Below are 285,832 nucleotides of genomic sequence, written 5' to 3'. Positions count from 1 at the left end.
AATTAGCGAAATTGTAAAACCCGCTCCGTTCCACAGTGAAACGGAGCGCTCTCTCAACACAAAGAATACAATATAACAGATCCCATCACTCGAGCTCACGTATTCAACTGATAAGAGTTCACATTTTGTTGCAGGTAAACGAAGGACAGTGACGCAAGTAACGGCGCGAAAAAAGTAAAAAGAACAAAATAATAAAAAAAGTAACGCGGGAACTGAGAACAGAAAAAAGAGAGGCACGTCAACAGATAGTTGTGATATCAGACGATCAGTAAAATCTACCTCGTAATTTGTATTTCGGACATTGTATTTTGTTTTTTCTGTAAAGAATGATGAGAAGAATGAATGTGGGGCAGGCAGCAAAGCTCTTTTTTGAGCTCGAAGATGAGGGAAACTCGCAGTCTGAGTCTGAAGCAGACAGCGAGGATTCTGATGACAATGTAGCGATTCAGTCATTCATATCGGGAAGAGAGAGAGAACATGGGTATCAGGAAGAAGATGAGGGAGGGACAAACATGGGGACAAACATGGGGACAAACATAGGGACAAACATGGGGACAAACATAGGGACAAACATGGGGACAAACGTAGGGACAAACATGGGGACAAACATAGGGACAAACATAGGGACAAACATGGGGACAAACGTAGGGACAAACATAGGGACAAACATGGGGACAAACATGGGGACAAACATAGGGACAAACATGGGGACAAACATGGGGACAAACATGGGGACAAACGTAGGGACAAACATGGGGACAAACGTAGGGACAAACGTAGGGACAAACATAGGGACAAACATAGGGACAAACGTAGGGACAAACATAGGGACAAACGTAGGGACAAACATAGGGACAAACATAGGGACAAACGTAGGGACAAACATAGGGACAAACATAGGGACAAACATAGGGACAAACGTAGGGACAAACGTAGGGACAAACATAGGGACAAACGTAGGGACAAACGTAGGGACAAACGTAGGGACAAACATAGGGACAAACATAGGGACAAACGTAGGGACAAACGTAGGGACAAACATAGGGACAAACATAGGGACAAACGTAGGGACAAACATAGGGACAAACATAGGGACAAACATAGGGACAAACGTAGGGACAAACATAGGGACAAACATAGGGACAAACGTAGGGACAAACATAGGGACAAACATAGGGACAAACATAGGGACAAACGTAGGGACAAACGTAGGGACAAACATAGGGACAAACATAGGGACAAACATAGGGACAAACGTAGGGACAAACATAGGGACAAACGTAGGGACAAACGTAGGGACAAACATAGGGACAAACATAGGGACAAACATAGGGACAAACATAGGGACAAACGTAGGGACAAACGTAGGGACAAACATGGGGACAAACATAGGGACAAACGTAGGGACAAACGTAGGGACAAACTAGGACAAACATAGGGACAAACGTAGGGACAAACGTAGGGACAAACGTAGGGACAAACATAGGGACAAACATAGGGACAAACGTAGGGACAAACGTAGGGACAAACGTAGGGACAAACGTAGGGACAAACGTAGGGACAAACGTAGGGACAAACGTAGGGACAAACGTAGGGACAAACGTAGGGACAAACATAGGGACAAACGTAGGGACAAACGTAGGGACAAACATAGGGACAAACATAGGGACAAACGTAGGGACAAACGTAGGGACAAACGTAGGGACAAACATAGGGACAAACATAGGGACAAACATAGGGACAAACATAGGGACAAACGTAGGGACAAACGTAGGGACAAACGTAGGGACAAACGTAGGGACAAACATAGGGACAAACATAGGGACAAACGTAGGGACAAACATAGGGACAAACGTAGGGACAAACATAGGGACAAACATAGGGACAAACGTAGGGACAAACGTAGGGACAAACGTAGGGACAAACATAGGGACAAACGTAGGGACAAACGTAGGGACAAACGTAGGGACAAACGTAGGGACAAACGTAGGGACAAACGTAGGGACAAACATAGGGACAAACATAGGGACAAACATAGGGACAAACATAGGGACAAACATAGGGACAAACGTAGGGACAAACATAGGGACAAACATAGGGACAAACATAGGGACAAACGTAGGGACAAACATAGGGACAAACATGGGGACAAACATAGGGACAAACGTATGGACAAACGTAGGGACAAACATATCGACAAACATAGGGACAAACATAGGGACAAACATAGGGACAAATGTAGGGACAAACATAGGGACAAACGTAGGGACAAACATAGGGACAAACATAGGGACAAACATAGGGACAAACGTATGGACAAACGTAGGGACAAACATATCGACAAACATAGGGACAAACATAGGGACAAACATAGGGACAAATGTAGGGACAAACATAGGGACAAACGTAGGGACAAACATAGGGACAAACATAGGGACAAACATAGGGACAAACATAGGGACAAACATAGGGACAAATGTAGGGACAAACATAGGGACAAACGTAGGGACAAACATAGGGACAAACATAGGGACAAACAAAGGGACAAATATAGGGACAAACGTAGGGACAAACATAGGGACAAACGTAGGGACAAACATAGGGACAAACGTAGGGACAAACATAGGGACAAACGTAGGGACAAACATAGGGACAAACGTAGGGACAAACATAGGGACAAACGTAGGGACAAACGTAGGGACAAACGTAGGGACAAACGTAGGGACAAACGTAGGGACAAACGTAGGGACAAACATAGGGACAAACATAGGGACAAACGTAGGGACAAACGTAGGGACAAACATAGGGACAAACATAGGGACAAACATAGGGACAAACATAGGGACAAACGTAGGGACAAACGTAGGGACAAACATAGGGACAAACGTAGGGACAAACGTAGGGACAAACGTAGGACAAACGTAGGGACAAACGTAGGGACAAACGTAGGGACAAACGTAGGGACAAACGTAGGGGCAAACGTAGGGACAAACGTAGGGACAAACATAGGGACAAACGTAGGGACAAACGTATGGACAAACATAGGGACAAACATAGGGACAAACGTATGGACAAACATAGGGACAAACATAGGGACAAACGTAGGGACAAACATAGGGACAAACATATCGACAAACATAGGGACAAACATAGGGACAAACATAGGGACAAATGTAGGGACAAACATATCGACAAACATAGGGACAAACATAGGGACAAACATAGGGACAAATGTAGGGACAAACATAGGGACAAACGTAGGGACAAACATAGGGACAAACATGGGGACAAACATAGGGACAAACGTAGGGACAAACATAGGGACAAACATAGGGACAAACGTAGGGACAAACGTAGGGACAAACATAGGGACAAACATAGGGACAAACATAGGGACAAACGTATGGACAAACGTAGGGACAAACATATCGACAAACATAGGGACAAACATAGGGACAAACATAGGGACAAATGTAGGGACAAACATAGGGACAAACGTAGGGACAAACATAGGGACAAACATAGGGACAAACATAGGGACAAACGTATGGACAAACATAGGGACAAACATAGGGACAAACATAGGGACAAATGTAGGGACAAACATAGGGACAAACGTAGGGACAAACATAGGGACAAACATAGGGACAAACATAGGGACAAACATAGGGACAAACATAGGGACAAACATAGGGACAAACATAGGGACAAACGTAGGGACAAACATAGGGACAAACATAGGGACAAACGTAGGGACAAACGTAGGGACAAACGTAGGGACAAACATAGGGACAAACATAGGGACAAACGTAGGGACAAACGTAGGGACAAACATAGGGACAAACATAGGGACAAACATAGGGACAAACGTAGGGACAAACATAGGGACAAACGTAGGGACAAACGTAGGGACAAACATAGGGACAAACATAGGGACAAACGTAGGGACAAACGTAGGGACAAACGTAGGGACAAACATAGGGACAAACGTAGGGACAAACGTAGGGACAAACGTAGGGACAAACATAGGGACAAACGTAGGGACAAACGTAGGGACAAACGTAGGGACAAACATAGGGACAAACGTAGGGACAAACGTAGGGACAAACATAGGGACAAACGTAGGGACAAACGTAGGGACAAACGTAGGGACAAACGTAGGGACAAACATAGGGACAAACATAGGGACAAACGTAGGGACAAACGTAGGGACAAACATAGGGACAAACGTAGGGACAAACGTAGGGACAAACATAGGGACAAACATAGGGACAAACGTAGGGACAAACGTAGGGACAAACGTAGGGACAAACGTAGGGACAAACGTAGGGACAAACGTAGGGACAAACGTAGGGACAAACGTAGGGACAAACGTAGGGACAAACGTAGGGACAAACATAGGGACAAACGTAGGGACAAACGTAGGGACAAACATAGGGACAAACGTAGGGACAAACGTAGGGACAAACGTAGGGACAAACGTAGGGACAAACATAGGGACAAACATAGGGACAAACATAGGGACAAACGTAGGGACAAACATAGGGACAAACATAGGGACAAACGTAGGGACAAACATAGGGACAAACATAGGGACAAACGTAGGGACAAACATAGGGACAAACATAGGGACAAACATAGGGACAAACATAGGGACAAACGTAGGGACAAACATAGGGACAAACATAGGGACAAACGTAGGGACAAACATAGGGACAAACATGGGGACAAACGTAGGGACAAACGTAGGGACAAACATAGGGACAAACGTAGGGACAAACATAGGGACAAACATAGGGACAAACATGGGGACAAACGTAGGGACAAACATAGGGACAAACATGGGGACAAACATAGGGACAAACATAGGGACAAAAGTAGGGACAAACATAGGGACAAACGTAGGGACAAACATAGGACAAACATAGGGACAAACGTAGGGACAAACGTAGGGACAAACGTAGGGACAAACGTAGGGACAAACGTAGGGACAAACGTAGGGACAAACATAGGGACAAACATAGGGACAAACGTAGGGACAAACGTAGGGACAAACATAGGGACAAACATAGGGACAAACATAGGGACAAACGTAGGGACAAACATAGGGACAAACGTAGGGACAAACGTAGGGACAAACATAGGGACAAACGTATGGACAAACGTAGGGACAAACGTAGGGACAAACATAGGGACAAACGTAGGGACAAACGTAGGGACAAACGTAGGGACAAACGTAGGGACAAACGTAGGGACAAACGTAGGGACAAACGTGGGGACAAACGTAGGGACAAACGTAGGGACAAACGTAGGGACAAACGTAGGGACAAACGTAGGGACAAACGTAGGGACAAACATGGGGACAAACATAGGGACAAACATAGGGACAAACGTAGGGACAAACATAGGACAAACATAGGACAAACGTAGGACAAACATAGGGACAAACATAGGGACAAACGTATGGACAAACGTAGGGACAAACATAGGGACAAACATAGGGACAAACGTAGGGACCAAATTACAAAAATATGTGTAAATTGACAAAGTTCAGCTTGTCCTGAAAAAAATGATAGCACATATAGCAATATTAATGGTTTTTATTAAGAAATATAAAGGTAAAATAAAAAATTAGTCAAAAACGGCCATTTAGAACACTGACTCCCTTTATCCAAACACTTCTGACCACATTTCTTCATATTATATTAAATTTTTTTATTTTTAGCTTGTTTTTGTAAAAACTGTTAAGTTCAGAAAAGGAAACAAATATTTTTACAAATTATTAACTGGATTTTCTTGTAATTCTTGTTTTTAATTGTTTAATGATTCATTTTAGCAGAAAAACGTTTATAAATAAACATTCAGATTTACTTTTCTCTCTGTTTTCTGTTCACTGATATGATTTTTCTGTTCTTCTATCTAAAACTGATTTCTACAAGATTTAAACTGTTGCTGTTGAAAATCGTCTTTGTTAACTTTAAACGTTTATTTATCGCTTTAACATGTTTATTTTTATTTGGCTGTTGAATAAAACTCTGTGGTTCACTGAGTTTTAAATGACATTACAAACACAGGAGGCTGGTATATTAGATGTTTATGGTGATCAAAAGCTTTGAATCTCAAAAGGTTTTATTTCCTGAACATTTAACAGAATCAGTTTATTTCTGATTGCAGATTTTGTATAAAAACAGAACATTTCAGTTCTGTTGTTTCTGAGCCACTAGAAACTTTCTGCTGAGCAGATCCACCATCTAAATGTGTGAAGCTGTTGATAACAATGTTTTTATATCTGCCTGTTTTCATTATATTACAACAGGATTCAGAGAATAACATCAAAAACCTGCTTCATCTTTCATACAGATATAAAAATAATGAGACAAAACCTCAATATGCAGCTTCCTGCTTGTTGTTTCAGTGAGAACATGTCTGATGGTAAAGAGACACTGAACTGAACTGAACTGAACTGAACTGAACTGAACTGAACTGAACTGAACTGAACTGAACTGTTTCCTGCTGCAGAATGGATAACCTTCAGTCTTCAGGTATTTTCTATGTATAAATTATTTGAACTTGTTATTGACCTGCAGCTTCTGCTAACAAAGTTTTGGAGAAATTATTTTCTTTGAAAGATTTTGTGATGAACAGAGAAGGAAAACGTTAATTTTGATGTCCTCACAGCGCCACCTGCTGGAGACAAATACACACAGCAGAGATGAATCTATTATCACTGATCAGTCAGCAAAACCACAGAATTAGAAATGGATGTTCTGCTAAACTCTGTTACTTCAGGATGAAGACATGGGAAGAAAGAGCTGAGAACAATCAGGGTTTAAACGTTTGAAGGTTAAAGGTCATGTTAGGACACAAAGAAAGACTTCAGAGTCAAGAGAAGAGCAGACAAACCTCCTGATTCTGTTCTCCACATCTGAGTCTCTTCCAGAGTTTCCTGGTTCTGCTGCAGCCCGGATCCTTCAGTTTGGACCTCCAGCCCTGTAGATGGTTCCTGTGAAGGATCACAAAGTAAAGTGACCGACTCGGTCCACTGACTGGATGTTCTGATCTCTGGATCATCAGGTTCCTGCAGGAATTGTTCTGTTCAATAAAGTCCAAAACCAGCTCAGATCCTAAACTGGTTTTTCTCCTGGATCAACAACAAATATGTGACAGGATGGATTTGCAGTTAACTGGACAGTAATTTATTAAAATGTTCTGATTCAGCTCCGCAAATAGTTTATTTAAAGAGCTTTAAATGAAAACATGCAACAAAACAGACATTAATTTATTTAAAATTATTCAAATACATTTAGTCACATTTGGTGAAGCAAACTGAATTTTCTCTGGACTTTATTTTAATTTCTGTTTCTCTTTATCATCTCCTTCATGTTTTTAGTAAAATATTCTGTGTTGATAATATTAATCATGATTCTGTTAGGAAATCACAGCTTATTTATAAACTGGAGGAAAAATAAAAGAATGAATAAAATATTTAGCGATTAATCTAAACAACAACTGATGTTTGATATTTCTGATGTTTGGGTTTTGACATTATTGAATAATGAAAACTATATATGTTTTAAATTCATTCTAAATTAAACTTTTTTATTTCCAGGCAAAAGAAATTTAGTAAAAATCCTGTTTTTCTTATTTATGTATATTTACAAGAAAGTGGATAATGAGAGGAAGACATGCGGTAAAGATCATCAGACCGGGACTCGAACCTGAAACCGCATTAAGGCTTCATCATGTGGGCTGTGCTCCACCGCTGCACCACCTCTCCACTCCTTACATCTTAATCATTTTCAAGATTTATGGATTTTGATTTGTAATGAACGACCAAAGTTGACTTATCTTAATTCATGTTGAGCTTCAAATCGCAAAGGTTTAATTTTCTGAAACTTTCATCAGAATTGTTTCTTTTCACCACTGGGTTTCAGATAAAGGCAAAATTTTTCTAATGTCAGTTTTGTTGTTTCTCAAAAACCAGGAAACTTTCTGCTGAAAAGATCCAAAACCTAAATGTGTGAAACAGTAAATAGGGTTTTTTGATATCTGTCTATTTCACATTATTTAACAACAGACAGGATTCGGTGAATAACATAAAATAAGCTGTGGTTCATCTTTCAAACACAAATAAAAATGTAAACACTGTGAGAAAACCCTCAATATGCAGCTTCCTGGGCTCTACCTGTAATCTAGTGAGAAAATGTCTTATCGAATGCTTGACACTCACTGTCAACTTGACAGTGTGATGTCCACAGTGTTCATCCCACTGTGGACATTTTAAGTTTAAGCAATGATCAGGGGTCCAGTCCAGCTGGATGGTGAGAGATAACGGCATGTTTAAAACATATAAAAATGATTCTGCTGCTCCTCTTTTTCTGTGGCATTTTGGGAGATTTTATTAAACATGTTTTCATTATTCAAATAAATTTAAGGGACTTAATCGGTTCTTAAGGTGTTTATAAGCTGTCGATCGTTGGCTAGAGAACAACATATCAGCCGTTAATCCTGAAAAGTGTCTGTGTGACACGTTTTCTGAATTATAGTTGTATACATGTAGCACATGCAGCCATTCTAAACAAACATCGTATTTTCAGAGTTATGCATTTCAGTGTTAAAAAATAATGTGATCCAACTCGAAGTGTGCAAAAACGTTCAGCAGATTCCCGTCTGTCATTATTCCTAAAACAAAGATGAAGCCAAAGTGGAATAGTTTGTTGTAAAATAAGTAAGTACACCCCTCAGCAGTGGTTTCCAGCCCATTTTATCCACCTCATTAGTTTTTGCTGCTTCTCTTTAAATCTTTATATTTTAGGTTTGAAAACCAAGCAGAAATATTTCACCTTTTTATTTCCCCATAATTCTATGTGTGATTTATTTATTATTCAAAATTGTAAAGGTTTTTAATTAACAAATAGATTAACTAAAATCCCCCAAATATTGGTTTTGCCTTTACAGAAATTAAACATTTTTCCTGCAGATGTTCATTAAAACTTAATATTGACTCTTTTATTGCTGATGGATTTTATTTTATGGTTTTACTTCTTTACGTAATTTCTCTTTTTGTGGATTTCAAACATCTATAAAAACAAACATATTCAGTTTCAATGTGTGCCTTGTTGCATATTGGTCAGTAATATTTTGCACTGCAGCTCTAAGGAAGCATTTCTGTGGTTTTGGTTTCATCCATTTTGGTCGATTCTGTTGAACTGCAGACACACTACAAACACGACCGGTCCGACTTTCACCTGCTCAGAGACGCTTCCTGAGCCGTCAGCCTGGTTGTTGGTGCTTTCACAGTTAGAGGGGACCAAATAACAGGAGGCTGAAATCATCGTCATGAACTTTACATCCTGAAGCTGATCGTGTTTTTGCTTCATTTCTGTGTCAGTTTGTCAGAAAACGTTTCATCTTCTGGTCAGAAATCATGTAAAGTTTGTTTTTTTCTGTTTTTTGTTATTTTGCAGCTGGATACTTTAACCAATCACTTAAAATGCTGTTTAACTTGATCTGCACACCTTGAAGTTAAAACAACATGGAGATGATAATAATATGTTGGTTTGGTCAAAACAGGGATGATTTCTGTCAATGAACAAATATTAAGCAAATATTTTATACTATATATTTTAATACTTCAGTATTTACAGAAATATTTAACAGAAAATTGTATATGCATCTTTTAATTGGTTAAGAGAAAGTGTTTTTGTTTGTTTTTTGTTTTGTTTTTAATTTTTGTTTTTGCCCCAAATGCAAATTTTTGTCCCTGGTGATGAACCAAAGATATTTAAAGCTTACGTGTTGCAGATGACTGTTTATGGTTATTTGATGCTGGAAATCAAAGTTGAACTTGGATCTATTTTTGTTTTAAATTCAAACAAGTCAAAAGAAAAAAGTTATTTTGCATCTTTGGTGTTTTCAGAAAAGATGACATTATTTTGAACCTTGTGCAGCAGAACCTGTTCTGGATGCTGATAAGTTGACATTTTGCATGGCAGCTAAAAGATGCAATAATTTCTGTATGCTTTTCATCTTAAATAATGAATATATATGAATAATGTCATATCCCCTTAAACTGTGGCAGAATGTATTCCGAGTGCCTTTTTTGCAGCAGGAACTTCTTGTTTTCTGCTGTGCTGCTTAGCTGCATCGTTGCTATGGTGATGGGATATATATGATCACTTCCTCTGATTTATCACACTGCACTTCTGATTAATGTTTTGTATCTTTTTATACACTTCAGATGTTTTATCTGTAATAAAGTGACCTAAAAGATGAAAACTTTCTCCATGACTCAATGAAACTGAGCAGAAAACTCAATGAAAAACCTTCTTAAAGCACTTTAAACTGTTTTATTTAGGATCAACTCGCACAGAAAACCATTTCTGTATTTTAGATCTGCATGTTGTCAATGTTTTAAAACATTTCAACATCCTTAAAATTGGGCATTTTGATTAAAAAATGTTTCAAAATGTCTGAATCTTTAATCCTCATGCAGGAAACTGTGAAAATCATTTTGATTCTGTCACCCCTGGTGAATACAGTAAATAATTGAGTCTGTTATGCATAATTTTATGTATCTGGATCGGACATGTTGTTGCAGTACTCCTTCTGCCCACTAGATGTCCTCAGTCTCCTGCATTCTCTGAACCTGCTCACCTGTAACCTGTTCCGTCTGCAGCCCTGCAAATATATTCTGAGCTCATTTCATTCCATTATTTTTACCACTTTATTTTTTTAACTGATCCATGTATTAATCTTTTAAGTGCAGCCTTATTTGTGCATCAACTCATATATGCAGGGGTGAAAGTGAGGGGGTTACGGCAGGGCACTGCGTACCCCAAAAGATTTAGTGGGGTTATGTAATACCTGCAAGAGAGAGGAGCTGCTGACTGCTGTAAAGAATCAATGGGTTCATTGTGCAGCTGTGAGTGATTAGTTTTTCAAGAACACTCTAAAACAAACTTAATCAGTTGATAAATAGATCCTCCCCATTTCATATTGTTTCTGAACTGTTTGATCGCGGAAGGTTTTGAGTTGATCTCGGCATTAGATGATAAACTGAAAGCCGCCAGGACGCTGAGAGCAGCACGTCCTCCTCTGATTGGCTCATCAAAACGTTCATAACTTTATTAAAGAACAACAAAAAGTCAACAAAACGTTTTCAAATTAATGACCCAACAAAAGTAATAATCTCAGTAATTATTGTTTCAACAAGGTGTTGAGCAATTCTGTGCGTTTGGTTCCAATACCAAAATAAAGAGCAGAGCAGGAGTTAAAATGAACTAATCAACCACCGCTGTGTTCATGAGAGGCTTATTAATGATGCAAAATAAATATCAAGCCTGAAAACCTGAAATCTAACGGACTAAATGTTTTAAACATAATCTGTGCTGGGCTCGAGGAGGAGCGGTTGCCACGGCAACTGGTGTGCTTGAACGACAAAGAGAGACGGAGAATAAAAAGGTAGGAGAGGTTTGGAGTTGATCAGCTGTTCAGTTATTTTACCTTTGATGTGGCGCAACACAGTTCAATAAACACAAACTTGGACTAATTATCTCGTTCTCTGTGAGTATTCATAAAACACGGTAAATTGGTTTCATTAAGAATTTAACAAACAAACGGCTTCTACCGCGATAATTATGTTAAATTAAATCGTCTAATTTAAAAATAATAGTTTTTTTGCTCTCTGGCATCTTGCTTGTTCAGAGTCTGAGACATTTTTCCTCTATCAAATTTTTTTGCTTCTTATTTAGTGGAAATATTGATGTTGATGAGACTTTCTCCAAAATAATAACCTTTTTCAACCTTTAGAAGCAGGGGTGAAAGTAGTTTTAAATTCTATATATATATATATATATATATATATATATATATATATATATATACTCACATCTACTGAGAATAAATCTACTGTATTTATTCTCAGTAGATATGATCTCAACAAACCCATGGCACTTCAACAATATTATTTTACCTTCTATCTGGAAATAGTGTCTATTTATTCTCTGTATTAATTATTGATCGAAAGGTCTTGCCATACCAGTTTATTCCTCTGTATTTACTTTAGTTTCTTAGTTTATTCTTGCATTTTGTTCTTCATTCATTTCTGTTTAGTTTCCTTTGATTAGTTTTATCCTCTCTTGGTTTATTGCTTTGTCCACTTTAGTTTCTTTCCTGTTGGTAGATTTATTTGATCATTTATTGATGCTATTCACCACCAGTGATCTTCACTCATCACCTGCTGCTCCGCCTAATCGTCATGTGTTTCACATCATGTGTTGATTTTTCACTGTTCAGCGTCAGATTCTGTTTTTATGCCATAATTCACATCTAGTTCGTTTTATGTCCCGCTTCTCCTGTTTCAGAGTTTTGCGCAATGTGCGTGTCCTTTTTTTTTTAACCCCCTAAGGTGCAGGGCGTTCGAGAAACATATCAATGGGGAAAAGGCAGACTGACATAAACCTTTTAAAACAACGGAAACAATTTCGGTATTCTGATTATTGAAATTTAAAAGTGCTGTGTTGTTCTATCACCCCCGTTTCATACCGGACGACTTACAGCACCGTGTTAACGCTATAAAATGAACGCTCTCTATCGTGGTATCACCCATGGAGGGATTTCTTTATTTAAATGGGTTCATTTTTCAGAGGGATAAAAAGTCAGGGTATTGTGATTTTAGTAATTACATGTTTATAAGAGCGACTTTCTGTTCTCCTTCCATGGAAGCGGGCAGCAACCAGACGGACAATAAAACACTTTTTAATATAAGTTGCTGCTTTGACTTGATCACAGAACTGCCAAAACATATGTACAAAAATCCTCAATAAAACATAAATATTTGAAAATCAGACACCAGACAAAGTGAATCACAGCAACGTCATCAGCCGGTGTAACGCTGAACTGATGCGGTGAAGCTACCAGTAGCAGGAGCAAAGCTGCGCCATGAAGCTACAAACACTGAATAGAAGAAGAGCTGCCATCGATACAGTTGCAGCCAAGCATGATTTAATGTTACACAATACAGTTTTACCAAGTTGCTCAAAGTCTAAACTGGTATTGTTTTGCATTTAAGGTGTAAAGTTTACCTTTGACCAAACGCCCCCCAAAGCCATCCCAGCGCCCCCCTTTTGTAAAAATGTCCGCCAGCGCCCCCTGCCGTCCTCTGAACGCCCCCTGGGGGGCGGTACCGCTAGTCTAATTCATCAGGAACTTACTGTAAAAGTTACATTTTTATTAGAATTAAATTCAATCTTGTGGAAAAGTTTCAACACAATTATATACAAATGCTTCCAGAAAATGTACTGAATATAAACAAAATATTAAAGATCTTTAAAAAGCATGATGGACGACGGAAGATAGGAAAGTTTTACTTATTTTAGATTTGATTTATCATCTGTTACTTTTTCTGACTGCTATAGGGCTGCAACTATATACACTAAATATAAACTTATTAGACCAACAGAGTCAACAGTAAAGTTCTGCTTTATTATGATAAATATCAGATAATTATTTAAATACCAACACCTGGTTCACCATGTCTGTCTTATATTTGTTGACATTATTTCTCACTGCAATATTAAATGTTTTAGAAAGAAAAAACTGAAATGTCATTTTAAAAAACATTTTAATTTTAATGCCAAACAATTTGCTGAGATATAAATAATATTATTTTTTCATTAGCAGGATAGAAAAGTCAACTGGAGTCAATTTCTGTTATGATTCAAAGTAGAAAAACGGCTATGGATTTTATTTGTCTATTTATTATAATTTAAATCCTTTAAAGTTGAAAACTTTAAACATTCAGTTCAGTGTCAGCAGAGGCAGGAAAAATATTTAGATTCTTTCTTCATATGAATGTTTAATATTATTGTAATAAAATCCATTAAGTGTTGTTTTCCTGAAAACAAAGATATTGGAATAATATCAACAATGTCCTCACAGCGCCACCTGCTGGAGACAAATATTCACTGCAGAGATAAATATCATTTTCATCACTTTATTGAATGAACACTTCACTGATACTGCAGAATGAAAAATCCACTGCAAAGAACAAAACTGAAGTCAGTCAGTGAGACGTATTGATGACAATCAGAAAAACTTTGATGGAGTTTTACCAGCAATAATAAAATAATAAGAACTAAAAGGATTAAAGCAGGGTGTCAAACTGCAGTCCTTAAGGTCTGCTGTCCTGCAACTTCTAGACGTTCCTCTGCTGCACCACCTGAATATAATAATTAGGTCATTATCAAGGCTCTGGAGGCCTGATCTACACTAGGAGGAGGTAATGAAGCCGTTTCATTCCAGAGTTTTTGTATCTGTGGCTCATCTAAAACCTGCAGGACAGCAGAGGACTGGAGTTTGACACACCTGGGTTAAAGATTTTCTCTGATTGGCAGAAAGTCCCAAGATAAAATAAACTGAAATATCATGTTTTAAAATTTCACTTAGTTTCTTTACTTTTTTGATAGATATTAAAAGTTAGTGCTCACTATTATTTGTAAATATTAAAAGTAAAAAGCGTGAATGTAACTTTGTTCACATATTTAACTCGACTGACTCAAAGTAGAGGGCAGGAGGCAAGAATCACATTTATTTTAAGTTAATTAGAAAACTTAATGGATTCATCAGACATGAATAAATTCAGCAACAAATGATTTTTAAATTACATAAAGTTTTGTTGAAAATGATGGAGCTCACTTTAATACACTGAAGATAAAAATGTTCAAACATTTTATGGTGAATATTCACTGAATATCAACTCTATGGTTATTGTTTCTAGTGATTCAGCAAATGATTTGTGTTTCTTCTTGAGTTATAAAACAGTTTGATTATTAAAATGTAAGGCAGTTTTTTACCAACTGAACAAGGAAGTTAAACTGCAGTAAAAGAAGCTCAGAGTTCACCAGGAAGAGATACACAACAACCTGTTTGACTGGAAACGTCACTGAGAGGAAAATGAAAGTATTTTAACTGAGCTGAACGGAGCTGAGACGCCATAACAGGGAGGAGATCTGAGCTGAAACACGAATGTTTACTGGAATCTAAAGAAAAATCTACAGAAACTTTGACCTGGTGAGTTCTGGTTCTGGAGGATTTCAGTCCAAAATGGCTGAAAACACAGCTCTGTTTGAAAGTTTCCTGAGCTGCCATGTTTGTTCAGAGACGTTCAGAGATCCTGTGTCTCTGAGCTGCAACCACAGCTTCTGTTCAAGCTGCCTGCAGAAATTCTGGGAACAAACTGGAAACAAGAACTGTCCCATCTGTAAAAGAAGATCTTCTAAGGAGGATCCAGTTGTTAACTTCACTCTGAAGGAACTGGCTGATTCTTTCACTGGAAGACAGAAATCTGGATCATCAGAGACAGAAACAGGAGCAAAGCAGCTGATGGTCTGCAGGAAACACCAAGAAGTTCCTAAACTGTTCTGTGAAGACGAGCAGAGAGCTGTGTGTCCTGTCTGTGAGTTTTCTCTCCACCAGAGTCACAAAGTGGTTCCTGTTGAACAAGCAGTCAGAGATCTGAAGGAGCAGCTGGAATCGGACTTAAAGTCTCTGCAGGACAAGAGGAAGAAACACAAACAAGTGGAGAAAACATACGATGATGTGGTTCAACACTCCAAGGAGCAGCTGCTGTCCACAGAGAGACGGATCAGAGCAGAGTTCAACAAGCTCCACCAGTTCCTGAGAGAGGAAGAGGAGTCCAGACTGGCAGCTCTGAGGGAGGAAGAGGAGCAGAAGAGGAAGACTATCATGGGAGAGATGAAGAGGATTGAGGAGCAGATCTCCTCTCTGTCAGACAGCATCTCTGCTGTGGAAGAAGAGCTGCAGAAAGACAACGTGTCGTTCCTCAGCAGCTATAAAGCCGCTCAGAGCAGAGCCAGAGGTCAGAGGTCACTGCCAGATCCACAGCTGGTCTCAGGAGCTCTGATAGATGTGGCCAAACACCTGGGCAACCTGTCCTTCAGAGTCTGGGAGAAGATGAAGGACCAGGTGAAGTTCAGCCCCGTCATTCTGGACCCAAACACAGCGAGTGGGTGGCTCCACCTGTCTGATGATCTGACCAGAGTGAGATGTGGAGACACGAGGCAGCAACTTCCTGATAATCCAGAGAGAAACACTAAATACCCCACTGTGTTTGGTTCTGAGGGCTTCAGCTCAGGGAAACACAGCTGGGAGGTGGAGGTGGGAGATCATCCTCACTGGGAGATCGGTTTGGTTAAAGAGTCTGTTGACAGGAAGGGAGAGAGATATGCTTCACCAAAATATGGAATCTGGTGTTTATGGCATCGTGATGGAAAATACACTAATGGTGATGGTCAGACTCTGTCAGTGAATCAGAGTCTCCAGAGGATCAGAGTCCAGCTGGACTATGACAGAGGGGAGGTTTCCTTCTACGACTCTGAAGAAAAGAGTCACATCTACACTCACAGAGACACTTTCACTGAGAAACTCTTCCCTTATTTCAGTGTTGGAAAATCTGCTGATGCCAAAACATCTGAGATCAAAATCCTCCAAGCTAATATTTCTGTTTAAAGTTCAAAGTTGTATATTTTAATTCTGTGAATCATTTTTCAGTTTTTAATCAAAGTCTCTCAATTTGAATTCAGACCAACTTTCCTTTTAAATGCTTAATAAATATCCATGATCTTTTGAAAGTTTTCAACTTTTATTTGAAATTAACAGCAGAAATAAATCAATAAAATATCTTGATTTTTAATATTTCTGTTGAATGAAATTTGTATAACATAGTTAATTTGATTAACATTTTGTCTTCAGTTTTTTATTTTCAATTTAATGTGAAAATATAAAAAGATGTTAGATTCATGTTCAGACTAGATCCAATATTTAATCATCTTTATCCAAACACTTCTGACCACATTTCTTCATATTATATTTAATTTTTTTATTTTTAGCTTGTTTTTGTAAAAACTGTTAAGTTCAGAAAAGGAAACAAATATTTTTACAAATTATTAACTGGATTTTCTTGTAATTCTTGTTTTTAATTGTTTAATGATTCATTTTAGCAGAAAAACGTTTATAAATAAACATTCAGATTTACTTTTCTCTGTTTTCTGTTCACTGATATGATTTTTCTGTTCTTCTATCTAAAACTGATTTCTACAAGATTTAAACTGTTGCAGCTGAAAATCGTCTTTGTTAACTTTAAACGTTTATTTATCGCTTTAACATGTTTATTTTTATTTGGCTGTTGAATAAAACTCTGTGGTTCACTGAGTTTTAAATGACATTACAAACACAGGAGGCTGGTATATTAGATGTTTATGGTGATCAAAAGCTTTGAATCTCAAAAGGTTTTATTTCCTGAACATTTAACAGAATCAGTTTATTTCTGATTGCAGATTTTGTATAAAAACAGAACATTTCAGTTCTGTTGTTTCTGAGCCACTAGAAACTTTCTGCTGAGCAGATCCACCATCTAAATGTGTGAAGCTGTTGATAACAATGTTTTTATATCTGCCTGTTTTCATTATATTACAACAGGATTCAGAGAATAACATCAAAAACCTGCTACATCTTTCCTACAGATATAAAAATAATGAGACAAAACCTCAATATGCAGCTTCCTGCTTGTTGTTTCAGTGAGAACATGTCTGATGGTAAAGAGACACTGAACTGAACTGAACTGAACTGAACTGAACTGAACTGAACTGAACTGAACTGTTTCCTGCTGCAGAATGGATAACCTTCAGTCTTCAGGTATTTTCTATGTATAAATTATTTGAACTTGTTATTGACCTGCAGCTTCTGCTAACAAAGTTTTGGAGAAATTATTTTCTTTGAAAGATTTTGTGATGAACAGAGAAGGAAAACGTTAATTTTGATGTCCTCACAGCGCCACCTGCTGGAGACAAATACACACAGCAGAGATGAATCTATTATCACTGATCAGTCAGCAAAACCACAGAATTAGAAATGGATGTTCTGCTAAACTCTGTTACTTCAGGATGAAGACATGGGAAGAAAGAGCTGAGAACAATCAGGGTTTAAACGTTTGAAGGTTAAAGGTCATGTTAGGACACAAAGAAAGACTTCAGAGTCAAGAGAAGAGCAGACAAACCTCCTGATTCTGTTCTCCACATCTGAGTCTCTTCCAGAGTTTCCTGGTTCTGCTGCAGCCCGGATCCTTCAGTTTGGACCTCCAGCCCTGTAGATGGTTCCTGTGAAGGATCACAAAGTAAAGTGACCGACTCGGTCCACTGACTGGATGTTCTGATCTCTGGATCATCAGGTTCCTGCAGGAATTGTTCTGTTCAATAAAGTCCAAAACCAGCTCAGATCCTAAACTGGTTTTTCTCCTGGATCAACAACAAATATGTGACAGGATGGATTTGCAGTTAACTGGACAGTAATTTATTAAAATGTTCTGATTCAGCTCCGCAAATAGTTTATTTAAAGAGCTTTAAATGAAAACATGCAACAAAACAGACATTAAGAATATTTATTTATTTAAAATTATTCAAATACATTTAGTCACGTTTGGTGAAGCAAACTGAATTTTCTCTGGACTTTATTTTAATTTCTGTTTCTCTTTATCATCTCCTTCATGTTTTTAGTAAAATATTCTGTGTTGATAATATTAATCATGATTCTGTTAGGAAATCACAGCTTATTTATAAACTGGAGGAAAAATAAAAGAATGAATAAAATATTTAGTGATTAATCTAAACAACAACTGATGTTTGATATTTCTGATGTTTGGGTTTTGACATTATTGAATAATGAAAACTATATATGTTTTAAATTCATTCTAAATAAAGTTTTTTTTTTATTTCCAGGCAAAAGAAATTTAGTAAAAATCCTGTTTTTCTTATTTATGTATATTTACAAGAAAGTGGATAATGAGAGGAAGACATGCGGTAAAGATCATCAGGCCGGGACTCGAACCTGAAACCGGATTAAGGCTTCATCATGTGGGCTGTGCTCCACCGCTGCACCACCTCTCCACTCCTTACATCTTAATCATTTTCAAGATTTATGGATTTTGATTTGTAATGAACGACCAAAGTTGACTTATCTTGGTCTTAAACTATAAATTTAAGATCAACAGAAACCATTTGAAATGTTATTTTTGTAAATTTTGTATAAAAAATATTATTTTATGAATGTTTTGACTTTGGTGTATTTTCAAATTGTAAGTTGGAAATGTAGAAAACTGTCAGGATCTTCGTTTTTGAAGTGGATCAAATATTTCATCAGTTCTGATCCAATAATTTCTTCCATTTAAACAAGGATGATTATTTTAGTATGTTTCTAACTCTGCCTTATAAAACTGTTAGCAGAAGTTCAGAAAGGACACAAAGAGGTTAGATTACTTATTTCTAGTATCCGTCTTGTTTTTATTTGTGGTAACGATTCGCTGCAGGCAGTTTTATAATTCATGTTGAGCTTCAAATCGCAAAGGTTTAATTTTCTGAAACTTTCATCAGAATTGTTTCTTTTCACCACTGGGTTTCAGATAAAGGCAAAATTTTTCTAATGTCAGTTTTGTTGTTTCTCAAAAACCAGGAAACTTTCTGCTGAAAAGATCCAAAACCTAAATGTGTGAAACAGTAAATAGGGTTTTTTTTATATCTGTCTATTTCACATTATTTAACAACAGACAGGATTCGGTGAATAACATAAAATAATCTGTGGTTCATCTTTCAAACACAAATAAAAATGTAAACACTGTGAGAAAACCCTCAATATGCAGCTTCCTGGGCTCTACCTGTAATCTAGTGAGAAAATGTCTTATCGAATGCTTGACACTCACTGTCAACTTGACAGTGTGATGTCCACAGTGTTCATCCCACTGTGGACATTTTAAGTTTAAGCAATGATCAGGGGTCCAGTCCAGCTGGATGGTGAGAGATAACGGCATGTCTAAAACATATAAAAATGATTCTGCTGCTCCTCTTTTTCTGTGGCATTTTGGGGGATTTTATTAAACATGTTTTCATTATTCAAATAAATTTAAGGGACTTAATTGGTTCTTAAGGTGTTTATAAGCTGTCGATCGTTGGCTAGAGAACAACATATCAGCCGTTAATCCTGAAAAGTGTCTGTGTGACACGTTTTCTGAATTATAGTTGTATACATGTAGCACATGCAGCCATTCTAAACAAACATCGTATTTTCAGAGTTATGCATTTCAGTGTTAAAAAATAATGTGATCCAACTCGAAGTGTGCAAAAACGTTCAGCAGATTCCCGTCTGTCATTATTCCTAAAACAAAGATGAAGCCAAAGTGGAATAGTTTGTTGTAAAATAAGTAAGTACACCCCTCAGCAGTGGTTTCCAGCCCATTTTATCCACCTCATTAGTTTTTGCTGCTTCTCTTTAAATCTTTATATTTTAGGTTTGAAAACCAAGCAGAAATATTTCACCTTTTTATTTCCCCATAATTCTATGTGTGATTTATTTATTATTCAAAATTGTAAAGGTTTTTAATTAACAAATAGATTAACTAAAATCCCCCAAATATTGGTTTTGCCTTTACAGAAATTAAACATTTTTCCTGCAGATGTTCATTAAAACTTAATATTGACTCTTTTATTGCTGAAGGATTTTATTTTCTGGTTTTACTTCTTTACGTAATTTCTCTTTTTGTGGATTTCAAACATCTATAAAAACAAACATATTCAGTTTCAATGTGTGCCTTGTTGCATATTGGTCAGTAATATTTTGCACTGCAGCTCTAAGGAAGCATTTCTGTGGTTTTGGTTTCATCCATTTTGGTCGATTCTGTTGAACTGCAGACACACTACAAACACGACCGGTCCGACTTTCACCTGCTCAGAGACGCTTCCTGAGCCGTCAGCCTGGTTGTTGGTGCTTTCACAGTTAGAGGGGACCAAATAACAGGATGCTGAAATCATCGTCATGAACTTTACATCGTGAAGCTGATCGTGTTTTTGCTTCATTTCTGTGTCAGTTTGTCAGAAAACGTTTCATCTTCTGGTCAGAAATCATGTAAAGTTTGTTTTTTTCTGTTTTTTGTCTGTTATTTTGCAGCTGGATACTTTAACCAATCACTTAAAATGCTGTTTAACTTGATCTGCACACCTTGAAATTAAAGCAACATGGAGATGATAATAATATGTTGGTTTGGTCAAAACAGGGATGATTTCTGTCAATGAACAAATATTAAGCAAATATTTTATACTATATATTTTAATACTTCAGTATTTACAGAAATATTTAACAGAAAATTGTATATGCATCTTTTAATTGGTTAAGAGGAAGTGTTTTTGTTTGTTTTGTGTTTTGTTTTTAATTTTTGTTTTTGCCCCAAATGCAAATTTTGTCCCCGGTGATGAACCAAAGATATTTAAAGCTTACGTGTTGCAGATGACTGTTTATGGTTATTTGATGCTGGAAATCAAAGTTGAACTTGGATCTATTTTTGTTTTAAATTCAAACAAGTCAAAAGAAAAAAGTTATTTTGCATCTTTGGTGTTTTCAGAAAAGATGACATTATTTTGAACCTTGTGCAGCAGAACCTGTTCTGGATGCTGATAAGTTGACATTTTGCATGGCAGCTAAAAGATGCAATAATTTCTGTATGCTTTTCATCTTAAATAATGAATATATATGAATAATGTCATATCCCCTTAAACTGTGGCAGAATGTATTCCGAGTGCCTTTTTTGCAGCAGGAACTTCTTGTTTTCTGCTGTGCTGCTTAGCTGCATCGTTGCTATGGTGATGGGATATATATGATCACTTCCTCTGATTTATCACACTGCACTTCTGATTAATGTTTTGTATCTTTTTATACACTTCAGGTGTTTTATCTGTAATAAAGTGACCTAAAAGATGAAAACTTTCTCCATGACTCCGTGAAACTGAGCAGAAAACTCAATGAAAAACCTTCTTAAAGCACTTTAAACTGTTTTATTTAGGATCAACTCGCACAGAAAACCATTTCTGTATTTTAGATCTGCATGTTGTCAATGTTTTAAAACATTTCAACATCCTTAAAATTGGGCATTTTGATTAAAAAATGTTTCAAAATGTCTGAATCTTTAATCCTCATGCAGGAAACTGTGAAAATCATTTTGATTCTGTCACCCCTGGTGAATACAGTAAATAATTGAGTCTGTTATGCATAATTTTATGTATCTGGATCAGACGTGTGTTGTTGCAGTACTCCTTCTGCCCACTAGATGTCCTCAGTCTCCTGCATTCTCTGAACCTGCTCACCTGTAACCTGTTCCGTCTGCAGCCCTGCAAATATATTCTGAGCTCATTTCATTCCATTATTTTTACCACTTTATTTTTTTAACTGATCCATGTATTAATCTTTTAAGTGCAGCATTATTTGTGCATCAACTCATATATGCAGGGGTGAAAGTAAGGGGGTTACGGCAGGGCACTGCGTACCCCAAAAGATTTAGTGGGGTTATGTAATACCTGCAAGAGAGAGGAGCTGCTGACTGCTGTAAAGAATCAATGGGTTCACTGTGCAGCTGTGAGTTCACCCACTAATCAGCTGTGAGTGATTAGTTTTTCAAGAACAATCTAAAACAAACTTAATCAGTTGATAAATAGATCCTCCCCATTTCATATTGTTTCTGAACTGTTTGATCGCGGAAGGTTTTGAGTTGATCTCGGCATTAGATGATAAACTGAAAGCCGCCAGGACGCTGAGAGCAGCACGTCCTCCTCTGATTGGCTCATCAAAACGTTCATAACTTTATTAAAGAACAACAAAAAAAGTCAACAAACGTTTTCAAATTAATGACCCAACAAAAGTAATAATCTCAGTAATTATTGTTTCAACAAGGTGTTGAGCAATTCTGTGCGTTTGGTCCCAATACCAAAATAAAGAGCAGAGCAGGAGTTAAAATGAACTAATCAACCACCGCTGTGTTCATGAGAGGCTTATTAATGATGCAAAATAAATATCAAGCCTGAAAACCTGAAATCTAACGGACTAAATGTTTTAAACATAATCTGTGCTGGGCTCGAGGAGGAGCGGTTGCCACGGCAACGGGTGTGCTTAAACGACAAAGAGAGACGGAGAATAAAAAGGTAGGAGAGGTTTGGAGTTGATCAGCTGTTCAGTTATTTTACCTTTGTTTACCTTTGCTGTGGCGCAACACACGTTCAATAAACACAAACTTGGACTAATTATCTCGTTCTTTGTGAGAATTCATAAAACACGGTAAATTGGTTTCATTAAGTATTTAACAAACAAACGGCTTCTACCGCGATAATTATGTTAAATTAAATCGTCTAATTTAAAAATAATAGTTTTATTGCTCTCTGGCATCTTGCTTGTTCAGAGTCTGAGAGGCTTTTCCTCTGTCAAAAAATGTTTGTGCTTCTTATTTAGTGGAAATATTGATGTTGATTAGATTTTCTCCAAAATAATAACCTTTTTCAACCTTTAGCAGCAGGGGTGAAACTAGTTTTAAATTCTTGGGGGTATAAAAAAAAATAAAAAATTCCCTTCTCACCCTCCGCGAGTGGTTTCTTACATCCTCTGAGCTCGGGTCCTCTACCAGAGGCCTGGGAGCTTGAGGTTCTCCTCCAGTATCTTGGCTGTGCCTAGAACTGCACATTTCTGGACTGAGATGTCTGATGTTGTTCCTGGGATCTGTTGTAGCCACTGCTCCAGTTTGGGGGTGACTGCCCCGAGGGCCCTGATGACCACAGGCACCACTGTGGTCTTCACCTTCCAGGTCTTTTCCAGTTCCTCCCTGAGGCCCTGGTATTTCTCCAGTTTCTCCTGCTCCTTTTTTCTGATGTTGTAGTCACTTGGTATTGCTACATCCACCACAACGGCTTTCCTCTGTTCTTTATCCACCACCACAATGTCCGGTTGGTTCGCTATTACCATCCTGTCTGTCTGGATCTGGAAGTCCCACAGGATCTTAGCTCGGTCGTTTTCCACCACCTTTGGGGGTGTTCCCCACTTTGATCTCGGGGCTTCCAGTCCATATTCTGCACAGATGTTCCTGTACACTATGCCCACCACTTGGTTATGTCGTTCCATGTATGCTTTCCCTGCCAGCATCTTGCACCCTGCTATTATGTGCTGGACTGTCTCAGGGGCCTCCTTGCACAACCTACACCTTGGGTCTTGTCTGGTGTGGTAGATCTGAGCCTCTATTGCTCTGGTGTTTAGGGCCTGTTCCTGTGCAGCCAGGATGAGAGCCTCTGTGTTGTCCTTGAGTCCAGCTTTGTCCAGCCATTGGTAGGTTTTCCTGATATCAGCCACTTCAGTTATTTGTCGGTGGTACATCCCATGTAGGGGCTTGTCCTCCCATGACGGTAACTCCAGCACCACGTCCTCTGTTCCCCATTGCCTGAGACATTCGCTGAGCACATCATCCTTTGAGGCTTTGTCCTTGATGTATTTATGTATCTTGGATGTTTCATCCTGGACAGTGGCTCTCACACTCACTAGTCCTCTGCCTCCTTCCTTACGGCTTGTATACAGTCTCAGGGTGCTGGATTTGGGATGGAACCCTCCATGCATGGTTAGTAGCTTTCGAGTCTTAACATCCATGGCCTTTACCTCTTCCATTGGCCAGCTAATTATTCCGGCAGGGTATCTGATTACTAGTAAGGCATAGTTGTTTATTGCACGGATCTTGTTCTTGCCATTGAGCTGGCTTCTCAGGACTTGCCTTATTCGTTGGAGGTATTTGGCTGTGGCTCCTTTCCTTGTGACCTCATCGAGGTTGCCATTTGCTTGTGGTATTCCCAGGTACTTGTAACTGTCCTCAATGTCTGCTATTGTTCCTCCTGGGACTGAGACCCCTTCTGTGTGGACGACCTTCCCTCTCTTTGTGACCATCCGACCACACTTGTCTAGTCCGAATGACATCCCAATGTCAGTGCTGTAGATCCTGGTGGTGTGGATCAGTGAGTCGATGTCTCGTTCGCTCTTAGCGTACAGCTTGATGTCATCCATGTAGAGGAGGTGACTGATTGTGGCCCCATTCTTTAGTCGGTATCCATAGCCAGTCTTGTTGATGATTTGGCTGAGGGGGTTCAGGCCTATGCAGAGCAGCGGTGGGGACAGAGCATCTCCTTGGTATATGCCACATTTGGTGGACACTTGTGCAAGTGGTTTGCAGTTGGCTTCAAGGGTGGTTTTCCACAGCCCCATCAAGTTGCAATGAAGGTTCTTAAGAGTCCTATTGATGTTGTACATCTCTAAGCATTCAATGATCCATGTGTGTGGCATTGAGTCATAGGCTTTCTTGTAATCAATCCAAGCGGTGCACAGGTTGGTGTGTCGGGTTTTGCAGTCTCGGGCGACTGTGTGGTCTACAAGGAGTTGGTGTTTGGCTCCTCTGCTATTTATGCCGATTCCCTTCTGTGCCGTGCTCTTGTATTTATCTATGTGCCCGCTTATCTTAGCCGCTATGATGCCTGACATGAGCTTCCATGTTGTAGAGAGACAGGTTATTGGCCGATAGTTGGATGGGACTGAACCCTTTGAGGGATCCTTCTGTATCAGGATTGTGCGCCCTTCAGATAACCATTCAGGGTGAGTCCCATTTTGTAGCAGTTGGTTCATTTGAGCTGCCAGTCGTTCATGGAGGGCGGTGAGTTTCTTTAGCCAGTAGGCATGGATCATGTCAGGTACTGGTGCTGTCCAGTTTTTCATACCCGAGACTCTTTCTTGGACATCTGCCACAGTGATGGTTACCGGGGCTTGTTCAGGGAGGTTGCTGTGGTCCTCTCGTAGAGAGGTTAGCCACTGTGCATTGCCGTTGTGGGACGCCTCCTTTTCCCATCTGCCTTTCCAGTTTTGTTCAGTCTCCAGCCTTGGTGGGTCTGATCTGTTGTTATTACCCTTCCATTGAGAGAACACTTTAGCTGGTTGGGTGGTGAAGAGCCGGTTAATCCTCCTGGCTTCATTCTCTCTTGTGTATCTCTTTAGGCGGCTGGCCAAGGCTTGGAGCCTTTGTTTGGCAGTTTCGAGTGCTTCAGGTATGGGCATCTGGCTGTACTTCTTGAGCTCTGACAGTTGGCTCACCTCTAACCATCTTTCCCATGGTGGGTATTGGGTCTTCTCATGGCCAAGCATCTCAAGGATCACTGATGCCGAGTTGTATATTAGCTCATTGGTTTCTGTTATGGTGGTGGGTCATCTGCATTCTCTTGGCTGATAATGCTTCAAGATCTGAGTCTTCCTCAGGGAGTTGCGAGTTTCTCTTTCATTGCATGATTCAATCTTCTGTGTTCTATGTTCATTACTTCTGGTCTTCTCAGTTGTAGTTGCTCGGGTTGTCTGGTGTTCATTCAGCCTGTTTCTCTCTAGGTTTGGCAGTTAGTGTTGACTGGGGATGTTGAGCTAACCATTCCTCCCGCAGTCTTTGCATATAACCCCTCTGACTAGGGTTCTTGAGTAGTAGCATTCCAACAGATTCATGTTTTCACCTCTCGCCCATTTCCGTCTTGTTCCACTTTTCATCAGGGTGCTCTGGTTCCCAGCACCTGACGCAGACCTTGTTTGAACAGTTTTTACCAACTGAACAAGACCTGTTTGACGTCTGAGCCGGCATGTCGTGCTTATTTGTGTCTCTCATGGTATGAGGTAGGCTATATAGCTCCAAGGGTCTTGCCTAAGGACCCACACTGACAGCTCAATGTCACCGTTGTAACTTTTTGCCCCAGCCCCAGCCTGGCATCAAACCCGGGTCTCCCGGGTGGAAGACTGGTGACTTACTATATATATATATTGTCACATCTACTGAGAATAAATCTACTGTATTTATTCTCAGTAGATATGGTCTCAACAAACCCATGGCACTTCCAACAATATTATTTTACCTTTTATCTGGAAATAGTGTCTGTTTATTCTTGCCATACAGTCCTCTGTATTAATTATTGATCGAAAGGTCTTGCCATACCAGTTTATTCCTCTGTATTTACTTTAGTTTCTTAGTTTATTCTTGCATTTTGTTCTTCATTCATTTCCATTTAGTTTCCTTTGATAAGTTTTATCCTCTCTTGGTTTATTGCTATGTCCACTTTAGTTTCTTTCCTGTTGGTAGATTTATTTGATCATTTATTGATGCTATTCACCACCAGTGATCTTCACTCATCACCTGCTGCTCCGCCTAATCGTCATGTGTTTCACATCATGTGTTGATTTTTTCACTGTTTAGCGTCAGATTCTGTTTTTATGCCATAATTCACATCTAGTTCGTCGCTCCGTTTTATGTCCCGCTTCTCCAGAGTTTAGCGCAATGTGCGCCTTGGGGTTTTTTTTTTAACCCCCTAAGGTGCAGGGCGTTCGAGAAACATATCGATGGGGAAAAGGCAAACTGACATAAACCTTTTAAAACAACAGAAACAATTTTCGGTATTCTGATTATTGAAATTTAAAAGTGCTGTGTTGTTCTATCACACCCGTTTCATACCGGACCACTTACAGCACCGTGTTAACGCTATAAAATGAACGCTCTCTATCGAGGTATCACCCATGGAGGGATTTCTTTATTTAAATGGGTTCATTTTTCAGAGGGATAAAAAGTCAGGGTATTGTGATTTTAGTAATTACATGTTTATAAGAGCGACTTTCTGTTCTCCTTCCATGGAAGCGGGCAGCAACCAGACGGACAATAAAACACTTTTTAATATAAGTTGCTGCTTTGACATGATCACAGAACTGCCAAAACATATGTACAAAAATCCTCAATAAAACATAAAATATTTAAAATCAGACACCAGACAAAGTGAATCACAGCAACGTCATCAGCCGGTGTAACGCTGAGCTGATGCGGTGAAGCTACCAGTAGCAGGAGCGGAGCTGCGCCATGAAGCTACAAACACTGAACAGAAGAAGAGCTGCCATCAATACAGCTGCAGCCAAGCATGATTTAATGTTACACAAGACAGTTTTACCAAGTTGCTCAAAGTCTAAACTGGTATTGTTGTGCATTTAAGGTGTAAAGTTTACATTCGACCAAACGCCCCCCAAAGGCATCCCAGCGCCCCCCTTTTGTAAAAATGTCCGCCAGCGCCCCCTGCCGTCCTCAGAACGCCCCCTGGGGGGCGGTACCGCTAGTCTAATTCATCAGGAACTTACTGTAAAAGTTACATTTTTATTAGAATTAAATTCAATCTTGTGGAAAAGTTTCTACACAATTATATACAAATGCTTCCAGAAAATGTACTGAATATAAACAAAATATTAAAGATCTTTAAAAAGCATGATGGACGACGGAAGATAGGAAAGTTTTGTTTATTTTAGATTTGATTTATCATCTGTTACTTTATCTGACTGCTATAGGCTGCAACTATATACACTAAATATAAACTTATTAGACCAACAGAGTCAACAGTAAAGTTCTGCTTTATTATGATAAATATCAGATAATTATTTAAATACCAACACCTGGTTCACCATGTCTGTCTTATATTTGTTGACATTATTTCTCACTGCAATATTAAATGTTTTAGAAAGAAAAGACTGAAATGTCATTTTAAAAAACATTTTAATTTTAATGCCAAACAATTTGCTGAGATATAAATAATATTATTTTTTCATTAGCAGGATAGAAAAGTCAACTGGAGTCAATTTCTGTTATGATTCAAAGTAGAAAAACGGCTATGGATTTTATTTGTCTATTTATTATAATTTAAATCCTTTAAAGTTGAAAACTTTAAACATTCAGTTTAGTGTCAGCAGAGGCAGGAAAAATATTTAGATTCTTTCTTCATATGAATGTTTAATATTATTGATCTGTAATAAAATCCATCAACTGTCACAGAAGTTATTTGTTTCCCTGAATATTGGAATAAAGGAATCAACAATGTCCTCACAGCGCCACCTGCTGGAGACAAATATTCACTGCAGAGATAAATATCATTTTCATCATTTTATTGAATGAACACTTCACTGATACTGCAGAATGAAAAATCCACTGCAATGAACAAAACTGAAGTCAGTCAGTGAGACATATTGATGTCAATCAGAAAAACTTTGATGGAGTTTTACCAACAATAATAAAATAATAACTAAAATGATTAAAGCAGGGTGTCAAACTGCAGTCCTTAAGGTCTGCTGTCCTGCAACTTCTAGACGTTCCTCTGCTGCACCACCTGAATATAATAATTAGGTCATTATCAAGGCTCTGGAGGCCTGATCTACACTAGGAGGAGGTAATGAAGCCGTTTCATTCCAGAGTTTTTGTATCTGTGGCTCATCTAAAACCTGCAGGACAGCAGAGGACTGGAGTTTGACACACCTGGGTTAAAGATTTTCTCTGATTGGCAGAAAGTCCCAAGATAAAATAAACTGAAATATCATGTTTTAAAATTTCACTTAGTTTCTTTACTTTTTTGATAGATATTAAAAGTTAGTGCTCACTATTATTTGTAAATATTAAAAGTAAAAAGCGTGAATGTAACTTTGTTCACATATTTAACTCGACTGACTCAAAGTAGAGGGCAGGAGGCAAGAATCACATTTATTTTAAGTTAATTAGAAAACTTAATGGATTCATCAGACATGAATAAATTCAGCAACAAATGATTTTTAAATTACATAAAGTTTTGTTGAAAATGATGGAGCTCACTTTAATACACTGAAGATAAAAATGTTCAAATATTTTATGGTGAATATTCACTGAATATCAACTCTATGGTTATTGTTTCTAGTGATTCAGCAAATGATTTGTGTTTCTTCTTGAGTTATAAAACAGTTTGATTATTAAAATGTAAGGCAGTTTTTTACCAACTGAACAAGGAAGTTAAACTGCAGTAAAAGAAGCTCAGAGTTCACCAGGAAGAGATACACAATAACCTTTGACTGGAAACGTCACTGAGAAGAAAATGAAAGTATTTTAACTGAGCTGAACGGAGCTGAGACGCCATAACAGGGAGGAGATCTGAGCTGAAACACGAAGGTTTACTGGAATTTAAAGAAAAACCTACAGAAACTTTGACCTGGTGAGTTCTGGTTCTGGAGGATTTCAGTCCAAAATGGCTGAAAACACTGCTCTGTTTGAAAGTTTCCTGAGCTGCCATGTTTGTTCAGAGACGTTCAGAGATCCTGTGTCTCTGAGCTGCAACCACAGCTTCTGTTCAAGCTGCCTGCAGAAATTCTGGGAACAAACTGGAAACAAGAACTGTCCCATCTGTAAAAGAAGATCTTCTAAGGAACCAGGAATAAACTTCACTCTGAAGGAACTGGCTGATTCTTTCACTGGAAGACAGAAACCTGGATCATCAGAGACAGAAACAGGAGCAAAGCAGCTGATGGTCTGCAGGAAACACCAAGAAGACCCTAAACTGTTCTGTGAAGACGAGCAGAGAGCTGTGTGTTCTGTCTGTGACTTTTCTCTCCACCAGAGTCACAAAGTGGTTCCTGTTGAACAAGCAGTCAGAGATCTGAAGGAGCAGCTGGAATCGGACTTAAAGTCTCTGCAGGACAAGAGGAAGAAACACAAACAAGTGGAGAAAACATACGATGATGTGGTTCAACACTCCAAGGAGCAGCTGCTGTCCACAGAGAGACAGATCAGAGCAGAGTTCAACAAGCTCCACCAGTTCCTGAGAGAGGAAGAGGAGTCCAGACTGGCAGCTCTGAGGGAGGAAGAGGAGCAGAAGAGGAAGACTATCATGGGAGAGATGAAGAGGATTGAGGAGCAGATCTCCTCTCTGTCAGACAGCATCTCTGCTGTGGAAGAAGAGCTGCAGAAAGACAACGTGTCGTTCCTCAGCAGCTATAAAGCCGCTCAGAGCAGAGCCAGAGGTCAGAGGTCACTGCCAGATCCACAGCTGGTCTCAGGAGCTCTGATAGATGTGGCCAAACACCTGGGCAACCTGTCCTTCAGAGTCTGGGAGAAGATGAAGGACCAGGTGAAGTTCAGCCCCGTCATTCTGGACCCAAACACAGCAGAAGAGATCTCTCTACCTGTCTGATGATCTGACCAGAGTGAGATATGGAGACACATGGCAGCAACTTCCTGATAATCCAGAGAGAAACACTAAATATGCCCATGTGTTTGGTTCTGAGGGCTTCAGCTCAGGGAAACACAGCTGGGAGGTGGAGGTGGGAGATCATCCCTACTGGGCTTTGGGTTTGGTTAAAGAGTCTGTTGACAGGAAGGGAGAGACACTTGCTTCACCAAAGAATGGAATCTGGTGTTTATGGCATGGTGATGGAAAATACACTAATGGTGTTGGTCAGACTCTGTCAGTGAATCAGAGTCTCCAGAGGATCAGAGTCCAGCTGGACTATGACAGAGGGGAGGTTTCCTTCTACGACTCTGAAGACAAGAGTCACATCTACACTCACAGAGACACTTTCACTGAGAAACTATTCCCTTATTTCAGTGTTGGAAAATCTGCTGATGCCAAAACATCTGAGATCAAAATCCTCCAAGCTAATATTTCTGTTTAAAGTTCAAAGTTGTATATTTTAATTCTGTGAATCATTTTTCAGTTTTTAATCAAAGTCTCTCAATTTGAATTCAGACCAACTTTCCTTTTAAATGCTTAATAAATATCCATGATCTTTTGAAAGTTTTCAACTTTTATTTGAAATTAACAATAGAAATAGATCACTAAAATATCTTGATTTTTAATATTTCTGTTGAAATGTGTATAACATAGTAATTTGATTAACATTTGTCTTCAGTTTGTCTTTGAAATTTCATGGGAAATATAAAAATGTTCATGATTCATGTTCAGACTAGATCCAATATTTAATCATCTTTATCCAAACACTTCTGACCACATTTCTTCATATTATATTTAATTTCAACAAAAATTATTATTTTTAGCTTGTTTTTGTAAAAACTGTTAAGTTCAGAAAAGGAAACAAATATTTTTACAAATTATTAACTGGATTTTCTTGTAATTCTTGTTTTTAATTGTTTAATGATTCATTTTAGCAGAAAAACCTTTATAAATAAACATTCAGATTTACTTTTCTCTGTTTTCTGTTCACTGATATGATTTTTCTGTTCTTCTATCTAAAACTGATTTCTATAAGATTTAAACTGTTGCTGTTGAAAATCGTCTTTGTTAACTTTAAACGTTTATTTATCGCTTTAACATGTTTATTTTTATTTGGCTGTTGAATAAAACTCTGTGGTTCACTGAGTTTTAAATGACATTACAAACACAGGAGGCTGGTATATTAGATGTTTATGGTGATCAAAAGCTTTGAATCTCAAAAGGTTTTATTTCCTGAACATTTAACAGAATCAGTTTATTTCTGATTGCAGATTTTGTATAAAAACAGAACATTTCAGTTCTGTTGTTTCTGAGCCACTAGAAACTTTCTGCTGAGCAGATCCACCATCTAAATGTGTGAAGCTGTTGATAACAATGTTTTTATATCTGCTTGTTTTCATTATATTACAACAGGATTCAGAGAATAACATCAAAAACCTGCTTCATCTTTCATACAGATATAAAAATAATGAGACAAAACCTCAATATGCAGCTTCCTGCTTGTTGTTTCAGTGAGAACATGTCTGATGGTAAAGAGACACTGAACTGAACTGAACTGAACTGAACTGAACTGAACTGTTTCCTGCTGCAGAATGGATAACCTTCAGTCTTCAGGTATTTTCTATGTATAAATTATTTGAACTTGTTATTGACCTGCAGCTTCTGCTAACAAAGTTTTGGAGAAATTATTTTCTTTGAAAGATTTGTGATGAACAGAGAAGGAAAACGTTAATTTTGATGTCCTCACAGCGCCACCTGCTGGACACAAATACACACAGCAGAGATGAATCTATTATCACTGATCAGTCAGCAAAACCACAGAATTAGAAATGGATGTTCTGCTAAACTCTGTTACTTCAGGATGAAGACATGGGAAGAAAGAGCTGAGAACAATCAGGGTTTAAACGTTTGAAGGTTAAAGGTCATGTTAGGACACAAAGAAAGACTTCAGAGTCAAGAGAAGAGCAGACAAACCTCCTGATTCTGTTCTCCACATCTGAGTCTCTTCCAGAGTTTCCTGGTTCTGCTGCAGCCCGGATCCTTCAGTTTGGACCTCCAGCCCTGTAGATGGTTCCTGTGAAGGATCACAAAGTAAAGTGACCGACTCGGTCCACTGACTGGATGTTCTGATCTCTGGATCATCAGGTTCCTGCAGGAATTGTTCTGTTCAATAAAGTCCAAAACCAGCTCAGATCCTAAACTGGTTTTTCTCCTGGATCAACAACAAATATGTGACAGGATGGATTTGCAGTTAACTGGACAGTAATTTATTCAAATGTTCTGATTCAGCTCCGCAAATAGTTTATTTAAAGAGCTTTAAATGAAAACATGCAACAAAACAGACATTAAGAATATTTGTTTATTTAAAATTATTCAAATACATTTAGTTACATTTGGTGAAGCAAACTGAATTTTCTCTGGGTTTTATTTTAATTTCTGTTTCTCTTTATCATCTCCTTCATGTTTTTAGTAAAATATTCTGTGTTGATAATATTAATCATGATTCTGTTAGGAAATCACAGCTTATTTATAAACTGGAGGAAAATAAAAGAATGAATAAAATATTTAGTGATTAATCTAAACAACAACTGATGTTTGATATTTCTGATGTTTGGGTTTTGACATTATTGAATAATGAAAACTATATATGTTTTAAATTCATTCTAAATTAAACTTTTTTATTTCCAGGCAAAAGAAATTTAGTAAAAATCCTGTTTTTCTTATTTATGTATATTTACAAGAAAGTGGATAATGAGAGGAAGACATGCGGTAAAGATCATCAGACCGGGACTCGAACAGTGGGCTGTGCTCCACCGCTGCACCACCTCTCCACTCCTTACATCTTAATCATTTTCAAGATTTATGGATTTTGATTTGTAATGAACGACCAAAGTTGACTTATCTTGGTCTTAAACTATAAATTTAAGATCAACAGAAACCATTTGAAATGTTATTTTTGTAAATTTTGTATAAAAAATATTATTTTATGAATGTTTTGACTTTGGTGTATTTTCAAATTGTTAGTTGGAAATGTAGAAAACTGTCAGGATCATCGTTTTTGAAGTGGATCAAATATTTCATCAGTTCTGATCCAATAATTTCTTCCATTTAAACAAGGATGATTATTTTAGTATGTTTCTAACTCTGCCTTATAAAACTGTTAGCAGAAGTTCAGAAAGGACACAAAGAGGTTAGATTACTTATTTCTAGTATCCGTCTTGTTTTTATTTGTGGTAACGATTCGCTGCAGGCAGTTTTATAATTCATGTTGAGCTTCAAATCGCAAAGGTTTAATTTTCTGAAACTTTCATCAGAATTGTTTCTTTTCACCACTGGGTTTCAGATAAAGGCAAAATTTTTCTAATGTCAGTTTTGTTGTTTCTCAAAAACCAGGAAACTTTCTGCTAAAAAGATCCAAAACCTAAATGTGTGAAACAGTAAATAGGGTTTTTTTTAAATATCTGCCTATTTCACATTATTTAACAACAGACAGGATTCGGTGAATAACATAAAATAAGCTGTGGTTCATCTTTCAAACACAAATAAAAATGTAAACACTGTGAGAAAACCCTCAATATGCAGCTTCCTGGGCTCTACCTGTAATTTAGTGAGAAAATGTCTTATCGAATGCTTGACACTCACTGTCAACTTGACAGTGTGATGTCCACAGTGTTCATCCCACTGTGGACATTTTAAGTTTAAGCAATGATCAGGGGTCACAGGGTCAATGACTTCCATGTTTTTCCTCCATACGGTGGAGAATCCTGTAGAAACTGTACCCAGACCATGAGGACTGGTGCCGGTGGCAGCCCATGGAAAATAAAGAGCTTTGGATCATCAACCTGCAGTTCAGTTGAACCTCAACAATGAGTCCAATCTCCTCTGTCATCACCAGGATCTTCAGGAGAGTTTGCTCTGTTGTTGGTTTGATTTTATTCTTCCTCTTTAAACTGGAGGAGAGAGAATTGAGTCTGCATCATCACTGATGTTTTCAATAAATATGATTCATTTCTGCTGTGTGTATTTTTGTCACAGCATAGAGACAAAAACATTTTGGCTTAGCTTTGATGGCATAGATCAAACCACCGGTCCAGCACAGCCACTCTCCCCTTTACACCGTCTATAGCCGAAAACTTCAAGAAAACGACTCGGCAGCTAAATACTGTTAACTCAAACGGCCTTTCTGACCGTTTTAATGCTCGTTTAACCTCCCGGCACCCCGTCCTGCACCTGCTTGGCTAGTGTGGCGGGAGCAGTGTGATAAGAATTGGGAACTTAAATTTAAAAGCACTATTTTAGTAAAGATAAAATTGGTTGCAATGACTCCACTAAAAAGTTACCTTTAAGGCACACAGACCCGTTACAGATGAGGCTTGAGACAATCTCACAATTCAACAATTGTATTTATTCCACTGTTAACCTTTCCTGCTCAGTCTGCTGACCGTGGTCTGAGGCAGAGGAGATCTTTCTCCAGGGCCGAAGGGGAGTCTCTACTTCGGGGTTAACTCCCTCACACGCCTTGAACATGAACCAGGCGGTGGCACGGAGATGGTTGGAGGTTAACTTTTAATAACTCCAGCTAACAGGCGAAATCTGCACACACTTTTCTTACGGTCGTCGTCTACACTCTCTCCGCCACACACACCGTCTCTCCCTCGCTCCTCAACATGCGGGTTTTTAGTATGCAGCGCCCCCTTTAGACCGGAGGACAACTGGCACACATCTCGTTCACCCACACACAGCATACACACAACTCACTGAGCTAATATCACATAGAGTGGAGGCACTTCCCGCAACACAATTGTTTGTTTAATCAAAAATACTAGTCTAAAATCACTCACACATTAAAAGTCAGTTCTAGCACAACTCAGGAGTGAAATTCGGGGTAGTGTCCTAAAAAGAAAAATCAGCCACACTGGACGAGTGATAGGAACCAGCTTTACGTCGACCAGGACGACAGGTAGGCAGCCGACAGATTATCCCGCTGACAGGCGGACCGCCAGTCGGGGACAAGCAGAACAGCAGGCAAACAGTCAGTCAGTCGGCCAAGGACAAACATCAGCGGCACTGAGCTCTTTATGCAGAGCCTCTAATAGCTGCTAACAAAAATAATAAACCAAGGGTCCAGTCCTGGAGAGCTACCGTCCTGAAACCTTTCGATGAATCTTTACTCCAACAGACCTGCTAACCAGCCATTAATTTGATTCAGGTGTGTTAATTGGCGCGGGGAAGCATCTGAAAGTTGCAGGATAGCAGCTCTCTGGACTTGAGCTCCTCTGTACTGAACAGTCAGGGGTATCCAAACAAATAAACTTACGTTAAATTGATGCTCTTGCGCAAACAGAAAGTTAATGATTTCATAAAAAAATAAATCTAAATCAAAAACATGATGGTCTTAACATGGAACTTACATTGTTTTGTTTTTTTAATAAATCTTTATTGAGATACAGAATACATAACAGAATAAATACAGCATACATTGTGGTTTAATGTCCGCCAGTGAGTTACAAACATTGAGACAATACATAACCATTACATTGCATCAATACATTAAAGAAAGAACAAAAAGAGCATGTTTTAATAGCTTTGGGGAACTTACCTTGTTACGATAATACTTTATTATGGAAAGTACTTTTTCTTTCTGTTTAATATTGTCTTTAAATGCTGGTTCTCTAAGATGCAAATACAAGTAAAATGTCTTGCCTAGGAAAAAAACTGTATTGTACAATTATTTTGCGGTAGTTTACTGCCAGTCGTCAGTCTTGATGGTGACAAGAGAAGAAGACATCAAACTGACAATATCCTACCGTATTTTGGAATAACAGTATGTTACTGCTGGAATTCCACCGTAAATTTACAGCCATTTCTAAGAGTGCATCTAATGCCGAGATGGACTCAAAACCTTCCGTGATCGAAGAGTTCAGAAACAATATGAAATGGGGAGAGAGGGAAAGCTATCTATTAACTGATTAAGTCATGTTTTAGATTGTTCTTGAAAAACTAATCACTCACGGCTGATTAATGGGTGCACTGATGGCTGCACAATGAACCCATTGATTCTTTACAGCAGTCAGCCGCTCCTCTCTCTTGCAGGTAACCCTGCTAAACCTTTTAGGGGTACGCAGTACCCTGCCGTACCCCCCTACTTTCACCCCTGCCTATATATATATATATATATATATATATATATATATATATATATATATATATATATATATATATATATATATATATATAAGCTCCCAGGCCTCTGGTAGAGGACCCGAGCTCAGAGGATGAAACAGACCACCCGCGGAGGGTGAGAAGGGAATTTTTTATATATATATATATATCTGCTCTTATCAGAAAAAAGTATTCCATGTTTCCAAAACCAAATGTAGGACCACAAGATTGTTGTACTGTAACGATACTGTAATAGGAATAGAAAAAATATTTGCATATAAAATTATATTTTAATTTCTGCTCATCTGTTTCTAACCATAAAAAAGGAAAAACGTAGTGCTATCTAAATTGTATTTTTAGATTTAGATGCAAAAATATATTTTTATTTTTTTACTAGCTTCTAATTATAAAATCTGATGATGATAATAATAATAATAATAATAATAATAATAATAATAATAATAATGCATTTTTTAAAATCATCTTCCTCTCGTGGCATTTATTCGGGGTAGCAAAGCAACTAGTAACAGCTACACAAAATACAATAATAACAATAACAATAACAATAAAAAAGGCCCCGAAAAACATAAACAAAACAAAAACGCTCTAATTCTATCTAAAATGCAGTAAAAGTGAAATCTCTGCTGCCCTCTTGCGGCTACACCTGCTCCTACACTCCGCACAAGGCTGATGCATTTATGTAACGACAAAAAACCTGACATTTTTGTCTTCCTAATTCTTCCACGCATTTTGGATAGCATACAATTCACCCTGAGCACAGCGGCTCTTTCTGATTAACATTAAGACCTACCTCTTTACTGATAAGAAGCATCGTGACGTATCCGCAGTTTACAATCAACTTGCCGTTCCCCCTGCCCCCACATTTCCCACAGAACGCGAAGGCGTCACCAGGAGTAGCCTGCTTCACATTGTTAACGTTGATTTCTCCCGTTCCAGCCAGCATTTGTCTTCCGTGAGCCAAACCTGGGTCACCGCCTCCCGCAAAACGCCTGAAATCTCGGCTTCATTTGGCAGCGGGACTCACACCGGCACACCGTAAGATACTTTATTCAGTTCCCATTAAATTTGTCTCAGTTTCGGGGACCAAAAAGGGGCGGTGATGGTCAGAAGCTAAGCGTTTATGTTGATTTTTTTCGGACTGCAGTGTGGGGTTGAATAAAACGTTACAGGGCAGCTGCTGCTCGTGGTTTTATATGGAGAACAGCTACAATGTTTCAGGTTTGTACTGTTTTTATGACACGTTTTACAGTTTTTATCCGCTTACAGTTTGGGGTTAGACACCTGTCCGGGTCGTAATTTGTAAGAAATGACTCAAACAGTCATTTTCCTCCCTGGACTCGTAGCTTAGCTGGTTTCCCATGGCTACACCAAGCTCCCCATGGGTGGTTTGTTTTCCACTCTGAACCGGTGACGATGTGATATGAATTTCTCTTAAAATGGGCTCTTTTATGCAATACTTAAGGAGAGAAAAACGAGGGGAACAATAGCGGGTCGTGGGGGTCCGGGTGGACGGATCGCAGGTTCATCGCTCAGCCCGTTTGGGGGATCCCATTGTTTCCGATTCCAAACGTCTCTGACCGGGTCACTTACTTTCCTGTTCCCCCTTCTGATGTCTTTCACATGCACCAGACAGCCACAGCTATGAGGAAGACCGGTGTCCGGGTCCCCGGGCCGACCGGAGGCTGGTAGGGATGGTGCCGCTGTGAGAAGCCGTTCAGAGACGCCAAGAGGACCGGAGTGCCTGGACAACATGACTGTTTTCAACCCGGACAATGTGGAGGAATTCTACGAAATTGGAGACGAGCTGGGCAGGTGAGTGCTGCTGGGGTTTTTTAAATTTATTTTTAAGCGTGTTATTGGTGTGTGTGTGTGTGTGTGTGTGTGTAAACTTCCCCTTTCTAAGACTGAGGCGTGTGCTGTTGTTGAAAACACCCCGGATTTTTCTGTACTAGTTTGCAAACTGATGTTGTGCATGTTTTACAGCTACATGATGTGTCTCCTTATTAAAAAAATACATATATGTTCTTATACACATTTGTTAAAACTCACAGTACAAGATGATCAGAGTTACCAAAGTAAAAGTAGCACAACTTCAACATATTTTTCCTCAAGTAAAAGTAAAAAGTAGCCGTGCAAGAAGTTATTCAAGTAAGAGTAAAAAAGTATTTGGGAAAAAGTATTTGGGAAAAAGTCTACTCAAGTACTGAGTAACTACTCAGTACTTGAGTAGACTTATTGATCAATCATTGAGTAATGATTGATCAACTTATCAATCACTTAATATTCAAAAATGACATCATCAGGCAGACCAAAAACGTAAAGTTAAGTGTAAATTTAGGTATTTTAAGTACAAAAATAACAATCTAAATAACAAATATATATAATGACAAATATAAATAACAAAATCAGCCAAAATAAATATTTTATTTCTGAATAAAATATTTCTTAGGAAACCGTTTTTGAGCCTTTCCTTACTTTCTTAAAAGTTTGCATCAAATAAATTTGGGAAAAACATTGGAACCCTGAAGATCAGCAGGAAATCTGATGTAGGAAGTTTCCATGTCTGGACCAACGTAGATTAAAGAAATTAAAAACTGATATTTCTTAGTTTTGAAGGTTTTTGTGGTTGGATTGAATGCGACCGCTGAGGTGATGTTTGACTCACGGCTTGACGCTGCAGCACAGGTTGAACCTGGAAGCGGATCTTCTGTCGGTTCTGTTGTTTGTCCCTCAGCGTTTTGGTAATAATCAAGCCGTTTTCTGCCGTTTCTCACCGGCTGCCTCACCATCCTGCTCCAGCAGCCGAGACGATCTGGAGCGTTACGTAATGGGACCCAGTTCTGGCTCCGCTCCAGCACTGGATCCCAGTGCTGCTGCACATCCCACACTTTCTACTGCTTCATCCACCGCAAGATATTTTTACAAACTTTTACTAATAGCACATTTCGCTGGCCGATAAATTTCCCCAGAAGTTATTGCAACAAACGATAATATTGTTGTTTTGAGACCATTTTTGAGTAAAATTTATCATGTGATTAATTGATTTATTGTTTATTGCGACTATTTATTACGGTATATTTTTCTAAGGGACAGAAATTTCTTCTTGGGTTTAAACAGCTGAGCGGCACAAAGATGGTGACTTTAAAAATGCTGGAAATATCACTAAGTTTAAAGCCAAAATGATTCAGACCTCTGGTAGATTTATGTTCACGTTGCACCAACTGAGCCTGTCACAATAATCAGTCAGTCACATGGTGAATTAAAATGAGGTAGAGTTACCTGGACTAAACCCACACCTGAAATCTGAAAGGAATAAAAGAGAAAATTTAAAAACTGCAGACACTTTTGCTCTTTTGATTTTCTGAAACATTTCCCAGAAAGTTTTTTTTAATATCTCTGTTTCCCTTTGCTTGTTGTTTAAATCAGAAAAGGTCTTTGACCTAATTTTGGCTAATTGTAGTGGGAAGTTTCTGTTTAACTCACCAACATGACCACAGATTTCACCCGGGACTTTCTACAGACTTATTTATTTATAAAATGTCTCCTGATTTACCATCTGAAGATTATTATGTTTTTATCTTTTTTACTCCTAAAATTGCAAAAGTCCTCTGTGTTGAACCAATCAGATGAGTTAAAACCAGGTTGAAGAACACAGAAGTCGTTTTATTTTAATTCTTTTTGCCGGATCTGTTTCAGAACAGCGGTACTTTCCAAGTTTGGAGCCAAACAGGAAAAGGAAAAAAAAGCAAATCTTTATTTAGAAAAAGAGAGAAGACAACAGTCTTGCTGTGTTTACAAAATCCTCTCCAGAGTTTTTGAACTTTCTGACCTTTCAGATGAGCCAGGAGTTAATAATGAAAGCCAGAGAGAGAGAGATCTGACTCTGGCAGGCCTCGGATTTTTGCCTATTTGCTTTGGCAAAATGAGGGATTTTAGGAAATCAGCCAAGCGGTGACTTTATCCTGACACTGATCCTGGCTGCTTACGAGCTGCATGGCGGAGACGCCGATTAGCCAGGCGGAGCGGCAGCCATGCAGCTGCAGGATCTTTGTTTTTCCTTTTAACCTTTTCAGTCTGATCTGCTCAGCGTTTTTAAAATGGCTTTTCCAGCTTCTGGTGTTATTGGTAAAGTCCTTCAAATCTTCACAACATTCAAAATCTTGTATGTATTATTTTACAATCTTTTCAGGTTTTATGCAGGTTTCTTTCTCTATTTATTCAGTCGAGCATAAAAGCTAAAGCACAAAATCTCACCATTATTAAAATAATAAAATATAACTCTTCTTAGTGTCTATTTTTTTAGATATTTGCACCAGTTTCTAGTTAAATTAATTTGACTTCAGATAAGACTAACTTACAAGTAACTTTTCAGCAAGATACAAGTTTTTTTTGTCAGTAATTTTTTATTTTTCCTTTATAAGAAGGGAAAATGTTAAATAAAATAATCCAGTGGAACTGATAGTTTTTCACCAACATAAATGAAATGCTGGCTGAAAATAGCACTTCATTAATATGTCTTGCTAAAAAATTACTTGCAAGTTTTCTTATTCCAGTTATCAGTTAAGATATTTGCACTAGAAACTAGAGAAAAATACTCTGTTTATTGAAATTGTGCAAAATGAAATGTCTGTTACCAGAACTGCAGAAATTGCAGGATGAAAAATGAAAGTGTTAATTTTCCCCGTCCTCTGAGTTTGTGAAGGACTGTAATCGTCTCTCGGACGCCCGACCGCACACTGATCTCTCTAATGGAGTCGCAAATTGGCAGGAAATTCTCACTCCTGGCTGAGAACAGCAGGGAACAAGTGAAGGGTCTCCAGCCTCAGACTGGCGATCAGGTGAAGGTGAAGCATTACTGGACGGTTAGAGGCTTAATGGCACCGGCAGATAAAAACACTCTGCTCTCTGCCAGACCTTTTGAGATCACCTCAGCTATTAACCAGTCCCTCCAGGATGTTGCCTTGTTTTTTTTGTGATTGTTATGGCCTAAGAGTTCATTCACTCCAGCCCAGATTAGTTTGCTTTAACCTGTAGTTCATTTGTCTAGAAAGTCTGGTTTGTTTGTGGAGGTGTGAATGTGAATTGAACTCTGATTCAGACTCAACCTCGGTCTGGGTTCAGTTGAAGTGAACTCTGGTTTGGTTTGAATCCATATGTGAACGCAAAGCGGACCGGAGGCCGCTCCAAATGCAGGGCATTCTGGGTAAATGCAACCAACTCAAACGTGTTAGCCTAGCTCTGGCGGGAGAAATGACTCGTGTTTTTTTTTTACCAAAGATAAAGGATAAATCTTCCAACAGCTTAAATCTGACACCACTCCGTTTTTGTTTACGTTTTGTGAAGGAAGTTGGGCTCAGTGTCTTCTTTCGAGATTTTGTCATTTCCTTCAGGGGTTTTTGGTGCAGCGCCCCCAGAGGCGAGGAGGGGAACAGGTTGCTCAAAGGGTTTGGACCGTGTGACTCGGTGCAGAGAAAAAGAACCGCAGCTGCTGGAAATTGAACACATTTAGCAGTTTTTGGTCTCCAATCTAACAGAGTCTACTGGACTTTCAGGTGTGAAAACAGTCTAAAATTACTGATTTTGCGGCAAAGAGTTGCAGTCAAAGTCTTTGCCATAAGATGCTTTTCACCTCTTGAGGACAAAGTTCTCAAGAAGCGAAGGAGTTCAGCATCATTTCTAGCCTTTAATAACAGAAAGAGCCTCATCATTTCTATCATTCCCGACTCGCATTAATCTGATCAGATACATTTACTGTCTGGTGCTGGGAGATCGTCTCTTTCTCCTCGTTGTTTCAAGCTCTACTTACTCAGCTACTTCCTGCCGAATATTGAATCCGTGTGATTTGCCGTTCCACGGCTCAGTTTTACTCCCTGCATATATCTTCTTGCTGCTCTGCCTCGATCGTTAGTCTGCATTAATCCAGCCGCTCTGCTGCTCCACCAGGCTCTTGCATACTTGATGAGTCTTTTTGGTTTCCAGCCAAACGGATGAAAACGCAGAGAGTAACGCTGCAAAATTAACATAACATTAAGCTGAGACAGCATTTGGGTTATTCCTCTGCAAAAATCATCCCAAATAGAAACTTCTATGAATGCTAAACAGGATTATGTACACAACATCTTTTCAGTTTGGATTTTGAAACTAGAGGTGGAACTCGATTAAAATTGTAGGATGGAATTAATTAGTCACATTTTAATCAAAAACTATAGACAAAGGAAGGTTCTCAGTAAAACAGTTTTGGTGCTAAATATTTGAGTAAATAGGTTTATGAGCTCAACAACAAAGATATTAATTGTTTTTAATCTGTTGTTCAACCATCATATTGGTGCAAAATGTGTCAGGAACTCCTGATCATTCATGGAGATGTGAACTGTTGATGTTAGCGTTAGCATCTGTGCCAGTGCTACATGTTTAGCAGTGAGATGCTACTTTAGCGTGAATAGCTTCGCTGATAGGCTAACTCTTGTTAGCACAACTTGGTGTTGGCAAGATGGTGCATTTCAGATCGTTTTAAAAGCAGAAATTAACCCCCAGTGAGCCAAGAGAAGCGGTTTCATCATCCATTGCTGTTAGCGGATGCAGCTTGTGCGTCAGATTTATTGGCATACGGGAAACGCACAGATACAAAGGTTCTGTTCAGAGTATTCTATGTTTAAAAAAATGTAATTAATTTAATTAAAATCGTTGCAATTAATTAATCAAAATTAACTATTACATCCGCGTCACTGATTTAAAGGTTTCTTCTGTATTTTTGTCTTTAAGAAATCAGCAGAGTTTAGGATGTGTACAGTATGGTTTTTTTTTTTTTAACGGAGCTACACAAACACTCTGAGCAGCAGACGCTGCCCCGACTACTGACCTACATTTGCCCCCCACCTCCTCTCCTCTGTGGGTCACAGTGACGGGTGGAGGGGCAGTCTGGGACGGCCGTGATGAGGTCTGCCGCTCACCTCACCCACCCTCAGCTCTGCTGCTGCAGCTGCACCTTAAAGCCTGGTCCGGTTTAAACCAGGGGTGGACAAACGTTTTGTCACTTCGGCCAAAATCATCCTGTCAAAAGTAATTGAGATCACGCAAATAGCCGTCATCCAATTTTATTTAATTACTTTTTATTTTTAATTATTGTAATAGAGTGAAAACATAAATAGGATTTTGCACCTTTGCTGTATTAAGATTTTTCATAATAGTTTTCAAATGAATTTGGACTCAGTTGTAAGAACAGGTTTTGTGTCACTTTCTCTCAAACTGCTTTCTGTTTTTATCCAAGTTTAATAAATAATCAAAGCTGGTTTGGGTTCAGCAGACTCTGTTTGTCATGACGTGGTTCTAATGATGACATTTTGGTTATAAATAGACGAATACTTTGTGTCATACTTAACATTTTTCATTGAAACTAATTTGTATCATTCTGGACCTGAAGCTGAGGGCCACAAAAAAAACAGTTCAAGGACCAGAACTGGCCCCCGGACCGCACTTTGGACACCTCTAGTTTAAACCTCGTAATAGTAAAATGTTTTAAAACAATGAACGAATCAAACATGTTTATGATACTTTGGTGTTTGAAACGTTTTCAGTTGAATCTGATCGAGTCTGTTGGCTCGGAGTAAAGATCTGGTAAACGTACATGTTTGTGTTTTGCAAGCAGTTATTAGAGGATTCCTGGATCTGCTGGTGTTTGCAGTGATGCTGGTGAGGAGGCACAAACAGGAACATGTCCTGTTGAAACAACATGGGAGTGTTCAAACTCGCTAATCGTTTTGAAAAAGCCGGACTAGTTTGGGGTTTTGGCGTTAAACCAACGTTTACTCAGACGTGTCAGTTCAAAATGCTGGGAGCAAAACCTGCTGAGCAGCAGCAGCAGCAGCGTCATTTTCTGCAGGTTTAATCTCATTATGAGACAAACATCATTTTGACGTGAGGTTTGCTTCCTGTTCTGTTTGGAGAAGGACGGAGTCGGATTTTTGGTGTTTTCCAATTTGAGGAAATGTTTGTGTTTTTAAGGGTTTGCTGCCTGTTGCGTTCATTGACTTTCTGTTTTCTCCACCCATCCGTCCGTCTGTCAAACTGTCGGGTCATTTGTTTATGTTTCTATCATGCTATACATTTTTCTTTCCATTTGTTCCACTGTTTTATTCTGGCCATCTATGATTTTTGGAGGTGCAAAAAAATAATTACATTTATAGAAAATTGCAAATCTGAGTTCAGGGAATTCTGAATCGGTTCAAATTGCTCAAATTTATCTTAAAATGTGCTGAAGTTGTACGTCTTTGCTGCTCCATATTTCCATATTACACGTCCATTTTGAATATTTTTTTATTATTTATGAAAAAGCGAGACAGCAAAGCTAAATGGTAATTTAAGTTACAGAATGTTATTCTCAAATCTATTTTGTTTAAATGTAATTTGATGTAGTATTAAACCTTATAAAATAGTTTTAAATAGATGTTGTATTTGTCAGAATCTCCAGATCGTTTGAATAGGAAAATTAGTTTTTGAGTTGAAAATAGTGTAAAAACTGGAATCGTGTCGAGTTGCTTCACCTTGATGGATTTGCATCTGTAAACATTTCTCCATATTTCAGATTTAAATATCTGTCATCTTCAGAGGCATCAGCAGACATTCAGTAGTGAACTTTTACAGTTTTGGCTTAAAAATGTTATTTTAACTCTGCAAACTTGAAATCTGAATGTGAATAAAACCCGTTTGTGGTTTTGGGTTGCCAGTTGTTCGTTATCCATCCCGCTATAAAGATTTTTGATCTTTTCTGTTGGTCCTGTTGGTGTTTTCTGACTGAACTCACTCAGAAGAGTCCAAGAATGAGGAACTTTCAATTAATCTGCTGTAGATGGAGGATAATTGGATTCCTGCCATCTGTGTGAGCAGATAAATGGCAGGGATTTGGCAATGTGTGTGTGTGTGTGTGTGTGTGTGTGTGTGTGTGTGTGTGTGTGTGTGTGTGTGTGTGTGTGTGCGTGTGTGTGCGTGTGTGTGTGTGTGTGTGTGTGTGTGTGTGTGTGTGTGTGTGTGTGTGCGCGCGCGCGCTGAGGGTCATGTTGTTGGTGGAGAACGAGCTGCAGTCCTCTGTGGTCAATTAGAAGATTTCTGTGGGCAGTGAAACAAAAAAACTAAAGTTTTTTTATCTCTTGTCAATCATTTGCTTTTACAACTTTGCGCTTCTGTTGCAAGACCAACACAGTTGATAAAAAATAAACCTTTTAAATTTGAGCCTTTTTATGTCAAACCGCTGCTGCAGTCGGAAACGACAAGAATCAAAGCAAACATTACAGAGCTGCGATTAGCAAACCAACAATTTTATGGCTGAAAGGATTAATTGAGATCAATCGATTATTGAAATAATTGCCAACAAATGCATTAATAGATTGTTAAATTGAGTATACAGGCAGTAAAACAGGCAATTTGCTGAATAAACATGTTTAGAGCAGTAATTAAGACAAAACTGTACAAAAAATATATACATTTAAGAAAAAACTCTGCAAATATGTTTTACCCCAAACTCCCCAAGTTTATCTTCACCTGGTTCAAATTTTATACATTTAAGAAACAAAATGTAATAATTTTTTACCATCTAATTATCAACTGGTCAGTCTAAAAAATTCAGATTATCTCAACGCTCTGTTTTTTTTGGCAAGTGTGAACTAAAGGAATGCTGTTTTTGAGTTTAGGAAACATGTTGAGAAGGAACTGAATTATGTTTATTTAGGTCTTTTAATATGTTTCTAACACTGTAAGGAAGACTTACGTGGCTCAATAGAAAAAATCTGCAGAATTTCTTTAGCGGATAAATTGATTAATCGTCAGAATAATTATCGATAATTGCAGCTTTAGTTTGATTCTGTCAGAGGTCCAAACTAAAAAGTCGCCTTCCATCTAGCATTTGCTTCAGGAGAAGCTAAAAACTTAAACTCTGTTCGCTTTGAACATTCACGACGTCGCACTGGAGGGGAGAACATTTCCCTTTCGCGTCTGGATGTCGTCTCCTGCCAAGTTGTTATGAAGATGAAACCAGCTGTCAAATCGGCAGACGTCTCTGCAGAACCTTTCTGATCTGCTGCAGCCGCTGACGTTTCGTGAGTCATGACAGTTTTCCACCTCGAAACCTGCTGAATGTCAGTTTCAGCAGACATGGGGGCCCCGCGCTGCTAATACAGCTCAAAATAAGACACGGCGGCTCTTCTGTTTGCACAGATTTTATCATTTCACTTCACACAAGGATTCAACGGCAGAGTTGAAACCTGACATGCAGAGGAGTTCGTTCATATCTGAGGATACGGTCACTCAAACGGTGATGGACTTAAAGTTTTATCACGATATTTATATTTATTTTAGGTAACTGTATACCCCACAGAAATAAAATCCTGCTCTTGGAAAAACAAGCCTGTTTGTGATCTTTAGGACAGCAGTCAAATAAAACCGAGTGGTTTGTATCACTGATCTGCTCACTAACAGCATTTAATGAGAGTTTGAGATTTATTTACTTTTATTAATACTCTCATCGAACAAACAGTGGAGAAAATAGAAAAACCAACAGTTTGAGGGTTTTAAACGTCATTAATTAGATTTTATTGTGACAATAACAAGTCAAAATGTTTATAAGAAATTAATTAATACATTTACAGCAAATGACAAACTGTTAATAGTGGTAAAAAAAAACATAGTTATAAAAAGTCAGACCCATAAAAGCATTTAAAAGATGTAATTTAAAAACCGAATGCAGTTTTGATTATTTAGGATCTGTATAAATCCATTTCTAAAACAGTTCAGTGATGTTTGTTAATCACAAATGACCATTTTCATCCATAAAGTCCAGATTTCTGACTTCTTCTGGTATGAAGTCTGATTTCTACGCCAGCAACGTAAAATCAGATTAATTTTAGGTGAAAAGTTCGGAGTTTGGCTGCTCAGACTGTGGTGAAGTATTCAAATGTGGGTTACATAAAATAACACGTTTAAAGTTCTGCAGAAGTTTGTTACTTAAAGTCACTTGTAGCACAGCAGGGAAGCACAAATCAATCAGAGCGGTGCGAACTGATGAACAGGATGGTGAAAAAGAGTTAAACGGTTAAAATGAGCAAAATAGGATCAAACTCGCACAGCAACTCAACCCTGTTAGAAGAATCTAGTGAAGTTGAGCGGAAAGGTGCTTTTTGTTGGAAGTGCTGTTGATTTGTGTCTGTGAAAAGCAGCAGGTGAGTCTGAAACGTTTATTTCTGGAGGTGTTTGTTTAGCGTGTAAATAGACCTGTTTGCAGATCTGACCTCAGCCGACATCAGATCACAAAGACGCCGCAAAACCGGCGAGGCTGCGGAGCGAACAGTTTGTCTCCATACAGGAAGACGAACTGGACTTAAATTATGGGACTTTTTATTAATCAATCAATCAATCAAATTTTATTTGTACATCACATTTCAGCAGCAAGGCATTTCAAAGTGCTTTACATCATTAAAAACAAAAACACAGAGTAATAAACAATCAGATAAAAAGAAAAAAAAAGAAAAAAGTTAATAAAATAAAAATAATTAAAACCCCTTTTCTATCCCTTAGGACTTTAGTTGAAACGCCGTCAACTGGGACTCTAACCCTAATTTAGCCATAAGCAACTCTAACCAGGTGGGTTTTTAGTTGAGATTTAAAGGCTCTCACTGTTTCAGATGTTTTACAGTTTTCTGGAAGTTTGTTCCAGATTTGTGGTGCATAGAAGCTGAATGCTGCTTCTCCATGTTTGGTTCTGGTTCTGGGGATGCAGAGCAGAACCAGAGGATCTGAGGGGTCTAGACGGTTGGTACAGCAACAACAGATCTTTAATGTATTGTGGTGCTAAACCGTTCAGTGATTTATAAACTAACATCAGTATTTTAAAGTCTATTCTCTGAGCTACAGGGAGCCAGAGGAGAGACTTTAAACCTGGTGTTATGTCTCTATCTTCCTGGTTTTAGTGAGAACAGCAGCAGCAGCTTCTGGATCAGCTGCAGCTGTTTGATTGATTTATTAGTCAGACCTGTGAAGACGCTGTTGCAGTAATCAATGCGGCTAAAGATAAACACATGGATGAGTTTCTCTAGATCGCGCTGAGACATCAGTCCTCTAATCCTGGAGATGTTCTTCAGGTGATAGATGGATAGAAGGCTGACTTTGTGACTGTCTTAATGTGGCTCTGAAGGTTCAGGTCAGAGGTCATCACTACTCCCAGGTTTCGGGCTGATCGCTGGTTTTCAGTTGTAATAACTGAAGCTGTGCGTTGATTCTAGTTCGCTCATCTTTAGGTCCAAAGATAATAACTTCAGTTTTGTTTCTGTTCAGCTGGAGAAAGTTTTGGCACATCCACACATTGATCTGTTCCAAGCATCTATTCAGTGATTGGATGGGGTCAAAGGTCACCTGGTGACATCGTGATGTAGAGCTGTGTATCATCCGCGTAGTTATGGTAGCTAATCCTATGTCCTGGTATAACCTGAGCCAGTGGGAGAATATAAATATTGAAAAGAAGGGGTCCGAGGATTGAACCTGGGGGTACCCCACATGTGACCTTTGACCTCTCTGATTAGAAGTTTCCGATTGAAACAAAGAAATCCCTGTTCTTTATGTAAGATTCAAACCAGTTGAGCACTGGACTGCAGAGTCCGACCCAACTCTCCAGTAGATTCAGTAAAATGTCATGGTCAGCACTGAGGTCCAACAGAACCAGAACCAGCACTGCGGTTCTCCCACAGTCCGTATTTGTATGGATGTCATTGAACACTTTGACTAGGCCAGTCTCCGTGCTGTGGTGAGCACAAAAACCAGACTGGAAGGAGTCAAAGTGATTCATTATTGTTAGGAAGTTATTTAATTGTTTAAAAACTGTTTTTTCAATAATTTTGCTGATGAATGGGAGGTCAGAGGTCGGCCTGTAATTAGTGATTTGTCCAGATTGTTCTTTTTTTATCAGTGGTTTGATAACTGATGTCATCAGGGAAAACACCTGAGGAGAGCGATGAGTTTACTATTTGGATCAGATCAGTAGCAGGACTTTCTTAAAGAACTGAGTGGGTAGGACATCCAGACAGCAGGAACCGGAGCTTCACTGACTTATAATTTCTTCTAGGGTTTTATAATTTAGTAGTTGAAATTGGGTCATTTTTCCTGCATTTGTTTTATGTGGACACAGCATTGGTACTGGCTTTGGAGTGGATGAGCAGATTAATCCTCTGATCTTTTGAATTTTCTCTGAAAAGAAACTGGAGAACTTATTTCAGGCATTAGATTGAAGCTCAGGTGGCAACGTCACAGGAGGGTTGAGCCTGTCAACAGTGGCAAATAAAGCTCGAGCATTGTTAATGGTTTTGTTTATGACATCTGCAAAGAAAGCTTCTCTGGCATGTTTTAGTGTTGTGTGATAGATACGTAGTCTTTCTTTATAGATTTCATAATAAACGTGCAGTTGAGTTTTACGCCATCTCCATTCGGCCCTACGGCAGAGTTGTCTTGCAGATTGAACTGTTTGTGCATTTCTCCATGGAGATTTCTTCCTACCAGTCACAACCTTCACTTTAATGGGGGCAATGTAATCAATGATATCTGAAAGTTTGCACTGAAAATCATCCACCAACTTATCTATGTCATTATAGCTTAAGGACGAGGAAGAAGAGTAGATTTGATTAAATGTTTCTGCTGTGTTTTCTGTGAAAGTACGTTTTGTGATAGTAGCCGTTTGTCCACGTGGGTTAACGGATAAAGAGCTGTCAAAGATAACAGGAAGTGATGCGGCAGGCGACATCAGTTACAGAGACATTGGAAATATTGGTTACTGATAACCAGGTCCAGTGTGTGTCCATGAGTGTGTGTTGCTTGTTTGACATGTTGTGTTTGACCAAAACTCTCTAGTATATTACAGAGCTTTTTAACATTTCCCTCTTGCCCCATGCAATGACGGGATAAACGGCTTCAGACAGTATTAAATATTCGGGTCATATTTGTGACGTTTTCCTACCATCTAATTTTTTTTTGCTTTAGCAGAAACACGACTTGTCCTCCAGAAGACCAGTCGGCCCAAAACAAGCACTTATCTTCCTAATGGGCACCGGAGGGAGAATATTTATGTCCATATATTGATCTTTTCATTCTGCCTCTCCTTTCTGTTGAGTGTTGTAGTAAAATAAACTCAGCGTTGAGTGGTTTTGTTTTCAGCTTCAGCGGTTAAAACCGTCGGTCAGGTTTGTAGGGACTCTCAAGATGGCATCCGGAGGTTTTTACCTCTCCGTCGTTTTCTCCGTTCTCGTTCCTCTTAACGACAAACACTGCCTGCTTTCTGCTTTTTCTGTATCTGAAAATGTCGTCTCCTTCCTGAGTCATTACCTGGGCTGGGAGATTGCATAAAACCTGAGAGTGGAAAAAGTCTTTACACCTGTGGAGTCGACAGATATTTAGTGACAAGCTTTGAATAATTCAAGCTCTTCTACATCGCAGACTATAGTGTCTTCTTACTGACAGTGTTGTCTCCATCTTTTCCAGTGTTTGGATCTGATGTTATTGGGTTTTACAGTAAATATCTGTAGAATTGGTGTAGTTGTTTTCAGGGGCGGTCCCAGCCCGTTTGGTGCCCTGGGCCCCATCTCCCTTCTGCCAACCATCATTTAAATTTCCACTGGCGAGCGCAGACGCTGAATTTATTTTACCATCTAATTAGAGAAACGTGGAAGTGTGATGCAGCACAGCTTTATTCTGTTAAACTGAAACAGAATGAAGGCGACGTGGAGATGAAAGTGTAAAGAAATGTACATAATCTCCGTGATATTGGTAAATATTGGTTATCGGCCTTAACAGCAGTATTAATATGAATTATCGGTTCAAATGTCCATATCAGTCCCTCCGTTACAGAGGAACTACTGGAATGTTAGTGTTTTAAATGTAATGTTTTTAAGTGTTTGATGCAAATCTAAGAGACGGAAATGATCATCATCCTGAGCGAAAATCCCAAAGTGATTTAATGAAGTATCTATCAAACTAGAGTTTAAAACTAATAAAATAAGTGATAAATGTTGTCGGCTGAAACCCGTTTCGTATCTCATCCTCGTTCTAGATGCTCATCAGCAGCGTCCATGTTTGTTCAGAACCAGCTTCCCCATCATCAGAGTGTTTATAATCGTAAAAAGTGAAGTTCAAGGCTGTCATTATGAATTAGGGGGGAAAATCTCAGCATTAAATATTAACAATGACCTTCTGAAAGACAGCAGGACTCGTGCTGCTCATAAATTATATAAACGTCATTTTTCTTGGAAGCTAAAATAAAGAAACTATCGGTAAACAAATGGATGGAGATCCTCCAACTCTTTCCTAATTATGGAATCGGATGTTTATTTCTCTTCAAGTTCAAACATTAATTTAAACTGCAAAGTTCCTACACATTTCACTTTTTTAAATATCCTCACGTTCACTAATTTAACATCCTGACCATTTTATTCTGGTGAATTAAAGGGACATTTCACAGCTTTTATTGGCCTTTCAGAACTACATGGATCAGATCCATTTTAAAATCTGTATCTACTTTGACTTTAATAAAGATAAAAAGATTATTTTTTTTAAATATTTGAATCAGTTCACTTAGGTTTTTTTATTACATTTCTAGACGTTGCCTTAACCCTGACCCTGGTTGTTAGGGAGGAACTTTGTTTCTCGGTGCGTTGAACATCTGGTCATGGCCTGGCATGTATAGAACTGCCCGATGTAATCCATATGTACACACACACACACACACACACACACACCATTCACACCCACCCAGATTTATCTACCACAATCTTCCTTCCTCCAAACGCTCGTCGTCGGTTCCTCCGCTCAGCCTCTGAATCCCGTTGCCGTGGAAACCCTTCCGCTGTACACAATGGCCCGGCTGGTTGCATAATGTTTTTCTGCTCGTGGCCCACAGCACCGCTGAGTGGGCCGGGACGACTCCAAGCCGCCCTCTCACACTCGGTGCAAAGCTTTCAGGAGGGATCGCGTCGGACAGCTCCGGACCTCGGGGTCTCCGGTCCGCCGTCCCGCCGCAAAGACGCCGACCTTTTGACCTCTCTGTCCCCGTTTAAAGCACACAGACCAGGAAGCTGGGAGTTTGATGGCTGTGTTGAAACATCAATAATAAATCAATCAATCGCCTTTTAAATTAAAACGATTAGTTTCCATTTGCATGATTTATTGTTTTCCTCTTTTCTCTCTTGGATGATGAAAGTCTTCAGTCTCAATTAGTCCAATTTTGTTGCTGTTTCGTTTATTTAGAATATTTAAAATGTGTCTCAGTTTCAGTGGTAAATGTTCAATAGAGTTTAAAGTTTATTGATCTTTGATAATGTGTTCTTGCATTATTATGCCAATATCATCATTGTATTATTTGAAAATTATCTCAAAACAATAATATCATTAGTTGCAATAACTTCTGGGACAATTTATAGTCTGGTGAAATTTATCGTGAAGCATTGGTAGATAATGATGCCTTTAATTTCATAAAGATGGGTTTTGTGTTGCTTTAAAGTAGTTGAATTAGTTTGAAATAGTTGAATATGGCCTTAAGGCAACAGTATCGTTTATCGCGATAACTTATGTGCCAGCATTATCTACATTGGTAGATAATGATGCCTCTAATTGCCGTGCACAAACATGGGTTTTTATTGACTTTGAACGGCTACATAAAATAAAAACAAAAATCATGTTTTTCTGTTTTGCAGATCCGTAAAAACAATCAGTGTAAAATGTGACGAACCTGTTTTCAAAGGACAAACGTTGTCAGCAGCAGCAGCAGCAGCCAGTTTCTGTTCTGTCTTTATCTGCTCTGTCATCTGCATCGTTTCCTTTCGCACACAAACACGCAGCGAGCTGCAGGAAAACGCCGCTGTGGGGAATTTGGACAACGGCGACGACACGGTGCACAGTTCACTGGGACTTTATTCAGCCCCCGTGAGCCAAAGACAATTTAATTAAGTAGAGAAGCAGGACTGTAATTGAAGCGAGCGTGCTCATTTAAAGCGACGTTTCACAGGCAGTAACAGACGGACTGCTGTGGGTTTCAGAGGCGAAGCACGACCCAGATTCACACATTGTTGGGGGGAAACGGTCTTGTCTTTGTGTAATTGCTTCTAACGATCTGAAGGAGCTTTAAGGGGAATGAATACCTGGACTATAACATTGATTTAAGCTCAGCTCTTCCCACCTTTAGCGTTTCTTTTTACTCTGTATCTCTTGCAGTGATGCATTCACCTTAATACACATGAAATATTCATCTCTGAATCTAAAAGCAAAACGTACCTCTGCTTTGTTTGTTATTGAAGCTTTACAAGAAGTATTAAGACACTTAAGTCCCTGTTTTGCTCTGCCTGAAAAAAAGGCATCAAACTAATAAACTGCTAATGGGCGTTTTACCTTTACTTGGAGTGAAAATACATATTGATTTATGTAACTGTGCTGTTTATTCTCACGGTTCTTTATCATCGATTTGGGTGGAAAAGATGTTGAATATCTCGGTGTTTACTACAGTCTCATCGCAGGATGCGTAACATCGGTTAGGATTTTATTGGAAGTGGTTTGTTTCTGTTTGCGTTGGAAGTCGTGTCGGTTTTCTGAAAAAACGAAGCGGTGATAAAAACTATTTCTGCTTAAAACTAACTCTGTGGTGATATTAGAAATTGATCGCATTACATTTCAGTTTGTCATTGTCTTTTTTTTTTTTGTTATTTTCTGTGCGATAATTTGGTTTCTTACTCCACTTCGACACGCTCTCCGCTCTCTGCCGGCGCGTTGCGGTGATGAACGATCCCCTCAGCCAATCACCGGCCAGAACAAAAGCCGCTTTGTCACGGAGCCGCCGGGGAACGCGACTCCCACCAGATTACAGCGCCGCGCTTTTATCCGACGGCTTCATCATCCAGCCTGAAATGTAAACCCGGTTTAATAAGATCAGATGCCATTCAGTTACACTCATCCACTAAACAGTTATGTAATGTTAGCAGGGTTAGTGCCAACCACTGGACTGAACCTGGTGGGGGATTTAATCTCTCTGCTGATATTTAGGTTGTAGATCTAGAAAAAAACTGAATCAGAATCAAAGTTTCTCCAGTTTTGAGCATCTAAACAGAAAATGTGACTTTTTTCCACCTTATTCTCAAGACATTCAAAATATGAATATAGACAAAAGAGAAAATAAAAAATAGTACAGATTCAGTTTTGTTTGTTTTCTTTGCAAAAGAGAAAGACGACGTTGGATTAGATCAGAAATGCCTGGCAGAGTTTATATTTCCATTTCGCCCCTCTGCTTGAGGAGAGGAGACGCATCCCTGAGGAGCGCCGTTAGGCCTGTCACATTTAACTCTGGAACTGGGAAACATTTTTAATAAACAAAATAAGTAAACAAAACAGAAATGACAAATAAAATGAACTATGAAGTCTCTGTAAACAAAATTGGACTCGTTGAAGCCAAAGCACCAGACTGGAAACTTTTATCATCCAGTTTTTGATAGAAAAATAGAAAAAACAATAATTGAGTTTATTTTAATTTATCATCCGATTAATTGATTTATTGCTTATTGTGACAGGGACAGCCTGGTTGAGTGTAAGCAGAATTGGCTTTAGTTGTTTTCATCTAAAATGTAGAACAACTTTCACATGAGGAGCAACATTAAAGAGTTAATTATTGAAATGACGGTAAACTGGAGCTGCTGTCCATGGATCCCCTTAAAACTCAAACTGCCTTTTGTTTGTTTTTTGTGTTGTTTTAATTATGACAGTAATAGTCAGTGGATCAATTGCAGGAGTATAACGTGCTTTCTGTTGATTCTGAGGTTGGGCTTAATGTTCCCTCCTGCTTCAAATGAATTAATCCCCTGCTCACTTTCTGCCCAGCAACAGCCCAGCTTATGAGACGGATGTTACACTTCTGCTGCAGGAGCCAAAATTTAGAGCTAAACTGGCTGAATGTCGGTTTTCCAGCTGGCTGGAAAAGCAACAGTTGAGCGTCGGTGTTCCTTGGCGGCTGCAGGAGATGTAAATAACAGCTTTAGCGTCTCGTGTGTCGGTGTTGAACTCGCAGCTTGCTGTACTCCCAGAGGGCTCGGAAAAAACAAATGTCATGTCCGAACAATGTGGTGCAGGTTTATATTTCATCTACTGGTTTGCTTTGAAATAACTGGGTTGCTGTGAGCAACTAAAAAAATGCTGCCAAGCCAATTTTCTCTGTTGCATAAGGAAGGTGAGATCTTCCCACTTGTTTGCCGTCCTCAGTCTGTGCGTGCGTAGCAGCTCTGACAGAGGAGCTTTGTGTACGCTGTCGCTCTGCTATTGTTCTCCACACTTTTCAGCTTTTCAGCACGCTCTCCCATTTCACTGTAGTAGATCAATAGCTGACTCAGAGTGGAGTAAAGGAGCTGACGCACCGCGGCGTGCTGGTCAAGAACCGAGTTCCCTAAAGTATGGATTCAAAATATCAATAATATGTAAACATGTTTATTACATTCGGATGTTCTAATTACGTATTTAATAGTTCATGAAAAAATGATTGTTTTTATCGATTCTGTGTTGTTCTACACTAAGACGGTTTTTCTGAGCACATCGATGTGTGTTGAGCTGTGATTGTTGTTTGAACATTAAAATAAATAGTTTTAAATGTCATGCAGTTATAAAGTATTTGTGGATTATTTTTAACCCTAATCCCTACAAATACTGGTGCTTCATTATACAATAGAAATGCAAGTTTTACCTGTTTTAGTTTTGAATGCATTAAAATTTCACAAAACAATGACAGTAAAAGTTAAGTTAGCTAAATTAGGAGCTAGCTAGCTAAATAACTAACTTTGTGAAAATTTGTTGCATTTAACCCATGAGACTCAAATTGATTAGCTAAGAATTTAGCGAGCCAGTGTAATAAATTTAGCCAGCTAGCCAAACTAGCTCTCTAGTTTAAAAGTTTATTTGAGTCTCCTGGGTTAAATGCAACACATTTACACAAAAGTGACAGTAAACGTTAAGCTAGCTAAATTATTACTGAAGTTATCATGTGTCAGTGTTGATTACTGATACACTCATTAACTCTGTGATTACTGATAAAGTAATCAGTGTTGATGACTAAATGGCTAAAAGGCTTTGAAGGAGCTCCGTAATTTATTGAATTACTTTTCCTGGGGGGGGAAACAAATCACTCTTCTGTTGGGGGATGAAAACTTCTGTTATTTCAACACAGACAGATTGTGATGACTGTATATGTCATCACAGTGTTGATGACTGATTCAGTCACTGTGATGACTATCAGTCATTACTGATGCAGTCATCACAGTGATTGAATCAATCATCACAGTGTTGATGATTATTACTGATACAGTCATCAACACTGTGATGACTGATTCAGTCACTGTGATGACTGATTCAGTCACTGTGATGACATCACAGTGACTGAATCAGACGTCACTGTGATGACTGAATCAGTCATCACAGTGACTGATTCAGTCATCACAGTGACTCAATCAGTCACTGTGATGACTGATTCAGTCACTGTGATGACATCACAGTGACTGAATCAGTCATCACAGTGACTGAATCAGTCATCACAGTGACTGAATCAGACTGATTCAGTCGCTGTGATGACTGAATCAGTCACTGTGATGACTGAATCAGTCATCACAGTGACTGATTCAGTCATCACAGTGACTGAATCAGTCATCACAGTGACTGAATCGGTCACTGTGATGACAGAATCAGTCACTGTGATTCACAGTGACCGATTCAGTCACTGTGATGACTGATTCAGTCATCACAGTGATACAACCATCGCAGCACTGCGATGATCAGTGATCACAGTATTGATAACTGATTTAGTCATCAACACTGCGATCACTAAATTACGATGATCCTTTAGCTAGAAACATTACTTTTGTTGCTAGTTTTCTTTCTTTCTTGCTGATTATAAAGTTAAGTGAATTTCTCTGGCTGTGATAGTTGGTCCAGAGAACCGCGGTCAGTTATTGATTTCTGTTTATCGATGCAAAAATCTGATGCTGATGAAATGATGCTGTCAGCAGCCTGCACTGTTTGTATTGTGAATATTATGGGATGTAAATGGCTGCAGGGTCATTTCTTCTTAACTGGAGAAGCTTGTTTTTACCAGCATCCTCATTAAAAATGTGATATTTACTACAGTTTTGTGCTGTTTTAAGAGAGGGTCTTTCAATGCAGCCACATCGATGTATATTTGGATTAAGTTGGGATTAAGGCCAAAGATTAAGAGATTGTTATGCATATGCAGAAAGGCTTTGAAGGAGCTCAGTAATGTGTTGAATTAGTTCTCCTGGGGGTGAAAAAAAATCACTTTTCTGTTTGGGGATGAAAACTTGTGTTATTTCAACGCAGACTGTTGACATGAATTTAAACTGGGTTTATTATCACTTTGCTTTCACAGTAAATTAAACATTTTTGGGATAAAAGCTACTGTTTTAGCAGTTCAGGAGTTTTGATCCTGTGGAGTATAAAACTAAAAATATCAGGACATTTTATCATCCTGTCATTACCAGGAGAGTTTACTTTGTTTTTTTTTACTGCCAAGTTTTTAACTCGCGTTTGATTTTTAATTTATTATATTTTATTTTTCTGACAGCTGATGATCAGCACTAGCGCTATAACTGAATTATGAATATCTCATGTAACTGTTTACATCATTTTAATGAACACACTTAATTTAATTTCTTATTTAATGGAAGTCCATTATTAAATAATTTAATTTTGATTAAAAATATTTTTTTTGTTTTGTTTTTTACATTAGCAGAATATGGACAAAGATTTATAATGGTAACAGTGTTACTGATTTTAAATAAAACTGTAATTAAGACAAGAATTTATCTTTTTTTCCCAGAAAACAGGATAAAATTATTAACCCATCTGAAATGAACTACATAATTAAAAGCCAGAAATGAGCCAAGCTTTATTTTTTTAGATGAATCACACATTCACCGATCGCACTTCCTTCTTTTTTTGCTATGAAATGTTTTATTATTCTAACTTGGCGTTGCTCGTCCGTTTCCTCCTCGTCGGCGCTCTGTCATCTGCAGGTTTCTTCTTGTTTTTGTATTTTTGGTAAAAGCTCAGATATGTGGACATTTTCCCCTTTAATGCAGCTTTTTCTCAGAAAACCAGACTTTCTGAACAAACTGTTCATGTCAAACATTCTGCTGTGGTGGCATTTTGCTCCTGCTTCAACAGAGAAGATAAAGTTTGGGAATAATCAATCAAATCTAGTCTAAGCAACGACTGCTAGCAGTCCACATGTTGTTGATGGTTGTTAATCGGCACAATCTGAAGATTTCTATCAGTTCAGGACATGAATATTTTCCTGCTGTAAAATCTTGCAGCTGTTTTTCATTCTGGATTTGCTTTTTGCCATAAATGTTTTATTTTTGACTGACATAATGAGCGGTAAATGGCTGATTCCTCCTTCGCGCCTTTGTGTGGTGCAGCGCTCGTTATCATCAGGCGTTTTCCCTGCTGACTCTCACTTCATTGATTGTTGTGCACAAAGCCTTTCTGCCGCTCGTTACGTCTCGGCTTTGTTCGTTCTGCTGCTGCCTCGTCTTGACGAGGCCAGACGTTCAGACCCGAAGGTCATCCGGGCGAAGCTGCTGCGCTCTGACGGCTCACTCCTCCAACTCACTCCTCCAACTCACTCATCCAACTCGTTTTGTTTCCACACAAGACTGGATTCACTGCAGCCACGAGAAAAGTTTGAAGCTGTCATGTTTGTTCTTCGACAAGATGCAGGTCAGGATGTAAAGAAAACGTTGAATAAAAAAGAAAATAAGTGTGAAAAAATAAGCTGCATCAACAAATTGGCCCCAATTTCCTCAATTTTAAGAGCTCGGCCAATTAGAGGAGCCGATCTTATCCACACATCCTTGGTCTTAAATTCCATCCATCCATCCATTTTCTTTCACCCTTGTCCCTCAGTGGGGTCGGGAGGGTTGCTGGTGCCCATCTCCAGCTGACGTTCCGGGCGAGAGGCGGGGTCACCCTGGACAGGTCGCCAGTCTGTCGCAGGGCAACACAGAGACACACAGGACACACAACCATGCACACACACACTCACACCTAGGGGCAATTTGGAGAGGCCAATTAACCTGACAGTCATGTTTTTGGACTGTGGGAGGAAACCAGAGTACCCGGAGAAAACCCACGCATGCACAGGGAGAACATGCAAACTCCATGCAGAAAGACCCCAGGCCGGGAATCGAACCCAGAACCTTCTTGCTGCAAGGCAACAGCTCTACCAACTGCGCCACTGTGCAGCCCCGGTCTTAAATTCATTTATCTAAAATTAAGGCCTTAAAATCTCTGAAATACATGGATTAATCTTGTATATCTGGTGTTCTTTTCTTCTGGCATCTGTTCTCTGCCAGGCAGAGGTTTGCGTTTTGTGACACGAGGCGGTTAAGGCTAACAGTTACTCACTGCTAGCAATGCTATGCTAGATTAATTTCTGCCAAATATACAGTTTGAGATTATTCTCAGAAATTTTCCAGAAAAAATGTTGGCATCTACTGAGCTTCAAAAGTTGAAAAATTGCTAGTAAAATTTTTTTTTAGAAATTTTTGAGAAAAAAATGGGAAATTTATAAGTTTGAAAAGTCAAAAATTTTCTAGAAAAAAAAATGAAAATTTGAGATCGAACTCAGAAATTAAAAAAGTGAAAATTTATGCTAGAAATTTTTGATTGTTTTTCTAAAAAATGTGATATTTTTTGAAGAAATTTACTCCTTTATTTTTTCTTTCTGGAATGGCCTAGAGCGCCGTCGTAGTAAATAAGAGCTTTATTTCTTCGCAGCTGGAATAATTCCCAGTTATTTCCACTATAAGAACGAAGCCGTCTGCAGAGCTCGGGCTTTGAAGAGGTAACTTGATAAACGTGAAATGAAATTTACTTTGTCCTGACGCCGTCTGCCTGTTCTCTGTCTCTCTGTAACCTGATGGAGCAAAGCGTCATTTTGAAGGAGCTGCAGATCATCGTCAGCCGTCTTTCTGTGCGCGGCTCACATTCTGCACAGTAAACCTGCAACATCCGCTCTGAAAACATGACTGTCTCTAACGGGAAGCATAAACTTATTACTGCCAACTATAACTAACAAAACAACAAACTGAAATTGAGACAACGGTTTCGTTGACTGAGTTATAATTAGTGTTTGCTAGTTTGTATCAGTTATTGGATAAATATCGTTTGGTTTTTCAGACTTTGGTTAATTTTTAGATACAGAATTAAAAATTCAAAGTATTGTGATTATGTATACATCGACTGGGTAAATTAACGCTCAACAGAAGATACCATTTTTAAAAAGTGCCAACTTTTGCTGTCGCCATTTTGCGGACTAGCGTAGCGAAGCCGCCAGGAGGAGTATGGAGCGCCGTAAAGAATATTATAGCTATAATTTCAGTATGTTTTAGTTAGTTTTATAAATGCATGGCATAGTTCCAGTTAGTTGTAGTTTCGCGACATTATTTATCATTTTTATTTATTTTAGTTGAGAATGTTGTCCAAGTTTCCTTTTTGTTGTTAGTTTTAGTTAATTATAGCCTTTAAGGCCTAAAACTAACTGAATTAGACAAATAAAAAGTCACAACGAACTAAAACTAACCTTTAATAAAAGCCTGAAACTTTTCTAAGTGTGTTCCAGACGTCTGGTGGTAAATGTTTCCACAGAGACGCTCTGCAGCCAGCAGCACTAAGGCTGTCCTGATGCAAACAAACAAACTTCTCCTCTCCAAAAGTTGCGCTCCTCTCCTCCTCCTCCCTCTTCCAGCTGCTTTGCAGAAACAAGCAGGCCGGCAGTGGGAAGCTTCGACAAAGGCGGCCGAGCAATTTGATCCTTCAGAGTGTCTGAAAAACAGCCTGCCTGCTTCTGCTGGTCGTGATTCCCAGGAAGGGGGTTTGCTCCTCGTTATTTCCTCCGCTCTGCTTGTTCAGCAGAGTCTGTGTTCTCCCAGGAGGATGACAGGGATTTCCTTCACAGCCTCGGCTGAGTAAAGAAGCAGGCGTACGACGCATTATCTCATATGGAAGGCATGGAGGGAAACATGCTAATTGTGCTTCTTCATTGCAGCTTTTGGTTTTGTTTTCCATCCATTCCTTCAGAGAGAGAGAGAGGGAGAGAATTTGAACTGTGGCCATTTCTGTGCAGCTGCTGGTGTTAATGAAGGGTGGACCTGATTCCTCCTTCCTTTATGTGCTGAAAGGAGAAAAAAAAACATCACAGGCCGCTATGCACGTTTTCTTTTATGCACTTTTACATGTTTAACTTTAGAGGGGAGGCATCATTTATCATTGTCATGTTATAATCATCTGTTACATCATGTTATAATGTTTTTCCTCTTCAGAAACAGACCTGGTTAGATTGCTTACATTTTTTCAGGCATGTATGAGAAATCCTTTAATCTCCATGGCAACCATTCAGCTGTGGAAAACACCTGGGTGGACTTAGCTCCGCCTCCGAGTCAGAGCTCCTCCCCCGCTCAGCTCCTTCAGACTAGCCAGCAGCAATTAGCAAACACCCGGTGGAACTGCTGAGGAGCTACTTCTCAGAGCAGCGCTGGTAAAGGGTTAATATAGGAGCCATGTTGGGATGGCTTCCTGAGGCAGAGCTTCTTAAAGGGACAGAGGCCCAATTTCAAGGTGTTAAGCTACAAAGTCGAACTTCTTTTAAGTCATTTATGATTTTTATAAGTTTTGCCCTTCTGCTTTAAGTCAGTATTTAACTGAGCTACGTTGCTTCCGTTTGGAATCGTGTCTAGATCACACAAACTGGTCCATCCAGATTTTTGTGGTTCCAGAAATTCTTGTAAAAATCAACAAATCTCAGAATTGGCTAAGGTGATCTCTGGTGCAGTTCGAATTCATATGTGAACACAAATCTGACCGGAAACTGCCCCAAAAGCAGGAAGTGGATGAATGCAGGGCATTCTGGGTAAATAAACACGTTATCCTAGCACTAGCGGCAGAAATGGCCCGTGATAATTAGCCAAGAGAAATCCTACAAGCGCTAAAATCTGGAGCTACTCCATTTTTGTTTCCGTTTCATGCAGAAGGAAGTTGTGCTGAGTTTCTTTAGAGGCCTTTTCCTGTTAGGTTTTTGGCTTATTTGTGGTTCTTGGTGCAGCGCCCCTGCAGGTGAGGAGGGGAACAGGCTGCTCAAAGAGTTTGGTTGGTTTGACTCAGTGTAGTGAGAAAAAGAACCACATCAGCCGGAGATGGAGCAAATGTTGCAATATTGGTCCCCAAAAGTCTATCACACTGAATGTTGGTGGGAAAACCCCTGAATGTCCCTGGACAGTTTTGTGCTGGAACCAGTCCTGTTTTTTTATTTTATTTTGTCAGACAGTTAGTGTTGCAAAACTTGTAAACACAGTGGTGAGTGTGAATCATCCCCAACATGTTGCCCAACCGTGGGAAGACGCGGTCGCCATGAGGTTTCCTCCCATCATGAAGCAACGCCTGTAGGACTCCTGACATCTAATCCAGGTGCCGAGTCAGACGAGAGTTTAATAAATTCATGAACCTTACGTAACTCTGAGCAACATTCAGGCGATGGAGGCCAGAGACACGGTTTGTGTTTTAAGTGCTTTTGTCGAGGTGCTGGTTGGGTGAATTGGCTTAATTAAGGTCTAAGAGCACTTTTGAAATGTCACAGAGTGCTGCTAAATGTCAGCTCTGATTCCTTTTCTTTTTCTTTGAGACCTTTTTTTGTTCCTACCAGATCCTCCGATTTCAGACACTTGTTGTTGGCTTTGTGTCAAATGTTGCGCTCAACGTGCTGCACCGTGGGCAGTAAGGAAACCATAAACACGTGCATGTTTTCTCACGGGGTATTTCTTCCTCCTGCTGTCCAGAGATACACAGCTGTCTATTACAGTACTGCTAGACAGCAGTTTAGCTAAAAATCAGCTGATTCTGCTCTGACTTCACTGAATTTCACAGTTAAAACCACAGGATGTCATTAGAGGGGCTGTGTATCATAAGCCTGGCGGGCCGCCAGGCTTTCTTCACCCCCCGCCAGGCTGAACATTATTTATTTATTTTAAATTGGTTTTTTTTATATATAAACCAGTAACAGAGATAACAAAGACTCTTTAGTTAGATATTACTAATCAAAATGAGAAGATCGAGACAAACACAAGAACACTTAACACTATAAATACTTTAACTTTTCACCCAGGAACATTTAGGAAAACATACCAATATGCCGACTCATCATTGTCCATTTTAGGTTTATTTACTGTTAAATGTGACCAGCATTTCATTGGTTGTTTTAAGATCCACTGGTTGATCTTCATCAAGATTTAAATTTATTAAATTTAAATTTAAATGTATTATTTTAATCATATTTCATTGCGTTTGCCTCGTTTAAGACTCTGTTGCAAATGTAAGCACTTAATAACTCAGTCATGTTTTCTAATTTCCTGTCAACGTTTAACATTTTTAACACTAACTCTCAGTGCGTCGCCCCAGCAGGTTTTACGGGGAAATCCTGTTATAATAACAGACATAAACATTCTTTACCTTTTAACACCAGTAAAAAAAAAAAGAAAAGGTCAGAAATTAGTACTTGATTGATTCAAGTTTGATGATGTCGCTGCAGCTGAAATTAACCATGTCTTGGTTGCTTATTTTTGGTCTTTTGTGCCGATTCTTATAATTGTCTATTTTTTGCCAAGCTTAATTTAATTTTTCGTTTTGTCATTTATCCGACTGTGATTGTTGTGAAGCGCTTCGGTCAGGTTGGTGTAAATGTGCCAAATAAATGAATTGAGTTGATAAACTCATCTTCATCCATTAGAAACTTTCCACAACTTCCCGGTCAACGCATTTCTTCTGCATGAGTGTGGAAAGATTTTGTTTGCTTTTTGTTGCATTTCCTGTTTGTCGTTGTTCCAGGTGGCCAACACTGGAGTCTAATCTAGCTGCTGAGCACAGATTTGACCAGTCAGTTGTCTTTTTGTCCACCTGCTAGGCGTTAGGTGTGATTTGCCAAAGATAAATCATTCTTGGTGCTGCAGCCAAGCAGCATTTTTACCCACAAATTGTGTCTTAATTGTAGCTTTGCACCAGGACTTCTTCATATTGCAGCGTCCAGAGTAAACGGCGTTTACAGCGTTTGGAGTCGGGATGAGTTCAGTAGGTTTCAGTAATTTGATATGAGAGTAGTAGAGCTGCATTTGTAAGTAAATGTATTAAATTACAAAGAAACCGTGTGAACAAAAGGCTTGTACGCTGCTGTCTCTGAAAGGAGCAGATCAGGATGTCTGTCCATATCTGCACCGAGGCCTGAGTGACAGTCTGCAGCAACAATGGGCCCAGGCCAGACTGAATGGGGGTGGACGTGTTATTAGCATGAGAAAGCCTTCATCCTCAGCTCCCTCTTCCTCCTCACATTATCTGCTTCGTGTCTCAGAACAAGTCACTTCCTTAAAGCGCCGTCGTTCCTCCCAGCTTCATGGTGGAGTTTCAGCAGGGATGCTTCGGTGTGGAGTACTTCCACTGCTGCCATAATGCTGCTTGAAAACAAAACAAAACAAAACTGCTTGTACAAAACTTGAAACTGGAAAAAAATATGGAACTGATTTATTGATTTTCAAATTCAAATTTTAGTAGTTTTGACATTTTTTTTAGTTTCACATCTTCTGAGTTTCAAAACTTTTATTCCGTTTCAGATTTTTTTGTATTTTGAACAAACTTTATGGCCACAATGTAGCCCCATACTTTCCATCATTGTTTTTTTTTTTTTCATGCACATTTTGAAGCATCGCATAGAAAAAGGTTGGAAGTGGCGAAATTCAAACCAACTTCAATTTAACAAAAAAGTCTTTTCACTTGGCTGTGCTTTTTAAGAGTTGTGGAAAACAAGTTGATGTGAAAAAGAGGAGATGGAAACACGAATAAGTTCAAACGTCATGAAAGCTCTGACCCACTGGACGGGTCTGTGCCTCTGGTAAGGCACATTTCATAGCGACCTGTACTTCCTGTTTATCGCGTTTATCTGATGTTCCTGATTGATTCGCTCCAAACTGTAGATAAAAAACAGTTAATTTCTCTTTTATGTGCGACATTTTAACAGTTTGCTTAAGATTTCCTCTACGATTGGATGAAAGCAGCCAGTATTTGGAGCAGCCGCTGCTGTGACTTGGCATGCAGCGGAGGAGACGATGCGTTCCCTTCCTAGTGAAATACGTTGCCGTCTTGATTCTGTTTTCCGTCAAAGATCCTCTGCAGTTGACAGTTTCACAGCCAGAGGATAATATCAGCTCATCAGACACTCACTCACTCCGCTGAGGGAGCCTCATGGATCGCCAAATTGCTTCCTAATAAACCGGGCCTCCGGTGACAGTGATTTTATTGTTGGTAGAGAGAGGTTTGGGCCAGATGAGCGTCTCCGTTGCGTTTTTTGTGATTATGGCGAACCAGAGAAAAATGATCCAGAATGTGTCTGATTTTCTCTCCCCCTCCCTCCGTCCCTCCGTGGGTGTTTGGTACACTAAGTGCTTCATGATTGCTCGGGCTGTGAGGGAGGCGCAGTCGGCGGAGGCGTCAACAGCCCTCAGCCAAGTGTCCTCGCTTCCCCAAGTGGTTTTCCTGCCAGCGCTGTGGTCGAGCGACGGCACAGTCGGCGTTATCCTGACGAGACGAGGGATTCGACGACAATGCCGGCAGAATTTCCATAACGACGCCTTTGTTGTTCATATGCAGGAATATCAGCGACTGAAATGTCAGGTGGACCTTGGTTAGCTCAGCCTGCATGCATAGAGTGTGTGATATATTGCAAAGGACTGTGTGGAGAGCAGTAATTGTTGGCTAATGTATTCCAAGAGTCATAAACTTGGATTTTCATGCTAATGTAATATTTAGCCAGCTGGATGTTGATGCTAAAGGTCACAAACTGATGGAAGCGTTTAATAGGCTTGTCGCAATAACAAATGTCGCTGGGCAATAAATTGTCCCAAAAGTTATTGCGATAAATGATAATATTGTTGTTTTAAGACCATTTTTAATCAATCAATCAATCTAATTTTATTTGTATAGCACATTTCAGCAGCAAGGCATTTCAAAGTGCTTTACATAATTAAAATAAAAACAGAAATAATCAGTGAGAAAGAAAGAGATTAAAAAAAATAAAAAAGCAAAAAACATTACATCATAACATTTTAAGTGATATAATGGCTATAACGGCATAATAATAAGGCAACAACTTTAAATTCTCATGAACGTTTAACACTGGAAGACATTTTAAATATCCGAAATGAATTATGAAGTCTCTGTAATAAACAACGTTGAACGAGTTGAGACCAAATCATCAGCCTGAAGGTTTTCATCATCCAGTTTTTAGAAGGAGAGAAAAGAGAAAAACATCAAATTTGAGCTTGTTTTAATTTATCATGTGATTAATTGATTTATTGCTTACTGCCCATCTGTTAATCCGTCCGACTGAGATCCTTTACATCGGCTGGCTGCCTTTAACTGCAGCAGATTATCTCATGCAAAAACGACTCATGAGGAAGTGAAACAAGAAAGTCCAGAAACTGCTTCTTATTGTCTGAGACATGGCGTGGACTTACGAAATCCCACTGAGTAAAACTAACATCAACTCCACACAGTTTGTTTTGCTAAAATACATAAAAATATTTCATGTTGCTAAAAAAGAGAGAGTGTTAATATTTATAACCAATAAACTTTGTCAAAGTTCAAAACAACACACTACTGTTGCTTTTTCTGTTTTTTATTTCATTAATCACTGCAAATTTTAAATCTGGTCCAGATTTCTGCTGTACTTTAGTCTAAAAACATTCATAACTGTCTATTCTACTGGTTCGAACACTGAAAATATATTTTAATATGCATTAATGCAAACAATGGAAACAGTCTTGGCGCTACCACCGAAGCTAACATCCATTAGCTTCCTTATTTCTGCTCTTAGGGCTTCAGCCAATCAGCACAGAGGAAAAGGAAAGCTGCTCCTGGATTGGTGGATTGCTCTGCAAAACACCAGCCACCAACATGTCAGTTTTACTTTATCATTAAAAAATAAAAGTCCCTGAAATATGTATAAAACATCATTATAAAATAATCAAATAAATACATAAATAAATCTTGAAATAAAGTAAAACTGTTGACTTTTTTAAATTTAGTTTTTATTTCATGGGTACATTTATTTATTTGATGGCGTATTAATTGTTTATTAGTGAAAGTGTTTAATTTTGAATGAAACTGCTCTCCGTAGATGTTATTGATATGTTTGGACAGATTTAAATCGTCTAAAATCTCAAACATTAACTGCTAAATTGTTTAAGATGAGCTGAGTTTATTGGCTGAAATGATTAGTTGTGATTAATTGATTGCTGAAATAATCTTCAACTAATTTAGTAATCGATTCGTCATTCACTGGGGCATACAGACTGGAAAACGCCATTTGCTGAAAAACAACTCAAAGTAGTAATTAAGCCCAAACTGTACAAAAAATATATTAATTTTGTATTGAAGATAAAACATAAAACTTCTAGGTTCCACTCAGATCTCCTCCAGTGGCAAAGTTAGCTTCACCTGGTTAGCATACCTGAAATGAACGCTATGTTTGTGCATTTCAGACAATAAAATTATTATTTTTTTATGTGTATTTATAACATTGCATGAAATAAGTGGTTGAATGAAAAATCCACAGAATTTTCCAAGCTTTTTTATTTTATTAATCTTCACAGTGGAGTCTGTGCAGATTATAATCTGCATGTTTTATACAGATTTATTCATCACTGAGCTTTTTCACCTTTTGGTTTTAGACTCGTTATTGTGGCTGACATATGAAATTTAACCCAGATATTTTTCACATTCAACCTGAGAATCATTTGGTGGGTGGAAGCGGAAAAACCTGAAGTTATTCTGACGTTCATCTGAGTCCATATTAATGTTGTGGTTCGGCGTTTAGCGCGTTCTCTGATTCCAGGCGGCGCTGACTGCCATGATTCATCATCCGGTTATTAATTAAATCTGTTTCTGATCAACACTTTCAGTGCCTCATTTTTCCTCCCACTCCCTTTGGCTCATAAATCTGTGGGAAGCACCCAGAAACAATGGTTTTCTATTTGTTACTGTGCTTTTTAAGTCACTCTGGGTGTCTAATTAACTGATTAGTTTGCTTTAGTTTTGGATAAACTTGTATTTAGTCTAGTGGTTCTTAACCTTTTTTGAGGAACCGAACCCACCAGTTTCATATGTGCATTCACTGAACCCTTCTGTAGTGATAAATAAAATATTTTTTTCCCCCCCAAATTCAAGACGTAGTTGTGACAGAACTAGAGTCTCTTTGGGTCACTAAGTCTTCTTAAAGGTAGAGTCTCTGAGAACAATTCTTCAAAATACAGTCTGTGTTTTCAGCAAAGTTGAGCTGACTGTCCAGGAACGACCCAAGGTATTTAAAATGTGCCACAGTTTCAACAGGTTGGCCATCGAGAGAAACTGGAACCACTTTAAGGTCTTTAGGTCATTTAATTAGCTCTACATTCTTAAGAGAATGAAAAATTAATAATAAATAATAAAGACTTTGCGGTATTCTGATTTAGTAATGTAATTATATTAGTTGTGTTACCACCCCCACGCCACTAGAGGCAGTACCAACCCCGAAAAGATGCGACTAAGGAGCAGATTTAGAAGTTCACCGAAAGCTACAGAATTTGGTAAAAACTGTGAGTTTTGCTGAAGTAAATAAAGACACAAGTTCAAATCCATGCTGAGAGTGGAGCTCCTTCAATCAGGGCTCCTCCGCAGCTCTGATTGGCTCAGCAATGTAACGTGATCCTCTGATTGGCTAAGCAATGTAACATGATCCTCTGATTGGCTCAGCAATGTAACGTGATCCTCTGATTGGCTCAGCAATGTAACGTGATCCTCTGATTGGCTCAGCAATGTAACGTGATCCTCTGATTGGCTAAGCAATGTAACGTGATCCTCTGATTGGCTAAGCAATGTAACGTGATCCTCAGCAGCAAGTGATGACAAAGCGGGGCGTCATCACGACTTTACACAAGTGTGTCTTTAGCTCCGCGGTCGGCAGAGGCTCCGCCGAACCCCTGAGACCGACTCATCGAACCGCTGGGGTTCGATCAAACCCAGGTTAAGAACCACTGATCTAGACTATATGATTCACCCCATCCTGATTAAAAACCATCAGATTATAATTTTACCGCGTTGCTTTCTTTTCTTTGTTTGGTGTTTTTTATTTTTCTCCTGCTAAATAAAATAAAGTTCTTTTATAGTTGAGTTTTCAGCATCAGGTTTAACATCCTCGTTTCTCGTCGACAGCGGTCAGTTCGCCGTGGTCCGACGATGTCGGCACAGGAAAACGGGCGCGGAGTACGCCGCCAAATTCATCAAGAAGCGGCGCAACAAGTCGGGTCGGCGCGGCGTGGCGAAGGAGGACATCGAGCGAGAGGTGAACATCCTGAAGGAGATCCAGCACCCGAACGTCATCACCCTGCATGAAGTGTTTGAGAGCAAAGCCGAGGTCATCCTCATCCTGGAACTGTGAGTAGCTCCTCCTCATCAATTTAAATAATCAACTAATTTAGCAATTAATCTGGAGCAGACGGGCTCAACAAAGGCCGACATAAACGGAGCAAAACAGCAGAAATGATTTTTGTAGAATTTTTCACATGTTTATCCTTTACTACAAATGGCAAAGTTCACTATAGAAATGCATTTTAGGCAATAAGATGTTCATTATGTGATTTAAACAAGGATTTGAATAATCTTTCAATGTGCCAACTTTTTATTCATTAATTGATTAATTGTGAGAATAATTGATTGATCAACAACTACAATAATTGTCAGCTTTGTTGGAGCAGATGGCGCTATTAGCACTATTGCTAAGGCAGCATTATTTTTCCTGACCGTTTCAATTTTGACTCGTACAAATTCACTTTCCAAGACGAAATGGTTTGAGTGAAGTTCTGTTTTTGCTCATCGTAGCAGAAAAGCTCAGCAGATTTAAGTTCAGACTCCAGTTCTGCTCTCAGCACAGGGAGTTTTTTAAATTTCAGTAACATGTAGGTCCTTTTTAATTGGCTGACGATCTCTGGCTGATGCTCTGTGAAGCAGCAGACTCCTCTACCTGTTTGGTCAGTCCTGGAGACGCCAGGCGTATTTATCTCCTCCAAGATCAGCTTTTACTGTCTGAGTAGGAACTTCCTGTCACTTATTTACTTGGCTTAAGGTGTAAAACAACACAATGACAGGAAAACATCCCGTTTCATGAAGGCTTTTCCCCACATCTAAACAACACAATGGCTGATCAGGAATCATAACGGCCGCTGTTGGAGGGATTTATGAGTAAAATACTGACTTTAGCTGGGATCTTGTAGAAGTGCTGTGCGGCACGAGGCCTCTTTGTTCCAAACACCAGTTGGACCAGTTCAACCAGCCCACATGCCACTTCAAACGCTGTAGGATCAGTTATGTTTGCTCCGCAGGTATTCAGCTGACACACTTCTTTGGAAAAGGTCGTTCCGACAGGCAGAGCGCAGTGCGCTTGAGTGGCTGAGTCACCTGCGAGCAGCAGCCCGAACCAGCAGCGCAGCTGTAAAACATGCGACGGGATTACTTTCTGCCCGCTCCATTGTTGGGGCAATCATCCGGCACAAGTGCGCCATTTTAAAATGTTTGTTTTGAATTAAACAGACTGAGACCAAACGTTTTAAATAATGGGAAGGCTGAAATTCCTGCAGATTAGCAGCTCAGATTTTAAGAAAATGTTTGTTTTAACACTTTTTGCTGTGATGGTTACAATTGACCCTCGTTTTCAAAACCCTTTCTTATTATTAGTAGTGGCTGGACTCAATTAAAATTGAATTGTAAGGTCTGTAATTTCGCATTTTAATTAAGAAACATCCCTTTTAAAAGCCCCTGTTGCTACATTACTGAATAAATAGACATATGTGCTGAACAGCAAATATATTATTGCTTTTAATCTGTAATTTAGGTCATCCAACCGTCACTTTGGAGCAAAATGTTGTTTTATCCATTCAGCTGTTTCAGGAACAGCTTTAGAAATGTGGGCAGTGACATTAGCATTAGCGCCTAGCTTCTTTTAGCACAACTCGACCTCAGCAGGAGTCTTCTCCAGCGTCCAATCAGATCGTTAATAATTGATTTATGGGCGTACCAGAAACACAGTGCAGTGATTCAGACTTAAGACTTCTGTATGTAGAGAAAGAAAAAAAGTAATTAATTCATTCAAAATGTGTCTAATTAATTGAAATTCTTCTTTTCTTTCTGTCATTCTGTTTTTCTCTCTTTCTTCCTTTTTATTTTTATTTTTTTGCATCATCATTTGCTCTCCGTTGCCACAGCGCTCTCCCTTGCGACGGGCGTTTAGCGGTTTATCTAAATTTTTTAATTTCCTAAACTCTTCTTGGCTCTCTGACGGCGGCGGCGACTCGGTCCGATAACCGAGCGTTTCTGATTTCCATGCATTCCTGGGATGGCTTTCTGTGAGCTGTTCGCATTTCAGAGATGTTTCTCATAGCGGTGTCAGTCGTTTGTTTGTGCTGGTATGTTTTCATGGGATGCTGGTAAAAGAATCTTGCATGTGACGAGAAGTGGACTCTGAAGAACTGGAGTGTGAGGTCGTGCAGGATTGGAGATGGAAATGAGGACAGAAGTTGATTTGTGTGTTGTTGTTTTTTTGTGTCCACATGCAACACATGTAGATCTTCTCCCAGTTATCAAGACTGAACTCTCCCACCCAAGCAGCCTGGCTTGGCTCCTCTTTGGCCTTCACAGCTGAAGCGTTTGTGGCTTCAGAAACATTCCTCAGATGTTCTGGTCCATTTTCAGTTGATGTCGTCCCACGTCGCTGCAGATCTGTTGGCTTTGAGCCATGATTGGCTCTCCTGCTTCACCTGTGGTTCAGTGGTTTTGGTTTTACAGGAGACTTTAACTGTATCATTAAAAAGGCATATAGTTTGTAAAACTTCAGCTACTTCTAAGGTAAATTCGACTCGAATATGATTTTTTTTTTCATGGCGTACTTTTTCAGGTGAAATACCAAAGTATTTTAGGCGATTTCAGAATCTGCCCATCGTTAAGAGGAGCTTTCATTATGTCCACGGCTGATACAGGTTCAGTTTCTGCTAAAACCCAAGGAAGCTGGAGGGGAATCCTCATGATGGATTAATATTATGTGTTTTCCAGGTACATGGCGCCATTTTGTACAACAGTTAATTAACGATGTTACCTTCAGTTATTTTTAACGCCTGGAAATTTGGCCTCTGTCTCTTTAAGAAGCTCCTGCTCTTTCTAAAATCTCCGCCTTCGCAACATGGCTCCTCTATTAACCTTCTTACGACATTTTTACCAGCATTGCACTGAGAAGTAGCTCCTATTATGAGCTCAGAGGATCCACCAGAGGGCTGCACAGTGGCGCAGTTGGTAGAGCTGTTGCCTTGCAGCAAGAAGGTTCTGGGTTCGATTCCCGGCCCCGGTCTTTCTGCATGGAGTCTCCATGTTCTCCCTGTGCATGGTGGGTTTTCTCCAGGTACTCCGGTTTCCTCCCACAGTCCAAAAACATGACTGTCAGGTTAATTGGTCTGTCTAAATTGCCCCTAGGTGTGAGTGTGTGTGTGTGTGTGCATGGTTGTGTGTCTCTGTGTTGCCCTGCGACAGACTGGCGACCTGTCCAGGTGACCCCGCCTCTCACCCGGTACGTTAGCTGGAGAGGAACCAGCAACCCTCCCGACCCCAGTGAGGGACAAGGGTGTAAGAAAATGGATGGATGAAGGATCCACCGTTTGCTAATTACTTCTGGTTAGTCTGAAGGAGCAGAATGGGGGAGGAGCTACGTCTCGAAGGCGGAGCTAGGTCCACCAAGGCGTTTAGCACAGCTGAGTGGTTGGTATAGAGATTAAACTGCTTCTCAAACAGGCATGAGAAGATCAAGGCAGGTCCGTTTTTGAAGAGGAAACAACATCACAACAAGATGTGAAGCTAAAAATAGTTGATTTAACATGATCCTGCCCCTTTTGCCTCTTTAATGTTCAGCAGCAGGATTTATCTCCTACATGAAGATGGCAGACATCCTAAAACTGAGCAGCGATGAATATTATCTAAAACTCTGAGGTTTTCTAAAACATGAAATGGGTAAATGTAGAGAGAAGATTCACGCATCAGGCCTCATCTGTTGGGGCGTGGTCTCCAAACGACTGAGGGAAATGTTTGTTTGTTGGTTCTTTATGTTCTGAAACATCTTAAAAATGTTAGAATTATTCTTATATAATCAGAATTACTGTTAATTTCACTGCGACTTCTGTGTGTATTTCCTGACATCTGGTGTCAAAAGCATGTAAGTGTGAAAATATTTAAATTTAAATCCGCTCTCACTTCTGCTTCCTTCGTCACGCTGCAGGTTTGTCCTCGTGCCTTCATCACTTCCCGTTCCTCATCCTCCCATCGCTGCGTTTATCATGAACATCAGTAATTATGTTGCACCGCTTTGCGTTTATTAGCCGAGCCTCTGTGTGAAGGAGAATTGATTATCTGATTATGGGTGTGCAGAAGCTGATCGGTCGTCTATTAGTGAAGCTTTTTCATTTGGATCTGCTTTTGTAATAAAATCAGGTTTTCAGGATTAAATATTAAAAGTTCATGATGATGAAAACTATTTTGGACGTTCACTGGCCTTCAAATGCAGAAATCTGGATTTTAATTATTCAGATTTGGGTTCAAATAAAGAACCTTTTATTTTCCACTCTGTGGTCCAAGACATCCATCCTTCATCCATCCTTTCGTTTATCCATCCGTTTGTTCATCCAGCCATACATTTTTCCTTTAAGTATCTTTTATAAATTCATAATTTTATTATACGTTTGTATTTTTCTTTAATAGTCAGATAAAAACATTTGAGATCTGTGGATTAAATAATTAGAAATCTGTTAGAAAATCCGATTTTAAATCCAAGTTATTGCTATTTTTTTTCCCAGTCATCATTTTTAGAAGGCATGTGTTTAAGGTTCCAGGTTTAAATCACAGTTTTCATCGAGGATCTTCTTCAATCTGCTAAAAGTTCAAAGTGAGCTGAACTCGGCTGGTTCCCTCTGCGGTTCAGGTTGATTGGATCTCGGGGATTTGTAGCCTCCTCTGTCGGATCCTTTCCCCTCATCGCTCTCCTCTTTTCCTTTTTAGCGTTGCTGGCGGCGAGCTCTTTGACTTCCTGGCAGAGAAGGAGTCTCTGAGCGAAGAGGAGGCCACTCAGTTCCTGAAGCAGATCCTGGACGGAGTCCTCTACCTGCACTCCAAGCAGGTCGCTCACTTCGACCTGAAGGTACAGCAGGCTGGGATCCTTTAATGTTTTCAGCTTCATTTGGATGAAAAACAACTTGAAATCTCGGAGCCGGGAATCTGAACGACCTACTGACTCTTTAGCATAAACTCAGCTTCTTTACGCGAGTCCCCACCTTTTATTTTATTTTTCTGCTCTGTTGCTAATGTTGTTAGCATCGTGGCTCATCGGTTGTTTTCTGTTGATGAGGGGAGAGAAACTGTGAAAGGTCAAAGTTCACCGCAGCACAGAAGGCATGAAAAACCTGGCCTCTGTTTCCTGTGAACTCTTCTTGTGATTGATTGATTGGTAAAGTGTTGGAGCTGATTACTGATCAGTTTCCTCTTCGTTGTGTTTGGAGGAAAGTTCGGTTCCCGTTGATCCGTCCTGCAGACGGATGAAACTCTTTGATACAGAGATTTTATTGGCACCTGCAGTTTGGCAGAACCAGTAACTGGTAATGCTGCCTCTAGCTGGGAACTGGCTGGTTGAGCCGGGAACTCACTGGTTGAGCCGGGAACTCGCTGGTTGAGTCCGGAACTGGCCGGTTGAGCCGGGAACTGGCCGGTTGAGCCGGGAACTCGCTGGTTGAGCCGGGAACTTGCTGGTTGAGCCCGGAACTGGCCGGTTGAGCCGGGAACTCACTGGTTGAGCCCGGAACTGGCCGGTTGAGCCGGGAACTCACTGGTTGAGCCCGGAACTCGCCGGTTGAGCCGGGAACTCACTGGTTGAGCCCGGAACTCGCCGGTTGAGCCGGGAGCTCGCCGGTTGAGCCCGGAACTCACTGGTTGAGCCCGGAACTCACTGGTTGAGCCCGGAACTCGCCGGTTGAGCCCGGAACTCGCCGGTTGAGCTGGGACAGAGCCCACTACAGGGCCGCTGTCCTGCAGACCTGACTCAGGCCCTTATTAAACTGACTCCTATCAGTTGACTGAACATGTGTAATCCTGGACCAGCTGATATTCTGGATGTCGTTATAATCCAATGTTTGTTTGCTGAGCAGAAACGAAGCAATAAAGTCAAACTAGAGTTAATTTGATCAAACTTCCTGTTTCTACCCGTTAACTAACCTCATACATGTTTAAGTGATTACCGTGACAGCCTGTTGTTTGGGTTTGTATAAAATCCACCTCTGCCTTCCTAGACAGGATCCTTTGCATAACATTTCCATCCTGATGGGACTCTTTCCTGCCCGGTTCTAACTGGTCCCAGTTGTAACTGGTCCCAGTCGGATGTTCTGCTCTAACTCCTTGTCGTTTCGCTGCAGCCGGAGAACATCATGCTGCTGAGCCGCTCAGTGCCTCACCCGCGCATCAAGCTCATCGACTTCGGACTGGCGCACAAGATCGACTTTGGGAATGATTTCAAGAACATCTTTGGGACTCCAGAGTTTGTAGGTGAGTCTGAAATCTGTAAACATGTTTGTTATCCGCGCGCATCACTGCACACGCGGTGTTCCTGGTTCCCTCCCTGGGGTTTAACAGGAGCAGGTGCTAACTGCACCAAACATCTGATAATAGACGGGAGATTACCAGGAATGTCTCGCATGCAAACCGCAGACGCACGCAGCGCCATCTGGCCTTTAAATAGGCCGACTGCCAACGGCTCCAGCCTCTGACTGGCCTCTTCCAGCACCAGGCAGCCTGTGAGTTTTTATCAGCAGAGATGAAGAGCTGAAGCCGCATCTGCATGCTGGCTGTGTAAAATCAACATGAAGTCAATTACTGCAAGATGGGGAGGCTGCAACGCTCCACTCAAGAAGGAATCATTTGCATCAAAGTCATATCAGGATATAACGAACATCTTTAAGTCATGATTATTCTATCAGTTTGGTTACTTTACAAATATGAATGATGACTTTACAGGCTACTTGTTTTGTGTTTGTTGTGTCAGTTTATAAAATATGCAACAGATTCGAAAGAGGAGTAAAAACACATTCAGATATTATTTTATCTAAGTTTACATTCACACAGCAGGTCTTGAAAAGATTGAAACTGAGTCACATCTGGGCAAAAATAATATCTGATTTAGTTTGCATTTCTCTGCCTGATGTAAAAGGAAGCCTAAATGATGAGCAGTATGTACTAGATGTTATCCTTCAAATCTAATTTCTTCCTCAGTAACTCCTTTGTGTCTGAGGAGAAGCGTAGTAAATCTGTAATTTTTCACACATCTGAGAAAGTGTGATAGAGAAGAAAAAGCCACATTTTCACACCTCACAGGTTCAGGCTGAAGAGCCGCCGAGTTTTCTTACACATATAAAGAAATGATTGATTGAAAACCAGCTGAGAATGTGCAGCAAAAGGCCTGAATCTGGGTAATCAGTGGAAAGTGAACGTGTGATTTTCAGTTTGGCCTGAATATTAAGAACCTTCTGTTTGGCTTCGCAGCTCCAGAAGTAGTGAACTATGAACCTTTGGGCCTGGAGGCGGACATGTGGTGAGTAAACGAGCAGCTGGTCTAGGAATGAGCAGGATGTGATGTGATGTTTGAGCTTCAGGTGAAAAGCTCATGCAAGGCAATTTACTTCTTTACATGATGCTCACGTTAAAAATGTCTCATGCTTAAGTCATTATTTCTGTCTTTTCAGGAGTATCGGGGTTATAACCTACATCCTGTAAGTAACCGGAATATTTTTCGTTGTTTTGTATGTCGATTTATAAACGACTCCAACAAAAAGCTATTTTGTCCATTTTAGTTTTCATTTAGAAAAACATATTTTTCAATGTTTTTGTTGTTGGAGCTTTAGACAACTGGAGCATTAAGCACATTTCTGATAACAGGGGAGATAATTTGTTTTTATTTAGCGCTTCAGCTAACTTTGAAAATGTTTAGCGCACTTAGCTAGCCCTCATGTCATTTTCTAGATAAATTCTAAAGCCAATAAGACATAAACATGAATACAGCATCTAAGAAGATTATGTAAGTTATAACGTAAAAATTAAATTGTGCTTGAGAATTGCAGTCTTTGAATTGAAGTTGGCGCTTTAACATTAGCTAAATGCCATGTTGGTTTAGCCCTTTAGCTTTAGCATTATCTGAACTCATGTTTATGATTAGGGTTTGGTGTTGACGTAGTTTTAGGGTTTGGTGTTAGCATAGTTAGCATAGTTTTAGGGTTTGGTGTTAGCATAGTTAGGATAGTTTTAGGGTTTGGTGTTAGCATTGGTAGCATAGTTTTAGGGTTTGGTGTTAGCATTGGTAGCATAGTTTTAGGGTTTGGTGTTAGCATAGTTAGCGTAATTTTAGGGTTTGGTGTTAGCATAGTTAGCATAGTTTTAGGGTTTGGTGTTAGCATAGTTTTAGGGTTTGGTGTTAGCATAGTTTTAGGGTTTGGTGTTAGCATAGTTTTAGGGTTTGATATTAGCGTAGTTTTAGGGTTTGGTGTTAGCATAGTTTTAGGGTTTGGTGTTAGCATAGTTTTAGGGTTTGGTGTTAGCATAGTTAGCGTAGTTTTAGGGTTTGGTGTCAACCTATTTTTAGGGTTTGGTGTTGGCGTAGTTTAACTTTTGAGTTAGTGGTGGCCTCCTCTTGATATCTGTTAGGAAAACTTTGTTCGTTTTTAACTTTAGAAGATTTCCAGACACTAATCCCAGAGGGAAAAAAATCTCAAATCAGACCCAGAATTCACTTTTGGAGTTGGGCGCCCGGGTTTCCGTTACCTTTGCCTCTCTGTGACTCTAAGCCAGCTAAAATTTTATCCATTTTATCAGAAATATTTGCTGATAAGTTTAGAAACAACCGACCCTGACCTGTAGAACCAGCAGCTTTCGTCGCTGCAGGGCCGGTTTTCGGCTGCAGAGGCCTGTCAGCACAGTTTAATTCAGCAGCAGAGGATAAGGTCCTGCCCCCAGCATCCAGCAGATCACCCGCTGTGGGCGCAACGTGACGCCATCTTCCTCACTTTATGGCTACACTACAATTCAGACTGACATATGCAAATAATGTACACACAAAAATATGTTGCTAAGTCGAAACACAAAGGCGAATGTGCCCACACATGGATTTTAAATACACTTCAGCTCTATAAAAGCAGCCCGTTACAGCTAAATGTTATATCCGATAGCTGCTCTTGAATATCGCTGTTGGAAGTGATTTCCTCGCATAACAACATACTAATAATTGCATGCTCATGTACTTGCTGCTTGCATGCATGATCTGCATTCATGCTGTCAGCCCACACAACTGTCACAGCTCTGAGAGCCAGAGCAGAAAATAGATTGCTCAGTGTCTGTTCTGATGGCAGAAACAGATTCACAGGATTTCAGAGGCTGAATAGGCTTCAGCTGAAGCTACCAGGAATAAATTCAGTTCTTTTAGGGAATCAGGTTTCCACTTTCTGTGGTGTTGAAACTGATTTATGTTTCTAAATATGACTAAAAAATATGAATTTGGACAAAACTTTGGCTAGAAATTCAGATTTCGAGTCCATTGTGAAGATCTTGAATGTAGGGCTGAAGCGATTAATCAGATTGATCTAATTAGTCTGATTAATTGATTAGTCAGTTAACTAATTTAGTAATCAATTAATCATTGAGTATATACAATCAAAAATTGTGTTTTCAAGAATTAAGCTAAAGTTGTACAAAAAGTATATAGGTTGTGCATTTAAAATAAAATTTAAACCAGAATTCAAGTGGCAGTTTTAGCTTCACTTTGTTCAAATTCTGTCCTAATTCACCTGATCAATATTGGTTAATCCAGAAAATAATCAACAGATCAGCCCTACGCTCTAGGGCGAGTCGAGCAGGAGGAGCTGAGATTTTCACATTTTGATGTTCGCAGTATTTTTTAGCGACCAATGATCAAACATACACTAAAAAAAATGCTGTCCTGGTTTTAGGCAATAAGGTGTTTTCTTTATTTAAAAAAGGAGCTGAACATTTGTATTTTATTTATTGCATCGCCAACATTGTAAAGTTGGAGCTCGATTTTCCGCCTCAGCGTATCGTCACGACATGGTGACAGCAAAATATGCAGGAAAATGTATTTTCTATAAAGGTGACATACTGCAGCTTTAAATGCAAAATGAATGTATTTTTGTACAGTTTTGTCTTAACTACTGTTTGTTTCCTCCATTTAATGATTACTAAATTAGTTGCCGATTATTTGAATAATTGATTCATTACACGATTAATCGTTTCAACTCTGATGTATAAAATAAACTTACGTGGTTAAATAATAAATATGCAGAATGTTTACATTTCTTTTATCCAGCTAATCGTCAGAATAATCAGTAGAACTTGAATGATGATTTTGTAACGTTCCCACTCAGGTTGACCTCCATGTTTCCTCCCAGCTTACATGTGAGGAACCCCTGAAGGCTTCTTCGGTTGCTCCTGACATGCTTCCCTCTCATGGCTGCGTGCACATCGCTCATTTGCTGCATCTGCTTCTGCTTTATGTGTGAATTCAGCAGATCGGGAGTGAAGGTGCATTAACATTCCTGCGCTCCACCCAAACTGGGAGCGCTCCAGCTGGCTCTCCTGCAGCGAAGCGCACACTAAATAGTTTGAGTCTCACAGCAAAGCGGGATTTATGAGTCACCATTAGCTGCTACTCAGCTCGCTAATACCGTTCCCCCATCAAAGGCCTTAATCTCAGCTTGACAGAGCAAATCTTATCAGCAGATGAACAGTGATTAGATGAATAAGTGTTTGGATGAAGTTCCTCTGATCCGCTGCTCTTTGATTATTAAATCCGCTCGGCTCTAGAAGGAAAAAGAAACGTGTTCCTGTTAAAGCAGATAAGGCTGCACGTTGTAAAGAGATGCGTTTCTGAGAGCATTTTGAGTCTGACTTGGTTTATTTCCTCCATGCAGGCTGAGTGGCGCTTCTCCCTTCCTGGGCGACAGCAAGCAGGAGACTCTGGCCAACGTTTCAGCCGTCGATTACACGTTTGATGAAGAGTTCTTCAGCAGCACCAGCGCTCTGGCCAAAGACTTCATAAAGAGGCTTCTTATCAAAGATCCAAAGTATGCACAGCCTTCCTCCCTCTTTATTTCCAGTACAAATATGCTAACATCATGGGGTAAACATGTACAAAAAGGCGTAAAATAATGTTGTTTTTGATAGCAGTGGCTTATTCTGTCTCTGAAAAACTTAGAAAATCTACATTTTTAGAAACGGTGTGCAAAAAAGCAGCCAGCTGAATGGGTAGAACAGCACTTTGCACCAATTTGATGGTTGAACAACGTGCAGAACTGGGTGGCGTCTCCATCTTCCTGGTTTTAGTCAGAACGCCAGCAGCAGCGTTCTGGATCAGCTGATTTATTTGCAGTAATCGGTGCGACTGAAGATGAACTCACGGATGAGTTCCTCCATCTCTCGCTGAGACGTTAGTCCTGTGACCCTGGAGATGATGGAAGGCCGACTTTGCGACCGTCTTTATGTGGTTCTGAAGGTTCAGGTCTGATTCTAGCTGACCTGACCTGACGGGACGCGGGCGGGTCATGAAATGACCCGTTCTAAATGTCAGTTAGCTGACATGATACCAAAACGAGTATGATGCTTTGGACCCGTTTCTCATCCAGAACCTCAACGGAGTCGGAACAACGAGTCTGGACCAAAAAACCCTGATCCCCATTGAGAATGAAACGTTTTCTCCAAGCCATCCTGCTTTTGCCTGGACTGGATCCGCAGTAACTGTGAATTTCTTCCTCGTGCTCAGCTTGTACACGTCGTGTTTCTGGCCAGATTTTCACAGATATTCTGAACGCAGCCTCCTCGTTTCTGGGCAAAATGTCCTCTGGCGCCGGTTCCTGAAATTGTTCCGACTGTGTTTGGGCCTCGTTAGAGTTGCTCCAGCAACGGCTCAATGGCTGTAGCTGCACCTAGAGACAGTAAATGCCATCAAAAACCCCCTTTTCTTTCCCTAAATCACTGCTTTTCTCCTTCGGCCTGATGAGGCGAGGGGAAGAATCAGGGCAGTAGGTGGGGAGGTGGTTTCATTTGTTAAGAAAGAAAATGAACATTTGGGAAAGACGGCAAGCTGTTTAACTGACTGGAGAAACAAACTAATGCGGCTCTTAGATTCACAAACTGGATTCAACTCGGTGTTTTGAATTGAATCAGGATCAGACGTTAATCATCTGGGCAAGAAGGAAGATTAGTAAAGATATTTAAGAGATAATATCAGGTTATTATTTCCCCAGTGACTCTGGACTAAAGCTTTTTCTGATGCTCCTCAAGGTTTTGTGGTGGAACACTGCAAAAACAGAAAGTATTACCAAGACTAGTTTCTAGTGCAGATATCTTAGTACAGCTGAAATGAGACTAAAATAAAATGTGTAGCTTTTAAACAAGATGCAGAGGCTTGTTTTTAAATAAATAATTTCTTAATATTGTCCTGGTTCCAAAGGCAGATTATTTCACTTGGTAAATAATTCAGTGAACATAATTTAAAAGGTTTTATTTTATTATCTTAAATACAAAATGTATATTTTTTGGTTGTATTAAAGCTCCAGTTGTGTTGTTCTTTTAGCAAAAGGCCTTTTTGTGAGTCGGTATCCTCCAGTTGACGATTAATCTATTACTAAATTAGTTGACGATCTTTCCAGTAATTGATTAATCGTGACTAATCCGATTAATCGTTTCAGCCCTAATGTGTTTTCATCGCACCATTTGTCACCTCCTCTGCCTTATTGGAGTGACATGTCCTCTTGTTTTTCCTGTTTTGAAGAGTGGTCAACATCCCACAGAGAAACTTGAAGTCTGGTTAAATAAACCGCACTGTAAACATTTAAAGGATGATTCGTTTATATATTTTCAAAGAACTGGATTCCAGTCGCTGGTTTGAATTGAAGACGGCCGGTCCTCAGCAGGTACCGGCTGGTCTCTGCTTGTTTTATTGTTTTTAATCAATCTGCAGGATAAATTCCTCTCTTGCGGAATACAAAACAGCAAAACCCTGTTAAAGATGTTGCTTTTCTGCTCATGTTGGCCGATTTATTTCTGTTTTCAGAAAGAGGATGACGATTCAGGACACCCTGCAGCATCCCTGGATCAAGGTTAGACTCTGCTCCTCCGTGGATAATCCCAGTTTAAAACATCCACTGCCTTGTCCGCCAGTGTTTTGCGTTTGACTTTACATGTGAAAGCTATTTTTTATTTATTTTTTTTGGTCCTTTGGTTTTGTTTGTGAAATCAGCCAAAAGACACTCAGCAAGCGTTGAGCAGGAAGGAGTCGGCCGTCAACATGGAGAAGTTTAAGAAGTTTGCAGCTCGGAGGAAATGGAAAGTAAGTGATTCTGTCACCGATTCACTTCCTGCTGCTGCTGCTGTGTAACTGGATGAAGCCGCTGTTTGCTCGCCGGCTTTGACTCCCATTAACTGACTCAACAAACCACCAGACTGTATAAAATGCATTGATTATCAGTCGCTAAATGCCATTCCTGTTGTTTTTGTCTGCTGCCTGAGTTCTTCGTCCACTGTTGGCATTTTGTTAACATGACTGTACGCCAATATTTACAAAAGTCCTTAAACTTGATAATCCAGTTTAATTAAATCTGCCTTATGGGGAATAAATAACCCGGCAAGTCTGATAAACTTCCTAATGCCTGCAGACTGTAGTTGTTAAAAATGCTTCCACGTTTTTGTAAAACTGTGATTTGATCATCTTCAAACTTTTATGAAACGGTTAAAACCTCATTATAGGAGCTACTGTAAAAACATCAAAGGGTTAACAGAGGAGCCATGTTGGGACGACTTCCAGAAGGCGGAGCTTCAGAAAGAGCAGGAGCTTCTTAAAGAGACAGAGACCCAGTTTCAAGACATTAACTTTCTTTTAAGTCCTAGCGTTTTTTACCAACTGAGGATTGTGCTATTAAACGTGCGGGTAAAACATAATGCTGCCCTTTTAAAATGTATTTTTTAAATTTTCTGACTAAGATCTTAGGCTGCACTGTCCTGCAACACTGGAGCATCTTCATTGAGTTTCCATGTCACGTGTGGGTCAGTGGGATGCTGACAGAAGTAGAGCAGAAAATCCCTCTACATGTCTGCTCGTCTGACCGCTGAGTCTCCGTAATGTGACTCGACATGAACTTACTAAACTTGTGCTCCTTTTTCTTCTTCTTCTTCTTCTTCTTCTTCCTGCAGCAATCCGTCCGACTCATCTCCTTATGTAACCGCCTGTCGCGCTCCTTCCTGTCCAGGAGCAACATCAGCGTGGCGCGCAGCGACGACACGCTGGTGAGTCCCGGCCTCAGCTCCACGAAAAACCCAAACCGGTTCAGGACGGGCTGGGCTGTTCAGCCACATTACATCCCAGATCCTTATCCGCTCTGCAGACTCCCTCTGTCTGCAGCGTTGACGTTTCTTTCTGTTATCCTCAGCGATCTGCCTGCTGGCTGAAGGGGAAACCCAGAGATTTATTTAATATATCTCTGGATGTGGATTTGATGAAGATCTTTCTTAGTTCAGTTTCTCTTTATTTTGGTAAATTATCAACATTACAAACGGAAAACAAAAAACTACTTTACAAACCCATAATTTACCAAAAAAGGAATATTCTGAAGCCAAGGCTCATGCTGACATGAGCTGTTCATGAACTCAGCAGCTACAGTAATAAAATAATCTTCTGTCTATATTATATATATATATATATATATATATGCACATACACATCCACTACATGTACATAACAGTGTAAATTTTGATGATTTTACGTTTCAAGGCTCTTTTAAAATTCACCAAGAAAGGAGATAATTTCAGGTGATTTTTAATTAATTCCAGTTTCTTGCTAATAACTGAAACGCATCTAAACTTTTCCTGCCTTTTCTGTTTAGTATGTTCAAATATTAACAAACCTCACAAATTGTTTATTCTTGGCTTAAATAATTTCCGGAGCCCAGAAGGAAAACTTGTTTCCCCAAGGCTTTGTACATTATTTCCATTATTTTTATATGTAAAATGTCTTTTAATTTTGAGATATTACTTTTAATAGAAAGTTTATTAGTTGGTTTACGATATCCCTCTTTATTGATGAGCGTAATGGATTTTTTTTGTAATTTAACTGATGTATCAAATGTTGTTTTACTTGCATTTCCTCAGATTCCTGAGCAATAAGAGAAATAGTTCATAACCAATATGCAATCCTTTTATATTTATTATTTTATTTTAAACAATATTCCAATAGATTTTTGCACATTTTTGTTTAGATTAATTCCTAAAAGTGTCTCCAATTCTGTCCATTTCAACTCCATTCATGTGCAACTTTACATTTTTTATAGATCCGGTTTCCAGAAAATACCATAAATTTAGTTTTTTTCTTTATTTAACGATGACTTATTAAAATCAAACCACGTTTTCATCTTGGCTGGCTCTTTTTCTACCGATTGCATGATCTTTCTCAGAAATCTAAACCTGGTTTATTTAATTTTTCCCAGTTTTTTAGAACCAGCAGGAAAGTGGATGAGTCGATTGGCGACACACTAACCCTTTCATGCTGCAGCTGCTTGAGGTTTAATCATTAACGGTGGAGCGAGGCCACATCACTGAAACTTGCTTGTGTCTCAGGTGGATTTTGGTTGTTGTGGCTGCAGCGCCTCCTGTAGTTTACAGTCTGAACTGCAGCCGCAGTGAAAGCTCTGCTCTGGATCGTTGGCTTTATTTCCTGAAATTTCAGCAGCAAGGCATTTCAAAGTGCTTTACATAATTAAAATAAAAACAGCATGTGACTTTGAATAAACAGAGATTTAACAAAAAAAAGATAAAAACATTAAAACTGAAGGGGTTTAGAGGCGTCGTGTCAGCTGGTGCAGTAAAGTTTGGTTGTGATTCATTGTTTTTTATTCAAAGCAGAAATCCTAAACTTTCTTTGTTAAACATTAAAATACCGTAAATCTGCTACGATTCTTGTGAATCTCTCTCCCAAAACTCTTAAGTTTAACTTTGGTTCCGGTTCTCTTGTCCTGCAGTTTTCCTTCTTTTTGGTGCATTTTTGTCTAGCCCACTTTTTCCTTCCACTGAACTTTCTTGGGTATCCGTCTAACCTACTGCTGCCTCTGAATACCTTAGTTTGCAGCCCCCACACTGTGGGATAATTTTCTAATTTCTCTTGAAAATATAGCGAAGAATTCCAAATTACAATAAATTAATAACATTATTTAAATAGTTACATTTTTTAAAACAGGATATAATAGAGAAATTATTCATTTAATAAAGAATTAATTAAATAAGCCTAAATTAAATTAGATTAGTAGATTCCATTAAAAAAAAAACAGATGAATTAATTTCAACTGTTAAAATCATCCATCAATCTCAGTGGGCGGGACTAAAGGGGACCCTCACGTCTGATTGGCTGCCTCTGTAGAATCCCTGACGTCTGATTGGCTGAAGTTACTTTTTGCATGCTATTTCTAATCTTCTCTCCCAACTTTGTAAAAACCGCTGCTCTGTCAAACTGCAGATAAAAAGAAACGCAGAAACGCGCTGAATAAAATTCACAGAGTGACAGAAGCGTCTTTTTTTTATTTTTCCTTCTGAACAGGATGAGGAAGACTCCTTTGTGATGAAGGCCATCGTCCACGCCATTAACGACGACAACGTTCCCGGGCTGCAGCATCTGCTCGGCTCTTTGAACAGCTACGACGTCAACCAGCCCAACAAGGTGATTCTCCTCTAGCTCTAATTCTGTCCTGCGACATTTTCAGACGCAGAATTTCTGAAAATATTCGCAGGTTGAATAAAGTCCAACGTGTGTCAGAGGTTGATAACCCTCCACACCACCAGGGGGCCTCAAGAGCACCAAGATAGCATGATAAATATATATATATATTGTTTTAAAATGACACTGAATAATACAAACTAAATGCTGTTAAACGTAGAAGAATTATTTTTATATTTCTTACAGTTGGTGCACAAGTAATTAATCTCTTCCTGTTGCTGGCTGCTGCAGCAGGAAATGTAAGATTGTTCAGAAATGCCTCACATAAATATGTTGCAAGTTTATTATTTTATAAATGTTCAGTGAAAAGTTGAGGACTTTACAGACGGATGTGCAGAAACTCTGACGCAGAATTTGTAAGTCGTTGAGCTAATCAAAAGTTTACTTAGCTGTAATCTGCAGGTCGTAAAAGGAAATGTGTGAGCTGGACGGGAATGTGTCTGAAGGAGGTCAGAGGGTTAAATGGGCCAATCAGGTGTAAGATTTGGTTATTGATCAAAGGGAAATGCCAACGTTGCTCTCGGGTAGGATTTTATTAGGGTCAATAATCCAACCGCCCTGCTGAGCTGCAGACGTCACTTCAGCGTCGAAAGAGTTCAAACGCAGCCCAGGTTCATGTTCCCCGCAGCTTATTCATGTGGAGATGTTTATTATTAGCATTTTATTATTACATGAAGCAGAACTACAGTTCACTTTTCTACAACAGCTTATTAGGGGCATTGTAGATGAGAAAAAAAAATATTTCTGCCAAAATAATATCAGAAATGTTCTCAAAAAAAACAAGATTCTGAGTTTCAAAAGTAAAAAAATTCGACTTTTGAAACCCAGAAAGTTCCTTTTTTATTATTTTCATAAGATTTTCCTCAAAATTTAAGATTTTTCAAGCGGATTTTTTACTTTTCAAACTCAGAATGTTCCTTTTTATTTTTTAGATTAATCTCAAATTAATTTCTTAGTTTTTGATGTTTTGCAGATTTACAAGATATTGTAGGAATGTTCTTCCTTCCTTCCTTCCTTCCTTCCTTCCTTCCTTCCTTCCTTCCTTCCTTCCTTCCTTCCTTCCTTCCTTCCTTCCTTCCTTCCTTCCTTCCTTCCTTCCTTCCTTCCTTCCTTCCTTCCTTCCTTTCTCTATTCCTCCGCTTTTTTCCTTTTTTCAGTCCTTCCCTCCTTCATTGTTTCCTTCCTTCCTTCTTTCAGTCCTTCCCTCCTTCATTGTTTCCTTCCTTCCTTCCTTCTTTTTTTCCTTCCTTCTTTCCTTCCTTCCTTCCTTCCTTCTCTCTCTATTCTTCCTTCCTTCCTTCTCTCTTCTTCCTTCCTTTCTCTATTCCTCCCCTTTTTTCCTTCTTTCAGTCCTTCCCTCCTTCTTTCCTTCCTTCCTTCTCTCTCTATTCTTCCTTCCTTCCTTCTCTCTTCTTCCTTCCTTTCTCTATTCCTCTGCTTTTTTCCTTTCAGTCCTTCCCTCCTTCTTTCAGTCCTTCCCTCCTTCTCTCTCTATTCTTCCTTCTTTCCTTCCTTCCTTCCTTCCTTCCTTCCTTCCCTTCTTTCAGTCCTTCCGTCCTTCATTGTTTTCCTCCTTTCCTTCCTTTCTTTTCCCTTTAGCCATAAAAGGGGTTTTAAAGGTGAAAGAAATCTTTCAGTCAGAAGTTTCTCTTTTTCATAACTGCTTCCTCTTTATAAGCTCATTATTTCCAGATAAACTAAAAGCGTGATTTTGTTTTTTTTTTATCGCAGCATGGGACTCCTCCGCTGCTGATTGCAGCCGGCTGCGGCAACATTCAGATCATCGAGGTGTTGATGAGAAAAGGTGCAGAAATCCAGGCTAACGACAAGGTGAGACCTGATTGTTGTCGCCAGCGTGATTCTGATCCAGCTGAGGAGTTTATTAGACTCAATTAGATTCATTACGGCTGCGGCGAGGAGAGACTCTTAGCTGCAAATGCTTTAAATTAAACTTGTTGATGTTTGTAAGATTTATTTACAAAATTAATTGTTGCATATTTGTGTGATATGTCCAATTAAGGCTGCAACTAACAATCATTTATCTATTCTATTGATTATTTTGAGGATTAACTGATGAATATATGGAGAATTTCTTAAATGCGAAATGTATATATATTTCGTACAGTTTTGGCTTAGTTACTTCTGACTGTTTTTCAGCATTTTAACTTTTTGAGTCTGTTTTCTCCTGTTTAAAATAAATCACTACTAAATGAATTAATTACTCATGAATAATCAGATTAATCGTTTCAACACAATATAGAATAAACATTTGAGATTTTTATTTTTTACTCTAATATTCATTAGATATTTTGAGGTGTGGAGTTCTGAACTTTCTTATCCGTAAGAAAGTTGACGTGTTTTTTTTGGTGTCTGGAAAAGGAGCCGTTTCAAAAACCTCCAGAATGTAACGTCACAAATCAGCAGGCGCTGCCCCTCATCTAGTGACCCAACCCGTTACCTAGCAACCCCAGCCAAGCCCAGCCCGTTACCTAGCAACCAAAGCTAAGTTCCAGCAGTTCATTTGGATTTAAAGAGACAGGAACCCCTAATCTGAAAGGAGCTCAAATTAGGCAGATTTTGTACAAAGAAACGTAGCGAACACGTTTTGTGTCACCAATAAATTGATTGTAACCTGTTGGAGGAAACGCAACACGTTTTACTTCCAGGAACGGCGTCTTCATCTCGTTTAGCGAGGATCGTTTCTGAGCCGTCACGTTAATGGATATGCAAATTAAACACACAATGACACGACATTTGCTGCCAGCTCCCTTGTTAACCGTTGCCATGGCAGCAGCTGGACTAGTCCCTGAAATAGTCCCGGGTGAAAACACGAGGTGTGTTTTTTTTTTTTTTTTTTTTTTAAACATTTGTGGGATAAAACGTGTGATGTTGTCCCGTCAGAGCGGAGCCAACGCCGTGTATTACGCAGCCCGACACGGACACGTCGACACCCTGAGGTTCCTCCACGAGAAGAAATGCCCTCTGGACGTCCAGGATAAGGCGAGTCACACACACACACACACACGGCCTCGCTACTACTGCTCAGCTGCTCTCCGCCTCCCACCCGGCCGACCGCTTTGAAACCAGCTCAAACACACTCACGCCGAGGGAAAAGCGGCTACTCTGGCATTTTATCGGCTTATTTGTTGTTGCCATGGAGACGGAGAAAGATGGACCGTGTGTGTGTGTGTGTGTTTGTTTTGGATGCTGCTGGTGTGGGTTTGATTGTACAGAGCTCAGTCTGACTCACTGAATCCCAGAAGCAGTTTCATCTCAGTGCTTTCAAGGTTTGGAAAGTGCTTGATTTCTGTATGAAGTCCTTGAAAGTTTGGGAAAACATTATTTACAGATAATTTCAAAAACACAAACATTTTTTTCTCACTGTCTGAAGTTAAATCACACTAAACTCTTATTTTAGGTCAGTTAGATTCACCAAAATGATTTCCATTTGCTAAATGCCAGAAAGCTTAAAATAAGACTTTCTTAATTTTGGGAATCACCTCATTGAAGCCAATTTTTGTTGTTGTATAGATTTAATCAAATAATTGGAATTAACTGTGAAAATCTTAAGACAAGGATTCATCTCTAATGTCTAGGAATCTTTTCATTTCTGAAATCGGTGGAAAACGTTCAAAGTCAACTTTTAAAGTCGTCAGAAAGTCTGGGAAACTATTGATCAAGTCCACTTTAAAGATGACATGAAAGTCTGACTGCTAAATATAAAGAAACGAGAGATGACTCCAGACTTTTGCAAAGTATTTTGCATCCATTAGTTTCTACTCTAAGTGGCCTCGTCTCCCACAAACGAGCAAACTCATCATCCAGGGTGTATCTTCAAGCAGATACACCCTGTGTATCTTCCTCTGTTACCGGCAGAGGAGGCTTTTAAAAGCATTTCTTTAAAAAAAAAACTCCTTTATTTGACGGGTAAAATTCAGCAAACATTTTTACTTTAAGTAAATAAAAATGGGTCCATATGAGATTCTGTGGATATAATGAGTATCTAGTTATTCCCACGAGGATTTAACAATATATAGGATGAAAAAAATACTTAAGTCAGAAAAGTTATTAAAAATGCTGCAACAAAATATAGTGTCCTTTTTTAAGAATGTTACAAAAGCAAACCATCAGATCCAAAATCAGGAAGTGGACTACAACGCAGGGCATTCTGGGTAAATATAACCAAAGCAGACATGCTAGCCTAACGCTAGCAGGAGAAATGGTTCATGGTCTTTAACAACGAATAAAGGGGAATCTTACAACCGCTAAAGTCTGACCTCGCTCTCATTCTTGTTGCTTTGTCGTGCGTTCTGTATTGTACGCTATCGTCTCTTGCTAGCTGCTGTATGTAGCACCTTGGATCCATGTTGGATTTTCAGCAGTAAACAAGTTCCAGAGGGGAACAGGTTTCATCTTCAAGGTTGTAAATCATGTGAATATTTGCTGTTTTTCTCCTGCAGTCTGGAGAAACGGCTCTTCATGTGGCAGCTCGCTACGGCAACGTGGATGTGGTGAGCTACCTGTGCAGCATCCGGGCCAATCCAGACCTGACGGACCGGGTGAGGGTCGGCCTCCGGGTCAAACACGATGAACGGAAAGGTCATGAGGGAACCGGAGCTTCATGCTGTTTATTTATTTATGGTCTGCAGGAGCAGGAGACGCCGCTGCACTGCGCCGCGTGGCACGGCTACTCCGCTGTAGCCAGAGCGCTCTGCCAGGCCGGCTGCCATGTTGACGCCAAGAACCGTGAGGGGGAGAGTCCGCTGCTGACGGCGTCCGCCCGCGGCTTCGTGGACATCGTGGAGTGCTTGGTGGAGCACAAGGCGGACCTGGAGGCCACAGACAAGGTGACACACTTCCTGCTTCCTGTTTCCAGTAGGAATCAATGCACTGGTGATGTCATCACACCAGGGCGTCCATCTTGTCTGACAAGCATGTTTTACAGCTTCTACTTATTTGGACTTTTAATTCAGTTCAGCTCTGTTACAATGTTGCAGGTTAAGATTTATTAGTTTTTGTTTCTTTATATTTATCTATATTTTTGTTATATAAATTTCTGACCCGGTTCTGTTTCTGACCCGGTTCTGTCGGCAGGACGGCCACACGGCGCTCCACTTGGCGGTTCGCCGCTGCCAGGTCGACGTCGTCCGCTGCCTCCTCCGGCACCGCTGCAACCTGGACCAGCAGGATCGCCATGGCAACACGCCGCTCCACATCGCCTGCAAGGACGGAAATCTGGCGGTCGTCACGGCGATGTGCAGCGCCAAGGCGAGCCTGGACTTGCCCAACAAGGTGAGCTCTGATCATCAGGAATGCTTCTACTGCTGGAATGATGCATGCTGGGAAGTTTTAAAGGGACAGCGAGGAAAAACGCAGAACAGGAAATATCAATCTGTTTCCAGATGTTACTGTTCATCAGTTCGTTCTGTCCATTTGTCATCCATCCGTTTTTCCTGGAGTCACTGATGTTCAAACTGGCCAATCAAACTGTTCAGAGATCATGTCTGTTCGCTTTTTAAAACTTCCCACTTTCACCATCTGTAGTAGAGCTGAAATGATTAATTGGATTAATCGCGATTAATCAATCATTAATATAATCACTAACTAATTTAGTTAATCATTAACTGGAGTAGACTCAAAAAACGGTGATTTGTTGAAAGAACAATATATTAGGAGCAATAATTAAACCAAAATTTTACAGAAACATATATTAATTAAAATAACATGAAAACTTTTCTTATAAATATGTTTTACGGTGGCAGATTTAGGCCATAAAATGTTAATCTTCTTTTAACCCTTAGGAGTCGATGCCCCCCCGGGCAAGCACGTGACGCATTTATAAGGCTTCGTAACACCGACAGCATGCCGAGTGTTCACTTCAACTCTGTTGGACAGCACGGACTTCAAACTTTATAAAAGTGGTGTTTTTATATTGGTTTTGTGGTTATTTACTTCTAAATAAAGCCAGAAATATGATCGATCATTTCCGCCTTATTTTGTACCGCATTTCGAAACGACCAATGAAAAGTGTTGACGGTCTGTTGCTAGGTAGAACGGAGACACGTGGTACGAGACGCTGTGGAGAGTTTTGGAAGAGACTGGAGCGCAGTGACGCTTTGGATTTTACTAGGAGTGTTTCGGATGAGTTTTTTAGCCTGCAGGTGTGTTGGTTGGAGTTCGTGTGTTTGCCGTGTTTGTAGTAGTTTGGTTAGCCGTCGCTAGATGGCTGCAGAGCGAGTTCTGACGCACCGAGAAGAGGAAGACTGCGCGCCGCGGCGGCCATTTAGACCCCAGACACCTAAGGGTTAAGTATGATTTCTTATTTTTCGCACCGTGAACATCTTAATATACTGAGAAATTTGTGTAATTATATGAAACTTATTATAGTAATAAACACAAACCTTCAAATGACAAAACGAAAAGCAAAAATAAACATGGAAAACTAATATTCCCATATTTTCTTTGTTTAAAAAATAAATTTACTTGTTTTAATGTATTTCTAAAATATAAAAAGGCTGCAGAATGTGCTAACTTTTTAAATCAATAACTAAAATAATCACCTTAATAATTGGATGCATCTTCGTCATGCCCATTACATTTTGTTTTCACCTTTGTGTCGTTAAAACTTTATTTTTCCTCCATCCTGTTGGAATGAAAAACAGTTTTTCTCTGCGATTTAAATCCGATTCGACTCGGCCTTCCCACACACGTACGTTGCTGATTTCACCTCCCACTTTGACTCTCTCCATTTTACCGTATTTTGCTTTCAGTCGGGAACGTTTCTGACAGGCTGCCGATGCATATCTGCTAGACATGGAGGGATTTGTGCTTTACGTTCCCTTATTTCAGGCTTATCTAAAGCAGCGTCTCACGCTCTGCGTTCATCTTCTGCTGGGAACAACGTGAGCAGGAGGGACTGGAAATGATCCCGTCCTCTGCTCACAGTCAGAAAAGTGGAAGCTAGTTGGAGATAAAATCAGGGTTCATTTTGGGTTGGCGGTTCATTTTTCTATAAATGGCAGATACACTGCAAAACCACAAAATCTTACCAACAATTTTTTTTGTCTTAATTTCCAGTGCAAATGTCTTATTACACTTTAAAAAAAAGGCATTCATGTTTATGAATCTATTTATTAGCCTTTCGATCTGATATGAAATGAAGCCGTTTATGTCAGCAGATTATGGAGCTTATTCTAGTCGACAAAAGTTTGGAGAAAATGCCAGAGTCAGTGGGTTGTTCAAAAATAACTCAATATATTTTTGAAAATTGTGTCTTCTGTTGAGTATTACTTAAGAAATCAACGTGCACATAATCAAAATACTTCCAACTTTTTAAAATTCTGCACCTATGAAAAACTAAAACTGCTACTATGACTAATAATAACAAAGTTAACTGATGGTTACTAATAAAAACTAGCAAACATGCTCTAAAAACTCACTGAGTTTTATTTTGACATCCAGCATGGACGGACTCCTCTCCACCTGGCTGCTGGAAACGGGAGCCTGGAGGTCGTCCGCCATCTTTGTCTGGCCGGAGCAAACATCGACGCCGTCACAAACGTAAGTCAGCAAATAACTGCAGTTGTTTATGTAGTGAATTATAACAGTTTAATTGTTTGAAGGAAGATTTGTAGTTTTCACATTTTTCTCAATATTTTGCATTTATTGACCAAAGCTCAGAAATTTCCAAGTTTTTCTAGAAAATTTCTGAGATTAATCTCAAAATGTTGGAGTTTTTCCTCGCAAATCTTTAATTTTTGGAGCTCAAAAATTTTCTACTTTTTCTAGGAAATGTTTGAAGTTGATCTCAAAGTTTGTTTTTTTTTTGTTTGTTTTTGTTTTATTTTCAGCCTTTGAGTCACAGAAATGTCTGTTTCTCTAGAAAATTTCTGAGATTAATCTACATTTTTTTTAGATTTTTCTCATAAATTTCTGAGTTTTTTGTAGAAAATGTCTTGAGATTTTTTTCTATAAAATTTCTGAGATTAATCAAAAAAATTTTTTAGATTTTTCTCATAAATTTCTGAGTTTTTTGTAGAAAATGTTTGAGATTTTTCTCTATAAAATTTCTGAGACTAATCTAAGAAAAGACGGTCTCCACTCGAAGCTCTTCCTCATACAGTTTTCTCTCTCTATCTTTAAAATTGTATGGCAGCTGATGTGAAATGCATGTTTAATCCAGGATGTTTAATTCATCGTCCATTCGGCTGTTTTGTGTCGTGATGCTGCAGAGGAGCGAAGAGCTGAAGGATTTTCTCCTTCAAACCAATAGATGTCTTAAATTCAGACACTTTTTATGACTGAATCTGTGTCAGGCTGCTTGGATAATTGTTCATCGTCCTTTTAAACTCTCCATAGCAACAGTTATGTAACAACATGTGGAACTGATTCTCCCTCCGGTTTGTATGATTAACGAGCCGAATGTTCGGCGCTGGTTGCCAAGCATCAGTCGTAGTAATTGTGACACCTTCCATCTGTAGCCGTCTGAGGAAATCTCTGACACGTTAAAGCGGTCAATGTTTGGTTTCACTTCGTTTTAACTTGCAGCTCAGTAGTGCTGCTCTCCATTTACACATGAAAAATAAAGGGATTTTGTTGATGCAGTTCCTCGTCTGGAGCAGCAAACACAGCCGGGCGGCGCCGGATGACTTGGCTCCTAAGACTTGAAGTGAGGTTTAGTTGTAAAACAATGAAAAACATGTAAAGGAGAAAGAATGAGAGTTCTCCTATGTAAATACGTGGAAACTGAAAGACAATATTGGGTTTCCAAGAACAAGACTAGATGACACTGTGTTGATATTATTGAATCTTGTCTTTGTTTTGGTTTTGTTTTTCAGAATCAAATGTCATTCTGACATAATCCTGATGCCAAAATCCATTAAAGTTCAGTTTTTTTTAGTACTTGGCCAACACTAAGACTAAATATAGAAACTCTGAAATGCATAAGTTCCTGGTGCATTTTCTAGCATTTTAGGTTTTGAATAATTATCACCAAATGTGGTCCAGATTCCAGATTCAGCCCCTGTAGGGCTGGATATAGAAAAATAATGGCCCTGGACTGCAGCTAGTTTTGGTCTCCCATAGCAAAAAAAAATCTTTTATGCCTGCAGATTGCACATTAATAGCTAGGTTTCCATATTTGCAGCTAGGAATTGATGTCAGATGGCTCCATGTTGGTTAAATTAGTAAAAATGCAACAATGTTTTAAATGTAAAATGAACTTTTCTTTTTATGAATTGTTGTTTTTGTCTTATGCGTAACATGAAGCCAATAAATCATCTAACTGTCTGGTTTATGAAGCGTAAAACATTGTTAGCTACATGCTAATAATGTCTGATTTTATTCATGCAACACTTGTTGTTTAAACGGAGATGATCTGATTTCTCCATGTCGTCTTTATTCTCTCCAGGATGGAAAAACAGCCGAGGATTTGGCTTCTGCTGATCATCATGAACACATCGTGGATTTATTGTTAAAGCTTAAAAAGGTAAAAATCTTTTTAAAAAGGAGGAAAAACAATTAAAAATTGCTTTAAATGTCTGTAAGTAGATTCAATACGAGCCTAAATGTAGGGTGATGATGCAGTCGGGTTTCACAGTCTCAGCACTCGACTATTTTGGTGTAAAGGTGTCGAGACGAAGATAGAAACACGTTAGATGTTAACAATCTGCCAAATGAGGGATGGAGGTTTTCACAGAGCTGCAGAAGTCGCGCATTTGCTTCCTCATGCAGGTTTATGGCTCCTAACGCGCAGAAAGACGGTCAAAACGGTTTGTGTTTATGCACAAATTCACAAACCTCTCATTAAATGTGTTTGCCCTTCTTTAAGTGTCTTATAAGAAAAGACTGATGGGAACAGCATGAGATAAGTTCCTCAATATTGCAAGACAAATGTTTTTACGCTTGAGGTTGTTTTTGACTTTTCCAGAAAAGAGTTAAAGCACAAAAGAGCAAATAATCTCAAATAGGGAACGGGTCTGAGCCTTACCAGAGGCACAAAACCCTGAAAAATGTTAAAAACCCAAAACTCTGACTCCATTTTTCTATGATGGTGTCCATACTAGCTAGCAAACTCTACTTCCTGTTTATTACAACCATTCATGACGTCAACATTTAACAAAATTATGCTTTGAGTAATTTTGTTAAATGCTATGTTTTGAATCTGGTTGATTCAAAACATAAATTCATCTTATAATACTGATTGTTGAAACCGTCTCATCATTTATGCAGTGGAGATCAGTTACAGAATATCCACTCTACATAAAGTGAAGTGAATCATCGGAGCTGATTTTTATTGACCTTAAACTTTTTAACTTTGTTTAAAAAAATGTTGAAAGGTTCGTTTAAAAGTGCGGCTCTGCTGAGAACCTGCTGAGATTCAGAGCAGAGCGTGAAAACGTGAAAGCAGCAACTGTGAAAACAGTCACCCTCTGCATATGCTGAGCTAAAATAAGACTAACACACGGGAACAGATTTGATAAAGACTGACTTCTTCTCAAGGCCAGGATATGGAAAAGAAAACATGTTGCTTTAGCTAAACGGAGCGCAGATGCTGCACTCTGTGAACCACAATCAGTGGAATGAAGATGTTGGTTTGGTGGCTGCAGCAGCGAAGCCGGGTGGGAGCGTGGAGTGTTTCACGTCCCACTCAGAGTTGGAGGCCATGAAGATCCTGACTCATCTGCTGGATGCCTGCAGGACGACCTCACTGTCAACCAGCATGGCAGCATTTCACGCAGCCATGGTTCATTCTGGTTTCTGATCCGCAGAGAAACAGATTTTAGGTTGAGTTTTAGATGCACAGTTAATGTTCAGTGTTTAAATCCATACATCCATTTTCTTGCACCCTTGTCCCTCAGTGGGGTCAGGAGGTGCTGCTGCCTCTCCAGCTAACGTTCTGGGCGAGAGGCGGGGTCACCTGGACAGGTCACCAGTCTGTCGCAGGGCAACACAGAGACACACAGGACACACAACCATGCACACACACACTCACACCTAGGGAGAATTTAGACAGACCAATTAACCTGACAGTCATGTTTTTGGACTGTGGGAGGAAACCGGAGTACCTGGAGAAAACCCACCATGCACAGGGAGAACATGGAGACTCCATGCAGAAAGACCGGGAATTGAACCCAGAACCTTCTTGCTGCAAGGCAACAGCTCTACCAACTGCGCCACTGTGCAGTGTTTAAATCCATTAAATTATTTATTTCTGTTTGTTATGATAGTTCTGGCTTACAGCTTATACACATTTCAGCTTTTCTGACAATAAAGTATTGCTTAAGGTCAGTTAGAAAATAAAATTTAAATAAGGCTTAAATATACAACTTTATTTTCATATTATTTTGACTTTAATCTCATAATTATATGCTTTTGTCCTCATGTCTACTTTATTTTAAATTTTTATAGCATGGCACTAATACTCTGCTACATTCCATAGATTTTAAGCAGCAGACAAGCATTAATTTTTTCCTCCTCCTCTTCCTCCTCGTTACCAGGACAACCACAAACTGAGCTACATCCAGCAGCTGCGCCCCACTCAGACCATCCAGCCCAGGATCAAACTGAAGCTGTTCGGACACTCCGGGTCCGGGAAGAGCACGCTGCTGGAGTCGCTGAAATGCGGCATCCTGCGCAGCTTCTTCCGGAGGCGCAGGACGACGCGCATGGCCAACTCGGCGCGACACCCCAACTCCCCCGTCAACTCCAAACCCGCAGGTAGCTGCACATCCTATTTAAAACGGGAAACAAAAATAACATCCGTTATGGATTTTTATTTATTTATTCATTTTACATTTTTGCATATCTCATTTTCTCTCTCGAATGAGAGAGAGAAAAGTATTGAGAAAAAAAAAACGGTCTATTCTGTTACAAAATAATTGAGAAACACTAAAATTTAGGTGATGAAGAAAAATATTGGCCTTATTCAACTGACCAGGAAATGAATGATTCTGTCTGCAGAAGAAGAATCATTTTATAATGAGATGATAAAGTGAATCTGACTCTCCAGGTAACTTTTATGGTTTAAATAGTTAACTTCAACTTCCATCTCAACATCTGAGTGTTTAACCTTCAGTAAAATTAATCCAGTTTTAATAAAGTGAGCCTGGATTCACCTAAACGAATAGAATAAAATGTTTTCAACAGGCTCTGTAGGTGTGGCTCTGCAGCATGTGATGGAAATTCAAATGTCAAGGCTGTAAAAAGGGGATTTATTTGCGGTGACACAGCGCCCCCATGTGGTAAAAGTATGACGTTTTGGATAAAAACCCAAATTTAAAGAAAAAAAAAAACTACATCATCACAACAGCTGGTTGTTTTCTTTTGAGAGCTACATCTTGTGGGTTTGTAATATTTATTCTTGATCATATTAAATGTAGTTTGTGGAACAAACTGCAGAGAAATCCTCTGACCAGAGTCTGACCCTTCCGGCCTGGTTGGTAAACATTCTGCAGATTCAGGTTTGTGTCGCTTCCTCTGCAGTCTCTGTGAGCATCTCCAACCTTTACCCCGGCTGTGAGAACGTGAGCGTGCGCAGTCGCAGCATGATGTTCGAGCCCAGCCTGACCAAAGGCGTGCTGGAGGTTTTCTCCCCCGTCCACAGCGCGCTGTCGGCAGCGGACGAGCTGGCCACCAAGGCCATCGACATCCAGCACGCCAACATCCACGGTGAGAGGCTGCCGAAAAACACCCCAGAAATTCACCTTCACCGTTCAATACTGATCTCTGTGTGGTATGGAAGCCCATTTCTGCCAGGAAAGAAGAAAAAACCCAGGAGGAAGTCATAATTACAAGATTTAAAGTTATGTTTTTGAGATTTAGTCATAAATTCAATATTGAGTCATAATTATGAGCGTCAGTCATAATTTTGACTTTCAGTCTCAACTTTCTGAGTTAAAATCTTGAGATTGAATCTCATAATTGTGATTTTCTGAGTTCTAATATTGAGATCCAATCATAATTTTTACATTAAAAGTCATAATTTTGATATTCAAAGTCATGATTATAAGATACTGGAGCAAGCCTCCTTATAGAAACGATGTGACCTTTTAAAACTCAAAATTATTACTTTAAAACTCACAATTAGAGTTTTCTTTCATGGCATGAATGTACTTCCATATGAGATATTCCTACATCCATTAGTTTTTTTTTCATGGCATGAATGTGCTTCCATAGGACAGATATTCTTTAATGTGTTAAAGTTTGTTTTTCTTTTACATGGCATGAATGTACTTCCATAAGCGGATATTCCTACATCCATTAGAGGTTTTTTTTCATGGCATGAATGTGCTTCCATAGGACAGATATTCTTTAATGTGTTAAAATGTAACGTAACCTCCTTTCCTCTGAAGGTGTTGGTGACTTCAGCATTTGGGAGTTCTCAGGAAACCCCGTCTACCACTGCTCCTACGACTACTTTGCGGCCAACGACGTGACGGCGATCCACCTGGTGCTGTTCAGCCTGGAGGAGCCGTACGAGACGCAGCTGGGCCACATCACCTACTGGCTGAACCTGCTGAAGGCCCTCACCCCGCCGCAGGACAACATCGGTAAAGCACTCTGAATTCACTCACACACCGCTCAAAATTAGCAAAATATTTATGCACACTGCCTCCCAACAGCCTCATTTAAATTCCAATAACCATAACTTATAATTCCCAAATGTTTCCTATCCTAGATTAAATATCTGCCCTGCAACATTCAGCTGAAAAAACATAAAACCAATTTTCATAAGTCTTTACGCCGTAGTAGTTATAGTGAATCTGATAAACTCAACATCAACTTTTTCAGATTTTTTCATTTGTCTCCTTTGCATTAAGCAAAAGCTTCTAGAGAGGTTCATAATGTGCAAAGGTATCAGTCAGAAGAAGGGTCGAAACAATTCTACAGCATTAAATATGTAACAGCCAGAACTTTACATACATACACTGCAAAAACACAAATTCTTACCAAGTGTTTTTGGTCTAGGTTTTAGTACACCTGAAATAAGACAAAATTTTCTTACAAGTAACTTTTCAGCAAGAAGGAGGAGTTTGTCTAAAGTAAATTATTCCTAAATATTGTTTGAAAAGTACTAGTTTTACAATCTCACTTGTAAAAACACATATTTCTCATGTTATATGTGAAATAATCTGCTTTTTCATCAATTTGTCATTCAAATTCTCGTTCTAAAAAAAAAAAAATACAAACTTCCGATCATTCCTGAACTGCAGTCAGGGGCCACACTGAATTGTTCCAAGGGCCACGGATGGCTCCCGAACCGCACTTTAGGCACCCCTGATGAAGAGTCGGCATGTTCCAGTTTTTACATCTAGATGGTACAGATCAGGCCCAAAATCAGGCCCAGATCAGCCCAGGTAAAGATGGTTATAACCACATAAAGATGGTTATAAATTCAGCCTTTCATCACCTGAAAACAAACTTCCAAAAATACAAAATTACTGAAACACTGATTTCCTTTAAATCAAAGCTAAAAACCCCACCTGTTTAGAGTTGATTAATAATAACGAACATTGATCAACACATTGGATCTGTATTTGCTTATTAAAATGCAACATTTATTACTTGTTTCATAATTTTTGACTGCCTGGAGTTTTTATGGTGTAAAGCACCTTCACTGCCTTGTTGCTGATGTGCTCTACAGGTAAACCTGACGTCAAACCTGACGTTTGTCTGTGACGTTACTGATCTTTGTGATGTTTTTGATTTTCTGTCTGTCCAGTTTTCGGCGGTCGGATCCAGCAGCCGCTGACGGTCGTCCTGGTGGCGACGCACGCCGACCTGGCCGACATCACCAGGGCGTTCTCTGGAGAGTTCAGCTACGACAAAGAGCGAGCGCTGCTCAAGGAAGTCAGGAACAGGTCGGGAATCAAACCGCAGCACAAAACGCCAAACAAAATCACAGTTTTTAAACCTGGTTTAACTCAGAAAACCTTTAAAGCACGTTGCTGAAAGCGCTAATACGGCCCACCATGCTTTAGTGATAAAACTGAAAAAAATCTAATCCAGATGGCTCCGAAATGGTAAACCAACATCTTCTGTTACTGATTTATTTAAAAAAAAATGAAAATAAATACACAAAAGACAATCAGCCTGGTGGGGGAGAAGTAAAGCCTGGTGGCCCGCCAGGCTAATGATTCACTGGGGAAAACCCAGCTTTAACTGCAGACATGGGAAAAATAGGAGAAACTGAAGAAAATCCAGTTCAGGTTGATCTGAAAAGGTAAAAGTTTTTCTGGTGTCCAGGTTTGGGAACGATCTGCAGATCAGCGACAAACTGTTTGTGATGGACACCGGAGCATCAAACTCCAAGGACCTGAAGCTGCTGAGGAGTCACCTGCAGGATCTGCGCGCCAGCATCGTCTCTGTGAGTCCAAACGTCTGCAAACATCAGAGGCTTCAGCATTTGGAGCACAAAGTTACTGAACTGCGTAGTATTTCCTAAAACAATCTAGAAAACCTGCGTTTATGAAACGGCATCATAACTTTTTAGGATGCTTTTTTATTTTTATTGAACAAAAATGTACAAAACAGGTTTTTCATTAATAAACAGCATCAAAATCAGTTTTTTGAGATAAATTAACATATTTTAAGAAGACGAAAAACAATAAAAACAAGATAAACGAAAAAAAAAAAGCTAAAGTGACTAAATATTTGTAAAAAAATTCAGAGGTTTCTGTAAAAAAAATTGAAATATTAAGGAATTTGAGGGATTCAATCAGAGATTTTATTTCTTACAGGAAATTAGTATTAAGTATCAAGTTTGCAAACTTGTTTATGTAAATGGAAACATTTTGTATAGAAAATAAAATAAGGCATATGTTCAAAATTACAGTTTTCAGTTTCTGTAAAAGCAGATAATATCCTTGAGTTTTAATGAGCAAACAGAAACGGTGAGATTGAAGGTCACTGCAGCATTTTCTGGACGTATCACAACTAAACAAATTTAGTTTTATTTTTTATCAGAAAGCGCAGAGCATCTGTTCATCTGGCAGGAATCCAGTTCACAGAATGTATGTACAGTTTTAAAGTGCATTTCTTTAGCTTTGTTGGAGCATTGGTGAGGTTAATGCAAGATGTTCAACACAGCAGCTCACCAATGTCGTTAAGAAAGCAAAAGCAGCCTTCAAAATAAAAGCATTCTGCAGTAAACATCGGTACTACAAACTCATGCAGGCGTGTTAAAGGTTTAAAGTGTTTTAGTTTTCTAATCCATTAGTTTATTTGTGCTCTCACCTTCCTGTTCTCCCTCGTTGCAGAGGTGCGGTCCGATGACGCAGCTGTCGGAGCGCCTGCTGGCCGCGCTGCCGTCCTGGAGGAAACTGAGCGGACCAAACCAGCTGACGTCATGGCAACAGTTTGTCAGCGACGTCCAGGAGCAGATCAACCCGCTGGTCAGCCAGGACCACCTCCGGACTCTGGCCATGCAGCTGCACAGTATGGGGGAGGTGAGGCGTCACGCTCCAGAACCCAGCCTCATCAGTGCTGGTTACCAGTTCAGTCAGTGCCGCGACCGGCCACCAGGGCGCACTGCTGAGTCAGGAACGTTTAGTCGGCCTGTTTACCAGAACGACTCGACTCAGAAACTCAAACATGAAAGGTTCATGGAGCCTCTGCTGCAGGAGAGGATTAGGACAGCTGAAAAAAAGAAAAGCTTTCTGACCAAAAATGAGCATGTTTTGTTTAGGCCATAGAGCTTTCCTAACCTCTTCAAGGAGGAATAATCGGTTAGTTAATCTGGGGTCACAGAGGTATTGTGGGTCGAAGTGGGAAAGAAAAAAAATAAAACAAGCGCGTTATTCCTTAAAAAATGTTACAAATTCATCACTAAAAGTGTCAAACGGTGAGTGAGGTGCTTCTGTGTGTTTTTCCTGCAGATCAACATCATGCAGAGCGAGACGGTGCAGGACGTCGTCGTGCTGGAGCCTCGCTGGCTCTGCACCAACGTCCTCGGTAAGCTGCTGTCCGTGGAAACGCCGAAGGCCATCCACCACTACAGGGGGCGCTACAGGCTGGAGGAGGTGCAGGCGCTGGCGCCGGAGAGCGACGTGGAGGAGCTGCTGCAGATCCTGGACGCCATGGACGTCTGCGCCCGCGACATCACTAACCCGTCCATGGTGGACGTCCCGGCGCTCATCAAGACCAACGGCCTGCACCGCTCCTGGACAGAGGAGGAGGACGAGGACGCGCAGATCTACGGCGGCGTGCGGCTCGTCCCTGCCGAGCACCTCACGCCGTTCCCCTGCGGCTTGTTCCACAAGCTGCAGGTCAACCTGTGCCGCTGGAGCCACCAGCAGAAACCCGAGGAGGACGGCGCCGACGACTCGGACGGAGACATCCACCTCTGGACCAACGGCGCCAAGGTGAGCCAGGCGGGGGCTGAGGCCATGATCCTGCTGGTGAACCACGGCCAGGGCGTGGAGATCCAGGTGCGCGGCCACGAGTCGCAGCGGGCCAAGTGCTACGCCCTGCTGGACACCGTGTGCAGCATCACGGAGAACCTGCTGGCCTCCACGCTGCCGGGCCTGCTCACCGCCCGGTACTACCTGAGCCCGCAGCAGCTGCGGGAGCACCACGCCCCCATCATGGTGTACCAGCCCAAAGACTTCTGCCGCGCCCAGATCCAGCGCGAAACCTCGCTCACCAACACCATGGGCGGCTACCGTGAGAGCTTCAGCAGCATCCTGGCGTTCGGCTGCGCTGAGGTCTACCAGCACGGCGTTCTGGGGACCAACGTCCACATCGCCGACGTGCCGCTGCTGGCCCGCAGGAAGCTGTGCCGCATGCTGGACCCGCCCGACGCGCTGGGCAAGGACTGGTGCCTGCTGGCCATGAACCTCGGCCTCACCGACCTGGTGGCCAAGCACAGCGGCGGCGGTGGCGCTGCACCGGACGCCGACGCTCAGCCGGCGCCACCCAGCCCAACGGCGGCGCTGCTGCGGGAGTGGAGCGGCAGAGCCGGCAGCACGGTCGGCGTTCTGATGATCAAACTGCGGGAGCTGGGGCGCCGGGACGCCGCGGACTTCCTGCTCAAGGCGTCGCCGGTGTTCAGGGTCAACATGGAGGCGCTGAGCGGCGCGCCCAACGGATACCCGCCCACCTGCAATGGCGGCACGTCGTACAACTCAATCAGCTCCGTCATATCGCGCTGACAACTTCACAACGAAGTGCAATCATGAAGAGCTGCTCGCCGTTTCCCATCATCCTGTACAGCCGACCTTTCCCCTCCTCTGCACTGCAAAAACACAAAACCTGAAGAAACAAAATATGACCAAATAATCTAATTTCTACTGCGAATATCTTGGTAAACTAAAAATAAGACAAAACTAACACAAAAGAAACTTTTCATCAAGATGTTGGAGCTCGTTTTACTAAATAATTCCTTAATATTGATGAAATTGTTCCAGTTCCACTTGCAGATTGTTTCACATATAACAACACATTTTCCCAAATAGGTGTTTTTGTTTTTGTTGAAAACAGAGAAATTAGAGTTTTATCTCAGCAATGCATTAAATAAACCAATCAGTGTCTGTTAAATTGTATGATTTTATAACTCAGGCTGTAAAATCCATAAATCAGCCTCAGGATTCATTTTCACTGCAAAAACACAAAATCTTACCAAATATTTTTTAGTCTAATTTCTAGTGCAAATATCTTGGTAAAGTAACACAAACGAAGAAACTTTTCAGCAACAAATAAGATGAAAAAAGTACTAATTTCATCTGCAGATTATTTTACTTGAAATAAAACATTTTTCCCATTTTATGAATAAAATAATCTGCCAGTGGAACAAGAGATTTTTCTCATAAGTTAAAATATCTTGTTCTACTAGCATTTAGTTATTTCATTTATAACTAAGATTGAAGCTTGTTTTTAGTCAATAATTCCTCAATATTGATTAAAAAAAACTCTAAATCTATTAGCAACTTGTTTCACTTATAACATGGGAAATTGTCTTGTTGTCAGTGATTTAATCTGCCAGTGGAACTAGAACGTTTTTCATCAATATTGAGGAATTATTGACTCAAAACAAGATCTTATTTCTGTGAAAAGTTACTTCGAAGTTAGTTTTTTTTTCTTAGAAGACATTTCTCTCACATAAATTAGTAAAACAATTACTACTAATTTACAACTAAGATGTAAGAGCTGGTTTTAAGTGAACAAATCTTTAATATTAAGTTTGAAAGTTGTAGTTTCACTCGCACACCATCTCACTTTTAACGAGATGCTATAAGTGAATTAATCTGCCAGTGGAACATTTTTCTGATAAGTTAAAATATCTTGTTATACTGGCAGATTATTTAACTTGTAGGCAGCACTTTTCTATCAGTATTGATAAGTGATTATTGACCTAAAATAAGATCATTTTATTGCTTATTAAAGTGACTTGTTAGTTTTGTTTTATTTCAAGCCAACTAAGATATTTACACCAGAAACTAGACCAAAAATACTTGGTAAGATTTTGTTTTTTTTGCAGTGTATGAATGTCGTTGAAGCTCCAAAGAGGAATCCTGTGGTTTTAATCTCATTGTGCTGCTTAATAATAATAATAATAATAATCCTCCTGCTCTGCTGCGAGTTGAAATAGGACAAACTAACCCGTCGTCTGTTTTTCAGCTCCGACCCGAGAACTCCGCCTGCCGGTGTTTATGTAGGAGGCCGCCATCTTTTACATTTAATATAATCTCAATCCTTTATTTTTTTGTTAATCTTTGTGTATAATTAATAAATTAAGAGTTTTTCAGAGTGCCTTCGGGGCCTTCTACCTCCCTAAAAGCACAAACCGTCTTGTTGTTGCGGCAGCTGTTCTCTCCAGACATCTGAAGAACCGTGCCTTGTTGACACTAAAACAGCAAAATCACAAGTTTAAACCACGCTTGTTTAGATTCAAGGCAGAAAACACAAATTATGAAGAATCTTATTTGGAAAAAAATCAAACAAAAACCTGTTTTTAAGTCAGATTCAGGATGGTTTTAGCAGGGATGTCCCGATCCAGGTTTTTGTCTCCAACACTGATCAGATTCGATAAATAAACTCTGAGTTTCAGCCACTTGCTTCAGAAAAATCGGTCATGCAGATGCAGTGAAATCAGACGTCAGTGTTTTATGGTGGCTGAGAGATTCAAACACATGAATGATGCAAACTCCGAAATACAGAAAAATAAACAAAAAATGCGACAGAAAAACGCTGCAGTCACAGAAAATGGAAGCAAATACAATCAATTAAACAGAAATAAAAAGATGGGAACAACTGCAAGCAGGAAACACCGTGAACTCGTTTCACAAAATGGAAGTCCTCCAGCCACTAGGGGGCGGCGACTAGCAAATCCAATGGCCCCAGATGGGATGTTGATATTTATGGGATTTTCCACAAAAAAGAAGGAAAAAAAGGTGTTTCATTGCTGAGTTTGCTGCATGTTTGCACCTGTCGGCCATCTTAGTATTTCTTTCTCTTCGTATTAAATCAACTAACCACCTCCCCAAAATCTTTTCTGTCCGTTTTTATTGACTGGAGCAGATATATTTGGTCCCATCCAGAGTCTTGGCAGAGGTTAACAGAAATGTGCAGCTTTAACTTGTATGTCTGCTGCTGAAAATGACTCAGTTAGCAAAAGCGCTAAGCTAACGCTAAACTGTTGACTTCCTGCTGCGATGTGACTCATTGATTGTTTGATTTTTATCCAATTTTATTTGAGTTCTGGTTGAACGTCATAAAATGTGATGAGGACTGTTTCAGCTGCTTTCTGCTCTCTGGATGCACCAGCCAATGCAGTCTCTCTCTCTCTCTCTCTCTCTCTCTCTCTCTCTGGCTATAAATTTAATTCTAAATGAAAACTGTGATGCGGTTTTCAAGCAAAGTGCATGAAATTAGGTCGCACATCAGTTAACCAACAGAGAGTTTCGTCTCTGATCGGGACATCCCATATTTTTTATAGTTTTGGGTGATTCTGTTTTACAGGTCCCATAATTTCCTTCTTTTGGTTTTGATTAAACTTTCCCCTTAACAAAACGTTTTTCATTTTTGTTGTATTACCCTGAGCCAACATCAATGTTACAGTTCAGATAATGGTCTAATCACGCTACCTTATGTTTTTTGCACGGTTTCTAATCATTGAGAAAAGTGTATTTTTCTTAGTTTTGTGCTTTGGAGACGTTCTCTTCTGTTACTGTTTGATCGGATTGTTTTGAAGCTGCTTCAATGCTCAATATTTGGTCGTTCTGTTACAGTCTGGTTGTGTTTTTATTCAGCTTTTCATTGTTACCCCTTTGGATTCAATACAGTACTCGGAGGTTCGCTGTCTTTTGTAAGAAAGTTTGTAAAAAAAAAAAGAATATGTAAAAAAAAAAATTTAATCTTCCGTTGTAAACATTTTAAATCTGAACCAACAGCAGATTATTTTCCTGATTCTTCACTAAATCATCCCGGGAAAGAAGAAACCAAAGATTCTGGTGTTTTTTCCATGTTTTGCTGTTGTTTTAGTTTTGGCTGCAGCTTCGACTTCGGCCTCTAGATGGCGGTAGAATCCATACTTTGGACCTTTAATGTTTACAGCAGGAACAGAGACCAGATTGGAAATTCAATTGTTGATCATGAGCTGTAAAGACAGTTTGTAAGGAAATTCTGGGACCTGTTTAAATGTTTTTCCATTTCAACAAAAGGAATTTTAGCCATTTTCACCAATAAAAGGACAAACCTTTGAGTTTCTAAACATTAAAAATCATCATGGCTGAGATTCAGGGTCGACATCCTACTGACTTTAAATAGAAAGTGCCACAAAATAAAGAGAAAACAGCCTAATAGGGTGGATTTTTTTGTTATGTTTTTGCTGTAAAGTAGCTGTTGACCGTCCTGACGCTCCGGCTTGCCGTCCACGGTGTCGGCTGTTTTCTGTTTTGCACAGTGGCGTCGACGCCACCTTCTACCAAGCTAAATTTGAGCTCCTGTCGGTTTCACTGCGGGTTTCTGGCCGGCCACGCGTCGCCTCACATCTCCTTTCACTTCGTCTTTTTACAGCACAAAGCTGCACTGCAAAAACACAAAATATTACCAAGTTTTTCTGTCTAGTTTCTAGTACCAGTATCTCCGTACACTTGAAATGAGACAAAACTAAAACTTTTCAGTGAAAATAGGAGCTTGTTTAGAGTTAATAACTCCTTAGTTTTGATTTTTTTTTTTAAAGTTCTCGCTCCAGTGGCAGATTATTTCACTAATACCTAAGATATTTCAGTTAAAATCTGTTTTTTTTACTTTATAACAAGGGAAACATGTCTTGTTATAAATGAAATTATCTGACTTATTATTTACTTCAAACGAGCACAGAAAAGTTAAATAATTGATGCAAATAAATAATTATGTTTGTATTTAATTATTGGTTCTTGTTCTTGCAGCATCTCTGTGAAATTTATGAATTTGGAAAGTCGAAACTGAGAATCTTCCAGAAAAAACATGAAGTTTCTGGAACTTTCCAGGTTTTTTTTTTTTTATTTTCAAATACTTCTGACATTAATCTAAAAATTTCTGAGTTTTTTCTAGAAATTATTTTTACTTTTGAAGCCCAGAAATGCCTGGATAATTTCTCACATTAATCTTTGGAATTAGTTACTTAAACAAGCTCAGAAAAGTTACTTTTAGGTTGTGTCACATTTCAGGTCTTCTAGGAGTTTGCAGTAGAAACTCCACCAGAAATACTTTGAATTATTTAGGTTTTGCAGTGTGGAGAGGCTGAAGAAATGGGCTAAAGTCGGTGAAATGTGTTTTTGTTTTTTGTTAGTAGGTGTTTGTAGAAAACAAACAGGAATTATGACATTTTTCAGGTCGAGTATTTTATTCCCAGGAGGTTTGTGTTTCTGGAAACATTCTGATGAGAAGAGCTGCAGCATTTCCTGTGTTTCACTTCCTCCAGTGTTCAGAGTCAAAATAAGCCTCTAAAAGCCGCTTTTCTCTCAGCTCCAACTTGCCAATCCAACTCAGCGAACCGATTTCTCCCCCAGACGCAGAGAGGCAGCATGAATGTAGAGGAAGGATCCACTTAAATAAAAGAGAGTTTGCAGAAAACGCGGCCCGACGGGGCGTCCCAGACCGGTTCTGTGTTGTTGCCAACGCTGTGTGCCTGAAACGCGCTGCTGTGTCGTCGTGTCGTCGCCTTGTACTGATCACAGGCTGGGAGCAAAATGTTTGTTTCTGTTGTGAGAACTGAGACTCGACCGGAACGATGGACGGTTTCTGTTTGACGGGGAGATTTTGGTCTAATCGCCACATTGCACAAGTCTTTCTTTTTGTCGCTATTTATGTTTTGTTCTTTCAGCATGTCTGAGAATGCCATGTTCTTATTACTTCTGACACTTTACAGTGTAATACATTTTATAATAAATTCTTTATTACCTTTTGGGTCGTCTCGATTGATTCTTATTGTCTTGGCGACGGTGGCAGAGCCTTCAGAGGGAAACGGGCCCGCAGCATCACAGATCACCACTGTGCAATCTGGATAATGATGCTTTTCCAACTTTTTGGCCAATTTTTTTTCTAGCCAAACTCGCCTCAGTGGTTGCCATGGAGACTGGATCAAACCCAAGATGGCCTCCCGTTCAGGGACGATGACATCCAACTCTGTTTTTAGATCGATCTCCACTTCCAAAACACAAAATGTTGCCAAGTAGTTTTGGTCTAATTTCTAGTGCAAATGTCTTGGAACAGGTGAAATACGACAAAACTAATCTACAATTGACTTTCCAAAAAAATATAGCTTTGCTTTAATTAAATCTTTTATTAATATTAAAGTAATACAGATTATTTCACTTATAACAAGACATTTTCCATGTTATAGCTGAAATAATCTGCCAGATTTTTAATCAATGTTTAATGAAATGTTTAAATCGGACAATTTATTAAATATGTCCAAGAAATGTTTAACCAACTAATGCTTCTCGTTCCTGCAGCATCACTGTAACAAAAATTGGCTAATTGAGATTCATCTTGGGGTGGAAAAAAATAATTTTTTTGTCTTTTGAAATTTGGACAATTTTCAAGTTTTTTCTCAAATATTTATTAGACTAATCTAAAAAAAAATTGGTTTTTCTACCATTTTTTTTTTACTTAAATGTCCATGTTTTTTTTGTTGTTTTTTTTTCAGAAAAATCTCTTGGATTAAAAGAATTTTAGTTTTTTCAGGCTAATTTTCGAGTTTTGAAACTCAGAAAATTCCCAGTGATGCTGCAGGAACAAGAACCATTAACTAATAATTAAAACAAAAAAATGTCCATGTTTATTGTTTTTTTAACTCCCAGCAGCAGGTTGTTGGTCCAGTGAAATATTTGCTCCGGTTTTTGGCGACTCTGCTCCTCCCCAGGTTATTATTGTGGTCATTATTTCCACTCCTCTGAGCTCTTTGTGCAGCTTCATCGTCAGACGACCCGGCCCACACAGTCACATGAGAGCAACCGGCCCGGTTCTGTCTGGACTCGCCCCACTGCTGCGTCACGCTGCTTTCAGATCAGCAGCAGGATTTATCTGATCTGATGAAGGTTTCTGCTTTTCCTTAGACTCGCTTCCATATGGCAGCGTTTTATGACCGCTGTAGATAAAGGGGAAAAATAAGTACATTTTGACAAAAAAATACAATTTCTGAGCTCCAAAAGTTGAAATTTTGCTAGAAAAAATTGAAAAGATGTTGAGATTAATCTCAGTTTTTTTTTTCTAGAAAAGCAAAGAAATTTCTGGGTTTGAAAAATTTTTAATTTGCTCGAAAAAAATAAGAAATTTCTTAATTAATTGCAGCAATTTTTGAAAAAGTGGGAAAAAAAAACCAGTTGAAAACTTTCAACTTATTAAACTCAGACCATTTCCAAAAGTCAAACATTTTCAACTTTTCAAACTCAGAAATTTCCAAGTTTTTTTCTCAAAACATTTCTAGTAAAATTTCAGCTTTTCCAGCAAAGAAATTTCTTATTTCTTCTTGAATATTTAGATTAATCTAAAAATAGCTGATTTTTAGAAACCCAAAAATTTTCACTTCTTTTTTCTAGAAAATGTGAAATATTATCTCAATATTTGAGGCAGTGAAGTAGTGAGAAGTTGATGCTTTTGTTTTTTGGCTCCATATAAAGTCATATGACTGTTTGTTCTAACTCTGAACCGAGCCGATGGGGAACGATAGTCAAACAGGCCGGGTTTTATTCTCAGCCGTCTGCCTGAAGGGAAGTTCACTGTGAGTAAAAACACCTTTAGAGGAACAACAAACATGCGGCTTTCTCTTCCTGGTTCTCTGCTGACCTGCTAAACGATCCGTCCCACGTAGAGACATGTCTGTCTCTGTCTCAGCTGATGTCCAAAGAAAACTTCAGCATAACGGGAGGAATGAAGCTGCGCTGCATTTCAGCATCCAGACCCTGAAGTGTTTTGTTTCCAGTATGTAACTTCTAGAAAAATATATTTTTGTTTACATGTTTGTTGCTAAACATTAAATCTAAAGTCATTCTGGTTTTCAGAAAACATTTACAGTAATAAATTATGAAACTAAAAATGCATGTTTAGCTTGATGAGCTGTTCTGTGGTTGAGTTCACAGCTTTCAGATGAAACCAGCTGTAAAAGTGCAGACAGGATGGAAACGCGGCACAATATTCACCATTATGTCGTTTTCTGGTAGAAATAAATATCTGACTCACATAAAGTCACATGTTTTCCAGTCATTTATGACTTAAACTAAATGTTTGTATCAAAGCTGAATATCCCAGGTTAGAGTTTAATATGTTGTTTCTTCAAACATTAAACTCAAAACGTGATTTTTATTTAGCTTTTAATAGAATAGAAAAGTTTGTTATTGTACCAAAATGAGGAAATTCTGGTGCAAAGTGATAAGTTACATTTACACAAGAATAAAACATTAAAATGGATATAAAAAAAACATTAAGAGACATAAAATACTGTACAGTTATTAAAAATAACAAACTGAACCAAAGGAATGTAGAAACATTTAAAAATGTATTAAACTAGACTGTTTAAGTGGCAATAAAACTGCAAATAACAGAAATTACCAATATGATCAGGGATATAAACACTTTTTAAAACTGTTGGAAGGAAGGATCTGTGATGACGCTCCTTTGTGCACCCAGGATGCAAAATGTATGGATTTTCCAGCCACGTAGAGACTTTTTATAGAACAATCAAGTAACTATGGGACCTTCAGGTTTTATAACAACGATGTAAAATAAAATGTGGCCAAAAAGAAATTTGACTTGGTAATTTAACATCTTGAAATTGGGTCTCTGTCTCTTTAAGAAGCTCCTGCTCTTTCTGAATCTCTGCCTTCAGGAAGTCGTCACACCACCAGCAGCAGTTCCACCAGGTGTTTGCTAATTTCTGCTGGCTAGTCTGAAGGAGCTGAGGAGGAGCTACATCCTCGAAGGCGGGGCTAGGTCCAGCTAGGTGTTTTCCACAGCTGAATGGTTGCCATGGAGATTAAAGGATTTCTCAAACATGCACGAAAGAATCAAAGCGACACTCCATGTCTGTTTTTGATGAGGAAATAAAATCCTAACATGATGTAAAGCTCAAAGGAAAGTTAATCTTCTATAATTCTGTCCCTTTAGCAGCTTGGAAAAATAATACGATGAAGGTTTAAACTTTTAAACTGAACTGTGAATGTGAAAATAAAGTTCTCTGGTTTCCAGACTCGGGTGAAGATGCGGCTGGGAAGCTGAGAAAATGCGAAGTCATCATCAGTTCTTGAGCAACGCCGTCCAGTCATCTGCTGCAGTCAGCAGAGAAATGCCAGGAAAAGCGAGTATTTCAGCGGCGCATCCTGTCACAGGAGGTCCAGGAACAATCACACATCCTGCACGCATGTGACAAAACCGACACGGCCCTAATAAACCCGTTAGACGCTATCAAGCTTTTGCTAATCAGTTAAATGATTGTTTTTGTTGTTTTTAGACCACATATTTTGGAAATATAGAAATGAGAAGGTCAGTGGTGTCAGATCTGTGCTGGGAGATGAAACCTCAGCAGACTGAGTGTAAAGGCTGAGAATGAAGGAGGAAATCTGCACAACTCACCAGACCTGCTGATTATTTCATTTCAGAAAATGACTTCAGCTTCAGAAGTCATTTTCTGAAGCTGAGAAAATGACTTTGCATTTTCTCAGCTTCCCAGCCGCATCTTCACCCGAGTCTGGAAACCAGAGAACTTTATTTTCACATTCACAGTTCAGTTTAAAAGTTTAAACCTTCATCGTATTATTTTTCCAAGCTGCTAAAGGGACAGAATTATAGAAGATTAACTTTCCTTTGAGCTTTACATCATGTTAGGATTTTATTTCCTCATCAAAAACAGACATGGAGTGTCGCTTTGATTCTTTCGTGCATGTTTGAGAAATCCTTTAATCTCCATGGCAACCATTCAGCTGTGGAAAACACCTAGCTGGACCTAGCCCCGCCTTCGAGGATGTAGCTCCTCCTCCGCTCCTTCAGACTAGCCAGCAGAAATTAGCAAACACCTGGTGGAACTGCTGCTGGTGGTGTGACGACTTCCTGAAGGCAGAGATTCAGAAAGAGCAGGAGCTTCTTAAAGAGACAGAGACCCAATTTCAAGATGTTAAATTACCAAGTCAAATTTCTTTTTGGCCACATTTTATTTTACATCGTTGTTATAAAAACTGAAGGTCCCATAGTTACTTGATTGATCTATCAAGTAGCGACCTCACTGTGACGACCTTTTTTCAGATTCTCCATCATTCTTCTTGCTTCAGATCAGCTGCACTCCACAAAATGTTAAATGTTCAGTTTGTTGGTATTAAACCCTGGATACGGTGGGTTCAATGTGTCTGTTCCTCTGTACCAACTTCTTCTGGAGTTCCACAGGGTTCCATCCTAAGACCAACTATGTTCTCTATTTATGCTCTCCTACATTTTACTTTCTGTTAAAATGTCCTGATGGACAAGAACCAATTTTCACTGTTTGATTAAAAGTCTATAGCTTCAGAAATGTGCTTGTTTTTCTTTCTTTTAGAATATTTCTGAGTTTGAAACGTAAAAAAATGGCTAAAAAAAATCTGAAATTTTCAGATTAATTTCAGGAATTTCTAGAAAAAACATGGAGATTTCTGAGCTCGAAAAGTCACGTTTCTGAGTCAGAGGATTTCAGAAATGTCCAAGATTTTTATAGAAAATTTCTGAGATTAATCTAAAAACTTCTGAGTTTTTTAAGCAATCTCTTGACATTTCACGCTCAGAAATTTTAGAATTTTTTTGCTGGAAAATATCTGATTTTTTGACTTTCTTTTGGCACTTCATGATAAAATCTTTGGACTTCAAGAAGTTTTTTTAAACTACAGATTCTACAGATTCAGAAATCTTCTGGAAAAAACTGAATTCTGATTCTGAAAAGTTAAAAATTTGGTTGGAAAATCTCAGAAATTTTGAGATTTTTTCAGCTAAAAAGCCGTGTCTGTTAGAGAGTTGTGACAGTGAGAGTAAAACCTGGATGCCATTTAGCTTCCTCAGATGTAATTAGAATAAAACAGAAGTGAGACTTTCAGCTCAAATCGGATAGAAAAATCAGCGTTTTTAAAACTCTGTTAACTTTTATGTGTTTTCACATCTTAATGCCTCTTTCATGGCTGCAGCTTCTTCATGAACTCAGATTAAATAAAGTCCTTTTCCACCCTGTTCAGGCTGATTTCTGCTGAGTTTTGACCTGTTGCAGTTTTATTTACAGTTCGGGTCGCAGCGATAAACCGACTGTTTACTCCTGGTTGCCTGGCAACCAGGTCATCAAGCCGTTTGAGTCGTTTAACTGGAGAACCGAACTTCTGAAACAATTCCTGTTGTAAAAGTTTATATTGTTTAAAAAAAATGTTTTCTCTTAAATTATTATTAGTTGAAATGTCCATGTTGTTTTTTTTTCCTGAAAATCCTTTAGATTCATTTCAAAGTTCTGAGTTTTTTCTGGAAATGTTTGAATTTTTTAACTTAGAAAGGTCCAAGTTTTTTGTAGGAAATTTATGAGATTAACCTCAGAATTTATGAATAGTTTCTTGCAAATTTCCACCTTTTCAAACTCAGAAATTTCCTGTTTTTTTTTCTAGAAAAGTTCTTAATCTCAATTTTTTTCCTTCAAAGCTTTTGTTGGCTCTAGTGGCCTTTATTTGAAAGTAGTTGCCAGCATGCCTAAGTGGGCCCCATGTGGGGAAAAGGAGGGCAGACCAGATGGGTCCCACATGGGTTTGTCCGCGGGTTCCACGGTGGCCCCACATGGGTTTGCCCATGTAGGGTAACAGCCCACATGGGCCCTGCATGGGCCTACATGGTGGTGGGCCCACATGGGTTTATCTATTTAGGGCCCAATGTAGGGCCCATGTAGGCTGAGGCCCTACATGGGCAAACCCATGTGGGGCCATCGTGGAACCCGCGGACAAACCCATACGGGACCCATATATCAGCCTTCCTTTCCCCCACATGGGGCCCACCTAGGCATGCTGGCAGGGAAACAGGAAACAGGGTAATGAGAGAGGAGGAAGACATGTGGCAAATGTGGCCAGGCTGGGAATCGAACCTGTGACCACCGCCACGAGGACTGAGACCTCCATATGTGGGTCGTGCTTTGCCCACTGCACCACCACAGCACCCCAAGCTCAGTGTTTCTGAATATTTTCAACTTTCAAACTCAGAAATGTTGCATGTTTTTTCTAGAAGATTTCTAAGGCTAATCTCAAAACGTCTTCGTTTTTGGCAGAAATGTCTCTCTTTCCCATCTTTAATGTCCCTAATTCACCTTAATCCTGATCAAACTGACCGTTTGTTTCAATCAGACTTGAGAAATGCAGATGTGCTGAGCGTGAGGCAGCGTTCTTGCTCAACATGCGTCAGGAGAAAAGAACCAAACGTGAAAAACATGTTCAGTCCTGAGCTCCTGTTTCTCAACCGTATCAGTCACATGAGCATCAGCATCGATTATTAACTCTGATTTGCCAGCAGATCTGTGGCTGAGGAACGTTTTACACCACCTAAAACTCTGTTTTCTATTTGTTTAAGCCAAACACACGAGGGAAACATAAACAACGGTGACAATTTGAGTGATTTATCAATGTTGTGATGCATTGTGTGACTGCTTGCTCATGAGATTTACTCTTCATTATCTCCACTGGAATAGTAAACTAAGATAATATATCTTAAACTCTGAAGCCTGACGCTGTAAACGAGGCCTGAACAGGCAGACATATTGATCTAAGTTGATTTTTGAGCATCTTTTGCAACATTTTGATGCTTAACTTTTCACAGAAACTTAATTTTCAACTTTTTTCTGATGGCAACCTTCCCAAAACTTTAGAGTAAATGGAGATAATCCATCTGTTTCTGAGATCTCAATGCAAAGTACTAATCTGGAGACTCTTAATATGTTATCATAAGTATTCATACAGTTTATTTAACTCGCATCCCCATGGTATAATGAGACCAGCCCATATTAGTTGTGCAGGGTTAGGCTTTTCTTTACATGTTGTGTTTTTTGGTCTCATTTGACCAAAAATGTGATTTTTCCACCTCAGCAGTGAATCTCTGCAGGTCACCACAGGGAGGTTTACAGCTGTATTGTTTTTATATTCTAAGTAATTACACACAGATGAACTTTATTTTACTATTCAATCAACTTTTAAAGGCACTGTGTTGCACTTGATTTTATTTACCTATTAAAAACAGCTGGACATAAATATCTACCTCAGTTTTCTGTGTCAATGGTGTCCAGAAAAGCCTATTTCGAAATGGGTATGTTATTTAAGAGCAGCGTTTGTGTTTGTGAGGCTTTAACAGCAGAAAAAGAGTTGGAATAAGTTGTAAATATACTGCTCAAAAAAATAAAGGGAACACTTAAACAACACAATATAACTCCAAGTAAATCAAACTTCTGTGAAATCAAACTGTCCACTTAGGAAGCAACACTGATTGACCCCGAGGTTCCCCGTTGTCAATCAGTGTTGCTTCACAGAAGTTTGATTTACTTGGAGTTATATTGTGTTGTTTAAGTGTTCCCTTTATTTTTTTGAGCAGTATACTTTTTATCATCACTTTTATTGTTTTACCTTAAAAACCAAGCCCAGACATTTTATTAATGATAAAAATGAAACAAAATAGAAAAGCTCCTGACGCTGGTTTTGTGTTTCATCTTTATCTCATTTTGTTTTCTATTGGCGTCTTTTTAAAATGGCTTCTTATTGAGTTTTCTCACCGTGCGTATTTTAGATCTAGTAGTTTAAAGAAGCAAATTATTGTGATGTTTTGAATGAGGATCAATCTAACTAATGATTTGCTGGTTAAAATTGGCTCTTTATATAGTTTTATATTAAATAATCACCTTAAAAAAGAAACAAGTTTGGCTTCCTTGCAGCTGTTTTCCACCTGGAGGGAATCACGTGCTTCCATGAGGGCATCGGACAAGGAGGCGGGGCTTAGATTGGAACGACAAGGAACTAACCAATCAGCCTTGAGGACAAACAAGTTTTTGGGCCAATCGGAGAGCTCGGTGGGACGTGATCGCCTCCCGGTTTGGCCTTTATAAAGTGTCCCTCGGCTAACAGAGCGATATTTTCTGGCTCTTCTACAGAAAAGATTTTACAGTAAGAACCAATATTTAATGTTGAAGATTTCTAATGTAACATTTCGGTTAAAATCTGGGTTTTATAGTTATAGGGAATTTATTGTGATGGTTTTATGCTTCTTGTAAACAGAGCACCAGTTTGCATGTGTAAATTGTCTATTTTAAAAAGTTTATCGGTATTTGTTCTCTAGATTGTAAAAAAAATCTTTAAATGTCGTTGTATTGTTGCAGCCTAACTTATTTTGTGTTATTCGGCTGGTTTTGTCGCCGTCCCAGCTGCTTTCCTTCCACATCCGCCATTGTTTGCGTCTCATCTTTGCTTGTTTTATTCATCAGAACATTATCAATGGGATTCGGTTGAGGTGAGCCGCTATGCGCCGGTTCCAGTTTTGGTTTTCTGTTTCGTTTTCCTGGTTTGGAGCTGCTCGGCGTTTCCTGGCTTTGCCCGGGCAGCAGATCCCGTGACTGTGCAAAAAAAAAAAAAAACAACCAGGATCGGCTTGTCGTTGGGATAAAGCCAGAATCCCGCTCCGCTAAAAACCTGGAAAACCGCCAAATAAGGAGTCACTGCCGGTGTTTTTCTTTCTACTATTATTTCACACACGTTGAGTTTGTGGAAAGTCATTTTGAGATCATAATATTTAGCATTTTTGGCCTTACCAGCTTTGGATATTTTCCTGTAGTTGGGAATGGCACTGAAGTTCGCTTCCGATTCGGTGTTGTTAAAGGGCTATTCCACTTTTTTCCTCTCGCTTTATCTCAAGTTAAATCATCGTGTACAAACTTTCTCTCCGTGTTTTGGTTTAGATCTTAACTAAAGCTGACACAAATGGCCAAACTGATCTGGTGATTGTCTAATACAGGGTGACAAACTCCAGTCCAACACACCTGGTTCAAATGGCTAAATTACAGTTCTACAAAATCCTGTTAAAGGTGTTGTGTAGTTTCACAGAAGTTGATCAAAAAGTCTAGATATTTGGGCTGAAAGCTGCTCTGATTATAAACAGTTTCACCAAACGTGAAAATGGTCTAAATCGCATACCAGCTTCAGTGTGACTGTAATGCCAGGAATTTGCAGAAGGAAGTTTCCTGTGAATTTCTGAGCTGTTCGTGACAAACCAGTGTTGACTGCCTGCGTGTGTGGCTGTTGTTTTTCCCCCGTAGTGAGGCGTGGCCTGCCCAGGTCTGCACCTCCCCTCTGCTGCTCTGAAACCTGATCCAGCTGTGTTGTTTACTGCAGGAAGCCGGTGCCATGCTGCCTCTGGTTGTGTTGACGTTGAGCCTCAGCGCGGCCCTGTCGGCCCCCAGTCTGGACCCACAGCTGGACGAGCACTGGAACCTGTGGAAGAGCTGGCACAGTAAAAAATACCATGAGGTAAGCGTGTTTTTAAGGCGTCTGCTGTGTTTTTTATCTCCAGAATGAATAATAAAAATGTGGATTTTTGTGTTTTTGCTTTCCAAAGAGGGAGGAGGGCTGGAGGCGGATGGTGTGGGAGAAAAACCTGAAGAAGATCGAGATGCACAACCTGGAGCACTCCATGGGGAAACACTCCTACCTTCTGGGCATGAACCACTTCGGAGACATGGTGAGGCTCAGATGTTGGGTTTTATAACCTGCTGAACTCGTGCTCAGCCTAACGTGTTTATTTTTGCTTAAGCACAGACTTAAAAAATTAATCAAAACTTCATTTTACTGCATATAAACTGTTGCAATTAAATTGAGACCATTTTCAACTGAAATCATTAATTTAACATTGGAACAAAGTCTGTCACAAAAAGCCATTAATCATATGATAAAATGAGCTCCATCTTTTTTTTTTAAAGGGCAATTTAGTTTAGAACGTCACAAAATGCACTTTATTTATGGTTTTGGGTGTTGTGGTGTTTCCACCGTATTGTGGAAATGAAACTTTTGTATATTGGGACAATTTATCGGCTGGCCGAACTGGAAAACATTCGAATGTCTAAAATAATCAAAACGACAATTTGCATCTCAAGAAATATAAATTCTTCATCTTGGACAAAGAAAACGGGCAAAAATGGTGGCTTTTCAAAAATATTTAGCGATTGTTGTCCAAATGGAAATGATCAAGCTTGTGTTGATTTATTTATTGCTTGGCTGTAGAATCATTAAACGAAGCCTCTGATGTCCTCCTTGTAATCGGGTTTCACTCTGACCTTTTCCTCACAGACTCACGAGGAGTTCAGGCAGATCATGAACGGCTACAAACACAACGCGGACAGGAAGGTGAAGGGGTCGCTGTTCCTGGAGCCCAGCTTCATGGTGGCGCCGCGCTCCCTGGACTGGAGGGAGAAGGGATACGTCACCCCCATAAAGGACCAGGTAACTGCTAACGTTTTTAAAATTCAGCTCATTTTCTCCTGCAAACAGGTTTGGAGGTTTAAAAACGGAATAAAAGAAAATATTTTACTAAGATGCCATTTGGTCATCTACAGTTTGAAACTCTCTAAAATGTGTCTTATTTAAATAAAAATGTTTGCAGGGTAATGTAGGCATCTTGTAGTTATTAGAAACGATAAAACAGTCCAGTCCAGTCCAGTTATTTTCCTGTAAACGTTGCAGCCTCAGTAAAGGGTCTCTGTCCTCTGGAGTTTTGCCTGCAGGCGGCGATAAGGCAGCCGTTCGGTGGCGTGTGGATTATCTTTATGCTGCACAGCTTAAAGATAATCTCCCAACCCCACTTTATACATTGACAGGTTTGCAGAAACGACCTGACCGGCGCCACGGCAACCAGGTGTAGGCAACATTGCACACCAGTTTGTTTTTACATGGTCATAGTGAAAGAAAATGAGAATTTACATTATTTTTATTTAAAGAACAAAAATGCACCCGTTTTATTGCAGGTACATTTAATGTTTTTTGTTTTGAATTTTGCCAAGTGAAGTAAAGCCATAAAATGACCTCCAGGTTTCAGAGCGATCCACTCTGACATTTAGTCATTTTTGTAGTTTAATATAGATAAAATGATCTAGTGGATTCCCTTCCCAAATAGATTCTTAAAGGATGTAAACAGGAGACTGAAGGAGATGTTCAGGTTAAGAAATGTTGCCAGAATATGAATGAAAACATCTTGCAGTTAGTCAACACCTGAATGTCACTGAATCCATTTGGATCTTTTGTTTCCCCAAGAACAAAAACAATGACAAACTGTTTAAGTTGTATTTAAAACACAGATATGACCTTAAGGAGCTAAAAGCTAGCACACAGCGCTAACAGATGCAAAATGGACAATGCTAGCAAATCAAAACAACGGCCAGGATGTCGGTTGGGGTTTTAGTTTACAGTGTTTCGACTGTTTCACAGTTTTCTAGTTTATTCCAATGCCCTGCGACAGACGGTCAGCCTGTCCAGGTGACCCCGCCTCTCGCCCGAAACGTTCCCTGGAGATGGGCACCAGCAGCCCTCCTGACCCCACGAGGGACAGGGTGTTGGAAAATGGATGGGTAGTTTATTCCTCTGAGCTGTGAAGATGCTGCTGCAGGAACCTGTGATCTAAAGATGAGTTTCTCTAGATGTTGCTGAGACATCAGTCCTCTAACCCTGGAAATGTCCTTCAGCTGATAGAAGCCTGACTTTCTAACTGTCTTTATGTGGCTCTGAAGGTTCAGGTCAGAGTTCATCCTGATCTCTAGTTTCCAGCTATAACAACTGAAGGTTTCTCTTTAAATCTAAAGATGACTGTCCTGACCTCTTCCTCTCCCTCAGGGTCAGTGTGGCTCCTGCTGGGCCTTCAGCGCCACCGGCGCCCTGGAGGGCCAGGAGTTCAAGAAGACGGGTCAGCTGGTGTCGCTGAGCGAGCAGAACCTGGTGGACTGCTCCAAAGACGAGGGCAACCAAGGCTGCAACGGTGGCCTGATGGACCAGGCCTTCCAGTACGTCAAGGACAACAAAGGCCTGGACTCGGAGGACTCGTACCCCTACGAGGGAACGGTACGCCTCTGCTCCCACGAGAACCATGACAACTGGCTCCATTTAGTTTTTGATTTTTTTTTTTATTTTTTTTTTGAGAAATCTAGGTTGGGTTTTTTTGCCAATGTTTCCTTGGCGGCCATCTTGTGTTGCAGCTTCTGTTTATTTGGACTCTAATTTCTATTCCATTAATTTTGTAATGAGATTTATTTTGTTTGCAGAGATTTCGTAATAGGATTTTCTTTTTTTAAATTATGAGAATAAAGTAGTAATGAGAATCTGGGCATCTGGTGAAGTTATACTTTAACTCTTGTGTCGGTCAGAATGGCACATTTTTGTCCCTTCCTGCGCCACGTCCTCACGTTGCTCTGCGTTTCAGGATGGCCAGTGCCACTACGACCCCAAGTTCAACGCCGCCAACGACACCGGCTTCGTGGACGTCCCCAGCGGCGATGAGCACGCTCTGATGAAGGCCGTGGCCGCCGTCGGACCCATCTCCGTGGCGATAGACGCCGGTCACGATTCCTTCCAGTTCTACAAGTCGGGTCAGTCTGGTGTTGGCATGAGAAGCTAACGGGTCGGGATCCCACCGCTTGACTGGTCTCAATATCTTGTTTTTAATTTATTTTAGGGATCTACTATGAGAAGGAGTGCAGCAGCGAGGAGCTGGACCACGGCGTCCTGGTGGTGGGATACGGTTTCCAGGGAGAAGACGTGGACGGCAAGAAGTACTGGATCGTCAAGAACAGGTCCGATTATTGAAACCAATAATCAACTAATTTAGTAATGGGCTTAATCGCTAACTGGAGTAAAATGACCATTTGTTGAAAGAACACAATCAGATATTTTCTACCTGGAACTCAAATGGCAGTTTTGGCTTCAACTGGGTCACATTCTGTAAAAGTAAAAAAATAATTAACGGGCCACTTCAAATCGAGTACATTTAGGCCATAAAACCTTTTGCACTTGTAGTTGGGACAAAAAACCCCACAATTTTTCAGATGAATCTCAGTAATTTTGTAGAAAAGACTTGAAAGATTCTGAGTTTTATAAGTCAAAAATTTGCAAGAAAAATCTTGAGGTTAATCTCAGAAATTTTCTAGAAATAACTTGAAATTGTGGAGTTTAAAAGACTTTTTTCTTTGGGGGGGTTCCTAGCAAATGTTCAACTTTTCTAAAACGAATGTTCTGGTTTTCCTGTATAAAGTTTGAGATCAATCTAAAAATGAGTTTTGGCAGAAATGTATGCTTTTCCTACCTGCAATGGCCTCAAAACGCTGTTCATTTGGTTCAACAAATGATCAGCTGATCGGCTCTACAATAAGTCGGCCAGAAATGACTGAGCTTCTGGGAAGAAATGTAATTCTTTAGTTTTTTTTTTTAATGAAAAATCTGTAGACTGTGCCAATTAATCAGTGACTAAAATAATCGTTGGTAGCTCAACATTTGCTGAACGTTCAACCCGACTAGATAAACTTGAACCGTTGGACTGATTTTGTTTCTTTCTCTTGCAGCTGGGGTGAAGGCTGGGGCGACAAGGGCTACGTCTACATGGCCAAAGACAGGAAGAACCAGTGCGGCATCGCCACGGCAGCCAGCTACCCGCTGGTGTGACGGCTGCACGCCGCCGCCGCAGCATCAGGGTTTTATTGAAACAGTTTGGCTGAAGACGAAGCTTCGGTCGGACAGAAGCATCAGCAGGAGATTCTGCTGCGTTTCAGGAGGAGGAAACTCGTAATTTTAGGGAAAAGGAGCCGTTTTATGGCCTGGTTCTACGCCACTTTATTTTAAAGTTCTGTCTTAAAAAGTGTAGTTTTATTCTCTGTAAATATGTCTACGCTACTCTGGAAGTGATTTGTTAACACTTGCCTTGGTCATCATTGTAAACGGATTTTCTTTTTTTTTGTGCTACTTTTATCGTGATCAATTAAAGATGTGAAACACTAAAATTCTTGTGCTTCGTTTTCAATAAAACATTTTGTTCACCCAAATTTTAATATTTTATTAAAATGCAGCAGATGTTTTCAAATGGAGCAGCATAATTCATGCTGTTTTTGCAAGAATTGATGATCTTTAAAAAAAGTAAATTTGGCTCACCAGTATTTCACACTCCTACCGTACAGCTAGTGGAAACACAAATTCTGTTGTATGGAAAATGTAAAGTTGTGCAGTATATAAACTCGACACATGGCTGGGGCTCCTTTTGCTCACTCTGGGATCTTCATCCATCCATTTTCGGGAGGGTTGCTGGTGCCTCTCCAGCTAACGTTCCGGGGTCACCTAGTCTGTCGCAGGGCAACACAGACACACAGGACACACAACGATGCACACACACACTCACACCTAGGGGCAATTTAAACAGACCAATTAACCTAACAGTCATGTTTTTGGACTGTGGGAGGAAACCGGAGTACCCAGAGAAAACCCACCATGCACAGGGAGAACATGGAGACTCCATGCAGAAAGACCCCAGGCCGGGAATTGAACCCAGAACCTTCTTGCTGCAAGGCAATAGCTCTACCAACTGCGCCACTGTGCAGCCCACTCTGGGATCTTGATTACCAAATTAAATTGCTGACTTTTTTTTTTTCTCTCCCACACTTTTTTCTTCCATCTAACTTTCCAGTATGTTTAGATACACCCAGATTATTTAGCAGTAATATTTTTGTGGTTTACTATCCTTCTGATGGGTGTCAGTGACTGCTATACAGATATGAGGTGTTGTGAACGCTAGTGGTGCCCAAACATTTAAATGAGGGTCAATTTTGAGTTAAAAGCAATTGGGGCTCAAATTTTTAATAAAAATTCTAAACATTTATTTTTATCCACTCAAAATAAACTTGCAAGATTGAAATGAACCAAATAGTCAAATATTAGCAGAAAAAATGTGTAAATTGTAGATCTTAAGATTAAAGATTACAGTTCTTTTAGGGGATTGGTTTGTTTCAACTTAAATGTAGCAATTTAAAAAATATTTTAATGAATGCATTTTTGCAAAGGATATACTTTAAAACAAATCAACCCCATACTAGGTGAGTGGGGTTAATGTTAGATTTTTAGAAACATAAACAATGCAGTGGATCCTGATATCAGTGCGTATTAGAAACTATAGCTGCTCATGAATAGTTAAAAAAAAGTTGAAATACTTCAACCTTAAATGTTGAAAACTGCATATTTTAATAGTTCAAACACCAACGGACACGGAAAATGGAAACCACTGTCGCGGACCACCTCTGAAAATGTTAAAAACTGCATATTTTAATAGTTCAAACACCAAATATACCTTAATATGCATTAATACCTACAACGGAAACCACATTAGCTTTAACGCGGAAGGCAGCTAGGCTCTTCGGTCTTCATTTCCGCATTCCAGAGTTCAGCCAATCAGCGCAGAGGAAAATAAATGCCTCTCAGGGATTGGCTACTTTGAAAACGCCAGCCAGTAGCGTGTCAAGTAGCATCTTTTAGTTTAAATACATAAGGCATTGGCACTATTGACCATTATTTTAAAGAAATATCAGTCATATTTTTAAAACCACTTATCAAATTTCCTGTCAGCTGATTAAAATTTGAAGTAGTTTGTTAAAATCTTAGCATTTGTTCCATTGTTTTATTCTTTGCAATCCACCATTTTATTTTCGATCAGATCGATGACATCAGCCATAGCAGAGTTAGCCAGGCCCACTAATATGCAGGAAAAGTAAAAATAATACAGAAAATGTGCTGCATCTCTTTATAGATGTATATTCTTGTTGCAGCTTAGTCAGGTTGAATATTTATTCCATAAAGTAAAATGTTGTAATATTCTTCTTTTTTTAATTAAATGTTGGACAATTTAATTCATTTTATTTTATTCCAAAAATTTAGATTTTAATTATGAATTCATTTTGTATTATTAATTTATCTACTCATTGAAAATATATATATTTATTTATATATCCCAGATGCTTCATATTCTGAAGCAGCATGTGTGTCTTGTTCAGCAGATCTTCAGAGGCAGGAGTCACATCACCTGGAGACACCTGGACAAATGGACCAATCAGAAAGCTCAACGCTTTCACACCGAAGTGAATCTGGTCTTTAAAAACTTTATGCTCCTCAGCGCAGAAAGGAATCGGTCCTCTGCTTCTCCTCCATCAACAGGGAAAACATCACAGTAAGTTTCAAAGATTTTACCTCAATTTTCAGCTTATGATCAACTTTATTTTTGTTATTTTTTTATTATGTTGTTTAATATTTTCTCTGCAGAGATGATTCAGGTCTGGAGACATTTTTCTCTCCTGCAGGATCAGCTTTATTGTTTCTCCAACCTTTAATGCTTTTCTTAGAACATAAAGTTTTTCTACCATTAATTATATTTCATAACACAAAAACAACATTCAACAAGACTTTTTATTGTGTTTCTGTTCATTTCTTTTTGAATAAAGTGACTTTATTAAGAGGAAGCTGCTGTTTCTGTTCAATTTGGTGGATTTATAATGTTAAAAGTTTTTGGTTTCCTTCCCAACAAAAACACAGAGATCATCTTTTACCAACGTTTCCATTTTGGCTTTATCTTTATTTAATGAGTAAGTTTGAAGTTTAATGTAAATAATTTTAAAACCTGATAGGTTTAAATGTTTGATTTGATAGCAACAAGTTAAAACCAGTAAAACTGGTTTAGTTTTCCTAAAGAAGCAAAATTATTAAAAATTTTAAATTTAAATCGTCATGACTTTTTAAACTGTTAACATCAAATTGTGGTTTGCTGTGATCTAGAACTGAAAGGAGAATATAGTTGCATGTCTGAGCTTGAAGAAATAATGATCTTCTATATTAAATAACTTGGTTTGATGCTTTTTTTCTTTCAGGTAACAAATCCACAAACTGGAACCCGTCCAAGTTTCCACTAACTAAAAACATAAAAGTGTTCAGGTGATAATACTTTTACATTTCTGTACATTTTATTGCATAAAAGGCAACAACATATTATTCCTTTAGTGAACGCTGATCATTTAGCAGAAGATTCATCTAAAAAATACATCAACATGTGGAAATTTCAGCATTTTCTGCTTTACTTCACATCAATGCAGTGATCAACTGATCTGTTGATTATTTTATTTGATTAATTGTAAAGTAATTCATTGGATTTTCTTTTCAAAGGCTGATTAATAGAGTTTAATCTACAAATTTGGTTTAAAATAAAACAAAGACAAGTTAACATTTGTACATTTTCTCTGAAATAGATATTTTTGCCAACCTCATGTTGTCAGACAGGTTCTGTTTTAGTGATTTATTGATTCTGCAGGTGAAATTTGTGGTTAATCAAAGTTAATTCACTGTTTAACAAGGCCAGGCTGGTTTTGATACTTTATTTTACCTTCATGGGTGAAATCATAATTTTACAGCTTAATAATTTACTTATGCTGCCAGAAGTCCTACATCCTATATTTATTCAGCTCTTTGGATCGTTTTTATTTATCTCTTCCAGCTGAAAGTGGGAACAATGCTGCATTTAGTTGTCATGACGTTCTGCGTGAGTGAAGTTCTGTCAGCTCCGAGTCGAGACCCACAGCTGGATCAGCACTGGGAGCTGTGGATGAACAGGTACAACAAAACCTACCATCAGGTAAACAACAACAAAACTGACGTAAAATGCAACAGATGCACTTAAAGCCTGACCTGAAGTCTCAAATTTTATCCAGATGTTAACATGTACCGTCCTGCTAGAGAGACAAATCTAATCCTCCCATTTTAATAAAATCTCTGACAATAGCAGCGTCCATTCTATGAATTGCTCTAATTTTTAAACTTTAAGTGAAGTTTTGACCAGAAACAGCTGACTGAATGTTTGTGTTCCTGCAGAGAGAGGAGGGCTGGAGGCGGACGGTGTGGGAGAAGAACCTGAAGAAGATCGAGCTGCACAACCTGGAGCACTCCATGGGGAAACACTCCTACCGGCAGGGCATGAACCACTTCGCAGACATGGTGAGGCAACACAAAACTATGGGGCTAAGCACACAACCCTGAGGAACTCCAAGAGTGATGGAGTGGTTTGCTACTTAAATCACTTATTTTTTTATATTTTATGTTTTGTTGTAGCCTGTTTTACTCACTAAAACATTTCCAACAGACTAAGGAGGAGTTCAGGCAGATTATGCACGGCTACAAACCGGAAGCAGAGCCTCAGGTTGGGACCCTTTTCAAGAAGTCCAGCTTCCTGAACGTCCCTTCGTCTGTGGACTGGAGGACAGAAGGATACGTAACGCCCGTCAAGAACCAGGTAACATGATCTGTTTTCTCTAAAATAAACATTTTTCTTGGCAAGTTGTGAGTTGTCTAACTTCATCTGACTTGTCTGAGTGCATATTTTACACTCCATTTCCTCAACTTGCTGAAACCAACCAGCTTGCAGCGTTTTACCAGTTTTTCAGTCATGACAATCCCAAGTTGAAGGCAGTAATAATAAATCATTAAATTAAAGTCACGCATAAATAAGCTTGTTCACGCAATAAAAAACCATAGCAACAAAAGATGAAAACAGCTACGTGACATTATATTGTAAGTCAGACATGGTGCTAGAGCTCATCATCTATCAGCCACCAGAATGGAGACGTCAGCGTCTTATTCAGCCGCTGGAGGGACAGGCCCCGCCTACTTGTGTGGAGCGATTTGGGGAAATTGTAGTCGGTGATTTTACAGAAGAGCAACAGATTCAACACGTTAGAATGACACACAACTATGATAAGCCACAGTGGAGCCAGCTGCACACTGACCGAAAAAAACAAAAACAAACCATCAATCTCCTTCTACTTCCTGTCGTCTTCTTCGTCGTTTCCACCAGAAGAAACATCCGGCTGTTGGTCACTACTTGTGTGATTCCATTGCAGTTCTTTAAAACACATTTCTCCCTGTGCATGGTGGGTTTTCTCCAGGTACTCCGGTTTCCTCCCACAGTCCAAAAACATGACTGTCAGGTTAATTGGTCTCTCCAAATTGTCCCTAGGTGTGAGTGTGTGTGTGCATGGTTGTGTGTCCTGTGTGTCTCTGTGTTGCCCTGCGACAGACTGGCGACCTGTCCAGGTGACCCCTGCCTCTCGCCCGGCACGTTAGCTGGAGAAGCAGCAGCAACCCTCCCGACCCCACTAAGGGACAAGGGTGCAGGAAAATGGATGGATGGACATTCGATGTAGCTGAAAAACCACCTCATTCTAGCACAAACCTTTTTAGAAGGTTTATTTATAGCATTTTTTTCAACAGAAAGGCAGTTAAAGTGCTTTGAACTGATTATTTTATCCAAAAAGGTGATTTTTTGTCTCCATTAAGCAAATTTATTTTCATAATTTCAATTTGCTCAGTTCTGTGGTCAGTGCAAATGCAGATATTGTCCAAAGTAAAATACCTCAAAAGTAAGAGCCACATTTTTGGGTGTCTCAGGAGTCAGGGGTTCATCCTGCAGCCAGTGGGTCTGTAGTTACACATCCACAGCACTGGACCCTGACAGGCTCTTCTTTCCTGCTGTCTTCAGGCCCGTTGTGCTTCCTGTTGGGCCTTCAGCTCCACTGGCTGTCTAGAGGGCCAGCTGTTCAGGGCGACTCGCAGGCTGGTTTCGCTGAGCGAACAGAACCTGATGGACTGTTCTAGATATCTGGGCAACAAGGGCTGTAACGGTGGTTGGGCTAAGATGGCGTTTCAGTATGTTCATGAAAACGGTGGTCTGGACTCTGAAGAATCGTACCCGTACCAGGCAAAGGTTCGTCAATACTTAATCATATGGAGGAAGTTCTGCATCATGTTTTATGACTCTAACTTCTCTTCTTTGACCTTCAGGACAACCTGCAGTGCTTCTACAACGCGTCCTACAGCGCCATCATGGTCGACGGCTACGCTTCCATTCCCAGTGGCAGTGAGGAAGACCTGATGGAGGCTGTCGCCACCATGGGGCCAATTTCTGTTGCTATAGATGCCAGTCATGATTCCTTCCAGTTTTACCAGTCAGGTAGCTCTGCTCTGGATCTCTGATCCAGTGGCTGTTAGCAGGAACTGACCTGCTAAATCTACTGATTCAGCTGATTGATTTACAGTATAGCGCTTTTACATTGTTTCATAATAATAATTAGTAATTAATGTAAAAATGTAAGAGTTACAATGTATCACTTTTACAATTCAAACTCAAAATTACTTTATTGATCCCAAAGGGAAATGAAATGTTGTTGTAAATCATATTAATTCAGGTTCTTCAAAGAGTTTTTGTAAATAGTGATGGCTGCTGGCAGGAAAGATCTCTTGTAGCAGTCTGTGTTACAGCAAATCCATAGGAGCCTCTGACTGAAGGCACTGTCATTTCAAAAACAAATGCATGATTCCTGATGGACGTGAACACGAGGCTCCGTCTGACTCTGGACCCATTAGCTGTCAGGTTTGTGTAACATGACTCTCTGTATTTCAGGCGTCTACTATGAAGAGAACTGCAGCTCTGAGCGGCTGAACCACGGCGTCCTGCTGGTGGGTTACGGCTACTCTGATCAGGATTACTGGATCGTGAAGAACAGGTCGGCAACATCTACTTCCTTTAACGATTAATTTCTGAGTTTCATATTTTAAGGTGTATTATTCCTTTAGCAACTGTTCATTTTCACCAGAAGTCATTCAGACATGTTTTTTTTCTTTGCAGCTGGAGTGAAAACTGGGGCAACAACGGCTACATCCACATGGCTAAAGACAGGAATAACAACTGTGGCATTGCAACAGATGCCAGTTTTCCTGTTATCCTCTAAGCAACATTTCCTTGTACTCCTGAGGGCCAAAGAACGAGAATAAAGTCTCAAAGTTGTGCAATGATTTATGCAAACATGCTCATGTATATGTAACCCATAAGCTGCGTAGTTCTGCTGCTTTGTGACTTACTAACACTTGCTGGTTTTATGATCATGTTCAGCTTTTGCAGTAATCAATAAAAGATCTGAAACCTTGTTATATCAATCAACTTATTTGTAGCACATTTCAACAACAAGGCAGTTCAAAGTGCTTCAAATCATAAAAAGCCATAAAAACAACATATATGGTGAGACTCTAACGTGGCGTATGCTTCCTGGAAAAACAGGAGGACTCTCTAATCCTTAACCTGAAAATACTTCAACTTTATTTTGAAATTGGGTCTTAAATCTGACACAGTAACAGAAGTTACTGTAAATTACATGTTTTACATAATCTGTAGTATAATGTAGCAACGCTGTTTCTTCTGGGTAAATAATGCAAAGTGGCATCGGATAAAAACATTTCACTAAACCCCAAAATGGTTTGAATTCTCTGTCAACCTTTATACCAAAGTGGACATAAAATGCTTTCATTCCCATTCAAAGAAACCTTTATTAAAGAACAAATGAGGAAAAATTAGTTAAAAATGTTTAAAATGAGCACATGTTCCCACATCCTGTTCATTTATTCAGTGAAGTGAAACAGAAACACTCATTTGGTCGTTTTGAGTCACTGTATGGAGTCAGTGTTTAACCGAATGTAAATGTATGTTCCTGCTACATTTAACTGAATGTATGAGGAACGTTCTGCCTCAGGCCTCATCCCATTCGCTGCCTGTGGTTTTCATACTTCCTGTCTTTCAGCGCCTCTTCAGACGGAGGCGTTACGTTCTTCCTTATCACCTGGAATCACCGGTAGAAGAATAAAAGCCTCGACACGTTTATCTCAGGACTTTTTACAAGACAGCAGCCTCTTCGTCACTTCATCATCTTCAGCAGAGAAGTAAGTTTTGACATTTGACCGGGTGTGTTTGGCTTCAGGCAATCTGTACCCGTTTATGTGACGGAACGATTTGCACCGTTTTCCAGAGAGTGAGCAGTGATATGAATCTGTTGTTTTAACTGGTTTGTTGACATGAAATTCCTCCCAGGTTGGGTTTCTTCTTCCACCGCTGATCTTTCTCTCACTGAATCTAAGAAGCTCATTTCCCGCATCAGGTGCAATGTTTGGGTTTTATTTAATACAACTGAAATCACAAGCACTTTTACACTCCTTTTAAAGCTTCTACAGTGAAATGTGAAGGTAGTTTTATTTATTTTTAAAATGATTTATCCACATTTTATTCATTTTTTGTGAAATAAACCTTTTTAATAATAATTTAGATTTTTAATGCACTTTATATTTAAATGCTACAGAATAAAAACAATAAAAATTAATGACAGAAACAGAATAAAATAAAAACACCAGGATCAAAGGTGTATTAAATGCTTTAAACATTTTTAAAAAGGAATGTTTTCAGCTTTTTGTTGAAGTATTCAGTCTGTTGCATCCTCAGTTTGGGCTTCACTTTTCTGAATGTACCGAAGTTTATCTGGTTTGAGAAATTTGATATATATCCACCGCATTTCCTGTGCAAGCACAACAGAAACAGTTTCAAGATGGTAAATAACTCGACGTACCGACAGGTAGATCCGGTATACCTAAAAATTAAAAACTAAAATACCTGGCACCGTTTTTTTAGATGCTACAGATTTATAGATGAAACATTTCCCAAATTAAACAAAAATAAACTGATGTGAAAATAAAATGCCTTGCTACGATTTGAGATGGCTAAATCTCAACTTGTAGAATATTTGTATGCAGAAAAATACAAATAAGACAGTAGTGAGAGAGCTGTCACTTGATCCGAATAATCAATGATTTATACTTTATTTTCAGACAATAAATCCTAGAAATGACATCTGGCCAAGTTTACATCGAATAAGAGAGAAAAAAACAGCTGTATAAAACGTTTTGAACATTATACTAATATATTAGAATAGCTGTACATAAGGTACAACTTTTTAGTTCTGCAGGAAATATAAAAGTAAATTAATAAAAAAAATAAGAAACTCCAAGGATCAGTTTCTTATTTGAGAAGGATTTTACATTTTGCTGCAGGAATTGTTGAATTAACCTCAAAGTGGAGAAACCAGAACATTTTATGTTTGACTTCATGTTATTTCTGTTATTTTCCCGACAGGAAGCCGCGCCATGTTGCCTCTGCTCGTTTTGATGCTGTGCCTGAATGCAGTCCTGTCGGCCATGACCTCTGACCCAACGCTGGATCAGCACTGGGAGCTGTGGAAGAACCGCTACAGTAAAACCTACAATCAGGTGATCCAACAGGTTCTTTTGGTGACTTCTATGACAATTTCAACCTAACAAGGTTTTCTTTTCCATATCTAGAACTTAAATATTCAATCAAGGAGAACTATTGGTCTGAAGAGGTTTGATAATTCAAGCATTTCTTATTTTACTTTGTGTGCATTTAATTAAAAATACTGACAGGAAGCATGCTGTTTCAAGAGAAAATTGGAAAAAAACTAATTAAACTGATGCCATTCAGACAAGAAAATTAAGAAATGTATGTAAAGCTGAATCATGCTGGCACTCTACACTGCAAAAACACAAAATCTTCCCAAATATATGTATCTATTTTCTAATGTAAAAACCTTAGTACACTTGAAATAAGACAAAATTAACTTACAAGTAACTTTTCTGCAAAAATTAGGATCTTGTTTTAAGTATATAAATCCTCAATACAGATGAAAATTAGACAAATTATTTAACTTATAATAACTGTCTTGTTATAAGTGAAATAATCTCACAGTGGAACCAGCACTTCTTTCCCAATTTTAAGGAATTGTTTGTTTTAAACAAAATCCTATAGTTTGCTGAAAAGTTACTAGTAAATAGTAAGTTAGTTTTGTCTTATTTCAAGTGTTTTAAGATATTTACACTAGAAAATTGACCAAAAATACTTGGTAAGCTTTTGTTTTTGAAGTGATATGCCCACATTAAAGAAGAAAAAGCAATTTACTGATGCCTTATCTTATCTTTTTACAATGTTGACAGAATTTCTAAACAAGATCCTCCTGCAAGTCCTGAATGGTTTCATGGAAACATCAGAGACAGTCTAGTTTAGATTTAAACTCGCTGTTTGAATTAGTTTTTCTCTTTCTGCAGAGAGAGGAGGGCTGGAGGCGAACGGTGTGGGAGAAAAACCTGAGGAAGATCGAGCTGCACAACCTGGAGCACTCCATGGGGGAACACTCCTTCACCCTGGGGATGAACCACTTTGGGGACTTGGTAAAGTTGCATTTTCATCATAATCAAAAAAGTAAACAAACATTCCAGATGCAACCAAATGAAGCATTGAAAACAATCAATACATCTGATATTCCAAAATTCTGAAAGTGTCACAAATGGGCCAATTATGAGGCCCATCAATTTAACTCTGCAAAAACACAAAATGTTACCAAGTATTTTTGGTCTAGTTTGTAGTGCAAATATCTTAGTACACTTAAACTAACTTACAAGTAACTTTTCAATAAGATATGGGTCCTTGCTTTTAGTCAATACTTCCTTAACATTGATGAAAAAGTACCAGCTCCATTGGTAGATTATTTCATTTATAACAAGACATTTTCCCCATAAGTGAAATATTCTGCCAAAGGAACTAGAACTTTTCATCACTATTAAGGAATAATTGACTTAAAACAAGCTCCTATATCTTGCTGAAAAGTTACTTGTAAGTTAGTTTGAGTGTACTAAAATATTTGCACTAGAAACTACAAATACTTGATAAGATCTTGTGTTTTAAATGGAAGCAAATAAAAATAATGAACAGTGATCCGAGCACACATCCTTGAGGAACTCCAGAATAAAACTCTGCTTTTATGTAAAGATAATTAATGAGACATTTAACTGATCTGATGAAATGTTCTTCACAGACTAACGAGGAGTTCAGACAGATGATGAACGGCTACAAACCCAGAGCAGAGAAGAAGGTCAAGAGGTCGTTGTTCACAAAGCCCAACTTCCTGAATGTCCCGTCGTCTGTGGACTGGAGGGAGAGCGGCTACGTCACACCTGTCAAGAACCAGGTAACAGGATTTTCTCCTTTTCACACCTCCAACGTTGTTAAAGTCAACATATCTGGTGACAACAAAGTTCTGCAGTGATGCTTCAGACTGAAGGGGCTTTGATTTATTTATTTAACACCCTTATCAAGAAGAAATCAATTTATGTCCTAAACCAAATACAGTCAGAAAACACACAGGTTGAGTCATGAATTCCTCCTCCTTCATTACATTGTGATGCTTTTCTCCCCTTCCCCCATTGACGTACATCACCAGTAAGCTGAAAACCAGTTCAACCAGCTCTAACGTAGACTAGAACGCAGTAAACAACATCATATACAGTCAATGTAAAAGGAAACGGCTTCAAATGATCATAACTCAAGAAGAAGAGTGGAAATCACTTCAGATTGCTGCCATGTGTCTTGAGTGGAGGTTACAGCAAATTCAGCCCAAGATCAGTGGATGCAAAGAGCCGTAAATCGATGAGCTCTTTCTGGAGGTTAACCTTCCAGAGACAAAGTGCCACAATGGAAAAGCTTAGATTTAATTTAGTTTTATTTATATAGCACCAATTCACAACACACGTCACATAAAGGTACAAAAAAACCGTCTCTTCAATCCAATCACAGATTGAAATAGATTTGGATTCCAGTTGATGAACATAGCTATCCAAAAATGCAGTTAAGTTCATTATTTAAAGCAGTGGTCCCCAAACAACGGTCCGCGGGCTGGATCCGGCCCGCTTCCACATTTGGTCTGGCCCCCTGAACAACAGAGAGCATTTAGATTTATTTTCATATGCCGTATTTTCGGGACTATAATCTGCAACTTTTTTTCTAAGCTTTGAACCATGCGGCTTATAGCCCAGTGCGGCTTATATGTGGATTTTTCTTCAACCACCAGGGGGCTCTTTAGCAGGAAGTGAATCATTGGAAGTCAAAATTGGAAATAAAAGAAGAAACTTCCCATTAAAACGGAATTAGGTTTTAATAGGGAATTGAAATTTGAGAATGTTGTTGATCAGTTAAATAGCATTGATGGGAAAAAGAAGATTTTTCGTTTTTTTAAATAATACTGGGATCATTATGAGAATTTGAGGTATAGATATTAGGATCCAGTAGATGGCAGTAGCGCAACAATAATGGATGCAAGCTTCCGTTGAAATCTAAAGAAGAAGAAGAAGGCGCCTATTTTCATTTAGCACATGCTAGTAGCAACACGAAGGATCAGCACTTTTACTGTTACAGTTACCGTTTGGAAACTACCGTAATCAGTTCAGTTAAATCTAAACTTGGCCACTTTTTCTTTTTCAACCCTAATAAATGTGACATTCAACTGACCTGTTACGTCTCAAGTGTTGGCTGTCCGCCCCCCTCTGCCCATCGTTGTGGAAAACCTGGATCGACAGAGATATCTGCGGCTTATAGTTCGGGAAATACGGTATTTATTTCATAAATAGTGTTATTTCCTGGATTTTTTCTGTGAAGAACCCAGAGAGTTATTTGATTGAGCTTTCTGGAAAACAATACATATTTACATTTAGGGACTCCTGCAATCGTCACACTTTTTCTGTTACAAACTGACTCCGGCCCCCAGCAGAGAAGGGAAAAGTTATGTGGCCCTCACAGGAAAATGTTTGGGGACCCCTGATTTAAAGGGTCAGTATTATGTCCTCTTATATGAGTTTTCCATCATGTTATAATGATCAAAAACAGACATGCAGTGTTGCTTTTATTCTTTCATTTATATTTGAGAAATCCTTTAATCTCCATCAGCTGTACAAAACGCCTTGGTGGACTTAGCTCCGCCTTCAAGGAGCCGTGTTGTAATGACGTCCTGAAGGCGGAGTTTCAGAAAGAGCTGGAGCTTCTTAAAGAGACAGAGGCCCAATTTCAAGACGTAAAATTAGGAAGTTGAATGTCTTTTAAGTCATATTTGATTTATATACAGCATTTTTATAACAACTGAAGGTAACATAGTTACTTGATTATGCTATAAAGAGGCACTTTGTGCCTGGAAAACACAGAATACCATCTCTTTAAGTTGGTTAGAAAAGGTTTTTTATTTATTATTATTATTGTCATGCAGCTGGAGTAAACTGTCAAAGTTGCATTTTGTCACGCCAGGTTTGTGCTGTCCTCAGGGCGGGTGTGGCTCCTGCTGGGCTTTCAGTGCCACCGGGGCCATGGAGGGCCAGCTCTACAGAATGACCAGCAGACTTGAGTCTCTGAGTGAGCAGAACCTGGTGGACTGTTCTGGACCTGAGGGGAACGAAGGCTGCAACGGTGGGTGGATGAACAGAGCCTTTCAGTACGTTATGGACAACGGAGGTCTGGACTCAGAGTCTTCCTACCCGTACACGGGAGAGGTGAGCTGGAAAAGTTAAAATTAAAGCCTCCAAACTGTTTCTGTGCTTCAACACAAGTCACCTGTTTTTTCTGTTTGCTAATTTTAGGACATGCCATGCAGCTATGATCCAAGTTACAGCGCCATCAACCTGACAGGATACGTTAACGTTGTCAGTGGCAGCGAGGAATCTCTGATGGAGGCTGTGGGCTCCGTGGGGCCAGTTTCTGTTGCCATTGACGCCGGTCATATATCTTTCCAGTTTTACCAGTCAGGTAGGTGTTGATCTATAAAATATTAACATTTGTTCTAAGAGAGGCTGTCAATGTTAAACATGCAATACATAGTTCCCACAAGTCGGAACCAGAAGTGATCCGCCGCCATCTTGGTAGGCCAGTGCAGAGCAAAGCATAGATCAACCAGCAAAAAGAAAGTGTATGGACACTCTTGACCGAAGTGCAAGAGAGTCATTTTAAAATTAATTATGGTAATTAGTAGGCTGTACAGTGGTGCAGTTGGTAGAGCTGTTGCCTTGCAGCAAGATGGTTTTGGGTTCGATTCCCGGCCCCGGTCTTTCTGCATTGAGTTTGCATGTTCTCCCTGTGCATGGTGGGTTTTCTCCAGGTACTCCGGTTTCCTCCCACAGTCCAAAAACATGACTGTCAGGTTAATTGGCCTCTCCAAATTGCCCCTAGGTGTGAGTGTGTGTGCATGGTTGTGTGTCTCTGTGTTGCCCTGCGACAGACTGGCGACCTGTCCAGGTGACCTGTCCAGGTGACCCCGCCTCTCACCCGGTACATTAGCTGGAGAGGCACCAGCAACCCTCCTGACCCCACTGAGGGACAAGGGTGTAAGAAAATGGATGGATGGATGGATGGATGGATGGATGGAAATTAGTAATTTTGTTAACACATTAACAAAATGGCTGCTGTTGGGAACGACCCGTATGAGGCAGATGGAAACATGTCCGCTCTCCTACTATGTGTTCTCTGATTAGTGATCATGAAGAGTGCCCATAGTAAAAGGACTGGATGTGTGTCTTAGGCATCTACAGTGAACCGGACTGCAGCAGCGAGGCCCTGGACCACGGCGTGCTGGTGGTGGGTTATGGCACAGTGCAAAACCTTCTTTCTGAAGAAAATTACTGGATCGTCAAGAACAGGTAAAGGTTAACGCAACACCCTTAGCATCGACGTTTAGAAAATACCAGTCAGTTTTTAAATGATAATGATGACATATTCAACTGCATTTTATTTTCTTTTGACTTAAAATCTTCCACAAGCTGAACGGCGAATCCACATTGTGACGTCACACATCAAGCAGATAAATACATGAAACTTTTTCTCCGCAGTGAAAAAACACAAATACTGCAGCCCCAGTTAGCACATATAACGACCTAGAGTCAGCACACAGCTTCGGTTATTACAGCTAGAAACTAGCAGTCAGGCTCGAATTCACTCTGACCTGAACCTTCAGAGCCACATAAAGATGGTTACGAAGTCGGCCTTCTATCGCCTGAAGAACATCTCCAGGATTAGAGGACTGATGTCTCAGCGAGATCTAGAGAAACTCATCCCTGCGTTTATCTTTAATCGCTTTGATTCCTGCAGCAGCGTCTTCACAGGTCTGACTAACAAATCAATCAAACAGCTGCAGCTGATCCAGAAGCTGCTGCTGTTCTGACTAAAACCAGGAAGATAGAGACACCACCCAGTTCTACATCACTCAGCTCTACACCACCCAGTTCTACAGCACCCAGTTCTACATCACCCAGTTCTACACCACCCAGTTCTACACCACCCAGTTCTACACCACCCAGCTCTACAGACCCTCCACTGAGAGAAGAGACTCTAAATCACTGCTGGTAGTTTATAAATCACTGAATGGCTTAAAGAGCTGCTGTTGTCATAGCAACCTTCCAGACCTCTCAGGTCTTCTGGTTCTGATTCTGCTCTGCATCCCCAGAACCAGAACCAAACATAGAGAAGCTACATTCAGCTTCTAAGCACCACAAATCTGGAACAAACTTCCTGAAAACTGCAAAACAACCGAAACACTGGGTTTCTTTAAATCAAGGCTTTGGAATCATAATAAATGAAACATCAACATTTTTTATGCGCATTGATAATCCAATCAATACACATCAGCTACTGCTTTTCACAATTGTTAACTATATGATGTGGTTATGATGTTTTTATGACGTCGAGCACTTTGGACTGTTGCTGAAATGTGCTTTACAGGTAAACTTGATCGATTTATATAAACAATGAAATGAAATGAAACGTTGAGATTCTGCTGAAGCTCACATCTAATCAATCGTGTGGTTCTGATAACCTCAGAACGTTAGTAAGATACAGTCACTGAAAAGAGAGCAAAGCGTTAAAATAAATCTGTGGATTTCTCTCTGCAGCTGGAGCTCAAGCTGGGGTGACGGCGGCTACATCTACATGTCTAAAGACAACGACAACAATTGCGGCATCGCCACGGCAGCCAGCTATCCTGAGCTCTGATGAGCATCCTCACATCGGAGGACGCTGCACCGCTGGTCTCTTTTCTCAGCCTGAACGTGGAAAATAAATAAAGAAAGTTTATAAAATCTTTAATGAGGAGAAGAAGTACTTGATGATTGGGGTTTTGTTTATTTGGTTTTACTGACTGATATTTCTTTACTTGTTTTCAAAGTTATTAATTGTACATTTGAGCATGATTTGTCCTATTCTCACTGATTTCTTTCTTTTTTATGTCATCAATAAAAGTTGTAAACATGCCCAAACTGACGTTTTTTGATCCATTGTTGTTTTTATTAAAACAGACATATCAGCTTTGTTCATCATGACATAACCTCCATTTATCCTGATTAGAAAACACATCAGTTTCTGTTGTTCTGGTTTGGTTCGTGTCAGAAACAGTCCTAGGATCTTATTTTGAAACAACTTCCTGAAATCCAACACCGGAGTCCAACACGCCTTGGCACCAAATTTTACTAAAGCGGGAAACAAACATGCATAATTGTTAAAGCTGTAAGTGACGTAGCAAAATGGAAAATTAAACAATGAGACAGAAGAACGAAACTAAAGCAGCAGATTAATAAACAAGATGCATCATCTGACCAGGTAACTAAGTGACTGTCTGATTTTTCTGTGCAATTCAAAAGGCAGGAATGGTTTGTTTTTGTGTGAGTTTGTACTTGTTAAAAAGCAGAAATCATAACAGTTGATAAACAGAAAGGCTTACATTCAAACCAGTAAATTGAGCTCACTGTCTCAATAACAGTACATTACAATGTTTGAGTAATCTACCCGCCTCTGGGCTGTACCAAGATCAGTTTCAGTGATATTTACTGTAGTATTTACTGCGGAACTAGCAAAATTAGCTTAGCTAATGTAGCTTTTAGCTGCGCTCCGTGAAGCTCCTCCATGTTTTGCGCCCTCTTCCTGCACAAAAATACACATTTTCTCTTTTTGTTCATCTCGAAGCCAGTTTCATTTTTGCGGTGCGCTCGCCAACCAAGATGGCGCTGATCACTTCCGGTTCAAACTTGGGCTACAGTATGTGTATTTTTTTTCAAGTACGTGTAAATCAGTGAGATTTATAAGGATTTTTCCAAAATAAAGTGGTTAGTTTTGCAAAGGTAATATAAGGCTGTCTTTTATGTCTACCATTCAGTTTCTTATAAATGATTAGTTAAAATCAAATTGATCAACATAATATTGAATGTTAGTTTTTTTATCTATTGAGAGATATGTGTGAGCTTATCACTTAATATCAAGGTTACTGTACCTTGTTATTTACTCGTATGTGTTTTTAATTTTTGTTGTTTGCTATGCTGGGACAAACAAATTTTCTGTCCCTCTGTCTCTGTCCATCCATCCGTCTCTGTCTGTCATCAGTAGTACAGAGTGTGTTTTATAAATGGTTGCAACAAAAATTAAAATAAAAGAATCTTCAGAGTAAATGCATCATGGCAAAAAAAAGCACTTAAACGTGTAAAACACAAATTTTACCATTTAACATTAAGAACATTTAAATATTTTGAGTTTATTACAAGTCAAATTTAAAATCTTGTTTACAAAGCCGACAAACATTTAGTTTTATCCAAAAAGAGAAAAAAAATCTGAATTTCTCAGGTGATAGCAAAACCTCAGTAGATGGAGAACCTAATATCCAACACATTCAGCTCGGCCGCAGCTTTTATGAGAACTTCTTGACAAACGACAGGTATTCGTTGACGTCATCCGGCGAGCCGACCACGAAGGGAACCCGCTGGTGGAGCGTTTCGGGCTGAACGTCCAGAATCCTCTGGGTGCCGGTGGTGGCGAGGCCGCCCGCCTGCTCTATGAGGAAGGCGATGGGGTTGCATTCATACAGCAGCCGCAGCTACAAGAGAACAGATTTTAATTTTAAAAAAAGGTAAATACATCAACTCAGAAAGCTCCGAACAAAAAACTAACAGGCAGCTCCTGTAAATGTTGCTTCATTAACATGTAAACACATTAAAATATAAAAACACCATACTGGTTTATTTATGTTTGCTCAAAAATATGCAAATCTAAATAACACAACTGCATGTTTGCAAACTGCAATATGGTCAAACTCCAGTTTGACATAAATGTCAACAACCAGAGCTGAACCAAAGGCACAAGAAAACTCAGCAGGTGTTTAAACGAAGGTTTTAATTTAAACATGTTTATTTTGGGCTGCACAGTGGCGCAGTTGGTAGAGCTGTTGCCTTGCAGCAAGAAGGTTCTGGGTTCGATTCCCGGCCCCGGTCTTTCTGCATGGAGTTTGCATGTTCTCCCTGTGCATGGTGGGTTTTCTCCGGGTACTCCGGTTTCCTCCCACAGTCCAAAAACATGACTGTCAGGTTAATTGGCCTCTCTAAATTGCCCCTAGGTGTGAGTGTGTGTGTGCATGGTTGTGTGTCCTGTGTGTCTCTGTGTTGCCCTGCGACAGACTGGCGACCTGTCCAGGGTGACCCCGCCTCTCGCCCGAAACGTTGGCTGGAGATGGGCACCCCTCCCGACCCCACTGAGGGAAAAAGGGTGCAAGAAAATGGATGGATGGATGTTTTTTATTTATCTATGCAGAAACGGTCAAATAAATTTTTACAAATTTCTACTTCAGTGCAAAAATACATCTAAACAATTATTTTGGTTTAATTTCTCATGTAAGTATCTTGCAACACATGAAATGAGACAAAACTGACTTAGAAGTAACTTTTCAGCAGCATAAATGAGTTTGTTTTAAATCAACAATTTCTTAACATTGATGGAAAAGTTCTAGTTCCACTTGAAACCAGACATTTTTCCTGTAAGTGAAACAAGGCAGATTTCATCAAAATTAAGAAATTATTGACTTAAACTCGTATATGTTGCTGAAAAGTTACTTCTTTGCCTTATTTGATGTTTACTAAGATTTTTGCACTAGAAACTAAACTAAAATACTTGATGAGATGTTGTGTTTTTGCAGTGTTGTCAATAAATAATGTAAAAGGTTTAAATCTGTGTTCAAATTGAGACTTTTGAGTGAATTTCCTGATTGGAGCCCTGAGCAGCGGCTCAGTTTGCTTCTGCCTTGGGCCGGCTGTGCAGATGTATACGGTATGTACAGGATAAACAGGTCAAACAGCCAAGATGCCAGGAAGGAAACCAGGTGAGAGGTTGTTGATTATCTTTACAGCCACTCTATGGTAAATAAACCTCATTTATCGGTTGAAGGAAAACATCTCCAGTCTGAAATTCACAACCAGTTTTCGGTTAAACATCTGATTCTGCTGACAGGAAACTACAAACTGCTTCAAACCTTCATGGTTTCAACAGGACGGGATTATTTACTTTACTCAAACTGTAGCTTTGTTTTCACTCAGTTTTCTAGATATTTTAGGGTCGATTCTGTTCGTTTTTATTTATTTGTTTTGATATCATATTGCACTGCAAAACACAAAATCTTACCAGGTATTTTTGGTCGAGTTTCTAGTTAAAATATTAAGAAAAAAAACTACTTTTATCAACAGTCATGTCAAACTTTATCTTTTGGATTTTTCATTAATTACACTGAAAATGTATGAAGTTCAGAGCAAAATGCAAATCTTACCAAATAGTGTTTAGTTGAATACTATAGATCACTTAAAATAAGACTACGTTAACGTCCAAGTACATTTTTTGCAAAAAAAATAGGAGTTTGTCTTAGTCAAAAATTCCTTAATATTGATGAAAAATAACTGGATCCACTGGCAGATTCTTATAACTAAACGTTATATCTTTATATATATATATAAAGATATATAAATAAAATTAAAATAAAATAAAATAAATAATGTAAAAGGTTTAAATCTGTGTTCAAGTTAAGACTTTTTAGTGAATTTCCTGATTGGAGCCCTGAGCAGCGACTCAGTTTGCTTCTTATATATATATATATATTTATATCAGATTCTTATAACTAAACGTTTTCCCATGTTAATCAAGCTCCTGTATCTTGGGTAAAAGTTACTTGTTAGTTTTTTAAAGTGTACTAAGATATCTACACTAGAAACTAGACTAAAAATAAGACTTAGTGTTTTTGCAGTGCAGTTTGCAGAATTCACAAACATGTTTTAGTTTTTACAAGAGAATATTTCTTGGACTTTTAGAGTCATTTTCATGGAAATGTTGTGCATATGATGCATGAAAACTCCCAGGACAAAAACTGGAATTTTAATAAATCATTTTTAAACATTTAGTTCAATTTTAACGTGTGGCTTTTAATACAAAGTTATCACAGTGGAGCAGGATTTGAGTCTTTATTTAGAAACATTTGCTGTATTTAATCTTTTGCTTATTGAAATCCAAATACTTTACATTTTTCTTAATTTGTTGGTGATAAAGAACAAACCGTCTCCGTCTGGTGTTACCTTTCCTTTGGGGCTCTTTTCGTTTGCAGGATACATGAAGATCCCTCCGTAGGCGATGGTTCGGTGAACGTCTGACACCATGGATCCCACGTAACGGGCCCCATACGGGGAGCCTCCGTCCTGCAGCAGGGACAGGCACACACTTCTGTTATTACCTGGTTTTAAATAAATAGTTTGGTGCAATTTATTTAAAACCAGCTGCATGTGGATCAGGGTTTTTATGTGAATCAGTTTAATGCCAGACTCAGATTTGGCCTGAAGTTTCATCTTGATTATTGAACTTTTATCAGATTTAAATCTATAAGATTTTTTATTTGCTTTTAAAGGGAACATGTTATGCAAAAACTAAATTTTGCAAGTTTACATTCTATTTCTATTTCTTCTGAAAACAGCCCCAGGGTAAAAAAAAAACACTAAGACGTTTTTTGACAATGAATTCATATTTTTCGGTGTCTGGAAAATGTGCAGTTTCAAAATCTTCAGCGCCAGCAGAGATCCAGCATGTTTGGCCAGCTGGTTTTACTGCTGCATATGCTGTACAAACTGTTTAAGCTGACCGGATGAAGAATCCTCTTTTAGACACATTATTACTGATAGTGGAAATTACTTAGAACTATATAAATAAAATAGCATATCTGGTTGGATAGCATACAGTCGGACCTCCTCCCCCTTCTTATTGAAATAAAAAATTTCCTAAGTTGCTTGCATGTTTATCTTATTTCAAGTGTACGAATCTGAAATGTAAATTGTGCTGTATCTACGTTAACACCTGTCTCTACAAAAACAAATCAGTTTTTATAAGAAGAAAACTTTTGATTGATAAAACACCACTTTAGTTTTCCAGTTGTTTTGTTTTCTCATGTTTGATCTTTTTGCTGTAACTTTAAAGGGTAATCAATAACCAGCAGAGGGGTCAGAGTTCACCTGCAGCCGATCTGGGTCACTTTAAGCAAACAAACTCCTCCAGGGTCGGAGTGGAAACATCGTTTTTGTGTCTTTGCGTGTTTCTGTTTTCCTCCACAGCCTGAAGCTGGGAGGCGATAAGTTGCCCTTTCATCCTGCGTTTGCTGACTCAGCTCACACTCGTCACATGGGAGTGTGTGTTCCTCAGTCCACACCTGAATGTACACAAAACTCACAAACACACTCTTATCTTTCTCTCTACGCAACAAGTAACAATCATAATCTGACTTTCTGTGATTTTTCTCCTCCATTTTTTAAATTTCTCCAGATAAAATTTGTGGCTGAAACTTTCATCCTCCAACTTGTTTTACAGAAAGTAGAAGCAGGCAGTTTGAGAGCAGGAAGTAAACGATGCTGCTGCGGCGGCTGCTGCTGTGGCTGCTGCTGCGGCGCTGCGTTCACTTTAATCCCCTGCGGCATCTGAGGCATGTTTATGTCGCTCCGTCACCTCGTGATTCAAGTTTCTGCTGCGGAGGGGGAGGCTGCGGTTACGGCTCCCATCTGCTGTGTCACCGTTACCATCACGAGTGTTCGAACCCGTCACACAACGTTTTCCTTTTATTTTCCAAAAATAACCCACAGCAGGAAGTAATGAAACCTGCAGGCATCTAAAATATTGGGATAGTGGCAGATTAAGAAAATAATCAGGCTGCTGTTCATTAAAATGTTTTTTATTTTTATCCTCAAAGCTGGAAACCTTCACCAGAGTACGAGAAAAAAAGAATAAAGCTATAAAATTAGGAGAATAAAATAAAATGAGAATAAATTCATACTATTATTTAATATTAGGCCTGTACAGTGAGACTATTTGAGGGTGAAATATTATTATATCACAATAATGGAACAATATTTTGCTATTTCTCATATTATTGTGATTTATTTATAAAACCGAAACCAAATAAATAATATAAGAACTCTGACACAAAAAGAGTCTAATAGCTGCAATAAGAATTTTAATTGTTTTTGGTTTTACTAATAAAGTGGTAATAACATGAGAATAAACTACAAAATATTAATAAAACATTAATATAATAATATTTCACCCTCATCACACAGGTCACAAAGCATGATGGCCGTCTTAATCCTGACGGTTCAGAACTGATAACATTTTATGACTTAATTCTTCATTATTATATTTTTTAGCCTGGATCTTTTACTCTCATACATTTTGAGTTTTGAGCATAAAAAAAAAAATCCCAGAAGAAACATTTTAATCTGCAGCAGTTTGATTATTTTCTTCATCTTTGCTCCTCATGTTCAGTTTGAATCCGTCCAGGTGAGTTTCTGCACAGCTGAATGGTTGCCATGGAGACTAGACATGCATGAAATAATCAAAGCAACTCTGCATAAAATGAAACGCCGCAGTCACATGACCGTGTTGAAAGAATGAACGTTTTTTTACTGACTGAGCAGGATGACGAATCACAGAGGAAATTAAAAAAAAAAACGAAGTTTCCAGCTTTTCCTCTCTGGTTCATCAGTGATGAGCGAAGCTGGAACGACTCTGTCGTCGTGTTTTTGACTCCAGAGTCCTGAACAGACACCAGAGTTTCCAGCTGACATGCTGCAGCTTCCTGACCAAACGTCTGATGGTCACTCTGTGATCGCTTGGTTTGGCCTGCAGCGCCCGGCTAACTGAAGCAACAACATGCACTGCAAAAACACCAGATATTATCAAGTTACTCCTAATTTCAACTATATCAAGATATTTTCAGTAGAAGCTAAAAACACTTGTTAAGATTTTGTGTTTTGAAGTTTGATCATTAACAGACCCGTCACAAAAACAAACTTCTCTGGACGATAAATTGTCCCAGACGTTATTGCGATAAATGATAATATTGTTATTTTGAGGCCATTAAAGAACACAATCTCAAAGCACAATAAAATGGGAGACATTTTAAATATGCAAAATAAACAACAAATAAATGAATAATGACATCTCTGTATCAAATTAGTCCTTTAAATAAAGTGATAATTGAGACCAAAACAGCAGACTGAAGACTTTCATCATCCAGTTTTTGGTCGAAAGAGAGAAAAATGATAAATCATGAATTAATCAAAATGGAAATTATTGATCTAGTTTCCATTTATTATGTGATTCATTTATTCTGTTTATTGTAACAGACCTATTCATTAATTAATGACTGATTTTTGTTCTACTGTCACGTCTCTAATTGCCAACGTATAAAAGAACATATTTGCTCTAAATCATGTAAAACTGTTTAATTATTGCACAGAAAAACCTCCTTTTCCCCTCGGGGCGTTTTTCTGCAGTCAGCTTTCTGCAGACTCACCCAGGCGGATCGAGCGCTTCGTCAGGACTCACATGATGAGGTTCTGACAGACTCATAACTCAGGACCCAATTTTATTTCTGCACCAGCAAAAGTGATTCTCCTGTGTGTCAGCGAGTCTCTTCTGCTTTACAGCTTCATCAGAAGGAGTCAGATTCAAACAACAGACGCATTTTCTCACCTTTCTGCCTCCGCTGCAAAAACACGAAATATTGCCAAGTAATGTTGGTTTAGTTTAGTGCAAACATCTTAGTTACTTGGTTACTTTCAAGTAGCTTTTCAGCAAGAAATAAAAGCTTGTTTTAAGTTAATAATTCATTAATAAAAAGTTCAAGTTTCACTGCCAGATTATTTCACTTGTAAATGGTCATTTTCCATCAATATTAAGGATTTATTGACTTAAAACAAGCTCATACTTCTTGCTCATAAGTTAGTTTTGTCTTATTTTAAATGTTTGCAGTAGAATAACCAAATGTACTTGGTGATATTTTGTGTTTTTACAGTGTAAAGAGGCTGTTTGAGTGGAGCCGTCTCACCTCGGGGTGTTTCTTGTGTTTGAGGTATTCGTTGATGGAGGGGTGGAAGTATTTGGCGTATCCTTCGTTCAGACTGTAGATCTTTCCCTTCTGCTTGATCCGCACGTTCCTCTCAATCAGGATGAACTCACCGATGGCCTTTAACCAGGAGTAAGAAGACAATGCTTAAATTCACTGACATGTTCTGGAAAAGAGAACATAGAGTTTTAAACACAAAGTCTAACTGCAAAAACACAAAGTCTAACTGCAAAAACACAAAGTCTTACTGCAAAAACACAAAGTCTTACTGCAAAAACACAAAGTTTTACTGCAAAAACACAAAGTCTAACTGCAAAAACACAAAGTCTTACTGCAAAAACACAAAGTCTTACTGCAAAAACACAAAGTCTAACTGCAAAAACACAAAGTCTAACTGCAAAAACACAAAGTCTAACTGCAAAAACACAAAGTCTAACTGCAAAAACACAAAGTCTTACTGCAAAAACACAAAGTCTAACTGCAAAAACACAAAGTCTTACTGCAAAAACACAAAGTCTTACTGCAAAAACACAAAGTCTTACTGCAAAAACACAAAGTTTTACTGCAAAAACACAAAGTTTTACTGCAAAAACACAAAGTTTTACTGCAAAAACACAAAGTTTTACTGCAAAAACACAAAGTCTTACTGCAAAAACACAAAGTCTAACTGCAAAAACACAAAGTCTTACTGCAAAAACACAAAGTTTTACTGCAAAAACACAAAGTCTTACTGCAAAAACACAAAGTTTTACTGCAAAAACACAAAGTTTTACTGCAAAAACACAAAGTCTTACTGCAAAAACACAAAGTCTTACTGCAAAAACACAAAGTCTTACTGCAAAAACACAAAGTTTTACTGCAAAAACACAAAGTCTTACTGCAAAAACACAAAGTCTTACTGCAAAAACACAAAGTCTTACTGCAAAAACACAAAGTCTAACTGCAAAAACACAAAGTCTTACTGCAAAAACACAAAGTCTAACTGCAAAAACACAAAGTCTAACTGCAAAAACACAAAGTCTTACTGCAAAAACACAAAGTTTTACTGCAAAAACACAAAGTTTTACAAAGTAATTTTGGTTTCTGGTGCAGATATCTTAATACACTTGACAAAACTAACTTACAAGTAACTTTTATCCCAGATACAGGATCTTATTTTAAGTGAAATAATCTGCCGGTGGAATTAATTATTTTTCATCAATATTAAGGAATTATTTACTTAAATTAAGCTCCTGTTATTTGCAGAAAAGTTACTTGTAAGTTAGTTTAGTCTTATTTTAAGTGAACTAAGATATTTGCACTAAAACCCAAAAATATTCTGTCTAAACAAATAAAATACTTATTTGCTTTTCCTTCTCTCAACAGACTTTGATTGATGCCATTTTATAACAAATATTTGCAGTTGGAGATAAAAAATGCTAATTAGCTCAGGTTAAATCGTAACTTCAGGAGTTAACAGTGTCTGTTGGCAGCAAGGAGAAAAGTCGGGGGCCTGACCGGGTCGAGCATGAAGAAGTTGAGGCCGGCGCCGGTGCTGAGGGCGACGAGCGTGGCGCTGCCGTAGAGCGCGTAGCCGGCGCACACGATGCTGTTCCCCTGCTGCAGGGCGTCCTGCTCTGTGGGTTCGCCTTCTGACGTCTGATCGCAACAACAAGAGGAAAACACAGCATTCAGCAATACAGCTGAAACGATTAATCACGATTAATCGTTTATTAAAATCATCAGCTCATTTAGTAATCGAGTAATTAACTAAATCTTAAGTGTTTTTTTTGTTCTAGTCTTTAGTGTTTATATCTTAGTCCACTTGAAAGTAACTTTAAGCAAGAAATAAGAGTTTAAGTAAATAATTTATTAATATTGATGAAAAAGTTTTAGTTTCACTGGCAGATTATTTAACTTATAACATGATGAAAATGTCTTATAAGTGAAATAATCTGTCAATGGAAATAAACATTTTGGTGCAATTTTCTGTTTTTAAAAACAGAAAATCAGCAGGAATGAAATAAAAACTGTAGAAAAGATATAAATATTTATTTCATTTTGTCTGTAAACATGTTCTACTCTTAAATGTCGTAGTTTTAGCTTCACTTGGTTCACAAATTCTCCCATTAAGCACATTTTCTATCTAATTATTAATCTGTTAATCCTATAAATAATCCACAGATCATCCCGGCGCTGTGTTCATGTTAATTCAGGCAGAAAAAGCCGACCTGTTTCAGCTGCCACCAGTAAACATTCACAGAATGAATCCTGTGCTGCTGCATTTTAGACTGTAAAATGTTTACTTTATTAAAAAAATGAATTATTTGTTTATTAGTGTGTTTTAATGTATTTTGTACAATAAACAAACTTTTCAAACTCATTTTCCTTTTCATCTCATTTTATTTATTTTTATTTAAGTCAAGCAGTAATATGTATGAATTGTTCATGTAACAATTTTTTTTTAAAATCAACAATGAAAAGGAGCAGAAAACTAGAAATATTTCCCCGTTAAAAGTTTATATTTTTATCAAATAAACAGTATTAATCTGAGTTGTTTTTACTATTTTTTTTACTTTGACCCATTTATCTAATCTAAAATATAAAAAATGCATCAATAATTATTTAAGAACCCCAGCATATTGTTTAGTTTTTATATATTTAGTTTAAAATATTCCGCCTATCTTCAGATTGGTTAAACCACACCGCCCTCTTGTGGCTGCAGCCTGTTACTGCAGGTATTTTTACATTGAATCAGTTTAGTTTTCGATTAACACATTTGCAGTTTTGTCAAAACAGTGAGACTCACCCGTTTGTAGATGGCGAATATGGTGCCGATTGAGGCCAGGCAGTCGATGTTACTGGACCCGTCCAGAGGGTCGAAGCAGACCACGTACTTTCCCTGAGTTCAAATGAACAAATCAGTTTTATCTTCAGGGTCTGAAGGACGATCCTGAGAGAAATCCTTCAATCCAGGATAAACTGCAGTGATGCTTATGGCTCAGTCTCAGCTCGTTTCAGACGCTGGTGGTCCTGATCCGAAACTCAAAGGTGAGGAATGGCACCTGGAAGGACCAGCCAATCACCAGCCTCGCCTCCCAGCTGAAAATAAGCCTTCAAGCTTGAATATAGATACCATCATGAAAAAACAAGGAGTACATTTCTGCCAACAAATCAAAATTTCCTGAAAATTCTCCGCTTTTTGCTACAAAATTTTCTGAGATTTATCTCAAAATGTCTTCGTTTTTTTTCTAGCATATTTTCAACTTTTGAAACTCAGAAATTTCCCTGATTCTTTTCCTTGATGTTTTCTTTAGATCTTAGATGAAACTTCTAAATTTTCTGAGATTAATCTCAAAATTTCAGATTGTTTTCTTGGAAATTCCAACTTTTGAAATTCATAATTTTCTAATTTTTTTAGAAAAAAATTTGAAGACCAACCTCAGAATTTAATTTTTCTTTCTGGCAAATTTTCAGCTTTTCAACCTGAGAATTTTATCACTTTTCTTTTATATTTTTCAGATTAATCTCAGAAACTTCTGAATTTATTTTGCAGAAATGTACTCATGTATTTTTCTATGTAAATTGGCCCTAATACACCATTATCGTCTGCAGCTCTAAAATAAAAAAAACAATATTCACTTGTTTCTGAGGTATTGCAAACAACGCTTCAGTGGAACGCAGCATACGTTTCTCATCATTGGTAAAACCTAAACTATGTACCTACATGTTTAAATATGTTGTATAAACTTGCAGTTTGCAGCAGTTTAAAAGTGTGCTAGCCCTTTAAGAGCGCTGGTTACCCGTTTGTCCTTGGGGGTGACGATGAGCTCCTTGTTCTCCTCGGACACCATGCAGCAGGTGCTGTAGGTCGCCTGCAGCATGTTGATGACCAGGTCGTTGGACAGGACGTCCAGCTTCTTCACGTCGTCGCCCGTCACGTTCACGGAGCCGGCCAAGCCCTGCCTGGAGCCGGCAGAGGAACAAGAGACGTCTGCTCTCAGTAAATCTACCAGTGCAGATTAGTCAGTGGACAGAGAAAAACAAAGACAAGAGGAGCACATTTCCACCAAAAATCTCAGAAATTTTGAGATTAATCTAAAAAAAAGAAATAAATTCTCACACAAATTTGTGACTTTTGAAACTCAGAAAGGTTTTTCTACAAAATTTTGGAGATCAATTTCAAAATGTTCAACTTTTCAAACTCAGAAATTTCCTTTTTTTGTTTTGTTTTTTTTTAGAAAAATTCCAGATTAATCTCAAAATTCCAGAGATTTTTGGCTATTTTTCTTATTGTTAGAGATGTTTTGATATTATCATTTTTGTTATTACTTTAGTTCACATTCAGTCTAATACAAATGAATAGTTAATCAACATTCAGACTAATGTTATGGCGTGATGCGAATACTTTTTGACTGTTGATGGTCCTGAGAACTGATTGTTCCCTCCAAAGTTCGCTCTCAAGGGAAAAGAGCTAGATGACCTGTGTGGTAGATAAGCCTGCTGCCTGTTGTATTGTTTATCCTTTCTGACTTTGTTTTTCAAAATAAAAGGCCTGCTGGAGCAGAGAGAGGGCAGAACGCTTTGTGAACGACTCGAAGGAGCAGTTCGCCAAGACTTCTCCTTCTGCAGAAGCTTGGTCATAAAATTCATCTACGTTGTCTGTGGTTATTTTAATGAAGGTTCGAACGGACAAATACCTATCACTTATCACATTTTATTTATAAAATAACTTTTTGTATTGCTTCCACATCATATTTTAAGAAATAATTAATTGCCTTTGTTGAGTGATTCAGTTTCTGAAAGGAGGAAAAATGGAGAATGAGGAAGAAAAAGAAGAAACTGCACAAAATTGTACAAATTTAAAAAGTACTGGAGAAACAAAGAATCTCTCAGTTAGAGGGAAATACAACCAAATGATTGGACTCAATGTTAGCAGAATTAAAGAGGACTAAGCAACTGGCCTGGTATATTTCAGGTAATTTAATCTTCACCATCCTAAACATTTGGGTCAGGCTGACCTTTAGAAAACCCTGTAAAACGTAAACTACTGGAATCCTGGCTGCGTCTCCATCAGACCCCAAACAAAGAAAGTTATTGCATCAATTTTCAGCGACTCTGAACGTTGACCAGTCGTGTGTAATGTTTTATTTCTGCAAGATAACGCAGATAAACCGAATCATAACCAAACAGCTTCTGCTCTGCGGTGTTACAACAGGACCGCTAGGAAACGTTGAACCAGGAGGAGAGTCAGAGGTCGAGTCCTGAGACGACTGGCAGGAAAATAAAATGAACATTTGGTCCTTCAGAGGAATCAGCTCTGACTTAGAAATATCCAATCAGAGCCAGGGGGCGGGTCTTAGCGCTGTCAATCACTCCCTTGGCCTGCTCACCTCGCTACAGTTTCTCCTGTTCTGAAGGCTAAAGCTAGTTAGCATTGCGGGTAAACAGTTTTCCTGTAACAGTATCTAAAAGTTTTCTTGTTTTCATAGCAAATTTTAAAAAATAACTAAATCTCAGAAATGTCCTTCTTTTTTAATAAAAAGTTTCTGAGATGAATCTGAACATTTCTGAGTTTTTTTGTTTGGATTTACCTGTGTTTATCACAGACAGGTGATACTCACAGGTGGGCGAGGCCGGCCTTCCGCACCGCGGAGGAAATGGCTTTGATGGCGGTCAGCATGGCGGTGAGCAGCTGGGTCAGCTCCCCGGTGGCTCCTTTCGCCTGCCGGCCCGTCTCGATGATGAACCGGGTCAGGGTCCAGACGTCCGTGTCAAAGGCAGACTGGTCCGACATGCTGGGTTCTGGACCGGTGCTGGGTTCTGGTCCAGCTCTGGGTTCTGGACCGGTGCTGGTTTCTGGACTGGTGCTGGGTTCTGGACCGAATCTGGGTTCTGGACTGGCGCTGGATTCTGGATGGCGCTGGGTTCTGCACCGGTGCTGAGTTCTGGTCCGGTTCTTTGTTCTGGACCGGTGCTGGGTTCTGGTCCAGCTCTGGGTTCTGGACCGGTGCTGGTTTCTGATCCGGCGGTCTTCCTTGCAGACAGCAGGTCCGGACGGAGCCCTGGACGGAGCAGGACGGGCTGTGACAGAACCGCCTGGTCTGGCGCTGCGTGGTTCTCATTCCGGGCCAGCGGGTCTATTTGTGAGCTGAGCCCACTGGGCCCGGCGGTGTCGGGTGTCGGCTGCGCAGCTTCAAGACGTCTGAAAGGAACCACAGGAAAACCGCTGCATCCTGATTTATCTAACAGGTGATTTTATTGATTTAACGTTTATTCTGATAACTCAACATGAGCAGCTGCTCATGAATAAACTTTGCAGGATGTTTTATCATCAAACTGACATTTTCTCTGGTTTGTAACAGAACCAGCGGCTCTTTTCATCTTAAAGGTCACAGAGCCTGCAGGTCTCCATCTGACCTTTCAGCTAAAGGTCATCTGGAGCCTTTTGGCGTAAAGGTCGACGCCTCCTGCAGGATGAAGTGTCATTTTACCTTCATGCATCATTTTATCCATTTTTATTTATTTCAGAAATAAATCTTTATGTGATGTTTGGGTTTTGTTGTTTTTAGCCCTTTATTGTGTAAAGTTACAGTCAAAAACTAGCAGCAATAATTTGGGTTATTTAGCCAAATTAACATAAAATAATTTATTTTTTTCAGTGTCATATTTTCACAAAATATGACTTTGAGAAATAAACACCCATATTTTCTCTTTTTGATAAATAACCCAAATTATTGTTGATCATTTCTGATGGTGTAACTTCCCCTCATTTATTTCAGTTTTATCCTCAATGATTTCTTCACTTCCTGTTTTATTTTGAAACTCTGAACTCATTTTATGATTGCATAGTTTAGCTAAGTGTTTATACTTGACATTTTGGTTATTACATTCATCTGATGCTCATTTTTTAATATAAAGCAAAGTACAGGGATGTCCTAATATACTTGAAATAAGAAATTAATCCAGATTATAGAAAACTTTTTTCCTTTTTGGTGAAATTATCTACCAGTGGACCTGGTACTTTCCCCTCACATTAAGAAATTATTTATTTTTAAAAAGCTCTTGTATCTTCCTGAAAGCTTATTTCTAAGTTAGTTTTATCTTATTTCATGTTTACTAAGGTAAATGCACCAGAAACTTGGTTTTGTTTTTTGCTGTATGTCATAACCTCTTTTTCTTTGTCTTGCTCCATTGTTTGCACGCCGTTCTCCCAGACTTGTGCAATATTTGCTCTGCTAGCTGCCTTTTGTAAACTTTATCTCGCTCTTCACTTCATGAGCGTCTCACAGGAAGTGGAAACATTTACTGAGATTAAAAACATACATGATGCAGAAACGTGTTTGCTTCAGGAGAAGTAATGTCTTTGTATTTCTGACTAAGTAATAATTGTGTCAGTTCATCTATGAATCCCAAAGTTTTTAGTTTTTTTGGACGCCCTGATCATGAAACCACTTGAATCTGCAAAATGACGACACTGATTACATCTTCATAGAATCAGTTTGGTTTATTTAAAATATTTTTTTCCAAACATTTGTTATTTCACAAGATAAAATCATCCCTTTTGGTTCATCGGTTATATTTGGTCATTTGCATATTTAAATGCACATTTTGGCTGATTAAGGCAGTTATTTGTAAACTGAAGGGTAAAGTCTTCATTTCAGGTTTACTCCAGTTATTTCAGTTTATTTTCCTGAAGCTTATGAACAACTCGAACATCGTGAGCTTTGCTCATCAAAACCCGTTTTCACAGAGAAAATCTCCCAAATCATTTTGGTCACTGAAAGGCACCACAGGTTTCTGTGCGTGCAGCGACTCGGTGCCGCCCGCCTCACTTCGCCGGCCGCCCGCCTCACTTCGCCGGCCGCCCGCCTCACTTCGCCGCGTGTTTCTTGCAGATGGCGATGAACTCCTGGACGTCGTCGGGGGAGCCCATGGCCACGGGGGCGCGCTGATGGATGCCTTCAGGTTGGATGTCCAGGATGTTCTGGAAGCCGGTGGACGCCATGCCGCCCGCCTGCTCCATGATGAACGCCATCGGGTTTCCCTCGTACAGCAGCCGCAGCTTCGAGCAAACGGAAAGTTTAGCTTCCTGAAGCTGAGCGATCAATGCTTCCTATTTAATGCCGACTCTCTGGACATGGTCAACATGTCGACACACTGCAAAAACAAATCTGAATATTTCTGTCTAGTTTCTATTATTACACCTGAAATAAGAAAATCCTGACTAAACTTTTCTGCAATAAATAGAAGTTTGTTTTAAGTTACGAATTCCTTAATAATGATGAAAAAGTATTTATTCCACTGTCAGATTATTTCACTTATAACTGGAACATTTTCATAAATATTAAGTAATTATTGACTTAAAACAAGCTCCTATTTAATAGTTACTCGTACATTAGTTTTGTCTTATTTCCAGTGAACTAAGATATTTGCACTAGTTTAAGCTGGTGCAAATATCTGGATCGTTTTCATTCTTTTAATTTGAAAATACACACCAAGAAGACTTTTATTTCATTGATATAGCAAAAAAGAGAAGTTATTTTATATCTAATATTGTAACATGCATTAAATCAGCATCAGGATTTATTTACGCTGCAAAAACAAAATCTTACCAAGTATTTTTAGTCTACTGTCCATGAAAATACCTGAGTAAACAAGCAAATAAGACAAAACTAACTTTTCAACAAGAAAAATGAGTTTAAGTTCATTATTTCTCAACAATAATGAAGAAGTGCTGGCTTTAAGTGAAGTAATCTTATTTTGAGGGTACAGAATGTGTACAACCTCTAACTTAAAGCAGAAATGTTAAAGTTCCTCCGCCGTCGCTGCAGGCTCCGTTCAGTCTTTTAAAAATGAAGAAGGATGTGCAGAGTGAAGAAACAACGTTGTGACAGAACTGCTTGACATGTTGGTCCAGTCAGAGTCGAGACAAATTGTGCAAAAACTAATCGTTGTTGCCTACAAACCCAGGTCTGGGTTGTAGTTCGAATGCGTATAAGCAGACTGGAGACCACTCCAAAGGCAGGAAGTGGACTGCAGCGCAGGGCATTCTGGGTAACTACAACCTAAACAAAGTCCATGTCATGGGACCCTGCTGGCAACAATATAAAATGATTGGAATATATAAATCAGCTGAACCTCAGAGAAACAAGGCAAGATGAGGACTCAAGTTAAAGAAAATCCTCAGCTGCTGCAGTAACAAAGAAATCATTCTAAGGTTTTTCGTCCTCTAAAAGAGTTATAACTCTTTTCATTAGGTGCAGATCTCTGGGTCTAAAGCTGGATCTCACCTTTCCTTTGGGGCTTTTCACATTTCCTGGGTATAAAAAGATTCCTCCGTACATCAGTGTCCGGTGGACGTCGGCCACCATCGATCCGATGTAGCGCGCGCCGTACGGCTCACTGCCGTCCTACAAGGACATGAAGTGTTCATGGGTCACACGAGGAAAATACAAATATTTCCTAAAAAACCCTTCATGTTACCTCAGGGAACTTCTTCCTCTGCAGGTACTCTGTGACAGCCGGATCGAAATACTTAGCATAGCCTTCATTCAGACTGTAAATCTTCCCCCGTTTCTTGATTTTCACGTCGTGCTCGACGAGGATGAATTCACCGATGGCCTGTTGAGCAAAACGTAAAGAAGGCCATCAGCGATTATAAACAGTTGATCTAAATGAGAGACCCTAAAGGAGTACCGACTGGGTCGAGCATGAAGCAGTGGACTCCCTGTCCGGTGGAGAGAACGATCATGGTGGCGCTGCCGTACAGCGAGTAGCCCGCCGCCACCAGGTTCCTGCCTGGCTGCAGAGCGTCCTTCTCAGACGGCTCGTCATCTGTGGTCTGGGAATCACATCGTTTCAGTAACTTAAATTTAAGTTATTAATATTATATGTTTTTTGTTGCTTATATTTAAAGGGGACCTGCTGTGAAAAATTCACATGCTGCACGTTTTTGTGCTTCCAACCGTTTCTAAAAAGAGCCCAAATGTTTAAAAAGTAACTCAACAATAAGTTAATGTTTTTTTTGTTGTCTGGAAAATGAGTTACCTAGCAACCCCAGCAGAGTTCCACTCGTTACCTAGCAACACCAGCACAGTTCTGCCCTTTACCTAGTAACACCAGAAGAGTTCCACCCGTTACCTAGTAACACCAGAAGAGTTCTGCCCGTTACCTAGCAACCCCAGGAGAGTTCCAATCATCCAGGCATTCCCTCACATTTGGTCAGCTGGGTTTACTGCTGCATGTGCTGTATAATATTTTATTGCTGACTTTCCGTTCAGAAACTACTTGCTGCATTCTGTTGGTTGTCCAGGAGGCTCCACTTCTGCTGTTCAAAGATGTACGGTTGCATAATTTCTAGGTAACGGGCAGCCATTTTTATGTGCGAGTGTAAAATGTTGAGATTATTTGTATTTAAAGTCACAAGAGGCCCTTCAACAGGCTAGTCACAACTGAGCAGACGAAAATCTCATTATCCAAGAATGATTGTGTCACAAATGTAATGAATATGTTTTGCATCGCTCATAGACCTATCCAAACCCGCCCAAGGAAGCATAAAATGTCACCTTTAAGGTTACAAAACAAGTACGTTAATTTCAATTCTTGCTTATATGGTAATTTATTTTAAGCTTAGCTCATAATTTAAACTAATCAAATGAAATTTTGTCTTCAGTTGATCTTTTTCCGAAAAAAGTGCATGGATGCAAGAGTATAACGTTTTGCTGCTACCTTTCTGTAAATGCCGAATATAGTTCCAATGGAGACGAGACAGTCGATGTTTGAGGAGCCGTCCAGAGGATCAAAACAAACCACATATTTTCCCTGAAAAGAACAAGAAAAGATGGTAAATTAATTGGTTTCTGCAGGATGATTTTTTACAAACCACATCTCAAACGGTTTCTTCAAATTTAAAGAATAAATATTAACCTCACCAAGGGCTTCTGGGAAATTTTACGTCATAAAAAAAGCCGACTGTCAATGAGCATCTATGTTCATAATAATGTTTACTGAGATTTCAAAACCAAAGCCAAGAAGCATTTTGCTGCTTTTGTTTTGTGTTTGCACATTTTCTAAAAGTAGTGTTACCAACTACACCATCATGCAAATCAACAATTTAACTAAAATATTGCAGGAGAAGTAGTAATGTTTCTTTTCTGCATTAAATAACAGTTAGTTTGTGTTACTATGTTTTATTTTACATTAATTCTTACCCGTTGCTCAGGATCCACGATGATGGCCTCTTCGTTCTCTTCGGACACCAGAACGCAGGAGGTGAAAGACGACTTGAGCATGTTGATGACCAGGTCGTTGGACAGGATGTCCAGCTTCTTCACCTGGTCACCCGTCACGTTGGTGTTACCTGCAATCCCATAACTGATAAAGACACAAAGAGAACAGAAACCCTGAGCAGAGCTGGAGGAAATGGTTACTTCACAGGCTTTGCAGCAATTATTACTGACGAACGAACAGAACTGAATACAGTCATAGATTTCAGTGCGTTAGATTAAAACATAAAAAATAATCATGGTGTACCACAAGGTTTGGTGTTGGGACCTTTGCTTTTTGGCTTATTCATTAATGATTTACCGGAATATTTTCCAGCAAAGCTAACCTGCCAGATGTACGCAGATGATGTCGTCTTGTGACAAAAAAACCAGACTAAAAACAGAACAATTCAAATATTTAGGGATGATCTTTTGTTGTTTTAAACAAATTATGGAAATAATGAAATTTAAACTGTCTAATTTTAGATTTATTAAGACATAATTTAACTTTAAAAAGTTCACTTCCTCTTTTTAAATCTTTTCTTTGACTTTTGACTTAGTTTGAGATGTTGATTTAAATGTTGATGGGTTCGTTTTATTTGTTTTAGTGTACAACACTTTGGCCAACATTGTTGTTTTAAGGTGCTTTATAAATAAACTTGCATTATTCTTACATGTAAATGTTCATTAATACACAGACTTTGGTAGTAACAGGCATTTTTTGTGTACTCCGCCCACCTCCATTAAGACGTATCGTCCCGTTTTTAAAAATAAAACTGAACTTGCAGCCGAGCAGGAGGTTCTTTGTTTCTATTAGAATAAAATGTAATTGTTGTGGCTGAAGTTTCATTTCTAGATCGTTACCGAGGAAAATAGATGCAAATGCATCGATTTAGAGTCTTGAACAGGGCAGATTGGAGTGTTTGTTGAAAATAAGCCGTGAATGTGTGTGGAGGTATTCGCTTCCTGATTGGTGCATAAACAACCTGAATCTCCTGCTCAGCCAGTGCGTCAACGTGGATGTGAATGCAGCAAACAAAAGCAGACAAAACAGCTGCACAACGCGCAAAATGTGCGGTAGTTTTTACAGATTAAACTGCGTGTTTGACTCGGTGAACTCACAGATGGGCGATCCCAGCTTTGCGCACCGCGCTGGAGATGGCCTTCACTGCCGTGCCCAGCGAGTTGAGCAGCGTGGTCAGCTCCCCGGTGCCCTTCGCCTTCCTGCCCTCCTCCATCACGAAGCGGGTCATGGTGACCACGTTGGTGTCGAAGGTTCCCCGGTCAGACATGGTGGCAGCGGTCCTCCTGTGGTCCGGGAGCAGAAGTTGGAGGAAACGTTGCAAGACTTAAATGCGCTGCGAGGCGGAACCCGGCGGAGGGAGTGAGAGATGCGGGGCCAATCCGGGGCTGCGTGAGAGGTGTGGCCCCGGTGGGAACACTGACCCGCATTGTGCAGAACTTTCTGTAAGTCACAAACTGATAAACTATCAGCAGAGGAGTGTGACTGGAACAAAAGAGGCTGCACAAGTTTGGCTGCAAGAGTCTTTTGCAAGAGACCTAAAGCTGCATGAAATTTATACAAAAATGTTTCTTTTTGTTTCTTTTCCTTTTTTTCTGTTAAAATTGTCAGTATAATCCGTGAAAAAATCGAGCTTCCACGCCTCCACCTTGTGCTACTATTGCCATCTAAAGCAACCAATCAAAGCCAGGAGGAGGGTTTTAGCGTTGCCAATCATCCTAGTGTACCCTGCTACTGGGAGAAACAACTTAACATTACAGGAAAACCCATCTTCATCTGTGGCCAAAGTTAGGTAGTAACTAGTTACTTTTACTAACTCTACTGTTAGAAATATTTTACTACGCTGTATTTTTTACTTTTACCTGAGTAATTTTATTATGAAGTATCTTTATTTTACTCTTACTAGAGTAAAATTTCTGGAACATGTTTTAACCAGAAATTCACCAGAAGCAGACACACACCTGCAGTTTTTGTTAAAGTTTCCTAAGTTTTATACCGGAAGAAAATGAGTTGGAAAAAAAATATTTTGAATGAACATTGAAGGAAATAGTAAAACAATCCCAATTTATTAAATAAATCAAAATTCTTTTTTTTTTTGCTAGAGTTTATTACAATAAATGATAAACCAAACGATAAACGCCAACTGCAAGACTCTTCAGACTTTCCACAATGGCTCCTGATAAGTTTGGCTAAAAATGCTAAAGAGTCAATAAATGCAGATATTTAAACTGCACGTATCAGCAGTTTTTCAGCTTTTTTCATTGAATAATTGCATGGGATTTCACCACAGAATAGCAGTAAAAGTACCAGTAATATCATTTAAATCAGGGATGTAAAACTCATTTTCACGTGACAGAATGTGACAAAACTACCCATTGACAAACTGTTAAAATATTATTAAATAATTGTCTCTACATTCAATGAGAATTTCTTAAAGTAAAAAATATTGATCGTATTTTCACATTGATATAAATTGATATTACACAAATTGTAGCATGCAGTCAATTTTGAGAAGGCCAACTGATGGTTGAATTATGATTTATTAAAGCTATAATAAATCATCATTTCCATCAACACAAAAGCTTGACAAGAACAATTAATAATAATTATGATCGTTTTCACCATCTGTTGTTATTATGCATCCATTGTATCAATTTTTTCCATTAATACAAGCAATCAGCATTTCAAGTTACTCAAATAAACTTCTATCCCAGTTACTCACCTCGTTCTCTTATTGGCTGAAGGTGAAATTGAGTTGCTTCTTGTCCTTTATTCTGTTTAGTGCAGTTAACCTTTGCAGACAGAACTGTATTCCATTACCATGCTTCCTTAACAAGAAAGTTACTAAATTAGAAGCATAAAACAATAAACAAAGATAACTTTACTCAGTTGGCCTTTACCAGACTATAGGGCCAAGTAAAAAGACATGACGGGCCGGATTTGGCCCCTGGTCCATAAGTTTGACACGTGATTAAACAAATGTTAAAATCCAACATTAGAAAATTCAAAATGCGTGTTTTTATGACAATTTTAGGGAAAGCAAACCCATGCATCCCAATCAACCCAGCCTTTTCTGTAAATGGTATTTCTCTCCTTACCAGTGCCAAAAAAAACAACAACAAAAAACTTAACTACATAACACGATGCGGTTTTTGAGGTTAGTACAAAATAAAAACTTAAAATGTTGGGGAAAGGATAATCGCTAGCTACAACAAGTTGTTCAAGTCATTGTGTTTCCAAGTTTTACCTTCGTGAAATAAAACCTACACAAGATGGCGCCCTACATCCAGTTTACTCCAGTTTGGAACCGTTTGCTTAATTTGAGGGCTTTAGTAGACTGGATTCAGAATTTATCTCTAATATAACCAGCACGTAATGTTTAAAACATTACGTGAATGGGATTTTTTTATTTATTTTTATGGGATGATAGGGAAAAAAAACAATAAAATTAGTTTCAGTGGAGAATTTAGTCCCGGTCAGAAAAATATATAAACATTGATATCAATCCGCCAAAAATGATCCGTTGGAACTTGGAAATAAGTTTCACGTTCTGGGAACTATATTATATTGCGGAGGAGAAACTTATCCTACGGTGGCCTTGATGCCAGGTAATCGAAAGTAGTGAAAAGTAATTTTCTTTAGTTTGTTTTATTTAATTGTGTTTTTGTTTCACAAAATGTATTACATTGTCTGTTAAACAACAATATCGTGCACAGGAGTTATGTTAGCTTAAACATTACAAGTTATCGAAAGAAACGCATCACTTGGTTGACGCGGAGTTATTTAGCAGTTAAACCGGGGGGATAGTAAATAGTCCAGTTAAGCTCTTCATTACTTCATGGCCCAGTCCGTGAAAGTAGGCCATGCTGTCGACAGGTAAGCTACACCTGCGTTACTGACTGACTGACCTTCATTACGCCCATCGTACTCAGCCGAGCAGCTACTGCGCATGAGCGTGGCTCACCTCGCTTCTGAGCCGACCGACCCACCGACCGGAGCGGACAGTACAAAGAAGCTGCTGGTTCTGCTGCAGACGGGATCCAGACCCACCGGGATAAACCTTAACTTCAGTTCGGGTTTGTGGGAATTTATTGTTCCACCCGTTGAGGAGCTGGAGCTTAAAAACGGCTGGAGGAGTTAGCAAGGAGTTGAATTCAATCCGTAGAAGAAGAAGAGCAGCCTGGGAGACACTTGGCGTCTGGTGAGTTGAAGGCGATTTATTTTGGGGAATGCATGTTAATTTTTAAAAATAAAGGCAGTGTTATCGTGTTTTAGTCTGAGGTTTAATTTGGTAATTTGGTTTAATTACTTTAAAGTTCAGTTTCTGGTCAAAGTGGTCGTGCAGCGAGCAGAGCAGACAATCTCTTGAAGCGCTGCTGCGGGTTAAGCAGGATTATGTTTAAAGTCATATGGTGTTTGTTGCTGATTGAACAAACTACCCTGCAGGTGCCATGCAAATGTTTTCCAGGTACGGCTCAATGGGCTGGACTTTGAGCTGCAAAGGCAGGAAACTTGTCTTTACTCCTTGGAGAGACAAGTTTTTGGATTTTCTCTCTAGCGATGCACCGATCGGGTTTTTTTTCCTGGGACCGATTTTCCGTCTAACCAACTAAAACCGATAATGACCTATTTTTTGCTCTCAATTTTAATTATGTTATAAAAATCACAACAAATAAAAGTTGGCATGAATTTCTTGCAGTTCTGATGCATCAGGACTGCTGGTCATTTGTATCTCTGGCTTATTGATTCTCTGCTCATAAACACACAAATCTTCTCTAATTTAATCAGCTTGGTAGTAACTAGTTACATCTATTCTTACATTTACTTGAGTTACTTTTTTTTATTGTTCTTAGGACTATTTCTACTACGCTGTACTTTTTACTTTTACTTCAGTAATTTTATTATGGAGTATTTCTGCTATTGTTTGAGTAAAACTTAAGGATTTTCTACCCAGAGAGTAAAAAACAAACATGTTTTAAACAAAAGTTCACCAGACACAGACACACACCTGCAGTTTTTGTTAGTTTTTTATTGAAAGAAGCTGAGTGGGGGGGAAAATACCTGATTTTATTTTTTATTACTTATATGAATTATTTTCATTTTGGCGTTTTAAAATACGAAAATTTCCTATATTTTGGTCTGTGTGGTGATGATGTAATTTTTAAATATTAAATAACTGATCAGTTATGTAAGTAGATTTTTTACTAAATACTTTTTTACTCTTACTTAAGTAATTTCTTGGACGGCTACTTTTTACTTTTACTTGAGTAAAAACATGTCGAAGTAGTGCCACTCTTGCTTATTTCATATAATTTGTGGGTTCTCCACCGCCTCTGAATTTAAAATTGTAATTTTTAATCCTAATCCTAACCACAATCAGTTCTCACCTGAATGCCAAAGTGTCTTTTCTTTCAGCGCTCTCATTTTCTCTGCCTCCTCCTCACATTCTTTAATACAGTGCGGTGATTGACCCTCGTACAAAAGCTCCTTTATGGGGCGCTGAAGGCGACTGTCATCAACTTTAAAATGTTGCACATGGCTGTAAAGGAAGCTGCTGCTGCTCGTATCTCTGCAGCGAACTGCTCCGTCTCTCTGACAGCGGTTGTGACGCAGACCTTGATGGTGGTCTCCATTGTTCTGCTGGACCACTGGGGTCAACCAAAGGGCTCCTCATCTCCTCTCCAGCTCAGGAGCTTTCCCACTTTTCTCCTTCAGGGATGATCCTCTGAATTGATATGGGAGCGGGGGAGAATATGAGCATTGTGAAAGCGGACTAAAGGAATTCTGCGGCTTTCAATGTGCCGCTTTTGGCATCTACCTGAACTCGATTCTCTACAGCAGAGAATAAGAAGCACAGATTTCCAGCAGAGCTTTTATCTCTGAGGCTAAAAGCTTTCAACGTAAAAGTGGCTTTGGTTACTGAGCTGACATTTTGTTTCCATCATCCAATTCTGTTCTTGTGTTAAACTGATCTGCAGTCAAATTTGGGAAACAAAATCTTAATTTTATGAGTATAAATTTTTATACTTAAAGCTGCAGTGTGTAACTCTTATAAAAATGTTTTTGTGATGTTGTGACAGGATGGTGTGAGACAGAAAATCGATCTTCTCTGTCGTCTTCCAGAAACAACCAATCAGAGCCAGGAGGTGGGTCCTAGCGCTGTCAATCACTTCCTTGCTTTCTGCTATGCTGCAGCTAGCCTAGCCTGTTGTGAATGCTAATGCGAGTTAGCATGGTCACCAATGATGACGGATAAATTGTTTTTCCTGTAATGGTAAATTTTTTCCGCCATTAGCACATTTAGCAGTGAGTTTATGAGGATGATTGACAGCGCTAAAAACCTCCTCCTCTCTCTGATTGGTTGTTTTTGGGCATTTCTTCAGACTGTAGCTCAGGAAGGAGGTGGAGCTCAATCTTTTCACAGGTTTCTGTCTCATAATAATCTCTCAAAATTGCAAATATTTCTAAGTTAGCGACACAAAATCATTGATTTTGAATGCAATAAAATCCCCAAAACAATCAAAATCCTGGAGGGACTGAAAAGTGTTAAAAGATGTTGGATGTTATTTAATTTTAACAAGAACTTACCGAATGCAGAGTCGGCTATTTATTAATGTTTTATTAGTTTAATGGTTTTTATCACTACTTTCTGAAACAACCAGCCTTTTGATCACATTCATGATGTTGATGAAACTGAGCTTCACATCCTGCTTTAGTTTATCAAATCTTAGTTGGATTTTGAAGTTTGTGAGAGATGCTTCACATTTTTTACTGTTTGCATTCATTGTTTTCTGTAGTGGAACTAGCTTAGCGCCAAATGTTGAGCCTGGCGTCGGTGTTGGCATCAGGCCAGGCGGCGTTTTGAGGCGACCTCTCCAGCCCACATATGGCCGCCTCTCTTTTCTCACTTCGGTGAGACGACCCTCCTGTCCTCGACTTCAAAGCCCAGTCTCCCCCTCCTCCCATCGCCTCCCTGTGATTAGTCTCCCATTCCTCCGGTTTCTGGTTTAGACTAAATGACTTCCCTCCACACAGTTGCTTTGCTTTTCTCGCTTGTTTTAGAGTTTTTTAAGAATCCTCTCTGCTGAATTGCTTCTAATCCCAGTTTTGGTTAAACTTCTGCACATACCTCTGCTATACTTTTGCTCTTGTTGCATATTTTTGTGCTGAAAATTCTATTTTTGCCATTTCTTGCAGCTTAAGCATGTGTTTCTTGCAATCTTGTATTCCTCCCCACTGGAAGCACGCTTACTGGTTTGACTGGAGGTGAAGGGAGTTGTTGCAGCTGCTTTGGTTTGAAAGTGTGGGATGAAAACCACGAGGACTGCCCTGTTATTACATGATCGTGGTAGAAGTTAGCCCACAAATGTGAAATGTTGCTGTTTGGAGCAGCGTCAAATAGGAAACGGCATTAAGTAGCCTCTTGGCTTGAACTGTGAAGAACCCCAGGTATCAGAGTATGCACGAAGCAGATTTAAAATGGAGAACTTGCTGGATTCAACAGAAAAAAAGAGAAGTCAAGCTTGTGGGAATCCTCCTAAGAGATTTCCAGTAACCTGGGACAGCTGCCAGCGCGGCACCACACTTATTGCTAATTTGAAAGGAAGTCATTACTGGGCGATCAAAGCTCTGGCTGAACCGTTTACAAAATCTCTTGAGTCAGTTCTTTTTTTCTGGACTTAGAAGCTTAACAGAATCACACCAGCACAACGTATGAATTAGAAGAATCTCTTAAGTGGATTTGTCCTTTATTACAAACTTCATGTAGACTGAAGCTGCGATCAGACATGATTGCAACCAACCAGCAACTGGGCGCATAAGAGCTGTTTAGCGCTTTGTTTGGGTTGGAAAATGTTGTTGGTTCTCTTTACAAAATGGCTTTTCTTTGTTTTGTTTTGCTTCATTGCTCATTGTTTGCAACTGATTTGCATTTTAAGTTTAGAATAATTCACTAAGACCACAAAAAACGTGTGAAGAGTGGCAAATTTTAATAACTTGTTGAACAATTATCTGAATGTTTTTTTTTAAATGTAAAATAAATTTTGACCCTGATGTCTGATTGGTTGCTTCAAAACAACAAGTTAGGACAACTTCTTCTAAGTTAGCTGTGACGGGGAAGTTGATATTTTCACTGGAAATGTGGAAATAATCTCAAAAAATGTTTTTTCAGGTGAGCAATTCCAACCTTTATGTCTGTAGTTTGGTCTGAAATATTGCTAATTAAATTACAACAATTTATGGAAGTTATTTCCACACTTCCAGTGAAAACATCAACCTCAGATACCAAGAAAACTTGGAAGAAATTGTCTTGATTTGCTGTTTGAAGCAACCAATCAGACGTCAGGGTCGGCCCTAAGCCCGCCCACTGAGTTTGATGTGGAAAGTTGACGATTTAATGTGATTCATGATGCATATAAATGTATAACTTTCAACAAATTTAAATAATTAATAAGTTATTTAGTGTTGTCTGATTCATTCCTGAGTGCTGCAGTTTGCGTGAGGAGGAAAACTGTTGCGGTGAAGATGAATGAGTCGAGGGAATCGCTCTCTGCGGCTCGGATTAACCCCGCTTAAACCTTGAAGTGCGTTTCACAAAGATGTTTTGTTTCCTGGTATGTTAATCTCTTTTCTTTCAGTAATTCTTCCTCTTAGTGTTTGTGCATTCTTCTTTTCCCTCTATAATAAGGACGATTATCACGGTTCACTGAAATTTGAATTCCCAACTTCTTTGGAGAATCATTGATCTTAGCAATTTTGGATTTATTTATCATTAGACCAACTATGAAAGTGACTGTAGCAAATGTTATGCTTTCACTTACATTGGAGTCGATGCAGAAATAGACAGAAGGTGTTGCTAGAGTATCTGCCCTTTGTTCTACGGAGAAACAAAAGTGCCCTTCTGAGATCTACATTTTTTTAAACAATGTGTAGCATGAGTTCTCGTTTTGCAATTAAAGGCTGGTTGTGATTTACTGTTCTACTTTTCATCAATTTATAATATTTTTTTTATTTTTGTTAATCCTAAGAATTTCATAAAATGCAGAAATGATCATACTTGATTTGAGATTTTAATGTTTTTGTTCACTAATGCATATTGGTGTCGTCCTTTGCAATCAGCAGATGTTGGAAAGTAGGGCTGGACAATATGGACTTAAAGTTTTATCACAATATTTTGTTATGTAGGCCTGTCACGATAAATAATAAACGATACGATAAATGCAGGCTTCAAGTGAATGAAATTGTGCATTTTGTTCAGACAATCTCTTTCAATGAAAGACAACAAGGACAAAGTTTCTTTCTTGAGCGTCCAAATTGTGTTGGAGGTGCAGTCAAAAAAAAATGGCGCCCTTATTTTTTTACTTGAGCACCTGCCCCAAAAAATGTCTGTGCACGCCTCTGGTTGGAGTGAAGGTAAATTACCCGCTGGAAAGACGACTTGATGCTGGATGAGGCTTGCTGGGACGGATTGTTTTGACATTTCCAAGAGAATGGGAGGAGTGGAAGAAAAAACTGTGGTCAAACAGGGAGCTGAAAGGAGCTCAATTATCTACTTTACACAGATTTCCAGCTGAGACCTTGGACTTTCCCAAGTCTAAGGTTTGACTGTGTTTACATTTGTTACAAATTACAAGCATAATTACTTAAGGGAGGTACCAAAAGAAAACAAAAATATTCCAAACAAAAATCCAAATGACTTGTCTTTTGGTGCTGCAGTAAAAACATTTGCAAGAAATTTAACGATATTTGCGCTAATGTATGACGGTAAATAAAGTTTCTGACCGTAGTTTTGAACAAATTGCAGTAAACTCACAGTTGCTCACAAAAATGCAGGAATCTGTTTCTGTGTGAATTTCCATACAGAATTGTGAGAAGTGGAGGGACTGACTGGGCATCAGAGCCATTTGGTTTTGGGGCGCCACATGGCTCTTTGGCCTTGTTCCCGTTCATCTACCGTCGATTAAAGGCCACAGAAACCTTTAATAAATGCCTCTGGAGGTTCAGGCATGTGCTGCACATGTGTTGACCAGAAAATACCACAGAGTTATGGACGAAACAAACCGATAAGGACCAGCTAAACATCCCCCCCGTCTCTTTTCTAAACAGCAGCTGGCATGCACGGTGTGTCAGTTTATGGAAACATCTCATTTGTCACGATTCCCTCACAAATATGGCTGTGAGTTTCAGGCATGCTGTCCGAAATGTGACTGTTTCCAAACAGGAATCCAGCTTGTTTCCTGCAGGTCAGACAGAACGAGGCCAGTGAACTCGGTGCTGAAATGATAGTGATAATCCTCCAGGTATGCAGCACAAGCACAGACTTTGCTTGTCAAGTTTAGGCATTGCACAGAACGGCTCGGCGTCTCTCAGGCCAAACTCTGCAGCCTGTTTTAGGAGAGCTAACCAGCTGCAGACCCCCGGCTTTTGCTTATTGGGGTAAATTTCTAGAATCTTCTTCCAAAGTTTTAAACCTTCAACCACATGTAACTCGTAAAATCTTCTCAAGGTGTGCCAGTTGTTTTCCACTCTGTTTGCTTTGTGAGGTGTAAATTGCAGCACACCCAGGTAGGATTACTGTGTGTGATAATTGTTGGTGATTTATGGGGCATAAAGTTGTAACTTGGTGTCCTGTAGAGCTCCGTAAACACAAAGTCTGTGTCACTTTCAAAACAAACAGCTTTGGGAGTTTTCACACCTGATAGTCCGGTAGATTGGGTTCGCTTGGGCACCAAAGGTGAAACATTTGTTACATTTTCAACTGGTGTGGTTCACTTTCACACTGAACTGCTCAATGAGTGAAAATCTTTAAGTAACCTGTTCCCCTCCTCACCTGAGGGGGCGCTGCATCAAGAACAACTGAAGGAAACGACACAAAACCTCTGAAGAGTCTGAGCACAACTAACTTCTTCTCAAAAACAAAAATGGAGTAGAGTTAGGTTTTAGTGGTTGTAGGATTTCTCCTTTGTCTTTGGTAAAAAAAAAAACAACAACAAAAAAAACCACAGGCTGTTTTTGCTGCTAGTGCTAGATTTATGAGTTTGGTTTTATTTACCCAGAATGCCTTGCGTTGTAGTCCTCTTCCTGCTTTTGGAGCGGTCTCCGGTTCGCTAATGGTTCTCATATGCACTGAAACCGCGCCAGAGTTCATTTCAGCCGAGTCAGGACTTCAGAGTTCACTTTATTGATCCGCATCAGTTTGATTATCTGTGGTTGGTCCCCAAACCAACCGCAGTCCACCAACTTTTTTCTGTTATTGGTGAGAAGCACCAATCAGCTCCCCAAACTCGAGGGGAGCTGATTGTGACGTTCACCAAGCTGTAACTTTGTAACCAATAGGAAAATTCATCTGCAGTAGCAACTGTTTAACCTAAAGAGGGCAGCACTGAGACGGTTGTCGGCCAGATATTGCAGAGTTAAACAACAGAAACGCAAAGTCACCATCCTTAAAAACCAATTTAGAGTTTATCTGTGAAAAAAAAATGTATTTGGTGTTTAGTTACCTTTTAAATTACAACTTTAAATTATTTTTATCCATGAAAAGCTAATTAATACAGTCATATTGGAGCTGTGTCATCTGTGGTCTGCACTGTTTACGGCGCAGAAAGGCTCAGTGGCCCATAGTTACCCGCCTCCTCATGTTACAGCCTCCCTCTGCTGCACGCTGGTATTGTCAGGTTACTGCGTGCTTCTGTGAGGTTCGTGTCAGGAAGCGCTCCGGCGGTAATCCCTCGTCCCTCACTGCGTTATCAGTTAGACGCAGACGCAAAGCTGTGAGCTCTTCACACCTGAGGGAGGTGAGTCTGAATTGTTTTAGGCTATTTTTACCAAAAATGTCCGTTAGGTTAATGTTCTAGACGGCCCATCAATGAGACCAGTTCTCTATTTTTAACTGAGTGCATATAAATGATGTTTTATCATAATAACCTGACAGGATTCTAGTTGGAGTTGACCAAAGTATCAAGTTGCAATAGAAGTGCATGAAATAATGCAGTTGTAAAGGATTGTTTGAATACAATATGTGGAAGGATATATCTGATCTGTTATGTATTCACGCTCTGCATCTATACAGCATTTTAAAGGTGGAATTTGTTTCAGTGTCATCAGCTGAGTTTTCATTACAGATGTGCACAAATCATTGTCGATAATTTGCTAATGTTGAAAAAACTATTTTTGCAAATGCGGGATTTATATTAAATAGGAACTTGCAACAACTTATTAGGGTCATTATAGACAGAAAAAGGAGAAGGTGGAAAAAAGTTAATTTCTGTCAAAACTTAAAACAATTTTGAAATGAGAAAAAAGTCATTTCTGAGTTTAAAAAGTCAAACATTTTTGAGAGGGTGATAAATTCAAGCTGCTTGGTGTTGAAATGGGTGGAGTAATTATTTTTAGGTGGAGTCTCAAGTATTTGTTGACTTTAGATATTAATGGTCCCTAAAACTTCCCACTTTTTAATGTTTTAGGACTTTAAAACCTGAAAACATGCCGTGGTTTTGTCCGTCAGTTCTCCCGTAGTCCTGTTTGTCTGCATGTGGAAAAACAAATCAACAAACCTAGACCGGCTACGCTTTGCCCTTTCTGGTGCTGATTTACTTTAATGTGGGAGCTGCAGAGTGAGGAAGTCGCTCTGCACACATTTAACATCCTAGTGGAAGTAATTAACTGGATTTCTGGAACAACAAACTTTGGAAAGGATTGCTGCCATCTGTTAAAGACATCAAACGGGTCACAGCAGAATCGACAGGAGTAGACTGCAGATGTTTATGCCACAACGTCGGACTTCCAGTGAAATCTAGTGACTTTTATTTATAATTAAGCACCTGAAGGCCAGAGCTGGTCCAGTTGTTGGAGGTTTAACCAAAAAATTTATTTACATTTATCATTATTCAGAATTGATTTAAAATGTCCCAAAGTCTATTTGAAATCAAATCTTCTGGCGGCCATTTTGTAGCTACGCGGGGCGTTTTTGATGTCGCCACACACGGTACCTCCAGAAAACACTTAAGACAAAGAGGAAACTGTAAAACCGCTTTCATGTTATTGTTCACATCCGGGAATGCCGTGAATGCGCCCAACGCTGGAGGGCAAACGGACGATTGTTTCCGTCCGTAGCCGCGCCGCTGCAGTTCTGTTAACAAAATGAAACCTGGAGATGTAGGTTGGATTAATCCAGTGGCAGTTCGCCACTGGGACAAGTCTTGCTGAAAAAACATCTAAATCACTCAGATCCTTTTTTTTTTCTTGCTCTTTGTGTCGGCTGCGCTCTACGTTGCCATAGCAACAAACAACAACACCGCTAATGTATCAGGATTCAGTAAAAAAAAAAAAAAACACGGAACAGAACATTTGGTCCATTACAGTTTTATGTTTTTAGGCTTGATGTTTATTTTGTGATTATTAATAATAGCTTAGCCACAGCTGCTGTAGCTAAGCTATTTATGGGGCCCCAAATAAAAATCTGCTTAGGGCCCCAGAAAGGCTCAGACCGGCCCTGGGGAAGCGCTGTGTGTAAGTTATTTCCTCTGGTGGTTAGCAGAGATTTGTTTACCACAGAGATCGACTCTGTTGAAAGCTGCTGCTGCTGCAGCTGCTGCTGCACCATCAGACTAGTTATGACGGGGAAATAAAAAAATTCTCCCGGTGAATGTGGTGATGGGACAAATATGGAGAGATCTCAGTCTGGGTTGAAGCTTGTTGTTGGTGGAAGGAAGACCTTTTTCTTTTCATCCATATCTGTTGTTTCTCCGTTTATGACTTTGGGCTGTAGCGGACGCGTAATGGCCCCGACATCCTCTCCGGTTTCAGTTTCCGCAATGTGAAAGACGGGTCGCCATGGTAACGCTGTCCACAGGTCGGTCCTGCTCTGAGGGATTTATCCTGTAGGTGGTCAGTCAGTTTTATTTTTACTGATGATTATCAACATTTTCCTGTTGGTCACAACTATGACCGTCACAAAAACGAATTTTGCGAGATGATAAAATGCGGCAGAAGTTTTTGCGATAAACTATAATATTGTTGTTTTGGGATCATTTTCAGGCTATATGGTAAAAATAGCATAACAACACAGAAACACTCTCAAAGTTCAATAAACTTTGAACATTTAACACTGGAAGATGTTTTTAAATATCCTAAATAAATGAACAAAACAAATAAAATGAATTATAAAGTCTGTAAACAAAATTATTCTTTAAAAAAAGGGGCAAAACGGCAGACTGAACTTGAAAATGGTCTTAAAAACAGCTATACTGTTATTAATCACAATATTTTGTGGGACAATTGTCCAGAAAAACGTTTTATTATGATTATAAAGTGTAAAACATGTAAATCTGGTACCAGCTGGTTCCTCTGCTCACTGCAGACGTCAGACCGTCTAAAACCTGCAACCCTCCTGTCCTGTCTTGGTTTTTTTGCATATTCAGTGACATCTGCCAGCAAAGCGTCGGCCGGTTGCTCCCGTCCGTCTGGTGAGGCTGAAATAATGGCCCGGCTCGGGTCGCCACTCAAGTCAATATTTGTTCATGGACAGCGGCTGCTGTGCAGGAGGCGGCTCTGTTTTAGTGACGCTCGCTTTAAAAAGCACTTCAGAAAGCAGAGATATGCTTAGACATGATGCTTATTGCTTTATTCCTACTCAGAATTATGTTTTGGTTTTAGATTAATGGAAACTGTAGATAATAATTGGTAACAAAACTTGTGTTTTGTGTAATATTTGCATTCTTTCAGATGATTTTTATCCAATTTTATAAAAAATTGTTAAACATTTTAGCGTGGAGGATGCACAGTGGTGCAGTTGGTAGAGCTGTTGCCTTGCAGCAAGAAGGTTCTGGGTTCGATTCCCGGTCTTTCTGCATGGAGTCTCCATGTTCTCCCTGTGCATGGTGGGTTTTCTCCAGGTACTCCGGTTTCCTCCCACAGTCCAAAAACATGACTGTCAGGTTAACTGGTCTCTCTAAATTGCCCCTAGGTGTGAGTGTGTGTGTGGTTGTGTGTCTCTGTGTTGCCCTGCGACAGACTGGCGACCTGTCCAGGTGACCCCGCCTCTCGCCCGGTACACCAGCTGGACAGGCACCAGCAACCCTCCTGACCCCACTGAGGGACAAGGGTGAAAGAAAATGGATCGATGAATTTTAGTGTGGCAAAAAGCAGAACTTTCAGAGATGCTGTGAATTTCTTATTAAAGCCATAAAATGAAATATTTACTGCATCAACTTATGAAACGGTTGAAATAAGTTTTATCTGCTCAAGTTTACCCACAGATCTCTGAAACGGCTTTGGCTCCTTTGCATGTTTGACTCCTTCATCCTCCGTTGCAGTGAAGCAGAACAAGTTGAGATCTTTGCTGCTGCCGCATTTATCCGACTAAACTCAGCGATGAATCAATCTGACAAAACTGTAAAAATAGTTTTTCTTTTCTTCCCCGCCGAGTCATTTTTTAAAAAAAAACAACGATGCAGAAAACTTCCCAGAATGCCGCGGGAGCTAATCTGTTGTTTTGGTGGAAGTGGAGGTTCTGGCAGCCATAATGCCACAGTGTGTTTCCACTGGAATGCTGCAGCCATTGTGGAGCGGGACGACTGCGCCAGCATCACCCCCCGCTGGCAGCGCAGCACAATGCGCTGCATTATAGCTTTCTTTGAAGGCCCGCTACTGTTTCCACGGCCTGTGACCCCGCGGCCGCGAGCCGAGGCCAACGTGATGAAAAGGATGACACGGAAATGGTCAGTTAGTCCCAGGGTTACTACGGCTTCCTCCGCTCAGCTGGGAGTTTAAAATTCACTCCAGCAAATTTTATGTCCTGGATTGACAGAGGAATCTGCATTCGACTGAAATCTAATGAGTAATAAAATGATAGATTATCACCATTAAACAACCGGCGCATTTAATTGCTTAAGTTTACTTTATTCAATATTAAAAATACTTAGAAATTAAAATTCTATATTCAGCATCGGTACAGTGTAAAGCTGACCTGCTGGTTGTTTTTGGATGAACCAGTTAATATTGTATAACAAACACGAGACTTTTCTATTTTACAGAATTTGAGGCTAAAGCTAAATTTGCCACTTGAGGAATTCTGGGTCGACCTTATTTACAGATAATGAATGTTTGTTTTTTTTCATCTTAAATACAAAATGTAAACATTTTTGTACAGTTTTGGTTTAATTTCTACTGTTTGTCCTTTCAGCAAATGGCCTTTGAGGCCTTACACTGCAGCTAGCGATTAATCGATTACTAAATTAGCTGTGGATTATTTCAATGATTGTTTAATCACAATTAATCTGATAAAAGAAATCTGCATTAGACTTTTCTTTTGTCAACACTTTAAGGCTAATGGGGATGCAGCTAAGGATTATTTTAGTAAGTGATTGTTCTATCGATAATCAATTAATCGATTAATCGGATAAAAGAATTTACAGCAATGGATGCATCTGCAGCAAGAACATGCTATCAACATTTCTGCTTCACTTTATATATTTTGGATTAACCAATTTAATAATTGGACATAAAGGGATTTTTTTTGTTTAACGATTAATCGATTAAGTTAGTTGACAATAATTTCGATTTTTCATTAATCACAATTAATTTGATTAATCGTTTCAGCTCTAAAAGCTAGTAAAGTTGTAGGTGGCAGAAATAGAAGCAGAATTGTTTTGTTCTTTTTTAACTTGAGGATTTTGAATCCAGTTTGTTAAAATCGGTTTGACTCCCAGATTCAGTGCTGGAGCGAACGGCGGGACAAAAAGGGAAAGGAGGGGTTATTTTGGGAGGTTTGTGCCTCTTTCCTCCCCTGCACACTTTTCATCTCCCCTCTCTGACTGGAACAAATCATTTAGCTAATGGGATTAGTCCTCCCTCCCTTCCTTCCTTCCTCGCTCGTCTTCTTTCTTTCCTGAAGATCGTTCCTGAGTTCCTCTCTTCTCGTTTCTCTCCTGGATAAAAACCCGAGTGGTTCGGTTCAGTGAAAGGAGCCCGAGAGGGAAAGCTGAGTTAATGGGGAGTAAATGGAGGACTGGAGAGCTTCATTCACCCCTTCATTTGGCCTTTCATGTGAACTCGTTTAAAATCAGTTTTCTGTTTTTCCAGCAGCTAAACAAACGGCTAATCTCGAACTTTGCTGCTTGTTATCTCAGAGGAACCAGGAAGAAATGACGCAGTTCTGCAGAAACCCGGGGTGATAACGGCCTCCTTCTTTCTCTCACTCTCTTTCTTCCCTTTTTTTAGCTTTCTATTGTCTTTTCTTTCATTGTTTTGCTTTCTTTTGTTCTTTGTAGCGTTCTATCTTTTCCTCACTTCCTTTCCTTGCTCTCATTCTTTCCATTCCTCTTTTGCTTTTATTTTGCTCACTGTCTTTCTTTCCCTTTGCTCTCCATCTTTCTTTTGCTCTTAGAGTTGTTTGCTCTTTCTGCTCTTCCTTTCTTTTGCTCTTCTTGTTCTTTTCCGTCTTTTTGGAAGGACATTAACTGGAAGATGAATCTATTTTCTCCTTTTTTCCCTGAAAGCTAAACAAACGTCCTGATCCGTTGTATCCCAGTTTCCGACGCCGTTCTACAGGATTACCGGGCCTGACGTTCGATCGGCGTCTCCGGAGCCTGTGAATCGGGTCGAATCGATGATGTCACCAGCTATAGGCGCAAGGGTCGTGACCTCTGCACGATAAACAATGAGGCCAGCTGAGGCAGAGCCGGGGTCGGCCAGGGGTGAGCTGCTCGGCAGATGGACGCAGATTTATTTTGAATTGCATTGAAGTCGTCTTTTAATGCGGAGCAGATTGAGAGAAGCTGATTGTTTCTTAGTTAATAAAAAAGCGTTTGAGGAAAAGTTGATTTGTGGATAATTACAGAGGCGCAAACGGCTCAGAAGACAAACCTGTCCTCCATGTCGGGATTATGAGATTTTAGAAGAGGTCAAGATTTAAACGTTGCAGTTTTCATGAAGGTTTCACTGTTTGACCCAACAGTTTTTACGCTCAATATATTCTAATTTGATCATTTTTCCAAAACCCAGCTTTGTGTTTTCACAAATAAAGGTTTTAAAATGATCAAACTGGGTTTAAATTTTCGTTTCAGTTTTCGTACAACTCTGGGCTTTTCTCTTAATTCCGGATAATTATAGAAAAATGACAAATGAGTTTGGCAAAAGTTTAATTTTCAGTCCCATGATATCAAAGGTAAAATCGCAGGGATTCCTGTAATGATTGAATGGATTTTTTTTCATTGTGTTTATATTCAACATATTCAGCTCCTCATTTCTCAGATTGTAAAAAAACAGTTTGACTTCCAGAGTTCAGAGTTGATTTCTGGTTTCATTACTTGTATTAATTCAGAAACATGTAGGGAAGCATGTGTGTAGTGACCATTTGTCTCTGATGCACCGTGGATTCTGGTTTACGCAGCAAAAAAGGATCAAAAGTCAAAATATAGTTCTTTGGGTTTATTTTTCAGATCAGGCAAAAGGTTACAGGCTTCTGCTCCTATTCCTGCACCTGCTCTCTGACTGACAATAGAAACCGACATGACTTATTGGCTGATTCTGTAGGCTGGTAAAAAAAACCTTATGACCACCCACGTGCATAATATGCTACCTAAGACCCACCTATTTATACCGTGAAATACCCACATCCCAACCTGAAATTAACTAATTAAGTGAATTCCTAATCAAAGAACTTATTCTAAACAGCAAATTAAACAAAAATTCTAATGATAAATCAACTAGGAAATAAACAATAAGAATAAAACAATTTAAATTCTAAGATTTAACCAAAAGAAAAAAGGGGAAAATGGCTCCTACAATGTGCATACTTTGAAAGCCTAATGAAAAAAGTCTTTCACTCGTTGCTTTTTCTTTCCCTCTCCCTTTTGTTTCCACTCTGCCCTTGTGTGTTTACCTGGACATCAGCTGGAAACGGTGACCTCCAGGTTGAGGCCGTTGCTTTCTAGTTGCAGTTTTCCCCTCCTTCCTGGTGGGAGTGCCATCGATGACGAGTTGAGCCAAGCGCTGTAGTAACACAGATAACATCTGCAAAGGAAAACGTTTCATAATCGCCTCTGAGTGTCGCAGGTGTTTGCTGGATTTGGACCAAGACGCGGACAGTGGCCCCTGTCCTCAGATTAAATAAAATACTTAATCTGATTGATTTATGCTTTTGTCTCCATCCAGGCCTTCACAACAACTTCTCTAAATTCACCTTGAATGTTACATTTACGAAGCTGCAGCAGGTTTCTCTGATGGATGCTATGATAAATTGTCCCAGAAGTTATTGTGATAAATGATAATATTGCTGTTTTTAAGACCATTTTCAAGTAAAATAGTGGTAGAGGCATGATAATGAAAGAAGACCTTCTCAAAGATTGATAAACTTTAATTTGTAATGAACATTTAACACTGAAACGGACATTTTAAATGTATAAAATCAACAAAACAACCATCCATCCATCCATTTTCTTACACCCTTGTCCCTCAGTGGGGTCAGGAGGTGCTGGTGCCTCTCCAGCTAGCGTACCGGGCGAGAGGCGGGGTCACCTGGACAGGTCGCCAGTCTGTCGCAGGGCAACACAGAGACACACAGGACACACAACCATGCACACACACACTCACACCTAGGGGCAATTTGGAGAGGCCAATTAACCTGACAGTCATGTTTTTGGACTGTGGGAGGAAACCGGAGTACCCGGAGAAAACCCACCATGCACAGGGAGAACATGGAGACTCCATGCAGAAAGACCGGGGCCGGGAATCTAACCCAGAACCTTCTTGCTGCAAGGCAACAGCTCTACAAAACAACCAATAAAATGAATTATAACGTCTCTGTCCTTCAAAAAAAGGTTTAGTTGAGACAAAAGCACCAAACTAAAGACTTTTATCATCCAGTTTTTGGTAGAGAAAAACAACAAATCAATTGATTGCTTATTACAGCAGGCCTAAACATGGCGTTTAATTTGTATTTTTTGTTTAAATATAAAGAAGTGATGGGGAATAAAGTTTTCTGGGGTCTTGGAGTTCATAAAATTTGTTTACCTGCAGGTACAAACATCATGATGTTGGGTTACATGCTTGCGTGACGACTTGCTGCAGAACAATGTCTTCCGTGCATTTTGATCGTTGTGGTTCCCGGAGGGGACAGCGAGTCGTTTCATGAAACCTCGCCGCCGCCATTCCCACCGCACGTTCGCCTCTCGCTGGCGGTAATCCAACACGCCGCGACTCATTACCAGCAGAAATAAACCAGCAGCACCAGAGTTTGGGGGGTGGGCGGAGCAGCAACGACAACAAAAGTCTAATCGATTCAGACGAGGTTCGGAGGCTCCCAAAACATTCCTGACATACTTATCTGTCCGGCCAGCAGGAAGCCGCCGATAACATCCTCAGAACGAAGTTTTAACTTCCTCTTTAGGTGCGTTCACTTGTTTTTTTTTTTCCCCCTGCAGCCCAGTTTAATTAGCTTGTCGTTTTTTGTCCTGCCGCTGTCACAGGAAGACGGAGCGGCGGATCTCATTGGTCCGTCTGCTAAAGGTCAGCAGAATGGGCTCGCTTGGCACAAAGGCAAACATGGAAGCACTTAAGGAGGGGGGATTTCTCCCACAATGCCTGACGAGACAACAGGAAGCTTCACACTGCAGAAACGGGATAATCAATGAAGCACAGACTCAATAGCCTAAACAAACTATTAATCAGATTCATCAAATTCATCAAGGAAAGAAAATTTAACATGTTACATGTGAGAAGTGGAGCAAAAGGTTTGTGCAAAGGTTTTCTAGCCACAGGTTAATTTACCAGTCAATTATTGAAATAATCATTAACTGAGTAATTGATTAATCGCTAACTGGAGTATAGTAAAAAAAAAAGCCATTTGGTGGGAAAAAAAAATGTTGTAATTGGGCCAAAACTGTTCAAAAAATATGTACATTTTGTGCTTAAGGTATAAAACAAACCTCTCCTGACCCCATTAAGGGACAAGAGTGTGAAGAGGATGGATGGATGGATGGATGGATGGATGGATGTACAACAAGCAAACAAAAAAATCCCTTCGTCTGTAAATGTTTCAGCCAAAACTCAAGTGGTTTAGTTTTAGCTTCTCTTCAGGTTCCCTGATGCAATGATATGAAAAAAAAAGTTTATGTTCTTATTTAAAAAAGACTTTATATGAATTAATCCATCTTTAAATGTATTCATAATATTGCATAAAAAGATAAATTAGCTAAGTGAGAAATCTGTAGAATGTGTAATTTTAAAAAACGTTATTTATTGTCAGATCAATCGATTAATCGATTCCTAAAAGACTCGTTGGTTGCAGCCTGAGCCAATGAGCATCTAGAGCTTTTTTTTGTAGATTTTTGGGTGTGAAGGATGGATGCACTGAATGTTTGTCGAATATAGTAATTCGATTAATCGAATTACTATATTAGTTGATGATTATTTAAATCGATTAATTGCAATTAATCCGATATATACCGTTTAGTTTAAACGTAGACTTAAACTTGTTTTTCTGCGCTGCAGCTGTAAATTAAGGAGGATTACTTATAAACACACAATGTGGTTTAGCAGCTCATTTTATACAGTATTGTTGGATATTCTGCTGAGTCCACAGTTCTGCTGCAAATTTGACCAACAGAACCGAGTTTTAGCTGCAGAGTAATTTCTTTTCAGGGTAACAAACGAACTGCTGGGATGCTTTTGAGCTCGGTTTGCATTGTTTCCCAGTGAGAGGCTGGTGTTCAGCAGCCCGTAGCTCCTGTACGCCTTGGTGACTCCACTCAAGGGCTAAACAAATAAGCGGCTCCAGCCTGTCCTTGGTCAAGTGTGGGGCCGAACAGACGAGGCTGCAGGGGGGGAAGCCGGGAGAAAGTGTCTCTTTCTGGGAAATGGAAGAAGAAAGAGGGGGGAACGGAGGAGTAATGCATTAAAAACTGTTGGACTCTTCCTGAGAACCTAGCGGTCTGTCTCCTCTAGGGGGCAGTGTTCTTTAGCAGAATAGAGGAAAACATCTTAAATCTCAGTTCAGGACAGTCTTATTCAGCAGATTTGCTCTTTAAAGTGAGTAAAGTTTTCTGTCCTTTGTTCAAAGTCGTCATAATGAGGTAGAACCCTGAAAACATCCAATTTCAAGACGTTAAATTAAGTCAAATTTGATGTATACAGCATTTTAAAAACGACAAAGTAACACAGTTACTTGATTGTGCTATAAAATATCACTTAGAGCCTGGAAAACACAAAACACTGCCTCTTTAAAGAAAGCTGTTGAGCTGTGCTTTAGTTGCAGGAAGGTAAAAATAAAGTGATTCTCTGATGTTGCTGTTGTTTTGCTCCTGCTCATAAATCTTGAACCAAATTCCTTCTAGTGATGTGAATCCTCTGGGGAGCAGCTGTCAGGATAAAACACAGTACCAGATAAAGAACATTCTTTACACAGTGGACTGCTCTCCTACCTGGCATGGAAACGACTGTCAGCTGCTTTAACGTGTTGGTAAACAGAGTTACAGTGGCAATCTGCTGCTAGCTGTTGGCTTGTGCTGCTTCTTCACAGCGTTGGGTAAATCTTGCTGCCAGTGTAAACAAATACCAGGCAGTGGAAGCGGACCAGTTGAAGCGAAATGTCCAGCCTTCAGCTAGCCGTCCAGCCTTCAGCTAGCCGTCCATCCTTCAACTAGCCGTCTAACCGTTTAGCCTCCAGCTAGCTGTCCGGCCGTTTAGCCTTCAGCTAACCGTCCGGCCTCCAGCTAGCCGTCCGACCGTTTAACCTCCAGCTAGCTGTCCGGCCATTTAGCCTTCAGCTAGCCGTCCGGCCTCCAGCTAGCCGTCCAGCCGTTTAGCCTCCAGCTAGCCGTCCAGCCTTCAACTAGCCGTCTAACCGTTTAGCCTCCAGCTAGCTGTCCTGCCATTTAGCCTTCAGCTAGCCGTCCGGCCTCCAGCTAGCCGTCCGGCCTCCAGTTAGCCATCCAGCCTCCAGCTAGCCGTCCGGCCGTTTAGCCTTCAGCTAGCCGTCCGACCGTTTAGCCTTCAGCTAGCCGTTTAGCCTTCAGCTAGCCGTCCGGCCTCCAGCTAGCCGTCCGGCCGTTTAGCCTTCAGCTAGCCATCCGACCTCCAGCTAGTGGCGTAAATTCAGAACGCTGTTTAGAGGTAGTACAGAAAATAATGTGCCAAGAACTGAACCTAGTCGAACCCAATTTTAAACAAACCATCTGTCGGAACCGTCTGGGTTCTTTCTGCATTATTATTTACAAACTATTTGAGAACTAGCGCTGGACAATATGGCTGAAAAACTTGCAATATAAGCATTTTGTATCTGTTGATATCGGTAATTATTGATCTTTCTGCCAAACTGGAGGTGTAATCCTTCCTGTTTTATCCTTCATGCCATTGTTTTTTATCTTTAAGCAGCTAAAGTTAGTGAAGCCTTAAACTGGCTTCACTAATGTGCCAGTTTAAGGCACATTAGTGAAGCCTTAAACTGCTGCTGCACAAGTTTCTCAAAAGGTTGTTGCTAGGTAACCGAAGAGCGAGTGAATGAGTTGATTCCACCAACGTAGCTTAGCTCGCTGTGAGAGGTTCAGCGGCTAAAGTCGTTCCTCTGCCTACATCTCCCAGAATGCTGTGCGGTTCTGGTTCAGAGTTGAGTGAATAGTGAATATTCCGTATTATCTATTGATATCGATCATGTCTACCGTGATGCATATTATTGATTTATTGTCCGGCTCTGTCATAAACGGCATCATTCAAACGACAACAAAACTTTACAAAAATCCAGAAACGTGGAGGAAAACGAAGCTGCTTTTCCGCTTTTTGAGCCACATTTTAAACCGACTTTTACATATTTTCAAAGCTGCTGCCTGATTTATGGTGCGGACTCCAAATTCAGCTGAATTTGGGTTCTTCTGCATGTGTCTCGCAGATGGTTTGGACTGCAGCGATGGTCCAAATTCTTTTTAAGACATTAAAGGGTTTTAAAATTTTTTAAAAAAGGACAAATAATAAGAGCTGAAGTCGTAATTGGAGAGATACTGTTAGATCTTCATAACTTTTATGCACTTTGACATGATGACCAGCCTGTTGTTGGAGTTTTGTGGCTGCAGCAGAGAGAGAATAGCAGGAAGTTTAATAACTTGATCAGCGAGTAAACAGCTGAAGGTTGACTCATCATCTGGCTGCATGAGCTGCCAAACTGTTTTCATTTGAGGTTTGAAATGCAGTGACTTCACTTCTTTTAATTTAAAAACATTCTGCAGATAATTTATGGCTGATTTCAGAAATGACTGCAGTGAAATGTGTTTGTGCAGCGAGTCGAAACGGAGACGTAACTCAGAACAGTGCTGAGTGGGTAAATGTCTGAAACCGTGAGCCAGCAGTTTCCATGTCAGATTCATGCATGAAGCAGATTTAAAAACGGCTGAAGATGAGACGATAAGAACATAAAGCACAACTTAACAACATTCTGTTGAAACTGGCAATGTGAAAATAACGCAACACACCAAGCTACCTGCTACTGGTGGCAGCATCATGCTGTGGGCGGCCTCCTTTAACAGGGTTGGAGCTAAACACAGTCCTGCATTAAAAGCTGCATTTTACAGTGCACTCCCACCTATTACTATACTTTCTGTGGATCGTGACTCCAAGTTATTCTTTGAAAACTCGGAAATTTGCTTCTTTTTTTTGTTTCGTATCTAAAATATCTGAAAGAAAATGCAGTTTGAGAAACAACAACACCTACTTTCTACGCGGCTGGCAGCCAATCCAGAAGCGCCGCTCAGTTTCCTTGATGCTGATTGGCTGAAAAAAGGAAAACTGTAGATGTTGGCTTCAGGTTTAGACCAAAACGTGTAATAATGGACCAGTCAAAGCCCAAACCATCATTGTACTAGATGCTGTCAAGTCTAAAGTGTCGGAGGAAGAGGAAACACAAACCTTTTATAAACTATAACAGCAGATTATTTCACTTGTAATGTTACATTTTTTCTATTTTAGGTGAAAACAATCTGCCATCAGTACTTTTTGTGTCAAGAATTATTGCTTATGTGTTTTGCTGAAAAGTTACGTACGGTGTACTAAGACATTTGCACAAGAGACTAGACAAAATGCTTGGTAACATTTAGTGTTTGGATTCTGTGTCTCTTAGTGTTTTATGTTTCCAGATTTTGCTCTTCAGTTTTTCCTTTCTTTCCTTCCTGAAGGTCGACTTGTAAATGAGAAAAATGAGAAGTAAATATTTTGGTGATTTTTAGATAAAACAGAATGAAGCAGAACTGCGGACAGGACAAGGAGGAAAACGACGATGAGGGGTTTGACCTCTTGACCTCTGCTCTCTTCAAACACCTTTTCTAATCTGGTCCAGATGCAAAGTTCAGACGTTTAATTTCCTCCGTTTTGCTCTGACGGCGTACTTAATCAAAGTCTCAGGCTCGTTTTATACGTCTAAACTTTCTCTAAATGCGGAAGTTTTCTGCATCCTGCTGTCACCCGCTCTCCACAGTCTGCTTTCTATGCAACATTTCAGCTGAAACGGTTTTAACTTCAGGCTTTTTTCCTCCATTACAGCGGCAGCCTCAGACTTTATTAGGGGAAAACCAGGCCTGCTGAATATTCAGCGCAGTGTTTGCTACATTCGCAGCCCTTTGGTTGCTTCGTTTGCTGTTTACTGAGCGTCACAAACCAGAGTCTGTCTTTCCCTCAGTGGAAAGTCTGAAACGGTGCGACTGGTTTCAGCTCAGCTCAATTTGTGACTTAAATATAGACTCACTAGATGGGATTTAAACCTTAATAAATGATTATCTAACAGCCGTCTTTGCTTGGTTAGTGGCATAAATATTGCGAACTGGATTTGTGCCTGTTTTTCTTCCCGGTCACGTCAAAGTCGGGCGTCTTTCTGAAATCCAGACACACCTGAGCAACAGGCCACCTGTCTTATTGCTGCGCACGGAAATTCTGGTTTCATTTTTGTTCATCAGCTTCAGGCGAACCAAACAAGTTGTTCAGGTTTGCTTCAGCTGGTGTCTCTGAATCAGTTAGACGCAATTTCACACCTGACACCTTCAGTCCGCCTGAAATAATAATATGTTTTATATATAAAGCCCTTTATGTGGCACTAAAACACGCTGCAGAGTAACAAAAATTAAAAACAAGAACAACAGCAACAACCGGTAACGAAGAAATATTAACTGAATGGACCAGATTTAGTTTCTCCTGTTGGTTTGGATCTTCACTACTCATTACATTTTCAGCTGATGCGGTTCATTTTCTCACTGCACTCAGTCAAACGAACCAAACGAGCGATCTGTTCCCCTCCTGGCCTGTGGGGGCGCTGCACCAAGGACAACACAGAGAAACGACATGAAAACAGCGCAGCTTCTTTTCTGAGGAAATGTAAACACGAATGGATTTTAGTGGTTGTAGGTTTTCTCGTCTGTCTTTGTTAAAAGAATATGAATCATTTCTAGCGCTAGCCTGGCGTTTGTGTTGGTTGTATTTACCCAGAATGCCCTGCGCTGTAGTCCACTTCCTGGTTTTGGAGCGGTCTCCGGTCTGCCTGATGTTCACATGCGTTCGAACTGAACCAGAGTTCACTTCAACCACGCTGAGTTTGTAGAGTTTGCTGCTTTTGTCCACATCAGAGTTTCATTCATAAACGAACGAACAGACTGGAGTTTGATTAAACTCCATTTAATCTGGTGTGATTGAACTCTAGCTCCACCCCTTTTGGTTGCTTTTTATTTTTTTAAAAACGGTAGCAAACAATTTCTGCTCCATTCGAGCTTCTTTCCTGTAAGACCTGATGAATTATTCCTCCCACCAAGTTGAACACAAACCCAGAAGGAACTTTTCACGTTATTTACTCCCAGCAGTTTTTCTTAGCCGTCTTCTTCTGCGTGTCTTTGGCTGCGTCTCGCGTGGTTGTGGAGGAATTCAGGCCCCCTGCGCTTCATGTTGTTGCTTCATTCGCTGAGGCTTGTGGGTTTCTGTTTCTAGCTCTGTCAGGATCCCACCACAGCGTTTCCAGTGAAACGAGTCCTGAAGGAGACGGGAATTAAAGTTTCTGTGCATCATTCCTTCTTTCCATTTTCAACTGGCAAACAAAAAAAAAAGCTAAAAACATTTTCAATTTTAGTCCTGGATGAAAAATTGGGCCGCAGGATCGATTTTGGATTTTAATATTTCATTGCTTGTGGTTGCGTAACCCATAAATTGTTCTGCATACAAATTAAATGCAAGATTGCAAAATCTACTGGCGTTAATTTCCAAGAATGGCTGGATAAATATCTGCTGCAGTGTTGAGGAAACGTTCAATAACTTGAAACGGAAATAAACTTTACTGTCCCACAGTGGAGAAACTCTGTGAGACGGCAGATCAGCGACCCGGAGGGATGGAGGCTCACACAAATGTAAAAATATTAAAATATAAACGTAAGAAGAAAAACGGAGAATAACAACCTAAAATACCGGAGTGTTGTCAAAACTAGTATATTCTGATGCAAAGGAATGGGAAGCTGATTAGAATAACATTTTAAAAGTTTTTAATATATAATTTAATATATTATATATATTACAAAAAATATTTTTGTAAAAATGTATAATTTTTAAATAACTGTATAATATGTACATTTTAAATTTTATCACAACAATTATATATTGTTTTTAAATGCACAAAACACACTAGTGCAAACCATTCTGCACTATAGTTTGCACAAAACAGATTATATTTGCTCAAAATGTTCTGCATTAAAATGTACTATTTACAGCAGTGGTCCCCAAACTACGGCCCGCGGGCCGGATCTGGCCCGCCTCCACATTTGGTCCGGCCCCCTGAACAATACCAGAGAGCATTCAGATTTTTTTTCATATATTGTATTTTCCGGTTTATATGTGGATTTTTCACCAGGGGGCTCTGTAGCAGGAAGTGTGTCCTGTAAACTGTGGGTGTTTTGTTTTGCATGGCGCATTGCTGCCATCTGTTGGACTTTTAGGGAACTGCTTGACTTTTATGTTATTTAATCAGTACGGTTGTTTGCTAGCGGTAGAGCAGATGAACACGTGTTTGTTATGAACGCCGCATTCCAGGTCGAGTTCTTCGAAGCCTGTAAGTATCAGCTTATACTTCAAAACGAGCCTTTATGCTAACATATGAGGAGGAATTCATATGTTAAAGTTACTTTGCTGCAATGCCCCCCATCCCCCGTCAACAATTTCCAACAAACTGACTCCGGCCCCCCACCAGACAAGGGAAAAGTTATGTGGCCCTCACAGGAAAAAGTTTGGGGACCCCTGATTTACAGTATGGAAATAAAACGGTGCAAATACCAGCAGGAATGCAAACACTGAGTTTGTTGTGAAATAGTGAAACAGTCTGAGGAGGACGGATCTATGATGACGCCTCTTTCTGTTTGTAAAACAAAACGATGTACAAAATAAACGACAATAATGAAAAGTTTTTTAGTTCCCATCTTTGTTCTATTTTTCTTGGTAATCTGTTTATTATTAGATTATTTGGCTGCATCAGTCGTTTGTTTCCGATAATTTGCAGAGTAAATTATCAGCAGCAGCAGTGATTCTGTTCCTCCCTCTGAATCCAGAGTGGAAAATCCTCCCGTTACTTTCTCCTCACGAACAACATGCTTGCGTTTCACCTGGCCCGGTCCGACCCAAGCGGCCTGAAGGCGCTCGCTGCTTCCTCTTATAGGACGCAGATCGCCTGGCTGTCATCTGAGGAAGTTTTCTAATCTTAGCTGTGAAACCAATCTGTGGTCCTCAGCGGACGGTGGGGCGAGCAGGAGCCTGCAGCCCGATTCGTTTCTACCTGCGTTGGAATGAGAGCTAAAGGTAAGAGCAGATCTCTGGGCTGATTCCAGCTGAAGGTGTTTCTCACTTTTTCCTGCTTCCCGATTATCGAAGATCTTTAAGCTGCAGCTGCACAGCTGACCGAGTGGATTCACTTTTTATGGCTGCGGCGATACTTACTGGTTTTATTCTGGTTTCCAGACACATTTCTGGTTTTTCTCAGTACTTGTAATGAAAGCAGAAGTCTTGTTTTTGCAGATAATCTATTAGAATATGTCAATGATTGATTGATTGGTTTTTTTGTATGCAAACATTTGCAGATTATCGATTGGATTACATTATTTTTTCCATTTAAGCTTCTGACAACATTTAAGATTATAGAACCTAGATTTCCTAGATTTCCAGCATTTGCAGGCTATACATTGTAAAACATGTATCTATTTTTATTTTTTATTTTTTTGCATGCAGACTTCTATCAACATAACTGATCGATTTGCAAAATTCATTCTTTCCTCCCCGTTCTGAGGATTTCCTGCTGATTTTCTCAGGTTTGCATTCCAGCAGCTCATGGAGCAGGACACAGGGGAGATGTTTGGTCTGTGTGTGTGTGTGTGTGTGTGTGTGTGTGTGTGTGTGTGTGTGTGCGCGCGCGTGTGTGTGTGTGTGTGTGTGTGTGTGTGTGTCGTTAACCAGCATGGAGTTGGCTTTCTGATTTTATCCTGAACTGATTTAACTTGGATGCACCGATAAATGATCACAGATCTCCTTAGTTTTGCCGATCGGATGGATCTCATCTACTGGTGATGGGACTCATGATTCTATGAACCGAATCTTCAGGATCAGTTCACTTCCAAGAGCCGTTCAAATGATTCACTTCTGAAAATGAACATTTTTTAAGAACAACCCATTTTATCCCTAATGATGTTTTTTATTATAAGCTGTTTTTGTGAGTGAAGTTCACAAAAGAGATGAATGCCACATTATATTTTTTAAAGTAGTATGTTCTTGCAGAAAAATTACATTTTCACACTATTTCAAAATACAAATGTAGATTTTTACGAGTGTTTTTTGCTTTTATAACATTTTAGTGCAATTCATAATTCGGCCTGTCACAATAAATTTTGTTGGCGATAAATCGTCTCAGAATTTATGGCAATGAATGATGATATTGTTGTGCATTGGGACCATTTTCAGTAAAATAATAGTAAATAATTCAAGAACAGATTCTCAAAGATCAATAAACTTTAAATCCTAATAAACATTTAACACTGGAAGACATTTTAAATATCCAAAATAAACAAAACGACAAATAAAATGGATTATGAAATCTCTGGAAACAGAGATAGATAAAGGTTAGTTGACATCAAAACATCAGACTGAAAACTTTCATCATCCAGTTTTTGGTAGAAAGAGAAAAATGACAAACTATGCAAATGGAAATTATTGATTTCGTTTGATTTATTGCTCGTTTCCTGTTTGTCTGGGTTGTTCTGCTTGCTTGAAAGAATCCAAAGTTGATAAAACTGGAGAGAAATTAACAAATAATCTCCTTCAGACTCGTTTCTACGCTGCAGAAATCCTCGTTTCATTTTAAGCTTTGCTCTTATTCTTACAGAATGAATACATTTCCTTTATTTCAGTGAGCGACCCAGCAGGAGGTCGAGGCGCTCCGGAACATAACCGCGGTCTATTTGGGTCTTGGCTGGTTCATGTGTCTGAATCGGGTCTATTATTGAACGACCTCCAGGCTCGGCCCGGTGTCGGAGCTGCGCCGCTTTATTTGGGTTCCCCCTGTAAACACGGAAACCGAAGCTGCAGATGGGGCGACGGTTCGTCGTCCACCAGGTGGCTGGAGAGTCGCTCCGCTCCGTCGCATCTGTCGATTTCCAGTGATGAACTTTGAGCTCTGATCACATTTTACATGATTTCTGGAGTCCAGAAGTATTGATGCTCCACACGGTGAGCTTAAGCTGAAAAAAATATACAACACTCAGCTCTCATGTGACGCCGCACTTCCTGGAACTTTGTAGCCGACGGCCATCTTGGTAGGCAGTTGCTATGGAGTTGCTATGACAACAGTAGACAAACCACAAGCTTAAAACTAGCTCTCACTTTTTTCCTTTCTAACTTGTAAACGATAAAAGTACGTTACATCCATCCATCCATCCATCCATTTTCTTTCACCCTTGTCCCTCGGTGGGATCAGGAGGGTTGCTGGTGCCTCTCCAGCTAACATTCCGGGCGAGAGGCGGGGTCACCTGGACAGGTCGCCAGTCTGTCGCAGGGCAACACAGAGACACACAACCATGCACACACACTCACACCTAGGGGCAATTTGGAGAGGCCATTTAACCTGACAGTCATGTTTCTGGACTGTGGGAGGAAACCGGAGTACCAGGAGAAAACCCACCATGCACAGGGAGAACATGGAGACTCCATGCAGAAAGACCGGGAATCGAACCCAGAACCTTCTTGCTGCAAGGCAACAGCTCTACCAACTGTGCCAACCATTATTCAATTACAATAGCTAAGCTCTCTACCCACCTCTGGGATACTAAAACAAATATATTTACTGAGTTCTTTGGCACGGGATGCACAGTGGTGCAGTTGGTACCACTGTTTTTGGACTGTGTTTCCTCCCACAGTCCAAAAACATGACTGTCAGGTTAATTGGCCTCTCCAAATTGTCCCTAGGTGTGAGTGTGTGTGTGCATGGTTGTGTTTCCTGTGTTGCCCTGAGACAGACCTGTGACCTGTCCAGGTGACCCCGCCTCTCGCCCGGTACGTTAGCTGGAGAGGCACCAGCAACCCTCCCGACCCCACTGAGGGACAAGGGTGTTAGAAAATGGATGGATGGAGTTCTTTGACACCAGATTTGTTTGATTTTTATTAATATCTTTTAAAGTGGTAGCGGCACAAATGAACATTTTTGCTATACAAACGTTTGACATCAATCTTGTTAAATTTAGGTAATGTGTGGGGGCTGGTCGACCTTCTGACCTTTTTAAACTTTCATTATCTTCAAAGCAAAAGTAGTAGAAACAGTTCAAACGTAGTCGAGTTGGTTGAGTCCCGTTTGAAGAAGGTGGTGGGAAAATTCACTCGGGTCTGTTTAAGATGCATCGTCGTGTTTCGGTTGCAAATATTTTTTCTTTCTTTTGAATGTTAAAATGATTCCTCTGAAAAGTCTTCAGTTATTCTGCGTTATGTTGTGGAGAAAGAGTGAGGAGTGTGCACGAGGGTGATTGACAGCACTAAGACCCTCCTCCTGCCTCTGATTGGTTGTTTCTGACTGAGTGGTGCATTTCTGCAAACGTTCTGGGAGAGGACAGAGGAACTCTCTTATTTTTATGCTATTACAACATAGTGATCACTTCATGTAAAAAAACAAACATTTTATAAGTTACGTACTGCAGCTTTAATGGCTTTAACTGTCTCCTCTAAAACTGATTTTGTAGATCAAATCGAAGCCAACTTCATGTCGTTTTTGACTGTTTTTGTGCTTTTGTGTCAGTTTGCAGGTTGCATGGCAATCTGGACTTGATGCATGCCAGCTGCATGACTGGTTGTGGGACTGACATCACGCAGCTGCACCCATGGCTCAAACGGTGCACGTAAACGGCAACAGCCCAGGTAAACTCACCTTTTCTAGCATCGACAAACCTTCTATCTGCTGCACACCTTTAGGTCAGTGACGGTTCTTATGTTACAGAAGCATCATTAAAACATGGAGAAGTGTGGAAAGTGATGCAGCTGCAGGCGTGTTGTTGTTGATTAGGCTTCTGAGTTTCCACATCGGTGAAAGTACGAGCTTTTCTCACCTAATCCAGGGCTGATCAGTCGCAGAGGAAAAGAACATCAGCTTTGGTTATGAACCCACAACAGAACCAGGTGGTGGGAAAACAGCTGAGTTCATAACATGAGGTTAAGAGTCAACTTCATGTTCCTTTAATTCAGGAATTCAGTTTAAAAGGTGAAACTCGTAGATTTCACATAAAGGACAAAAGTGTTAAGGGTCTAACTGTGGTGGGTAGAGGCAACTAATACAACAGAGAACTAGGACAATGTTGATGGGTGAAATGAGGAAATGTCTGCCAAAAAATAGACTTTTTGAAATGATTCTCAGAAATTTTCTAGAAAAAAAAAATCTGAGGCCTAAAAATTAAAAATCTGGGAGAAAAAAAAACTCAATTGGACTCAAAAATTTGAGCTCAATCTCAGAACTTTTGCAGAAAAATCAAGAAAATTTCAGTTTGAAAAGTCAAAAATTTGCCAGAAAAATATCAGCATTGTGATTATTTGTTCAGTTAGTTGTTAGTTGTTCAGTTAGTTGCTCAGTTAGTTGTTCAGTTAGTTGCTCAGTTAGTTGTTCAGTTAGTTGCTCAGTTAGTTGTTTAGTTGTTCAGTTAGTTGTTTAGTTGTTAGTTGCTCAGTTAGTTGTTAGTTGCTCAGTTAGTTGTTTAGTTGTTCAGTTAGTTGTTTAGTTGTTAGTTGCTCAGTTAGTTGTTAGTTGTTCAGTTAGTTGTTAGTTGTTCAGTTAGTTGCTCAGTTAGTTGTTTAGTTGTTAGTTGCTCAGTTAGTTGTTAGTTGCTCAGTTAGTTGTTAGTTGTTCAGTTAGTTGTTTAGTTGTTAGTTGCTCAGTTAGTTGTTAGTTGCTCAGTTAGTTGTTAGTTGTTCAGTTAGTTGTTAGTTGTTCAGTTAGTTGTTAGTTGCTCAGTTAGTTGTTAGTTGTTCAGTTAGTTGTTAGTTGCTCAGTTAGTTGTTTAGTTGTTAGTTGCTCAGTTAGTTGTTAGTTGCTCAGTTAGTTGTTAGTTGCTCAGTTAGTTGTTTAGTTGTTAGTTGCTCAGTTAGTTGTTAGTTGCTCTGTTAGTTGTTCAGTTAGTTGTTAGTTGTTCAGTTAGTTGTTCAGTTAGTTGCTCAGTTAGTTGTTCAGTTAGTTGTTAGTTGTTCAGTTAGTTGCTCAGTTAGTTGTTCAGTTAGTTGCTCAGTTAGTTGTTCAGTTAGTTGCTCAGTTAGTTGTTTAGTTGTTCAGTTAGTTGTTTAGTTGTTAGTTGCTCAGTTAGTTGTTAGTTGCTCAGTTAGTTGTTAGTTGCTCAGTTAGTTGTTAGTTGTTCAGTTAGTTGTTAGTTGTTCAGTTAGTTGTTCAGTTAGTTGCTCAGTTAGTTGTTAGTTGTTCAGTTAGTTGTTAGTTGCTCAGTTAGTTGTTAGTTGCTCAGTTAGTTGTTAGTTGCTCAGTTAGTTGTTAGTTGCTCAGTTAGTTGTTAGTTGTTCAGTTAGTTGCTCAGTTAGTTGTTTAGTTGTTAGTTGTTCTATTTCTTCTTTATATTTCTACTACCTGATTTCACAGATTTATTCTGTTCAGTTTGACCAAAAATTGTTTCCTGCCTTTGTTTTAGTTTATAAATTGCCGATTTTCATTAAAATAATTCTACTTACTGTAATGATTTTAATTTCATGGATTAAACCTATAAAGGTTTGTGTTGGTCAATTTCAGGATGTATAAACTAGCATGAAGTTTTCTTTTTATTTACAAAGTTGAAAGTTAATATCAGTAAACTTTAGACTCTAAAGAGTCTTCACGAACAATAAATTAATGTAAGTCAGTGATTGCTTTGCTTTAAATCACTGGAAATTAGAGCTGAAAATGTCCAGAAACCTGAATATGTTGAGGCAAACTGGAGCTCTAACTGCTTCCTCTTGTAAATGTGAGTCATATTTTAAATCGGATCGATTTAAAATTCAGTTTGTTTGCTCTTCTGATGAACGTCTGACACTTTAACAGGAATGTTAAATCTTACCAGAGTAACTGCTGGGTTGTGTTTGAGGGATGCAGAACGGATTCCTCCACCTCGCTGTGAAATATCGGCTGTCAGCTGAGGCTCTGCTCCCAACACACACCTGCAGACGACTCGCATTCCTGCGAAGCCCAACAGGAGAGAGGGAAGAGCTTCACCGCTAAATCCCTGCAGGAATGTGCAGAACGCCTTTTTTCTCAAAGGCAAAAAAAACACTAAAGTTTCATTAAAATCGACAAAAAAGAAAGCTAGGAATGTTTTCACCTTTTGCTGCTAAAGGGTAAATGTTTCAGGTGATTCCTTTGGTTTTAGCTGTTGTCAATATAACGAGTTAAATCTTACATGTTCGCCTGATGTGTAAAAGAAAAACTGCGCAGTGCTTTGCCATCAATTGCCACTAGGACAATAACAAGGTCAGGAAAACGCTTAAGAAATAAATGGTGAGGGAGAGGGAAGTAAGTTAGCTATGCTAGCTTGACTTTTACAACTTCAACATGTAGATGTGCTGCAGAATTTTGTGTTTCGGTTCAGTTAATAAAATAAGTTGTAAGTCAATAATTTATCTTTGTGAAAAGTTATTTGTAAGTTGATTTTGTCTTTTTTCCAGGGCACTGAGATATTTCCACTAGAAACTAAACCAAACTACTTGGTAACATTTTGTATTTTTGCGTTGTGGCTGCATTTAGGAGTTGATATTTCCTATAAATGTTGTTTGGTGATCTGAGGCAATCACCGCGTGGAGTTGGTTTAGAAATCCAGCTGCCTGGTGATTCAATGCGACCAGAAAACCCAGAGAAGTGACGTTTCCATCGACGTCCTTAAACTCTGAGACGGTTTTGTTCATGCGGCTGCGAAGGCTCCCCATGGCACCATTCAGCCACTTTGCTGAGTGAGTTTGTGTTGCTGCTGCAGGGTTGTAATGATGTGTGCCGGACTCTAAACGGGATCATTGTTTGGCTTGCTGCTGCCGACAGCCGCCTCTGTCCAGCTGATGAATTGATGAAGCTCCGGGTTGTTGGAGTCTGACTGACGCTTTGTGTTTTAATCGCTTCGTGGTTCGGATCTGAAACGGACTCCTAACTCCACCAAATGAGCCAAAATGTGTGTGTAGGGAAAGATTAATGTCCGTTTGGAGCCCAGTTGGTCAAAATGCCGTGTCTTCAAAGTTAAGTAATCAGCATTGGAAGACACGCCGTCCTCTGATTGGTTAGCTGCTGCGGCCTGACGGCTCACTCACTCAATCCAAACACTTATTTCAGTCTGGAAACACAAACGTACCTCGTTGAAGCTCTTTTACCTTTAGTTTTTCCTTTATAATGGGAGCAACTGATCAGCATCTTTAATATTACCTGAACTTTGACCCCAAACCCCCGAGGAGGTAGACAGGAACAGAGAAGAGAGCGAGTTCTGTCTCTGCGCAGATTTTTGACTCATTTAAAGCAGAGCTGCAAAAGCAAATGAGGTGGATTAGCTAAAAAATGTATTTGCATAATAACCCCGATTCTAATTTACCACAATTCAGAATTGATTTTGAAAAAATAAAACAAATCCGCCATCCTTCGGCCTCCATTTCGTAACAACGCAGAAACCACAAAACGAAAGAGGAATTCGACGGCTTTGTATCCGCAGGTGACATAAATATGTGACGTTTATCCAACACACTGATGGATTAAACAGGTTTTTTATGATTTTTCACTAAATAACTGCAGAAACTGTAAAATGGCTGAATGGGAAAAGCATGGTCTGCAGAAAGGTGGCGCTCTCTCTCCATCCAAGCATGGATTTAAAATTTAATAAAAATGACAGCTTAATGTCTCCTTTTGTCAAACCAGACTGAAGCAGATCTATAGATTAAACATAAATAAGATGTTTGCACTAAAAGAAATAGGAATACAAGTAATGTATTGTGTTTTTGCAGTGTATAATTGAATCATGTGATGATAAAAATTTGCAGAAATCTCCAACAACTGATCGTTTCTGCTGCTCAGACATTGATTTGATAAATTATTTTGAATTCATAAAGTTACACATCATGTGAAACTTTTCACCTTCTGTAGTTTCACAGTTTGGCTGGTAGAAATTAAAGGAAAATGTTTGATGCAGACCGACGGGAAGCGACCGATGTAGTCTTCATTTTACTGCTCTTTGCTTTCCAACGCTGTAAAGACGAAGCTCAACGCCTTAAATTTTAGTTTCTGATTTCTGCCCGACTCTTCATACTTGCAGTCGGTGAAGTTCTGGTGACCTCATGCCATGTTCTGCTCATATACGACTTTATCTGGAGAACCGCAGCTGGTTTAGATGTCGAACACAGAAATCGTCTGGAAAACAGAACAAATTTATTCTGTTTTCTCTGGGTTTTGTTCTCTCCCTACAATAAACCGCATAAAAGCAAACTGCTTAATTAGGTCACACACTGCTCCTAAGTGAACCAAAGTCTGCTTTTCGGGACCATCTCTGAGTAAAGCACTGAGACGTTCCCTTTTTTCCAGCCTGCTTCGTGGTGTTCAGCATTAAGCTGCTGCGTTTGGCTGCAGCTTTTGGCCCAGAACTGCGACTTCCTGCAGAATCTCAGCTGTTCGTTCCAGATTTAAAGAGATTCTCTGTGCTTCGTTTAAAGTTATCCAGTTGTTTTCTGATGAGGGCTTCCTGTTTGACGTTCTGCAGCGAGACGCGCTGATCAAACGCAGACTTTTATTTTAATGTTTTTGCATGTAATTAGGCATGCAGGCAGAGGCAGGAAATGCCAGCCTGCATGTGTCTCACTCGCGCTGTGGGGACAAAATCAGCGAAGTTAAAGAATGACTAGATTTTGGAAAGGTTGTTCTGGGAAATAAAAGTTTCAAACATGAAAATCTTTTCTCGTCTTTGGGCCACCAACGCCACCAACCCATCCATCCATCCATTTTCCTGCACCCTGGTCCCTCAGTGGGGTCGGGAAGGTTGCTGGTGCCTCTCCAGCTAGCGTACCGGGCGAGAGGCGGGGTCACCCTGGACAGGTCGCCAGTCTGTCGCAGGGCAACACAGAGACACACAGGACACACAACCATGCACACACACACTCACACCTAGGGGCAATTTGGAGAGGCCAATTAACCTGACAGTCATGTTTTTGGACTGTGGGAGGAAACCGGAGTACCTGGAGAAAACCCACCATGCACAGGGAGAACATGGAGACTCCATGCAGAAAGACCGGGGCCGGGAATCGAACCCAGAGCCTTCTTGCTGCAAGGCAACAGCTCTAACAACTGCGCCACTGTGCAGCCCCGCCACCAACCCACCCAAGCATTTTCTCTTACTTTACCTGGGTGTGTATTTCACCAACTTAATAATGTCTGGACTTCTTTTACTGCAGCAGGAAAGATTATTTCAGGCATTTAGAAACACCCATCCGTGCTGAAGTCCAAACTCAGTGAAGTGTGTTCAGTTCAAACAGGAGATTAAGGCGCTTTCACACCTGGCAGTCCAGAAAACTCGGTTTCATTTGGGACTGTAGTCCACTTCCTCAGGGCTTATGCAGATTTCAACAACTAAAATTTGTTGTTGAAAACGTTTTAGTTTAAGGGGCAGTATTATGTATTTTACAGCACAATAAAGTAACAATGTTACCTTCAGTTGTTATAAGAATGCTGTATATATTGAATTTGACTTTTAGGTTTAAAGTCTTGAAATTGGGGCTCTGTCTCTTTAAGAAGCTCCTGCTCTTTGAAGGCACTGCAGCAGATTTAAATATTTCCGTTTTAAAGTCTCGTATAAATACTTAGAAGAAATAAGAACCCTGAATTTATTCTGTGGCTGATGTTAAAAAGCTTTTATGGGCTTTAAACTTCAACATTAAACGCAGCCAGAGCAAAAATAAACAAACGTCTGCTTGTATATTTTCACCTTGAGGATCAACCTGGAACCGAAGCGACGTAACAGAAGGAAGGAGAAACATCTGAGCTGCTGAAGTTTTTAAACAGCAGCTGTTAAAAAAATGCTCCTTGCTGCCACATCCAGGGAAAACTTGGACGTTTTCCTGAGATCTGATGTTCAGCACATGTTTGGGAAGTGTAGAAGTGGCTGAGAAACGTTTGAGCGGTTCCTGTGTGGGCCGACTCGGTGACAGGAGGGAAAAACGTGCATTGAAGCGACTGCGACCAGTTAGTGTGTGGTTTCAGCTTCAAAACCAGGAAAATCCTGGACCGAACACACGGAGAGCAGCTGATGATTAACTACAGTTGATCACTTTGTCTTGAGTTTGTTATTTTTACTGTGAAATTGATGATTTGTAGAAAACATTTCTTTTCCTTTATGCACTGTAAAAGGTCTGAAGTTCTGCAAAAACACAATTTTACCAATTAATTCTAGTGCAAATATCTTAAGTTCACTTAAAATAAGACAAAACTAACTTACAAGTGACTTTTCAGCAAGATATAAGAACTTGTTTTAGGTAAATAATTCCTTAATATTGATGAAAAGTGATGGATTATTTAAATAATCTGCCAATGGAACAAGAACTACTTTCCCAATTTATTGAATTATTTGCTTCTTTTTCTTGCTGAAAAGTTACTTCTAGGTTAGTTTTGTCTTATTTCAAGTGTATTAAGATATTAGCAATAGAAATTAAAACAAAACTACTTGGTAAGATTTTGCAGTGACTTGAAAACTAAGTTGAAACTAATTTTTCTTGTTTGAAGTCAGTGATTCCTAAATGTTGATGAAAAAGAACCAGTTCTATTGGCAGATATAACAAGATATTTTCCACATGCTGTAAGTGAAAAAATAACTTTTTCATCAACATTTATGAATTGTTGACATAAAATAAGATTCTACATCTTGCTGGAAAGTTGCCTATAAGTGAGTTTTGTCAGATTTCAAGGCAACTAAGACGTTTGCACTGGAAACCAGAAATGCTCAGCTCGAGTTTTTGCAGTGTAGATTTATTTAGGTGGGGGTTTTGTTGTCGAGTTCCTTAAATACTTGCAGAGTTTAGTCACTCTGGTGGAGCTCTGTTTGGGGAAAGTTTACCGGCAGCAGCTTCAGGAAGCCTCCCGTCTTGAGCAAACATTCAGGATTCAGGCAGAGAAACTTTAAAGGCCGGAAAACGCCGTAAACTCGGCGAAACGCTTTTTATTTGGCTCATTTAATGCTGGATTTCGCTCTTAAAGTGGGAACGGAGCATCGATGAGAAAGTGTTCTGGCAGACCGAGAGCAGAGCAGCTGTTTGTGACTGCAGGAGGCCTCCAGTCGTCCCCCGGTGATGAGGTCATCGCTCAGCTGTTGCAGGGCTCTCTTGGTACCGACACGACGACCCCCCCCCCCTTCCCCGTTAACGTCAGCGCTGGTGCCACATGCAGCCGACACCAGACTGTGACTCTGCAGCCTCACAGCGGATCATTCATGCACCAAAACAAACAGAAGAACACGGTTTTGTTCTTTAAAGGGCCGGGCTGCAGGAAACACAGCGAGGCCTTTGTCTGAGAGGAGAGAAACGGCTTAGAATCAGGATATTCAAATTATTTAAACTGAATCTATTCAGTTTTAATTAACTTTATTGAAGTAAGTGTGAAACGAGGATTTATCACCGTCTCAACAGTCCTTTTCCTGCTAAGTTGTTGAATAAATAGACATATGAGCTCAGAAACGGATATTTTCACACCAACCATCAGATTGATGTAAACTGAACTCCTCGTCATTCATGGAGCTTCTTTTGAAATGCGGACGCTGACATTAGCGTTAACGGCTGCTACATATGTAGCATTGAGATGCTATTTTAGGCTTGAATAGCTTCACTGATTTGCTAACTGCTTTTAGCACAACTTGAACATGACGATAGTTTTTTTTCCAGCGTCCATTGGATCAGTTTATGAAGCATAAATTAACTCCCATTGAGCCGAGACAAACGGCTTCATAGTCCATCACTGCTAGTGGATGCCGTTTGTGCGTCAGCCATGTTGGGATGAATTCCTGAAGTTTTAGAAAGAGCAGGAGCTTCTTAAAGAGACAGAGGCCCAATTTCAAGGTGTTAAATTATAAACTCACATTTTGTCTAAGTCATATTTAGTATATGCAGCATTTTATAACAACCGAAGGTCATTTGAATATTCTATAAAATGCCGTTATGTGCCTGGAAAATATGTAAAACTGCACCTGTTAAAGATGAACAATTTGCTGATTTCAGAACTAAAGAACATTTCATTTTCCTTTAGACATGTTGTTTTGCCATGCATATATTTGAATGATTAATTTTGTTGAAACTATACCTTTAAACTTTCCTCTAAACATTTGATGGTGCACCTGGTCCTGAATCGGGCCGATCCTAAACCAGAGCGTAAAGTTTGACATGTACATTAGCTGATCTGTTTGTGTGGAGAACAGACTGTTATTGTGGAGAGCTCCCCTCCCCTGCGCCAAAGAGCCGGACTCTTATTTGGGAAGGGAAGCAGAGGCGCGCCGGATTGGGCGAAGCAGCCGTCCAATGGTGCTGCAGAGCAGCGCTGCGCTGACTTCACTCCAACTTATTTTCCTCCTCTTGTGGAGAGAAGAATGAGAAGGGAAGCGGCCTGCTCTGGGCTCTGTCTGCTGACTGAACCAGAAGAATAGCGAGCGCGTTGTCGGTCTGAGGTGAGTGAAGCCGTAGCAGCGGGATTAAACCCCCATAATCCTCTGTTTCAGCCGAATGGGACGTCAGAAGCTGGGCGGACTGGGAGCACTGGGAGGAAGAGCGGGGCTGTTTACTTCCAGCCTGTGTTTTCTTTAGTTGGTGAGAGTTCCAGGCATACCAAGAACAAGACGCCGTACTTAGTCGTGTTGAAGGCAGCGGCCCGGAAAGCTGGCCGTGTTGGAGCTTGAACTTTGCTCTGATTGATCCGTCTTCGCTGTTTGCGCTCGGCGCTGGTCGTCCTGCCTGGATGAGCTGAAATGTTGACGGTGGGATGGATTTTGGACCAGAACATGTTGACTGTAAACAAGCTGCTGAGCTGCGCTACCTGTTGGGTTTTCTCCGTCAGACCTGCATAGTTCTGAGCCGAGTTTCAGCAGACTGATCCCGATGCGTTCGCAGCACAGATGGAGACGTGTTTGTACTTGCAGGCAGTTTATGGTGATTGTTGTTGGCCAGATACAGTTTTTACAATCGCAGCTCTCTACTTGTGTCAGGGTGCTTCAGAACATTGTGAAAATATTTACATGTTTGCTGCTGTTGTTGCTCTCATGAGTAATTTCATACCATGTACTGTTGAATTATGAAGGTAAATCACCACAAAAGTGGTCAAATTTCCTTTAAAAGTTAGTTTAGGGTGATATTTTAGGAGTTTACATAAATTATGGCAGATTAGTTCCCTTATTTAAACCAAGTTAACTCTGACTGACCCGTCTGGTGGATGGTATTTATTGGTATATTATTTATTCTGAGGATTACTCTGGAACTTTCCATAAAAATATTAATATGTAAAGATGGATTCTTCTTAAAATCAGGACTGTAATATAACAGAATGTCTTCAGTCAGAGGCTTCATCAGTTATGCTGTAATACAGACATCTACAGGACACCATCAGCATCTACAACTCAGAAGATTGTAAAATAAATAATAATATTTAACTTGGGGATTAATGAAGTGTTTTTGAATTGGAGAACAGTATTTTTTTCTTGCATTAAATTTAAAGAATATTTTGAAATGACTTGTTAAATGTCAAAGTAAGTTCAAAAAGTTTCCCTAGTGGTGGGAAATGAAGTCTGGCGGCGGAAACGTCTGGCGGCGGAAACGTCTGGCTGTAGAAACGTCTGGCTGTGGAAACGTCTGGCTGCGGAAACGTCTGGCGGCGGAAACGTCTGGCTGTGGAAACGTCTGGCTGCGGAAACGTCTGGCTGCGGAAACGTCTGGCGGCGGAAACGTCTGGCGGCGGAAACGTCTGGCTGCGGAAACGTCTGGCTGCGGAAACGTCTGGCTGCGGAAACGTCTGGCTGTAGAAACGTCTGGCTGTAGAAACGTCTGGCTGTAGAAACGTCTGGCTGTAGAAACGTCTGGCTGTAGAAACGTCTGGCTGTAGAAACGTCTGGCGGCGGAAACGTCTGGCGGCGGAAACGTCTGGCGGCGGAAACGTCTGGCGGCGGAAACGTCTGGCTGTAGAAACGTCTCATTTTCAGCTTTGAAAACGTTTAGCGCACTTTGCTTCCCTCAGATTAAGTTTTTCTGGATAAATTTCCAAATCTCTAATTTACTTGGCTGATTTGTAAACTTTCAGTTGGATAAAGTTCAACAGCTGAAATTTTATCGACTGATGAGAATTATTCAAGTATTAAATAAAATAAAACACAGACAACAAGATAATAATCAATGTCTGAGGGAATTATAGAACGTAAATTATAATATCAAAATTAAATTGGTCCTCAAGTTTTGTTGTCTTCAGGTGCAGATAAAATTTGAGTTGAAGTTAGCGCCTTAGCATTAGCTTCAGCTAAATACCATGTTGATGTGGTGCTTTAGCGTTAGCGTCAGCTAAATGTTGTGTTGGTGTAAAATTTTAACATCGGTGGAACTATTGTTTATTGGCGTTTTAGGGTTAGCAAAACTAACTTTTTCTGCTGCTAAAATGTTAAAGTTGAGCTTTCTTTAAATGATTTTGAGAAAATCTGAAACGTGTCCCTGTCATCTCTTCCAGAAAGAGCACAAACATGCCCGGGCGCCGGAGATGAGAAGGACTCCTACTACGTGGAAACTCCATACGGTTACCAGTTAGACCTGGATTTCCTCAAATATGTCGACGACATCGAGAGGGGCAACACCATTAAGAAGCTGAGCATCCAGAGGAAACCCAAAGCCGCCAGACCTCTGGCAACGCCTCGGGGCAGCACTGCGGGGGGCGGCGCGCGGCCTGAATGGACCTCCACGGACTCCCTGTCCTCCTCCAACAGCGACGGCAAGCAGTCTCCGGTCTTTTTCACCTCACGGCACCCGGACGCCGCTGCGTTGACCCCCACGCTCCCCAGGGCGACCGGTGACGTCCCTTTGGGTCAGTCCTCCCTGGCTGAGCAGAAGCAGCTTCTCCCGCCGCCCTCCCCCAGGTTTGCTCCTCGTCACAACCCCCAAGTGGAAAAGACGCTCATGGAGACCCGCCGTCGTCTCGAGCAGGAGCGTCTGCTCGTCCAAGCGCACAACGAGCCTCTGATTCCCCGCCGTCGCCTCGCCAGCTTTGGTGGAATGGGCTCCAGCAGCTCCCTGTCGTCTTACTCGAGTTCAGTCGCGACGAGCCAGATCTCCCCCAGCACCCACCAGCCTCTACCCATCAACGGCCTTTCTAATGGGGAGTATAACCCCTACCACTCGCAGTCCAGAGGCAGCTCCATCCGCCACAGCCCCATGAGCTCAGGCGTCGCCACGCCGGTGACCAACGTCAGCCCGTTGCACCTGCAGCAGATCCGAGAGCAGATGGTCGTGGCCCTCAAGAGGCTAAAAGAGCTGGAGGAGCAGGTGAAATCCATTCCTATCCTGCAGGTGAAGATCGCCGTCCTGCAGGAGGAGAAACGACAGCTGGCCGCTCAGAGTAAAACCCAAGGTCTCGGTGGCTTCCGCAAGCGTTCCTACAGTGTGGGCAGTGCTGACCAAATGGAGAACTCCGGATCCATCCAGAAGGAGACGGAGCTGCGCATCATCGAGCCCGAGGCGCAGGAGCAGAGCGCCCAGCGGCTGGAGGAGTTCAGGCGACTTGCTGCTGAGGTCCAGGCTCTGGAGAAGACGACCAAGGAGAATAACGTTGCTGAAGTTCAGCCGCAAAACCTGCAAAAACGAGTCCTCCAGAAGTCAATCGGTGTAGTTACAGAAGAAAACATGAACAATCTTTCGGGTTCGCTAAGCAAACCACAAAAAGACAGTCGTCTCCGGGATGTGGGGGTGGTGACGGAGCGGCTGGAGACGCGGAGCGCCGGAGTTGTTGTGACGGAGGCCATGCTGGGCGTGACCAGTGAAGCAGACAAGGAGATCGAGCTTCAACAGCAAACCATCGAAGCTCTGAAGGAGAAGATCTACCGCCTGGAGGTCCAGCTCAAAGAAACCACCCATGAGATGGAGATGGGGAAGCTCAAACTGGAGCTCCAAGCCGCCGGAGGGTCGAGCAAGAAGAAGGCCGACAAGGGGCTGATGGTGAGGCCGGAGACGTACAACGCCTCGGTGGAAGCCAAAGTCCAGATGCGCAGCCAGGGAGTGGGCGAGCATCTGGAGTTCAGCCTGCAGACCCAGACGGTGGGAGTGTCCTGCCAGCCCAGCGCGCACAGCACTGCCACCGGACCCGACCTCCCGATGGACCAGTGGGTGGTGCATCAACGGGTGGAGGTGAGCGACCAATGCGTGGGGAGACGGGTGGAGACGAGGCACCAGCAGGTTGGCATGGAGCCGAGTATTTCTGAAGCGGGAGTAAACACTGAGGAGTCATTGGACGGACCGGGCTTCTGCAGAACCGCAGTGGAGCCGATCAAGCAGTCCAGATCAGTCGGCTGCGGGGATTGCTCGGTGGACGTCAACGTCACTCCTGTGAAGACGTTTGTGTCGCGAGGAACCGACCCGGATGTTGTCGGTACGATGGACTCTGCCGTTATGGCTGCTCCCGATTCGGCGTCACAGCAGACTGGTACCGACACAGAATACGAGAGCAGGTCCACAAACACGAGAACGGCCGAGGTGACGGACTCGTCCACGGACATGGAGCGGAGCAGCTGCGACAAGCAGACCAACACGGCGCCGCCCGAGACGAGGACCGTGGCTGCTGGGGAGGGGCTTGTCAAAGACGCCCCGACGACGGCAAAGACGCGGTCCGTCGCTGTTGGAACCACCAGCGACGTCGGGTCGCTTCCCAGCAAACCAAACCCGACCAGAACCAAAGAGTGTGGAGTCGGCCCGGTTAGCATCCACGACAATTTCCTGATTGGGTTAAAAACCAGAAACATCGCATGTGGTCCTTCTCAGCCTCCCGACTCAGCCCCAAGCAAAGAGGAGAAGACCGAAGCCGCCGCTGCAGCGCCGCCACCAGGTGGCGTCGGACTGGACCACTACATAGAGAGGGTGCAGAAGCTGCTGCAGGAGCAGCAGATGCTGCTGGCGGAGAACTACAGCGAGCTGGCGGACGCGTTCGGCCAGCCACAGTCCCAGTTCGGGTCCATCAGCAGCCAGCTGGTCAGCACGCTGTCATCCATCAACACGGTGATGAAGTACGGCAGCGCGGAGAACATCCTGGCGCTGCACTCGGATTCCTGCAGAGGTGAGGATGTTTCACATTCTCCTGACTTCAGTTTCCAAACACAGCATTCCTCTCCCTCCGAGGGCAACATGTGGCTCGGCTTATGATTGGCTGACAGTCATACCAGGCAATTAAGGCATAGTTTCAAGGGCAGACAACTGAAAACACACACACACACACACACACACACACACAAAATGTGACTTAACAGGCCTGGTGAAGCTCTAAATATATCTCAGAACAATAAAACATTTACAGGCTGACAGGATTCTTTCCTATCAGTGTTTTAGTTCCATAAATGCAGAAATAAATAAATATGCTTCATATTAAAGTTATACATAAATAAATAAATGTGGCTGAATATTTTCTACCACAGTGATTTGTGTAACGTTCATTAGAACCTCAAATATCTGTGTTTTATTGGGATTTCTTTCCTGTCACCATAACAAATTTTGCTGGATGATATTTCGTCGCAGAAAAAACTGCAATAAGTAAAAATATCACCATTTTGAACTAATAATAAACTAATTAATAACGGCGACATTAATGCAAGTCCACCCCCTCAAAGATAAACCTTTTTTAAATTTCTTCAGAACATTTAACTCTGGAATAGGAAAACATTTGAAATATCCAAAATAAATGACCAAAACAACTGAAACAACAATAATTAAACTCTATTATGAGTCTGGTAACTAAATCTAAACCATCTAGCTTAGACAGGGAAAACAGGCAAAAGAGGCATGTAGTGCGAACTACTTCATTCTGGGTCCAGTGTTTGCAGCGTTTCTCAAAATGGCCGCTTTTGAACAATTCAGTTTATTTTGGATATTTAAAATATCTTCCAGTTCCAGAGTTAAACGTTCATTAGACTTTAAAGTTTATTGATCTTTGAGAATGAGTTTCTGCATTTTTATTGTTATGTCATTACCGTTATCAGGGTTTCCCCCAGTGTTATAAGTCTGGCTCAGGCTGTTTTATTTTATTTTATTTTTTCCACACCAGTATAGCAAAGAGCTACATTTATATATAATAAAACATCAGTAATCTTGGTAGATAATTATCTATTCAAAAAGATGACTGCAGAAAGACTCATTTTATTGAATCCACTGCTGTTATTTCTTTTGTTGTCAACTTTTAACATTATTTTCAGAAGCCAGAAACCCGGTGGGGTAACTGGTGAAGGGGTAACAGAGGCCTCTACCGCCAGGCTTAGCAGGATTTTCTGCATTATTTTACTTCAAAATGGTCTCTAATCAACAATTTTACTGTTTATTGCAATAACTTCTGGGAGAATTTATAATCCAGCGAAAGTGACGGGCCTCGATTTGAGTCACGTTTGTGGAAAATGATCTGATTTGGGTTTCATTCGGCTGCTGTGTGAACGTTTCCTGGCCCGTAAAGTCTCTGTATGAAGGCGCTCTCTCTACCGCCAGCTGAAGAACCTGTTAACGACGCGATGTGATCCCGCTCGGCCGACTTGTTTGGGTTTTTTCCTCTCCTCCATATTTGGCTTGCAGACCTTTCCTCTCCAGAATAATAATCTTCCCAATGTGAATGTTTGCGCAGCGAGGAGCTTCATGACATGAAGTGTTCTGGTCGTGTTCAGACGAGGCCTAAAGATAATCCTGATTGGATCAGACAGACCAAAGTTATCCCTGACCCTAAAAAAAATGCAGCGGGGTTTTGGACCGGACCCAGCGCTGAGCTCACTGCTGCAGGCGGCCGGCGGCGCCGCAGCCGCACCAATCGCTCTCCTGTTTGTTTTGTGTTTTTTTTTTCCTGTGGGCCGCCCCGCCTTGGCTAACACCTCCCTATTGATGCTGGTTCATGGCTCTCTGTGCGTTACGTAACGACCACTCCTCCTGACCGGGTTCTGCAGTTTCTGTGGAGCTCTGAGTGACTGACCCGTTCCCTCCGAAGGAAATAAGTTCACCAGATTTAACAGCTCTGGAGTAAAAAAGCTGTAATTCCAACCGTTTTATTAACTGCTGCTGTTTCTTAACAACTGCATTAAATAATAAAATGCAATCAGTTTTATTTAGTTTTTTCTGGATGTTTTTTTATTATAAAAATCATCCAGAATTTGGTAGAAAAGAGAAACAATAAATCATCAAATGGAAATTATTGAGCTAGTTTTGTCAGGCGATTAAATGCTGTTTATATTTGTTTTGTATGTGATTCTGTTTTTAATCTTCCTCTGTGTTCAGCTGCAACATCTGAGCGATTAAAAAACAAAAACAAGATGTTTTCATCGTTAGCCTGGATCAGTTTTTAAAGTTTCCGTCTGTCGTCAGACCGCAGCCTGATGCTGCCGCTACCAGACGCTGAGGCTGCAGAGCGTCCTGAAAACTCACCGCAGCAGATCAGCGCCGCGGAGCAGAAGAGCCGCATGGACCTGCAGATGTCTACGGCGCTGCACGGTACAGAACCGTCTGTCCGTCCACCCACCCATCCATCCCTCCATAAATAAATAAATGTATCTATTAATTAATGGTTATTAACGGCGCCCTCTGGAGGTTTGAGGCTAAACCTGATCCATTTAAATCTGATAATCAGCCAATCAGAGCAGGGAATCTTCTCCCTCAGGTCGTCATGCAGCTTCTCCACCAGCTGGTGTGTGTGTGTGTGTGTGTGTGTGTGTGTGTGTGTGTGTGTGTGTGTGTGTGTGTGTGTTTTATTGGTCAGATAGTTTTTGTTCCTGGAGGCTCAGATTAGAACTGCTGTAATCTAATCTCACCTCACTGTAATCTGAAGATAAACAGCAGACAAAAGATGAGGAAGAACAAACATCACCTGCTCACACTTACACCTGTCAAAACACGGCAAACGAGTCCAATGACGCGCGCGCGCGCACACACACACACACACACACACACTCTCTTGGTTCATGTTGTAACTTGATGCTCCACACTTGCAGCCTCTGTTGATCCCTGTCAGCAGAAAAGAGGAAAAACACAAGAGATTATCTCCTCTCTCTCTCTTTCTCTCTCTCTCCATCTTTCTCTCATCTTTTTCTCTCTTCATCTCCATCTCTTTCTCTGTCTCTCCGTTTCTCTCTGTATTTTTGGTTTTTCTCAGATCTTCGTATCGCCACTCAGATGCTTCCAGTTTTCTTCAGTTGAGCTCAGATTAATGATCAAACTTTTATTTAACAACAAAAACGATTTGAAGTTTGGATTCTACAACTCGATTCCTACAATAAATAAATAAACTGATTATTTACTTAATTAGAAGAGTTCATGCTTGATTAATTGTTGAGTCATTTTGTGTAATTTTAGTTTTAAAATGACGTGTATGTTCTGTCCCGGTCTAAACGATTGTGTTTTCCTCGCTGCAGGTCAGCCAGGAAGTCAGAACACCCTGAAATCCATCATGAAGAAGAAAGATGGCCGCCCCGACGCCAACGGCACCAAGAAGAACCTGCAGTTTGTTGGCGTCAACGGAGGGTGAGCGAAACGTTCAGCCGTTCCTGTTTGATAGAGTTGGAGAGTAACTAGTTACCTTTACTGGAGTAACTTTCTAGAAAAAAATTACTTTTAGGAGTATTTTTATTCATCTTAAGTTTTATGAAGTATTTCTACTCTTAACTTTTTGGCTTGAGGAATTTCTTGGACGGATACTTTGTCCTTTTACGTGAGTGAAACATGTTGGAGTGCTCTCTCTCTCTTAGATGCAGTTTGTGTAATCTGCCCACCTCTGCGTTTTTGATCCTCTTTTCTCTTAAACTCACATCCAGGTGATAAAATCTGATCCTTTTTCGCCCCCTTGTGGTCCAGATATGAAACTACATCTAGTGACGAGTCCAGCTCTGAGGACAGCAGCTCTTCTGGGTCTGAGGAAGAGGAGGGGGACGAAGAGAAGGAGGAAGAGTACCAGGAAGTGGGAGGAAGGAGAATCGGGGAGGAGTTCCAGAACGAGGGAGCCGAGGATGAGGATATGAAGGACGAAGAGGAAGGTTCAGAGAACGAGAAGAGAGAGAGGTCTGTCACTGAGACGAATCTGATCAAAACAGTTTGATCAATTATTTCTGATCACATACACAAACTAATGTCTTTTCCTGTTTAATTTAATTGAAACTAAAAAGTCACAAAGTCTATAAACGCATCAACCAACAGGAAACCTGATCCACTGTGAGGCTGAAATGCTTTGGCACATAAACGGGGATCATTTCGTCATTAAATTTTCTGTTGGGTTTTTGGTTAAATGTTTTAGTCCTGGGCTGCACAGTGGTGCAGTTGGTAGAGCTGTTGCCTTGCAGCAAGAAGGTTCTGGGTTCGATTCCCGGCCCCGGTCTTTCTGCATGGAGTCTCCATGTTCTCCCTGTGCATGATGGGTTTTCTCCTGGTACTCCGGTTTCCTCCCACAGTCCAAAAACATGACTGTCAGGTTAATTGGTCTCTCCAAATTGCCCCTAGGTGTGAGTGTGTGTGTGCATGGTTGTGTGTCTCTGTGTTGCCCTGTGACAGACTGGCGACCTGACCAGGTGACCCCGCCTCTCGCCCGGTACGTTAGCTGGAGAGGCAGCAGCACCTCCTGACCCCACTGAGGGACAAGGGTGTTAGAAAATGGATGGATGTTTTAGTCCTGAAAAATTCTGGTGCATCTCGACCAGTTTTCAATATTTCAGTGATTTTTTTTTTCTCACTGTGATTTTTGTTTTCTTGCTGGATTTATTAACTTGCTCTCTTTCATAAACTTGTTTACTTTAATTTCTGCTGAAGATTTATTGACTTCAGTGACGTTGGATTGTGATTATAGATTCCTAAAGGTCAAGCAGCTGATGAAGTTAGCATAAAAAACTGATCAGACGTCAACATGGAAAACTGCTCAGTTTTTTCTGATTAACAAAGTCAAACTGTAATATGTTGCTGAAATAATCTGCCTTCAGGTTTTGATCTGCCATAATTTAGAAAGTAGGATCTAAACACATAAACCATGCAGGTGTTGATGAACCGTTTTCTTGTGTTTTGCAGGTATGAGCTGAGTGAGAAGATGCTGGCAGCGTGCGACGTTCTCAAAACTCACCTGAGCGACTCGAAGGCAGTGAGCAGCAAAGATCTGGTGAGAAACTTTCAGTTCTACCATCAGTTTTTTATCAGGTTTTCAATTATTTATCCACAAGAATAAAGTGAATGTTGTGTTAAAAACTTGATAAAGTTCCACAGCACATCTGCATGTTAAGTTTGTCAAAGTCAAGCTAGCACAACTAGCATAACTGACCTACTTTCCTCTCCTTCCTTATCTTTATTTAATTAAAACTTTTTCTCAACCTTGTTGTTGTCGTAGAGTTGACAATTAGCAGTAAAGCTCTGTGTCGCTTTTTCTTTTATGCATCATGCGTACATTTAGCGCAATATATTGATCACAGCTAAAACCAATGCTAGTCATCAGCTAGCAGCTTTTTACCCTCCAGCAGGGACATGGGGGTGGGTTCTGGTGCGCACAGCGCCTCACTGCAATAGGTCCATATAAAATAGATTGACCTGTCAGCTTGAGATGGAACCGGGTCAGTAACCCGTCCTCCTCCACAGAGAGCCAGCCTCAACACGGTGCAGCACGAGTGGTTCCGCGCGTCCAGCCAGAAGGCGGCGCTGGCGCCGATGGTGGAGGACTACCTGCGCGCCTTCGAGGCCGTCTCTATGGACGTGCTGCGCCACGTCGTCAACATGGCCGACGGCAACGGCAACACGGCGCTGCACTACAGCGTTTCTCATTCCAACTTCCAGGTGGTGAAGAAGCTGCTGGACGCAGGTGAGAGCTGAGACGATTCGCTCCTTAGCAGACGTGAGACTTTATAAACACCTTCAGTCTATAAAGACATTCAGAAACGACCATTAGCTGCGTTTCCATCACAAATGTGTGTAAAACGTTGTCAATATTCCACGAATGTCGATGGAACACAATTTTCAAATTGTGATGTTTCCATTAAATAAGAAACTTACCGTATTTTCTGCACTATAAGGCACCTAAAAACCTTCAGTTTCCTCAAAAGCCGACAGTGCGCCTTATAACCCGGTGCGCCTTAAATATGGACCAATATTGAGCCACAACAGGTCTAGCAGCTACGGTAAGCAGCCGCAGACTTCATTTTCCCCCGTAGAAGAAGAAGTGCGCGGTGCATGCTGGGATAGTTGTCAGAACGCTGGTTTGTTAATAAAGTTTGATAATACTTTTAAAGCCAGGGGGCGGGGAAAGAGAGACAGAGACTGCAGCGGCAGCAGCGTGTCGGTTGGTTTGTTACCCAGAAAGCAGTTGGGCACAATATCACAACACCAACACCTTGAGTGAAACAGTGACCGGGGCAGCTACTATATAAAGCACTTGGGGACCATTTCTTTACAGATGTGGATGTGTAATAATAGAGTACAGAACAAATTGGCAACCCAAACTGTAGCGTCTATTCTTTGCGCCTTATATATGAAAAAGTTTTAAAATAGGCCGTTCATTGAAGGTGCGCCTTATAGTGCGAAAAATACAGTAATGAAAATAAGTTTATTCACGTGATAAATCATCTTCTTCTTCGTGGTTTCTGCCAGTAGCAACATCCAGTTGCTGATCATGGGACTCGTGTGATGCGAAAAAAGAGTTTCCATTGCTGATAAAAAAATTTCCTGGCGGCAAAACTTTTTATTGAAAAACAATTAGTTTTTTTTTTTTAATTTTATGAAGGAAGTAAATACATTTTTTAAAAAGCAGAACTTGTAGAAATCATGTTTATTGGAGCTTTGACTGCATCTTGTGCACAGAAGTCAGAACCAGGAGGCGAGATTGTGAGGTGATGCTTCACTGGATTCATTTCATAATTGTCATAATTTTCAGTCTTTGTTTACTTCCTGATTTACGGCGTCTGGTTTCTGCTGGTGCAGAATCAATACGCATGTTTCACATCAATAATGTGAAAGTCGGATAAAATGTGACATGACTGTTCAGACTCTGTGTGTGTGTGTGTGTGTGTGTGTGTGTGTGTGTGTGTGTGTGTGTGTGTGTGTGTGTGTGTGTGTGTGTGCGTTTCAGACATGTGCAACGTGAACCAGCAGAACAAGGCCGGCTACACTCCCATCATGCTCGCTGCTCTGGCTGCCGTGGAAACGGCGAAGGACATGTCCATTGTGGAGGAGCTCTTCAGTAAGGGAGACGTGAACGCCCGCGCCAGTCAGGTGGGTCACTGGAGGTCACGACCTTTGAGAAATCAGGATCTCCCCCAACCTAAACACCTTATTCAGATTAAACAAAGTTAGTGTCAAACGTTTGTGCAGCACAAACGTTTGGGTGTGCCGTGATAATTAAGATCAGAAAAGTTTCCAGAGGTCACCAAAGGTGACCTTTTTTAAGTTTGCACTGGTTTGTGTAGCTAAATCTCCGTAGCCTAGTTTGATTTTGTAAATATAGGAGGGTTGGTTGACCTTTGATGACCTCTAGAAACATTTGTTAATGACGCAGCAGCAGGTTGGGGTTTAAAACTCCGTTTGTCGTCCTGCAGGCCGGTCAGACGGGGCTGATGCTCGCCGTCAGTCACGGCAGGATGGACATGGTCCGGGCGCTGCTGGCCCACGGAGCCGACGTCAACGTCCAGGACGATGAGGGCTCCACGGCGCTGATGTGCGCCAGCGAACACGGCCACGTCGAGATCGTCAAACTGCTGCTGGGCCAGGCGGGCTGCGACGCCACGCTCAGCGACGGCGTGAGTTAAACTCCACCCAGAGCCTAAAGCCTGCAGAGAATTAAAACGCATAAAGGTCCTGACCCGGAACCTTCGCATTGTGTTTCTGGTACGCCTGTAAGTCTGATGCACCAGTGACATTGGCTAACAGAGACGGACGATAAAACTGCTTCTCTTGGATCACTGGGGTTAATTTCTGCTTCTAAAAGCGATCAAAAATAATATTATGTTCAAGTTGTGCTAAAAGCAGTTAGCATATTAGCAAAGTTATTCAAGCCTAAAATAGCATCTGAATGCTAAACATGTAGTAGCAGCAGAGGCGCTAACGCTAACATCAACGTCCAGATCTGTTCAAAGAAGTTCAACACCAGAAATCTGAATGTTTATAAAATATTCACCATCAATCTGAAGATTAAATAACAGATTAAAAACAATAAATATTTCCATTGTTGAGCTCAAATGTTTATTTATTCAATAATTTAGTAGGAAAATGGTTTTGAATTAAAATGTTGCTTATTTTGATGATTAAAATGTGATTAATTACAGGCTCAATTAGCAGATTATTTCACTGATGACATGAGAAAAATGTCTTGTGAAACAATCTGCCAGTGGAATTAGCACTTTTTCATTAGAGTTAAGAAATAACTGAATTTAAACAAAAACTTGTTGAAAAATTAGTTGGTTTTGTCTTATTTCAAGTGAACTAATATATTTACACTAGAAACTAGACAAAAAATACTTGGTAAGATTTTGTGTTTTTACAGTGTAGAAACATTGACAGCTGAAAATTTTGCTAAAATGTTTAGCAAAATTTGTAGAAATTATGTTTCTACAAATTTGAATATTCTGAATATTTAAGATACGGAGATACCCCCATTTTCTTGCACAGTGCAGAATGTTTCAGACTGATGAGCGTTTTTATTTTAGTGTTTCTAAAATAATATAAACATGTACATCTCTGCCTTCCTCCCTGTAGGATGGGAGTAACGCTCTGTCCATCGCCCTGGAAGCCGGACACAAAGACATCGCCGTGCTGCTTTACGCCCACGTCAACTTCTCCAAAGCCCAGTCGCCTGTGAGTTTCCGTTTCCACGGTTACAGGACGGCCTGTCGCCGACCCGCTGACCCGTTCGTGTCGCCGTGTCTTTCAGGGAACGCCTCGACTCGGCAGGAAAACTTCGCCCAGCCCGACGCGGAGGGGAATGTTCGACTGACCCCTGACCCCAACCAACGCTGCGCTGCTATTGGTTCTCACAGAACAACCTCTCCTCCCTTAATCCCGACAACCAATGAGATTCCTGGATTTTTTTTTTTTTTCCTTTTCTATTTATCTACGTATTTTCTTTCCACCTCCATGAGTCCAAAGTGCCCTTTGAATATGAATGTAACCTTCAGATTGTGCCTGAAATGTTTTCTTCTCTCAGCTCAGATAATCATTTAAATCCACGTTTTCATATTCGAGTGGAAATATTCCCATCATCCCAAACCCCTGAATACTCAACTGTACTTCTACAACTGCAGTATTTTGAATACTTCCTAATACTCCTCAACAATCCATGAAGTTATATATTTATCAGAGTATAGTTTTTAATGCAGATATGTATTTCATTGTACATACGGTGGTCATAGTCTAGTCGTTCACCAGTTTGTCTCGTCTGTAATATAAACGTTGTTCGTTAAGGTGCTGACTTTCATCTTCACGTGAGAATTGAAGTGCCTGAAACGTTGCCTTTAACCATGATTATTGATTAAAGAGTTAAAATCTGTGTGTTTGGTTTGAATTATTGTATTATAAACTCTGTGAACATAGTGTTCATATTTCATAATCTTTATATTTTTCTTGTAAAAAGTCAGATTGGGGCTGAAATACCCGCACTGCACCAGTAGATGGCGATAATAGATGCAAACTTAAAGATCCTGAAGCGTTTCTGGCGTAAATATTTCCCATTTCCTCTCCGTCTTTGTTTCATAATTTTTGATGGACGGTAAACGGAACAAGACGCATCCAGGAGGAAACAAATGAACTGCTTCAGTGTTTCAGGGAGAAAAACTCGAGTCATGTTTTAAAGTTTTTTATTCCCAAAGATTTACAAGATAAACTTTTCATCTAAAAAACTGACTGGAATTGAAATCTGTTTAAAATTATGTTTAGGTAATTAGTTTGATGGATGAAGTTGAATAATTATGAGAATTATTTTAAAGGTTAAGTGTTGCATAATAAATCATTGGCATTTTATCATTACGATAAAAAACGTGATCAATAGATAAAACATTATCTATTGATGATCAATTATTGTTATATAATATCAATAATCTTATGTTATTCATATTCTCTTTAGTTTCCCTACATGATTCAGCCTAAAACTGTTAAATTAACTTATTACTTTTGGTATCAGGTGTTACAAATCATTCCAGCTCAAAAAAAAAAAAGATTTTAAAATCATTACGAAACCAAATTATGACACCTCTGCCCTCGATGGGTGTATTTTAAGACATTTTGGAGAACAGCAACCCTTTAAAACCAGGTTAAGAAAATCACTTTGTGCAGAAATATTTTTACTAAATAAACCCTACAGATGTAGGTCTGAATCTCAACAGGTGGAGCGTTCTCTGTTTAAATATATTTTTCTGTTATGATTAAATCTTTTCTCGTGTTTTTTGGGTTTATTTGAAGAATGTTTTGGCCGTTTGACTGTTTGGACGTCAGAAATCCCACAGGTGAATGAGAAAAGTTCACAGAGCTGGAGCTCTTCTGAATCGTGGGCTTCCTGAGTCAAAGAGGAGACAAATTAAACACGTTGTGAGAATCATTTTAATTTAAAGTTTGATAGCAGCTTTAAAAAGGTTCCTGAAAATTAAAACAAACCTGAGTCTCCTACCGACTGGTTTTGTTTGAACGAACCTGTGCAGAGGAAGGAGGCAGCTGCACGATGCAGCTCCCGACCTGCAGAGGGCGCCTCCGGGTTTCGGTCCGGGTCGGGAAACCGGGCAGGAATCGCGGGTTCTGTGATGGGACGGCTGGGACTGGAAACTCTGACTTTCTGCTCTGTTCAGACGCAAACATGGACGAAATTCAGCCTGGAAAACTTTCAGGTTTTCATCCCAAAAAAAGGAAACATTTTTATTAAGAACGAGGATCAGTCCTGACTGGCAACTCAGTTTTCAGGAGAAATTTGTGAAGTTTTGCTGCTCTGAAGAGAATCATAATTTATCTAAAGTGGATTTTGATGTGTAATTTTTATAAATATGTTTTACATATTTGTTGAAATTGCTATCATGTCATGACAGTTTGTTATGAGGCAGATAATCTGAGTTCCTCTGCTTTCTCCCAGTGCTAACTACCGTAGGAACAACCAATCAGAGCGTGGAGGCGGGTCTTAGCGCTGCCAATCACTCTCCTTGTGAATGCCAAAGCTAATTAGCATAGTAGCCATTGACGGCCGATGTACGGTTTTTCTGGTAAGTTGTTTTCCTGCTGTTAGCACAGCTAGCAATGAGTACAGGAGGTGACTGATAGCACTAAGCCCCGCCTCCTGGCCCTGATTGGTTGGTTTTGGTGCATTCGTTAAGATGGTACTACTAGCTGTGGAGGAGATCAACCTTTTCAGATTATCTGCCTCGTATTAAACTTTAACATGGTAACTGTTAAACTAATATGTAGAAAATAATTTAAAAAAACCCATCTTTTATAAAAGTTTCACACTGCAGCTTTAAATAACATCAGCTGCAGGTTAAAGCGTGCAGTAAAGCGTGTGTTGTTACCGTGGCGATGCCTGTGAACAGCTTCCCGTTTGTCTGTCCAGAACCTCCTGCAGGTTCTGCAGCAGCCGCCTCCACTGGGGGGCGCTGTCCCATTCATGCTGCTCTGCTGGAGCCTGCTGATGGAAACAAAACTATTCATAATCCTGCCAGGTTTAGATCATTTATTCTTATTATTCTCTTCATTTTTGTATTTTCTGTCAACAGGTGAACAGAGATGGACCATAACTGGGTTGGATCCAGGTTTTTGTACGGTACCAGGAGTTCTGGTTGGTTCTGTAAAACCTGACTCTGGTACCTTCAGGGCCTGTCGGAGAGCCTTGGCTGCCTCCTGCAAGACGCTCTTCATCCTGCTCCTCCTCCTCCTCTCCTCCGTCAGCTTCACCCGCAGCTGATTCCTCTCCGATCGGCTCCGGCTCCACTCTGCAGACAGAGCGGCCCGGTCCAGTCTGAAAGCAGAACCGAGCTCTTCCATTACAGCTTTTAGTGCTGCCGCCCAACAGCACCACTTATTTACATTCAGTAAATTAGACAATTATTGTAAAGTTATTTCAGTAACTCCCAACTCTAAGATAATCATTACACTGCAAAAACACAAAATCTAGTTCACCGTCAGATTATGTAACTTCCAACAAGATATTTTTCCCTTCTTATAAGATAATTAATCTGCAGGTGGAACTAGAACATTTTCATCATTTTAAGGAATTATTGACTGAAAACAAGCTCATATGTCTTTCTGAAAAGTTACTTGAGTCAGTTTTGTCTCATTTCAGGTGTATTAAGATATTTGCATGAGAATCGAGACCAAAATACTTAGTAAGATTTTGTGTTTTTGCAGTGAAGTTACTTCAGTAAATGGCGTTGTTGTTTCGAGACCATTTTTAAGTAATATAATGGTAATAATGGCATAATAATGCAAGAACAAATTCTCAAAGATCAATAAACTTTAAATTCTGATGAACATTTCAGACTGAAACTGGAAGACATTTTAAACATCTAAAATAAATTTAAAAAATGACAAACACCAAATAATTACCGCGTTTGTAAAGACTGTAAACAAAATGATCCTGCAATAAAAGGTTTAGTTGAGACCAAAACACCAGACTGAAGACTCTTATCATCCAGTTTTTGGTAGAAAGAAAGAGAAAAGAGAATATAAATGGAAATTATTGAGTTTACTTTGATTTATCGTGTGATTAATTGATGTATTGATTAATTGTGATAGCCCTTGTCACCATTGTGGATTCTGACCTGAGTGCCTCCATGTCAGCCAGGAGTCCAGCCTGCTCCGCCTGAATCCGCTGCAGCTGCTGCTGCTTGACCCTGTCGTCCTGCTGCAGCCGCTGCAGCTCTCCTGTGAGCTGCTGCACGTCCTGAAGGACAGCAGAGCAGCACTGCTGAGGTCCGAACGGGCAGCCGGCACGCCGCTGCAGAAACCTCCCTCTCACCTTCTGACGCACGCAGCTGGCCCGCGCCGCGTGGCGCAGCGTTTCCTCCAGGATGTCCGTGTCGACGCTCAGCTGCTTCTTCCTCTCCCTCAGCGCCGCGTTTTCCCGCTGCAGGGAGCGGCTCAGCGCCGACAGCCGGCCCAGGAGGCTCTGCAGCTCCGAGTTCTCCTGCAGGACGGACCGGGTCGCCTCGGGGAGCTTCTGCTCCACCAGATGCTGGACCTGCGCCGACATGGCCGCCACTTCTCTCTCCAACTCCTCTTCTAATCTTCTCCCAGGTTAAAAGAGGAGTTGGAGGAAACGGTGAGACAGAAACGTTAAAAATGTTGGACGTTTTTGACATTTTGTATCCTGTAAATGGAGCATTATGTGTTTTCCAGGCCAAGTATATTTGTTTGAGTTTCTAACTCCAGTATTTTCCATCCATCCATCCATCCATTTTCTTGCACCCTTGTCCCTCAGTGGGGTCGGGAGGATTGCTGGTGCCTCTCCAGCTGGCGTTCCGGGTGAGAGGCGGGGTCACCTGGACAGGTCGCCAGTCCATCGCAGGGCAACACAGAGACACACAACCATGCACACACACACTCACACCTAGGGGCAATTTGGAGAGGCCAATTAACCTGACAGTCATGTTTTTGGACTGTGGGAGGAAACCGGAGTACCTGGAGAAAACCCACCATGCACAGGGAGAACATGGAGACTCCATGCAGAAAGACCGGGGCCGGGAATCGAACCCAGAACCTTCTTGCTGCAAGGCAACAGCTCTACCAACTGCGCCACTGTGCAGCCCACTCCAGTATTTTATACACTTGAAATAAGACAAAATTAAATCACAGGTAACTTTTCAGCAAGAGGCAGGAGTTTGTTTTAACTCAATAATTCCTTCAGTTTGATAAAGAAGTACCAGTTCCCCTGGCAGATTATTCCACTTACAAGACAGTTTAACCTGTAATGGGTGAACCAGTGGATCTAGGACTTTTTAATCAATATTAAGGAATTATTTACTTAAAACAAACTCCCAATTTTGGGAGAAAAGTTAGTTTTTGTCTTATTTTAGCTGTACCAAGATATTTGCACTATAAATCAGATACTTGATAAGATTTTGTGTTTTTGAAATGGTGTTAAATTGGGAAATATTACTTCCAATTTAATGCCTTGAAATTTGGCCTCAGTCTGTAAATCCTGTTCCCACCAGCGTTGCTCTGAGCAGCAGCTCCTATAATGAGCTCAGCTGATGCTCCACCAGGTGTTTGCTAATTGCTGCTGGCTAGTCTGAAGGTTCACCCGGGCGTTTTGCACAGCTGAATTGTTGCCATGAAGATTAAAGGATTTCTCAAACATGCATGAACGAATAAAGGCAAAACTCTAAAAGCGGTTAAAAGTGTCCAGATGTGGATGTTATGGAATCCTGTTTCCGCCACTCTGGTAAAAGAAATATATATATTTATTTATTTTTTCTTCTTTTGCCAGAGTGGCGGAAACAGGCTTCCATAGGATGTGAATACTTTTGCAAAGCGCCGTAGTTTAGCCTGATCAAGGGAGAACAAACTACAGGATTTTAAGTGTTTCAGGAACGGCAGCATGTGATTTGCTGCATCTTAACCTCCTCTTCTCCAGCTGCGCCTTCATCTCCAGGTTGCGGATCTCATCTTTGTGTTCTTCTTTCTGACGTTCGAGCTGCTTCTCCAGATTCTCCCCGATGCTCATCAACTCGTCCTTCTGCCTCTGAAACTCTTCCAGATCACAAAGTTTCTCCGCTGGCAGGAAAGGAAGAGAGAAAGTTGGTAAAGTTTTGGTTGGAGATGCAATAATGTGACATGAATATCTGTTTCGGTCCGAAAAAATTCTAGATTAATTATTGGTGACAATGTGCCTGATCCATCAGCGCAGCTCTAGTCAGTCTACTTCTATACTTTATTTGTTTTATATCTAGAATTCCTGATTTTACTTTCTGAACCATTTGAAAGAAGGTTTATTTTAGGTAATCAACCTGTCGTTTCTGTCGGTTTCAGTGTGTTTATTATTTATTATTTGGCTGTTAAACGCCTCGATGCTCTGACTGAACAAATGAAAGATGTTTTTAGATGTTTGACCAAACTTGTGAAGCTATTGGTGTATTTAAGTGTGGTGTATTGGTGCAGAGTTACCAAATAAATGTGTAATTCGGTATATTTATGTCTGTTTTGTTTTTCTGTAGCGGATCGGTATCGACTGACACCAACTCTCAGATATAAGTGAATCGGTGCATCCCTAGTATCGGTTCACCTTTTTCATTTTACTGATTAATTAGAATGTTTTATTACTACTTTTTTAGGTAACTGTATGGTTATAACTGTGTGTCACAGCAAATATAGTCAAACAAATACAAATACTGCTCTTAAGAAACATATGACACCAGTCACATAAAGAAGTTACATTTGTATCACTAAACAGCAGACAGTAACTGCATTTAATCATATTTTCAGTTTTGTGGCCTCTTAATATCATTATTTGAAATTTTGTGTGACGACAATAAATCAAAATTTCTGTCATGAAAAGAAATGTCTTGCTATAAATGATAAATTCCAGTTTACTGAACTGTTAAGACTTTGGTTTTATGGTTTTATTCATCTGTTTTTGTTTATGTTTGCTTTGATCAATTGATCTTGAATTGAAAAAAATTCAATGTTGATGGAAAATAAAGAAGTTTGCAGCCGTTTCTTGTAGCATTAGTCTCATTCTGTGCAAATGTTGAACCAAACCTCACGAAAAACTCGGATAAAAGCTGCTTTTCTTAAAAATTTAATTTTTTTAAAAAACTGCTCATTTCTGCACAACATAAGCACTGGCCTTCACAAAATGAAACTTCGCTACATTTTCCCAGATTAATCGGAACAGAACAGAACGTGACCCTGAATTATCTCGCGGACACGGAGGGGAAATCACCAGAGAGAGGACGGATTCTGCCAACACCACCACGGCGCTCTTGCAGATTCCCACAGGGAGTGAAAAGTCTCACCGAGCGCCGCGTTTTTTTCCTCCAGCTTATCGATTCGGGCCTGCAGCTCCCGCCTCAGCTGGCCGTGCTCCAGCTGCAGGGAACGCTTTTCCTGGACGAAGGTGTGACGCTCTCCCTCCAGCTGCTGCCGCAGCTCGGCCAGCTCCCCCTCCTTCTCTGAAAGGGAGTGCTTCAGGTACGCTGTGATGTCCTTCTTGTCCACGCACTGGGAGATCAGGATGTGGTTCTGCTTCTGAAGTTCATCACATTTCATCTGAAACCTGACAAAACACAATAAAACCCACTGCTTTGTTTTAAAATGTTCCATTAATTGCACACATTACAGAGTTACTCCTTACCTGACTGCAGATACAAAACCTTTTTTTTTTTGCTTTAATGTGACGACAGATTGGATTTTTACAAATGCGACCCAGTCCACTTGGGATGCGTTCAGTTTCATTTCATTTATAGAATAGATTAGACCTGATTGATAACCAGGTGACAAGCTACTCCATCCACAGTTTTACCTAATAATACAAATATAGTCATAAGCAATTACATTTTGAATATATATAAATAAACAAGTAAATAGAATAACAAGGTTTTTGAAAACAAGTAATCAGTAGGACAATAGTTCCTTTAATTTTTAACCTTTTGGTTACTTCTCTGATTATAAAAATATGAGCAAATCTGTCAGAGTAGCTGTTTTTCAGAAGTAATTTCCTGCTTTACAAAGATCAAATCACATCTACTTTAAATCAAATTTCAAATTCAAATAAAATTTTATTTGTATAGCACATTTCAGCAGCAAGGCATTTCAAAGTGCTTTACAACATAACACAAAAACATAGAGTCATGCAACATTGAATCAACAATCAAAACATGACATTAAGTCAGGTGCCATCATTAAATTCGTAATTAATTACGTTTCAAATCAACTCTAACCAGGTGGTAAAGGAACTCAGTGTTTCAGCTGTTTTACAGTTTTCTGGAAGTTTGTTCCAGATTTGTGGTGCATAGAAGCTGAATGCTGCTTCTCCTCGTTTGGTTCTGGTTCTGGATGCAGGGCAGAACCAGAACCTGAGAAGTCTAGACGGTTGGTACAACAACAGCAGAACTTTAATGTATTTTGGTGCTAAACCGTTCGGTGATTTATAAACTAACAGTATTTTAAAGTCTATTCTTTGAGCTGCAGGGAGCCAGTGTAGTGTACTTTACATGTTCTCTTGTCTTTCCCATTTTGAACAGAACCTAACACAAACAGTACTTTGTGTCACATCATAGTTATTGTCCAAGAGAAATAGGGAGTTTGAAGAATACATTTCAAAGCCTTGGAATTATATTTCCTCAGAAACTGAAAATAATTATAAACCTGCAGATTTTGTTACAAATAATTTTCTAATTTTTGTTCCCCCATTTATTAAATTTACTTTGAAACAGTATTTACAGAAATGAAAGATTTTTTTCCCTTAAACCTTTTACAGATTTTTCTTTTCAGATTACGTTAAAACCACTAAACTTAATGATTGATTGAAGGTAAACTGAAGAGCTTTAAACTGATTTAGATATACGACTCCCAATTATAGTGTAAAAGGTTGTTTGTATGTATATTAAGTCAACTGTCCTTCTAAATAAGCTAAATTCAAACTAACATTAAAAGACACGGACACATAAAAACGTCTGGACTTGTTGATAAAATGAGATACAGCTTCACTTTCCAGTTTAAAACGCAACCATGGACGTCGGTTTCTTGCCTTACCTCTCTAGCTTCTCGTTCAAATATCCGATTTGAATCAGATATAATCTCTTTTCTTTTTCGTCGAAACCAGCTGTAGCTGTGATACTTGCGGAGTTGAGTTTTTCCTTGTTTTCACCGCTTTTTCTCTCCTTCTTTCTGGACATTGTGCCGGTTAAAGATTAGCTAAAAACCTTCCAACCCTGCTGAGCAACAAAACTCCACCGTTGCTAGGCGACGCTGCCTTCAGGGACCCCTGGTAAAGTTAGCTTCGTTTCTGATTTACAATCTGATTTACACAATCGACTATTTTTGTTGAAAATATATGATTTTTAAAAATATATACTTTCCAAAACTCTTTATGAGGCTATTTGTTATTACAAAAGGCGTTCTTTCAAACTATGTTTTTGTCTTTTCGACTCAGTCTCACTATAGTTTTTCGTGACCAAGTTGTGTTCAGGAAACACCGTTAATTTCTAAATGAATATCCCAACTGTTCAGGACTGTGTCTGAAGGTAAAATACTCTTTAGGGGGTTTTCTGTTTTCCTCTGAATATTTGGTCGAGATGATCCAGACTGCTGTGTGTTTTTCTCATTTTATTCTATCCTCTCTTCATCTCTCGCAACACGTTTTGTAGTATTTAGGTTAGTGGACAAAGGTTTGGTAAATTCTGAGCAATAAAAACAGCATTTACATAAATAGGATCAGAGTCTCGGTCAGTTGAGTATTTTGTTATTGATAAATCTTAAATTACATCTCCTCCTTGGATTTAATTGTCATCCTCAGCTAATACTTACATGTAATCTGTTTTAGAACAAAGTAATTACTTCCAGTAATATTAACTGTTCACTGTATTTTAAATTGCCCTCCAAATGACACATCAGGCTCAGATAGAAAATAATATTAAAACAACAAAGCTTGTGTACAAACAAAATGTCTCACTTCAACATAAATTGTAAGTATGATTCCATGTCTCACTTAGTTTTAGTTAGAACATGTCTACATTTTACATAAAATCAAGAAAATCAAAGGCAACCCTGAATATTTTCATCATAAGTCTGTCATAGAAAAAACACGAGACTTCCTCAAATGTACATAAGTGTGATATGGTAAGTAATTTAAATGTGACAAAAATATTAAACAAATAACGTAAAAATAAGAATGCATGTGGAAATAATAATAATAATAATAATAATAATAATAATAATAATAATAATAATAATAATAATAATAATAATAATAATAATACAGAACAGAGTATATTCCATTCGGTTAATTTTCTCAGTTTTCAGTCAAGTAAAAGTAAAAAGTATGGTGCATTAAAAAGTCTACCACCCTCGGCTCATTGTACATAATGATTTTATTTTTTCTTACTAGTAGTTATTTGTAAGCCATCCTCTTAAAAACTACGTCAGTTTCTGAAAAGAGTGATATACAAAATAAAGAACATTTTCGGATTATTCTAGTTTTTTATTATTATTATTATCATCATTATTCTTATTTGATAGCTCCTCTCCTCTCCCAGTATGTTCATGGGAGGGGCTGTGAGCTCAAATCCGGGCACCAGTATAAAACTGGCCCAGTGAACGCCTGCAGAATCTAAACACTGTAACACTTTGACCATTCCAGTTAGCCGATTCTCCGGAGCCAAATATGCCCGCCGTCATGAGCAGAATCCGGCCGATCAAGCCAGAGGAATCCAGACCGCAGTCTCCCTCCAAAGCCCGCAAGTCGACCAGAACGCCAAAATGTTCCCGCTGCAGAAACCACGGCTTCTTCTCCGCCCTGAAGGGCCACAAGCGCTTCTGCAACTGGAGAGATTGCCAGTGTGCCAAATGCAACCTGATTGCCCAAAGACAGCGCGTCATGGCGGCGCAGGTAACCGTTACTTCTACCGTCAGCCGGCCGTTAACCACTCCCGAAGTAGTCCCTCAATTTTAACTCTTTAAATGTAATTATATTTGTTTAAAATCACTTTATTATCACTTTTCTTATGTTTTTAATTAAAATAAAACGCTAACATTTCAGAGGAAATGTATGTTTTTACCGACATGTATTAGCATGATTTTAAACCAGGAAGCTAGCCTTTAATGGCCGCGATGCTACATTTTACTCATATAAAACTGGAAAGTAACAAAAACAAACCAGCTACTTTGTATATATATATATATATATATTAAATGAATTTAGCAGGCAACTTTCTAACATGTTTAAGTAACAATGATTAGTAATTTTTGTTTGCTAATATGTTTTGGTATTTAAGTGGTGTTTTAGAAACAATCGGTTTGTATGTCAGGGGTGTCGAGGTGCGGCCTGCGGACCATTTGTGACGTTGAATGATTTTGTGGTCAACGGAGAGACTTTTTTTAATAAAATATTTTTTATTAACATCTTAGAATGTTAAGATTATTAAAGTATTAATCTTTTAATAATTAATTTTTTGTAAATTGGACCATAAATATATACTGACTGCTCTTGTATGTTCATTTAATTGACTCACTAGCTGCTAAATATGGCAAATATTTTTAGAAAAGCGAGACCAAAATCCACTCTTATTGCTGAGAGTAGACCAAAAAACAAAAAATGGCAAACTATAGGCGTTTCTTTTAATTGGAACAAACCTACAAAACACATCCCTGGTCCTCAAACATGACTATTTGTTTTACTAAAATATACCTTGAAGAGTTTATACTTTTTATGCTTTTTCATTTTGATGATTTTGGCTCATGTGGAAAAAAGTTCAGATGCCACAGTTGTATGGCAACACAGAATATTTAATTTGAAAGAACTAAATATTTAAAGTATGTAAAAGAAACCATTTTAAAAAGTTACAACATTATAAGATCAAAGAGACTAAAATTTATAATCAAGTGATCAAATCTGTTTATATTGGATAACTTAAATAAAAGTTTTATCACAGTTATTTTGTTACTGTGGCAATGCTTTTTTAAGTGTATCAAAGATGAGCTGTGCATATATTTTACACATATTACAAGATTATTACAAAGCAACATGTTGCAAACAGTCCATTCATAATTAACGATTATAATAAATTTCTAATGACTTGTCTTAATCAGCTTTAAAACCAAAAATTACTCTTAAAGACACATAAACAATCGGCAATGATTGAATTATGGATAATTTCCCTTTTTTTCATATGGAAATTTACACCAGGAGCTCCGTTCAGAAATACACCACACACATTTTGCTGGACGATAAATTGTCCAAGAAGTTTTTGCTATAAACAATAATGTTGTTTTGAGACCATTTTAAAGTAATATAATGGATGAGGCATTCTCAAAAACCTATGAACTTTAAATTCTAATGAATATTTAACACTGGAACTGGAGGACATTTTAAATATCCAAAATAAATAAACAAAACAACAAAAACAGTAAATAAAATGAGCTATGGGTTTATGGAAACAAAATTGCCCATCTAAATAAAGAGCTGGTTGAGACTGAAGACTTTTATCATCCAGTTTTTGGTAGAAAGAGAAAAGCAATAAGCCATCCAAATTGAAATGATTGAGTTTGTTTTAATTTATCGTGGGGTTAATTGATTTATTGCTTATTGCAACATGTCTAACTATAGTGCTTACTTCTTATCACTGCAAATCTTTGTTACAGTAGTTTTTAAATCAAAAACAGACTGAAACACCAGTAACATTTAATTTCCCATTGAGAAACAAAAAAATTAATTGTATTTCTAAAATTTCCTCTGCGTTTGTAGTCAATGTTTTCATTGGGGGAAAATATACCTTTAACTTTTCACGGTTATTTCCTGACTTATCTAAAGTGAGCATTTAAAATAAGTAAGGAGAACTGATGTTACATTTGTTCTGAAATATAATGAAGAAATGAAGGCAACATTTCTAACCAGATGGTTTCTAATCAATCTTTTCCCCGTTCAGGTTGCTCTGAGGAGGCAGCAGGCCCAGGAGGAGGAGCTGGGCATCAGTGCCCCGGTCAATCTGTCCGGCCCTGATGTGATGGTGAAAAACGAAGCTGCTGCCGACTGCCTCTTCTCTGTGGAGGGCCGATCCAGTCCATCGACCAACTTCAGCCACTCATCCCTCGCTGTGTCAGGTGGGCATCTGTGTTATCATTTACAGTTTCTGGCTTATAATGTTTCTTTACTTATAATAAAGAAACAAACGACGCTTATTCTGGTGAGGGAAGAAGTAAAGCCTGGTGGCCCGCCAGGCTTATAATACACTGGAGGAAATCTCGTTGTTATGTTCACGTTTGTGGTGGTAGGACAGAAAATACTTGTTTTCTGCTAGCTTTTAGTGGTTGCTATGGAGATATGATAACCCTTATAATGTCACTCCCTAACAGTGAACTTCACTTTTTGTGGTTGCAAGATAAACTGAGCTCATTTTCCAGCCTGTATCTGATGGTGTCCCATCATATTTCAACCCCAGAGAAACAAACTATTCAGAAGCTCCTAGAGGTTTTTATCCCATTAAAAATAAAAATATGTGCTGCATTTAAATTTATTTTAAAGGACTCATTAGGGGTGTCAATATCTGTGGCAGCACTGATTGTGTTCAAAAATATATTGCTAAAATTAAGGTTTCGATCTGGCATCATTTTGTCTTCCAGTTCAACTTTATATGTTGGAAAAGAAGCATTGCAGGTAATGTGTTGAATTAAAAAAGAGGGGTGACAATGGACCTTACCAAGCTCTGCCCAGAAACGCCCTCTAAAATCCCACGTGGCTGCATGTCTCACAAACAAAGCCTGCGGTGCTTAGTTTCTATGTAAACATGGCGTCTTTCATTTTGACTGACTGCAGAGTATTTCTGAGTCGATTAGTTTAGCATTTCTGCCAGATTTTCACAATATATGAGCCACGACAATGGACAGGGGAACCAACAAGTTCATGTCATATTTTTTGGACGACATCAAGGTGTTTTAGCCACACGATGCCTCCAACATTGTGCGCATCAAAGCGAAAAGCTACCGGTCGATGAGGAAAACAGCAGATCCTCACACCCTCAGCATAAATATAGCCGTGGACAAGATCACTGATGCCTATTGTTCTTGCAAGGCTGGGTAAGTCGGGCATTCATGGTTTAGAGGGTTACTTTTAAAACCAGGGATTTCTGTTGGCAAATTGAGTGTGCCTAGGCCTGATACACTGTACTCAGTGCTAGAGTGGCTAACACGATTAGCGTGGCTAACACGATTACAGTTTAGTAAAAGCTAGCGTGGCTAACACGATTACAGTTTAGTAAAAAGCCTTTTCAGGTGAAATAAAATCTTTAATGTATGTCAGATACGGTACACATTGCATATTGATCTGTTCAGCTAACGTAAGGCTGTAACAGACAGGCTTCAGGATGTAGAAGTTGTATCGGTACTGCCATTATGCTGTACTTGGCTAAAAGGTTTTCATAATGGATGTTTATTATCCCCATTCACTAAACACAAAGAAAGCAAAGCAATAATACTAACACCAGCAGACACTCCTTTGTTCTTATTGATCCTACGACGGTTGAGCTGCAAATGCCGTCGTGCACAAGCTTTGATCCAAGCAAGGCTTTCCGTTTCAGATTTTGGAAATCTGTGAATTTTAGTTCCACAAACACGATCAGGATACCTGACATCGCCTGTACAGATACCCCACTGACGGTGGAGAACCATTCTTTTTAGAGTCCTGATGCAAAAACTTTCTGCCGGTCTGCTAGTCCACAATGTACATTAGCATGTCTTTACTACTGTAGCTTGTGTTTGTGAGACGGTCAGGCACGTGGTAGCTGCGCTGTGACGTGAAATGGGCATTAGCCAATGAAACGTGGCCCCTGTGGTAAGGTCCATACAGGTGGCACCCATTAATATTCATATTTTTAATGTTTCAGACATAAGAAACTGGTGGGTTATATGTGTAAATCCAGTAGTGTAATAATGTGAGTTTCCTGAAACTGTTCTGCAGCACCATTTATGGTTGAAGTGAATTAATTATAGAATTGTAAATATTATCTCAGAGGGGGGGGGGAATCACAGATTAAACACCAAGCAATCTTTTTATTGTTTCAAAATCCTCTGGAAAAAAACAGGGAAAGTTGCTGACTCGGCTTATTATTAGAACAATAATAGCAGTGCCTCTCTCTTGTTCTGTATCGGCCATTTGACTAACTCGGTTAGAGCAGAATCCACAAGTGACAAAAACAACTAGATATTATGAATGAGGGGAAGCAGAAGGAAAAGCTTTTTAATAATAACAACCTAATTGAGAACCAGTTCTTCTGAATTCATTCAAACTTCATATTCACAGTTCCCCATTTCTGATCTAAGTTCACTGCATGGACTTTCAGCATGATGTCCATGTTTCTAAGGATCTTTAATTGTTACTCATTTTTTTCAGACAGGTCTTATTGGAGTGATTTCTGGATTGAGAACAGGAGAGGCTCTAACCAGGCCTGGTTGTGATGAACCACATTTGATAGAAAACCTTTTCCTACTAGAAAAAGTTAAATGTATGTGCCAGGTCTGGACAACAAATCATTAACAATATTGATTGCGATAGATATGTGATGAATATCAATAGATAATATGTCTGATAGAATGTTCAATATTAAATATATAGAATATTCACTGAACTCTGACCCAGAACCGCACAGCATTCTGGGAGATGCAGGCTCAATCGGCGAGCTAAACAAGATTGGTGGCATCAGCTAACCCACTCACTCTTTGGTTGCCTAGCAACAACCTGTTGAGTAACTTGTGCAGCAGCAGTGTAAGGTCCCACCACCTTGTCTCATAACGGCTTAAAGTGGATCTTTCACTTCAAACACATGTTGAAGCCTTTATATCGTGTTTGGTGCATAATGGTGCAAAACTGGCCCATATTTCAAAATAAAAGGTGCTATTACTGCCTCTACTTATCCTGCTAAGCTTTCCCCTAAAAATAGACCTCTAGCGACAACCTTTAATGTTAGATGGAGGAAAACGTTCAGGACTGTGCAGCTGAAAACATTGACTCAGACCTGGAGAAGGTGACCGTTAAATTAAATTAGCTGCATGTTTAAGATTGAAAGCTCCTGCTTTAGCCAGAAGCTAGAACTACTGACAGTATAGTAAACAGAGATGAATGGTAGAAGAGCAGATATTGGAATGGAAAACAAGATGCTAACAAAATGCTAACAGACCTATAAATGCTAACCGCTGAGAGAATTTTGGGAATGCATCTTTACATTTACAGATATTCAGATATACATCTACCAAGGTAGAATAATAATAAGCATACATATAATTAAGCTAAAAAATATTCATACCTCTGGAATATTTAAAAAGATCAGCAAACCGACTGCAGCTATTGGACTCTGTTCTCCTCCAGTTGTGTCACACAACCACGCATTTTTTCTAGGAGAGCTTTGTGGTTGCCAATGTTTTAACACTTCAAAACATTGGCTAGCTAATTAGAGACCAAATAATTTGACCTGAGGAAATATTCTACCATTTAAAAGAACTTTAGATATGCATTTTTAAATTGAAAAACAGCAGCAGGAAGTGAAACCTTTGGATAGAAAAACAAAAGTCACGCCACCAGGTTGGCAGAATTTCAGATATTTAAAACAAAAAAAATAATCAATAATTGTTGATATCGACTAATATGAAACATTTATGTCGTGATGCATTTTTCAGCCATATCACCAAGACCTAATATGTGCATAAATCACCATATTGTTAGTCATTGCGTTGCAAACTTATTAAATGTGTTTGCTTCTTTCAGGTTAGGCTATATAAAGCTGCTATCATTTGTATGTTTCCCTGCGTTAGTCTTTAAAAAGAAAACAAGTCAACATTTTTGGGAGAAAATGTGTCAAAATTAGTACCAAGTTGGTGTTTGTCTTAGATAAAATCCTGGCAAGCTAAATAGTGTTATTTCAGCTATAATTACATGCATGTCGGTCAGAAAGCCTCTAATCTCTGAGGCACCTGCTGACTCAGTTCTGCTCTGGCTCCTGGCTTGCAGCAGTAAACAGTTTTTCCATTGTTGACTTTATCCTAGTAGGAGGCTTGTTAGCAGAGAACGTATGATATGGACCTGTCATGTGATGAAGGTCAAGGCTGCTTACGCTCCGTTTCTCCCTGCTTTGCTGTGTGAAAAAAAGTCAACTTTGTCCTCAGAACAGTGAGAGCGGGCTGTGCTGGAAAAAGGAGTGAAGCACTCATTGATACGGTGATGACAAGATTGGCTTCGGAGCGGGGACAAAAGACTTAATATCTGAGGATTCAGGGATGCACAGTGTCTTCATTGTGCAAAACCAAAAGATCGTGGTCTGCCTGAGAGGAATGTGGCCTTGCTGATAAGGAAAGCACAGCAGATAGCCAGTAATTATCTTGAACTTTTCATCCTGGAAGAATTATCCATCACACAGGTCCATCTCGATCTGAATGTCACTGAAAAATTCAGTCATTCTAGTCATTCAGTGATGCAGTTCATTTCTACTTTGGATGATTGCAATTTATTGTAAATGAACACCCTAAATTTAATTTCTGGCCTCCTAATGCAAATTAAAGGAAAGTTGAGTGGAAGAAAGAAATGTTTAGTAGAGAAAATTGCTAAGATTACAGGAACAACTGCAGGATTCGGTGCTCCATTCCTTGTGTTAAGCCCAAAGTGCAAAAAAAACATAGTTTAGTCACCTTTATTACTCATAGTGATAAAAATGTGTCATGACTCTTTGGAAAAAAGATTGTTTTGATCTATTTTTTCACGAATAGATCCGCCAGACTTCCACACAGCTAGGTGGAAAAATACTGAACTTTTGTTAAGATGATGCACTTTATTTTATGTTTTTTAAATATATCTTGTTTTTATTTACTAAATTATCCACTATTAGCACTAATCTGTTGAATATCATTATTCCCTTGTATGCTATTTGAGATACAGCTAAACTAGTTTCACAAAACATTTTTTATTTAGCTTCCAACATGTCCTACATACACAAACTTTAACCCTGTAAGATCCCTGTAATATTGTATCTAATTCAAACAAAAACATGAACAAATACTTACATTTCTTCAAAAAATTTTTTTACATAACTTAAAGATTAAAGCCCATTGTTCACTCTTAGAAATCTACTGGATTAGAAATATTCATATAATTTTCTGTGCAAAATGTCTAGAACATGTGCATATATATGTTTTTTGTGCAAAATGCAAACTAATTCTATATTATATTTAATATTACTACTTAATAAAACCTTACAAAAACAAAAGCAAATCCGAAAACATGTTTTTTATCTCTAAAGGCTTCATTGAAAACCAGCTGTATTGGTCAATTTATTTGGTTTTCTTTGTGTTTTTTTAATCTAGATTCTCCAACATTTCTCCAGTAAAAAAATATTTGTATTTATTTTTATTGGTCTTGTGTAGTTTGATGATCTTATTTAAATTTTGTTTTTTCAAAGATTATGCATCAGTTGTAAATCACCAAAATGAACAGAAACAAATGCTTGAAATAAATTTTCACTATGTGTAATAAATCTATGAGTTTTCCAGCTAAATTCCTCCACTAGTTAAACTTTCAGATGATATTCTTAAAGTAAATATAAGTGTCATCAGCACCAGCAGATGGCGCTGTTTAATCTTGGTTTGAAAGAGACACTCAGGAAAACTTCCACTACAGCAAACATTTCATCCAGCTGGAGCTGAAGTAATAACTTCTGAGTGTTTTTTTAACTGAAGCTGGGAAATAATTATGTCAAAGAATGTAAAAAAATAAAATAAAATCTTTAATTTACATGATAGAAATACAGATTACAGATTAATCTGTAATCGGACAATAGTTTATTTGAGACAATCTTAGTCTTGCTCCATTTTTTTTTTTCCAGGAAGTCGCTCTTCATCGTCCTCCAGTCCCTCCTCTTCCTCTGTTAGGCCTCACTCTGAGGGAACTTCTGACCTCCTGCTGGAAACTTCCTATTACAACTTCTACCAGCAGTCACGCTACCCCCCCTACTACACCAATCTGTACAACTACCCACAGTACCAGGTAACACACAACATGAGAGACATGTCATGTTTCAAGTGAAATAATCTGACAATGCAACTAGAACTTTTCCATCAAAATTAAGGAATTATTGACTTAAAATGAGCTCCCTGAAGTTTCATTGCAGCCTATTAAAAAAGAAAATATCTGTATGAGATCTTTGTAGGCTGTCTTTGAAAACTTATATTAAAAATGATCTACATCCAGACATCTAAAGTAAAACAACATTAAATTACAACAGATAGAAGAAGAAGAACAAAGAAGTAAATGTAGTTCAGTCAAACAGAAGAAACCACTTGGAGAAGACATAGATATTCATGTGAGGTTAATGAAGTCATCTGTGCAACAGTTTGGGTCATGATGGTCAGCAGACCCGACCCAGTCGCTCCCACCAGTCCTGTCTAATCAAACTCCAGTTCATTTGTTTAGAAAGTCCAGTTTGCTAGTGGAGTTGTGAATGCATAGTTGAATTCTGATGTGGATTATAAAAGTTCTGGTTCGGTTCTAATGCATATGTGAAGACCAAGCGGAGCAGAGACAGAACCGAAATCAGGAAGTGGACTACAGTGCAGGGCATTCTGGGTAAATACAACCAAAAAGCTGGGGTTTAGTTTGTTATGATCAGTTCATTTAAATAATCAGCCTATGAATCCCGGACTGTTTTCAGCTTAGTTGGACCAAATGTTATTTTATTCTAATAGTGGCCTCAGCATTACATTACTAGAATATTATTATATTCTTAAACAAGATTTATAACAACAGTAAAAAAATAATAATTACGGATATCTATTCTTAATAAAGAATAAACATAATTTTATTCCTTACTAAGAATAAAAGAATATAAAGAATAAAGTAGCTGTTATATTGGTTACTTTGCTGTCATTATCTGTCAAATCAAACAACATCCTTCCACACAGCACATTGTGGTAATGTAACCGGAAATAAAACGTTATAGAGAGTAACATAAATGTGCCACTGTTTCCCTGCGTTTGTCCTAGAAAGTAGAATTAACATTAATGTCCTCTTTTATTCCTCTAAAGGTGCTCGTTATGGTTAGCACGATTAAATATTAAATTTTTTTTTGCATTTTTATTTCTGGTTTTATTGGTGAACCAAGTGGTTGCAGCTACATTTAAAATATTCACCACTTCTGACCTCCTGTGTTCGACAATAAAGGCTGTTCATGTTTAATTTGCTCAGAATATACTTCCATAATTTAAAACATCATACTTTTAGAAAGGTAGGTACTGAGTAAAAGATTAGTACAAATAGTAACGGCTTCAAAATGCAGTTAAACTCAGTTGCTAGCTTCGTCTGGCAGCCTGCGTTTGGTCCCTCCTCCAACTGTGTGTACATGCACTGATTTATACTGGAATGTATCTCTGTTGTGTCCAAAGGAAATGAGATTATGCATGAAGCAGAATATAACTATAACTCTCCCCTGATCCCTGACGATGTGGTTTGGTTTTTTTATGAAGATCATTTTTCCCACCTCTCTCTGCCTCCCTCCGGTTTCCCCCAGTAGCAACATCTAGTTTTGGGGTCACTGCCTCTGCCACCCTGCAGAGGCTAAATTGCAAAGGTTAATGGTATTGTCTGTCGGCAGAAGAACAAACCGCCATGCTCCAGCGCTTGAGGAAGAAAGTGAGCACATTAATGCTAATCAGTTAGCGCTCTTTAGCATAATTTAGCCATCCTCCTTTGTGATTTATGATTTTTTTTGGCAGGCTGTCGGGTTGAAGGGGTTACGTGATGCGATTCTCTAAATTTACTGGCCACTCTTTTTGTAATTCCAGTTTATTATTTGTGGATTCTATTAATGCCACAAACACACAGTGGGAAGGAGAAAGATGACTTTTTTTTTTTTTTTACTTTTATTGTTTTTTGCTTCGAAATAGTCTTATTTTATTTGACCATATTTCAGTTTTATTAAACTTCAAGCGTCATCCTTGAGAGATACCCAGTTAAGAATTTATCTTTTACATTTTCAGGAAAGTTACTTCCTAAAACACAGTTTCATATCTTCTCTTACTCGTCAAAGATTAGGTCAGTTTCTGTTGTCATTTTTATTCTTTTACTATCCAATAAAAGTGAACATTTGATGTGTTCAGGATGTGCATCCTGAACACATCTGTTTATTTTGCTTCACTGTAATGTTCTGACTTTATACGGTGCTGTAAAGATACTCATACCACCTGAACGTTTGGAAATGTATTTAAGCTATATCTGGAGAAATTAATTACTTTTTAAAGACTGACACAAAGTTGCACATTGTAAAGTGAAGGATGAATTACAAAAAAAATATTAATGTAGCAAACTCTGCATTCATGTTCATGCCCTTTGACCCCTACAGCAGCAGAATGTATTTATAGTTATATATAATAATATATAATTGTTTTTGCTGTCAAATAGATACTAAATTAGGTGCAGATTAATTTGAATATAGCATATGCACATATATAAATCTAGGTATGATGCATATTCGCTACATTAGCCATAATTTACCTCATGAATTAACTTAATTTTGGAGTTTGAAGTATGCAGATTATATTTTTGTTGCTATTTCTAATCAAAAACAACATACATTTATACAGGACATGTCCGTCCCCTGAAGCTGACAGGCCAAGGGGATTCTTCTTGAGTTCCTGTACAAGCACATCATTCCCGTCACAAATCTTGGTAGCACACTTTTCTTGTGACTGGTGACCACGAAACCCCATTACGGTTTTCAGTGTTTTATTTTATAAAACCAGGTATCATTTACCTTCTGCTTCACAGTTTTGACCTACTTTGTGTTGGGCTGTGAAATAAGATCCATGTAAGTAATCTTTAGTAAGTGAACTTGAGGTCCCAGCTAATCCCTTTCCAACGTGCAGCCCCAGAGGAAACATTGCGGTTGTTATCAGCGTAAGGCCATCTCCCTCCTCTGCTCTGCTCTGCTCTCGGTGCTTGGCTGCCATGCAGGTGGATGGTGATAAAATAAGGGTGGCAAAGAGCTTCCAGACAGAAGATGGTGCCAGATAAGAAGACAGGCACTGTCAGGGCGGTAATAAGCCCCCCGAGACTCAACAAGTCAGCTTATAAGCACTGCTGTGGATGTGTGGAAACTTCCATTATTAGGAAGCTGCAGTGCACTTCTCTTTCTGTTATAGATTATTAGTTAAATGCAAAAATACAAAACAGTAGGTCTTCTTGTACTTGTACATAGTACGTAACAAAATTACTCTCAACTCGAAACTGTTGGTGTTCTAAGGCCCATTCACACCAACTGTCTAGTTCACTTTAACCAGACTTTGCCTAGAAAGTCTGGTTTGTTTTTGAATGTGTGAATCCAAAATCAAACTTCGATGTGGACCAAAAAAAGTGAACTCTGGTCTGCCTAGAAACCTCAGGCTCGGCTCGGTTTATGTGAACTCGGGTTCGGTTTGAATACATATGTGAACGCCAAGCGGACCAGAAACCGTTCCAAAAGCAGGAAGCAAACTACAAGCGCAGGGCATTCTGGGTAAATACAACAAAACAAATGTATGAGTAGCTTAAATGCTCTAACGGGTAAAATGACTTGTGGTCTTTAAAGACTAAAAATAAATCCTACAATACACACAACATGCACTCTGGTTTGCCTACAAACCTCGGTTTGGTTCGGATCGGTGAACTCTGGTTCGGTTCGAATGCATTTGTTAACATCAAAGGGACTGGAGACCGCTCCAAAAGCAGGAAGCACAGGGCATTCTGGGTAAATATCACCAAAACAAATGCGCTGCTCCAGCAATAGTGGGATAAATGACTCTCATTTACATTTTGTAAAGAAGGAAGGTGGTTCAGTGTCTTCAGAGGTTTTCATGTTGTTTCCTTCTTGTTGCAGCGCCCCCAAAGGCAAGGAGGGGAATGGGTTGCTCAAAGGCTTTGGTTTGTTTGACACAGTGCAGTGAGAAAGAAAACTGCTTCTGTGCACAATTTACACAGAAGCATAAAGATGGCAAGCTTAAGGACCAATTTATACAGTTTATATGTTTAAAAATGTATTCTCATAGTTAAACCTTTTTAATTTAACCTTTATTTTTCCAGGATAAAAAATCATTGAGACTAAAATCATCAGCATTGATATGCCAATCTCTACATGCAACACTGAATCCTTCATTTAGCCCAAATCCACACACTGGATCTGGATGTTTACCATCCATGTTAACCAGAAAAAAAGCCTTTTGTGAGCAACTTTTGCTAAGACAGTTTAGTCCTGTGCTATATGAGTGCTGGGAGCCATATGCTTAGTGCACTTTGAAGACTCCATTCCAATCTCTGTTGTATTTTTCACAGCCCAATACAAGAGCGGAGTGTAGCTTAAATAACAGTTTATAAAGCTGTCGCGGAGCTGATGGTGTGGACAATACGGGTGACATATTACAGGCTGACAGAAATCAAATTCCATAAAAATGAAATTGAAAACCCTCAGTGAGGCGGCCTTGCTGCTGAGTAGACAGCTCGTCTGAAAGTTTTCAGAGGTCTGGAGAAAGCCGCCGGGCGTTGCAGCTCGTTCCTGCAGCTAATGATGATTTCCTGTTTGCTTGTGAATGTCTGGAGCTGAATCAGGTCATATAGTGGTAGCAACAATTATCACAGATATATATGAATACAGTGTGACATTCTTGCATGTAAGTTGTTTTTGAAATGTGTGTAATCTATGTTTAAACTGCAACTGCTTTTGAAGAAAGGAATGGGCCTGTGCAGGCGTTTGCTACAGCGTTTACATTAAAACGTCTGTGCACCGATTTTGTTTGCTCTCTCTGTGCTTTTGTAACATTTTTGTTGCAGTTAATCTGCGCCTTTCCACGGGCGTCAGACTGACAGAGAACAAGCTGTTCTCTGTTAGAATTGAAATGAGAAGGAATTGATCATCGTTTTATCAAAAATGTAAATGTAACCTCAGACAAACTCCTAAAAAGTTAAGATAAGCTGATTTTCTTTATTAGTTTATTTTTCTTGTTTACGTCTCAACCTCAAAATCCAGTATGACTGCACTTTGTTTAAAAAGGTTTATTTGCACTTCTAGGAGTTTATATCCTATAAATATTTTCATAAACAAATAGAAGAACCCCTACTTGTGTACATGCACCTTTAGTGTTTGCATGCTTGAGGTAGGGCTGCACAGTGGCGCAGTTGGTAGAGCTGTTGCCTTGCAGCAAGAATGTTCTGGGTTCGATTCCCAGCCTGGGGTCTTTCTGCATGGAGTTTGCATGTTCTCCCTGTGCGTGCGTGGGTTTTCTCCGGGTACTCCGGTTTCCTCCCAGGTTAATTGGCCTCTCCAAATTGCCCCTAGGTGTGGGTGTGTGTGTGCATGGTTGTGTGTCCTGTGTGTCTCTGTGTTGCCCTGCGACAGACTAGCGACCTGTCCAGGGTGTACCCCGCCTCTCGCCCGAAACGTTGGCTGGAGTTGGGCACCAGCACCCCTCCCGACCCCACTGAGGGAAAAAGGGTGCAAGAAAATGGATGGATGGATGCTTGAGGTATATGTTGCCATTAGCTTGCTAAGGCACAAAAGTGCGCACACCTTTTTTGATATTCTAATGTTGAAAAGACACAAGTTTGCAATTGCATTTTTTCTGTTTAATAAGAAATGCAATTAAAATTACAGGTTAAACAGGAATATGTTTAGTTTGTACCTAAAGGGTGGAACAATTCAACCAAAAGTTTAAATGATGAAGGACTAAGATGACCACTATTTACTGTACCAGCCTGACTGACATGCTTTGACTAGTTTCCTTTAAAAATCTTTAGTTTTACACTTTACTTATTGTGAAAATAGCTAACTTTGAGTTGTTTTCCATCGGTAGCAACATCAACACTGAAGAGTGTGGCTTGCTAGTGCTTATATAAGCTGTGTTCACCAGCTGCAAACAGATTGTGAGCGACAGGTCAGGTCAAGGTGAACATTTTGAACAGTTTTACCGTGCACATCTAATTACTGTGTATTCTACATATAAATGGTGACATTTTTGTTGTTTTTTTTTGTTTAAAGCAGATGCCCCATGGGGACAGCCGCCTCCCGAGCCACGGCGTGTCCTCCCAGTACCGGATGCACTCCTATTACCCCGGGGCCACCTACCTGACCCAGGGTCTGGGCTCCACCACCTGTGTGCCGCCCTTCGTCAGCCTGGAGGAGAACAACAGCTGCTCTGAGACCATGGCAGGCTGTGAGCAACACAGAAACACTCCAACACACACACTTATAAGGCCCCATAAACTTTTACCCAGACTTTATCAACAGAACATCCAAGGGAGGACTGCATTCAAGTCGAGAGTGTCATAAAATTTCATTTTCACTTGCACTAAACTTTACTGCAAATCCAGTACTTTCCGTGTATGCAGGCTCTCATCAATGAATTTTAAGGCTTTGCTTTATGGCTTTAATCAGCTAAATGCTTTTCTGATGTTTTAAATACAACAGAGAATGTATTAAAATGTGATTCAGGCGAATTACTGGAAATTAGAAAGGGGAACAGAGTATAAACTGTGCAGACCTGTCCAAGAAGTCCCAAACAGTGCAGCTTTGTTTCTTTTCGCCATGTTTACAGATGAAGCAGATGTAATCTCTGATTTGTGCAGCAGTAGATTTATTTCCAGAACTCAGATGAGAATCTCAGCGCAGCGTCGCTGGTTGCCGGGAGTTTATGCCTTCCTTATTACCAGGGAATGTGGGGGAATCAGATTATGTGCGTTGCTTATCATCTTCAGTAAAGTGTTTTTTGGAAATATCTAAAGAATGCAGATAAGTACGTAATAAGAGTGAGATTACAGATGGACAGCAAAGTGGCAGCAAAAACTGAGATTACAGGGACCAATTTGTCCAGGATGGAAAATCTGTTTCTGGCTATTTCAATTATTTTTCTTCAGCAAATCTTCTTGTTCTTTACATTTTAAGATGGTTTCAAAAGTGTTGTGGAATAACCATTTTAAGGCGACTTGCTTTAATAACTTATAAATATAAGTACATTAAAGCTATTACTTGATAGCTTGTAGTACTTAGATTCATATCAGTGATATTTGCTGTAGTATTTACTGTCAAACTAGCTTTTGTGTGTTAGCTAAGACAGACAATAACTACTTTAATATCTGTTTTACTGAGGATGGCACGTTGTTTATTTGTGTCCTACCTTCATATTTCCAGCATGGAGGATATTCTCACTCACTTTCAGTCTAAGCTGATGCAAAAAAAAAAGTCTGTTGTCGGGGTTCAGTTTGTTAAAGAAACTAGATCTGGAAAGTATTTCTGATAAGTAATTATGTTTTAATCATGTTTCTGTCAAACATCCCGGCCTTTGGGTTTGAGGAAAAGGAAGGTTGATGAGCAGAACCCAAATCCAGAAATGATAGCATGAAGTATCAGAGTGACGATATACTGATCGATTTTTGATTTCAAATTCCTCGGAAGTCCCTTTCCTTTGGAATATCTGTTATTGATTTATCATGGCTTTATCACCCTAATTTGTTATTGTTCTCTGTGAACTAATCCATTTTTGGCATTTGGTAGGACATGTTTATGCTAGGAACCCAGTTTTTTCTGTACCTGTGTTTTTCTCGTAGTGATATCTAATTTCCCACGAGAAGGTCACAGAGAAAGAGCGTCAGAATCACAGCATCAGCCGCGTTTTTCCTGAAAGGGAGCGATGACACCACCAGCATCGTAAAGCTTAAGACCCCCACATCTGGCCTTGTAGCGCTGTTTGTTTACCACCTTCAGCTGTCCCTCTGCTGTGAGGGTCCCACGTCAGCTCCACCCTGAACCGCCATGCTCCATTACAAGAAAACAACAATCTCAGCCGGTGGTCCCACTTTTAGTGTCAATTCACCTTTTTTTAAAAAAAGAAAAAAAGGCAGTATTCATTTCCATAGCCTATTAGAGGTTTGCAGGTTCACAGCTGGATCTTAAATTCAGATTTTTACGAAGCAGGTTGTTTATTAGCAGATCTGACCAACATCTTTTATACTGCAGGACTGTAGCTAACATGAAGAGCGGCCTCTTAGCTTAACAAACATAGTTTGCAGTGTGCAGGATTCTGAAATGTGCGTCCAGCACACAGACCCCTGGGATCTGTTTCATTGCCATGTCACACCTTCACATCAGGTTTAATTATTTTCATCTTTTATCTTTTATCTCTCGAAGTAAAACAGTAAAAACAAAAGCAGCACTTACAAGTTACTGAGATTCTAATCCGTCAGAGCTACATGCACAATAAAAGATATTAAAGTATACACAATAACGGTGGGGGTTGACTAAATGAGTTAATTGTAATTAATAATTTTTTTAGAAAACTATTGACAAATTAAAAAAACTCTTTTGCTGCTAAATTATTGGATGAATAGACATGAGCTCAGAAACAAATATATTTACTGTTTTTAATCTGTTATTCAGCCATCAGATTAATATGAAGTGTTATTCTAGCCGTTCAGTTTTCCGATGTTTCTTTAGAAAAGTGAACTCTGGACGCTGACCGTAGCGTTAGCGTCTGTGCATGTTTAGCATTGAGATGCTCTTTTAGCCTTGATTAGCTTTGCTGATAGTCTACCTCCTTTTAGCACAACATGAACACAACAATAATCTTTTCCAGCGTCCATCCGATCATTTTTAAACCCATAAATTAAAACCGAGTGGGTCGAGAGAAGCGGGTTTGTTGGCCATCGCTGTTGCTGGTGTGCTTATTTTTAGTGACTTATTAATGTGAGTTTAATTTAATTTCTTATTTATGGCAACTGCAACATTGTGGAGTTTTTTTTACATTAGCAGAATAGCGACAAATATTTGCAAACATTTGTGATGGAGAAGCAGGTGTTGTTACAGAAAGCGGCTGGACGTTGAGCTGAAGTAAAGCGATGTTTTGGTCGGGATCAGACGGAGGAAACGGTTCCTGTGATCTTCCTTCCCTCCCTTCTCACACGGCTGCCAAACGGCGCCTGGCAGATTTATCTCCCTCCCAGGATAAGGCTAATCATTTGGCCAAATACAGAGATCCAAATAACCTTCAAGAGTGCCACGCTGTCCTTTCCCCTCCCCTCCTCACCTCTTCCTCCTCCTCCTCGCTCTTCGTCCCCCCCCTCTCTCGCTGTCTCCGCAAAATTGCCTTCTGGAGTTAGTGAGCGGGAACAGTTAAGATTTACAAACAATGATGAAGCTTGTCATGCGTCTTTCTCCATCCGTCACGGCGGTGCGGGCGGAGCCGTGGGCAGAGCCATCCCGGTGTTCTTCATAAAAGCCAGCTCGCTGTGAAATACGCCCCCGGCCGGCCTGTTTACTGCCCCGCGCTCGTCAGCAGCCGCGCCGCTGTAAATCGCCGGCCGGGAGGTGACAGTGCAGTCCATCAAACTCCCCTCCCCTCTCAACATCTCATCTCAGGTCGCCTCCACTCCCACCCACCCACTCAGTACAAATATACACATACACAGAGACATCCACAGTGTTTCTCCACAAACAGCCGCCTCACGATGAGCTGCCCAGCCAGAGTTATGGCCGCCTCAGACTCATAGGTGACATTTTTCTGTCCTTGTCCCTCCCGACCAACAGAATTTAGAAGTTGGTTATCTCTCAGCACAGCAACTTTTCCTTTACTTTTCGAAAAGCGAATTTATCCCGCAGTCAGACGTGATGATGGAGCGCCGCTCGGCCGGCTATACGTTTGTCTGTGTTGTTATATCGGTGTCAGCACAGCGCCTACTGTAATTTAAATGCAAATCAGATTGTTGAGGTATTGCAGATTTTCATCCTGCTAATCGATAGACCTGTGTGAGCCCATTAAGTTAGAAATCCATTACTATCTTTCTAGATGATATTCTATTGATTTCTCTCACTTCAATCTATATCCTACTGTACACCAACTTGAGTTACTGCGTATAAAGTCTGTCGTTTCTGGTTGTCAGCCTCCCTCTGAAGAATAAGAAAAGAAAAAAACAACCAAGAAGCTGCCGCCGCGTTTCTTTGTTTCGTGTGTAAAATGGCTTTTAGCTGCTTTCAGGTCAGATTATTTACTGCCACAAACCTTCGCCTCACACTCATTTTTGAGACGCCACAAAGGCCGCTCACTCTTTAGGATTTATTAAACCTAAACGAATCAGAAATCGGTTCCTCGCTGCAAAGAGGTGACCTTTTCAAAGTAAGCGCTGTTTCATGTCATGTAGCCAGAGTTCACTGCTGATGGGTGCAAAACGTCACCAACTTTAACACATTTACTCTGTTGATTCATTAACAGAGGTGAAACCAACAGGACACTGCAAAAACACAAAATCTCAGCACAGATTTTTGGTCTAATTTATAGTGTAAATATCTATAAGCCATTCATCCGATGTCAACTAGCCTTAGCATTCACAACAGGCTATGCTATCTGCAGGGTAGCAGAAAGAAAGGGGGTGATTGACAGCACTAAGACCCGCCTCCTGGCTTTGATTGGTTGTTTCTAGATAGGACTAGGAGAAGGGAGGGGAACTCGATTATTTTACAGATCTGTGACATACCAAGCTGTCATGACATGGTGACCGTTTCAACAAATATGTAAAAAAAGAGATAGTTTTAAAAGTTGTGTTAAAATTTTGTCAAAATTAAGGCAAAATGTGTTCGTCTAAGATAAACCAACTTCTCTGAGTAAACAAACCTAATCGCAATTAGGGATGCACAATATATCAGCGCTAACATCGGTATCGACTGATTTTAGTTATTTTTTAACATATCAGTATCAGTCCAATCAATAAAACTGCAATGAGACAAAATGTGGAAAAAGTTGTAGATGTTCAAACTGTTCTCCTGACATGTTTACAGTCATTTTGCCCCGAAGGCTTTTGTGCATTTAGATTACATTTTTCTACATGTTCCAGAGCTTTCATATCAAATATAGACATAAAATAGTATTTTTATTTTCATCCTGTTGCTGTCAGTTTCTGGTCACTTCTTTCTAAAGGTGTTTAAACGGTAAAGAAATATTTATAGCATATATATAATATTGGTAGATACCGTTATTAATCATAACAACAAAATCGATATCAGCCCAAACTTTCATCCCTAATTGTAATATCAGTTTTTGACGTGATCCAATGGTAAATAATACAAAATAACTTATTTTTGTCAAAAGTCCTTTTATGAAATTAGGTTTAACACATTTAGCTGTTTCTCAAACTTAGTCACCTGAAAAGCGTTTACAGGAAACAGATCCAGTTTTATTTATTTTTCATTCAGTCCACTTTCATTAGATTCATATTAAAACTCAGTTACAACCCAACAAATCTGCCAGTTTGGTCCCTGTTAAGTCAGTAAATGAGAATGTTTCTCTGAGCTGTTTCTGCAAGCTGAAGCGATGTTTGACTGGAGGCCCCTGGGAACCTGGTGGCTCTTATTTTAGCGTTTCTCCTGGTTCTTGATTACAGAATAAAACTCCTGTGAGAGCTGTCAAGCCGTCCTCCCCGGCCCGTGGCGCTGCTAAGTGCCCTGATAGCCTGCGGGGCTAAATACCAGTATAATTGTCTGCTCAGGGCACAAGCACCACAGTAATGCGTTGTACAACACCACCATTAACACAGGCCTGGGGCTGTGGAGACATTAAATGGCCAGGGCTGTGTAGTTTATGTCCTCTTATCCTCACTCTCTATTTCTCTTTCTGACTCTCTCTCACACACACACACACACACGCACACACACACACCATCCTGCTGGCTTGAAGTGAAGTGAAATGGTTGTCAAATGCTGTTGAATCGGAAACGTCCTTCTGCTGAACCTGAAGTCTCAGCGTCTGATAAGAACGTTTCCCTGTTTTAGTGGTTTTACAGGAGGAAAACTGGCAGAGATGAAACTTCGGTTCCATTTCTGCTCAACAGAAACTGATTTGACTTGCAGTTCATTACGTTAATTCAAAAATTTAAAAATACTTTATTGATTTTAGAGAAATTAGATAAATTAAATGTTGTTATTACTCGTATTAATTCTGATTTTTCATAGAGTTATTGTAGATGTGTTGGGTGTTGGCAGGAAAGAGCTCCTGTAGCAGTCTGTATTACAGCGAATTTGAAGAAGCCTCTGTCTGAAGACACTCCCATGAAGAGGATGGACGAGGTTGTCCATAATTTTCATGGTTTTAGGAAAGTTTCAGGAAAGAGTTTGTCTTTGACTCAATGTAACCAGTGAGTTTTGTGAACTTTGGTAATCTTGGCCTCTTCATGCTTTCAGCCATCTTTAATTAAAACGATGTTGGTCTTGGTTTGGGGCGCACAGAATGCAAAACATGGAGATATCATCTATCCAGCCTCCTTGTCTGGTGGTTTCTGTGTTTACTGTGTTGCAGACATAAATAGGAAATCACCAATCGCATGGCAGCACCTCCATTACAACCCGTTTACACAGAGGAGAACCGTAGCATTTCTGCTCCAATCCAGTTTGATCTGACAGGAACACTGTTTCTAAAACCAGCTCTCAGAAAGACAGTGAAACTTTGTGTGGATGCCCCCTGCAGGTGTGAAAGCTGTCGGGTTTACTGGACGCACGCCAGGGCAGAGAACAACAAAACGGATAGCACTTCCTTAACCTGCACATCCGATGACATGCTGAAATCACAGCGCCATCTGGTGGCCTGGCATGAATACCAAAAATGCCTGAATACAGAGGTTTTGGCTGCAAAAGAAAACAATTAATTGTGTTGACATTTTTAATGCGTTCTAAATAAACGTGTTAAAGTCCCAGCACAAGTAATTACAGAATATTTTTTCCAGTTGGTTAGTTTATCATTTTATTTTAAAGTAAAACGCAGCAGACTACGTCCAGAATAACTGAATGTGGTTGTTTTGTCTCTGAAAACGATAAAAGGAAAAAACTGCTTTAGATTCCACCACAATTTCTTTTTTTCTTTTTAAATTGTTTATTTTTGTCAAAAATAACAGTTGACAACTTTAAATTAAATCTGTTTAGTTTTAAATACTTTAATTTAAACTCAGAATATATTAATCTATTATTTATTTTTTCCTTATATGACTTTGTTTCCTGTATGTGCTTTATTCTGGTAAAATGTCTTTGAGTTTTCAGAGAAGTGTTAAATAAATAAATTATATTATTGTTGTTCCAGGGTTAGCAGACGGTGCTTCCTCAGGATTTTCTGATAAAACAAACTCAGTAACGTTTCCCTGTCCTCGGCCTGCTGGTGTTGGTGTGCGTTGGTAAATGATGTTTCCACGGCAGCTCTCTGAAACAGTTGAACGACTTGAATAAGCACGTCTGACAGCTTTAGCGCGGCGATATATTTCACTCTTCCTGTGTCCTTTACTTTGGCATTTTTCTTACGCTGTCGACTCACAATTAATCTCTTGTTTAAAGCGCAATGATAGAGAAGTCACGCAAACATCGATCGGCCGCCTCAGCTCATTATTGCATATCCATAACTCTTGGATGGATCCCGTCAGAACGCCGGCGACCCTCCGACGTGCCATTTTGCGAGCTGATGGGGCACAGTAGCCGAAATGGAGATTTAGCACGGAGACGGCGGCGGCGTCACGCCTCTCTGGCGGTCGTCCTCGCTGGGGACAGATTGGTTAACAATGCAGGAGCAAAGGGTCGTCTCTGCTTAATTAGCCTTTGACCTCAGAGCCTGATGCCTTCTGTCAAACTGCGTCGGTCCTCCACTCACATCGGCTCCACTGCAAACCAATAATGAGCCTCTAAGTGTTTCTTTAAACATCTTAATTGCTTCAAAAGCGGCTCCGTCCCTTTAAACTACTGTCTCAATGCTTCTCAGTTTGACGAGACGGGAGAGAGAAATTTATGGAAGATTTAACAGCAGACAGTAAAATGAATAGTCCTTAATAATGGCAATGCAAAAGCTTTTATTGACCTGGTTTACTTCACTGATTAGAGTGTTTGATGTGGCTTAAAATTAGAAGCAGCTCAAGCATCAGAGTTCTGCTGATCAAAACAAAAACATTTTGAGTTTTTTCTTGAAGAAAAAAAAAGTTGTGAGCAAAACATGTTTCCTAACTAAGGATCACCTCTGTGGTTATTTTTATTTACACATGGAAAAGGTCAGAGGAATCCTTGTTTATTGACGCTGGGAAATTCACACCGCACCTTTCAGATTTTTATGCATAAAACGCTCAAAACATTTTTTTTCTTTTCCTTCAACTTTCCGATTACGAGCCACTTTCTGTTGTTCTATCACAGAAAATCCCAGTAGGGATTTTAAAAAGCAAAAAGCATAAAAGATGCAAGTTTTGGTTAGTAAAAGCTTAACATTAAAAGAAAACAGGTTAAATAAAAGTTTATTAATACACTGCAAAAGCACCATATCTTACCAAGTTGTTTTGGTTTAGTTTCTAGAGCAAATATCTAATTACGCCTCAGATAAGGCCAGACTAACAAGTAACTTTTTATCAAGAAGTAGGAGCTTGTTTAAGTAAATAATTTCTTAATATTGATGAAAAAGTTCAGGTTTTATTGGCAGATTATTGTCCTTACAGGAAAAATGTCTTGTTCTAATCAGAGTTGGGCAGTTATGTTTACTTGAGTCATTTTTTTTTTTTAAATGTACTTTTAGGAGTATTTTTACTATGCTGTACTTTTTACATGTACCTGAGTAATTTTATTCTGAAGTATTTTACTGGTGTAACATTTCTGGATTTTCTACCCACTGAATGAAAAACAAACATGTTTTACCTAAAACGTCACCACAAACACTCACCTGCAGTTTTTGTTAAAGTTTCATAACATTTTTATTGAAACTCATTTTGAAAAAAATTACTTTGTTATTTTTTGTTACTTATTAATTATTGTCATTTTTATCCTTAAAATTTCCACTTAACTTTACATTTTGGTCCGTCTGATGAGGTAATTTTTAAATATTACATGATTGATCATTTGATCAGTACTTGATAAGACTTTTTACCACATAGTTTTTTACTCTTACTGTAGTAATTTCCTGGATGGATACTTTTCACTTTTACTTTTGAGTGTAAATATATTAAAGTAGTGCTGCTCTTACTTGAGTACAGTTTTTTTCTTCTCTGTCCACATCTGCTTTAACAAATTACTGACTTAAAACAAGCTGCTGGTGAGTTTAATCTTATTTAAAGTGTGTTTTTAGCAGAAACTACCTGGTGCGGTTCAGTGTGTTTGCAGCGTGTTGGTGAGGATCTGGGCTGCAGGGTGATGGTTTGCCTGCTGAACGTCGGCTGAGTGCGTTCGCTGTTTAACGCCCGGCCGCCCGGCTGCTCTCTGGCTCCGTTTTCTGGGCCATTAAGTCCTGCAGCCGCTCCGATGGCGTGATGAGCAGCCACAGACGGGAGCGTCCATCTTTACAAGCTGGACACACATGGGTCCGACCGGGCCTGCTTCTTTTTTTTTTTTTTTTTTTTTAGACACACCTCGTATCATTTTAATGGCCGCCATTTAATCTCAGGGCAACCTTGTCATGTGACAGGCAACTCTTCATCCCGGCGATTTAATTTCTTCTCCTTCATAACAGCCTCACTAAACGCTGCCGGCCCTGAACGCCTCCCACACATTCACACAGGTGAAGAACGGATCTTCTGTCTCACAGGTTCTTACTTTGAGTCAGGGGGTCCAAACTGCGGCCCGGGGGCCATTTGTGGCCCTTTCTCTGAATTTGTGCTGCAATTAAAGAACGATGCAAATTTGACTCCTCCATTTTATTTGAAATAAGGGTAAAATTATTTCCGACTTGATTTCCTTAAGATTAAAATGTAAAGTGCAACACAGAGCATTTGTCTTTGTAGAGCTAAGCCTTTACAGTAAATACAGCCACGTTTATCCAGATACTTTCAATATAAAGCTGACTTTGCTGCACCCAAACCAGCTTTTATCTGATTTATTAAACTTAGCTAAATATACCAAACATTTTGAAAAAAATAGGCCCGTTGCAATTAATCAATTAATCAATTAATCACATGATACATTAAACCAAACTAATTAATTTCCCTCTGCATCACTTATTGTTTTTCTGTTTTCTCTTTTTCTACAAAACCTGGATGATAAAAGTCTGGTGTTTTGGTCTCAACTAAGCCGTTTTTTTAAGGATACTTTTATTTACAGAGACTTCATAATTTACTTTATTTGTTGTTTCTGTTGTTTTTGTTTCTTTATTTTGGATATTTAAAATGTTCCAGTGTTAAATGCTCATTAGACTTCAAAGTTGAGAATGTCTTCTTCCATTATTACCTTTATTTTACTTGAAAATGGTGTCAAAACAACAATATTATCATTTATCTCAATAACAGAAATGTTTTGTCAGGACAGACCGAGACTCAGATCCTGTTCTTAAACTGAGAATAGATTTATTTAAAGCCAAAAGCTTTTCCTACAAAATCGTGCCATTTTATAAGCTTTTATTTTAGTTTTTTTTATTTTCACCGTTTTTAACCCACGTGACAATAAGTGCTGCTCTAAATTCTGCTCACTTAAGTGCAAATCGATTGTTTTCAAAGCTAAAATCAGAAGTACTGAGTGATATTTTCCTAACTGTCTCTTCGTATTTAACGCTACTAAGGCAAGTTATATTTGATTTGTGTCTTGGCAGATTTCTGTGTTTACTTGAGCGTTATCTCGTTGGATCGGTACGGGTGGTGAGTGTGGAGTATGAAAGCCACAGAGCTCTTATCCCCTCTGGATCAGACCGAATTACCATCTACTCTCACATCTGGGCTTTTGTCCCCCCCCCCCGTTTCTTGGCAGCAGCAGAAATGATTGCACCTTCATTGAAAGCCTCCCTCCTTTTCCCCACAGGACAAGTGGGAGGTTAAAAAAGCTTCCTTTTGTTAGTCCACACAAAGACAGTTTAATAGTTTAGAAACCTTATATATATAGTGCTGAGTGACTGCGAGGAGGGCAGAAGTTCATTCCAGAAACAAAACTTTCTCAGGTGAAGTTTGTCTTGTTACAAACTGCCTCCTGAATTGTTTGTGAGATTTGTAAGTCAATACATCCAGGTTTTATTTCCATTTCACACAACGTTCCGACACTCTCACATTCAGAATTGCTGCTATTTCTATCGGTACACAACGATTTTTGATGTATTATGATGATAAATACACTCAAACCCATCGCTTGATTTTGAATTTTCCAAAGTTTTCACAAAGTACCAACCATCCGTCGTCGTTTCCTGGTCGTCGGCGTCGCGTTGGGTTCGTTTCAGGAGGTTCGTAATCGAACTGGTGCAGACCAACAGAGCAAAGCAGGTCTTGGTTTAGTTGAAGTGAACGATTCGGCTGTGAATGTGAAACAGCCAGGGACCGCTCCAATAGCAGGAAGTGGACGACAGCACAGGGAATTCTGGGTAAATACCACCAAACCAAACGCGCTAACTAGCGCTAGCGGGAGAAATGGCTCATGAAATCCTACAGCCACTAAAATCTGATGCCACTCCATTATTGTTTACGTTTTATGAAGAAGGAAGTTGTATTCAGTCTCTTCTTCAGAGGTTTTTGTGTCGTTCCCTTCTGTGATTCTTGGTGCAGCGCCCCCACAGGCCAGGAGGGGAACAGGTTGCTCAAAGGGCTTGGTTGGTTTGGCTCAGAGCTGTGGGAAAATGGAAGACATTTTGATCCCAATCAAACTGAGTCTACTGGTTTGAAAGCATCGTTAGAGTAACCGTTAAGAGTTACGATTTGACGGTGGAAGGAATCCGGAGAACTCACTATTTCCAGATTTTGTTCTCCATGTTCTCATGAAGACAGACTATATCGTTTGTTTTGTGTTAACATCATTTTCTTACAGTAAAATAGATGACAGAGAATTACTTTAAATCATCGGATGTCAAAAAAAATCCCCTGATTGGACAAAGGGAAGCTGGATTTTTTTTCTCCTGGAAACGTTGGGTATGAAATGAGATCATCTCTGCAATAAGTGAGACACAGATAAACATGCAGATACCAACAATCAGCGGACATTTGGTTAGCAAACCAACAGGCCTCCACTGCTAATTGAGAACGAGGCTTTCTGCTGTTTCAGTGGTTTAACTGCGCAGCAGGGCAGAGGATAGGCAAACGATGCCAAGAACACGTGTCGTGATTTAACGTCCCAGCGGAAACGAACACGTCCGCTCGGTTCCAGCCTTTAATGGCGTCGTACATTTCCTGCTGATGAACGAAGGCAGAATTAACAGTGAGCGTGCTAATTCACCACGCTGCTGTTACTGCTGTACAAACAGAGCGCCGAGGAACAAAAGCTACTCCAACATTAGTGTTAACGATCGAGCTGTCAGTTCTGAACTGGTGACAAACTGCAGACGAGCAAAAGTCGGAGTCCGAAACCAATCAGGAAGTTAATGAGGAGAAAAATTACTCCTGTTTTCCTTCCCAGCTCTGCTGAGGAGAGGAAAGCGGGAAAAGCTACTACGACTGGACGGATTTCATTTGTGTCATCTGACAGGGATCCTTCAAAATAAACATTACAGATTATCTGTAAATATTCTGTGGAATAAAGTAGCTAATAAAAATGACATTTCACACATTCTTCTTCATTGCAAACGTAAACATAATGACTTTAAATATTTAAAAAAGCAAACAAACAGGAACAGAATAACAGGAAAGGTCACAAATCCCCCTTCAAAATAAAAGTTTGCTTAAATTAAAAGGTTTTTGCTGCATTTTAAAAGATTCAACAGGAGATAAAGGAGCAGTATTATTTAAACATTTTTTAGGTTTACATCATGTTATAATGTTGTTCTCTCACTAATAAATGGAGCTTTGCCTTGATTCTTTCATGCATGTCTGAGAAATCCTTTTATCTCCATGGCAAAACACCTGGGTGGACCTAGCCCCGCCTTCTAGACACAGCTCCTCCCCCACTCAGCTCCTTCAGACTAGCCATGAGCAATTAGCAAACACCTGCTGAGCTCATGTAAGGAGCTACATCTCAGAGCAACGCTGGTAGAAACGTTGTTAATAGAGGAGCCATGTTGTGATGACTTCCTGGAGGCGGAGCTTCAGAAAGAGCAGGGGCTTCTTAAAGCGACATAAAACGATGAACAGTTTTCCTTTTGTAGATATTTATCAAAAGATCATGTAACAGTTGCGGCTCTAAACGAGTTTTATTTAGCAGGACTGATGGCAAAATGGCCGACCCATCGCTTAAACATATAGGTTTATCTGTCCACACTTTAAAAGAGGAAAATGAACTCAGATAATCAGAATAAATATGGAATATTGAAGTGAAACCTGTTCTGGAAGTGAACTCTGACTGTGTTTCTCCCCGCAGCGTTTTCACCCACCAGCTACGACTCCACCATGACCTGCCGCTCCATGAGCGCTCTGGTTCTAAACGACGACAAGGCCGAGTGCGAGGCCGGCGGCCAGGCGGCCAGCTTCACCGTCGACACCATCAGCGGCGACACCAGCAACTAGAAGAAGAAGAAGAATGCCACGATAAGTTCTCACCTGAACTCAAACTGTTCAGCTGTTGAAGCAGATTTTTGTTCCTGATTTCTGTTCTGCTCTGAGTCTCTCTGTTCGTAACTGAAGGGAGTTAATCATCCAAAACTTGACTATTTTTTATGATTCCTAATTAGAAAAAAATCAAGACTGAATTAGATTACACAAAATAAAATACAGAGCTCTCAAAAGTTTACACACCTGCTACACCATGACTTATTATTTCAACACATTTTACACCTAAAGTTGGAATATATGTGCGCTTAAAAATCATTTATTATCAGAAAAATTTATACAACACTGCAAAAAGTATTTTTGGTCTGTATGTGCAAATATAACACTTATAAGGAGCTTGTTTTAAGTCAGTACGTCATTGATATTGATTAAAAATAAACTTGTTTCACTGGCAGATTGACTGTCATATTTACCACTTCATTAGTGAAATAGCTAGAACTTTTTCATCAATAATAGGGAATTATTGATTCAAAACTAGCTCACAGTTCTTGCTGCATTAATTATTAGTTAGTTTTGTCTCATTTTAGATGCATCAAGATATCTGAATTAGAAACTATACAAAAATACTTGGTAAGGTTTTGTGTTTTTGCAGTGTAGACGTTTTCTCTAATCCAACTATGGTGAAGACATGACTGCGTGTAAACAGCTTTTTCCCCTCTAAGAGATTCACTTCCAGGTTCATTCTGAGGGTTTAGAGCTTCATTATATGTGGAAAAGTTAAAGATTTATCATTTTTTCCCAACAGAAACCTGGGACTTTAACAGGTGTGTAAATTTTAGGGTCGCTGTATTGGTCAAGCTTGTATGTTTTGATAAACTACATCCTGAAACACTGGAATCAAGGTTTTATTTCTTTAAATTAAGTAATGAAATTTGGTTAATTGGACTTATTGTGTGCATTAATTTGACATTTTACACAATATAAATAATGCAACTTTACTTTGGTGTATTTTTTTTAATCCAGTAGGTTAATTTTCTCTGTTTAAGGATTGTTTTTTTTTCTGCTATGTTGAGCAGTTTTCCATTTATTTTCATTTTATAATAAACAAGATTTGTATTAATCACTCTGAACGTTTTGGAGCAGAGGAGTTTTATTTTCTTTTTTTTGTTGTAATTTGCCAATCAGCCACTAGATGTCGCTGGATCTTGCTGTATGCTCCCTTCTGACATATATTTTGATTTTTCCAATCAGACACGATGTTGTTTTTCCAACAGAATCACATCAGGTGCAAATAAATCTCATTAATCTCACATCTGTGAAATTCATTTTAAATTTTTTTTTTTTTTTAACTTTGCACAAAAAGACGAAGATTTTATTTATTTTTTCCTGAACAGCAGTGTGATAAATGTTGAGTCCGAGTTGTTTTAGAAATGTTTGTCTCCGGGTTTGAAAAAAGCAGAGCGAAGCGGCAGGTCGTAAATCTCGCTGCTCTTCCCTCTGTGGGCGTGTGATGATGAGCCGGATGCTTATTTATGGCCTCCTTTATTCCTCTGGATTTGCATGTGTATTGTATATTTAACCCCTTCTCAGCAGAGGTGTTGGCGCCGCACGCCGGTTATTGTTTACAATTTTTTACCCACTTTGGGACGACCTTGTAGAGTGAGCTGAAGCATCGCTCGATAACACAACATTTATGGAGAAACGCCTCACATCTGGCTGAAAACTTTGGAAAGTATATTTAAAATAAGGATCTTTTTTTTATTATTTCACCACTTTATCAGCAATAAATGGTTTACATTTGAATCACATGTTATTTTCAGATTTGACTTATCAAATCTGAATATTTTTTAAAAATCCCCATTTGAAGAGCAATTTGAACATTTAAGACTTTCTTCATTTCTTCAGTCACTTTTTGCTCATTTGGAAACTATCAGATGATTTGGCCAGTTTTCATTTTCTTCAACATTTTCTGGCATTTTAATGAGTTTTCCAGATCCTCCATCATTCTGAGAAAAAAAGATACACAAACAAACAAGAACAAGATATAAGCATTATTACTAGAACATGTAAATTATTATGTCAAAAGGGTAGATATAATTTGAATTGAAGTTAGCACTTTAGCATTAGCGTCCACTAGCGTTAGCATAGCTAATGTTTATGTTTAGTGTTAACTTCTGAGCTAGCAGAAAAATTAACTAAAAGATCCTCTAACTGATTATAGTTATTTTTGCTCCGTATTATTTGCATAAATTTGCATATTCAGACTTTTGTTCATAGATTTGTATTGCCTTGTTCCTGAAAATGTGCTTTATAATTACCTTTACCTTAGATTATATCAAAAATATTCAAAAGAAAACACATTTGCGGCTCAGTCGGTTTCCACTGTGCATATTATATTTACGTAAAATATTAAAATAGGCAGTTATAAGCGTTTTTGAAAGAGCAAGTAAAACATAACTTTATTTTAACGAGGTCCTAATTAAAGTGGCAAGCACTGTAAAATGTCAAACTAATCAATCTCTCACTAAATACGTGATCGTCTGAGGATTTTAATCATTTTTCTTGGATGCCTGAAATGGATGTAAGTGGAACTTTGCTTTTCCACTCTAAATTTATTAGGATTCGTTTCCAACGCGTTGGCCACAGACGTAATTTGGAGCTTTCATGTTTACGTCGCTACATGTTTTAGTGGAATAAAAGTGCTGCGAAGTGATGAAGTGTAAATGTGAAGCCGTCCTGGGGACAACATAAAACCAGACAAAGAAAATTACTTGTATTTTCTTTTCCAGCACGGTGTTCATCGGATTCTGCCCCATCTGCTGTAATCAATAACATGACCGTCTTGTTTTTTTATGAAACGCACTTACTCTTAATTTCATCCACCAGTGGTTTTAGAGAGAAGAATGTGGAGTTACCTATAAGCTTTGACATTATAAATCACCTCTTGAGACCAGATTGTGCGGCAGTATCGATTGATCCTGATATATCACTGAAATTTACTGTCACTTCTGTTTTCAATTAAAGATACAATCAGTCAGATAATGACTTAATTGGATTTTACAGAAGATTGAGTTTTATCGCCTTGTGCTTTACGAGTTTAGTTAAGGAAGGCCGTTTTATCACCGCTGCCGCTGACTTGTCCTTCTGTAGCTGCCGGCCCGTGTACAGCGGCGGGTAGAAAGTGTCACAGGGTCGCTTTTCCTTGAGCTGCCTCGGCCTCCATGAATCACGGCTTCCGGTGATAGATAAAATCAGGCCGGATCGCGGCTGGCAGAGTGATGGCGGCTCGTTACTGACAGGAAGTCTGCGGGGCTCAGAGGTGAAGGAGGAAATGTTTAAAAAGCTGCGGAGGCGAGTTTTAAAGACGCTTCATGACAGAATCAGGCAGAAAATCTGATGTATTTTAGCACATTTCTGGATTTTATCTCGGCACAAAGGGTTAATTTCACATTGCGTTTCTTGAGATATAGTGGAGTTTGGCAGTAATTATTTTATCTATTTGAGTAACTTTTTAAAAAGTTATTCAAATAACTACTTAATTTTTACTACTAGAAGTAAAAAAGTAACTTAAATAAAAAGATGAAACAGTTCTAGCAGATTATTTCTCTTATGGGAAAATGTTTTGTGGTCAGAGTTTGGTAGAATAGTTACATTTACTTGAGTAACCTTTTGGGAATAATTTACTTTTAGGAGTGTTTTTACTGCACTTTGCTTATTCCTCTTATTTTTAGTAATTTTATTATAAAGTTCTGCTCTTAACTGGAGTCACATCTCTGGATTTTCCACCCACTGAATGAAAACCAAGCATGTTTTAACCAGACACAGACCTGCAGGTTTTGTTAAAAGTTTTTTACTGAAAGAAACTGATTTGGAAAAATTATTTTGTCTGATTTTGTTATATTTTTGTTACTTATGTAAATTATTGTCATTTTTATCCTTAAAATACCAAAACTTCCACTGAATTTTACATTTTTGATCTTTCTGATGGTGTCATTTTAAATATTAAATGACTTTAATTTGATTCTTAATACCTGAGTAGATTTTTACCAAATACTTTTTTACTCGAGTAACTTCTTGGACGGCTACTTTTCACTGTCACTTGAGTTAAAACGTGTTGAAGTTGTGCTACTTTTACTCTGACCCTAAATACATGATATGACTTTAATAGAAATAAATCCTTGAGGTTAAATCAGGAATTTCACTCAGAATAAAGCCGAGTTACAGACGCGTCAGTGGCTGTTTTTCCGGCTGCAGAATGACTGATCTCTCTCTCTCTAATCCAGATGTCAACCCCGTTCCTCTGAATGGGTTTGGGGATTTTAAATCAGCCTCTCCGTGACAGGAGTCCTGAGTGGCGGCGCCGCCCCCAATCAGCCGCTCATAATGAGCCGAGGTCAGGAGGTCCGCTCCACCCCGAGGTCATTAAAACAGAATAACTGTCAGGTCGCCTCTTCACGCTGCAGAACCCAACTTTGAATTACTGTTTATGTTAAATATTAAAACTCAAACACCAATGCATAACTCTCCTGCGGGCGTCACACTTCTGGGAACTTTGTAACTGACGGCCATCTTGGCAGCCAGTTGCTGAGGAGTTGCTATGACGACCCATAAGCTCTCGCCTCGTTCCTCACATAAAAAATATGAGAACATTAAAATTATTACACAATTAAAAATTTGGAGCTCTGCAACACGAAGATGGACTCAAAAAGGTCATTTTCTGAAAGAGGGACATAAAAACCCAGAACTCCTCACCTGGCCCGGTTTTTAGCTTCACTTCAAATTCTAATTATTTTATTTCTTAACTCAAACAAAACAGAGAGCTCAGGAAAATCCCCACCATCACATCAGCCATCAAGTTCTGCAGAACCCGGTTCTGACCCGTTCACTCCCAGCAGGTGCATCTAAAACACGCAGACGCACTAAGGTAGGTTTTCTGTCTCTTCCGCTCATTTCTTCACCTTTTTTTACCCACCAGCAGCAGCAGCATCCCACCACAACATGCACTGATGCATCATGGGAAGTCCCTCAGGTCCGTCAGAACGTCACTTCATGACGCTGGCATGATGCATCATCTGCACCGAGATGCTTCCTTATTAACTTTGTCGTAAAATCACAGGATCAACTAGCTAACTACTCGTTAAGTCAAAGAAATATTAATTGAGCTTCAATATGTGAGTTAGTGAAAAATAAACCGACCTGCTATTGAGCTCAGCAGCTCCTGTCTGCTAGCTGCTGCTGGCTAGTCTGAAGGAGCTGAGCGGGGGAGGAGCTGTTTCTTGAAGGCGGAGCTAGGTCCACTCAGGCATTCTGGGCAGCTGACTGGTTGCCATGGAGATTTCAATGATTTCTCAAACATGAAAGAGTCAGAGCAACAGTATGTTTTGATGAGTGAATAACATTCTAAATGACGTAAAGCTAAAAAGCTTTTACATGATACCGCCCCTTTAACTTTGTCACACCTGCAAGACGATGGTTTTTATCACTTTAAAGAAAAAGGCGGGAGTGGGAACCTTTTCCCAGGATGCACCACAATGAGGAAGTGATGAGCTCAAATGGAGAAAACTGTTAGTTTATTTTTATTTGTTACTTATGTTTTTTAAGATTTTTTGTTTTAAATGACTTGTTGGTGGTGGAAAATTACCAAATGTTAAAAAAGAACAACAAAACAATATTTTTGTTTTGTTTTACTAATAATTTTAGGACAAACAACAACTTTCACATTTTTATTTTAATGTTAAGCAGGATATAATATCGAATTGTGAATTTCAAAATGTTTCATTTCTGAATAATTTGGAGATTAAATCTGAAATATGAAGTTGACCTCATATGACCTTTTATTAATTAACTAACAATTGTTTTAGTAATCAATTATTCTATTGATTTTTCTGACAATTGATCGATTAATCAGATAAAAATTCAGCTGATTTATTCAAACACTAAATTATTTTCTGTACAATAGTAGATATATATTAAAGTATGAAAATAAACAACTGAATCAGTTTGTTTTTTAAATAAGAAAAATAATTGACTAAAACTTAACAAAATGCCTTTCAATTAGAAATCTTAAAATGCAAATTGTTTTTTTTCACGGTTTTGGCTTAATTGCTGCTCTGCTTGTGTTGTTCTTTCAGAAAATTATTTTTTTTTTAGTCTATAATCCATCAATTTCTAAATTAACCAATGATTAATCCGATTAATCGTTTCAGCCGTTTGCGTTTTTTTTTGTTCGTTTCTCCTTTTCCGGTTTAACTGCTCTCTAATTTCCGGTGCTAGTTGTTTATTTCGGTCCAGTAATGATCCCTACATGGGTCTAAATAACTGCGCAGAGCATAAAACACGAGGACAGCCTCGCAGGCGCGCAACTTGCAGCGCATCAAATTAAAGGGAAGCTCATCAGCGCGGTGTAAACTTTTATTCCGGTTTGTGTTTTCCCCCAACATGAATAAATTTATTGTGCGTTCGCCCCGCAAGCCTCCGGTACTTTAACTCCCACAAATCTACTCGGCCGGCACAAACTGCAAAGCCACTCTAGTCACCTTGAAATTTCCTCTGCTATTTTCCAATTAAAAGCTTAATAGCCCTGGAGACGGGCTCCATGCGGCGAAGTTTACCGGGCTCTTATTCTGAGCGAGGCGCGCCGCTCGGATCCCATTATTTGCTTGAATAAACCTTTTTTACGGTCAGAAATGGGCCCCGGCTTTGTCCGGTGTTATGTTTCAATGCCCTCTATTAGTCCGGCGGAGGGGACATATCAGCGTCCTGCGCGCGGTTCCCAAAGGCCCTTTTATACCCGCGGAGAGCTAATCATCTAAGTTATGCACGGCGGTGTAAAAGGTGCGAAAGCCATGCGCATGCGCGCTGTCTGTTTTGTTTGTTTGGATTCTTTTTTTTTTTTTTTTTTTTTGCGCCCTGAAGGCAACGGAGCAGGAAATTAAATGAATCAGCTTCAGAGCAACAAAGGCGATGTTTGCTAACAAATAAAGAAGGTTGTGAAATTATTGTGCTGACTCCAAGTTGTGATATTTATCTTAAAGGCCAGAAAATAAAACACGAATATTTGACCACAAAATGGCGAAATTTGACATTTCAGAAATAAAATTGCTCAATGGGAACACTGATATTTTCAAAAAACTTGTTTGTAGATTAAAGGTTTTGGCAAAATTGCGATGGTAGCACTTTTTTTGTTGCAGCTCATGAGTCACGTGACCAGCAACGGATGTTACCGGCGCAAACCACGAAGAAGATAACAGGAAGTAGTTTTAGTATGGTGACGTTGCTTGTTTTTTAATGACTTATTTAATTGTAAAATTGTGGTGTTTGTTGATATTAACTGAATACTGAAATGCATTTCCAGCTGTATTTCTGATGGAAATGTAGCTACTGAGGATTTTCAAATGGAGGATGTGGCTCTGCACCAAGGGTGCAATGTGTAAGGGGGCAGCAGGAGCTTAAAAAACTGAATGCATATCTGAGTTAACCTACAAACAATTTTTTTATTGCTTTGTATTATGTGAAATTAATTAAATGTCCGTTTACAGTTACTGTAAAACTCCAATTTAGTGAAAAAGTGTTTTTTTCCTGCTGGTTTTAAAGAATTTTATCCCATAAAAAAGTCTAAAATATCTCAGCTAGTAAAATTTTCCTCTGATCATTTTTACACAAATCATGGATTAATTGACATAACCACTCGGCCCAGGGAAAAGCTCACTGAAGAACCACCTCTGTTTGAAATTGCATCTTTAAATTCAGCTTTTATTCAGTATTTATTGTGTTTGTTGGATAAATATGAAGGATAAATCTGCAGCTGTCTTTCAGGAGGGTTTATTGTTCATTTGTGTGTTAAGTGGGACCATGTTCTGCTCACATGCAGGGCCGGCCCAAGGCAATGTGAGCTAAGTGGTTGATTGGGGCCCCCACGACAAAATGCTAAATATATTTTTTCGTTTTAACACAAGTTTTAAAAACAATAAAACAAGAAATCAGTAGGACAAGAGAAAACAAGAGCAGAATAGGTAGCTTAGCACTTTTCTGTTTGAAAATGAGTTGGAGAAGTGAACGCTGAAATAGTTCTCAGTTAAATCAAATATATTAATTACCAGTTCAATAATTACCAGGTTGTGGTTTTTATGTGTCTGTTCAACTTGCTGTGCAGAACCAACAAATAAATTATATAACAAAAACACAAAGATTTACAAACGGACTCTATTTGGGTCTGTTGTTGGGGCAGCAGAACCAGGGACCTAAAAAGGCTCAACAGCCTGATGAAGAAGACTGGTTCTGGTTCTGTTCTGGTTCTTTTTCTGGTTCTTTTTCTGGTTCTGTTCTGGTTCTATTCTGGTTCTGTTCTGGTTCTGGTTCTTTTTCTGGTTCTATTCTGGTTCTGGTTGTATTCTGGTTCTGTTCCGGTTCTGTTCTGGTTCTGTTCTGGTTCTATTCTGGTTCTGTTCTGGTTCTATTCTGGTTCTGGTTCTGGTTCTATTCTGGTTTTGTTCCGGTTCTGGTTCTCTTCTGGTTCAGGTTTTATTCTGGTTCTTGTTCTGGTTTTGGTTCTGGTTCTGTTCTGGTTCTCTTCTGGTTCAGGTTTTATTCTGGTTCTGGTTCTGTTCTGGTTCTGTTCTGGGGGCGACTGTGGAACCCTGACCTTCATGAGACGGTCTTAGGAGAACAGAGCATCTGCAGTCAGAGGCTTCTTCAGATTTGCTGTAATACAGACTGCTGCAGGAAATCATTCCTGCCAACATCCATCACTATCTACAATAACTCTGGAAAAATCTGAGTTACAGCAACTTTTAATTTCCCTTTGGGATCAAAAAGGTATTTTAGAAATTGATACATCCTCAGAATAATTACCAACTACTTGCCAAAGTACACAAAGTAGATTCTTTATAATCTGTTTTATAACAACAGATAAAAATATAGAAAATAAAACAAGAAACTAAAGATGATAATGATAGAAAATAATAACAATCTACTAAAATACTAACAGAAGAAATGTAAAAAATGTGAGTAATGTAATGTATTTATTTTAAAACTGGTTGATCTTTTTATGATGTGATGCTAATGATAATTAGCTACAGGAATGTTAACATATGGTGTTTACACGCCGGTTTGTGCGGAGCCCAGATAAAAACCCGGCTCGGGGCCCCAAACAGTCTCGGACCGGCCCTGCTGGCCTGGATATGTTTTGCAGCGTTTGGCTACTGGTGTCAGTGTGATGCGTCTCTGCGCTGTCAGTGGATCCTCCGCTCCAACTCCTCTTGTCTTCATCCTGTCATGCGTGCACTTCCGGCTCCATCTCCCTGACTGATCACCGCAATCCTCCCGCAGATGTTCTTGCGCGCACAGGAAAACCCGCCGACAGAATGAACGGTTACGGATCCCCGTACCTGTACATGGGGGCCCCGGTGTCGCAGCCCCGCGCACCGCTCCAGAGGACGCCCAAGTGCGCCCGGTGCCGGAACCACGGCGTCCTGTCGTGGCTGAAGGGACACAAGCGCTACTGCCGCTTCAAGGATTGCACCTGCGAGAAGTGCATCCTCATCATCGAGCGGCAGCGCGTCATGGCGGCGCAGGTGGCGCTGCGCCGGCAGCAGGCCAACGAGAGCCTGGAGAGCCTCATCCCGGAGTCCCTCAGGGTGCTGCCGGGCATCGGCGTGAGCGGGGCCGGTGACGGGAGCCGGGGAGACCCGCCGGCGAGGAGCGAGGAGCTGGAGCTGCGGTGGAGCGGCGCGGAACCTGCGCAAACACGCACAGGTAACCATAGCAGCAGCTGAAAACCCGCACATTTCAATTTAAATGTTGTTTTTTATAAAGTTGGTCCGGTTAAAATAACACAAAAACCTTCGATATAGCATAACAACACTTTCAACGCGCAAAATGCCGAGTTTTAGATCATTCAAGACAAAAAACATTAACATTAAAGTATTGATGATTGAAATGTTTATTTACTGATGTACAGATAATAATCAATAACCACTGAAAATGTGGAAAGGAGAAAATAAACTTCTGAACTTCTTTTAACATGTTTTTAATTTACAAATGAAGGAAAAGATTCTGAAATAAATTCAAATGGATGGCGAACAGTTTAGTTTATTTATTTACATTTAACCGCCTGTTCACAGCAGATGAGCCGGAAGCTCAATTATTACTCAGCGAAGATTAAAAAGTTTCCAAGATTACGAACCTAAACAAACAAACAAACAAACAAACAAACAAACAAACTCTTTTATGAGATAAAATATCAGACGAAGCGCAATGAATATGAATATACTTTGTGTTTGTATCATTTATAATAACTGGGGAAAAACAACCTCATTCTTGCTTTTTAGAATTATTTAACAACAATTAAGGATTTTTAAAAACTTATTTTAGATTTCTATTAAAAGACCAATGTAACTAATATATCAAAATATACTAATATATCATTATGTCTAATAGGTCAAATTGCCAATAACAGAAGGAAATTCAGGTGAATAAAAAGCAAATAGATTTTTAAAATGTTTATATTTTTAAGTAATACATATACATTTATTTATAAAAGTCGATTTATTGACGTTTTGGTCCAAAAAGAAAACAGTTTGTCTGTATTTTCTCTTCTTCTGCATGACTGACAAATCTCCGCCGTTGCTTGGTAACAATGTTATCTGATGATGACGTAATGCAGCTGGAGTTATGATGGATCAGATTACTTAATCTGTAATCTGAATTTTGCTCTTTTTGGCATGACTTTAAAAATCTGCAAGGTTGAGAACATTTTTTAATTTATTTGATTAAATTATTCAATGAAACGAAAAATGACGAAAGATTATAACAGTTTAGTATAAAACATCTACATCCGAGAGAATAACAGGATATTTTATTTGCACCTTTAAACAAATAAAAAACAATCAGAGGCATAAGAAAAGCAGCTGCAGGTGAAAACATGGCAGTTTAATCAGGCCACCTTTAATATTTCCTGTTTTAAATATTAACAAATTGCTACTGTCATCATAAAAAGGAGAAGATTTCCGAAAACAAAATCTGGAGAAAAAAAAATGAAACTCAGAAAAATTCAAGTTCTTTCTGAGATTTTTTCTTTTCTTTCTTTTTTTACTTGTTTTTAGAAAATTGCCAACATTTCAAACTCAGTAATTTCACATTTTTTTCCTTGAAAATGTATCAGATTAATATCAAATGTTGACTTTGCAGACTCAGAAAGGTTCACGTTGATTCTAGAAGGTTTCTGAGTTTTATTTTTCTAGAAGATTTACAACAAATCAAACCCCAGAAATGTTTTTATTACCTGAAATGTCTGAGATTAACGTCAGAATGTCTTTTTTTTCTAAGCAACTTTTCAGACCTTTATAACTGAGAAATTTCCCTTTTTCCCCTTTATTAAAAAAATACTGAGATTTTTTTTTGTGGAAATTTACGCCTCTTAATAAATTACATTTTCTCTGATATTCAAGCTGTTTTTTCTCCACCACCGCTCTGAGCATGCGCAGTCCTGTCTTATTCCAGCTGATTTTTGTTTTCCTTCATGTGTTTTAAATGTTTGGGTGACAGAAGCTGCGGATGACGGCCAAGACGAGGCGTCGGGAGGTGAGAACACCGGCAGCTCCAGTGACAAGGAGCCGGACCCGGCCAGCTCCCCGGAGGGATCCAAGCCCAACTCCTGCTACACCCCGGAGCCGCCGGAGGCCGCCCCGCAGCCCGACGACAGCCGCTACAGCCTCCCCAAGGCCGGCGGCGCCGACAAGGAGGTCAAGGCCGAGAGTCCGCAGCGACACCCCTCCGCTTCCGGGGAGCCGAACCTGCTGATCGAGGGCCTGTCCGGGTCCATCAGCCTGCCGCTCAGCCTGCGGGCCAACCGGCCCCCGCTGGACGTCCTCAAGAAGATCTTCCCCACGCACAAGCCGCCGGTGCTGGAGCTCATCCTGCGGGGCTGCGGCGGGGATCTGGTCGGAGCCATCGAGGTGCTGCTGTCCAGCCGGAACCCGGACGGGAGCGCTCACCCTCACGCGGAGCCCCATCCGGTACCGGACGGCCTGGTTCTGCCGCAGAACGGACACCTGTTCGAGCACGCGCTGGGCTCCTACCACCCGGTGTCCTCCTCTGCCAAGTGGTCCGTGGGCTCCGCCTTCCGGGTCCCGGACTCCCTGCGGTTCGGCTCGGACTCCGCGTCGGGCGCGCTGGGTGTCCCGCTGCAGCACCCGTCCTTCCCGCAGCCCGCGCGCTACCCGCTCATGCTGCGCAGCTCGCTCACGCGCAGCCAGAGCGGCCCGTTCGTGCACAACGACGTGACCCTGTGGAACACCGTGGCGCTGCAGCAGCAGTACCAGCTGCGCTCCGCCGCGCAGTACGTCTCCCCCTTCGGCCCCGCAGCGCCCGCGGGCGCCGGCGCCTCGGTATTCCGCGGCTCCCCGATCATCCCGTCCAGAGCCGCCGAGGAGCCGCGCATCAGCATCCAGGAGGAGAGCTGCACGCTGGGGCCCAAGGCGGGCCTCTACTCCCCGGAGGAGGACTACGAAGAGCGCTCCGACTCCGCAGACTCCCGCATCCTGAACGCGTCCACCTGAGGCTTTGACCCGTTAAGGAACCAAAAAAAACAAAACGCGCCGATGTGGAAGGACGCAGAAATGTTTCTGTTGTTTAAACCGTTTGAACAACACGGACGAGATGACTTGACCAAAACTGGATGAATGTAACGGACTGAGCTTTTTCCTGTCAGCATGTTTCTCTGATCAACTGCATGTTCAAAACGCCAAATAAACCCGATCAGCTTCATTTCTGTACAGTTTGTCATGCTCTTCTTTTCAATCCAAGACAATTTTACTAAGTTGCTATTTACTAATTATTTTTCATGCATTTATAAACCTTTACAATAAATGAGGATGGAGCTCCATGCCTTTAAAAACATTAATTTGTTACATGTACAACTGACTTTATTTTAGTTAACATGAGAACTTCATTTACTTGTAACAAATTAATTCACTTTTCTAAATTGAATCACCTGTTTTCATTTTTCAGAGGAACTAAATTGCCTGACACGAGTTTAAAAGGGATAAATAAAATACTGAAAGGTTTGTAAACATACGTTTCAAACTTCTTCTTAGTAGGAAATTATCAGATTTCTAATCCATGATTTCTCTCATCAAACTGATTCTTTGGGATTTAAAAGCAGAAAGATTTGTTATCAGGATTATTATTATTATTTTCTCATTTTGACACAACTGGAATAATCCTGCAATTAATTAGATCCGTGCAATTTAAAGATCTACAAACTTTTCACGTCTTTTCATATTTTTAATCACTTTCATTTATGATTTTCCACTTTTAGGGACACAAACAGTACAGAAATATCCTTTTATTGCCTCATGAAAACAGCTGATGAGTAATACTTTCACGCAAAGGTAGGAATATAAAACATACAAACGGAATAAAGAGCGACATACTGTGTAGTGAGGTCAACATTTCAACATAAATGCAATTATTAAAAAGAAAAACACTCTGATCCAAAGGAATGTGCAACTGAGTTGGTTCATTCAAGAAATGTACAAAATGTTGATGCATTAAAATGACAATAAACTGCAACAGTGGAGATCCGTCCAGCATAACATTCAGTAAACCATCCTTTGTATGTCTGTATAATGGAAACACTGGTGCAGCGCCGTCCAGCTGCAGCGCGTCGCTTTTCTTTTGGTTTCTTAAAAACGTGTTAAATGCTGCCATCTAGCGGCGAAACAGAGAAATTCAAGACGTTTGACGTTATTAAATCAGATATACAAACAAGCCACTGTTTTCTTCTAAGCCGTTTCTTTCAGTAACAGAAGGTTTGAAGGACAAAAACAATCTTTTATTGATTAATTTTAATAATCTGGTACATGTTTGCAGATGACCCAATTATTGATTGAAAAGTCTACCAATATTTCTGATTAGTTGACAAGCAACAGGTGCAGTCTGATCTATTAATATATCTGTTTTTTTATCCCCACAGATTATTTGTTACAATCTTGGCTAAATATGAACATGGCGACCATTTGAAAATTTAAAATAGTCGATGTTTGTGCCCCTGCACATCTTTTAAAAAATATCCTAAATTAGTTTATCTCGCAAAACTGCAATGGAAACTGATTTTTACGAGTCACAGTCACATGATCAAGAACCGGATGTTGCCACCAGAAGATGACAGGAAGTAGTTGGATGATGGTGGAACAGGTGCGCAGCATTTTTTAATGATTTTCCGAGGGAACAAACTTATTCATGCGTGATTTTAATTGTGTTTCTCACTTAATGGAAACGCTGGAAATGTGAAATTGTGTTTTGTTTTCAACATCAGAGGAATACTGACAACGTTTTGTGCACATTTGAAACGCAGCTAGTGAAAGTTATCGGTCTGGAAAAGGAGCCATTTTCTAAAGCTTTGGGACTCCAGCAAACCTCAGTGTGTGAAATGTTATCCAATTATAATGACTCAGTCTGGAGATCAGAAAAGAACATCAGTAAGCCTCAGATAAGGTCAGAGTTCACGATTCAACAGTAAGGAAGAGAGACTAGATGAAAATGGGCTTCATTTCTGACCAGAAGCATTTTTATGACCCACAAAACGTCTGAGAAAATATTCTGTGAACTAACAAAATAAAGATGGAACTCCTGGAAGGTTTCTCCTGTCATATTTGATGTATAACAAACAAATAAAGATTATAGTGATAGTCAAACACGGTGGTGGCAGCATGATGGTCTGGAAAACTGGATTCCTGTCCTTAAGCAAAAACATTTGGGTTACACAGCAAGACAATGACTCTAAATATACCAGCGGGTCCACGCCTGAATGACTAAAACATAAACTCAGACAAACATTTCAGAAGTGCCTAGTCAAAGTCCAGATTTAAATCTGACTGGGAGTTCGTACCATGACCTTGAGCAGGTGGTTGGAGCTTGGAAACCCTTGAAAACCCTTGAAAACCTTCCAATGAGTTAAAAATCATGGAACGGCCAGCGGCAGCCATTTATCACACAGGACCAGATTATTATGGAAACATCCATTCAAAAATAAAATAAATATTTTAACATTTCTTATTTTCTCAGCTTGTAGAGCTTTTAGAAAAAAAGATTTATAATTACAATTTAAACCCTGAGAAAGAAAGAAAGAAAGAAAGAAAGAAAGAAAGAAAGAAAGAAAGAAAGAAAGAAAGAAAGAAAGAAAGAAAAAGAAGGCGCACCTTTCAGATGAATCCGGTCCTGTTTATCGTTCCCAGTCTGCCCCCTAGTGGGCAGAATGGGACTTTCAGCTCGTCTTTGGAAACATTAAAACTTTACTGAGTCTGTTTGTGATTTCCAGGACAGAGAATCTGTGGAGATGATCTGAAGCCCAGACCAGAACAGAAACATTTTTAAAAAAATCAAGAACGTTTAAAGTTCAGAAGCTAAATTTCAAAGTGGGGAAATGATTTAAGAATGCAGATGTTCGGCTGTGATCCACGGAGTGTGTGACAGTTTCCTGCCAGCTGTCCGACACGTCCTCCTGTTTGTTGCACGTTAGGCCATGAGAGGTCAAGGTGTCGGAGACAAATGCTGTCCCGCCTGGTTTAACGTTCAGCTGCATGTGTCGTCTGTCCGTCAGAGGCTAATTAACGTAGCAGCGACCCGCTGCACCGCTGCGCTGAGTGACCACAGCTCCGGTTACAGCGGGACGAGACGCTGCCGGTCCGTCAGGCCGCAGAGGTACAGCAAAACTACAAGAAACTACAGCAAAACTACAAGAAACTACAGCAAAACTACAAGAAACTACAGCAAAACCACAAGAAACTACAGCAAAACTACAAGAAACTACAGCAAAACTACAAGAAACTACAGCAAAACTACAAGAAACTACAGCAAAACTACAAGAAACTACAAGAAACTACAGCAAAACTACAAGAAACTACAGCAAAACTACAAGAAACTACAGCAAAACTACAAGAAACTACAGCAAAACCACAAGAAACTACAGCAAAACTACAATAAACTACAAGAAACTACAGCAAAACCACAAGAAACTACAGCAAAACTACAAGAAACTACAGCAAAACTACAAGAAACTACAGCAAAACTACAAGAAACTACAGCAAAACTACAATAAACTACAAGAAACTACAGGAAAACTACAAGAAACTACAGCAAAACCACAAGAAACTACAGCAAAACTACAAGAAACTACAGCAAAACCACAAGAAACTACAGCAAAACTACAAGAAACTACAGCAAAACTACAAGAAACTACAGCAAAACTACAAGAAACTACAAGAAACTACAGCAAAACTACAAGAAACTACAGCAAAACCACAAGAAACTACAGCAAAACCACAAGAAACTACAGCAAAACCACAAGAAACTACAGCAAAACCACAAGAAACTACAGCAAAACCACAAGAAACTACAGCAAAACTACAAGAAACCACAAGAAACTACAGCAAAACTAAAAGAAAACCACAAGAAACTACAGCAAAACTACAAGAAACTACAGGAAACTACACAAAACTACAGCAAAACCACAAGAAACTACAGCAAAACCACAAGAAACTACAGCAAAACTACAATAAACTTCGGCAGAACTACAGGAAACTACAGCAAAACAACAAAAAACAACAGCAAAACCACAAGAAACTACAGCAAAACAACAAAAAACTACAGAAAAACAAGAAACTACAGCAAAACTACAAGAAACTACAGAAAAACAAGAAACTACAGCAAAACTACAAGAAACTACAGCAAAACCACAAGAAACTACAGCAAAACTACAAGAAACTACAGCAAAACCACAAGAAACTACAGCAAAACTACAAGAAACTACAGCAAAACTACAAGAAACTACAGCAAAACTACAGGAAACTACAAGAAACTACAGCAAAACTACAAGAAACTACAGCAAAACCACAAGAAACTACAGCAAAACCACAAGAAACTACAGCAAAACCACAAGAAACTACAGCAAAACTACAAGAAACTACAGCAAAACCACAAGAAACTACAGCAAAACCACAAGAAACTACAGCAAAACTACGAGAAACCACAAGAAACTACAGCAAAACTACAATAAACTACAGCAAAACTACAAGAAACTACAGCAAAACTACAAGAAACTACAAGAAACTACAGCAAAACCACAAGAAACTACAGCAAAACTACAAGAAACTACAGCAAAACTACAAGAAACTACAGCAAAACTACAGGAAACTACACAAAACTACAGCAAAACCACAAGAAACTACAGCAAAACTACAAGAAACTACAGCAAAACCACAAGAAACTACAGCAAAACTACAAGAAACTACAGCAAAACCACAAGAAACTACAGCAAAACCACAAGAAACTACAGCAAAACTACAAGAAACTACAGCAAAACCACAAGAAACTACAGCAAAACTACAAGAAACTACAGCAAAACTACAAGAAACTACAAGAAACTACAGGAAACTACACAAAACTACAAGAAACCACAAGAAACTACAGCAAAACTACAAGAAACTACAGGAAACTACAGCAAAACTACAAGAAACTACAGAAAAACAAGAAACTACAGCAAAACTACAAGAAACTACAGAAAAACAAGAAACTACAGAAAAACAAGAAACTACAACATGCAGCATGAGAGAGACAGACTATCAGATCGGATGGATGGATGGATGGATGGATGGATGGATGGATGGATGGATGGATGGATGGATGGATGGATGGATGGATGGATGGATAGATAGATAGATAGATAGATAGATAGATAGATAGATAGATAGATAGATAGATAGATAGATAGATAGATAGATAGATAGATAGATAGATAGATAGATAGATGGATGGATGGATGGATAAACATCTGTGCCAACTTCATTTCATATATTCCTTAATTACATTTACTCTGATGCATTTAATTAAGATTTTTTTAAAATCTACTTTTATGTGGTACTTTTTACTTTCCTACTTGAGTAAAATGTCTGGATTTTCTACCGACTGAATGAAAAACTAACACGTTTTAGTCACAAAAATCCAAATGTATTATAATCTGAAGTAATGATTTAAAGTTTGATCAGTTCATTTTTACCAAATACATTTTTACGCTACTTTTAGGTGTAGTTTTTGGTTACACTGTCCCACCTCTGCTTACAGCTTTCTAACAATAAATCATCTATAAGGTTGCATTTCTCCAGCTAGAGAAAAATATGAAACTTTTCTTCCAATCCAAGAGTTGGAACATTTTTGAAACTCCTCCCGGGTCGCAGGGGGTTCCTCTCCGGAAAAAAGAGCAAAGATCCCCGTGTGATCCAGTGGAACCAGTTAGATTAACTCCTGGCTCTGCGGAGCGGATGTTTGGCCCGTTAAAAAGCGCCTGACACAGACAACACTTTTCACCTGGACGCTCGGATCCTCTTCTCCGGCCGTCCGGCTCTGCTACTTCAAAGCATTCCTGGCGTGGAGACGGCAGCGCGGGGTGGCCCGCTCCTAACCTCCGCAGTAAATTAGGGAGAAGAGGCGGATAAAGCTGCACCTGCAGGCCTGACGTCTTCACCTTCGGCACATGGAGGAGCAGTTAGGAGTCATCATCTGGAGGAAAAGCCGCAGTTTAGAGCCGCACGGTCGGGAAGTCGGGCCAGGGGAATGTCAAAGGGAAATAATATATTTGTTAAACACTCAACATCTGTGAAATTACTGAAAATAATCGACATTTTGTGTTCATGCTGTCAAAAAAAAATCCAAAGAGAGACATTTATTCAGCATATGGTGGTTCGTTTTTTATTGGTTTACTTGAAAATCCTAATAATAAAAAAAACACCTTTCTCTCTTTAAAACGCAGTCCATCCGTGACGCGAACCCAAAATACCTCCACGTTCTCCTTTTCACGCCACGCCGGCCATTAATTTCCCCGCCGTGGACAAAAGCTCGGAGGCCTGTCGTGTCTTATCTCGTGGTCCGTTCCCACAGCAGTCAGTCGACTCTGGGTAAATAACTGCTTGTCTTCTTTAATCCTTCAGTAAATCTTACTGGAAGGCAGCAAAATGCACACAAAGGGACATTCTTTTGTCTTTAAGAGCCTCAGGTCACACCCAGCGATACTAGAGCAGGAAACATGTGAACATATCTGGATTATCTTAATCTCGATGGGTTTAGGATTATCTTTAAAATGGAATCAGATGGAAATATCAGAGGCTGGCCAGGGAGTAACTGCGCTCCACGCTGACTTTGTGTTTTTGCCTTTTAATCTCTTGTGGGATTGTTGTGAAAACATTCTGGTCGTCCTGCCAGGAGGACAAACTTCAACCTGCAGTTTGTTTCACAATAGCTGCGTTTCCATTACAAATGTGTGCAAAACTTAGTCAATATTCAGCTGGTGAAGAAAAAAAAACATAATTTCGCAACTGATGTGTTTCCATTAAATAAGAAACGCAACTGAAATAATATAATAAGCTTGTTGACATGGTAAGTCATTAAATAACTTTATTTAATTACTACTTCCGGTTATCTACTTCATGGTTTGCATCTGGTTGTTGATCATGTGACTTGTGTGATGGGAAAGAAATGCTCTCATAGAAGTTTGCAAAAATAAACCAATTTTATTTATTTATTTTACAAAACTGGGTTTTAAAAAGCAATTTCAAACAACAGTAGGGTCCATAATTAATTCATTTTATGTTAATTTAGCTGCTAAAATATAAAATACACATATAGAATACATAAATATCTCCATCTATATATCTGTAGCTCTCTCTCTGTATATAGCTATAGCTTTGTGCTTTTGGGGCCCTCTTGTGGTGAAGCAGCTTATCTCGCATACCCCTTGGGCCGGCCCTGTGTCGACCCCCCCTCCCTCCCCCAAGCTAGCTCGTGATTAGCTTTCTTTTTGATTACAGGGATAACTTTATGCACCAACGTTGAATTAAGGTCCTGTAGCAGCTACTAACATTGTAGAACAGGTATCCTTTCCACTTTTCAGAAAGACTTATTCAGATTATTGCTATTTTCAGAAAAACATTACCTTAGAAGATATCAACTTACAGTTGACCGTTACCATTTCCAGCCGTTAGGAGGACTAGCTTCCGTCCCGCCCCGTGAGACTTCAGCGCAATCCTATTGGCTGGGACCGGCTTTGGAACCAGCCAATCAGAGCGCGGGAAGCCGAAGCCCAGCGCGGTTCATAGGAGTGTCACTCTGGTGTTTCGGCTCCAGAAGAAAGTTGGACGTGTTCGCGGTGCGACCCTCATTCATCCGCTCAATTAACATCTAATTAGCCTTCAAAGCTGGAGCCGGGGCGGCGTGTGTCATCCATCACAGCCCGGAGAGCCTGATTACCGCTCCGCCCGGACCACCGGAGGCTGGTTACCGCTCCGCCCGGACCGCTGAAGGTGAGCCGAACTCGGTTATTGTGGTTTTTGATTCAGGCTGAAGAACCTCGGTGCTTTAACTGTCTTTTTCCCCCTAAGATAGTGACTTAAAATGACATTTTAGTGATAGCCAGATACATATCCAGACAGGATAAAACTTTAGCTTCATAATTATGCTGTCTTGTGGGTTTTTTCACGCTTGTAACACTTTTTATTTACTGTCTTTAGGTTTGAGGATTGAAGTTACTGCTGTGGAAAACTGTAAATTAATATCTCATTGGGAAAAATGATTAAAAAAGCTACATTTGTTAAAATCATTGATATCAATTTAATAATAAGACTCGGGTATCAAAATATAAGGAAATCATAATGACACGTCTTCTTGACTATCTTAAATAAGAGCTACTGTTTTATTATTATTTCACTAAAAGTTAAAGAAAATAAATTTATCTCCACTTTTGAGTGTTTTGCCAACAACACAACAGTTCTAACAAAAATATGTTATAAACTAACTTAAATTAAGCTTTTATATATTTATATAAATTTGAAGTCTGCAGAGTTGTTTTTATATATGAAGGCAGAAAAACGAATGTATTATTATTGTACTTTGATTTCTTAGTCTTACTGTATAGTAATATGTGAATTTGGAGGTTGCACAGTTTAGGCAGGAAAACGTATATAGTGCATTTTGAATACATTTCATGTATTTTAATGCTTTTAAATGACCAATAAGACTGCAGTTATGAATTAGCTCCAGAAATATACTCTTGGTGACACGCAGTTTTGAGTGCATTGTTCCTGTCAAATTAATGAAATGAAAGTTTCGAGGTTTTTTGTTTGTTTTATTATTTCAGCTTCTATGCATCACAGATCTGGAACAAACTTGAGGAAAATTGTAAAACAGCCGAAACACCGAGTTTCTTTAAACACTAACGAACATTTTTATATGTAATCTGGGTCAAATGTAACGTTTCAATTATTGATGACTTTTATTTCGTGCTGTCATGATGTAAAGCACTTTGAACTGCCTCGTTGCTGAAACGTGCTGCTCCAAATCAACTCGGCCGATTTGTTTCTGCAGAAATAACCTGCGCTGAACGCGGAGGACGAGGACATGGCAGACTTTGAGATCGACGTGGAGAGCCTGGAGGCGGAGAGCGACGAGCTGCCGGAGGACTCGATGTGCTGCAGCCGGCCGGGCTCCGCGCCGCTCGGCGAGGACGACGGCGACGGGGACGGCGAGAAGGGAGACGGCAAGCCGGGCCCCAGCGGCCTGAGCTCGGGCGACCAGAGGAAGCTGAGCCGTACGCCGAAATGCGCCCGTTGCCGCAACCACGGCGTGGTTTCCTGCCTGAAGGGCCACAAGCGCTTCTGCAGGTGGAGGGACTGCCAGTGCGCCAACTGCCTGCTGGTGGTGGAGAGGCAGCGGGTGATGGCGGCGCAGGTGGCCCTGAGGAGGCAGCAGGCCACGGAGGTCAGTGCAAAAACATTTTACCCCTTAAAAATGACGGCCGGCACCACTTCTACCGTTAATAAGTAGTTTACATCTCACCAGTTAATCCACAAACACTTCAATGCATAATGATAGTTATTAATAACGAAGGGTCAGAAGGAGACTGTATGCCAGGGGTGTCCAAACTTTTTGCACTGAGGGCCAAAAGTTTCCAAACTGAGAATATTCAGGGGCCAAAATGTTGTTTCTCTTTTATCTGCACAATTAATAAAACACATAATATTTGACTAAATGTTTACAGTTATTTAACGTTTTGGGTTTATTATTTTCAGATTTTTAAGTTTATAAAATGTTTTTTTTTTATTCCCAGCAAGTTTTTATCACAACCTTTGCTATATTTAGCCTAATGTCATGGATGGGTTTGCCAAAGTATAATTTTTAGTAAAAACCTGCTGGGTGTTTGTGGCACGACTTATTATGAAATAAAATAAAAACTCTTAGTGTTGTACTTAATATTTTCCATTTAAGCGGATATAAACTTAGCATGTAAAATCTCATCCAGTTGGCCAAATTTGTGCCATTCTTGAATTACAGTGAAGGGCCAATGAAAATGAATCAAAAAGGCCAAACGTGGCCCCCAGGCCACAGCTTGGACACCCCTGCAGTACGCTATAAAAACATTATATTTATAAATGCTTATTGTTCTTACAAGCTAGTCAACAACTCTAGATCCTGGAATGTTTTTTTTACCCACTCAACATTAAACTAAACTACCATAAACTGAGCCTGCAGCTCTTAGACTGGGTGTGTAAATTATTAGATCCAAAACTTTAAAAGGGTTCTACAGATTTTCCTTATTAAAAATAATTTTGCTAATTTTCTAAAAATGTAGAACACAGTTTAATCAGTTCTGGTGAATAAAGTCAGGATTTATGTCAGGCTTTCTTTGAGAATGATTGCTGTATTTTTTATTAAACTAATTAAAAGCAGATCCGGGTCAAACAAAGTTTGCTTTTGCATAAAAGTCACTGGTTCTTGAGGAGAATGAGGAAACGTGGCGATTTAAAGACGAGTCCTTTGAGTTATAGCCAATATTTTCTATTGTGAGAAGATTTCACTTGTTTGTGGTCATTTTTACCAAATGAAAGACAGAAAGTCTCCATCTATACCAAATGTCCACATTTGTATCTTTCTTGTGTTGAAGTCTGAGGCCACATGTAATCAATCCAAGGGCCGCAAATGGACCCCGGGCCACACTTTGGACACCCTTAGATAAAATATAAGTGAACAGATTTGGCTCACTATTAGAAACCAGTAGATTTAGTTTCCGTCTCCGTCTTAATTGCATTGCAATTAGTGCGTAATAAACAGTTATTAGTGATTTATAAAGTGCTTAGAGATTAATTAGTTTATTAACAATCAATAATGGGAGCATTATAGTAAAGTGGTACCAAATTAACAAATTAAGGAAATACCCAAAAATGTTACTCAATTAGTAAGAGCAGCACTACTTCACATATTTTAACTAAAAGTAAAAAATATCCGTCCAAGAAATTACTCGAGTAAAAAAAGCATTTCTTAAAAAGTTTACTCAAGTACTGAGTAACTGATCAAATTATCAGTCATTTAATATTTAACAATCACATCACCAGATGAACCAAAATGTAAAGTTAAGTGAAAATTTATGTGATTTTAGGACAAAATTGACAATAATTCATTTAAAAAACAAAATCAAGCAAAAGGAAATGTTTGCAAATCAGCTTCTTTCAATGAAAAACTTACGAAACTTTAACAGAAACTGCAGGTGTGTGTCTGAGTCTGGTGGGTTTTCGATTAAAACATTTTTATTTTTTATTCAGTGGGAAGAAAATCCACAAATTTTACTCAAATAAGAGCAGAAAGTACAACATAGTAAACATACTTCTTAAAGTATTTTGTTTTTTCAACAAAGCTACTCAAGTAATGCAGCTAGTTACTGCCCAACTCTGCAAATTAGTTTCTGCTTTTTAAGGCCGGTCAGTTTATGCAAATGAAGTCTAATCCCATCAGAGTTCCTTATCGGTATGTAAACAGTTTTTGTTCCCACAAAAAGTATTTTTTACCCAAACATCTGTTTAAGTTACAACAAACTCAAACCTGATTCTATTTATCGTTTATCTCTTATTGTGATAAGAATCTTGATTTCCTGTCTAAACTCTCCCAAACTGTTGTTAGTTTTACTTTTTTCTCCATTGTTTTTTTTTATTGAAAGTATACATAAATATAAATAAATACAAAATATGATGAAATGTTGTCATTGGTGTCCTAAAGAAAAAAATTATTTATATATATATATTTTTTCAAGCGCAGTAAACTGCTTTGCACAGCAGTTATGGCCATATTTACATAAGAAATAAGCAATAGAGTTATTATCATCACTTTTACAATTCATCGCCATGGCAGCACATAATATTGTGATAATATTTTAAGTCCACATCTATTTTTGATATTTTAATTGACTCGGTTCAGTAGTTTAATAAATTAGTATAATTAACGACAGAAGCAGAAACGGAGTAAATGTTCTTCGTTCAGAGCCTCACTGTGTTTAACTATCTGCAGATCATTTAAAGTTTTATAATTATTTCCCCGACCTTTAAAAATCACAACTTTAATATTAGAAACTTTTCATTTTCTGATTTTATTTGCAGATCTTCAGCTTCTAGTTTAGGGTTTTAGCTTTTATTTATTTTTTTTTTTTAAGATTCACAAATTATTGGGGGAAAAAAGTAGCAATTTTTCTCCAATAATTATAGATTTAAAAAAATAAAACGAATACATAAAAGTTTAGTGATTAAAAAAAGAGACAAACATCTAAAATAATAAAACTAAAATATATTTAACTTAGATTAACATCTGCGGACATTTTATTTTCCCCTTTTGAGAAACAAAATAGATTTTTTTATATATATTTAAACAATTACATGTTTAATTTCTTAATGTTTTATAGGATGCTCATGTGAATGTAACTAGTTTACAATGCATGAAATAAATTAACATCATATCAATTTGCCTAATTTTTATTCAATCTAATTTATGTACCTGTACTTATTTGTCAAAATAAATATAAACGTATACATAATTGTTATTAAAGACGCCATTTACTTACATCTTTTTAATCTTTACTGTACTTTATATTAAAATTTACTTTTAATGTTTGCTTTTTTCTTATTCGAGTTATACTTTTTATTCCACCTACAGTTTGCTAAAATATCATAAATACTAATTTATGTGTTAGATTATGAGTTAAAAGCTTGTTTAACATCTAAAAGCTTAAATTAAATAGAAGATTTACATCCTGGTATTACTTTTGAGTCACTTTTTAACGCCGTAATAACAGCAGAAACATGAGTTACGGCCCATTTTCCCTTAATGTTATTTTAAATTATCCAGACATTCAAGCTGAGCTCAGCTGTAACTAATCAGTTATTGCTCAAGAATCAAGAAAAACGTCCTGACAGCAGGGTTTATGTTTTTCTTTTCTGCGTTAGGATAAGAAAGGGATTTCTGGGAAACCGATTCCAGCGGAGAGGAGGATTTATCAGCGACACATCCGACCCTCGACGATGCTCGCCAAAAGCATCCTAGAAGGTAAGACGGCAGAAATATAAACCTTTCTTTGCAAATCTTCCAAAATCCCTTTTTATTCTCGTCTGTTTCTCCGTCAGTCATAAAGACTTTAGGAAGGGATTACTGCGGCTGCAGCCCAGGGCGACATGTTGCCCTGGGGCGTGGGCCACAGATATTTATTTTTAATCTTCCTTTATTTTTAGTGAATGCTTGGAAGACTTTGAACTTCCTGTAAATCAATTAATTGCATTTTAAATTAAAACAAGCTCAATAATTTCCATTTGTATGACTTATTGTTTTTCCTTTTTTCTTTTCCTACCAAAAACTTTATGATAAAACTCTTCAGTTTGGTGTTTTGGTCTCAGCTAGCCCCTTTTGAAGGGTAACGTTGTTTACAGAAACTTCATAATTCATTTTTATTTGTTGTTTTATTTATTTTGGATATTTAAAATGTCTTCCAGTGTTTGAATGTTCATTAGAACTTAAAGTTTATTGACAGGGTATGCTTGCGTTATTGTGCCATTATACTATTATTTTACTTGGATGGTTTCAAAACAGACAACATGAAGTATCTGTTGATGTTTTTCTCTTCCAAAATGTCTGTCTGGATTGATTTGTGACTAAAAGAGTTGATTACGTCTTATTTTCACCAATAAGGAAAAGAATAAAAAATAAAAACCTGGTAAACTGAGAATCTTCAGACATGTTTGGTTTGAGACGATAAAAAAACATTTTTTGCAAATAGTGGCGGTTTTTGATATGGGCAGTTGCCCAGGGCGGCATCAGAAAATAAAATCTGTCTCATCTGTCTGTTGTCTCCTGAAGATGTTTGCTGCTGTTTGTAAGCATGTGTAGAGGAGAAAGTTTCCCCAGGATGCAGTTGAGTACTGGGAGATTGTTTCCTGCTTTCTGTAACATAAAATGGACAAAATCGGATAATTTCTTGTGTTTTGATTAGTTGGAGGGCGGCAGAAAGAGGGGCTTGCACCGACCGCCATTCCTTCAAGAAGCACAACTGCGTATATATTTGTATTTCAAGCTTACATTAAGAACAGTGATTAATCACAAGTCTGACTAATCGTGATTAATCGGACCAATAGAGTCAGATTAATCTGGTGTAATTTTTATCGATTGGTAGCACTAATTTAAAGTCAGCTGTTGTTTTGTATCGTATCGGTATCAGCTGGTACTAAACCTCAGATATCGGTATCGGAAGTGAAAAAAGTGGATATCTCTTGCAACATGTGAACCACTGTTCGTTGATAGGAACTGACAGATTTAAACGTGCACATTTTGAGTTGCTAACATGTTCCAATGTCTTTTTCTGCGCTAACAGGATACCGTCCGGTGCAGCCGGATCCGTTCCTGGCGCCCAACGTCGCCCTTCCTCCGCCGCTGAGCGACCGCATGAGGAAGAGGAGGGCCTTCGCCGACAAGGAGCTGGAGACCATCATGCTGGAGCGCGAGTACAAAGAGCGGGAGGTTCTGGAGAGCAACCAGGCGGCCGCCGGCCCGCTGCTGTTCCCGGCCGGCCTGGTCCACCACGCCGCCGCCGCAGAGTTCAGCGCCTACAAGGCCGGCTTCTCTCCGGTGCCTCAGGTGGAGCATCAACCCAAAGATCTGTGCGGCTTCCTGGGCTCCGGCTGCCTGGACCTGCCGGCGCCGTATCCCAGCAGCGCCGCCAACGTCGAGTTGATCTCCTCCAACGTCAGCGTGGCCACCACCTTCCGCCATTACCCGCTGCAGCCGTCGCGTGGCGCCAACGGCGGCGGTTTCGTGATGTGGCCCCATGGCGCCGCCAACCTGGGGGACGCTCTGCTGTATCAGCAGTGCCTGTTCAACGCCACGGCGGTGCAGAACATGAAGCCGGGCGCCGTGTGGGAGCCTAAAGTGATGCCCGCCGAGAGCCAGCCGCCGGAGCAGGAGGCGGCCGCCGCGCTCGCCGCCAAACTGGAGGGGTCCCGAGCAGCCGCCCTGCTGGACCCCAAACCTCCCAGCGCCTCCCAAATGAAGGAGTGCTCGGCCTTCTCTCCTCCAAAACGCAGCTTCGGACACTCCTTCCCCAGCAACAGTCATTCCCACAGCCCGAAGCTGAGCAAGGACGGCGCTAAGCTGTCCATGAAACTCGACTCCTTCCACAGCCTGGTCCAGAACTCGCGGGCGGGGAAACCTGGCGGGCCGGACCTGAGAGCGCCGTACTGCAGGGAGCTGCTGGAGGAGGCGGCGCGCAAGTTCAGAGAGGGAAGCGGCAAGGACGTATCGACCAAACCCATGGGGAACAAAATGGCGTCCGGCGAGTCTCTGTCCTTTTCGGTGGAGGCCATATTGAAGCGGCCGGCGGTGAGCCGAGCATTCCACTGACTCTGACCCGGATCCATTCTTTTGCACTACAAAACGTTTCGGGCTCAAATGAAAACACAAGCACTGCTTTAAAAAAAAGAAACAGTCAGTGTGAACTTTGTTCCTCTGTAACATAAATGTACAGGATATAATATTTTACATGTGCATGTTTTAATAACGTTATTGTGTAGAGTATTTAAACTGATGTTTATTGTTTCTCATGTCAATAAACTGTAAAAAAAAATCTCAATTTTATTTTTTTTCAACTTGAATAAAAGCAAGAGTTTTAATGTCACTTTGCAAAATATTTAAAATATTTAAATGAATGAATTCACAACAAACGCTCCAATACTTAAAAACTGAATTTTAATTTAGTTTTACCAAATGCACTAAATGACAACTAATCTTCAAATTAGATGGAAATTATTTTTAACTAAGGTTGAAACGATTAATCAGATTAATTGATTAATTAAATAACTGATTTAGTCATTGATTAATCGTTGACTGACCATTCAGAGTTCAATGTACTCAGAGCAGCAGCTAAGACAAAACTGTACCAAACATGTATATATTGATTGATTTGTTGATTGATATATTGCATTTATGATAAAAATAACTTTTTTTTCTGTAATGTTCTACCCAGTATTCTTCAAGTGGCAATTTTAATTTCATCTGGTTGAAAATCTGTAAAAAAAACAACCAAAAAACTTCTAATCACATTGTTCTGTCCAATTATTAATCAGAATAATTACTGATCGAACTTTTCATATATATATATATTGTGTATTTTTTAACTGCAATATATCTTTTGCTACAAATGATCAATGATTCACTAAAGGAATATACATTATTGTATTTATGCAATAAAATGTAATTATTTATTTAAATCTTTTAATGTATTTCTAATGTTTCATAAAAAAGACCAGTGATTTAATCAAAAATATTTAGAATGGGTCAGTTTTACGTTTAATCGATTAACCGTCGGAATAATTGCTAGAATAGTCGTTAGCTGCAGCCCTACAATTGTACTTTTCAGTCAAAATGTATTTATTTTGTACAACTATCGTCCCTCAACTAAATCTAAAAATCGGGAGGAGTAAAATAACTCAACTATAATTAAGAGTGGATCGATAATTGTCTATTTCATGTTTTAAATCACAGCAATAATGTTTGGATTATGTTACAGTTGTTAAACATGAATCATTCAGATGCGAACATCAGAGGCAGAGCCGATAATTTATGGGAAAATAAAACTAACAACGCGGCAGCATCTTCCCTGTAATTCATTAAATGTGTCAAATAAAAGTCACAGCCAATTACGGAGATCCTCCAACAAAACGCACCAGCTAATCACTCAGCTGAAAATAATTAGAGGGATGTAACAGATTGATTTTTATCCACAAACACACACAGATTGCTGCGGCAACACGCAGTGTTTGCGGATTAACCGCTCTTCGGGGGTTTGAAACGCGACGCGAGGCCATAAATCTGAAAGCAGCGTCACCTCATCGCTCAGGATGCGTGTCTGCGCTCTCAGCGTGTGTGTGTGTGTGTGTGTGTGTGTGTGTGTGTGTGTGTGTGTGTGTGTGTGTGTGTGTGTGTGTGTGTGTGTGTGTGTGTGTGTGTGTGTGTGTGTGTGCGTGTTGAAAGACAACTCCAAACGCAGGTTTCACTTGAACTGGTGAACACTGATCCGTGCAAAGATGAAAAGTCAGGAGAAAGAAAGAGACAAAAACTCACTAATCTCTCATTTCTGCCGTCAGTTTTCGCGTTTCATCGGCGCAATTTTGCAATTCAGCGTTTTACCTTTTTATGTCAACCTTTAAGCTCAAACGGAGCCATGACAGCGGGAGAATGAGAATAGATTTAACCTCACAATGATTCTGTTTTTTAGTGTGAGGAGTCACTTTAGGTAGAATTTTCTTTACGGTGCAGGAGTTTTAATTTAGAGCCCCTCTGATTTTCCTGTGTAAAAAATATATAAATATATTGACAATAGTGCTACTCTTATTTGAGTTCTAATTCTATCTGATCCTCAGGTATTTTTATAAACGTTGCATGTTTGAAAATGCTGATGTTTACGACCACATATTAAGGCCATTGTAGACAGAAAAAAACGTAACTTTCCATCTAAAAATCTCAGAAATTTTCTTTTTTAAAATACGTGGTAATTTCTAACAATGAACAGTGAGAAAAAAAAAGTTGAGATTAATTTCAGAAATTGTCTAAAAAATTGTGAAAATTTCTGAATTTGAAAAGTTGCACATTTTCCCCAGTGCTAACTAGAAGCATCAAATCAGAGCCAAGAGGAGGGTCTTAATGCTGTCAATCACTTCGATATGGCACTGCTCCACCTTCTCTGCTACGCTGCTGCTAGCATAGTCTGTTGTGAATGCTAAGGCTAGTTAGCATAGCCACCAATGGCGGCGAATAAACGTTTTTTCTGTAATGGTGAGTTGTTTCTCCGCCATTAGCACATTTAGCAGCGAGTACATGAGGATGATTGACAGCACTAAGACCCGCCTCTTGGCTCTGATTGGTAGTTTTTTGTACATCTTTTCAGATGGCAGTAGCAGCTCAAGAAAGAGGTGGAGGAGATTGATCTTTTCTGTCTCAAAAAATAAAAGTCTTTCTAAAATAAAAGTTAGATACTGGATCTTTAATGCATGTCAAGACATATTTGTTGTTTTAACTATTGAAATAAACAGTTAAAAGGGTTTTTTTATCCATAAATTTTAGGTTTTGTGATTGGTTGTCATGTTTCAGGGTCCAGGTTTACTTCAGGTTTTATTTTTTTTACAGATTGTCTCAGCTTTCTGATATTCGGTTAGATCCATGGTGGATTCTTTAACGGTGAGCTGGTCAGATCCTGCTGCTGAAAAGCATCCCAAACCATGACGCTCCCACCTCCATGCTTCAGTGGCTATGCCGTACGTTTCCTGGAATGCTAACATCTGGTTTGTGCCAAATATGTCCTTTATCCTGAAGTTTAATAATAAATCATAGAGTTAAGGTCTGTGTCTTTCTGGCAAACTTTAGTTTGACCTTCATGTTTGTTTTTTCAAAGTAAAAGCTTCCTCCTTCTACACCTTAGCATAACAGGTACGTTTTCTGACTTTGTACAGACATGCATTTCTGCATCAACGTTAGCAACAGCCTGCTTTGGGTCTTAATATGCTGTATTAACTGCGTTTCCATTTGTTGCTACAATGCTAATGTAAAAGAAAAAACAAATTCACAACCGTGGTTTTTCTGTTAAATAAGAAATTAAAATAAAATCATATGTGAATAAGCTTGTTCATGGAATAAGTCATTAAAAATCATGACAGTGATGGATGTAAACAGTTAGGTGAGATTATTTTGATCCATTGGCCAATCAGAGGAAACATCAGCGTCTTATCCAGGTGTTGGAGCGACAAGCCCCGCCTACTTGGGAGCAGCTGCGTAGTCTGTGATTTTCCAGAAGAGTTGTGGATTCAACACGTTGGAATGAAACAAACCTTTTTATGAACTGTGCTATGCTTTGAGAGCAAAGGACAAAAACAAACCATCCTCCTCCTACCACTTCCTGTCGTCTTCTTTGACATTTCCGCCAGTAGTAACATCCAGTCATTCATCATGTGACTCGTGATGCGAATAAAGAGTTTTGTGGAACACAAATATTTAGACACGGCTGAAAAACCACCTCCTTCTAGCACAAAAACCTTTTTTATTGAAAAATGTGAGATTGTTCGAAATAAACATGTAAACTTGATAAAATCTCATATTCTGGTTCCAGGCAGCAGCTTTCCAGTAGAAACAGGAAGAGCAGTTCAGCTAAGTCACATTTACAGCCTTAAAGTATCAAATCTTGAGATACGCCGAAGCACAATAACGACCTTGGAGGGTTTTATGACTGCAGTCGTCTGCACAGCAGAAGGTGACGATGTTTGTCTCCACAAACTGCCACTGATAAGTATCTGCTGAAGGCCTTTCTCCCGTTTCTCTCCCAAAGTGTGAGATTTAACACGTCAGCAGAGGGAACTGGACCGCCGACTCGCCTCCTCCTCTCATCTGCAGCTGGAGTTCACACAGTAGCATTTTGTTTGCTGCATGCAGGTGTTGTTTGCTATTTACAGACTTCAGTGACTTACCTTCATGCTGTGAGGTTAGGGAATGAAACACACACACACACACACACACACACACACACACACACACACACACACACACACACACACACACACACACACACACACACACACACACACACACACAGCAGTATACGTAGCTCGTATTTCAAGACAAAGATGAAAAAGACAAGAAAAAAAAGTCAGAGTGTGTTTGTTTGTACACACAAAGTGTTGGATGTCACTAAGTCAGCACTTAGAAATAAATAAAATAAAACCTTCATCAAGGTGCAAAGTCATAAATGTATCATGTAGGCAGGGGAAGTTTTCATGTCAACATAACTGATGACCCAACATATGTAATTCTTGATTCATTACAATTTGTTCCCCTTTATTTTCATTCCTTGTTGGTTGAGAAGCATTTTAGTTTGATTTTCAAAAGAAAAAATTGAGTCTTTTTATTGTTTCAGCAAAACAGATATCACGTCACAACGCGATTCAAATGCGACAGACACGTGATCAGCACCAATAGATAATCAATTTTATAAAATGTTCACTGAACTCTGAGCCAGAACTGCAGAGCATTCTGGGAAATGTAGGTATAGGAAAGACGTTAGCCGATCAAACTCTCACAGTGAGCACAGCTATGTTGATGAAATCAACAAAACTCACTCACTCTTTGGTTACCTAGCAACTCACTCACTCTTTGGTTACCTAGCAACTCACTCACTCTTTGGTTACCTAGCAACTCACTCCCTCTTTGGTTACCTAGCAACTCACTCCCTCTTTGGTTACCTAGAAACTCACTCCCTCTTTGGTTACCTAGCAACTCACTCACTCTTTGGTTACCTAGCAACTCACTCACTCTTTGGTTACCTAGAAACTCACTCACTCTTTGGTTACCTAGCAACTCACTCACTCTTTGGTTACGCTTTGGTAAAATGAATTAAGTCTTTGCAAAAAAATGTCCTTCAATACAAAAAACAAAATAAATACCAGACTTTAGGCTGTTGTCATCCAGTTTTTGGTAAAATAAAATGGATGACAACATGACACTGCGGTGAGTTTGTAATTTTAATCCAGTTAATAGAAACATGCAGAAACCCCTCATTCTGGCAAAACAACCATAAACATGCGAGACACAAACCAGGCTAAATGAAAATAAAATGATGTAATGTGGACTTTCCCTGCTTGGATACAACGGCTCTATTCTTCTCCTGCCCTGCTGCCCATATAGCCCCTGGCTGCCCTTCCAGTGACTATGTGTTTGCTTTATTGCTTTATCACCACCAGAGTTGTCTCAACCCAAAACACACGCCTATGAACCCTTCGCCAGGTGTTAATCCAGCCATCCATCCCACTGTTGCCGTTGTCACGCCACAAACTTTCAGCTCATCTGATACGCTACAATCCTCTGCACATTAAGACTCTATTAGGCACCACAAAGTCAAACACAAACACACATTC

The 285,832-nt window shown here is 39.7% G+C and overlaps 12 protein-coding genes, 1 long non-coding RNA gene and 1 pseudogene across 30 annotated transcripts; 10 read left to right on the top strand and 4 right to left on the bottom strand.

Annotated features, from left to right (window-relative positions):
- Nucleotides 1-14,770: 14,770 nt before the first annotated feature.
- On the top strand, nt 14,771-19,585 carry LOC145552884 (E3 ubiquitin-protein ligase TRIM35-like). The gene has a single exon (XM_081610958.1). It carries the CDS (start codon nt 15,106-15,108, stop codon nt 16,528-16,530), a length of 1,425 nt encoding a protein of 474 aa, XP_081467084.1. The 5' UTR covers nt 14,771-15,105; the 3' UTR covers nt 16,531-19,585.
- Nucleotides 19,586-29,557: 9,972 nt separating this feature from the next.
- LOC145552883 (zinc-binding protein A33-like) lies at nt 29,558-31,520 on the top strand (annotated as a pseudogene).
- A 6,365-nt stretch (nt 31,521-37,885) lies between these two features.
- Nucleotides 37,886-110,527, top strand: dapk1 (death-associated protein kinase 1). Of its 3 annotated transcripts, none has more exons than XM_008419394.3 (26): nt 37,886-38,153; nt 38,748-38,930; nt 70,464-70,685; nt 75,339-75,477; nt 76,742-76,871; nt 77,865-77,913; nt 78,065-78,091; nt 81,296-81,448; nt 83,437-83,482; nt 83,623-83,712; nt 84,573-84,665; nt 86,965-87,084; nt 88,873-88,971; nt 90,043-90,141; nt 91,602-91,700; nt 91,791-91,988; nt 92,236-92,433; nt 94,603-94,701; nt 96,551-96,628; nt 98,640-98,859; nt 99,625-99,810; nt 100,494-100,691; nt 101,864-102,002; nt 102,388-102,508; nt 103,401-103,589; nt 104,019-110,527. In XM_008419394.3, the coding sequence occupies exons 2-26, from the start codon at nt 38,869-38,871 to the stop codon at nt 105,291-105,293; spliced, it is 4,329 nt and encodes a 1,442-aa protein (XP_008417616.2). In that variant the 5' UTR covers nt 37,886-38,153; nt 38,748-38,868; the 3' UTR covers nt 105,294-110,527. The 3 variants fall into 3 exon arrangements, with proteins under 3 accessions (XP_008417616.2, XP_008417617.2, XP_081467083.1); XM_081610957.1 differs by lacking the exon at nt 37,886-38,153 and adding an exon at nt 38,212-38,336; XM_008419395.3 differs by lacking the exons at nt 94,603-94,701; nt 96,551-96,628; nt 98,640-98,859; ... (4 more) ...; nt 103,401-103,589; nt 104,019-110,527 and adding an exon at nt 92,943-93,117 and having other exon boundaries at nt 37,905-38,153.
- An 8,082-nt stretch (nt 110,528-118,609) lies between these two features.
- On the top strand, nt 118,610-124,606 carry LOC103470746 (procathepsin L). Of its 2 annotated transcripts, none has more exons than XM_008419392.3 (8): nt 118,610-118,745; nt 119,967-120,101; nt 120,190-120,312; nt 120,918-121,070; nt 122,454-122,678; nt 123,037-123,202; nt 123,289-123,406; nt 124,172-124,606. In XM_008419392.3, exons 2-8 carry the CDS (start codon nt 119,979-119,981, stop codon nt 124,269-124,271), a joined length of 1,008 nt encoding a protein of 335 aa, XP_008417614.2. In that variant the 5' UTR covers nt 118,610-118,745; nt 119,967-119,978; the 3' UTR covers nt 124,272-124,606. The 2 variants fall into 2 exon arrangements, with proteins under 2 accessions (XP_008417614.2, XP_081467082.1); XM_081610956.1 differs by lacking the exon at nt 118,610-118,745 and adding an exon at nt 119,070-119,088.
- Nucleotides 124,607-126,599: 1,993 nt separating this feature from the next.
- LOC103470745 (procathepsin L-like) lies at nt 126,600-131,560 on the top strand. Its single transcript, XM_008419390.3, has 9 exons — nt 126,600-126,813; nt 127,508-127,571; nt 128,128-128,265; nt 128,502-128,624; nt 128,770-128,919; nt 130,165-130,389; nt 130,467-130,635; nt 131,086-131,188; nt 131,311-131,560. The coding sequence occupies exons 3-9, from the start codon at nt 128,143-128,145 to the stop codon at nt 131,411-131,413; spliced, it is 996 nt and encodes a 331-aa protein (XP_008417612.1). The 5' UTR covers nt 126,600-126,813; nt 127,508-127,571; nt 128,128-128,142; the 3' UTR covers nt 131,414-131,560.
- Nucleotides 131,561-132,247: 687 nt separating this feature from the next.
- On the top strand, nt 132,248-140,640 carry LOC103470744 (procathepsin L-like). The gene is made up of 8 exons (XM_008419389.3): nt 132,248-132,395; nt 133,636-133,769; nt 134,622-134,744; nt 135,389-135,541; nt 137,661-137,885; nt 137,973-138,138; nt 138,908-139,025; nt 140,274-140,640. Exons 2-8 carry the CDS (start codon nt 133,647-133,649, stop codon nt 140,371-140,373), a joined length of 1,008 nt encoding a protein of 335 aa, XP_008417611.2. The 5' UTR covers nt 132,248-132,395; nt 133,636-133,646; the 3' UTR covers nt 140,374-140,640.
- A 1,241-nt stretch (nt 140,641-141,881) lies between these two features.
- On the bottom strand, nt 141,882-154,408 carry fbp2 (fructose-1,6-bisphosphatase 2). 2 transcript variants are annotated; one of them, XM_081610955.1, is made up of 7 exons: nt 154,165-154,408; nt 152,344-152,506; nt 151,350-151,442; nt 150,059-150,199; nt 148,545-148,681; nt 144,753-144,876; nt 141,882-142,240 (listed from the first exon to the last, which is right to left on the bottom strand). In XM_081610955.1, exons 1-7 carry the CDS (start codon nt 154,335-154,337, stop codon nt 142,055-142,057), a joined length of 1,017 nt encoding a protein of 338 aa, XP_081467081.1. In that variant the 5' UTR covers nt 154,338-154,408; the 3' UTR covers nt 141,882-142,054. The 2 variants fall into 2 exon arrangements, with proteins under 2 accessions (XP_081467081.1, XP_008417610.1); XM_008419388.3 differs by having other exon boundaries at nt 144,753-144,872; nt 148,544-148,681; nt 154,165-154,405.
- A 1,624-nt stretch (nt 154,409-156,032) lies between these two features.
- fbp1a (fructose-1,6-bisphosphatase 1a) lies at nt 156,033-163,917 on the bottom strand. 3 transcript variants are annotated; one of them, XM_081610953.1, is made up of 9 exons: nt 163,794-163,917; nt 162,552-162,657; nt 160,930-161,115; nt 159,754-159,916; nt 159,272-159,364; nt 158,244-158,384; nt 158,027-158,164; nt 157,834-157,953; nt 156,033-156,605 (listed from the first exon to the last, which is right to left on the bottom strand). In XM_081610953.1, the coding sequence occupies exons 3-9, from the start codon at nt 161,097-161,099 to the stop codon at nt 156,414-156,416; spliced, it is 1,017 nt and encodes a 338-aa protein (XP_081467079.1). In that variant the 5' UTR covers nt 161,100-161,115; nt 162,552-162,657; nt 163,794-163,917; the 3' UTR covers nt 156,033-156,413. The 3 variants fall into 3 exon arrangements, with proteins under 3 accessions (XP_081467079.1, XP_081467080.1, XP_081467078.1); XM_081610954.1 differs by having other exon boundaries at nt 162,552-162,653; nt 163,794-163,883; XM_081610952.1 differs by lacking the exons at nt 162,552-162,657; nt 163,794-163,917 and having other exon boundaries at nt 160,930-161,189.
- kank1a (KN motif and ankyrin repeat domains 1a) lies at nt 163,901-215,015 on the top strand. 6 transcript variants are annotated; one of them, XM_081610946.1, is made up of 13 exons: nt 188,576-188,626; nt 189,133-189,179; nt 192,099-192,217; nt 203,022-205,610; nt 207,884-208,009; nt 208,927-209,035; nt 209,366-209,569; nt 210,563-210,650; nt 211,121-211,340; nt 212,604-212,746; nt 213,070-213,270; nt 214,226-214,324; nt 214,401-215,015. In XM_081610946.1, exons 3-13 carry the CDS (start codon nt 192,181-192,183, stop codon nt 214,461-214,463), a joined length of 3,879 nt encoding a protein of 1,292 aa, XP_081467072.1. In that variant the 5' UTR covers nt 188,576-188,626; nt 189,133-189,179; nt 192,099-192,180; the 3' UTR covers nt 214,464-215,015. The 6 variants fall into 6 exon arrangements, with proteins under 6 accessions (XP_008417604.2, XP_081467074.1, XP_081467073.1 ...); XM_008419382.3 differs by lacking the exons at nt 188,576-188,626; nt 189,133-189,179 and adding an exon at nt 163,901-164,030; XM_081610948.1 differs by lacking the exons at nt 188,576-188,626; nt 189,133-189,179 and adding an exon at nt 171,528-171,621.
- Nucleotides 215,016-215,325: 310 nt separating this feature from the next.
- Nucleotides 215,326-223,400, bottom strand: LOC103470741 (cilia- and flagella-associated protein 157-like). 3 transcript variants are annotated; one of them, XM_081610951.1, is made up of 10 exons: nt 223,193-223,277; nt 221,793-221,960; nt 221,455-221,714; nt 220,060-220,213; nt 218,457-218,724; nt 218,260-218,381; nt 217,307-217,457; nt 217,012-217,127; nt 216,152-216,295; nt 215,326-216,017 (listed from the first exon to the last, which is right to left on the bottom strand). In XM_081610951.1, the coding sequence occupies exons 2-10, from the start codon at nt 221,891-221,893 to the stop codon at nt 215,864-215,866; spliced, it is 1,470 nt and encodes a 489-aa protein (XP_081467077.1). In that variant the 5' UTR covers nt 221,894-221,960; nt 223,193-223,277; the 3' UTR covers nt 215,326-215,863. The 3 variants fall into 3 exon arrangements, with proteins under 3 accessions (XP_081467077.1, XP_008417608.2, XP_008417607.2); XM_008419386.3 differs by lacking the exon at nt 221,793-221,960 and having other exon boundaries at nt 215,331-216,017; nt 217,012-217,124; nt 223,193-223,400; XM_008419385.3 differs by lacking the exon at nt 221,793-221,960 and having other exon boundaries at nt 215,332-216,017; nt 223,193-223,400.
- Nucleotides 223,401-224,749: 1,349 nt separating this feature from the next.
- Nucleotides 224,750-252,768, top strand: dmrt1 (doublesex and mab-3 related transcription factor 1). Of its 3 annotated transcripts, none has more exons than XM_008419378.3 (5): nt 224,750-225,047; nt 227,083-227,257; nt 233,017-233,177; nt 239,194-239,365; nt 252,400-252,768. In XM_008419378.3, the coding sequence occupies exons 1-5, from the start codon at nt 224,823-224,825 to the stop codon at nt 252,543-252,545; spliced, it is 879 nt and encodes a 292-aa protein (XP_008417600.1). In that variant the 5' UTR covers nt 224,750-224,822; the 3' UTR covers nt 252,546-252,768. The 3 variants fall into 3 exon arrangements, with proteins under 3 accessions (XP_008417600.1, XP_017161957.1, XP_008417599.1); XM_017306468.2 differs by lacking the exon at nt 252,400-252,768 and adding an exon at nt 245,657-245,882 and having other exon boundaries at nt 239,191-239,365; XM_008419377.3 differs by having other exon boundaries at nt 224,752-225,047; nt 239,191-239,365.
- Nucleotides 249,857-272,598, bottom strand: LOC103470738 (uncharacterized). Of its 2 annotated transcripts, XR_534525.3 has the most exons (4): nt 272,512-272,598; nt 270,891-271,082; nt 252,360-252,541; nt 249,857-250,719 (listed from the first exon to the last, which is right to left on the bottom strand). It is a non-coding gene; the product is annotated as an uncharacterized LOC103470738 (long non-coding RNA). The 2 variants fall into 2 exon arrangements; XR_534526.2 differs by lacking the exons at nt 249,857-250,719; nt 252,360-252,541 and adding an exon at nt 262,161-262,262 and having other exon boundaries at nt 272,512-272,595.
- dmrt3a (doublesex and mab-3 related transcription factor 3a) lies at nt 261,016-265,292 on the top strand. 2 transcript variants are annotated; one of them, XM_017306467.2, is made up of 2 exons: nt 261,016-262,274; nt 264,027-265,292. In XM_017306467.2, the coding sequence occupies exons 1-2, from the start codon at nt 261,890-261,892 to the stop codon at nt 265,082-265,084; spliced, it is 1,443 nt and encodes a 480-aa protein (XP_017161956.2). In that variant the 5' UTR covers nt 261,016-261,889; the 3' UTR covers nt 265,085-265,292. The 2 variants fall into 2 exon arrangements, with proteins under 2 accessions (XP_017161956.2, XP_008417601.2); XM_008419379.2 differs by having other exon boundaries at nt 261,017-262,280; nt 264,072-265,292.
- A 21-nt stretch (nt 272,599-272,619) lies between the features above and the next one.
- dmrt2a (doublesex and mab-3 related transcription factor 2a) lies at nt 272,620-281,080 on the top strand. Its single transcript, XM_008419376.3, has 4 exons — nt 272,620-272,878; nt 273,939-274,331; nt 277,838-277,937; nt 279,253-281,080. The coding sequence occupies exons 2-4, from the start codon at nt 273,972-273,974 to the stop codon at nt 280,275-280,277; spliced, it is 1,485 nt and encodes a 494-aa protein (XP_008417598.2). The 5' UTR covers nt 272,620-272,878; nt 273,939-273,971; the 3' UTR covers nt 280,278-281,080.
- The last annotated feature ends 4,752 nt before the right edge of the window (nt 281,081-285,832 follow it).

Source organism: Poecilia reticulata, chromosome 9 (genome assembly GCF_904066995.2).
Source record: "Poecilia reticulata chromosome 9, P_reticulata-male-v2, whole genome shotgun sequence".
Classification (NCBI taxonomy): Eukaryota; Metazoa; Chordata; class Actinopteri; order Cyprinodontiformes; family Poeciliidae; genus Poecilia; species Poecilia reticulata.
The sequence above is the reverse complement of the archived record's forward strand: the minus strand, read 5'-3'. Positions and strand labels throughout refer to the sequence as shown.

Bases quoted from the DNA above. Each gene is read 5' to 3' on its own strand.
- fbp2 (XM_081610955.1), bottom strand. From the start codon at position 154,337: ATGTCGGACCAGTCTGCCTTTGACACGGACGTCTGGACCCTGACCCGG. The intron at 152,507-154,164 runs GTGAGTATCACC...TGCCGGCTCCAG, and splicing joins AAGGCCGGCCTCGCCCACCT to GCAGGGCTTGGCCGGCTCCG. The intron at 142,241-144,752 runs GTAACACCAGAC...GTTCTCTTGTAG, and splicing joins AAAAGAGCCCCAAAGGAAAG to CTGCGGCTGCTGTATGAATG.
- fbp1a (XM_081610953.1), bottom strand. From the start codon at position 161,099: ATGTCTGACCGGGGAACCTTCGACACCAACGTGGTCACCATGACCCGC. The intron at 158,385-159,271 runs GTAGCAGCAAAA...TGTGATTCCCAG, and splicing joins TATTCGGCATTTACAGAAAG to ACCACAGATGACGAGCCGTC. The intron at 157,954-158,026 runs GTAACATGAAGG...ATGTCCTTGTAG, and splicing joins AGAGGAAGAAGTTCCCTGAG to GACGGCAGTGAGCCGTACGG.
- kank1a (XM_008419382.3), top strand. From the start codon at position 192,181: ATGGCTCAAACGGTGCACGTAAACGGCAACAGCCCAG. The intron at 205,611-207,883 runs GTGAGGATGTTT...GTCTGTCGTCAG, and splicing joins GCACTCGGATTCCTGCAGAG to ACCGCAGCCTGATGCTGCCG. The intron at 210,651-211,120 runs GTGAGAAACTTT...CCTCCTCCACAG, and splicing joins CAGTGAGCAGCAAAGATCTG to AGAGCCAGCCTCAACACGGT.
- dmrt2a (XM_008419376.3), top strand. From the start codon at position 273,972: ATGGCAGACTTTGAGATCGACGTGGAGAGCCTGGAGGCGGAGAGCGAC. The intron at 274,332-277,837 runs GTCAGTGCAAAA...TTTCTGCGTTAG, and splicing joins GGAGGCAGCAGGCCACGGAG to GATAAGAAAGGGATTTCTGG. The intron at 277,938-279,252 runs GTAAGACGGCAG...CTGCGCTAACAG, and splicing joins CGCCAAAAGCATCCTAGAAG to GATACCGTCCGGTGCAGCCG.
- LOC145552884 (XM_081610958.1), top strand. From the start codon at position 15,106: ATGGCTGAAAACACAGCTCTGTTTGAAAGTTTCCTGAGCTGCCATGTT.
- dapk1 (XM_008419394.3), top strand. From the start codon at position 38,869: ATGACTGTTTTCAACCCGGACAATGTGGAGGAATTCTACGAAATTGGA. The intron at 83,713-84,572 runs GTAAGTGATTCT...TTCTTCCTGCAG, and splicing joins CAGCTCGGAGGAAATGGAAA to CAATCCGTCCGACTCATCTC. The intron at 94,702-96,550 runs GTAAGTCAGCAA...TATTCTCTCCAG, and splicing joins ACATCGACGCCGTCACAAAC to GATGGAAAAACAGCCGAGGA.
- LOC103470741 (XM_008419385.3), bottom strand. From the start codon at position 223,335: ATGTCCAGAAAGAAGGAGAGAAAAAGCGGTGAAAACAAGGAAAAACTC. The intron at 218,725-220,059 runs GTTAAGATGCAG...ACCTGGGAGAAG, and splicing joins GCGCAGCTGGAGAAGAGGAG to ATTAGAAGAGGAGTTGGAGA. The intron at 216,018-216,151 runs GTTCGTTCAAAC...TCTTTGACTCAG, and splicing joins TGCCTCCTTCCTCTGCACAG to GAAGCCCACGATTCAGAAGA.
- LOC103470744 (XM_008419389.3), top strand. From the start codon at position 133,647: ATGTTGCCTCTGCTCGTTTTGATGCTGTGCCTGAATGCAGTCCTGTCG. The intron at 138,139-138,907 runs GTAGGTGTTGAT...TGTGTGTCTTAG, and splicing joins TTTCCAGTTTTACCAGTCAG to GCATCTACAGTGAACCGGAC. The intron at 139,026-140,273 runs GTAAAGGTTAAC...TTCTCTCTGCAG, and splicing joins TACTGGATCGTCAAGAACAG to CTGGAGCTCAAGCTGGGGTG.
- LOC103470745 (XM_008419390.3), top strand. From the start codon at position 128,143: ATGCTGCATTTAGTTGTCATGACGTTCTGCGTGAGTGAAGTTCTGTCA. The intron at 128,625-128,769 runs GTGAGGCAACAC...CATTTCCAACAG, and splicing joins TGAACCACTTCGCAGACATG to ACTAAGGAGGAGTTCAGGCA. The intron at 131,189-131,310 runs GTCGGCAACATC...TTTTCTTTGCAG, and splicing joins TACTGGATCGTGAAGAACAG to CTGGAGTGAAAACTGGGGCA.
- dmrt1 (XM_008419377.3), top strand. From the start codon at position 224,823: ATGCCCGCCGTCATGAGCAGAATCCGGCCGATCAAGCCAGAGGAATCC. The intron at 227,258-233,016 runs GTGGGCATCTGT...TTTTTTTTCCAG, and splicing joins CTCATCCCTCGCTGTGTCAG to GAAGTCGCTCTTCATCGTCC. The intron at 239,366-252,399 runs GTGAGCAACACA...TTCTCCCCGCAG, and splicing joins CTCTGAGACCATGGCAGGCT to CGTTTTCACCCACCAGCTAC.
- LOC103470746 (XM_008419392.3), top strand. From the start codon at position 119,979: ATGCTGCCTCTGGTTGTGTTGACGTTGAGCCTCAGCGCGGCCCTGTCG. The intron at 121,071-122,453 runs GTAACTGCTAAC...CCTCTCCCTCAG, and splicing joins TCACCCCCATAAAGGACCAG to GGTCAGTGTGGCTCCTGCTG. The intron at 123,203-123,288 runs GTCAGTCTGGTG...AATTTATTTTAG, and splicing joins CTTCCAGTTCTACAAGTCGG to GGATCTACTATGAGAAGGAG.
- dmrt3a (XM_017306467.2), top strand. From the start codon at position 261,890: ATGAACGGTTACGGATCCCCGTACCTGTACATGGGGGCCCCGGTGTCG. The intron at 262,275-264,026 runs GCACAGGTAACC...GTCTTATTCCAG, and splicing joins CGCGGAACCTGCGCAAACAC to CTGATTTTTGTTTTCCTTCA.